Raw genomic sequence first — 258,801 nt, 5'->3', positions numbered from 1 at the left:
TCTGAACCCTTGGTAAGATTAAATTCCGATTGTGGGCAAATCTAGTCAGGTTAGTATTCACTAGATTAGATGGAGGGATAATGGACACAGGAAGCAGATTGTTGATTTGCTTGTACAGTAATATTCCTAGTTTGTATTTGAAAGTATCACAGACCGTGAGGATGTTGTTGGCTTGTAGGAGTGCTATAGCATTACAGCGATGGTGACTATGGGTAAGTATTCTAATAGATTGATTTTGCATAGTTTGGAGGAAAACAAGATGACTACTGTAAGTATTGCCCCAGGATGTGATACAGTAATTAAGGTGAGAATGAATGAAAGCGTAGTACAATGAAAGTAATGTAGGTTGGGAAAATATATCACGGGCTTTAAGCAGAACACGTATGCCGTAAGTCATTTTTCGTCGTAGGAGAGCAATGTGCGAAAGAAATTTCAAGTTGCGGTCAAGTTGTATACCCAAGAAAGTGGCCTCCTCATCAGCTTCAATTGCAAATTGATTTATAAATATTGGCGGGATATGATTATGTTCACGTTGGTGAGAGTGAAAAACAACGAACTTAGTTTTGGTGGGATTGATTTGTAGCTTATTATGGAAACACCAAGCAGTCAAGCTTGAAAGATCATTATTTAATTTCTGTGTTAGAGATCGGAGGCATTTATCAGTGTTAATAATTGTTGTGTCATCTGCGTAAAGTAAGGACTCTGAAGTGGTAAGCGAAGTTGGTAGGTCATTGATGTAGATTATGAAGAGAAGTGGGCCGAGGATAGAACCTTGAGGGACTCCAATATTTGTTACCTTCGGTGTAGATTGAAAACCTGACAGACTTACAACTTGACTTCTATTGAGTAGGTAATTTTTTATTAACATTAGTGCAGGACCAGTTACGCCAATGGCTTCAAGCTTCAAGAAAAGAATGTAGTGGTTGATAGTGTCGAATGCTTTGGTAAAATCAATGAAAACAGAACCTGCATATAAGCCCTTATCTATTGCTCTCTTTAGCTTTTCGGTTAAAGATAACAGAGCGAGTTCAGTAGAATAGTCTTGACGAAAACCAAATTGCGAAAGTGAAAGAACCTGAAATTTATGGAGGTATTTGGACAGGCGATTTTCGAGCAATTTTTCGAATACTTTGCTAAAGAAAGGTATGATGCAAATGGGTCGATAATTAAATATTTGTGTACGGTCCCCTTTTTTAAGCACAGGAACAACTTTGCCACTTTTCAATTCTACAGGGAAAATACCAGTTTTGAAAGCTAAGTTAATTATGGATGATAAAATATCAGAAACAGCATGTGCAATTATTTTTACGTTTATTGGGGAAATACCATCAGGGCCAGCACTTGTTGTGTTCAGGTTTCGAATGACATCATGTACTTCCTGACATGTGGTAGGAAATAAGAAGAATGATTGTGGCAGACGAGAAAGGGGAAGCTGATAATCAGCATCAGGGATGACGTCAGTGTTAAAGAAGTAGTCACTGAAAGCTTCAGCAATCTCTAACGGGCTATCATACTTAACATTTTTATAATTATTGGTGGTGATGCTAGAGAGACAGCCCTTCCTGTTCAAAAAAGAGTTGACAATTTCCCACTTTTTCTTTATGTTTGAACCAGCTTCATTAACCTTTCGTTCATAATATTGTTTTTTAGCATTTTTCAGTTGTAATGTAAGGGTGTTGCAAAGTTTTTTGTAACGTGCAATCAGGTTTGTATTAAAAGGTTTTCGTTTTGTTTTTCTATAAAGGTTCTCTTTGGCTCTTAGCTGCTTCAATAACTTTTCAGTAATCCAAGGGTTCTGAGGACTGGCGTAAACTTTTTTACATTTACATTGGCGTAAACTTTTTTACATTTATAAACCTGAGTATGGCGCTGAATATAGGACAATAATATGGATGAAAATTCTGTGTAGGCCATTTGTGGATCATCTAAGCATATTAGTGAGGACCAGTCAGTGGACATAACATCGTGAATGAACGACTCCCTGTCTAGAAGTTGCCTAATGAAAAATATGCTAGTTGGCGTAGCGTGGCAGTTGAAGCGCACGAAAATCGGGTAATGGTCACTGATGTCGACCTTAAGAACCCCTGCATCCGGTGCTACAGATAAGTTAGAGAGTGCATGATCGATCAGGGTACTTCCGTTATTGATGCAGCGCGTGGGAATGGATATTAAACATTCGTAGCCAAAACTCTGGTAAACACTGGAGTAGTTCAAAGAACTAGGAGAAGAAAGGTCAAGCAAATTAATATTAAAGTCACCCATGATCACTACATTTGCGTGATTGAGAGCCAATGTGTGCATTACGTTTTGGAGGGCTTCACAGAAATTTTTCACTGATGAAGATGGGGATCGATAAATGCACCCAAAGATGAAGCTCTTGTTGTCAAGTTTAAGAAAATCGTAGTTAAGTTGAACCCAAACACTTTCGCAATCAATGACATCTAACTCTATGTCGTATCGTCGATTATAGTGTACGTTCGACTTGATATAAACAGCAACGCCACCATGATTGTTGTTTGCTCTATGCGAATATTCAGACTTATACGAAGGAAGATCAAATAGATTTTTGTCGTCATCGTTAAGCCAGGTTTCAGAGATACCGATAAGTGAAAAAGGGTTGTCAAGAGCGGATAAAAGAAGTTGTATATCGTCGAAATGCTTCCGGATGCTTCTTGCATTAATATGAATCGCTGAGTGGAACGTAGGCGAAAGAAACCTGTTAAGATTGTCTGTAGAAAAATAAGCAGCCATAGGTGAATCGACCTAAGTGACACAAAGGAGTAAATCAGAATTTATAGTGAATTTCTAACAGATTTTGGATAGGTCGGCTTCACAAGTGATGCGGAGCACCTTACTCTCTGTAGTCCGTCTGGCCTTTATCTGACAGTTGTCTGTCCACAAGAACTTCCAGTTGTTGGACTTCTTTAGAACTAGTGCCTGAGAAAATAGCGCCTTATTTTCGGGGGTGAGGTGATCGTTAATGTAGATTGGTTTGTTGGTGACTCCAGATAATACAATATCATTCAGGTGCAGTTTGGCCTTCCGAGCCTTGCTTAGGAATTCTGATTTCTTCGTACGAGAGTTGAAGCGGGCTAGCAAATTCTTTGCGCCAGCTTTCACGGTCGAGACACGGTGAACAACGTCGAGATCAGTGGGTGCCAGCCCGCAGTCCGCCTGACGCGAACAACTCAACGGCGCGAACACGCGCGGCGCCTCTCTGGCCCACGTGCATTGAGTCAGCCGCGCACGTGACAGCGAGCCGGCGTCCTCGTGTCTGGTGGTCTGACGCATTGCGCGGCGACCCCATTGGAGGAATCTGCCCTGACGACCAGCGGCGCTTCTAATTGGACATTTTTGGTTGGACCCGGTGCCTATAAAAGAAGCCCTGCGGCGCGTCGTGATCGGCGGTCCTATGAGAGAGGAGTCCCCATGTCGGAGAGCCGACATGTGTGTGAGTCGGCGGTCTTAGGCGAAAAGTTGACCTATGTATTAGAGAGGAGAGCTCGGCTCTTCGAGCCTCTGTCGGCCCCAGTGCCGAAATTGTAACGCCTCTGTATATATGCTGTACATAAACCTTGTTTAACTCACCGTCGTCTCGTCCGCTCGTCTTATCAGCTCGGCGCAGAAGCAGTCGCGAGCTGAGAAACATACGCTACCAAACGGCTGGTGACCTTCCCGGCGGAGTTGAAAGCAGTGGCGCCTTCGGGACCGTGTTGGCGTCCCCGTCTTTCGCAACAGTGGTGGCTTCGGCGGGATCGGTCCGTCTTTCGCAACAGTGGTTGGCAGCTGCGGGATCGGCCGGCGTCAGCGACATCGATGCGGTGAGTGCCTGATGTTTTCCCCTCAGTTCACCAGACTACTCTAGCTCAGGTTGTAGTAGTTTAGAGAAGGGCTGTGTGAAGCATTGAAGTGAGCTTTGATCGTTTCAAGCCAAGTCGAAGCGCTTTGAAACCAAAGTTAATGCGGAGGGGGTAAACACGGGAGTGTGAAAAATTGCTTGCGCGTCTTGCTAGTTGACTTATAGTGGGTACGGCAAGTAAATTGTTAACAGGGGCAAACAGCAAGAGGCTAGTGTGAACGATGGAGAACCTTAAAGTGAAGGAACTCATCGAAATTTGTGAGGAACTCGGCATTACTTTGGGCCGTGCGAAACGAAAGCAAGCGATCCTTGAGATCATGAAGGATGAGGGAGTGTCGGCTGAGGAAGTCGATGAGGCCTGGGTGGATATTAAAGCACGCCGTGAGGAGGCTGAAAGGCGAGAAGTAGAAGCTCGCGAATAAGCTGAAAGGCGCGAACATCGCGAGGAGGCCGAGAGACAGGAGCGTCTCGAGTTGAAACGACTAGAATTGGCAATCCTACAGTGTTCGCAGGCGCCTAGCGTAGCTTCTCCAACAGTTCAGGTCAGCGGTTTTAGAATTCGGGACCAACTGCCACCGTTCGTAGTAGGCGAGGACATGGCGAAGTATCTAGTCAAGTTTGAACACGTCTGTGAGCGAAACGCTTTGGAGCGGCCTCTTTGGGCGCGGAACCTGCTAGCTCTTCTTCCCGGGGAAGTGTCCGACGCGATAACTTGCTTGTCGAGGGAAGCGTTTGAGAGCTATGACGAGGTTAAGGAAGTGCTCTTGAGACGTTATAAGTTGTCACCCGAGGCTTTCAGGCAAAGGTTCCGGTATGCTAAAGAGGGGAATGAGTCACACGTTGACTTCGCGTTTCGTCTTAAAGCCGATTTGATTGAATGGCTCAAGGGCGAAGGTGTTTATGACGACCGCGATAAAGTGGTGGAATGCGTTGCATTGGAGCAATTCTACCGCTGCATCGAGGAGGATGTCAAACTTTGGCTGCAGGACAGACTTGGGGACGTACAGTTAAACAAGGCAGCTGAGTTAGCTGAGGAGTATTATACTCGCCGAAAGTTGCATAGCAGGGCAGTGCGCGTTGAAAAGGATGAAAGAAAAGAGGGCTTTTCAAAGAAACCTGATCAACGGAAACCCGCTCCGCACCGTAATTTCAAGAAGGACCCGTCTCTTACGAAGGACAGTGTAGGGGAAGGGCAAACAGAAGCGGAGAAATCGAGTGAGGTTTCTACCACACAGGCATTTGAATCGGAAAACAAACGGAAGCCGCTAATCTGCTACAACTACAAAAAGGAAGGGCACATCGCGAGAAACTGTCAGGAAAAGTTTGCTTTTGCAACGATCCGAGAATCAGAAAAAAACATTCGGTTGTTGGAGCCGTATCTCCAAGAAATTAGGGTGAATGAGAAAACGTGCCGAGCACTTAGAGACTCAGCGGCAACCATGGACGTTGTCCATCCTTCATTGGTGTCTCCGGATGACTTCACAGGAGAATGCGCGTGGATCAGGCAGGTCGCCGAGGAGCAGAGTGTTCGCTTACCAATCGCCACGGTTGTCATTAAAGGCCCGTTCGGTGAGCTTCGCACCGAAGCGGCTGTGTCTGCCGCGCTAAATGATCGTTTTCCTTATCTTTTCTCCAACAACTCAGAGCAGCTTCTCAAAGAGCAGGGCAAATCGTTCTTCCCCAACTTAGCGTGCATGGCTCTCACGCGATCGCAAACGCGGAAGCTATCGCGGCAGCTTGATCTGGTTCAATGCGGTGAACTCTCAAGTGACCTTGTCGGCGGGTCGACGGAACCCCAGAAAGGAAAGTTTCCGCATGAGTCATGTGAGCAGTCACGCGAGCGGCCCGTCGCCGAACCGACCGGCGCGGTTTCCGTAGAAAGGGGAGACGACATGGCGCCATTGAGTCAGAGCGAGAGGGTTGCAACGCTCTCGCCTGTAGCGGAAAGTTGGAGCGAGCTGCCGAGAGTTGATCGAGAGACGCTCATTCGAGAGCAGCGTGAGGATCTCTCGATTGAAGCGCTAGTGGAAAGCCAAATTGAAGCGCTAGTGGAAAGCCAGAAAAACGCGGCAAAAGTGCTGTCGAAGGAGCACTACGAGGAATCGGTGAAGAAGCGTGCTTTTGAAGTTGATAATCAGGTAATGCTGCTGCAGCCATCCAAAAGGAACAAGCTTGAGGTTGATTGGGAAGGGCCCGCCAAAGTATTATCGAAGCCTTGCGATACAAATTATGAGGTGCAAGTAGGAAGGCGGCAGAACAAAATTTACAACTTGATGAAACCCAATGTTCAACATCAAGCGGTCGTAAATCAGCTGTTGAATGCTTCAGAGGAAGAGGAAGCAGAAAATTTTGAGTTCTAGTGAGGTAATTGAAGGGGGATCGAAAGTAATCCGGGAGCAGATAAACCTAGAGCCTAGCTTAAGTGAAGGAGGACCTGAGAAAGAGGACCTGAGAAAGATTGTTTTGGTGTTTGAAGACGTGTTTTCGGACCGTCCCGGAAACACGAAGGTGATCGAACACGATATCGAGCAAAGCGGTGAGGAGTCAATCCGTAGCAAGCCGTATCGTTGTTCCCCTGTGCAACGTCGAAAGTGTGAGCCGCTCTTGGTGCCGCATAGGTATCGTCGCCTAAAAGTGGCCGGTTACTGAAGTGGAGCATGTTGCTCCACAGCGCAACTTTGACGTTCGCTATAAAAAAATAAAAAAAAATAAAGGAAAGGTAAACGCTAATGCAGGTGCATTGAGCAGTGCGTTCCAGCTAGTAACTTCTCAGCCTTTCGGTTTCTCGCTGGCGATTCGGGGCAAAATTTTGACCTCATCACGACCTGGGCTGAGCGCTCTCGTTCAGAGTGATCTCAAGGGGCCAACTTTATGTGGTATTCTAATTCGTTGCGTTGTTGTAATTGTGAAAAATTCAAGTTCTTACTTTAGGAGTCTTGTGTCCCACACGTGCCTCTTGATGTAGAGGGAACAAAATTCCGATAGACACGTAGATAGGTATATGTTGTACTACACTTTGTCTGGTGTTCTGTCGGGTGACCGAGGGCACTTGCTTGTGTCGTGTGTTGTTTGTTGTCGAACCGTTCTTAGCAAGTTGCAGAACCATCGACAAGTGCTGAAACCGAAGGTGGTCAGAAGAGACGAGTGAAGCTGGTCGACAAGTTGTGGCGACAAGCCAGTGGAGCTGGGATCCGTCGTCAAAAATGGGATGTGTTCCCGGAACAGTCTGGAGATGTATTCTCCCCATGGCCCTGGAGGCGAACCTGGAGGGACCTGGCGAACGAGCGCACCTGACATCCGAGCCCCGTGGAAGCAGCTCGTCTTTCCGGTGCATTGTCTGGCGGCGGGGGTGCTGTTATGCCAGCGAGTCCTCGTCAAACGTCCGTGCCTCTGAAAAAGGCAATCTGGGTCAAGGCCAGCCCGCAGTCCGCCTGACGCGAACAACTCAACGGCGCGAACACGCGCGGCGCCTCTCTGGCCCACGTGCATTGAGTCAGCCGCGCACGTGACAGCGAGCCGGCGTCCTCGTGTCTGGTGGTCTGACGCATTGCGCGGCGACCCCATTGGAGGAATCTGCCCTGACGACCAGCGGAGCTTCTAATTGGACATTTTTGGTTGGACCCGGTGCCTATAAAAGAAGCCCTGCGGCGCGTCGCGATCGGCGGTCCTATGAGAGAGGAGTCCCCATGTCGGAGAGCCGACATGTGTGTGAGTCGGCGGTCTTAGGCGAAAAGTTGACCTATGTATTAGAGAGGAGAGCTCGGCTCTTCGAGCCTCTGTCGGCCCCAGTGCCGAAATTGTAACGCCTCTGTATATATGCTGTACATAAACCTTGTTTAACTCACCGTCGTCTCGTCCGCTCGTCTTATCAGCTCGGCGCAGAAGCAGTCGCGAGCTGAGAAACATACGCTACCAAACGGCTGGTGACCTTCCCGGCGGAGTTGAAAGCAGTGGCGCCTTCGGGACCGTGTTGGCGTCCCCGTCTTTCGCAACAGTGGTGGCTTCGGCGGGATCGGTCCGTCTTTCGCAACAACGTGCACCCAAATCTGAGCACATGGGCCTACAGCGTTTTCCCCTTCAACGCAAATGCAGCCGCCGAAGCCGCGATGTGTTGAGTGGTTGTCACTTGCCCCGAATCGTGAAGGCCGGCTGCAATCAGTGACATATATTTGAAATTTGTTAATAACAGTTGAGGTGGAAAGTTGGGATAATTGGTACCAAGCGTAACAGGACCTCATTACTAGCGTAGAAGCTCCCGGGTTCTTTCTTCTCGTCCCCTTTACGCTGTAGTAATGCCTACCATGTTGTGTGTGTGTGTGTGTGTGTGTGTGTGTGTGTGTGTGTGTGTGTGTGTGTGTGTGTGTGTGTGTGTGTGTGTGTGTGTGTTCTTATCAATAAGAGCAGTGTGTTCAACGAGTTTATGCATGAAATAAAAAAACAGCGAAAACCGCTAGGGCGACGTTGGACCAAGGGCGTAGCCAGGGGATGGCACAGCGGGTACGTGCCAGCCTCTTCTGATACTTTTGTACTCTATACAAAGTATCGAACAACCCTGGCAACACCTGCCGGTCCAGCTACCACCGCTCAGTTGGTGGGGCATCAGCCCTTGGGGAAAAAGAAGCAAAAAGCCTGGTTACGCCACGGCGTTTGATCTAATAGTGAGCAAAAAAAAATGACGCACTATATACAACATTGCGCCAGAGAAATTCGCAGCACGCTGACATCAAACCTAAAGATCTTTTTTTTTAATGAAACAAAGTTCACTCATCGTCAATCACCGTTCAATTTAAACACATGCATTCGAAGATCTTTAAAGTAAAATGATTATTGAAAAATTGAAAGCCTCCTCACAAGACTTTCATTACGCTCTTCAGAGAATGTTTTCCTGCTGTAGAGCGAAGAGATGGTGAACATACCTGAGTGCAGCCACTGGTGACACGCTGCTCAGCAGTTTGTCGGTTCTTAAGTAGCGTCCATTACAACGGATTCGTAGTTCTCTGATGCCAGATCAAAGAACTGGGATGTTACGACGTCATTGGAGTATGAATAACCACATCGACCAGTTCGATGTCCGATCCAATACTCATATTTTGATTAGCATAAAACGCAGAAACAACTATCTACATACAGACTTCGGTAGAAATTAAAAACCGTCAGTTCTTCATGATAACCCAGAGTCCATCTCTACCACGTCATCATTTGGTAGTTTTCGTGCGCAAAACATCAGAATGAATTTATTTATTTTACACCAGCTTTCAGGACTGTCCAGTCCCCTCGAAGACGCATGGTGAATGAACAATGTTAAAATATTAATTGATTGATTGATTCAGTGGTTGAGTGATCTGTAGGGTTTAACGTTCCATAACCAATATATGATTATGAGAGACGCCGTAGTGGAAGGCTCTGGAAATTTCGACCACCAGGGGTTGTTTAACGTGCACCCAAATCTGAGCACACAGATCTACAGCAATTTCGCTTCCATCGAAAATGCAGCCGGCGCATCCAGGATTCGATCCCGCGACCTGCGGGTCAGCAAACATTATAAAAGGCATCGACTGAGGCGGGCCATATGCGGTGGCCCATGACACAACTACATCACAAGAGCTGGCAACATCGTTCGTTGCAAGCTTCATGCAACTGGTTTTGGCTATCGGCACTCCTAAAACTTCTTTTGAATATAACTGGTGCATCGCGCGCAAATACAACTGTGCGGCTTCTGAAAATCCTCGTATAAGTATTTGCATACCTCTTGGTTTCTCCTGTGTCAAGCAACGCTCCAGGCAGTCACATTTATTCGCTCACCAGTCAGTCTACCATAACGTTTTGCTATTGTAAGCATACTTACCAGATTGATGGATGAAATTTCCATCTCGATATTGCAGCAGTTGGTTGTGGGCGAGTGGTAACCACGCTATGGGGAATGCAGCCGTTGCGTCAGAGGACGCTGCCAAGACAGAAGTTCTCAGGCGTGTACCTGTTTGTTACCGCCCGGAGTCTAGCGACCTGGAGCCCATGGGAGGGAAAAGATGGGGGAAGATGTTGGTGGGCGAGGGAGGTGTGGGAATGTCTTTCTTACAAACCATATTTTTCTTCTTTCACGTTGGTAGCACGGGGAACAGCGCTGGCGAAGTCTTGAAGCTCTTGAATGTGGACGATGCTGTTGGCAAAGTACATACTTGTCATGGCCACGCACAAATACGAAAGCACAAAGATAACCAAGCTCGGGCTTTTGTATGGGCAAAGTCTGGAGCATAACACCCCCACGAGCGATAAAATGTTTGATTTTCCTCGGAGAAATTGTAGCTAATTGCAGGGGCAACGATGTGCTGGTAAATGAAAGTCTCGAAACATCACCTTGCTAGTGCGAGATGCCTCAGTGCATGCGGTACGAAATCCAGTTTTATAGGCCAGCTGTCCGTGTCGCAGCCAGCACGTATTCGCATACCTCGAAAAACAAAGACAGTGAAGTAGCATCCACAACAGTATGCCCATCTGCAAAAAAGCGCTGGTTCATGCAGGTTTGTCCCGTTAAAAAACGCGTACCATTGAACCGTCGGAGTGGGCTCGAGAAGCGAGCAGCCAAAGTCTAGGCAGCATCGAAAGAGCACAAAGATAACGCGATCAAAGTTGAATGGAGGACTGCACTGGTAACTTCTCGCGCAACATCGCAACATTTGACAACTTCGTAAAAATGTGCTAGCTATATTGGATCAGCGTGCGTGAAGTGGCGTATGTCCCCAAAACTATAAAGAAAAGACGAAACATGATTCTTCTGTCGGTAGATGTGTTGAAGCAGCTGCTATATATCCCAACGTCATCCCGAATTTTTTTTTTTGACTGGGCTAAAAATAACCCCACCTATATAAAGGCATACTTCATGAAAAAAAAGAAAGCGAATCAATGCAAGCAGTGACGCCATACCAGGATGACTTGGAGCAAAAAAAATATCCATGATAACAAGACAGCCAACCGAATTCTGTTCAGTGTCAAATGCGCGCTTTTGTAGCCGAGGCGGCCGAGGCGTTTCTCGCCGATCGACCTTCCACCAGAACAGAGCCCCTGCTTTCAGCAGTGGCTACACTGTGCAGTGTCCGTCCCCATTGAGCGGCATGGCCAATGCAGCAACGGACTTCAAAGAGTGCACTTGAATCGATTTGCGATTGTGTGCAACGCTATTCAGGAGGCGAGCCACTCGCGCGGTTGGCTTCTGACACTGGGAAAGAGCATGTGTATATATATAAATCATTGCAGCGGTGGCTTTTGCGTCTACTGCATTGCTACAAAGAAAGTAGCACGTGGTAGCTTGACGAGACATTTTCATTTTTTCCAATAACCATGCTCGTGTTCAGCGAGAGCAGAGCATGTATTTCAGAACGACGGCAGCTTTCGCACCACTTTTTAAAGTACCGCACACCTGGACGCTTTTTACAGAGGATAGGATGGTAGTGTAGCTTCTACGTAAAACTATACCTATCTGCTTCAGTTACTAGTGCTACAAATTTATCGAAATATTTGGGGCCTTGCCCACGTTGCCAGTCTGGACGCAATGTAATAAAAATTGTGAAAACGTGATATCTTCAAGCAACATCCTCACACACTATGAAGCATCAGTTATTGGCACGCAACTCAGACGCAGCTGAAGAAGCGGCAATCGCTCTTGCTACCACCACATGTAAAGACGCCACAGTGATCTTCAGTGGCTCGCAAGCTGCTTGCCGGAATTATGCGAAGGACCGTGTCTGAGCCGATGCAATGAACACCCTGCAAAGACGAAGCTCTCAACTTCTATATACCTGCGTAATCTGGGTTCCTGAACACGAGTGTCTACAGGGAAATGAAGCGGCCCATGCCACTCCCCGCGAGCACGTTAGCCGGGCTGCCCTAAGACCAAAGGATACCAGATCCGAGGCTGCAGAGATGGAGATAGTAAAAAACACCTACTCGTCGCTACTTCAACACTAAAAACTTAAGTGACGAGTGTTCCCTCCACTCCATTCAAAATTAACCAAGGATAAAGCGTGATCTTCAGACGCCTGCAAAGCAATACAAGGAATAATAATGCACCGCCTCTACCCAACGACACATAGCTATATTTGCCCGCTCTGCAGCGTACCGGACACCTGGTATGTCAGTGCCAGGCAAACCACGACATGCAACTGGAGCGGGACCAAGCACTAAGAACGAACGACGACCACCTAATCGAAACGTGGGAGGCCAAGCTCGTCCTCGAGGACCTAGCTGGAAGACCAGCGACAACTCGTCGCCACGGCCAAGAGGGCAGTCTAAGCCAGAGGGTTCCTGGAATTCTCCCACCTTAGGGTGATACCGGGCATCGCTTGGAACACTTTGTCAAAATAAGCGTTTATTTTTTTCTTTCTTGACCACAGACAAAAAATTACGTATTTGTTTTTTTCTGCAATTATTTTGTTACCTCGCTCACTACAGGGTCACGACATCTGCAAGTTTATATGGGCAATAGAGTCCTGATTATGTTAGCCCATGTGCCACATGGCAGGAACTGAAGCCACTCACTTAACAAGGTGCATCCACTTGTAACGAATTTCGAGACTAGCAACAGTAATCATATAGACGTGTTACACCTTGCGGCGAAAATTCACTTGTCTCCTATCGATCTTGCTTCAAAACAGCTCTTTCGCATCTCGTCAAAGATGACTACCCGTCTATTACTCTTCCGCTGGCTACCTGTAGCTACCTATTAGAATAAATTCCTTTATGAATAATACTTCTCGTTGCAGTGTAACACTCTGAAGCTCTTCTGCGTGTATTCAAACCATTTTTATTTTTCCTCTTTTTTCTCTTTCTCATCTTTCTTGTCCCCTTCACCAATCTCCCAGTATATGCTAGCCAACCGGATGTCTTTCTAACTAACCTCCCTGCCTTCTTCCTTTGTCTGCTTCCTCCTTCCTTCCTTCTGCGTGTATACCACATAGCTCTGTCAACTTACTTTTGCTTAGGACGCATTATCTTCAACGCCCTGTTGAACGCCGCCAAGATCTTCGAGAAATGAGCAAAAGATTAGCAAGGGGAAGTGCCTCTTTTGCATCTTCCTGCCGACGCCTTTTTGTAGACGCGCGCGCCTTCTCTTGCTGCGATCAACAGATGGCGCATATCTTTGTAGTACGTGTTGTGTGCACCGCAAAATGTGCGTTGAAATGATAGACTTTGATTGTGCGAAGTTTTTTTTTTCCTCCTGTTTTCTACTCTTTACCTAGTCATAAATAGCCTGATAATGAAAATTCTAAGGCCCAAGTTATAGCTACAATAAATTAGTAGTTTTTTTCTTCCTGTGCTCATGCCTCGAGGTGAGTATTCAAAGCACCAAAATAGTGTCTAATACACGGCGATTAGGCAAAATGTCAACATGTCTCTGCAACCGTCGGCATAACAGTGTTTACGAATCGTAGATAATAGCCTGCGTTGACTACATCGACTTTGTCACGATGATGTTTCGTTATGAATCATTGGCATCAACCAGCTCGTGTAGTGGGTTGTTCGGGTTTAAACGGTCCCCTTCATGATGCCGACTGAACCCCTCCTCTCACCGTCCTTCTCATTGAGAGTCTAGCGTATACCTTCAAGGATCCTTGTGACGCTACAATGGCGATTAAGGAGGTGGCTCGAGGTCAAATTTTTCTGACCGACTCTAAAAATGTAGAGTTTATATCTGGGCCAGTTGGTTGATGTTACTTGCAGCCAGCAAAAGCACGGGGCACGTGTGGTCTGCGTCTGTCTCTTTCTCGTGCCCGGTACTCGTGCTCGCTGTTCTTCAAGTAATCGCAAAATGTAATGTATTCACAAGTTCGCCCCTAATCTGAAGGATTGCAAACCACGTGATCGGTGGCTCCGCGTCCAATTCCACTGACGCTGCTTTAGACCAAAAGGTCGTCATTTTAGCATTTCGTGGGTTAGCTGTTAAAGGGGCCATCAGACGCTCACCCAGCAATCTGCTGTTTTCAATAAAAAATAAAAGCGAAGTGTCTATTGTGTATATGTGAAAACAAACGGACTGTTAAAAATATTTCTGTGCAAAATAATCAACAAAGTTCGCCCGCCATAAACCCCGCCCACCGCCAGAGACCACCATTTTGCCACGGCGTGTTTCACGTCATGTGCTGCATGAAGCGGTGCCGTCGTCTACAGCCCATTTCGGCCGCTGCAAATCGTTTAATTTCAGCGACAGGCTGAAGAAAACTGAAATAGCCCGATGGCAGGCGCAGATGACTGTGGAATTCAGTCGTGCACCGGGATGCAGGCGCCTGCTTAGCAAGCAGCTTGTTACTTCACGGCTCGCGAGCAGGCCGGTGTTGCCCGACTCTCAGGCCGCTTGTGTGCTTATATAAATGTTCAATCACAAGTTGCATGCACCGCCAAGTACGCAAAATTTTCAACGGCTTTCTCGCGAACACACAAGAATAAACCCACATAACATAGATTACGTTCGAAAATTAGGTGGGCCCCCTATAAAGAATATTATAAAAGTTAAAGAGCATTACGACCATGCCATCTAAACTACAAAAACCTGGTTTCAGAATCTTCCTAAAGAATTATTCAATTCTTTCGTTTTGATTGATTTCTCGCGCGCTTTTGGGAATGTTCTCAAATTTTGCACCATTTCGATAGGTCTGTTTGATTAGGCTGCACCACCTGAACTATTTCACGAGGTGCTCGAACTTGCCATGAGCTTCAAGGGTGCAGCAATGGCGACCTCTGAAGCACGTCATTCGTTTCGAAATGTGCAGGAGAGGGTCATCGCTGATTGACTATTTTCCTGCATCCCTATGCTAACGGTGCTGGCTTGTTGCAGTTGTGCGCGTCTCTGCACTATAGCCGTTGAGCAGACTACGCAGAATTCAGGCAGGTGCCGTATACCAGCATCTACTAACGTGGGGACGTTTGTCAATACCTTTGCGCCTCATAAATCCTCACTGTCTTCATTTTATCCCCTCTCAAAGTTAGGTGGACGGCGTTAAAAAACTAACGAAAATATGGCCTGCACCATGTCAGCACCTCATCATTCGTTTATGTGGTTCCACTGTGCCTGCAACACTGAACTCATGCTGCATGATTTCTGAGCTTATCGTGCACCGCATGAACCGATTCCTGATGGTGCAAATGAATCGAACGTACCTTATATTTAATCATGGAGCTTTCGAATTTAATCAGTAAGTGCAAGATAGCCGGCATCATCTATCGCAAATATCACTCCTGAACATTTTCAAATTGCGAAGCAGACACTTTGATTGAATATCTGGCTTGCAAGCTTCTTCTAATTACAGAACTTCGATGTTACTGTAACATAATCACCAGGGGCACGCACTTCAGTCAAATGCGCCAGCCTAGGGCACTTTTCCAACAACACACGCACTTTGGTTCACGCAAAGGTCTATCAAAAGTCGCTATGCTGCAAAACTGGGTGAATTCTAATTGATTCTGAAAGTTGAGTGGCTTGACTAACTACAAGGAAGTGCTTGGAGCACGAGAAATAAATTTAATATACCGAAACCTACAATCCAAAAGTGTCGATCACCGGTGATCGATTTGAATAGGCATGGTAACGAAAGAATGAATCAATAGGCGCAAGGTAGCCGACATCTGAAGGTATACGGGGAGAAAATTTATCAGGCTGGAAGAAGCGGCAGAAGCCTAAAATCTGCGAAGGCAAACTTTTGCACCGTCAAAAATCGGATCTATGCATTGAAGGGCAATGCCATAACCAATATGGATAAGATAGGTGGGGTGGTGGAGGAGTTCTACAGAGAGCTGTACAGAAGCCGAAACAACCACGATGAAATCTTAAGGAATAATAATAGCCCAGATGAATTGGACATCTATACCAGTAAGGACAGGGAAAGTAAGGAAAGCCCTAAGATGAATGCAAATAGGCAAAGCCGATGGTGAGAATACGGTAACAACGAACTTGCTGGAAGATGGCGGAGAAATTGTGTTAGAGAAACTGGCCACGTTATTTACAAAAACTCTCTTGATGGAATCAGCACCAGAATCTTGGAAGAACTCCACCATTATTTTATTCCATAACAAAGAAGACGTGAGGTACTTGAAAAACTACAGGCCGATAAGCTTACTGTTCGTTCTATACAAACTATTTACAAAAATAATAACTAATAGAATTGAGGCAACATTAGAGTTCAATCAACCAAAAAAACCAAGTAGGATTTCGTACAGTCTACTCCACAATAGACCATACTCATACTATCAATCAGGTAATAGAGAAATGCGCGGAATACAACCAAACCCTATCCATAGCTTTCATAGATTACGAGAAGCCATTTGACTCAGTCGACACATCAGCAGTGATGCAGGCACTACGAAATCAGGGCATCGAAGAACCCTACATAAACATACTGGAAGAAATCTACAGTGGATCCACAGCCACTATTGCTCTCCATAAACAAATCGACATAATCCCAATAAAGAAGGGTGTAAGGCAGGGAGACATGATCTCTTCAATGCTATTGACCGCGTGTTTAGAGATTTTTGTGGCCCTATATTCTACTTAGAACAGGTAGTAACCGCGGAGTCGAACCATGAGGGTGAAATAACTAGAAAAATGAGGATAGGTTGAATCACATTCGACAAACATTCTCAAACCACGATTGGTAATATGCCCCTAACTCTCAAAAGGAAAGTACACAACCACTGCATCTTACCGGTACTTACCTATACGGAGCAGAAACCTGGAGGCTTACAAAGAGGGTTCAGCTTAAATTCAGGACGACGCAGCGAGCGATGGAAAGGAAAATGATAGGTGTAACCTTAAAAGACAAGAAGAGAGCAGAGTGGATAAGGGAACAAACCGGGGTTAAGGATATCATAGTTGAAATCGAGAAGAATAAATGGACATGGGCCGGGCACGAAGCACGTTGAAAGGATAACCGCTGGTCAGTCAGGGTAACTGACTGTATTGGTGACTAATGCGCTTCACATGTCCGACAAGGCACCATCCCTCAACTCGTCACATGCATTTGAACACCGGGCCATCAGTGATTCGCCGTTTGCGTAAAGCTAAAGCTGATGCAACACCTCCTCTATTGCCAGCCAGATCCGCCTGATTCAGTCCTTCACCACCCTCTCTTCTATCCCCTACCCTGCTCTCTCCCATCGCATAGCCTTCGCGTGTGCTTTGCTGTCATGGAGGAGGGAGCGCCCTTATGCAGTGCTTCACGATAGAAGTTATGCGAAGTAATTTATCGTTGAGTTGTGTACAGATCCGTGGGGCGGCATCTTGCATTCGTGTTCACTTTTTTTGGTGGTCCCGCCGGCTCTATAAAAGATACTGTGTTTTGAGATAGCGTGTCGCCGTTCTTGCCACTATGCAGGCAACCAGTGGGGAAGCATGACTTACTACATCCGTTGCGCCATGATGCGATGGCGGCGTTGCTTCGAACCAGAAAAAAGGAGCACGAAGGAACAAATCTGACATACGTATACGATTTTCTAGTGGGAAACATGTCTATCGCATCTCCGAGGGAAAGCGTTCGAAAGCACGTGTGACACATTCAGCGCGACGCCTCATGCAGCATCGCATCGACCATTCCCTGAACTAAGGCCTACCGACGGCTCCTGTTGATAAGCACGCATTTGCACTGGCAATAAAAGAAATAAAGGAGGTGTTGGCTACGCTCAACCCCGGAACATGCGCCAAATAGCTATACGCTCTAACGGTGGTATAAGCCATGGCCTCCGAGATGGCGAGTGCGCTGCGTGTTTCTCTCCGGCCGTCTTAATCGCTGCGCTCTCCAGCAAAACGAACGAGTATCGTCTCGTTCGCCCGGCTACCGCGAGAGGGCGCCGATTTCGGTGGTGGCGGAGTCTGTGGCAGAGAGCAGAGCGCACGGGATTTGAGAGTGGGTGTTTCTTTTTTTTTGTTGTTCTTGTTCTTGCTTTTTTGCGTACGAGAAAAAATCAGCGCGAGAAGGTTCTGGCTGCACTGAAGGTAAGTATTGTTTTCTTTTACTGCATTTATTTTGGTCCAATTTAAAAATAAAAGTGTGGCAACTGCCAAATTTTTCTGATATATATGATGGTAAGGGGCTAATAATTCGTTTGTGGCAGTATTACGCTTCTTTTTTTCCATTACGGTCTGTTCTATATCGGAGATAAATACCTCGGTATGAGAAACGTAGAGATATTTTAGCATTCCTCCTTTCTGGAGACGTACGTTAGGGAAAACTGCACTAATTATCGTCGTTGAATTATATTGGCCTTCTGTTGTGATATATCTTTTTTGTATTTCATCGCGTACGTATATTTATGAGGTGGTCAACCGAAGCACAGTTACGCCCTAAATAAATTAGTGTCCTGATGGTATCACTGAACTAAGGTGATAAGTAATTTTGCCGCAATTTAATGGAAGGCTTCGATTACCCGACCTACATTTACCCCCATCCCCCGTCTTTCGCAGAGAAAGTGCCCGAGTTGTCATCGTCTTCTTTTTCGTCATCTGTATTTTGATTATGTTTGGTAGCACAATGGCAATATCAGTATCGGGCTCATTTACTGTACTCTCGACGCCATCCAAATCAAAGGTCCCACATTCGGCAGAAAGACATCTTTCTGAAACTAAGTATTCGTCAAGGTAGACTAGTGAAGAAAGAAAAAGTGTAAATTGTCACCGCTGTATAACGCGCAGTGTTTCATACCAGATACACCAATCTCTGAACGCGTGCTGTGCGATTCATGAACAAGCAAAATATCTCCATGTTCGTTCTTACATCGTTCAACATATCCATTGAACACCGTACAACTCACAGCGCGAATGGGCGACTATCCACCTTGTGACCACTGCGCCACTGTGATTACATTAGCACGTCTGCAAGAATTCTCGATATGGTGCTACAATGAAAATAAGCACTAATTTAATGAAAAGTAAGAAGAAGAGAATCATTTAATCGATCGAGTGTAACCCATGAGCGTAGGACGTGGCGCACTTCTGACTTATGGATTGGGCTGTCATTTTTTTTTCTTCGCCACTGACCCCTATGCTATAGAGACCGCAAACTTCGAAGTATAGCAAGTTTACAACCCATGCAGATATCTTGCAGATGCATCGCACTAATAAGTTCGCGCAAATCTACAACAAAGAAAGCCCATTTGAAAATATATACGCCCAAGCATTGACTTCGCCTCTTGTGCACCTTGGATCGACATCCCAAAATGAGCGCGAAGTTATATAAAAACGCAAAACCATTTTTTTTTTTCTCGCCACATGCACCCTTCGCCAACAGCGCAGCAGCCTTTCGACCATACGAAGGAGCGCAGCGGTGCGGAGAAAAGAGCGGGCCAGGTCCCCTCTGCGGAAACACGCTCTCTCCGTGCGATTGGGACGGCTGGAAAGAAACCCGCTACGCGTCCGCCATCTCAGAGGTCGTGGCAAAGCTAAGATAGTCACACGGATTTGCTAGTATGTATTTCCCATAAGGACATCAAAATGAATTTGGATTCTCTTGCAACATTTTGCTACGAAGGGGTGAGTGCCAATTTTTGGTTTTGAAAGCTATTTCAATCAAAACAATAAAGTTATTTTAGTCAATCGATGGTTGTGTCACTGATGTGCCCTATCCGCCGTGATGGCTCAGTGGTCCCGGTGTTGGCTGATGAGCTGAAAGACGAGGGTTCGTCCACGGCAGTCACATTTCGATGGAGACTGAGCGTTACATAGGTCCCTGTTGTGGGCGACGTAAGTGCACGTGTAAGAAACCCGTATTTTGAAATTCACACTGTGGTGTCTTTCATATTCTGAGTCGATTTGGGATGGAAAATAAACCCCTCGCCCACCCCCGTAAAACAAACCAACTAGTCATTAGAGGTTTTTATCTAGCTACGCAAAACACCTTACGGAAAGGCGGCAATACGGAACCGGCTGACGAGTGCGCATGCGCGAACATTGTACGCACATACGAAAAGGAACCGTGTCGTACTTCTGTAATGTGTTTAAATAGCTTGCTAAAACCTCTATTTTTGTGGCCAAGCGGGCATTTTCTTGCTATATGCCGTATGCCAGCTTATGTGACGGACCAAATAGTTTTTGAGGACGCCAATCTACGGAGTGTTTTGCAATGTAGTGAAATATAGTGTTTTGAAAAGCTGAAAACACCGTAACCGAGCCTATTAGGGCGCGCCTGAAGCTAGAGTCGGAAGCTCCGGCTTAGTTCGCTTCGGATTTGTTCCAGAAATTGCTTACTCGGTCCAAAGAAAGTCCGCAAGTGCAGTGGGCTGGGATTCCGATAAAAGAGCCTGTTTGTATACAGTGCTCTACACCAAGAAACATCGTAGGTCTGCAGTGACGTGAGATCTTGCGGAGCCAAGATTTTTTTTCTGTGCATTCAGGGCCCATGACTGCTGACTTCATAGCTTCAATTCTGACAGTGTCATGGCATTATTTCGTTAGGTAAATTGGGAGTAACACCGTCATTTCTTAGCGTGTGCTAAGTATAGGTGATGTCATGCAGTTTTAGTTCAGCTCTTTTGAAGGTAATATATCACGGACATTGACAGAAAGTTCCAAATCACCTCTTGACACGGACGTCGAGCCCTTGTGGTCTTTCGTTCTGACTGCGGTGTGCCGCGTGCACTGGCTCATCAGCGGCTTCATGCGATCGCTGAATTCTCTGACTGCCACTTGAAAAGCCTGGGTAGATATGTTTAAGCCCGGATAAATACCCCGGTAACGAAGAGAAAAGCTTGAAGATGTCCTGAACCACTTTTTCACGTAATCAGTGTTTAGAAATTTATTGGCTCACAAACAGGTTACCGCCTCGAAGAACCCCCAGGTGGTCGAAATTTCCGGAGCCGTCCACTACGCACTACGACGTCTCTCATAATCATATGGTGGTTTTGGGACGTTGAACCCCCCCCCCCCATATATATATATATATATATATATATATATATATATATATATATATATATATATATATATATATATATATATATATATATATATATATATATATATATATAGTGTGTATGTGTGTGTCATAAACAAGCAAGAAGTCTACTAGCCCTATTATATGTTTTTATCGCAAGTGCCGGTGAAACTAATTTGAGAAAAAGTTTGATCATTACTAAAGCCCCCATACATTCTCTTAATCCCCTCCATGACGTTTTCCGAAAACCTGCCGGAGGCGCGTCGATCAAGTTGGTTCCAAAAGAAAATATGGAACGTTGGCGCCATCTGTGTGGAAACGATGCAGACGTGCACACACGCGCGCAAGGAAACTCAATGGTTTGGAATGTGTGGCGGGAAAGCCTAGCACTGAGAAGCCAGTGTCCAGTTTTCTTTAATAATGCACCTAAACTACAGCCTCCGGCTTTAAGTGCGAAACTTTCTTAGTGAACCAAAGCCACTTTGATCGCTAAGAGCTTTATTTGTTGTCGCTTCACATACCTAAATTGGCACAGGATTGTATGACGAACATGATCGGCATGACATCACATGATTAACGTGAAAAGCTTCTCGCCTGTCGCGTACGTCGTGATATCATTTTCCCCTAGTGCACCCGTGGCTCATACCCACATACCTGGGCAGTGGTGTGCAGGTATGCGCCACAGATGAATGACAGTCAAAACCATCCCAGGAACGCCTAGAACAGACACTGTGAATACTGGAAATTTCAATGTAAAAACGTTTACGAGTCTATGTCGCTGACAATTCGGTGTCAGCGCCGGCGGCATTGTCGGTGAGTGAAAAATCCCGATGGACGCAATGAATAAAAATCAAGGTTTGAACAGGAATTGGATAAAAAGCGTTCTGCGCGGCATTCAAGTGTTCTACCGCAGAGGCACGCCAGGCCTTGTAACTGCTTGAAAAAGGGCAACGTAACTTGTTGCAATGCTGGCTATCTGATTTGATAGCAATTAACGTTACAGATTCCCAGCTATGACTCATCAAGCTATATTCACGATTCTAGGCTAAAGAACACAGGATTATATTCATGTGATATACACAACATCGCATTGTAGTATACGCACTTTGTCTCAATAAAACCGACCTCCGTGCCTTAACATGAGTTAGCTACCCTTTAAGCGCCAGTGTAGTCGACGTTCCTGGTAAGCTCACGATATGCACACTACTCAATTCACACAAAGAAGTCAGTCCACCTCGCAACGCATGGCACCTCGCAACGCATTTCGTACTGTCAGTGGCGAAGTCACAGCGTTCTTTCACTGATTTATTTTATTTTATTATTTAGGAATACTGCAGAGTCGCTTGACCCCAAACAGGAGTGGACAAAGAAAAAAAAATTTCATCAAAAGAACACATCAACAAATAATTATCAGCCAAAACATGAAATCAACGCATGAAACACTGCAATTCAGAGAATGCAGCGATGCGAGTTGACTCCAAGCATGAGTGATCAAAAAACAAAAAGTACATCAACAGAACACATCAAGGAATGTTTAGCAACCGAAACATGAATCACCGCATGAAACAGTGCTATTCAAAGAATACAGCGATGCGAGGACAACTTTACCCACGCTTTTTCCTCAAGTGTGTAATAAACACTTCTACACTGGGGCTATCTGCAACTTCTTTCAGTAGTTTGTTCCAGGCGCTTATGGTTCTCGGGAAAAAGGAATATTTAAAGACATCGTTCCAAGAGCTGTATTCCTGTATCATTTTCCCGTTGTCAAAACGTGCAGTTGTGCGCATTGTGTAGTGTGTAGTGTATTTCTGATTGTTAATTTGTATTACATTGTTGTATAATAAATACAAGTAAATTAATATATTTTCGGCCCGTCTCACTTTAAGTGTATCAATGCCAATATAATTCAGCATTTCTGTCACACTATCGGTGCGTTTATATTTGTTGCAGATGAATCTGACCGCGGATCCTTGAACTCTCTCAATAGTTTATCAACACTTTTCTGTCTGTAAGGGTCCTACAGACATGAGGCATACTCCAGACATGGCCGAACTAGCGCTTTATATGCTGCTAGGTAAACGATCATAGGAACTTTGGAAAGCTTGCGCCGAATACACCAGAGGTATTTAAAAGCCTTGGTGCAGATTGTGTTGATATGAAGATTCCAAGACAGATTTTCCGTGACAGTAACCCCGAGATATTTAACAGCCGGTGTTTCCTTAAGTGTAATACTATCTATATAATAAGAATGGGTCAGAATGGTTTTGTTCCTGCATATACGGAGAACTAGCATTTGTCAGCGTTTAGGAACATATTCCATTTTTTGCACCAGCCTGAAACTTCAGTGAGGGCTTTGTGGTGTGAGATTTAGTCAGCTGCAGATTTAACCGTGGTGTATAGAACGCAGTCGTCTGCAAAAAGCTTTATCTTTACATCACTTGGTATTATACTTACAATATCATTTATATAAATGAGGAATAAAATCGGGCCCAGAACTTACCCTTGTGGTACCCCTGATGTTGCCTGAAGGATCCTCGAGCAGTATTCATCAACCTGGACGTACTGATACCTATCTTGCAAATAAGCCCGAATGAAATCAATCAGTTTGCTACTCATTTCAAATGCATATAATTTACGTATTAAGTTATTATGGAGCATTTTATCGAACGCCTTTGCGTAGTCCAAAAATACGGCATCTATCTGATCTTTGTTGTTTATCGTGAGTGAAAAATCGTGGCATACACTAAGCAACTGTGTCACTGTTGACAAACCACGCCGAAACCCGTGCTGGGCGTCTGATAGCAAACAATTTTCTTCTAAAAATGTGGTCAAATGGTGTCAGCAGATTATGTTTTCGAGCGTTTTGCAGCTTGTTGAGGTCAAAGATATTGGGCGGTAATTAGACACACGCAAGCGATCAGATGACTTACGTATGGGAAGGATGCGGGTACCCTTGCAATCAAACGGGAGCGAGCACTGTGCTAGGGACGCGTTATAAACGATCAACAAGTAATGCGAGATCATTAGTAGAAGTGAGCTACAAAATAAAATAATAGTAAAAATATAAACGCGAAAGCTGCTGCAGGCTGAGCAGGAAGGGGCTGGCGAAGCAATCCAACCTTGTGATGCCTCCCCATGGCGGCGCCGCGATATGGCCTCACGCCACCTTAAACAACTGATCTCAATTTAAGAATTACAATCTTAATTACAAGTTTTCTCATTGCTCGCTCAAGCGTAAGTTTAGGTGCCGAAACGTTTTTTTTTTTTTTGCCTATAGGTGTGTAATCCGTTTGCGAAGATGACAGAAGCCTGGCAGTCATAACTTTTTCATTTTAAAAATATGTATTGTCAACAAACTTGTCTATACAATCGCTAGTGCATGTTGTTTTTATGACTTTACGCGACATACAGTAATATTTTATCTTACAACAATTAGCCTACCAAACGTTATTCGACAAAAATGTAAAGAAACCGACTGTTAGACCACGCAGAATGAACAAAAAACTATCGTCATCATCCCAGGCATTCGCAGTGTTCCCCTGCTATATTCCTCGCAGCACCCCTCCTCCTGTGATGTCAATGTATGGGGCAAACTTTGCGCCCAACCCCCCCCCCCCCTCCTCTTAGGGGATGAGCCCCCCACCCCCCTGCCCCATACTCACGCGTGTAGCCCTCAGGAAGCAGCACACTGCACCCTCTTCCTAATATTCATCTTATTTTGCTTCATTCGCAGAGCACGTGCGTACTTTTGTCTAGCATGGGTTGCAGTAACTCTGATGGCCGAAGGAATGAGTGCAGAAAAAAAGATAGAAAGAAAGAAAACATTGTGGCAAAGGAAGTGAAGAAGACAGAAAAAATATAGAGAGGAATAAATAGAGAGAGAAGGAGAGAAAGATATAGAAATAAACAGATACAAACAAGAGAGAGAAAAGAAAGAGCAAGAGAGAAAAGCAAAGATGAATCGAGAAATAAAAAGACAAAGAAGGAGAATAAATAGATAGATAGATAGATAGATAGATAGATAGATAGATAGATAGATAGATAGATAGATAGATAGATAGATAGATAGATAGATAGATAGATAGATAGATAGATAGATAGATAGATAGATGGATAGATAGATAGATAGATAGATAGATAGATAGATAGATAGATAGATAGATAGATAGATAGATAGATAGATAGATAGATAGATAGATAGATAGATAGATAGATAGATAGATAGATAGATAGATAGATAGATAGATAGATAGATAGATAGATAGATAGATAGATAGATAGATAGATAGATAGATAGATAGATAGATAGATAGATAGATAGATAGATAGATAGATAGATAGATAGATAGATAGATAGATAGATAGATAGATAGATAGATAGATAGATAGATAGATAGATAGATAGATAGATAGATAGATAGATAGATAGATAGATAGATAGATAGATAGATAGATAGATAGATAGATAGATAGATAGATAGATAGATAGATAGATAGATAGATAGATAGATAGATAGATAGATATTGCCACGCAATTGAGCTTCTTATTTCACTTTTGCTGTTTTCACTTTACGCATACAAAGACTGTCAGCAATGCTCAGCGCGAACGGCACCTTCGCTGCTTGAGAAGCTTCATGATTGTAGTAGATCGTTTTGTTAAGATTGCACGCAAGGCGCGAACACTCGAGCTTATTCCAGAGCTTGCGAGACGACCAGCAAGAAAGCTGAGAAATTAGAGAGAGAGAGAAATAGTTAAAAGGAAGAGACAGGGAGGTTAACCTAGACGAACTGGTTTGCTACCCTGTACGGGGGTAGGGAAAAGGGTTGGAAAGAGGATAGCTATAGAGAGATATAAAAGAAATTAGAAAACAAACACATGCACACACATTCAGGGAGTTCCAATCACAGTCGTTTGGACAGGCCGGTTGAACGCAAGAAGCGCATGAGCACCTTCACAGCCTTCTTCTGCGACATAAAGTCCTGTCGGCAGCGCAGGAGTCTTTCTTCCGAAAGAGTCTGGTTGTCCAGTTCATCTAGTGCATTGCAGAGTGACTGTCTCTGCGAGCAGTATTGTGGGCATTCACACAGAATGTGCCAAGTTGTTTCATCACTGCCACAATGGTCGCAGGCAGCAGTGTCAGCCATTCCTATGCGGAACGCGTACGTATTGGTAAATGCGACGCCCAACCATAATCTGCACAGCATAGTAGCGTCTCGTCGGCGTAATTCCGGAGGAATTACGCCGACGAGACGCTACTATCAATACGCTAATATCACTAAACGCTAATATCAATAAAATTGATATTTCATCGCTTTCAGTATGGGCAGAACGGGCAGCTCGATCGGCCCGTTCATTGCCAATTATTCCACAATGACTTGGCAGCCATTAAAAGGCTATTTCATGTCCTTCCTCAACGAATTGGTGAATCTTTTCTGCAATCTCAAATACCAGCTGTTCGTACGGGCCGTGGCGTAAAGGGGATAGAAGGGATTGCAGTGCCACCTTTGAGTCACTGAAAATTGTCCATTTTTGTGGCTGTTGATCGCTGATAAATTGCAAAGCGGCACGAAGAGCTGGGAGCTCTGCTCCCGTTGATGTCGTAAAGTGGGAGGTCTTGAATTTTCTTGTCGTGTCTATTATCGGTATAACAAATGATGCCGTTGAACTCTTCTGTAAAACAGAGCCGTCGGTGTATACGTGTATACAGCCTTGATACGTCTCGTATAACAAGAGCAGAGCAAGCTGTCTAAGAGCAGGTGACGACATATCTGCTTTTTTCTTGATGCCAGGTATAGTTAGCCTGATATTAGCCTGAGTCAGGCACCAGGGAGGAGTCAAAGGCCTGGCGGCGGGTGTGAAGCATGTTGGCAAAGAATCGCGGTATGTGGTGACCGTTTGGCAAAATGACGAACGTGGTCTGTCTGCTGGTACAGAGGCTAGGTGGTGGCCGGGTGTCCGAGCAATATGCCTTATATGTGTCCGGAGTGCCTCAACGTCGATATGTGTCGTGATGAGGTGGTCACCGGCGATAGCTATAGTAGCCATTGTTGACGCACTACGAGGCAAGCCGAGGCAAATCCGGAGTGCCTGGGACTGAATACTCTGTAGCGTTCGAAGGCTTGTTTTGCTTGCATTGGTCAATGCCGGTAAACTATACCACAGGAAACCGAGAAAAAGTACTCTGTACAGCTGTAGCATTGCACTGGGAGACATTCCCCAAGTCTTCCCTGCAAAAACGTCAGTATATTACAGATGTCCATTAACCGTTTCTTCATGTACGAAACGTCATCGCTCGATGATAGATTCCTGTCAATTATGACGCCCAAAAACTTGTGCGATCGAACGTATGGTACAGTTTGACCATTGATACTTATATTGTACTTATCCATAGGCTTTCGTGTAAAAGCTACGAGGGCACATTTCTCGGAAGAAATTTCCAAGCCTCGATTTCGGAGGTAGTGTAATGTTTCAGTGGCAGCTTTTTGAATTCTTCCTCGTAACTGCAGGCGTGTTACAGCCGATGCCCAAATGCAGATGTCATCTGCGTACATTGATAGCCTGAGCGTACTTGGCAGATGCTCAGTGAGAGCAATTAACGTAAGATTGAACAGCACAGGGCTGAGTACGCCACCCTGGGGGACGCCATGGGGGCTGTAATGTGGAGAGGTTGGACCGTCTTCAGTGCTCACAAAGGATCGCATTGACAAATAACTACGTATCCAGCTATACATCCGACCACCTACTCCTATATCTTCGAGAGCGGTGAGAACAGCTTCATGCGTAACGTTGTCATACGCCCATTTGACGTCTAGGAACAAAGATGCGCAGAGACGCTTACGGCCTTTCTCGTGTTGAACATAAGTGACCAGGTCGACTACGTTGTCAATCGATGCTCGACCACGCCGAAATCCTGCCATGGCATCTGGGTAGATGTTGTTACACTCCAAGAACCACTCCAGGCGTCCCAGGATCATTTTCTCCATAACTTTGCCTACACAACTGGCCAATGCGATCGGATGATAAGATGAGAGGTCCAACGGTGACTTGCCTGGCTTCAGAAGTGGAACTAGGCGACTTGTCTTCCAGCTTGTCGCGAGCGTTCCATCTTGCCAGGATTTGTTCTACAACTCGAAAAGTAGGATTCTCGCGCGTTCACCCAGATGACACAAGGCCCTATAAGAAATTTTATCGGGCCCTGGTGCCGACGTGCGTCCACACAAAGCTAGTGCTGCTCTGAGCTTCACGATGGAAAAAGGCATATTCATGCGGGAATGCAGTGTTTGTGGACAGTTAGTCGAGGACAATGGGCTATTGGGCACTGCAAGTGGCCCAGATACTCTGGCACAGAAGTCTTCTGCCACGTCAATGCTGCGTCTCTGTTCAAAAAGTGCGAGAGCCCTGAATGGTGACCACTGAGTGGGTTTTGTGCGGAGACCTCGTACCGTCTTCCACAATTGGGATAAAGGATTTCGTGCGTCAAGTGACTCACAAAAAGCAGTCCAACGTTGTGACTCGAGTTTGTGATGTACATAATACGGTGCGTTCCAACCAAGGTTCCAACGATTTCCAGTTGATCGCTGACTGACGCAACCGATATTAGTGTACAGTGTGCATTTCCTGCTGTAATTTGAGTTTGCTTTATGGCCTCAAGTTCACCCAAATAAAGAATTTCAGTTTGAAGACGCCGACTACTCCCTTCGTCCCTGTCGCGACACCATGAAATCTGGTGGAGGTGCTTTCCAATCAATGTACCGCACGCCGCCTTCCAGCCATTAGGCAAGTCCACGTCGCGAAGAAGACACCGACGCCAACCGCGGCCAGGGAGTTAGACGTAGAAAAGAAGGTCTAGCACTGGAGTACGGGTTTTCATCCGGCAACACTCGAAAGACCACGACTGCAGCAACGATGACAGCCGCAGCGCCACCATTCTTCATGAAACAGAGTGCACATGAGAACTCGGGAAAGAAAGAGACCAGGACCAGGAGCGCTTGTCCTGGTTTCTTTTTGTCCCATGTTGTTATGTGCATTCTGTTTTAGGAATAACGATGAATAACCAACACGCCCAAACCTTCTCTTTTTTAAAGCGCTCTGCTACCACTCGCGGTGATCGTAATGAGGCCACCCATTAATTGATATGTGGGGTTTAACGTCTCAAAACCATCGTATGAATATGAGAGACGCCGTAGTGGAGGGCTCCGGAAATTTCGACCACCTAGGGTTCTTTAACGTGCACCCAAATCTGAGCACACGGGCCTACAACATTTCCGCCTCCATCGGAAATGCAGCCGCCGCAGCCGGGATTCGATCCCGCGACCTGCGGGTTAGCAGCTGAGTACCTTAGCCACTAGACCACCGCGGCGGGGCATGCAGCCACCCAGGGAGCCACTGACTTTCCATGGATCGCCTTGTGAAGACCCCCGAAAGCTGGCCTAGAATGTTAGAAAGAGTCTCAACATTCAACAGTGGGAACGCCCACGAGAAGCTTCGCCACGCGTACTTATACCTGGTAGACGCAGCAAGGGCCTGGTTCCAGAATCGTGAGTCTACTTTTCAAACCTGAGACATCTTTTGGAGCCCTTTCCTGGAAACCTTCCCCAGTGTCGTCCAAAAGGAAAGGGCTGCGACCTTGCTGGAGACACACGTGCAACTACCAAACGTAATTATGACCATTTTCGAGAACGAAATGACCCGACTCTTTCACCACACTCACTGACCTTGCCATGACCGAGGAAAAGAAGGTTCTAAAAGGTCACGGAATTTGTCTCGGAGGCCACGACGATCGAAAAGGCGCTTGTAATGGGTACCAACCAGTGCGACCGCTGCATTCCCGTGACAACCAACGGGGAGGTTCACGTGCTACATTGCAACCATCTGCACCAAATTATCCGAGGAATCGTTAGGGAGGAGTTATACCCTAACGTGGAAATCATGACTACACGCCATGCTCATGGAACGCTCACGGTCACTTTTCTAGCTTCACATATACGAAATTTGGTATTAGGGGACGTGAATGGATGACGAAGGTATATATGACTGGTGCAAACATGATAATCATGAGATGCATGTCATGTAGGAACCTGACTACATGCCACGCTCATGATGCGCCCGCGGCCCTAGCTTCACATTGGTATCACGTGACGTGAATAGACGACGAAGGTAAACGACATGGCCAAGCATGATAATCATAATTTGCCTCTCATGTAAAACTTGACTATATACATGCTACGCTCAACGGGCTCGCGGCCGTTTCGTTAGCTCCACATATACCAAATTTGGTATTACGTGACGTTAATAGACGAGAAAGGTAAATTACACCTCCAAAATGCTAATCATGACATGGAAGTCATGTAGGGCATGATTTACGGCCGCCTCGTAACATTGTGATGATTATAAAGTGACATTTAAACCTTCCTAATGCGTGCCTCGCATATCATCGATTCCCACTGTACGTGGCATCTGTCATTGTTTTTTTTTTCAGCGTTCTTTAGGCTTGACAGCGAAAGTATTCCTTTCATTCTAGGCGTATTCGATTGACTTGATCCACAGTTAATATCTTCACGTCTCTGTTTTGCGCTTGTCCTGCTCGTATGTTACTTTTGCGTGGTCAAAATAACAAAAATATCGTGCTGAAATCAACTTTCTACTTCTCAGCGTTTTTTTTTTGTTGTTGTTGTTGTTGTTGTTGTTGTTGTTGTTGTTGTTGTTGTTGTTGTTGTTGTTGTTGTTGTTGTTGTTGTTGTTGTTGTTGTTGTTGTTGTTGTTGTTGTTGTTGTTGAGGTTGTGACCTACTTTCATGTGAACCACGCCTGAATCTCGCTTGAGTTGTTTTAGATTCGCTTTCGTATTGTTGCCGGTACATAGTCACTGTCGCATGTGGTTGCAGTTGCCGCCATCTGCTGCGAGAGCGCTCGAAAACCAAATGGAAAAAAGCAATGAAATAAGGGGAAACTATTCATTGAAAATGCTTGATCTTTGTCAACTTCATGGTCTTTGACGGAGTGTTGATGCACGTTTGGGACACACACCCGACCTGTCACCACACTCAACACACTTCCGCCCAAAGAGAGTTCTTCAACATTATGCACATAGCCTGGCTCGTACGGAAGCTCGCCGTTACGCTACCCTAGAAAACTTATCCAGCTTGAAGACCAGGCTGCAGTTGCAGGCGAACGCACACAAACGACACCACATTCGCACAAACAGCCGCGCGTGCATGTGGTTGTGGAAGGAACGCTATCACACCAGCAACGTGGAAACGGCCGCGTTCGCGCTCAACACCGCCTAGAGTTACAGTTACTGTATATGCTACCTTTACTGCTTATGATAGTGTATATAAATGCTGTTTATGCTACCTTTACTGTATATGATACTGTATATAAATACTGTATATGCTACTAGAGGTACTGTATATGTTTTCTAAAGGTAGCATATACAGTATATCTACCTAGAGTGCCTCAATGCACTCGATCGCATTCGCTCCTTTCAGAGTGGAGACATTTGCGTCGTCTGCTACAGCGGTCGCCATTACTTGACCCACTCCTCCATGCGCGCACTGCAAGCAAGCGCGCGGCTTTGCGGCATTTTGCCCTCTAGTAAAAGCACTTTGTGCTTGATTTGCCTTCACAAATGCAAAATCGTTCGTGAATGTTCCTAGTTCTGCGTTTTTAAGCACGCATCTCAACAAGTAAATGAATGTTTCGCGCCTGAAAGTGTTGCAGAACGTATCAATTCTGACTGAAAGCGCGGCCACTCGGCTGCGCAGTAACATGGATAAGCACACAGTAACATGGATAAGCACACGCACGAAAGCAGAAGACAGGCGCGGGCTCGGACGCTTGAGAGGCAACATGGCTCCCGACCTGGTGTATTCTACGTAGATATAGCAGGGCCTTCCCCCACGGGATTTTACACGGCCTCTGTAGTTCACCGGGAAAAGCATGTCAATGGGCTCTCGTTCCGAGCACAAAATCCAGAGCGCGCTGAGGAAGTCGTGATAGCGCTTGCTGCTGTGGACCCCAACTCGAAAGTTATCATTACGGACTCCCGGAAAGCATGTACTCATTACTTGGTAGGAGAGATATCCCCCCCTAGCCAGCCAAATTCTAAAACGGGCTCTCGCTGATCCAGCCCCGAAACGCATCGTATGGGCTCCTGGCCATCAGGGCTTACGAGGTAATGAGGCCGCTGACGCGGCCGCCCGAGCGCTTACCCACCGGGCTCCTCACCTTGGCTCTTATGACTCGGAGGCCAATACACCGCTGCTGCGGTTTAAAGAAATTCTGACCTATTATCGGGACACTCACCGCCTTTACCCGGCTCCTGCAAAGGGGCTGAGTAAGGCGGAAGAGCGAACTCTAAGGCGCCTGCAGACGGGTATACTCTACTCTGTCCTGCAATCCTAAAGCATTTCGATGCGAACACAGATGGGCAGTGCCCACACTGTGGGGAGACGTGTGATATCTTCCACATGGTATGGGCATGTCCGAAAAATTCCCACCTACCCCCTTCCCCTACCCCTTCCCGAGAAGCATGGGAGACTGCCCTCCTCAACTGCTCATCACTAGAGTCTCAACGGGCTCTGGTGAGACGGGCGCGAGTAGGGGCCTCGTCATGCGGTGTCCCGGACTAAGGACGCCGACCATGTAGCAGGGTCATGCTTTGGCCCCGTACCTCTCTCTTTTATAATAAATGTTTTCATCATCATCACTCGGCTGCGGGCTACGGCTGAGGGGTGCACAGCTGCAGACATCCCTATTCACTTTTATACTTTGCAGGTAGATATTTTCTGTTCTTGTTGTTTAAGGCAAGACATATTAGCTTTATTAAGGCAAGTTAGAGATGCGGAACACTGTAATAAATAACAGTAATGGAAAGGTGTGATTCCCTAGACTGTCGAAAGGAAAAGTGGTTCAATAAAACACCTACATTTAAGGCCCAGAATTTATGCTTCTATGTACGTCTGACATTATTTTATCTCGAATTCTTGGAGTTCAACACAATATTTCGACGTACTCAATAAATATCCTGTCTTTCTTAATATGAACGTGCAACGCATCTCGTGAACCAAATGAATTAGCAAAATATCAAAAAATCACAACATATCCACGGAGTGAATGATGACGAGTGGAGCCAAGCATTCGTCCATCCGTCCGTCCATCCATCCGTCCGTGCGACCATCCACCCATGCGTCCGTCCGTGCATGCATCCTTCAGTGCATGCGCCCGTACATGCATGCGTCCATCTATGCCTCCGTGCGTGTGTTCGTCCGTGCCCGAGTCCATGCGTCCGCCCGTGCATGCGTCTGTTCGTGCGCACGTCCGTACGTGCGTATGTCCGTCCGTCTGTCTGTACGCTGTGCTGGCTACGCCGGAGGGACGCGCGACTGCCTTAAACCATGAAGATCTTCGTCCCTAAGATGTGAAGACAGCGCCAGCAGATTGGACGGCTAGATTAGATATGGAATGGTAATCAACTAAAATGGAATATATCAGAGCATGACATTTCCGCCCTATTCCTATTTGCAGGTTCGATCAGGTAAGTTCTGATATTATACCTGCTAACTCCGCTTAGCTTGCTCTCTCTAGTATACAAGCTATTTACAAAGATAATTGCTAACAGAGTAAAGAAAACATTAGAATTCAATCAACCAAAGGAACAAGCAGGATTTCGAACAGGCTACTCAACAATCGACCACATTCATACTATCAAGCAGGTAATAGAGAAGTGCTTCCAATATAACGAACCACTATACATAGCCTTCATAGATTACGAGAAGGCGTTTGATTCAGTAGAAATATCAGCCGTCACGCAGACACTGCGGAATCAGGGGGTCGATGAAGTATATATAAACATCCTGGAAGAAATCTACACGGGATCAACTGCTACCATAGTGCTTCATAAAGAAAGCAACAGAATACCAATCAAGAAGGGTGCAAGGCTGGGGACACAATCTCCCCAATGCTATTTACCGCATGCTTATAGGAGGTTTTCAGAAGCCTAGATTGGGAACGGTTAGAGATAAGAGTTAATAGAGAGTACCTTAGTAACCTGCGCTTCACCGATGACATTGCATTGCTGAGTAACTCAGGGGACGAATTGCAACTCATGATTACCGAGTTCGACAAGGAGAGCAGAAAGGTGGGTCTTAAAGTGAATCTGCAGAAAACGAAAGTAATGTACAACAACATCGGTAAAGAGCAGCGCTTCGAGATAGGTAATAGTGCACTTCAAGTTGTGAAAGACTATGTCTACTTATTGCAGTTAATAACCGGGGAGCCGAACCACGAGATTGAAGTAACTAGAAGAATAAGAATGGGGTGGAGCACATTTGGCAAGCACTCTCAAATTATGACAGGTAGATTAAAGCTATCCCTAAAGAAGAAGGTATATATAACAGCTGTATCTTGCCGGTACCTAGCTACGGAGCAGAAACCTGGAGACTTACAAAGAGGGATCAGCTTAAATTGAGGACGACGCAGCGAGCAAAGGAAAGAAAAATGGTAGGTGTAACCTTAAGAGACAAGAAGAGAGCAGAGTGGATTAGGGAACAAACGGTGGTTAAGGATATCATAGTCGAAATGAAGAAGTGGAAATTGACATGGGCCGGGCATGTAGCGCGTAGACAGGATAACCGCTGGTCTTTAAGGGTAACTAACTGGATTCCCAGAGAAGGCAAGCGGGTTAGGGGGAGACGGAAGGTTAGGTGGGCAGATGAGAATAAGAAGTTTGCGGGTATAAATTGGCAGCAGCAAGCACAGGACCGGGTTAACTGGCGGAACATGGGAGAGGCCTTTGTCCTGCAGTGGACGTAGTCAGGCTAATGATGATGATGATGATGATGACAATTATGATGATGATGATGATGATGATGATGATGAACTCTGCTATTAGCTAACAGGTGCACATGCACCGATGACATTCAAAACCGTTTTAAGCCAGCTATGCTTGTGCGAATCAGGTTTTGTTCAACTGTACGCAGGCGATCGTATGATCTTATTGCAGCAATAGGTCATTTTCAAGCAATTCCAGAACCCAACACGAGTCCGCGAAGCACTATGGGAAATGTTTGTACGTTGAGTGAGCTGGCTGTTCCATCGCTCTCTCCTCGTAGGTGTATGGGAAGCAATGAAAAAAAAGCATCCAGTAAAAAAAAAATGTGACCGCTTTTGACTAAAATTAAATCCTAAGTATTACATATGTTTGAACAGATTGCATGTATCTCTACGTATGAAATGCGAAAAGAATTCGTGTATTTTATTGCATATTATTGATTCGGTGTGTACATATTATGAGACGACGTTCGGTGCGGATGTAAGCTTATATTTTCAATCCACACATGCGAGCAAAAGTGGCCCAACCCGCGTGACAGACGTTGATGATCACTGCAATGGTTTGATCATACAGATGAAGATGAAGTACATAGTCAGCGCTCACACTACTTTCGCCCCTTCGCGAAAGAGGGCAGCTAGCTAGAAAAGATCGAAACGCCAGTTTCAGTCGAAAGACGTGGGCGATATCGGTGCTGTGGCGACGACGATTAGGCGCTGCGTTGACAGGAGCGACGCAATAGTTGACGTCAGGTGTTCGTTTCAGGATGGTGTATGAACCGAGATATCGGCGAAGGATGTTTTTCGCAGAGCCCAGGTGCACGAACAGGTGTCCATGAAAGGACTTCGTCCCCTGGGCAGAAAAGAACAACTCGACGCTTCGCATCAATGTCGACTTTTTCCGTGTCCTGAATGGCAACAGTGTTGGCGCAGCCGATTTCACTGTCACGGGTGACACAAGCGGCGAACTCTTCTGGGAGAAATGAAGATGTAACGGAACATGTGGGCAAAAAGGTGCTGTCCAGAACAAAAGTGGGTGCACGGCCCTACACGAGAAAAAATGGGCTGTAATTCGTCGTACGCTGTATGATGGCATTATATGTGAACGTGACGAAAGGAAGTTAAGTGTCCCAGTTTTAGGGATCAGGTTAAGCGTACATGAAGATCATGTCGGACAAAGTTTGGTGAAAACGCTCGGTCAGAACATTACTGTGTGCATGGTACGCTGATGAGGTCTTGTGGATGCTGTTAGAAGTCTGGAGAACTTCAGCAAGAACATGCAAAAGAAATTTTTTGCTACGCTGACTAAGAAGCACATGTGGGGCGCCATGTCGTAAAATAATGGCGCGAAGGACAAAATTGGCGAATTCAGAGGTAGCACCAGACGGAAGAGCTGCCGTCTCCACGTAGAGAGTAAGGTGATCCACGCCAGTAACAACCCAATGGTGTCCAATGGACGTGAGCGGAAGAGGACCGATAAGTCTATGCCCACGAATGCAAAGGGAGTGGACGGGAACGGCAGTGGTTGCGGTGGCCCCGCGTGAAGAGACGTGGTACGTTTTGGTGCTGGCATGACGCGCAGGAACCGACATACTAAGCGACATACTAAGTGGAGAGGCCAGGCCAAAAGCAGCGAGTCTTAAGGCGGTCGTAAGTCTTGTGGAACCCTAAGTGACTAGCTGTCGCGTCTTCATGAAACGCTTGTAAAACTTCCAGCCGAAGTGAGCGAGGAATGACGAGAACCAATTGGTTACCAAGAGCGTGGTACAAAATTTGCCGATGATATTCTATCTTGAAGCTTGAAACGGGCAAGTTGTCGTCTTAGGCGGCTGTTTGAAGCCCGCGATAAGCCCGTGAGCCGATCGATGATTGTGCGATAGTAGGTATCGGCATCTTGGAGCGAGACGATATATGTGGACGAAAGAAGGTCCGCCGAGGCAATGAACTCTTTCGAAACAGAAGCCTTCTGCTTGGTCACTTGGGTTGTCGGTGACGAACACGCAAGCGCTCACAATATTACTGAGGGGATGTATGCGGCATGTAGCAGTTAAGCGGCATGTAAGTTATCGAGGGCCAATGCATGCAGTCAAAACGTGCAATCGGGACCGATGTAAGCATGAACACCGAATTTTCTATTCGTAGTTCTTGCTGCGCAAGAAAACACAACTCGACATGAATTGTTGCAGTTAGTTATAGATGCGCGAAATTCATAGTCGCGCCTTCATGGATAAAACAAAACAAAAGATGTCCGTGACAGCGAAAGAAACATTTGCAAGTGCACCCCGAAAGGAACACCAAATTTAAGAGAACTGTTCAAACTCCATGAACCCATTCGGGGTTACCAGTTCACTCAACGTTCGATCGCGTTAAGGTGCAACAAGTACGCGCACACACACAGTCAAAACTACGCACACAACTTGTAATAGTCTAATCTGTGACTGTGTTACTAGCAATATACACGCCGTTTCGAAAATTGTCCCCCAAGTACCCGACGAAGCAAAGGAAAGGTGACAGAACACAGCAACAAAGATTGCAATATTCTCGCTGCCTACACGAAAGGCACTCGTCGGCTGTCGCTTGTCACTCTTTATTCTCACTGTCAATTAAAGTTTTCTTCTGGGATCGCTTTAAAAGAAAACACGGCTTATGCAATTAGATTGGTTCATGCCCTGTGTGGCACGCAGCATGCAGTCATCTTGCGGGACTTGCGACAAATTAGACGCCCGACAAAGCAGCAGGCACCGCGTACACGTTTAAGCAAGCGTGGTGCAGGCCAAAACACGGTGGACGCACGCGGCGATGCAGGGTTACAGTGCACGTTGGAGGGTGGAGACAACCGCGTCGTCTGCTGCGGAGTCCGCCATTACGATGCCTTCTCCGCAAGTCGCCTATAGTCATGATGGTCAGCGAGCGAGAGTTGCGTGGCTGCATACATAGTTTGTTGCGTCAAAACATGTGCTACTCAAAACATGAAAGAAATACGAAGTTCTCGCATCGGGAGTGTGAAGGTTTAGGATTTCCAGTCTTTAGTCTTCATTTTTAAAGCGACATTAGCAGCTGTAGTTGCTCCCAGCAGAAAAAATACCGTTGACGCCAGCCGCGTTAACACATTCAATTAGCGTCTTTCTGGACTAGTCGGTAACTACTTATATAGGTTAATGCTGTGAAACACACGCACATAAGTCACGTGGCCTTTCAACGTGTCTGTGTATTGTGTACCTTTCACAAAAGTGTGAGGGCAGTTTGCCATTTGCCAGCAGCCTGAAAAAAAAAGATTAAAAATACGGGCTGTCATGAGAAAAGAGAAAAATCACAGCATATCCATGAAGTTAATGATGATGTCTTGGGCGAAGCGTCCGTCCGTTCGTTTTTGCTTGAATTCATGCGTCCATCCGCACGTCCGTTCATGCGTTTATCCGTGTGTCCGTTAATCCGTATGTTCATTCGTGCGTCCGTGCATGCGTTCGTCCATCCAGCTTATCTACCGAGCGCTGCACAGCATAGCACGGATGGACGAATGGATGAACGCACAGATAGACGGACGCACGGACTGACAGGCTCATGGTAGAACGCATGGACAGACCGACGCACGGACAGATGGAGGGACGGATGGATGCATGGGTGGACGAACGCAGGGACGAACGAATGGATGGATGCACAGGCGGACGCACAAAAGCATCGATGGACTGACGAACGCTTTGTTCCATTCGTCATCGTGGATATGCTGTGACACCGTTTTTATTGACATACAATGCAAATCATCTGGCTACTACGACTACGACGATTACGACGACACGGGACATGCGACCCACGGCGTAAAGGGCTTTGCCTCTAGAAGAAATAGTTGAAGGCGCCGGCAGCAACAAGCGCACAACGTAGGCGCGCATCTTCGCGCAATTGCAGGTTGTGTACAAGAAGCGAATAAGAACAATGCATTTTGTGCTATCCAAAATGAACGATTTAAATACGCATGTACACGGCATGCACGTGTACTGCACCCGGTGCACTGGTGATCGCAATTATGCCCAATCGCAAGCAAATTTCTCAACAGTGATTGGCGCCCTTCTGCAGCTTGCATAAGATAGTCACTCAGATCAGGCTTGATCGCGATTGAAAGTGCCCGTGTGACAACGCTTTAAGTTATAACTGTCGAAAGGCTGAAATGGCATAACTTAAGCTGCGCAGACACGAATGGTCCGTGGATTACCACTTGTCGCGCCTGATCTTTACATGCCACAAGAGTCGTCTTTTCGGATCTTTCGTGAATCTGAAGATCCTGTAGCCATTTTCGCGAGTGGTTTGTGCACTGCACCACGCAACACCCGGGCATTTCGCCCGAGAAAACGCCGCGCACGTGTCTCACTGAAACAGCCGCGACGAGACGGGGGAAGCCGAATGGCGGCCGCCAATCGGAAGGTGGCACTCACCCCTTCAAAGAGTGGCTCCACCCTCCAAGGGGGCGCGCGCATCGAGGAATCTTAGGCACTCTAACCGCCTAAAGCCCCTTGATCTTGATCAAGGGACTCTATAACCGCCGCATTCGTGGCGCCGCCTGTGCAAGCGCAGTGTGCCCATAACTCACACTAGGCCTTCACTGAGAATTTCAACGCCAAGCTAGATAATGTGAAGGGCGAGTTCGAAATTGCGCACTTGCATAATTCATTTCGAAAAAATAATTAAAATGATTTCCTAGGCATGATTGTCTGTTAGATATCATTATTATTGTGCCTGACAAAGAAAACGAGCCCTTAAATGTACACTTATTTCCTTCAGTGTAAAGTTACACAAATGAACTAATTTGTTCGTTCCTCATTTTTTTTCCACCTTCGTCGTCTTTGCTGAGGCGGCCGCCGAACACGTGCCATCTGCTGGCGCCGTAATCGCCAGTGGCGCCTTATGTACACCAGAATTAGATTGTAAATAGTAATAAAAATGTTAAATATGGCGACTTAGCTGACAAATCAAAGATCAGACATATATTCTGCACAAAGAAGACGACAAAGAATAGAGCTGCTCTGTCCGATATAGAGCTTCGTATAAATCCACTAGAGGGAACTCTGCTGCAAACGAGGAGCAGAGGAAGAAGCACTTGACGTTTTCTCATCCTGATTGGCTGCCGGACGAATGCCAAAAACAGATTGAGAGAGCTTGTAGTACCGATGGACCTTTCGCATCAAGGGCAAATGTTTCTCGAGAGGCCGGAATGGTGCAACATGTGACAGTGGCTCACCCAGCAGCGTTATAGCCGAAGCGTCCAACATCGTCTGATGCACAGCCTCAGGTTTACTGCCGAGCGTGTGCCCACCTCCTGCGGCGCAGCTGTAGTAGTCCTTCGGACAGTCGAGCCGTGGTGAGTGCTGAGCGCAGTCGTCGCCGCCTTCATCACCATGGCAGCCCCCAACAGGCCCCTGCCGGCCGCAAGCACGGACCGACCATCGTCGGGAAGCTTTGCGGCTGCTGCAGCCACGGACACCGCCACCGCTGCTGCGCACGGTGAGGTGGTATCGGAGTCACTAAGCAGCATGGCCATTCGCCGCATGCCCACTCCGTATCCGCAGAGCGAAGCAACACGCCCATGGCTGACAGCTGGTGTTGCACTGAGGTGAAAGTAGTGAAGTTTTCCTACATGTGGACCATCAACGATTACAGCTTCTGCCGCGAACAGTTTGGGGAGGAGCTCACCAGCTCGGCATTTTCTGAACGGGCCAAGTACAAGATCTGGTGATGCCTAACGATGCGTCCTAAGGGGCTAGACCAGGACAGCAAGGACTACATGTCCTTGTACCTGAAGCTAGTTTCGTGCAAAACGAGTGTGGTCCACGCCAAGTTTAAATTTTCCATCCTCAATGCAAAGCGGGAAGAGAGCATGGCAATGGAGAGTCCAAGGGTGTACCACTTTGTTCCAGGAAAAGATAATAGCTTCAGGAGGTTTATTCTAAGCGACTACTTGCTCGACAAGGCCAACGGACTACTTCCTGACGACAAGCTTACTCTCTACTGTGAGGTGAGAGTTATTGCTAACCCAGTGAACATCTCTGGGTGGAATGACGCCATGCAGCTCAGTGTGCCAGAGCTTCGGTTGTCTGACGATTTTGGGCACCTCTTTGAGAGCGAGGACTTAAGCGACGTCATCCTGAGTGTCAACGGTCGGGAATTCCGTGCCCACAAAGCTATTCTGGCAGCCCGTTCACCGATATTTAAGGCCATGTTTAAGCACGATCTCGAAGAGAAGAAGCAGAATAGTGTGGACATACCAGACATAGACCATGAGGTGCTGCAAGAGATGATGTGGTTCATCTACACTGGCCGAGCACCCAACCTATACAAGATGGCGGCCGACCTCCTCACTGCCGCCGACAAGTATGCTTTGGAACGATTAAAAGTCATGTGTGAGGACGCCCTGTGCTCAAAGCTGTCGGTTGAAACGGCTGCGGAGTTGCTCATTCTGGAAGACATGCACAGCGCCAACCAGATGAAGGCACACGCCCTTAACTTCATCACGACGCATGCCACGGTTGTAATGAAGACAGCGAGCTGGATGAGCGCGATGCACTGTCACCCGCATGTGATTGCCGATGCCTTCCAAGCACTGGCTACCCAGCAGATCCTGCTCACAGAGCCAATACTTTCACATAAGTACTAGTGATGTCGCGCAACTCATTTAGCATGCTGGAACACAACTTTCCAATAAATCAGAAAGTTAATTCATTATACAAATACCGAGTCAACACTCCTCCCTTTTTTGTATATTTTTCGAAAGCCAGGTTTGACATTTTTGTCCGAAGTGGACATGTACAAACAATTGAGTTTATTTTGTTTTCAGAAATAATGTCAAAGCAAAGAAAAAAGCTGGGTGTATATAAAAGACCGGTTTCGACTGGCAGATTATGGGAGAGACATTTGCCTTACAATGGGCGTAGTCAGGCTGATGATTATCATGATGATAATGAAGAGCAATAAAAACGCATGGAAAAAAACTTTTTGAACCTCTGAAAGTCGAGATATCTTGTAACTGCACACACTACTCTTTCCATGTAGTTAATATTTTATCGCACTGAAAAAACAACAACAAAAAAGGCATGCGTGGAAGAAATAAGCTCAGTTACGATGTTTGAAGAATTACGCTGTGATAGTAACTACGTTGAACTAAAAAAATGTCACACAAACCATCATTTACACATCTTCCTCTCTGTCCTATAAAACATCTTCCACAGCTTAACATATTGTGGTATATAGCGCCAGCATGGCAATGCGCATATTCGCTACTTTTGTTATTACGACAGGTTGCGTGAACTTAGTTGCCAAGTAAGAACACGACAAAGAATATTTTTATCTCAGCATTGTCAAAACGCAGATGTAGTCCATGTTTTAACATTACGGAAATCCTATCGGCCGAAATCGGTACGAGTTCATTCACGTATATCTATAAATGCAGAAGCCAGCGCGGGTGATGCATGCGCAAGAGAAATAAACTTTATTTGCGGCAAGGCACGTGTTCGCTTCGCCCAGAAGTGGGTGACTTCCTCATTCCAAGTAGCCGTGGCTAGCCGCCGACGCCTGAGCCCTTTCCATTAGCCGGAGCTGGTCCTCACGGTTTACCGACGTCACCAACGCCTCTCACTATGGTCTTCTTAATTTTTTCGTACGTTGTGTTCGTCCATAGGTGGGACACTCGGGTTCTTTCGACAGCCCCATACCATGTGGTAAAGGGTTTTTGCAGAGTCCGGGTAGTAGTAATAGTTCCTGCTGTTGTTGCTCGAATACATTGCGTGTAACAGTGTTCCATACGGATAGGTGCCTGCCTGTAGCCTTCTCCGGAGGTGCTATGCAGGATGGCCCGAGCTTCTTGGGCAGACAAGTTAGCTCCGAGCTCGCTCTGCGGCGGCCATGGCATGGAGACAGTGCGGACAGCGTGATAGCAGCGTTGATAAAAAACACAGCATATTCACAGAATGACTGATGATGAGTGGGGCGAATTGTTCGTCCGTCCGTTCGTCCATTCATCCGTCTTTCCAACCGTGGGTCGATCTGTCCGCCTGTGCGTCTGTCCGTCTGTCTATATGTCCGTCTGTCTACTGAACACTCCAAATGCCACCATCTCGCATCTTTGCAACATAGGATGGATTGATGGATATGTCTGCACCCTTTAGATCGGGTGGTGGCTAGCGCCACCAAGCCGTAATACTTAATGAACCAAAAACTAGATTTATTTTTCTCCTTAAATAGTGAGGTTGAGGATTCCTACTTTGCAGTGAAGGGTTTATTTTCACACGTGCCTTGACTTTAGCCACCAATCAGATACCCTCCTTCTAGTTAATCCTACCCGCTTACAGTCTATTTTGCCCTCACTGTCCCTAAACCCCAGTGCTTTAAAAAAACTCTGCGCCATCAACCTTAACTACAGGGTGAAGCCTTTTACAGAACATTATCAAGTGTTCGGCAGTTTCTTCTTCCTCTCCACACGCACTGCATACCGTCTCTACCCATTCGTATTTGGCCCGATATGTCTTGGTTCACAATGCTCCCATCCTGGCCTCAAACAGTAAAGAACTACCCCCAGTATTATCATAGATCCTTTCCTTGGCAGTTTCTTGCTTAAAAGTTCGATAGATCTGTAGTGCGGTCTTCTTAATCATGCCAATTCTCCACATATCGGTCTCAGCTTCCTTCACCTTCTTCTTAACCGATAATTCTTTTTGGTTTGGCCCCCTGCTGTTTTCCAAGTATTTAGCAGTCAATTTTCTGGTTCGTTTCCATATATATATATATATTGATTACATATATTGAATATATGTCCGCCATCTAGCAGACATTCGAAGAACTAAACGAGAGGTGGCTACCTACTACATACATCGAGCACGTACCATGAAGGAAGGGACGCCTGACTCAACTTTTTAGAACTAGGTAAGTTGCAAAATTCCCCCCGTCAAACCACCCGTCACACGGCGCAAGGACAGCTTCCGGTTTGGTGGCACTGGCGGTGCAACAAGCTTCCGCTAACAGACGAAAATGCGTAGTCGTCGTGGCAAGACGTCGTGGCGGCCGTTCTGAAAGAGCTTTGCCAACAGTATAATATCGGGATTTGCTGTTGTGCTGCCGCAGAAACCTAATACTGCGAAATATTTAGCAGCGTCAGGCAAATACAGTACAATTATGGTTTTCTTAACTTCCCATGATAAACGATGCTTCATATGTAGCATAAGACACAAGTCTTTCCGTTAGTTGCTAGTTGGTGTACGTCCGCAATTGATATTGAAAAGTTGCGCGTGCGGCCCTTTTCTTGAGCATGTCTTCCCTCTGCAACTTATTGAGTTCCTCTAATGAAACCTGTTAACACATCCTCATCATCATCATCATCGTCATCATCATCATCACCAGCCACCTGACTTCGTCCACTGCAGGACAAAGGCCTTTCCCATGTTCTGCCAGTTAACCCGGTCCTGTGCTCGCTGCTGCCGATTCATACCCACAAACTTCTTAAACTCATCTGCCCACTTAACCTTCTGTCTCCCCCTAACCCGCTTGCCTTCTCTGGGAATCAGTTAGTTACCCTTAATGACCAGCAGTTATCTTGTCTACACGCTACATGCCCGGCCGATGTCAATTTCCTCTTCTTGATTTCGACTATGATGTCCTTAACCCCCGTTTGTTTCCTAATCCGCTCTGCTCTCTTTTTGTCATTTAAGGTTACACCTAAAACCATTTTTCTTTCCATTGGTCGCTGCATCGTCCTCAATTTAAGCAGAACCCTCTTTGTAAGTCTCCAGGTCTCTGCTCCATAGCTAAGTACCGGCAAGATACAGCTGTTATACATCCCTTCTTCTTGGGGGATAGTTTAATTCTACCTGTCACAATTTGAGAGTTCTTGCCAAATGTGCTCCACCCCATTTTTATTTTTCTAGTTACTTCAATCTCGTGGTTCGGCTCCGCGGTTATTACCTGCCCTAAGTAGGCATAGTCTTTTACAACTTGAAGTGCACTATTACCTATCTGGAAGCGCTGCTCTTGTCCGAGGTTGTTGTACATTACTTTCGTTTTCTGCTGATTATTTCAAGACCAACCTTTCTGCTCTCCTTGTCTAACTCCATAATCATGAGTTGCAATTCGTCCCCTGAGTTACCCAGGAATGCAACGTCATCGGCGAAGCGCAGGTTACCAAGGTACTCTCCATTAACTCTTATCCCTAACTATTCCCATTCTAGGCTTCTGAAAACCTCCTATAAGCACGCGGTAAATAGCAATGGGGAGATTGTGTCCCCCTGCCTTACACCCTTCTTGATTGGTATTCTTTTGCTTTCCTTATGAAGCAGTATAGTAGCAGTTGATCCCCTGTAGATTTCTTCCAGGATGTTTATATATACTTCATCAGCGCACTCTGCTACACGCGACGCAACAAACCGTGCAGAAGGCGATGGCCTTGTTGAAGAGTATGTGGACCAGGATCGACTTACTGGATATAATGAACTGACCAAGACGTTTTACTTGGCTCGCCGATGCTATCCTCCGTCTCGTGACAATTTATGCAGAGCCCAAGCAGTTAACTGGCGACAGTTGCAAACGAGCGCTTACCCTAATCTCCTGATACGTCACCGAATATGCCCCGAAATCTACACTCTAAAAACTTAGAGGGTGCTGGGCACTGTTTTTGGGAGAGTACTTTCTTGTCCCATATTTCACTCTTTTTTCCAAAGTAAATCACTTCTTGTTGAGGGAGAGTACAGTGACTCTCCCGAACGGGTCAAAGTACTCCACCTCAACAGAGTAACATAACGCTGCCCGAAGTAGAGTAGCCTGACCCTACCGAAGAGAGTAACAGTACACGTCACAAAAAAAAATAGCAGAGTGTGAGCCGAAATTGGGCTTTTTAGTTGTTTTTGACAGATCTCCGCGCGCTCGGATTGTAAGGGTACCTAAATACAAACACCGCAAAAAAAGCAAAGAGAAGAAAAACACAACCAAGTGTGATCCGAACCTTCAACCTCTGGACCAACACGTTAACCACTACACCACATTGCCAGATGGTGGACAGGTGTTTATTTTCTTTATGTCATAAGTAATTCTGGGGACACGATTGCATTTTCTTGTTTAGTCGCATAGCTTTGAGTGTCTCCGCGCTTCTCAAAACCAACCAGACTGTAGCTAACGTGTTCACTGTGTTTTTTTTTTGTGCTTCGTGAGATCAGAACGTCTATCCAACACGTCTTTCAAAGTAGAAAAAGGAAGATTAGCGCAACCGATTATACGAACATCATTTGTACTGCCTCACTAAGTGATTAGTAATTTCTGCGTACGAAACATCGCGCTTCTGTATTGTACACTAACGAATTTAGCTTTTTTCTCACCCCCTTGGACATATCTTCGGTCATTCTTGTTCACCTTTTACGAGTAAAGTCACAATACTTCACTGCAGCCGTAGCACGTTAGGTTTACGGCACCATCGCCCATGTGCTATGGTCGTAACGAAAAACATGAATATTAATATAAGGAGAATGTCACAGCCGTCTGCATTGAGAATATTGATCGCGAATTATCGAACGTGATAGTAGCATCCGCTTATTTCACTACACAGATCAAAATCTAAAAAACTTGGATATTAGGAGTTTCAAGTGCCTTCCAGTGCGCTGAATATCACTGGCGCGCGCTGGAAACGCTGTTCTTTTGTTAATCATCTCCAACGCCTCAACAAAGAAATGCAGTATATTTTACTACATATATGTGTGGTTATTAGGTACCAGAGTCCTTTAATGCTTTAAATAATTAAAAGGATTAAAGGACCCTGGTAGTGCTAATCACTCGCGGTGTGCCGACGCATCTAAAAGTAATCGAGGTCAGGAGTATAATCGCGTTTTACTCTCTCATGTCTGAAGAGTATATGGGCATTTCACTCTCTCAAAGAGCGGAAGAGTAGAAAGCTGCTTCACTCTCTCGTTTCTCACAGTGTGAATATGAATTTCACTCTATCGGATGTTTGATGTTTTGCGAGAGTAAAAGAACACTTTGAAGAGTAACTTGGCCTTTTCACTCCTTTCATACCCTCCGCAGTTTTTAGAGTGTACAGCACCAGCTAGCGCAACATCTGTCAGGTCTGCCAGACAGACACAGCTACGCTAACACGCATGCTCTGGGAATGCGAGGCTAAAGCGAAGCGTATTATTCCTGATATTCTTTCGGCGAGGTGGGAAGCCGCTCTGCGGAGCTCCAAGCTCGCCAACCAACTCGGGGCAGTCCAGCAGGCCCGTGAAGAGGCGGAGAGGTGAGGCCTTGACGTCCCAACATGGGAGACCTGAGCCCGGGCCACTAATTTGCCGGACAATAAATTAAGTTTTTCCACCACCCCCACTTAAAAGGACAGCAGTCCTGATAGAAACATCTATATATAGACGCCTCTACAAAGCAATTCTGCTGTCTTCGCCAATATTTTGAAACAAGTTGGGTGGAACGTCCGGATTCAGTTGCACTATTTGAAGAAGCGGTTTCCGAGATCGTTCGCTCACTGGAAAAGTTGATGAACACTTTTCGTGACAAAGTAACAGCGTACACCACTCGATAATTGCCTCCATAAGCGAATCTGTTCACCCAGCTTATATGCCTTGCTGTCAGTGAAACATTCCTAGGCCTTACCACTTGTCTGTTTATATTTTTATATGTAAAGACAGAGCGGCAAATTTCGGAGCGAATTAAGTGCGAGATTCCACGGGTGGTAAGAGCTAGGCAAACTACGATTGTAGTTCAATGGAAGAGTACTACAGGCGAGCCTTGTTCATTCCGTACATAGATGACCTGAAAGCTTCCCTCAATTGTCACTTTGCAAACCATCACAAAACACTGCAAAGTTTGCAATTTCGGTTGCCAAAGCACGCCTCCAAAAGCCAATTTGGATCTGTGCAGCCGGCCTTCGATTTTTACGTAAGGGACATGACAATAGCTCATATATCTCTACACTAAAAGGTGCATGGGAAATCTAGAGAAGTATAAATGATAAGCCATGCAAGAGCACGAATTTCCCCGCTTGGTGACGGGCGCTTTAGCCGACGATATAGTTATAGGGCGAGAACAGAACGACGCCAAAAGGACGATCGTCATGTCATACCAACTATCGCAAACCGCCCCACTTCTACCTCGGCCGAATGCGACAAAGCCCTCTTCCTGGACATTCACAAGCTCCTCAAGATATTGGCAACGCTCCCAATGAGTACAGCTGCTGCAGAACGCAGCTTCTCGACACTGAAAAGAGCGAAAACGTATTTGAGGAACCGAAAACCTGAGGAGTGGCTTAATGGTCTCGTCTTAATGTCAATTCACCGGATACAAGTTAGTGTATAGACTATATCGTCGCTATGTTCATGGAAAAACCACGACGCATGAAAATTGTAGCGTGACTGAGCCAGGGCTCCAATAGGTCAGAAGGGTCTTTTTGTCACGTATTAACTTGGTTAAAGAGCACAGGGTGGACTTCTCTTCTGTCTGTGAACGCTCTAAACAGCTCTTCACGAGGTTTGAGATTTCGAGCACGCAAGAGGAATGCATACAATGGGCGCTCACGATCTCATCGGCCAAGATTTGCAATACTACGCACCCCGGAAAGAGGTGAAGTGTCAGACTGAACGCCGCTTGACCTTCGTCTCATGGCCGAGCACCCCAACATGGTGGAGGTGATGTAAAAATAAATGGTCCTGCGTACTTCAAAGTGGTATGTGACACTGCGAATTTTTTTCGAGGTGACGCGTGTGATTTGTGCTGTCTGTTGCCTGAATAGAAGTATGAAGGTTCACAGAAATATTAAAACAAACAAACGGAATCTATTAGCATTTTTTTTATTCGTATCGAGCGAGATTCGAGGCTAAGCTGCCTCTATTTCATTGGCGTTGGTGTTCTTGCCGTCTTCGCATCGTGTCAGTGCCAGCATTCACAACACTTGGTGTGTTTTCGGTGTATCTTCCCTGCAGTTCCAGTGGTGCGTTGTTGTGTATCGTGGTAAGGATATATGGTCCATGCTAGCTTCTCAAAACATGCACACATATAGGGATCTATTCAACAGAAACAAGCTGTACAATACAGAGAATGTCGAAACGACACAACACCGTTTGCGCGCACAATTTCGCATGGACATATGCGAATATATCACCTCGCGTGAGCATGACGTGCTGATACGTCTGCCGCGTGTGATTTGAGTTGCTCCGAAACCGAAGAGGGCAAGCAAGGAATTTGGCTTTCAAGGTCTACACATGCATGACGAGTGGCAAATGTTTCAAGCTCAACTCTTCGCATCATGCTTTCGGCAGCTTGTAATGAACCAATACAAATATTTTAGTGGTGCAAAGCCTTTCATTGGGTACGCAACACCTTACAGTGTGTAAGCAAAATTTCTCGTGTCTCCTAGTGAATCACCGTTCAAGAAATAAATGACAAACGAAACAAAAACCACGTGAGCACATTTTTGTATATAAACTGTACTTTCCCCTGATGACACTCTACGATTTCGCATTCGTTCTCCATCGTCCTGCGGCTGCACAGAAGCACCTTCTGTTCCACATGCATGCGAGCAGACGCCGGAGACACGCCGAACAGACGAGGATGAATACTTGTGTAGAGGGTAATCAGCATTCATATTGGTCAAGATGCCTTGTAGTATTAGTAGTGCTGAAATGAACTTATGAAATGGCGTATATGGGTTGCATCCCAGAAAGTTCCGAAGCTCAGTTTTGCCTGGCAACATCAATACCGGCCTCCAACTGAAATTTGAGGTTTAATAGCGTTCATATAGTGTTTCGACCGGGGTTCGAAGGCATCGGAGATACGATATAAAGATGTCGAGGCAGGAGGAAGAAAGACTTGAAGAAGGTTTATTTACATTATGTACATGGCGAGCTCTCGTACATGACGAGCTTTATCTTACATGGCGAGCTCTCAAATCAGGCGCTCCTCTACACCGGGCGCTCCTTCGAACGAGCCGGGTGGCTCATTATAAAGGGTGTGTTCTCAAATCCCTAGATCAGGGAACGCGTACAGACGGCTTTGTCCAATCACGGATCACACATAACCGGCGAGGGTGACGAGCTTGCATGGCCCACGTGAACGTCCAATATTAAGGCGATGTTACTGCACTGCCATGTGTCACCAACGTGGTTCTTCCTCGTCATGTGTGTGCCGCTGTACGAGGGGTCTCCAGCTCATGACAGCATACATCAAAAAGGCCGCTGCAACCAAGCTCAAAAGGGTCCGCAGCACTCTTCGCTCAATTAGCGGGGCGATTTGCGGATGTCACCGCTGTCCCTTCCAAGAAAAATGTTGCACTTGTCGTCTGAGGAACGGCTCCCGGCGCCGTGGCGGCACGATGCCTCACCCTCCGGCTTAAGAGGGACAATACCTGGCGGACACAGGCCGCCAGCCGTTCGGCGACTTGTTTGAGGACCAAAAGAACGCCACTCCCTCGTCAGCTCAGGCGCCAGTTGCAGCTATGTGCACCGATTTTGAAAATAGGCATTTTAAGGCACTTATGGAGTTTTAAACACAAACGTCTAAAATAGGCAATAATAGGCACTATAAGAACACTATAAAAGCTATTCTTAACCTCTGATTCATGCTCATATGTCAAAGTGGCACTATAACGACGCAAGAAACAAAATAAGCAGTTGCCTATTGTCACACCTGTCCCGTTTATTAGGGAGGCGATCGCCGGGCTAATTCCAAGAGCCGAAGTATCGGCCCCCCGAACCGCACCACGAAAGCGTGGACAATTTAGAAGTGGTCCTTATTAGTGCGCCAGCGGACGCCGGCTGTGGTCCAAAGAACAAGACAGAGCCGAGAGTTGATAAACAAACAAAATTATATTCTCATTAACGGCAGATCAAAAACAATACACACGTATGCACACTCCACAATAGTTACATACAATACGTCACCAAACAGACAATGTACTACACAGTACAATCAACCGCACTTGAAACAACGGACACAGACAACAATACGCACTACAATGCAGTCGCATGCACTGAACAACCAAGACACTTAAAGACTAAAGAGATATAAAACCTATTCAGTCCAAAGTCCTTGGAACAAAAGTCTGAATGATACTCTTCCGAGAATCACTCACTCAAAGTCCAGCGTTGTTGTCGTTCCGTAGCTCTCGAAGTTTCTCTTCCAGGAAACTTCCCGTCTTCAATTGGCCACTCTTCAAACTTCAACTTCTTCGCCCGAACACGTCGGCTTCACACACGCAGCTGTTGCCACGCGTCCTCGCTCAATAGCGGTAAACCCACGCTCTTGCCTGTAGCTCGAGCCGTCCCTACGGACCACAAACTTCGCCGACTACACGGCGGACTCTCTACGCACTCTGGCGCTCACTTCCGTCTCCTCCTGTTCTGTCACTACGGGCAGAACCTTCGCCGACTACACGGCGGAATTCCTACGCGCTCCGGCGCTAACTTTCCGTCTCCTCCTGCTTTCTCGTCTCGGCCGCTCGATTAAATACCTTCCGCGCCACTTTCCAGAATTTTCTCGTCCTTTCGTCGGCGCGATACGCAGCGAAGGCTGGAGGGAGGCGAGACGGTTTGTCAGCCCTCCGCGTCGGGTGACTCAGCTCGGCGTAGCCACGCCTCCTTCGTTCTGGAAATTTCTAGCGCTTGCCCGGCCGCCGCTGTGGGGTGAGGAGGTTCGTCTGCGAAGCCGTGCTTCTGCGGGGAGAGCGCGCGCCCGGGAGCCTTGAATGTTTGCTTTCTTTTTTTTTTTTTCTTTTTACCTCGCGGCGTTTCTACCGCCCGTTGTCGCAAGGATTTGGCGGCGCGCTCTCTTTTTAGCGCTCGTTCTGTGACACTGCCCCCCACTTTAAGAATATTATCTCATAATATTCAAAACCACACAAACGAGCGCGAAAGTCACCACACACTCTCACAGACTGTAACACCATCAGTCGCTCATAACACTTCACATTCACAATAGATCACGCAATACAATCTTACATTGTAGTTCAATTCCACAACACATGAAATATAGCCACAGGTACATGCCTACAACACTTCATCACACATTCCAAACAATACAAACGTACAAAGTTCTGTCGATACAACAATTATACAACACTTTACATCACACCATCGCACAGAACACTGACTCACTCGACATACACTTGAGACACAGGATAACAAGAATATTAACACAACATATGTCACTCAGCCCTGCCGAACACATTCTGATTCCACCTCAGCACCTATCTTGAGTACTTCGAACAGCGCTTGCGCCCTTTCTTGCGGTGCTCGCTCGACTTCTTGTTTTTCCACGTTCCCTTTCGGCGAGCCCTTTCCAACGACGATATCTGAGGCGTCGTCTCAGCCATCGTTGTCTCTTCCGACACCGTTAACGCGTCATTCCATTCGACGGGTCCTGTCTGTTTATTTACCCGCTTGATCATACTTCTACATTTTTCCCGACTGGCCAACTCCGTCTCCTTCACACTGTCGGTCGGTTGAGGTCGTGCCGACTTAAGTCCGGTTGCTCGACCCGTGAACTTATTCGACACGATCGTCTTCTCCTTCGCTGTCTCTTGCGCCGCAGCTTCACCTTGTGCTCTAGTGAGATCCGTCACGGGATGCTCCTCCACTGTATCTCGCGGCCGCTGTGTTGGCGAGGGCTCTATCTTCGGGTCTTCTCCCAAACATTCTGGATCACTTGGCCCTCGCGCCCCGTCGATGTTTCCGATGACAAGGTCATACAGGGGGGTCGTCATGCATAACGCAGTAACCTTCCCGCTGAAGTACGGGGTTTCAACCTCAATTTCTGCTTCGGGAAGCATCCGGACCGTACGGTCAATTAGGCAAACCGGTTTCGTTCTGCCTGTCAACTCTCTTTCCCGTACCAAATTTCTCCTCACGATAACCGTGGAGCTACCGGTGTCTCTTAGAACCGTAATCTTCTTGCCTGCAATCCTTCCAGGAAGCGTTGGCATTCCCTTCGTAACACCGGTTGGCTGTTTTGAAATTACAGCCCCCACAATAGGAATTTTCTCCCCATTCTTCAACTCTACGAATCCATCAGTGACGGCATTATTATCAGATTTCGGTGCTGCTTGCACACAGGATACCTGGTGAGTTTGACTCACTCCGTTCCGACATGCATCTGCTTTGTGCCCAGTCTGACCACACTTAAAACATTTTACAACCGTAGGGCTCGTAAAGATCGTTCGACAGTTTTTCGCGCGATGACCCACTCGGTTACACAGAAAACATCGCTGCATGCTCTCTGGTGCACGCTTCTTTTCTTCAGTAGCCAATTTCTTCGAATCCTCGGGACAATCCTTCTTGACCTTGGCCAAATTAGTTCCTCCTTGCGCTTCTAAGAATTGATCAGCCAATTCAAGCATTCCTTCAAATGACTCCGCCTTCCTCTCTTTCAAATACAGCGACAGGCTTGGGTGGCAACTAGTAAGAAATTGTTCTTTAATTAACAGCTCTCTAAGCTCATCGTACTCCTGTGCTGTCCCTGAAAGTTCAATCCATCTGTCGAAATAATGGCAAAGTCGGGCGGCATACTGCGTAGCCGTCTCACCATCAGCTGGCTTTCCTGTCCGAAATCTGTCCCGGAACCCTTCCACAGTGAATCTAAATCGCTTCAACAAAGCAGCTTTCACCTTTGCATAGTTGGCTGCATCGGTCGGCGTCAGCCTACCGTACACACTGAGCGCTTCACCACACAAGCAAGTACTCAAAGCAGTTGCCCATTGCTGTTCCGGCCAATTCTGGCTCTTCGCAATCGTCTCAAATCGATGGAGGTACGCGTCTAGGTCGTCCTTCCTTTCATCAAACGCTACGAGCAGCTTGCTTGGGTTCAAGCGGAAGCCGTGATCCTCTCGTTCGCTGCTTTCCACTCTAGCTTGGACCGGAGTTTCACTTCGCTGTTGCAAACGGAGCCGCTCGAGTTCTATCTCGTGCTGTCGCTGCCGTTCCCTTTCCTCTCTTTCTTCTTTCGCCCTTTCAGCTGCCAACCTCTCTCTCTCCAGCTCCAACTTCAATTGCTGCTCTCTTTCTTCCTTCAGCTGTCGCTCTTTTGCCTCTCTTTCTTCTTTCAGCTGTCGCTCCTTTGCTTCTCTTTCTTCTCTCGCCCTTTCAGCTGCCAGCTTTTCTCTCTCCAACTCAGCTTCTTTTTCCGCTTTGGCTCTTTCGACCGCCAACCTCTCTTTTTCCAGCTCGGCTGCTTTTTCTTCTTTGGCTCTCTATTTTTCTTCTTTTTCCTTCTGGGTGACCCACTTCCGTAGTTCGGCGCCAGAAAGACCCATCTTTTCACCAAGAGCAACTAACTTTTCGAGATCCATTGTGTCCCGCAACTCGCAACTAAAACCTTGCCGCGTGCAAAAAGTATCTGCCTAAATAGTCTATCGGAACACTCTCCTGCACTCGTTAACGAGAACACTAAACAACACACAAAATCGTTCCGATAGCACTATCAACAACTCGAGGCTCTTTCTCACTACTTTGGACACACTGTGCACCAAAAGGTCCTGTTTCGCGGACGCCAGATTAATTGTCACACCTGTCCCGTTTATTAGGGAGGCGATCGCCGGGCTAATTCCAAGAGCCGAAGTATCGGCCCCCCGAACTGCACCACGAAAGCGTGGACAATTTAGAAGTGGTCCTTATTGGTGCGCCAGCGGACGCCGGCTGTGGCCCAAAGAACAAGACAGAGCCGAGAGTTGATAAACAAACAAAATTATATTCTCATTAACGGCAGATCAAAAACAATACACACGTATGCACACTCCACAATAGTTACATACAATACGTCACCAAACAGACAATGTACTACACAGTACAATCAACCGCACTTGAAACAACGGACACAGACAACAATACGCACTACAATGCAGTCGCATGCACTGAACAACCAAGACACTTAAAGACTAAAGAGATATAAAACCTATTCAGTCCAAAGTCCTTGGAACAAAAGTCTGAATGATACTCTTCCGAGAATCACTCACTCAAAGTCCAGCGTTGTTGTCGTTCCGTAGCTCTCGAAGTTTCTCTTCCAGGAAACTTCCCGTCTTCAATTGGCCACTCTTCAAACTTCAACTTCTTCGCCCGAACACGTCGGCTTCACACACGCAGCTGTTGCCACGCGTCCTCGCTCAATAGCGGTAAACCCACGCTCTTGCCTGTAGCTCGAGCCGTCCCTACGGACCACAAACTTCGCCGACTACACGGCGGACTCTCTACGCACTCTGGCGCTCACTTCCGTCTCCTCCTGTTCTGTCACTACGGGCAGAACCTTCGCCGACTACACGGCGGAATTCCTACGCGCTCCGGCGCTAACTTTCCGTCTCCTCCTGCTTTCTCGTCTCGGCCGCTCGATTAAATACCTTCCGCGCCACTTTCCAGAATTTTCTCGTCCTTTCGTCGGCGCGATACGCAGCGAAGGCTGGAGGGAGGCGAGACGGTTTGTCAGCCCTCCGCGTCGGGTGACTCAGCTCGGCGTAGCCACGCCTCCTTCGTTCTGGAAATTTCTAGCGCTTGCCCGGCCGCCGCTGTGGGGTGAGGAGGTTCGTCTGCGAAGCCGTGCTTCTGCGGGGAGAGCGCGCGCCCGGGAGCCTTGAATGTTTGCTTTCTTTTTTTTTTTTCTTTTTACCTCGCGGCGTTTCTACCGCCCGTTGTCGCAAGGATTTGGCGGCGCGCTCTCTTTTTAGCGCTCGTTCTGTGACACCTATAATCCGGTCTCTAGTCATGACTTACATGACATGCATGTCATCATTTCCACGTTAAGGCCTGTCACTTGTTCGCCATGCAGTCATGCCATACCAGTTTTGCAATATGTCACGTGAACGAAACCACCACAAGAGCAGCAAGACCATCACGTAAATCCTGACATTCATGACCCATATGTCATGATTTTCATGTTATGACTACTCCGTTATGCTCGTCATACAGTCATGTTATGCCATATCAGTTATGGTATAGATCCCGTCATAGAAACGGCCCGGAGAGCTTAAAGTCGTCGATAGATAGATAGATAGATAGATAGATAGATAGATAGATAGATAGATAGATAGATAGATAGATAGATAGATAGATAGATAGATAGATAGATAGATAGATAGATAGATAGATAGATAGATAGATAGATAGATTCAAAGTCGCTGTAGTTCGCTGAGAAATGCTTCGCATTTAAAAATTACACCATTTCCCGCTAAAGGGAATCATGTGCAGATGCGAAGCAATGGGCGTTAACGGTTACAGTGGCGGCGGCGTTGACGCTGGCGCTCATCGCGGATTTACGCTGGAGAGAAACCTGGGGAGGCGCAAAGCATGCAGTGATGGACTACTGGAACATGCCAAAAGCTGCTAATGGGCAATAAGATACTGAAGACTCAGATTAGACACAAGGACACGCAGTCGGCCTTTAGTAAACGCGCACGCTGCGAATTTTCATAGTTCAACAACGCACAAGAGAAATTCCCCACCGGCACTACTTTGCAGGTCAAAATGCAGTTATTGGCTGCGAGATTGAGCGGAGTCGCCACCTGGCGGCAACTAGCAGAAATGGCGAAGTGTAGATTGCTCCCTGCGTCGTCTGCAAGCCACGTCGTGCACGTTCGCAAAGGGTGGTTTGTTCGGATATGTTAGCGCGAGCTTAACTGCTTGTACCTATGCCTGGAACGACATCTGGAAGCATTTGATCCTGCTCGGCTGGTAATGCATCGCAATATGATCAGCGATGTGCAACTTTCCAGAGTGCTGGTATTGCGACCATACCCTTAGTTTACCAGAATCATTTCAGTGTGGCTGTCACTTTCTGCTTCAAACACATCGTAAAATGCACTGTGCATCGTCTCAAACATGATGACTATTAAATGGTGAGTGAATGCAGCGTTAGAGCGACTTGGTTGTAAACAAAAACGAAGCTCTAGGCCACGCACTTGCACCTTGTTGTTATAGGTGTAGAACTACAGCACTGTATATAGTTCATCGACTATGTGATGAGCTTTAGTTATGTTTATCTAGCCATGGCACTACTACAGAGGTAATTCTATCATGTAAAGCGTGACATTTCGGTACCTAAACTCTTATTAACCCTTTCAGATGCCAATTATTAAGAACTGTCTGTAAATGTGTCAAATCACTACAACGTTACCTCAAGGCACTCAGTATTCTCTAGCAATAAGAATAATGAGATAAGTGTTGAATTTATGTGTGTTATAGTAACTCGTTCTGAATAAGTTGCAATGAAATGTATGTTTATCCTGAAGTCATTGATGCTTACTTTTGGCATAAACAGAATCTCATGTCAACTAGAAATATAGTGCAAATTTATTTTTTGGTTATGTCAATTGTGAGCAAGGTAAATTTCTGCTTTTCACATTGTTTGCAGAAAGTGGCATGTTGAACGACACGTCGAACGAGGCAGGGCCTTCAGAAAAGCGATCATATGTACCAGTACACTGCAAAATTATGTTTAAAGAAGACAATGTATTGTTCAGGAAGTTCAATTTATTTATTCATTTCAGTTTATTTCGGACATAATTACATGACATGAAATATGTCCACAAGGCAAGGCAAAGGGAGGCTCGTATGTCTCCTGACGAGGCCTTCACCCCGGACTTACACGTCGGACAGCCAGGAGCAAAATCAGAGAAAATAAGTACAATGCTCATTGCACAACTTGTATCAACAAAAAACGAACAGTAAAAAAACACATTAGAACAAAAATTATACAAAGTTTACATTGTTCAGGTTTAACAGTTTTGTAGAGTTACATAAATATACAAAATTACATATTTTTGTGTTCAAAGCAAAATAATTGTAATTTCAAGGAGGCAGGGAAAGTAGCTTTACTTGCTCTTTAAAACAAGACATACTTGAGTTCTGTACGATATATCTTGTTCTTTCGTAGCCTCTACTTGATGCAAATAAAAAAAACAAGTGGTGTATACGTAATTCTGTACACAGCGTCTCAAAAGGTTAAAACGGAGAGTGGCAGCTTGGGCTAGTTGGTATGGCATGACGATCGTTATAGCGCGAGAACAAAACGACGACACAGAGACAAGAAGGACACGAGCGCTTCGTGTCTTTCTTGTCTCTGTGTCATCGTTTTGTTCTCGCGCTATAACTATCATTAAAACGGAGTTGTCGAGTGCCATGCATGTTTTAACTTGGGGCGAAATTTACGCACCGAAATTTATTTGATTGATATGTGGGTTTAATGTCCAAAACCCACCATATGATTATGAGGGACGCCGTAGTGGAGGGCTCCAGAAATTTCGACCACCTGGGGTTTTTTAACGTGCACCCAAATCTGAGCACACGGGCCTACAACATTTCCACCTCCATCGGAAATGCAGCCGCCGCAGCCGGGATTCGAACCCGCGACCTGCGGGTCAGCAGCCGAGTAATAGCCACTAGACCACCACGGTGGGGCCGTACCAAAATTTACACAAAATTACCCGTGTGCTTATATTTAAAGAACAAAGACGTTCAAAATTAATTCAGACGGCGTGCCTAACATTACTGTTGTACAATTTCACGGAAAATGTCATTTTTTACACTGTATTGAGCATTTGGGCGGCCTTGTTATTGACTGACGGAAGGTAGTGGTCACTTGTCAATTAAAAAATGAAAAAAGAAAACATGTTCTTCCCGTAAAATAAGCAGATATTTATTTTATCACTGTCAAGTGCACGTAATCCTTCGATGAAAGCTTTCTGCAGAACTCTTGTGAGCTTTTGATAGTTTTGGTGGTGCACGAACATGCGCGACGTGGTAAACGTCAATGTAGTGCAAAGCACTGTCAGCCTCGAATATTTCTTGGCTAGGCTTATCGACTGCCATGCATTTCGTGGGGAACAGAATGAGGCAAAAATGCGCATGCGTATTCGATGCTAACAGGGGCACCGAACACGTCGCACTGATATTAGGGCCTTCTACAATATCTCCTTCTCTTTCTTTCGAAATAGATGAGCAATATGTTAATAAGTAGCTCAGTCGTGCAAGAAGAGTGCATATAGTAGGCGGAACATAAGCGAAATGCGTACAAACAAAACTGCACAAGCTTGATTTAGTGCAAAAGTGCACAGTCAGCCATCCAGGGCGAGCTTGACTCGCTAGTAATAGTAACGTTGCATGGGCTTCGTGCGTCGATCCGACAGAGAGGAGCGTAAACATTACTAGTACACTGCAGTCAACGCATTTCATTCGCCGAATATCGGTTCAAACTACACGCAGCGAAGCATCACTGCTTGTGTATTTGTACACGCGCCGCCGACCGCTTATCGGCACTTCCGTTGGGACGGTGCTGCCACCTATGGATGTCAGACTCTGCCCAGGTGGCGCTGCGAAAAACGGCGCCACCAGCGCCCCCATCGCCGCGCCGACCATAAATGGGTAGTGCACAGAGAGCCGTCCGCAAGTGAACGTGCATATAGGCCCTCTTCTTTAGTTATTCTTGAGGCGAGGTTTCCTGAAAATCAAGGACCTGGCAAGCTTCTTCGTTCAACCCAACCACGCTCCATTAAAGTAGGAAGCCTATCAAAAGAAAATGCGGGCAATATGCAAAAGATGTTTCATTTATTTCGGCGTGCTGCAACTGGCAATTTAAATGCAAGCGAGCATCGCATGACATCTAGTTTCAGGCAAGCAATCTAAGGTGCGTTCAGTAACGCCTAAATGCATCAAAATTGGGCATGCGCATTATGACAAAGCGATGAAATGCATACACGAACAATCTACGCCATCAGAGGTACGAAGTTCGCCTTATCCGGCACGAATGGCCCTGGCGATTTCTCGCTTCCTGTGCATTGAACTGTTTTAGTACACCTACTCGAATCCCTGTTGACGGGTTTTTTTTTTTCGTTTGCATATACTAAAGATGGAGAAACATGCGTGTTCACTTTCTCAGTGTACAATGAAAGGCAAAGCCGATACCTCCGAGACAGCTCTGGATGATTGCGGAGACCAACGGCGAAAAAAAAAAAAACTGATTGTGGTCGCCATCATTTTGCGATTGACCTGTATGACGCACGTGTTCGCATTTCTTGGTTAAATCCGGCACTTAGAGCCTTCAAAGCCCTATGTGCGTAATGCTGTGTGGGGGCGACAACTTCAAATTATCGGCCGGGCGTCACCTGTCTACTGTTGCACGTCGCGCACCGCAGTCAGAAGGTCTGATCAGCTTCATAAACAAAGTTACCACGATTCTCCGTCAAGGCTACTCAAAACAATAACAAAACAATAACAGGAGACCTACATTATCACACTTACTCAAGCGAACGGCTGTGGAGAACGAGAGTAATTTGCTTACCCAACACGTTCGCAACGGCCTGTATTTAGCGCTGTCACCATTCTGCTTTGCGAAAGCTGCGGAAATCAATAAAACTGAAGTCATTTACGTCCGTGGCGATTCACAACGTTTGCTGGGGTCGTTATACTTGGAATGAGTAATGATTCTTACAGTCCGTTTTTGAAGTCGTCGAACCGGGTCCAGGTAAGTTGTGTACGTGCCGCCCCAAGACTCAATGCAATATGAGATATGACAATGAATGAAAGCACAATAAAGCATTCTTAGAGTAGTGGTATTAAAATATTGACGCGCCTGAGTAAGTACATGACACCCTGAGGCTAATTTGGAACACACATTTGAAATCTGCATCTGCCAATGTAAGTTGTTATCTGTAGTGACACCTAGATATTTAATTGTGGTTACTTGCTCGATCACGGAATCGTCAATGTTTATGTGTATGTCATTAGCATTAATGAATCTTAACCGAGAGCGAAATGTGATGCATTTAGTCTTATCGGTATTTATAGATAGTTTATTATTCGATAAGCAATTTGAGCGACCTTTTCCAGTTCCATATTGGACTTCGATTCTAGATCAGTTAGATTTTTACCTGTTACTGTGACACAAGTATCGTCAGCATACATCAGTATGTTAGAAGGCTGTAATATCTGCGGAAGGTCATTAATATACAAGGAGAAGAGCAATGGTCCCAGCACCGAGCCCTGGGGAACACCAGTACTCAAGTGGCTCATAGAAGACATGAAATCGTTAATTAATACAGCCTGTTGACGATCTTTCTGGTAATCTGTAAGAAGTTGAAATATGGTCCCACGGAAACCATAATGTGGTAATTTACTTAGCAGTATTCTGTGGTCTACGGTGTCAAAGGCTTTTTTGAGGTCCAGAAAGATAACTGTTACTAATTTATTTTCATTCAATGTAGTGTTTATTGCTTGAGTAAGGGTCATAACAGCGGTGGAGGTAGAATAATTGGGTCTAAATCCGTGTTGCTGATGGGAGAGCAAGTTACATTTCGCAATGAATTTATAGAAACGATTGGCAAGAATTTTTTCGAAGATATTGTTAATTATGCTCAAAACTGAGATTGGTCGGTAGTTTGACGGTTGATAGTGATCGCCACTTTTATGTATCGGAATAACTTTTGCAATTTTTAAACAAGAAGGGTACATGGCTGCTCTCACAGAATAGTTAAATAGTCGACATAAAACCGGTCCGAGGACGTCTAAATTTTCTTTGAGAAGCCTTACAGTTATCCCATCTAGGCCTGCCGATTTATTCATTGGCATTCCTGACGCAATTGATATGATTTCCTGAACGTCAATGTCATACATGACAAAAGAATTGGGATTGGAATCTGCGAGACCATGTTATGTCGTGAAAGGACACCAGCCCATCTCTCGCAGACCTCCCCGGAATGGGCGGCTCACCTGCTCGGCTGACGAAACCTTGAGGATTCAGGTGAACCGCCTTGTTCCCAGAGTGTGCTGGAGATCAGTTGTATTCTTGGAGCAGTTGAACCTGGTGCCTAGGTTAAGTGAAGTACAAAAGTATAGCTTGAGGAGGATTGTTTGCGAGTTTAAAGGCGTGTTTTCGGACCGCCCCGGAAACACGATGGTGATTGAACACGATATCGAGCTAACTTGTGAGGAGCCAATCCGTAGCAAGCCGTATCGATGTTCCCTTGTGAAAAAGCAGATCATGAAAGAGAAGATCGATAAAATGCTGGAGTTTGGAGTCATAGTACTGGGCAATAGTGACTATACATCCCCTCTAATATTGGTTCAAAGGCCGGGAAAAGATCCGAGGCCATGCATCGACTGTCGGCGTCTTAACGCCATAACTCAGGACCAAACTTACCCGACAACAAATCTAAAGAGAGGGTAGAAACTGTGTCACATTCTAATTAGATTTCCACGTTAGACCTCGTGCAAGGGTTTTGGCAAGTCCCCCTTACGGAGCGTGCTAGCCGCTATGCCGCATTCGTTTCTCCATTCGAAACGTATCTTCCACTCAAGCTGAGCTTTGAATTGAAAAAATGCGCCATTTCGTTTTTCAGGCTTAATGGACCGCGTTCTTAATGGCCTCTCCGAGTTCGTTCTGCCGTATCTTGACGATGTCGCCATCTTCTCAAACAACTGGGAAGAACATGTCGAGCATTTAAGCGTCGTGCTGAACAGGTTGAAAGAAGCTGGTCTTACCGTGAAACCTACTAAATGTCACCGAGGTTGCGGCGAGGTGTCTTACCTGGCACACGTTGTGGGGTGTGGCCGGCGTAGACCATCAGAAATTAAGGTAGCCGCCATCGTGAACTATCCACGACCAACCACAAAATATGAGATAAGGGCATTCTTGGGCCTAGCTGGATACTATCAGCATTACGTGCAAAACTAGTCTGGCATTGCCAGCCCTCTAAATGACGCACTTCGAAAGGCCGAGCCGGTTAAAGTAGCATGGGACTCAGAAAAAGAGTATGCGTTTTGCAAACTGAAGCCATGAGCAAACGCCCGTTCTCATGGCACCCAATTTTTCTCAGGGCTTTGTCATTCAATGCGACGCGAGTGATCACGGCATGGGAGCTATATTGTGCCAGGATGACAGCGCTGGCAACGAAAGGCCAGTTTTGTATTTAAGTCGAAAACTGAGATGCAGGGAAGAGGCATACAGTACCTCTGAAAAGGGATGCGCTTGCCTCGTGTGGGCCGTTCAAATGCTAGCCTGTTATGTCTCCGGTTCGAGGTTTGCGGTCGAAACAGACCACTGTTCTCTAACCTAGTTCAATAACATGTCGTCTAAAAGTGGCCCGTTACTGAGGTGGAGCATGATACTCCAACAACACAACTTAGACGTTCTCTACAAAAAAGGAAAGCTAAACGCTAATGCAGACGAATTCAGCCGTGCATTTTACTTAGCAACTTCTACACCTTTTCTTTCGCTGGCGAGTTGGGGCAAAGTTTTGTCCTCACCACGGCCTTAGCTGAGCGCTTTCGTCCAGTGTGATCTCAAGGAGCCAACTTTATGTTGTATTCAGAGCGTGAGAAGTTCGGCAGAAGAAGCATACCATGTTTTTTTTTCGCACATGCGTAAGTGCACGACCAATTTTCTTGCATTCCCACAACTCCCCCCCCCCCCCCTTTATTTTTTTTTTTGTCACTGGTTTTCCCGTTGCGCCGCCACGGTGATCTACTGGCTAATGTACTCTGCTGCTGATCCGCAGGTCGCGGGATTGAATACCGGCTGCGGCGGCAGCATTTTTGATGGAGGGGAAAATGGTGTAGGCCTGTGTACTCAGATTTGGGTGCACGTTAAAGAACCCCTGGTGGTCAAAACTTTCGGAGTCCTCCACTGCGGCGTCTCTCATAACCATATGGTGGTTTTGGGACGTTAACCCTCACATATAATAAATAATAGGTTTTCACGTTACTGACTCTGCACGGCCATTCTTGGTCGAGACTATTTGGTAGGAAAGCATTTTTTCTAGTCCACACGCACCCGCTTTGCTGCAGTGTCAAAGTTTGCTTTCCATCACTCATTAACTCGTCTCTTGTGTTGCATTCCACTTAGTTGTCATTTCAAGTAATAAGTACGTTCCATATTTCCGGGCAACTTTCTTTAAAATTTATATGTAAACACTTTCTTTTGAACAATTAAGCCTTGCCCCCCCCCCCCCCGAAAAAAATCCTGGCTACGTGCCTGACATATGTGACGAGTGCTAAGATTATTACGTTACACGTAAAAACCTCAGAGGAAATTCTATCGCATTAGCCATAGCACACACACAAGTGGACGTAATCATAAGTAATTCACAGACAGCGATACGAAACTTCGCGGACTGTCTAATCTCCTAAGAGGCACTAGGAATCTTATAACTACGTAATAGCCATGAATAAAGTGTCCATCTCACCGGACACCCTCTCCCACATTGCGAGACGGTAGCCATGAGGCGGCGCACCGAATGGTTCGAGGGTTTACGGATCGAGCCTCGCCCCAGGGGCTATCGACGAGTGTGAGTGGGAACATCGAATGACCGCATTTCACGAAATTATTGAATGCCATGCATTGCAGAGGCGTACATAAACGCCGCCTCGCAATTTAGTAAACAGTCTTTTTAATGGCGGCAGTAACGAATCCGGTCCTACCAAACTCCAGCTTTCATGCACATAATGCATCCCGAATGATTTCGTCACGATAGACAAGTGTAGCCATTGAGGCTCTAGAGCCCATCCTACGGGGATGTTGAGTCATACTAAAGAATAGCCGTGCGTGGTGCAGCCTCAAACAGCGACAGCCACCGCGCGCGTGGGGCGCCTGCACTGCTCAGCTCAGACCTAAAGCACCAAGTCTGAACCGCTGAACCATCGAGTGAGCCGCCAAGGACCTGCAAGCTTTGGTCAAAGCCTAGGTGGAGTGCAGTCCCATTTCACCATGCAGTTAGTACGGCTATTAATAAAGTTCTTTGATCTGATCTGATTCAGACCTAGGCCACCTAGGCGCCAAGGTTTTGAAAACTTTCTCTCTCTCTGCTTCTCTCTTGCCTTTGATGTCGCTGTCTAGAGGGATGGATGAGGTATTCTAGAGAACGGGGTTGCCACGCCATTTTAGCATCACTGACAACCAATCCTAATAAAATTATTTGCTTATAAACATATTATTTATATAACGCAGACCTTGTTTATTCTATTTTACTAAATACCTCACACAATGTATTTATTCATTTTCAAAAATGGCGCTCGTGCGATGGTTCGGTTGTGCCAAAACCGCTTCTGGCGCGTAAAATGGACGCGAAGTTCGTGCTGTTGTTTGTCAATTAAATCTGTTATAATCGAAGCTACAGATTTAAGTGTGAGTATTTCTGGGGTAACTGACGTGTAGTCTGTTCATATCCGTAATTTAAGCACTCTTCGTATTTGCGTAGTTTTCTTGAATTTCTTGTATTTTCAGGTGCCGGTATTGTTTACTGTAAAGAATCCTGGTGAGGGCGAATGATCGAATGCTTACCTGCGTTTTGCGCCAGTCTCTTCAATTTTCTTTGCCGCATGAGTTTCTGTTGTAGTAGTTGACGCTGTTAGATTGGTCACGAATGACTTTTTTTTCAGGGAGAAAGAAACACTGCCAACGATGCACTGAACCGAAGTGTTCGCTTTCGTGACGGATACGTAGCTGCTACAGCGAACTTCGTCGTTTTGTGAACGTCGGTCTGCAGAAAGAAAAATGCATCTTTACAACTTCACACTGCAACGCGCCACGGGCATCACGCATGCCGTTCACGGAAACTTTTCGGGCACTAAGCAACAAGAGGTTGCCGTGTCCAGAGGCAAGACTTTAGAACTTCTCCGACCTGACCCAAACACCGGCAAAGTTTACACACTCTACGCATGTGAAGTGTTTGGGATTATACGCTCAATGATGAGCTTTCGCCTCACCGGTGGAACGAAAGGTACGCAACTATTCCTGAAATTCTCACCCATTGTCGCGTTCGTTACCCGTGCATTGTGCTCGACGTACACGATAGTGTATGCTAAGGTTTACCTTTGGTGTCTTTTTTTGTTCGCCCTCATGGGTCGGAACAGATTACCTGGTGGTTGGATCTGATTCTGGGAGAATTGTTATCTTGGAGTACAATCCTCAAAAGAGTGTCTTCGAAAAGGTGAGCTCACTTGTTCACCTATAAAAAAAAGTTGACATGCTTTGTACCGCTGTTACGCGCAGACTTTCGATCGCAATCGGGCCTCATTTGAGTTACATTTCTGTCGCGTTATCAGATGGATAAAAAGCTTGTCAAGGTCGAGAAATGCAATCCCGGTCAAGTTCAATGGCGATCGTAAGTACCCCTTGTGACGCCGGTGTTAAGTTGTAGTGTGCCTGTTGAGGAACTGTGTTAACTTCTTCTTAAAAAGTGTTTCTTTTTTCACTTGCATAAGCTGTAATTTTTGTTATGTGCAACATGCTACCTGACCAGACAAGTGTTCGTCGAGCTCCTGACTATGTGTGGGCCTACTTTATGTGGCCTCTACACAGCAGACTGCATCATTATGTTTTGCAATTAACTGAAACTCTAGTTGGCAGGGCCACCTCCAAGCACTGTAACATGCTTCACCCCATCACAGGACTTGATGCCGCCTTCAAGATATGTCAAGTGTAAAGGCCACCGATGCTATTAGTGGTACATCTGAAGGGAAGTTTGACAGTTGGTGAAATGTATAACCAGGATAAATGTTTATTCTACTGTGGTTGTTTATACCACACACACCTCATTTATTTGTTCAAGTAAGGGCATGTAGAAGCTGGGCTTATCTTAAGAATGTTTGTTCCCTGCATTACCTGTTAGGAACATAGACACTTATACTGTATAAAGTCCATATTTTCTGAGGTCTTGGTACAGTGACTACCACTGTTAGGGAAAAACAGATGTGTGCACTGCATTCATTTTAAAGCATTGCGCATTATGCCACGCATCTCAGTGCTTGTGCAGTGTAGAAAGTGCTGGTACTTTTAGAAATATTTGTTGTTTGAAGGCATTGACCTAACGACTATTGTGACCCTGAATTGGAGGTCTGACTATCAAAGATCAACTTACACTGGGCGAGTCTTCTTCAACATGACAAACGAAGAGTATTCTCTCTCTAAAAAAATATATACAAACAAATGGAGCTTCACATTGCGTGCCATTAGATTTTTTTTAATATTGATACATTCATGCAAATCTTGAGAGTTTAAAGACGAAAAATGTCATGTAACTATTGCATTAAAGCCTTAACCAGTTGCTTTTGTGTTTCTCGTATTTTGGAGATTTTGATGCAGAAATAGTGATAGTAAGGACCTCACCTCAGTAATACCTTTGGCTAGTTCCTGTATCACTTTTGGGATATTCGATCCATCCAGCGACAGATGACTAGTTTTATATATTTGTTATTGGCAGTCGTGCTTTGAATAATTTGAGAAGCAGAGTGCCTTGCATAGAAGTCAGCAGGATATATTACTAAACTTTGTTGAAACCTGTTCCATCGCAAACATTCCACTTCTATTAGCATGGTGACCCATTTGGCCTTACATAAGTGATCTGCAAGTCTTCACAGAATTCAGAAGCATTTTTTTTTAATACCTGGCTTCTCCTTTGTATGGCTCTTGCATTCAGACAACATGCAGTTCTATTTTGCTTGTTACGTACAACACAGTGAAAGATGTCCATGATGGCCGCATGACTTGTAACAATGTGCCAAAGTTACGATGACACTTGGGTAACCTGGAAGCAGAGTAATTGTTTTGTACTACACAACGTTGCAACTTTAAAAATTGAAATTACTTATGGGATATGAAATTTCGAAGCTTCACTGCAGGACAGGAAGGATTCTGTGATAAAACTCTATCATTTAACTTTTACCATCTGGTTATCTTTAATAATCACTTGAATATAATTATTTTTCTGCTTGCCCCCCACCCCCACCCCTCTGAAATGCACTTGTCACCACCAGGAATTCAACACATGTGTAGCTGTGCTATGCAGTAGAATGCCATAGGTAGTGAGCTCCTGAACTGGTTATAGTCACATTTTTATGTGTACATGTTTTTACGGGGTTCTATTATTTGTCTACAAAATAAATAAGGTAACATTGTGTGCAAGACGAATATTTCTGTGGGTAGTTGGCAAAGCCTGCAGCTAATTGAAATAAGCCTTGCAAGTGTTATATTACATGTGGAGACTTGTAAAATTCTTTCTTATTGCATCAAACTAACACCTTCAAGATATTTTAATATTGCATTCTCTAGGTACACCAGGAGACATTTGGGAAAAGTGGCTGCCGGCGCATTGTGCCTGGCCAACATCTTGCCATGGACCCCAAGGGCAGAGCACTTATGGTGGCAGCTGTTGAAAAGCAGAAGCTGGTTTATATCTTGAACAGGGACGCAGCTGCACGGTTGACCATTTCCTCACCGCTGGAAGCTCACAAATCAAGCACTCTAGTGTATCATTGTGTTGGAGTGGATGTTGGATTCGAGAACCCAGTATTTGCGTGCCTTGAAATGGACTACGAGGTTAGTGTTGTTGGTTATTTATCATTCACCTGCCAAAGTGGCCAGTACTATCAGCTTATTGGGCCAGTTGTATGTGGCATGGTTGAAACACTCAAGAGGACGCATCTTAAAAATTCTTGTGTTTTCTCGCACTGTTTATCCATGTCTCAATAATGTTAACTCAAGCACTACTGATGCATCATGTTTAATGCTTGTATTTCTTTCTTTCCTAATGCAACTTAAAGCGTGCTGTCCAGTGTTCAATATTGTAGCTGTTGCATAAAAATTGATGTGAATATTCAAAGAAAAAGTTCTTTGTATCTTTTTTGCCTTTTTATGCTTATGTTGGAAGTGTGGCTGTCTGATTAAGTGTGTAAGCCATTGTTAAATGATTACATTTACCCAGACAGTTGTCACTACCGCTCACACTGCCTGGGCTGTTGCTGTCATTTGCATGTCTCAATTTGCCGACCTGTTGTGCTGTGGTCATTTTAGCATCATAGCCATGTCTTTGCAAGCAAGTTTTCACGCCTTACTGTTTCTCATACTGAATTTCTGTAACAGTTAACCTCCCTTCTAGACATGTGTCACTGCAGGTGCACAAACTTCTAGAATAACCTGTCTGTTTTACATTTGCAGCCGGGGCTAGATACAAATTTTGGTCATGCTTGCTGCATTTATAAATGTCGAAGCGTGCTCACAGATTTTACCATGCCTGTATTCTAGAATTTTCTATGTTCCAGTGCTTTTGTTTCAGGATTTTCCTGCAGTGTTGTAATTCATAGACTTGAGGGCTTTTGTCACTGTTTGCTCCAGTACTATATCTTTCTGTTCACTAGAGGAGTGTGTTGTCACTTTGCTGTGCTTATGTGCAGGAGGCCGATTCTGACCCAACTGGTGAAGCAGCTAACAACACTCACCAGACGTTAACTTTCTATGAGCTAGACTTGGGCTTGAACCACGTCGTTCGTAAATACAGTGAGCCACTAGAAGAACATGGGAACTTCCTTATATCAGGTAACATTTACTTCACTTCTGCATGCATGGTGAACTGTTTCTGTTGTGTACTATTGTCTCAGCAGATATATGGGCATTTATGCCTCTTATGTACATGAAATCTCTCACTTCGCTATTGAAGATCAGTGTAATTTTGTGCTATGCCAGTGGGAGAGAATGTCATATTTTGTGCCCTGTTTGTAATGAACCAAAACTGCTTGTTTTGGTGTTGCACTCTTTTTTTTTAACATTAATTGAATGAAACTTTATCTTAACTTAGAAGTTAGGTTATTTATATACATCTTTTCCTCTTCAAGGATGTTCTGAAGCCATGTGTGATGCTTTATTTTGTTTCTTTTTCAAGGATGCATTTAGTAAGTAGCTCACTACTGATTTTCTACCAATGTACTAGCTTAAATAGCTGTTCAGACTGCCAGCTAGTTGATCACTCTTGGGGCACTCAGCGTTTCCATAGTTTCTCTGATGTCCATAGTTTCTCTGATGGTTTAGTTTCTTTTTTATTTGCAAGCATCCCTAATGAGTGCACCATACATGCTACAAGCATTTTTTTTTTTTAGTTTTGAGGAAGCAGTGAAGCAGTTTTGTCACCTTTGTATGTCTTTAGAACAATGTGTGCTTCTTTAGTTACATTTCAGTTTCTTCAACACAGCTCTTCATGTAGTAGGCTGTTTTCCTGCTTTTGTACTGTTATTGCAGTAGTACTGCAATCACAGTACATTGTAGTATTACAGTATGTATAGCACATAGTGCAAGGGAGTTTAATAGCGATGCCAGGTAGTAGACATACAGCCGGTACGGACAAAAATGCTCGAGCAGTCCAGCGTCTACAGCTCGTGCACACGCTTGCGCTTCGCACTCAGACATGGTCCCACTGGTCATTGCCTTGCGAATTCCCCACTACAATACCCCGGCGATGAAAACGTGCCATCCTGGCGACTCAAGGTTACGAGAGAACAGGAGGGTCATAGCAGGGCTTGAGGTGACCGACGTGGACCGTCGGTCACCTCAAGAGAGGGGAAGGTAAAGGGCTGATATTTCCGATTCATTAGATTTCACGGGTGATCGTGAAAGCGCATTTGCGTCGGAGTGCTTTCACCCCGATCGGTAGACGACACGCATGTGGAATTCATGGAGGTGTAGAGCCCAACATCCGAGGCGACCAGAATGATCTTTCATTGAAGCCAACCAACAGAGCGCATGATGGTCAGTTACCACATCAAAAGTTTGGCCTTAAAAATAGTGGCGAAACTTGTTTAACTCCCACACAATCGGGAGGCACTCTGCAATAGTGATATTGCAGAGGCAGTAAATCTTTAAATTATAACCTACACTATGCACAAAACAAAAGTTTAATTCTCAACAGCATTATGATTCATCGTGACACAGTTCTCCCCCCGCCACCCTTTCTTTTTCTTCAGAACAGATCTTTTTTTTTTTTTTGCTGGAAAGGGAAAAAAATTGTCTTAAATCTGGTATATGATTGCAGCCTTATTTTTAAGTTTTTAAAATACTGTATTCATATGCACTTTGGAACATTTTTTTATTTATACAATTTGTACGCCCATACAAAGTGTTCTGTAAATTTATTGAAAGCAAAGTATGTCCATTAGTTATACCTGAGAGGAAATGAAAGTTTCTTCGAGATCTTTATTTTATTTTTATATACTTAAGCACCTAAGACAGTCAAATTTTGTGGAAGCCTGTCTATAATCCTAAACAAATTTTGTCTTATGGAAGCTGTATTGATAATTTTAAATAATAACATGCCTAATTGTGTGATAGATCAGGTTTGTTACCCTTTTGAGGTGTCTGGCGTGAATTCATTGCTCTTTTGCACGAAATTCAAAGCAAATGAAGAGAAGACATGATGTTGTCTTGATGTCTCATGGACCATTCTGACTTACTACTCTATTACTTCGTTTTCTCCCTCTTTTCCTCCCTGTATTTTTTGAGTACAGTTCCTGGAGGCAGTGATGGGCCCAGTGGTGTACTCATTTGTTCTGAGAACTACATCACCTACAAGAACTTTGGAGATCAACCTGACATTCGTTGTCCGATCCCCAGGAGGAGGGTATGACATCACATGTTTCGCCCTGCTTTTCAGTGAGACTGTTTTGCGGTCAAACACCTTATGCTACTTTATATAAGCACTGTAATTTGGCTATGAATAGTGTAGAACGATCATGTACACAAGTTTAATGTATGTCACAAGACTTGACTTGCATCTTTTGAATTTTTTTAGCATCACTGTTAACCTCACACGCACTAGTTTGTGAAAGGCTGCAAAGACAACTTAAGAGACAGCCCAGCTTGTTTGATTCGCTGTTTGTACAAGTGGTCCAGAAAGTGATGTAATGCAAAGGGAAGGTATGTGAATATTTGAATATGAATAGAATAAAATCCTATCCACTTGTAACAATATTAAAAAAAAAACAGCAAATTCTATTGTCATAATCAGTTATTGTTATGTCCTCATCGGCTAAATTCAAAGTGTGAGAGAGAGATCATGAAAGTGAAAGAGTGTGCCCAAATGTTTTCTGATGCATGTAGGTTTAGTAGCAGCAATGAGAGCCTCTGTTCGAAGAACGCTAGTCATGGTAAACAACACTGACCACATTATTACAGGGCTCATATGTAACCATAAAATTATTTTTAAACATGCTTTAAAAAGTAGAAAATTCGGGCTTGCTTTAGCAGCAGCTGAAGCTTGATGAGAGCTGTGTGCATCACTGTGTACCGATCTGTGAACTGATCAGCGACTGGATGAGTATTTTGGGAAAATATCAGTGGTGGGCTGTTACCACCATCACTGTTATCGCTGCTGTCATTATTTTTGTACTAGTCGCTCAGTATAGCCCTTTGGCGCAATAGCTGCTCCTCGGCAATGGCTTCATCAGTGTGCTCATCACACAAAGAATCAGCATTGTGTGCATTCAAGAAGTATTCTATGAGCACTCTGCCAACTTTCTTCTTGGAGACAGCCTCATTGTCTCATTCTTCCTCGAAATCATTTTCAGGGAACAGGTCATTTCTCTCTTTCTAGACAGTGCATTTGGGATGCACGCAGCCTGCTTTTCTAAAGTACAGTAAAACTGCATTAATTTGAACTCTGTTATTTTGAAATCATGTTTAATTCGAAGGATTTCTGTGGTCCCGTATTTCGCAATGTAAGTTTGAGTGAATAATTTGAAGCGGTGGCCGGCACCAGTCCGGTTAATTTGAAAACTTAAAGGCTATGTGTCAGTTCCACATCCCGATTTTGCTGCGAGTCCGGGGAACGGCTATTAATAGCCACAAAGCAATGCAACGTATTGATACTAATGAGTGGCAGCTGAAGCACCCTAGCCTCGCTACTTCTAGCGGAAAAAAAAAAAAAGAAAAAAAAAACCGGTCTTGTGGTCAACCGAAACGTGTGCCTGCGGAAAATGAGCCGTCCTTCACGGCAATACAGTGGTGACATGCGGGCAGCTTATTACATGTTTCTCGCAACTTCAGTGGGTATGGTTTACCCATTCTTTCGGGGATTGTAAAGAAATTACTAAAGGACAGTTTAGCAGAAATCGCAATGTATGCGAACTTCCGATTGCCAGCTGCTCCAGCAATTCGCGTCTTTGCACTGCTGGCGGAGTTCTTGCCAGGAACACCTTTTAAAACTAAGTTCGAAAGTTTCAAAGATAACTTTTTCCAGCCAAAACGCATTGTGAGCTTTTTCATACTGGGCATTATTAAATTAATAATTGTAATAGAAAGAATGTGTGAGTGGTTGCATTATGACGCGCTGACGAAGTGAGGAGCAGGCAAAACGCTTCCCGCATGTCACTGCTGTGTTGCAGTGAAGATGTCTTGTTTTCTGCAAGTGCACATTTGAGTCGATCACGACTGCATTTCTTTTTTTTTCTTTTATTTTCCTGGTGGCAGCAGTGAGGCCCACCGTTCCTCCATGTTACCGGCAAAATAAAGACCAGGTATTGCTGGAGAACATTACCTTTAGAGCCGAAAGCTAGCCGGCACAGCAAACGACGACCACTGATTACTCTGAATAGTTCTAAGTTCCTTGCATCCCAGTTCTTGTATATTCTGTTAATTCGAAAACCCAATTAATTCGAAGCTTTCTCGTGGCCCCAGTGACTTCGAATTAACGAGGTTCTGCTGTAGTACTTATTTTTGGCCTGCTTCACCTTGTATCATGTATCATCTTTGAAAATGTTCTTTTCTTGACAGTATTTTTCACTTGTATTTTCAGTATCGAAGGCAAATTTTGACTAGGGTGGAATGCAGGAAAACCTATGTAAATATATGTGCATGCTAAGAGAACCCTAGGGGATTAAAATAAGCCTGTGGTCTTATAATAGTGTGTCTCATAGTTATGTTGTTTTTTACTCTAAAGTCCTGCAATATAAATAAGGCTAAGGCTTGCAAGGATGGCAATACTGCTGGGTAATTGGGTCAAGAGAAGAAAAAAAAAATTGTGCAGTGCAGAGTACAGTAAAAGCTTGTTATAAATTAAACTCGAAGGGAGCTATAATTGTTCAAATTAAATGGAGTTTGAATTTTTGAGAGGAGGGGGGTGCTAAACCGAACAGACAACGTGCGACCCTGCATAGACTGTATTTGACGGATTCGAATGAACTGTAAGTGAATTTTCGGAGTTTGAATTAACAAGCTTTTACTGTACTTAATATGAAATATACTGGACCTGGGAAACTAGCATGAATAATGCTTTAAATTTCACTCCTGTTATTGTTGAGACTTTGGTAATGGGTACTCTGTGTTGAGATGGATTTTAGCCGTAGTGGAAAGCTGTTTCATTTGGTTTGCTTTACAGAATGACTTGGATGATCCAGAACGGGGCATGATATTTGTTTGCAGTGCAAATCACAAAACAAAGGTATGCATATGTATGGTTTGTTAACATCTACTGGCAAGCATCTTAACGTTAGAAAGGGATGCTGTACTTAGACTATATGCCTGGCTAAATAGGCAGATTGCCCATCTTGCATTCACTTGGTGTTTGTTCTCAGTAAATGTTTTAGCATCGGAGAAAGAATTGCAATGCGAAAAATTGTTGACATAAAAGTATGCTCTAATTGTGTCAAGTAGTATAGCATTGTAGCTTACGTGGTGCTACTTCATGTGTTCTTAAGTTGGATAATCTTACGCTGCGCTATGTCCTATATTTGTCTTCTCTTTAAAGGGGCCCCTGCAACACCTTTTGAGCATGGTCAGAAAATGCTGCCGATCGGTAGTAGAAGCTCCCCACAACACGCGAGCCAAATATTATAGCACAGCAAGTGGCCTGGAATTGACAATAAATTATCGAAGTCTGCTAAAAATAGCTTTTTCTTCTCTCGACAAATCGCGAAATAAGCCCAAAAATCACTCGTAGTAAGCCCATCTATCAACCATTGGCTGATTTGAACATGGCGCACTCGGATTGTACAGAGGTTGTTGTGAGAGGCCATTACTTGTCCACACATGCACACGCGATCGCACTGAAAAAGCTGCGTATTCAAAGAAGAAAAAAAGGAAAAGAGTGCTCAAGGTCACGAGGTGCGAGTGACGGTTTTTGTTTGCCCCTCCCATCTGTCCCTGCTTACCTTTCAACGTTTTCGTCGTGACGAGAGAAGAAAGAATGCGATTTCAGCGTGTGACAGCTCTTTGTAAAACTCCACTCGTACTGGACGGATTCTTAAAATTTTTGCGTCGTTGAATTTGTGATGTAATACGCTTTTCCAGTGAATTAATTTCATGGTTACTCAAAAAAAAAGTGTTTCAGGGCCCCTTTATTGTGCCTGTCGTACTTGTGGTATATGTATTGTTCTGTGTCGCCCTTCACTTTTAAGGTTGTGCTGCTAGTCTAATCTGCAACCACAGTAATAGCAGCCTTGATTTACTGTAGTCAGTTTAGGTTTCATGGTAGCATTGTGCTCTCTTGTTTCCAATTCCGATATGGACCTCTATCTATTTAAAAGGCATGCACCAGGGTGTAGTCGTTGTCCCTTATATGACGTGCCGCTTATAAGCAGGATACCATCTTCTGATTTCCTGATCAACTCCTGTTTTGATGTAGGCATATTGCTGTCTCTTATATCTGTTGTCGGTTATATTAGTCACTCTTATAAAAGGGTATTACTGTCGCAGCTTTATTTCTTTCTTCACCATGTTTCTTCTGTGGCTGTTGGGGGTCGCATTTTCGCCCCGCCGCGGTGGTCTAGTGGCTAAGGTACTCGGCTGCTGACCCGCAGGTCGCGGGTTCGATTCCCGGCTGCGGCGGCTGCATTTCCGATGGAGGCGGAAATGTTGTAGGCCCGTGTACTCAGATTTGGGTGCACGTTAAAGAACCCCAGGTGGTCAAAATTTCCGGAGCCCTCCACTACGGCGTCTCTCATAATCAAATGGTGGTTTTGGGACGTTAAACCCCACAAATCAATCAATCAATCGGGGGTCGCATTTTCGGTGCCAGTGCAAAGGACTTTCTCTTTTGCGCAGCCCGAGTTAAGAGCTTTGGAGCATATGGAGGTTTAGATGCTTGTTGGACTGATGGTGAAAGACAGCCTTCCTCTTCTCCCACAGGCCTCTCCCCATGTGGCGTCTGTATGAGGGTTCTGGCTGTGGTAGAGGGGGATGGCAGATGGCTTCTCTGCCAGTGCTTCAGCAATACATGCATGACAGATCAGCTTGTCTATAACCACTTACACCGTTCCTACGTGTGGGCTGTTTAACTGCTCTGTTTTTGATACACTACCTGATATCTTGACAGCAACAAGGTTTTCTTCAAGTACATCATTTATTTGATAAATTTCATATATTTCCAGAGGTGTTCAGCTGTTTGCTTTTAAATTCGCTGTCATTGTCGATGCTTTTTTTATGGTTTTTTCCCCTTGAAGGGTTTTAGCAATAGTGCGTGCTATTCGGCACTGGCTTAGCAAGTAGGGCTTGTCTTCTGTCCGGGATGTGGACTTCTACTAGAACTTAAAAAAAAGCCTGACGCCCCCTGCCTTGTGATCAGCAGTTATCGACACAGGAGCTTTGCGCAAAGAATGCAAAGCATGCCTCCTCACCCCTGGCGAGGTGTAATGTATGTTTGCATGATTTTAACCTCCACAACAATCATCCTTGTGTCCAGTAATCAGTGTTGCAGGTTGTGTCTGCACAATTTCAATAGGAGACAACGTAGATCGTGAAATTCTGTTTTAAAATTTTCTACTCAGTTTCCAGAGAAACCATTGCAAGTTTGTATGCCTCAGAGGGTGCACTTTCTTTTGTGGTACAAAACAGAGTAGGTATGAAGGATGGTAGACAGACCTGTTAAGCTCTCCTTTTCTTATTGTACAGTCGTGAGCACTTCTATACACCTTTGCAGGGGAGGAAAAAAACGTCACCATGATGGGTCGCGCACAGGAGTACAAAGGCTGATGTCACAGCCTCAGCAGGGCATTTTTGGCAGGTCACTTCAATTTGTGCAGCCCAGATATCACTAGAGCGACAGTTACAGAGCTATTTTCATAAAGGTCTATAAGGGGAAACCTACATGCTTGTATCAAATAGCCTCAAACTCCATCATGACTGATACTTAGATGGCACTGTCAGAAATGAAGCGGAAAAAGTATAGATTTTCTCCGAACTGTTGTGACTCCTGTATGTTTTGACAAAACAGCATCTTATGGCATTTTGCTCGCTGCCGACAGCTACGGCTGTTAACTGTTGCAGTGACTAGCATTGATTCATTTCCTTATTTTTTTCCTCTTTTCTTTTGTTGTTCACCCAGTCATTAGATGTAGCTGTTTGATGTTGACTTGTATCGATAACTGATTTTTTATTTCAATCAATGCAACATTTTGTCACTGGCACTTTGAACAACAGTGCAGTGGCACTGGCACAAATGACTGCGGACAGAATCATTGGTGGACTGTCTCTTGTGCAAGTTTTTGTCTGTAAACATGTGCATGATGTGAGTGGCAATAATTATTAGGAGAGCGTCTCTATTTGCACTTAGTTTCCGATTGCGTACGCCCAGCATCATCATAGGTGAGTTTGAAGCTGACACCAGCTCTTATGTTTCCGCTTATACTGCTCACTTTACACTAAAGCATCAGTGGCTAGAGCCCTAATATCTTGTATTAGCTTGCCATTCTTAACGCCTTTGCAGCTGTTGAAAGTCCATGAGTGTGATGGTGCCTATCCACATTGCTACATGTCATTAAAAGCCCTGTGGCACCATATTTGCAAGGAACAGTTAAATTGCTCGGCATGTCTTCCTGGCACTTTGTCAGACTGCTAAGCGCGATTTAGTAGCCTACATGCTTGCGTATGTAGACACTCTAAAGGTAACTATGCCCGTGCAGTATCAAGGGTGTGTGTCTGCAATGATGCATTTTATATTGGGCTACAAAATAATGCTTTGCATTGGTGCAGTGATGACATGGAAGAGGAAGGCACCGTCTTATCAAAAAGTAGCTTTTTCTCCTGTATACCAGATGTCGTTTTCCTGTATCACGCAGCCCCGCCGCGGTGGTCTAGTGGCTAAGGTACTCGGCTGCTGACCCGCAGGTCGCGGGTTCAAATCCCGGCTGCGGCGGCTGCATTTCCGGTGTAGGCGGAAATGTTGTCGGCCCGTGTTCTCAGATTTGGGTTCACGTTAAAGAACCCCAGGTGGTCGAAATTTCCGGAGCCCTCCACTACGGCGTCTCTCATAATCATATGGTGGTTTTGGGACGTTAAACCCCACATATCAATCAATCAATCAATCCTGTATCACGAATCTTTTGTGCTCCTTCAAAAGGTTACTGAAGTAATATTTCAGACTGTCCGTCTTCTGTGTTAAATGATCGTCTATGCAAAACCACAGAAAAATGCCTCTGGGTCTTGGAGTGCATTAAATAATTTGATGTTCTAATAGCTTCTTTATGTCCGGTTTAGTTTTTCAAAGGTAATACTGTGGCGTGACATCATACACAAGAGATCGTTTTATGGGAGCAGCACGATTCAATGCTTTCAGGCTTGTTCAGGCTCGCCTAGTTTTCTGCACTGCTACATCATTATCAGTAACAGCATAAGTGGCAATTGAGTCAGAGTGAGTCAAAATGTCTTGTCTTCCTGCGTCCATGTGACCAGCTTCTACATAACTGTGAAATAAATAAATTGCCACGTTTCAACACGATACAAACTCCACGAAATGAAACCAAAATTAGCTGTGGGAAAGCTATTGTATTAATAATTTAGGGTGCTTTGAGGATTCGTAGTACCTTTTGTGGTTTTGATTTTTTATACCTTCTTTTAACAAAAAAAAGCTTTGTGAGAACTCTTTTCACTGTTCATTTAAGTAAGATAAAAGCAGAATTCAATTGTGCACTCTCTACTCTGTCCTAATTTTGAAACAAAGCAGCTAATTCACACATTCTTTGTTTTTCCAGTCCATGTTTTTCTTTCTGGCACAAACAGAGCAAGGAGATATCTTCAAGATAACATTGGAAACGGATGAAGACATGGTAAGTAGCTATTATCAGATATTCACTTTTATGTCAGCCATCTTTGTTTAACTGTGATATTGTTTGTCTTCTGTTCAGGTAACTGAAATCAAGCTGAAATACTTCGACACGATTCCTGTGGCAACCAGTATGTGCGTGTTGAAAACTGGATTCTTATTTGTTGCGGCTGAATTTGGAAACCAGTAAGCATTCCTTGTTTTATTTCCACTTGGTTAATTATAATTAGTCTTGATGCTGCTATGTTTGTTTTATTAGTTCTAATTAAACCTTTCATGCAAGTTTGCCTGTTTAATAGCAGCTGTTCTTTGCAGCTGCCTCTACCAAATTGCGAGACTTGGAGAAGAGGATGAAGAACCAGAGTTCAGCAGTGCTATTCCTCTTGAGGAAGGAGACACATTCTTTTTTGCTCCCCGTGCCTTGCGCAACTTGCTACCTGTGGAAGAATTGGACTCCCTGTCCCCAGCCATGGGCTGCACTATTGCTGATCTAGCCAATGAGGACACGCCTCAGTTGTATGTGGCTTGTGGTCGAGGACCCCGTTCCTGTATACGCGTGCTCCGCCACGGTCTTGAGGTGAGTGTCCACATAGCACTGTAATTTTTTAGCTATAGCACTCGCCAGTATTTATGGCACTACAGCTTTTCAAATCGCAAAACTGTTCCATACTGTTTCCATCTGATCGTTCAGACCCTGCAGGGGCTGCTTAAATATAAAGAATTTGGACTCTTAAATATATTCACCAGAAAATAAGGGACTTAATTTCACGAGGGGTCGAAGAAAAGTGCCACATTATCAGAGAACCACTTTCAGGTATAATGTTGCGGAATATTGCCGTACTGGCTGGCGTAAGATGCATCAATATCTGAAAGCGACAACATTCCTGGCAAAGTGCCTAGAATGCTGCTGTTTGACAACCCATCTAAGTATAGTATAATTCGAAGTGCAACCGAAAGTGTCTTCAATAGTGATCGTCACTGACCTTTCTGTTCGCATTAGGTTGTACGCTGACGACTGTGTCTTATATGAAAAGATCACCTCAGTTGACGATCAAATTAAACTAAATCGGAACTTTCTAAAAGTGATTTCGTGGTGTTACAAATGGCAGATGCCTGTTAATTTCGCTAAAACAGTTTTTATGAGAATTACCCTTAAAAAAGACCCTCTTTTGTTCCAGTACTCCACCAACAATACAATTCTGTCAGAAGTAACTCAATACAAGTACCTTGGTCTCTGGATTACAAAAAATCTATCCTGGTCAAAGCACATAGATTTTGTAGTAGCTAAATCTTTCCGTAAACTTTTTTTCCTAAGGCGTTCTTTAAGATCAACCACACCAAGCATTTGTCTCCTCGCTTACAATGCCATTATCCGTTCTATACTGGAGTATGCTGTGGTCATATGGGACCCGTTCACTCAGACTGATATCCAAAAACTTGAAAGGGTGCAAAAAAAGGTTGTTAGGTTCATTTATAACTCGTACGGTCCTACTTCAATTACAGAACTTCTCTTGAAAAGCAAATTTCCAAACATTCCGGACCAAAATCGAATATTGCGCTTAAAATTTCTTTTCCAGTTAATAAAAGGTCACTATGCAGTTGACACATCACATATCGTTCACTTTTCGTTGGGTTATGGAACAAGACAGAGACACAATCTTACTATCTCTCCATTGATGCAACGAACAAATTGTTTCAAATATTCTTTTTTTCCGAGGACTATCGTGGATTGGAACAATCTACATAACGATGTTGTTACCCTAAATACATTGTCTGCATTTGAAGAGTCACTGCAGAAATGATTGTTATCTATGTTTGTACCTTGCTTTTTGTTGATTCTCTTGTCTCGAAGAATCACTGCAGCTATCAGTTACATAAGTTTGTATTACATTTGTTTTTGATTGTTTGTTTGCCTGTTTCCACTGATGTTTGTGTTTATGTTTTGTACCACACCTGCTATGATCTTGTAAAAGATCGCAGTATCAATAAATAAATAAATAAATAAAAATCACAGATCGGCACAGCATTGTCAATTAGGCACTATACGCACACAGCATGTCCCAGCTTTTAGGCATCGAGCTTTTAAACAGTGCTTTTAAACTTTTAAAGCAGTGTCCCATACTTATATTTAGGTTTTTCTGGTATTATCAATTTATAACCATTAGTTGCTATTTCTAAGGCATATATGTAAGTGTTTGTCATTGAAGAAAATTTGTTCACGTTGTTAAGAAAGCCAGCAAAATATAAAAATGTACTGACTACACTCCTGTGTGCAGCTACAACAGGACTATTTTTTACCAAGCTCCCTGAAAAAGCAAACATCTTACCTGCACACTGTGTTTCATTTCGATTCAGCCTCAGATGCATGGCATGTGCTGGTGCATAATGTAGAAGCTGCAAGTATACATAATAAAAACATGGACACTGCAAAGCGATAACAAGTGCTAAGTCACTAACTAAACAAACACAGTGTTACACATTGTGTTGCGTTATTAGAGCTACATAGAGAACTGCAATGTATTGTTCATGGTTTCTGGCCATCTTCATGGATATGTTTGCGATTTTTCAGAAGTAAAAAAATATTTGATTTAGTGGCGCTTGGTTGTAGCATTTTTTGTAACGAAACAAAAATTGTAGCAAATATAGGGATGGATCTTGTGCTTGTGCTGCTGAATTTTTCGCTTTTTTTGCATCAAATGATGAAATCCTTGAGAGCATAGGGAATGTACTGATAAGCATAAGTGCGTTCTGAAAAATTAATTACTGCATGCTTTTAAAACCTAGTTTCATTTTCTACTGTACTCTGACGTCACGGCATGGTATGAGGAGCGCCACGAGGTGGTAGTATGCGCACGCGCAAGTTTTCGTGATGGATCTTCGTCCGCGCAACTGTCGTGGCAGAGGGGTACAGTGTTAGAGTGGCATCACTTTTAAGACAATCAGAAGTCAATCAGCAACTGCTTGTTGTGCGTGTACACGTCTGGAGTGAAGTGCAGTGAACAGAGTAAGCTCTACTTGGTTGGCGTCCAATCTCCGCCTCGGCCACGGCCCACGAGATCGACCCACACTTGTTTCAGCGCTGGATTGGACGGTATTTGGTGAAACTTGCATCTGTTGCCCCCAGTTTCACTTGTGCAAGACTTCACAGGGCAAAATATTGGCGCCATAACGACAAATTAGAAATCAAACAATTTCTTTGTCCTCTAAGCGTATATCTTTCATTCACGTGCACTTACGCTATTCTAGACTTTGCTAGCTTGCTTCACAGGTACGCTGGATGACAGTGACAGCCCGATCGCACGGCGCGAGAAGGCGATCAAGAAGGCAACATGCAAGCTGCCTTTTTGTTTTGCGTTTTGGTGCTTGACGTCATCACAACTATCAAGACTGCTGCGTGAAGTCACGAGGATTAGTACTGTAGCTTGGCATCAAATCAGTGTCAATGTCAGTAGGCACACTGCGAAAAAATTGATTTTAATATCAAAATAAAATATTTTATCAGCATTTTCTGAACGTCGCACTTGCTCAGAGCCGTCTCTGTATACAGGAGATTTGTATGGCAGAGCACCGTAAAAGCCCGCATATAGCTCGAACCCGCATATAGTTTGGGGTGTAATTTGGGGATAGCAAACACAAGAAGAAAAGTTTTCACCTGAATATAGCCTGAGTAAAATGGAAACATGCATTGACACTTCATGCATCATCGTCGGACACACTCTTTTTCGAAGCTCCCTTGTCGGAAATGTTCTCCCACAGCGCTTTTTGAATGTGCGGCAAGCAAGCGCTTTGTTAATGCAGGCCCAAGGCTCGACTATCCACGAACACAGCATCGCTGGCGAGGCCCGTTTCAGCCGTCTGGCAGGGGTCACTTCTGGTTCTCCAGACCTCATCTATTCCACTTACAGGTGCTTGACGGGTCCTTAAATGGCTTATCAAGGCACACATCAAGCGGCTGCAGCTGTGATTTTATCCCCGGAAGGGATGACAACGAGCTCGATGCAAGAGTCGCGCAGCAGTTGCTTTACGGAGTCGGTCAGGTGACACCGTAACCCGTCGAGAACAAGCATCAAAGAGAGCCCCAGCAGTACTACGGGCCGTCGGCACCACATGGACATCATCCAGTCAAGCACTAGCGATTCTTCCATCCACCCCTTGTCCTGGCAGTAGACAACGAAGTTTTTTGAGAATTTCTCCCCCTTCAGCAGCGTCTTGCGTTTGTACTCCACATAGGGTGGAGGCTTGCGACCGTCTGCAATGCAGGACAACATTCCAGTCACCTGCATTTTTTATTTTTTTTTCGTTCTCAGTCGATCACACGATAACTTGCCTGGAGCCTTTCTGATACAACGTCAGCACCGAGGGCAAATCCAAGTAGACCGGCGTTTGATCCTTGTTGCCGATCTGGCCCAGCTGAAAGAGGACAGCCTTCCGCAACGCAAGGTCCTCTTCGTAGCTTTTTGGTAGCTTCTGCGAGATCGACGTATGTCGACGTTAGGAGAACCCAGCGCGGCGCATGAAGAAAGACTCCATGTGCTTGCTCGCTTTGAAATCCTCCGGCTGAATGCCTTTGCCTTGGCCGATCTCGCTTGCCTTCGCTTGTAGCAGCTCAATATTAACAGCGAGATGTGTAGCTCGCTGCTCCGGCACAAAGTCTGCGAGTTATCGTTCCACGTCAAGAAAGGCTCCATTTTTTAGTCCGTGGAAACTTTTTCACTGGCTGCTGCAAGCAAAGAGGGCATCCTTCTGCTTCCGCCAACCGCAAATACTCCGCTCGTTGACTCCGAATTGCCGCTCCGTGGCACAGTTGCCAATGGTTTCGGCAGCAGCGATAACTTTCCTTTTAAAAGCAGCCGAGTACTTTCTATGTGGTGCTGACATGGCGTAAAATCACAGGAGCAAAATCGTGGCTGTCATTATGGGGACCAAGTTCAAGCAAAGGCCACTGAACCCTGTTGCACGCGTGGGTCTGTAAGACAAATGCCTGCTATCGCCACTAACACTACCTCGCACCTAGTGCAGAAGCATGCGAAACCCCTGATTATGATGATAGCACCCGCTGTGCCAAAACCAAAACGAAATTTTGGTCAAAAATTTCTGTGCCTCGCATATAATACGGGGCCAAAATTTTGTACTCCAAAAATCTAGAAAAAAAGCCAGCAGGCTTTTACGGTAAACTCTCCTCTGAAAAAGGTCTCGGCACCGCTTTAATGGTTTTGCTGTACAGCATGCTAGTCATTGGCCCCCTTCAGATCGTTGTCATCTCCTTTTGGAGAACGAAATTGCTTCTGTTTCTTGCTATGGCCTAGATTTAAGCGTAAACAAGTGTACACACATTCTGTTCAGAGCTTCGCCTAAGAGTAACATGGGGACGCATCTTTGTGTGTTTCAGGTCTCGGAAATGGCTGTGTCCGAACTTCCTGGCAATCCCAATGCTGTATGGACTGTTAAAAGGAAAGCAGATGGTAATAATTTTTGTGCTTATAGTAGCGACACTGCTCTTAGACAGTTAGCTATTTACGCATAGCTCTGAATTTCGTCCTAGTACTGTAATGTAAATCTCGGCATGATGAACTTGGCAAAATTGAAATTAACATTGTTATAGTGGAACCTCACTCAATCGGAAATTTGACTACAGCTACTGATGAGGTCACCTTTACACTGAAAGTGCTATAAAAATGTTCAAGTAATAATGGCAGTTTGTTAAGAATACTTAATTTCAGTCGTGTAAATAAAATCAATTTTGTTGACCTTGAGATTAGGCAACCACAATTTGATGCAGCTATGGCGAAATCCTCTTCACAGTGCCTAAGCATCACATGTAAAGCAGTAAGAAATGCAGGTTCAATGCACTTATATCGCACCTATTCTAGATCTGCGGCTTATTATCAAAACCTCAGGTGTTTCCTAGAGTAGTTCGACACTGATGCAATCATGTCACTTGAACCCAACCTCTTGCTCCTACTCTCAATGATAATGCGCAGCATCAAAATCTGACGCTAGCCACGAAAATGAGAACTGCGATCTAAAATCACATGAAAGCAATGTGGCAACCTGAATTACACCACCTCTGTTTATTGAATCCATGTTTTCTGTTTTTGCAACATTGTGCAATGAATTAAGAACTTAGTAAGACCCATTATGGTGTTGCTAATTTCGTTCGCTTCTACGCATTGGCTCAGAATGTCTCTTAAGTAGGTTTTATTGCAGAAAATTCATGTAACTTTGCAGAGCTGGTAGTTGTGCAGCTGGTAACTGCAAGCAGGTTGAAAAATATTTATGAGCTGCTTGGAGCATGTTTTTAGCCATTAGATCGCGCATTATTGAAAGCAGTTGTGCCCCTATATGGCAGCTTCTACACACTGTTTGTCTGCCCATGTAGCCCATGGCTCTAGAAATGTCAGTGTGCTCTCTTTTGGTGCCAGAAAGTAGTCACGCAGGGCTCTCACTTATTCAATTTACTGCTATCACCACTAATAGTGTGACATTAAGCATGACTGTCTGTCTGTCGCACATGTGGCGAGGGGCAGTTAGACGCATCACGTATTTAATAGGCAATGATCTGAAATGTACTGTCATTCTCTGCCATCTCCTTGAGCCAAGTGTGGATTGCTTGAAGTGAAAACAGCCCACAGTCATTGCATTAGCTGAATAAGCTATATGCTGTCCTCATGCACTACAGACAGGAGTAGTGATGGCATGAAAGTGGCTTGGCTCACTTGTAATTGATGGTTTACATGGCAGTCGTGGTGATGGTACAGTCAAACCTCAATATATCGAACACGGATATATCAAATTATTGCCTATATCGAACGGTTCCTATATTACGCGGGAAATCGCATGCATTATTGATTTTTTATTTCGAACAAAGTTTGACATATAATGGATATATCGAACTCAGCCACCCCAAGCCGCCCACGCTCCATTGACAGGCGGCGAGCTTTCCTGCAACTCTCGAAAGTAGCGGTAGAGCGGCGGGCGTTTACGAATGCTGCACACATCGATGGCGCCGAGAGCGCCACTTTAACGTAGCGGCGTACGCGCGCCACAGCCTTGCGGTAGAGGTTCTTAAATGAGGAAAGAGAAGAGAGAAGTGCGGAGCTGTTATCGTCTTTCAATTCGAATGCACCGACACGGCTTCGGGGGAAGGGGGAGTGGGAGGTAAAGATTAAGGAGGAAAGTATAGGAGAGAAAGGACGCAGACGACTGTCTCGGACGCGGCCCGCGCTGCCGCCGTTAAAAGGAAAGCAGTCAGGCGAGCCGGCATGGGCGCGCCATGTGTGCACTTTACACCCGGACTCACGCCGCAGCCTTGCAGTTTGCAGTCGTTGCAGTCTCTATGGTGTCAACGGCACACTGCGCACTTGTTGCAAGCTCCTCCCCCATAGCATCGGCAGGCATCGGTCGTTGTGCTCGTGCGTTTGGAGTCGGGCCTGTCGCAGGCCTAACTCCAAACGGCGGAGCTCACGGATGTGGAGATTGTCGCCGAAGCTACTGCTGAGCAGCCAAATGAAGACTCTGCCGAGGTGGATCCCGCAAGCGCTGATGGTGCCCCGCTCCCGACACCAGCTGAGGTCGTAGCTGCCTTGGCCCTTGTGCGCCGCCACTGTGGCGCGATTGAAGGCACCGGCCTATCACTTATAGATCGCCTGGACTATATTGAGGACGCAGTCGTCAAACACGCTTTTCAATATTTTAAACCAACACAATAAATACTATGTTTGAACCTTCAAGTGAGTATTTACTGCACCACGCTTGAACGGTTCGTTGGTTGTTTTCAGCAAGCTGTTGACGCATTTTTTTCGTGATTTTTTTATATCGAATTCTGGATATATCGAACTATTTCGCGATCGCCGCGCCGTTCGATATATCGAGGTTCGATTGTATAAAGAAGCTGAAGTGTCGAGGAAGGGCTGAAAGCACTTAAAGACAAGCGCAGTGAAATTATCACTGAGCTTGGACTGCCGGCAGTGGCAGTCGACATGCATTCGTATTGGGTGAGCTGCTGACTAGTCATTGGTCTGAAGCGGCATAGGTAACAGTATTATAGGAAGAACAGTGTCTTATTTACCTGTCACCATTGGTCTGTTTTGTTTTATACACAGAAGTTATGACACAGGTTATGATCTGTTGCAGCTCTGCCAGCTACCTTAGTTAAGTCCGTGCACCATGTTTGTAGTCATGTGCTCTGTGGGTGAAAGGCCAGCAGTCTTGATGTGTGTCTTGCAATATAGTAAATGTTGAAAACCAATGAGTGCATGTGGCTAATCGTGATGCAGCCTATCTACCATGTATTGGAGGCTCGGTGCACGTGTTTTGAGAGTCAAGAAAAGTTGCCATATCAATGCATGTTCCTTGTTAGATGTCTCATGATTTGCCTGCAACACTGCTTACTGAACAGGTTGGACTGAGGGGCAACATGAAATGTTCACACAAGGGGTGCAGCAGGGAAGTGACCGTACTCCTATTCATTGAGGGGGGGAGGGGCAAAGCCTGCCCAGTATGTATAGTTAGTTATAGACCAGCAGATTTTTGGTGGTAAGGGTGGCTGAAGGCACCTGATGTTGCATTCCAATAAGTGTTTACGTGTCATCGTTATTTCAGGAAAGCAAGGGACTAAAGGGAGGCCATTGCAAAAACTGCATGATCGTTTTATATTATTATTTTTTTTTCACCAATTAGAAAGCATGTTGTCCTTTGGGCTCTGCCAATGGGAGGGACGGAGAGGTCTGCAAGGAAACTTTGCACCCCCGCTTCCCTAATGGGAAACTCTGTGCATGTCTGTGCTTCTCATCATGCCAGTGTTGTTATGGTCAGTGCTTGCAGTTAAGTGAACTTTGTATTTATTTATTTATTCATTACTCCTTACAGGGCCAAGCACAAAAGAAGTGCGAGAAAAAAATTGCATTTAATTTGGGAAATAATAGGGGTGGGAATTATGCAGTGCAGTTGATGAGAAATAATTATACAGGGCAAAAAATCAACATGAAACAGTGCAAAATATATTCAAATTGAGAAACAGCATTTTTTCTTTAATTGGAAAAGAGTACTTACAAATCACACTCGTGCAAAACACTCGCACACATGCACACACACAAAAAGAGCAAATGCATGCAGACTTCATGAATTAAAAAAGAGCAGTGATAACCTGATGCTAGGTATCTGAGAAATAAGTTTGAGTGCAGTACGCCATACAGTACAGTCCACTTACAACAATACCCAAGTGCTAAGAAAATCTCATCGTTATAAGTAGTTTTAGAGAAAAAAAGACAATAGAGAGACCAAAACATTTTATTTGCATACAAGTAAGGCAGTAAAATTAATAACCTTATAACAGATCTGCTTACAACAGACATTTGGATACTGCATACTTATTGGCATTGTTACGCTGACCTCCCTATTGGTTCCATTGATTGATTAAACTTCGTTTACTACGTATTCTCAAACAATGGACATTTAGATGTAATCGACTAATAAGTGAGGCCAGCAAGGGGGTCAGGACTTTTTTACAGTGGACTTTTCTACCATGGACATGTCAAATTCACTAACTTCAGACGTCAAACATTGCTTGGCATACTTCAGGACGGGAGCAGCACGCCGTGGATATCGACGTACCCATTTAATAACAAAGGCTGCCGATCACTAGTCTGTGTTAATGATATGTTACATGCGATGAGAAAAAATGGTGCGCAGCATGGTTTCTGTTGCGTTCTGTGGCGCCGACGTGCGATATTGCTGGCCGCTTCTACCACTCCTTCGAGTGGTCGTTGCATCGCAAGCTTGGCCAGGGGGTCCGCTGCCGATGCGCAAAATAACCTACTGCGGTTCTAAGGAGCTAGTGGGCGATGGAATTTGCTGCTTAGGGCGAAGCAAATTACGTCTTCTTATCTTTTGCATGTCTGCTAACGCAATTGTTTTGCCCGCGAAGTTCAGAGTGAAGTTAGGCCTGGCGCTGACTTCGAGAAAACTCGGTCGTGATGTGCTTGGCCACGACTACAGTGCTTGGTGTTTCAATGTACGTCATTCTCCATCACGAGTAAGGGTTGTCTGGTGGTGCTCTTTGTCGCAGGGTCTGAAGTGCTGAAAAGCAGCACCTATAACAGCGGCTCCGAGACGAATGCTCGACTTGAGACGTACGTCTGCGATGTTCGCGACGAGTGTGGCGCACTATCGTAATCTGGTGACTGATCTTCCGTTTACAGCTGCTTTAACTAAATCGTGACCCATGAACACAGAACGAGTGCGACAACGGCCATAAGTTGCATGATTCTTGACGGTTGGGCCGTTTTAGAGCTATATTTTTGTGAAGAATGTGGGCTTTTCTTTTTCTTTTTTCTGACTTTCACAATAACTATTGCCACCTCAGCAGACGCGAACAAGTTTTACCGCACTTGTATGTAGTTGTCATTGTAGATATTTTTAAATCAGATAGAGGAGCTACAGAAACTGAAAATGTGGTTTTCAAAAAATCAATATTTTTTTATGCCCCCAATGAGAATAAAATTGTTTACGACTTGTACTTCTCTCTGGTTATAACAGACCCATTCATCATTTATATAGAAGTCTTTTGTAACAGTACTTGGATTTTACATACTGCTTTTACAACAGACCAAAATCCTCTTCACTATGGAGGTCTGTTGTAATGAAACTATACTGTTTTTTTTTTGTTTTTTTTTTTTTTCAGAAGAGTTGTAGTCTGTCAGCTTTGATGGCTTAAAACTGGGGCACATTTTTCTCAAGGGCATCTAGGTCTGCTCCACGTAGCTGAGCAGGAAGTCCTTTGGAAAAACTAAGTCCCTGGAGAGACTGTATCATCCATTGGCTCCTCCGATGACAGTTGGCAGACTACTCAACCATGCCGTCAGAGTCATCACTCTCACCGCTGTCCGTGGCATGTATGCATGCAATGATCTCCTCATCACTTAGGCACTTGGATGCTCCTCCGATGACAGTTGGCAGACTACTCAACCATGCCGTCAGAGTCATCACTCTCACCGCTGTCCGTGGCATGTATGCATGCAATGATCTCCTCATCACTTAGGCACTTGGATGTTTCCACAACATCGTATGCATGAAGAAAGTCGTCCACACCTAACGTATCTTCGTTAAGCGCCAACCACATCTTCAGCACTACTTAGTTGTTGGGCACTTCGCAGGCCTCGCCTGGTTATCGCTTCCTCCTCGCCTATTTGCTTTCTTCATGCTGGCGGCTTTGAGGCAGCTGTTCTAGGCAGGTGAGCTTTGTACGTGGGCTTCATTTATGAAGCCCACCTGCCTGAAACAGTTTTGCACTGTGGGGCGCGGTTGGCGCAGAGAGCTATTTTTGGTCTGTGCTGTAGCCACATTCAATAGCTATATTCATTATCGCAGCACTGGAGCATCGTAGTACGCAGTTTACTTTATCATAGAAAGTGTACAAAAATGGACAGTGCCATCACTGTTCATCACTATATTCGATATGTTATTGTAAACGGTATCCTTATAAGTGGGCTTGACACTATCTTAGTAAGCTGACATTTAATGCAGTCTGCACTGCTTACAAAACCACGAGCCTTACTTCGTGCATTTATAAAATGCTTAGATTTCATAATCAGTGGTTCACTTTTCAGGCTAGTCTGTAACATCTTTCTGTAGCTTTTGATTGCGTGTTTTTTATGTTAGCCACGTTGGCCCCCCAAAATCTGTGAATAATGTTCTCCTGCAGTAGTGAAAGGTTTTGCACATTCTGGTGAATGACAGCAACTAAGGTTGTACAGAAGTGCCAAAACTTTGAACTGCCTTGTAGTATAGGTGAATAGCAATATTGTGGCCCACGCCAAAGATTGTAGGCTACAGCGCTCGTCTGCATCGACTTCTGGTTCAAGATGCCGTGCCGCCCGGCAGGCATTCTTCCCAGTGCCCTCGGTTTCTGTGGGTTCCAACTAGCGCTCACAAAGGCCTTTTCTCACAAATGGCTGCATAATGTGTTGCAGTTTCCATCCAGCTTTGCTGAATAACAAAAGCAGTCACTAAGAAATACTTAATTATAATTGTACGAGCGGTCATTTCTTCATTCAAGCACCATGCACCTCTGTACACATGCATGTGTGCCTCTCACCGTTTCTCGTGTCCACCCATTCCCACTTCTCACTTTGTTCTCTCAAATGCGTGAAATGTCAGGTATTCATTCACAAAACAATTCAAGAACACAATCACTGGACAAGTGGCAACAAACGCATTGCATAATTGCACGTGTCCTCCCTGACTACATGTGATTTACCCGACTACCTTAAAGCAGCGAAGGGATATGCCTCGAACCGAAAGAACCGTAGCAGACGACGTGCAGTTTTGCTATCCACCTAATGCACGTGTGCTGTTGCAAACATTGACTATATTGTTCGCTGAGTATTCATATCCAGGTGAAGATGTAAACAGAAGCTAGGTAAACAGCCAGTGTTTTGTTTACTTTGCCATCACAACATTGTGAGTTGTGTCATTTGAGCCTGCATTGTGCTGCATTATTTTGCAATGATTGTTGGTGCACCCACAGACTCATATTCTTGTTTTGTCAGGAGGTATAAATTTTTTACTTTGAGCTCATATTTTATGTTTTAATGTTTGAAACAACCTTTATTGCAGAGGACTTCGATGCGTACATAATTGTGTCCTTCGTCAATGCTACCCTTGTGCTCTGCATTGGTGAGACTGTAGAAGAAGTCACCGATTCTGGTTTCTTGGGAACAACACCTACGCTCTCATGTGCCCAAATTGGAGATGACGCATTGGTGCAGGTGAGTCTTTATGTATGCCATTACGATACTCATTTTTGTGGGTGTGTTACTAGTAGAAAATGAGATTTCGTTTTTTTTTTCCTTGAAAATTTAGTTTTCAACACTTGTTGAAATACACGGAGTTTTGGTAGTCATAGCTGGTGACATTCCTTTAGTGTGCTCATGCTGAGACATTTCGCAAGCTTTGAATCCAGTTAACTAGTGGTGAGACCCGCCAAAAAGCTTACCCTGCATCGATTGGTTCTGATTCTTGTGGACCTATTTTTTATACATGCAGTCGAAATGTAAGACTGCTTGCACTATCCACCGTAATGCTGTGCAAATGGCATCTCCTGTTAGTGATGGTTTGTGATGCAAAGCTGTAGGCGTGTTTGCAAGAAAGCCCAGAAGTATTGTTTCTTCATCCACAATGTTTCTCACTGAGACTATAGCAGGGCGATGACCTTGAAGAAAAAAGTATGCTGACTGTTTGTAGTCATATGCTCTGTGGGTGAGAGGCTAGCAGCCTTGATGTGTGTCTTCCAACATAGTAAATGTTGCAAACATCAGTGAGTGCGTGTAAAAGAAGTACCATGTACCATCAAGGAAGAAAATAAAAGACAAATGAGTAAGGGCATCATTAATATTCTTCCTTGATTGTACGCATATTTTTGTATACAGTCAAGCCTGCTTATAAAGAACCTGAGCATGACATGACATCTGTTCGCTGTATCTTGAAGTTCGTAGTAAATGAAACACAGCTTTAAAAAAAACTTACGAGTGAAAACACAATTCGCCCAAAAAGTCGATGTTGTGTTTTTTAGACCAGAAAACGATGAGGATGGTCTTGAGCTTATTTAAAGCGGCAGCGTGCTGTTCTGCGAGACCCGTGGTATATACAGTGTAGACCACTTATAACGTAACCACTTATAGTGCAGGGCCGATTACAATGCAGTCTTTTTCGACTCCCGTTTACACTCCCATAGAACCTCATGTATACGCATACCGCTTATTGTGCAGTCCCCCAAGATGATAGACTGGTTATAATGCTGTTGCCGGCAAATATTTGTGACAAATGCGGTAGGGAATTCGCGTCTGAAAGGAAGTGCACTGGGGGCACTGCTGGGGAGCAAGCAATGAAGTCGTTAAGAAGGGGAGACGGAGTGAACTAACGAAGGGTGGAGAGAAGTAAAGGAAAAAAGACCCCAGAATGCTGCGCGGGCTCGCCGCCTTTGCGCCGATGCCGATGTGGCTACAGTGCAAGCGTCGCTGGCGTGGCTCTGGGCTCGCGCAGCTCAAATACGGGCCTCGTCTGGTGATGTCGGGGGCTCAGGGTAGCGGTGTTCAAAGGACAGAGGGGGTGCATAACAAAAAACAGTCTGGGAGAGCGATAACTAAAGGGCTACGGAGGCAGGGTTGGCGTTTAACAGTAAGAATCTATGGGCACCTCGCCGATGGCTTATAGGTGGTTAAAAGGGGAGTTCCGGGAAGTCGCCTTAGCACCGACTCCGTTCACTGTAATCGACTAAAGACGCTTAGAGACGTTCGTTGTTAGCGAAATTTTGTGCCATTGAAATAATGCATGTTTTCATGGTCACACGGATGTCATTCACTTTTAGCAAAAGTCCGTTTAAGTGGGGCTGTTATATGTGGGCTCGACTGTATCAGGATTATCCAACATGGTTTGCTGACCGAAAGGTCGCGGGTTCGATCCTGGCCACGGCGGTTGATTTCGGTGGTGGTGAAATGGTAGAGACCCCTGAGCTGTGCGATATCAGTGCATGTTAAATAACACCAGATGGTCAAAATTTCCGGAGCCCTTCACTACGACATCTCTCATAATGATATCGTAGTTTTGGGACGTAAAACATCAGGTATTATTATCCGACAAGGCGGCTTTCGTAATCAAGTGGCACGGTTCAAAACGAGCGGTTTTAGTCTGGAAAATCAAACTTTAGGGTAATAAATTTGTCCAAAAAATCTGTTGGCGGCTGTACTGCCATAAACAGATATAATTACTACCAATGAACAATGTACTGATGGAATTCCTAGTATGGTAGACTTATTAAAACCACGTGATGTGTTAACCTCCCCAAGCCGGCCTGGCAAACACACACTGAGGGTGCTGCAGGGCAATGCAAGGAGCACAATATATGAGAGAAAGGGCTGTATGGTGAAAAACTAGGCTGACCTTAAAGGGGCCCTGCAACACTTTTTGAGCCTGGTCAGAAAGAAAATGCTGCCGATCGGTAGTAGAGGCTCCTGACAACACGCAAGCCATATATCATAGCGCAGTACGGTGTCTACGGATCACAATAAAGGATCAAAGTCAGCTAGAAATTGCTTTCTCTTCTATTGACAAATGACAGAATACGCTCAAAAATCACTTGTAAAAGCCCATTTATCAGTCATGGCTGATTTCAACATGGTGCGCTCGGTCGTTACAGAGATGGCCGCAAGAGGCCGCGACTTCTCCACGCGTGCACGCGCAATAACACTGAAAAAGTTGCTTGTCCGAAGAAAAAGTGCTCAAAGTCATGAGGCATGGATGATGTATTTTTTATGCCGCTGCCATCCCTCCCTGCTTAGCTTCCAGTGCTTTCGTCGAGACGAGAGAAGAGAGAATGCGATTGCAGCTTGTGAGAGATCTTTGTAACTCCGCTCGTACTCGACGGTTCTTAAAATATTTGCGGCGTTGAATTTGTGAGGCAATACGCTTTTCCAGTGAATTAATTCCATAGTTACTTAAAAAAGTGTTTCAGGGCCCCTTTAAATTTCAAAAGCGTGTAGATGATGCTAGTAAATATGGCAGGCCATGTTATTTGGCATAGTAGTAGTTATATTTCATCGCTTTTTTTTTTTTTTTTTTTTTGCTTGGGTATTGTGTCGTTTTCAGGTGTACCCAGAAGGAATTCGACACATTCGGGCTGACAAGCGTGTCAATGAGTGGCGTACACCAGGAAAAAAAGCTATTGTAAAGTGTGCTGTCAATCAACGTCAAGTCGTTATTGCTCTCACGGGAGGGGAGCTCGTCTACTTTGAGATGGATCCGGTGAGTCCTGTGGCTGATCGTTGTCATTTAGTAGAGCTGTGCTATTTGCAAAATTTTGAGTGTGAATTTGAATGCAGTCTGTGTCCCTTTATAAGAGACACTGATGTAAGAGACAAATGGGTTTTAGGAGACACCAGTGTGCCTACAGTAAAATACTGGTTGATAAGAAAATGCATACGTTGTACCCTGCTTATAAGACATCCCCTATAAAAGACAAGCTTTCCATGCTCTCCAAAGCAAAGCTTTGGAGAGCATGCTTTGGAGAGCATGCAAAGAGGGCAATGCTATTTACCGTGTGCTTACAGGAGGTTTTTAGAAGCCTAGAATGAGAGCAGTTATGGATGAGAGTTAATGGAGAATACCTTAGTCACCTGCGCTTCACCGATGACATTGCATTGCTGACTAACTCGGGGGACGAATTGCAACTCATGATTACGGAGTTAGACAAGGAAAGCAGAAAGGTGGGTCTTGAAATAATCTGGAGAAAACGAAAGTAACGTACAACAACCTCAGAAAAGAGCAGCGCTTCGAGATAGGTAATAGTGCACTTCAAGTTGTAAAAGATCATGTCTACTTAGGGCAGGTAATAACCGTGAAGCCGAACCAAGAGATTGAAGTAACTAGAAGAATAAAAATGGGGCGGAGCACATTTGGCAAGCATTGTCAAATTATGACAGGTAGATTAAAACTATCTCTCAAGAGGAAGGTATATATAACAGCGGTATCTTGCCGGTACTTAGCTACGAAGCAGAAACCTGGAGACCTACAAAGAGGATTCAGCTTAAATTGAGGACGACGCAGCGAGCAATGGAAAGAAAAATGGTTGGTTCAACCTTGGGAGACAAGAAGAGAGCAGAGTGGATTAGGGTACAAACAGGGGTTAAGGATATCATAGTTGAAATCAAGAAGAGAAAATGGACATGGGCCGGGTATGTAGCGTGTAGACAGGATAACTGCTGGTCATTAAGGGTAACTAACTGGATTCCCAGAGAAGGCAAGCGAGTTAGGGGGAGACAGGAGGTTAGGTTGGCAGATGAAATTAAGAAGTTTGCGGGTATAAATTGGCAGCAGCAAGCACAGGACCGGGTTAACTGACGGTATATGTGAGAAGCCTTTGTTCTGCAGTGGACGTAGTCAGGCTGATGATGATGATGATAAAAGACAACAATTGCTGTCTGGAGCATGCCTCTTATAAATGGGTTAACTGTATTTTGAAGTGTGAGTGTCAACGAATTGAATATTTTTAGAACATTTCTCAAATTTTTCTGGAATATTTTTCTAGTACTTTGAAGTGAAATTGCAGAGCAAAGAGTTGAAGAGGATTTCTATGCATGTTTTTGAGATAGCAGCATGAAAGGGTTTCTTTTGGCTAGGTTGACGAAGCACAGGTGGGGTGGTGTTTCAAAGTTCTTTCATCAAAAAAGAGGCTATGCAGAGGTCGAATTGTAATTCTGTACATGATTTAGGGCAACCGAAGTGTTGCGACACTACATGTGAAAGTCAAAGACGTTATTTCCTCAGCCTCTCCACCTCTTTCAACTTCTCTGGAAGCCCAACTGATGTAGTGGGCAAGGTTGTGCTCCCTTCGAGTCCGGAGTTAGAAATCTGCCTCGTAGACGTCATTATAAAAGAACATATCAAGCTTTGCACGCTAAAGATTTTCGATGTCTGATTTTTCAGTCTTGTTGCTAAAATTTCAGGCCCAAAAGAGCATTAATTGAGCCTCAGCCTTTGCCTTTTCTACCATCTCAATGTTGCAACCAGTGTTTTCTTGAGTCAATACAATTGTAACTGTAGCAAAGCCTGGAAGAGCAGCTTTGCCGCAAATCGAGTGTGATGGGTGTTGCGACAGGGGGACTTTGTCGGGACTCAAAGCCATCCAAGGGTCAGGGCAAAGACGAACTGAGGAGACAGGGCTGAGAACTGAAACGTTTATTTACAGTATTTACACGGTTAGGTAGCGTGATACATGACAAAAAGGAAAAAGCATACCCGAGCGTCTCTGCGCTCATGATTTATACCCTCCATCTTCTGAAGATTCCCTGCGAGGGAAGACAATTGAGTCCAGGACCCTCCAATGGGGTCGTCGTCTTCTACTGCGCTCACGAAGAAGCAAAATCACAAACCCCTCTCAGGAAAGAGGGAAAAGCACGCACCATTGGTTGTACAGGGAAGGGGGCAGTACACACATTACGTTAGGGGGCAGTACACACATTACGTTAGGGGGCAGTACACACATTACGGCACCACTGACACTGTCCACGTGCACATTCGACCCAACCGGTTGGCCGGGTTCAAAGTTGACTCATTAAGGAGGCATTGCTTCCAGGCAGTCCGAGGTGTGCAGGAAAGGCCCTTTGGAATGTGCAAAACGTCTCCGAAGGTGGGTTTTCTCCGGCACTTGGCTCAATGTCTGGTGCATTCCGACAACTCCAGAAATGCAGAGGGGACCATTCTATATAGGCAGCCCATACAGCAAAACAATCTTTTCCAGGTACCGTATTTACTCGCATAATAGGCGCACTTTTTTTTTCAGAAAATCCGCCTCGAAGTTAGCGGTGCGCCAATTACGCGGGCTAAAATTTTCGAAAATTTTTTCAACTCGGTTCTCGCGCTTTAAATCTGCACACTTGTCAAGTAAAAGGCGACTTTATCATTTACCAATTAATTCAGCATAAAACAAACATACCTACGTACCTTTTAATGAACAAGCGAGAGCCATCAACTGCACACATGCACGTAAAATTTATTTACACAAAAGTCGTAGCTGTTCCTCCTTTTCCCTATTCGGAGTCCGAGTCTGAGATCGCACATTCATCCTCGCCGAGCGGGGATTCGTTTTAGGTGTCCGAATCATCCGCACCCCACAACATGTCATCCTCACTCGCATACAGTGCTTTCGAGACACCCGTCTTCTTGAAGCTTTTCCTGACGACTTCGTCGGAGATAGCCTGCCACGCTTCCACGATCCAAGGGCACAGCATTTCCACAGGCAGCCTCTTAATCTTACCACCTGTAGTCAGCTGATGTTGTCCTCCAGCCATCCAGGTGGTGTACAGCCTTCGAACAATGTCCTTGAAAGGTTTATTCAAGGACACGTCCAAAGGCTGCAGTATCGATGTGAGGCCGCCCGGAATCACTGCCAGATCTGTGCGCAGCTCCTTTAGCTCATCTCGTACGCGGTCTACTAGGTGCCCACGAAAACTGTCCAGGACAAGCATGGACGGCAACAACAGACCACCCGGCCGCCGACCCCAGACTGTTTTCACCCAATCCACCATGAGTTCCGCGCTCATCCAGCCTTTTTCCTGGACTCTGACATAGATGCCTTGAGGGAATTTCGCCTTTGGGAGCGTCTTACGTTTAAAAATAACGTAAGGCGGTAGCTTACGCCCATCCGCTGTCACCGCCAGCATTACGGTGCATCGTTGTTTATCAGCGCCAGACGTTCTGACGATGACGCTCCGTGCACCTTTCTCCTCCACTGTCGTGTTCCACGGCATATAAAAGCAAAGGGGGTCTGATCAGTGTTGCCGATCTGGGACAAAATGAAGTCTTTCTGCTGTCGGAGCTTTATAACAAAACTGCGGAAGTCCACCACTTTGTCCTCATATGCTGCGGGCAAGCGCTGGCACAAGGTGGTCCGCCTTTGCAGTGCGAGGCCATGGCACCGCATGAAACGAGTTGTCTATCCGGAGCTGGCTTTGAACTCTTTTGCTTCGATGCCCTGCGCTCGGGCTATTCTGCGCGCCTCAGTCTGCACAATATCCAACGACACAGCACAGCCGTCTTGTTGTAGCTCCCGTATATGCCGGACCAGTTGCTCTTCGACGTTCGAATACCTGCCGGTCTTGGCACCGCGGAAAGCCCATCGTGTCTTCTTCGTCGCCTTAAGTTTTTCTTCTTGGTCCCTCCAGTACCGAATACTGGTTTCTCCAACGCCGAAATGCCTGCTTGCAGCCCGGTTGCCGTGCTGCAGCGCGTACTGCACTGCCTTCAGTTTAAACCCAGCCGTGTAGCTCGCGTACTTCCCCATGGTGAAACCAAAGTTCAATACACGACCACAACATACACACACTGCTTGCAAAATGGCGTTTCTTTCTTTTTCTCTGATGGTGGTGATGGCGATCGAGCCCCCGGCGTTGTACACGTGACCTCCAAAAAGCGCGGCGATTTGGGGGGTATCAGTAATTGATGGAACAGCCGTTTTTTTTTTTTTTTTCGCTCATGGACGCTTTTTTTTTTTTTTCAAGTTTTATTTCGACAAACACGTTGGTTAGGTCGTTGCACTTCGAATTTTTTTTATTTGCTCGTCGATTTGCCTTCTTTTTTTCTTCTGGGTACGGGGACCGCGTTCCAACTGTACCGCTGGGGGGTAGAATCGTTTCTGATCACGGCCAAGTTCGGGGTGCGCCTATTATGCGCGGAATTAAAAAAAATCGAATTTTCCGCGACCAAACTAGGGGTGCGCCTATTATGCGAGTGCGCCGATTATGCGAGTAAATACGGTAATTCGTCGGTTGTGCAGGCCCAGAGGGCTTGAAGCAAGCTGATGGGCCTAAAGAATTCACTGTGCTGTTGCTTTCTGGACACCTCCGATTGATTGATTGATATGTGGGGTTTAACGTACCAGAACCACCATATGATTATGAGAGACGCCGTAGTGGAGGGCTCCGGAAATTTCGACCACCTGGGGTTCTTTAACATGCACCAAAATCTGAGCACACGGGCCTACAACATTTCCGTCTCCATCGGAAATGCAGCCGCCGCAGCCAGGATTCGATCCCGCTACCTGCCGGTCAGCAGCTGATTACCTTAGCTACTAGACCACCGCGGCGGGGCCTGGACACCGCCAAAAGCGTGGCAAAGTCAAAATCTTTCCACGCGTCCAAGCGGGGTCAAGAATCCGGGGTCGAACACAGCATGGGTGAAGCATATTGAAAATCTAAAGGGGCCACTGCCAATCGGACGTTGACTGTAGTATTTGTTTTCGGGTAGTTCGAATAGTAAAATTACAATGCAAATCGATGGGCAAACACTATTAGAAAATTATTCAATATTTTTAATATTTGCACTTTCCTATCATTTAATTTTCTGTACCCCATTAATGCATGCTAGTTAATTAACCATTTCAAAACTTTTGTGGTTTTATATTGATGTTGATTAAAGGTTCTTGGGCTAAAATTGCTTGAAAATGGCAGAGCGATGTCTACTGGCATGCAGACATAATTCAAATGTTGAGAGTTTTGAATTAGGTTGTTGACCTGGTATAAGATAATAAAAAAGGGGGGGAGGGGAAGAAAAAGTGGTGATGATGTTGGTTGTGATGTTCTTGGGATAGCTACCATTAATTCGTCCCAAGCAACAAATGAAAATCATTGAAAGAAGCTAATTTTGTATGGTAGATCGCAGCACGTGAAGTTTTGCATTGGTTAAAACCAAAGTGTCAACCTGTTGGGGGTAGGGGGGTGGGAAAGAAGGGTTCGTTCTGGGTTCAGATTTAATGCTCTCCATTTTTCTATGGTTTCAAGAAAATATCTGTAGTAATGATCTGTAAACTGGTTTGCAACATTGAAGTAGTTCACAAACTGGTTTGGCATGGTAAACTTTACACCGCAAATTCGTGTTGCTCCGCAAGTGGCACGGCAACTTTTGGCCAATTTTGGTTTTGCTTGCTTGCATCGTTGAAGCGTTTAGAAAAACATTTGGGGAGAGACAATTCGATTGTTCAGTATAAAATCTCACTGTCACACCACAAGTATATTTTTTGGGCGTTCGTGGCCGCTCAGTGACCCTCCACATGTCCCTACGTCACGGACGCCTTGTTTACTTTTGGAAAGGGCTTGCCGAAAAGGTGGTGCTGTCTAAGAAAGTTCCATAATAAATAAAGCAGTATTTATTTCAGCAAGGCGAATGAGGTATTATAGTGCCTATAGAGAAATTATCTTTAAATTAATGTACTACTTTTTGACGTGGTAGCAGGCATGCATTTCGGTTCTGTTGTTTCCAGGGTGCTGTTACAGTTTACTAGAAGGGTTAGTGCTGTCAAGTTATCGCCGAGTGTGAGCGCTCTTTACCTTGCTGATACCACTAGTTCACATCTCGACCCGTTCGCCAAGCCTAAGTCGATCTGTTCTGTCACCGTGAGTTGCGTACAGCGGCAGGCCTTCATGGCACTGCAAAAGCTTAAGATCATCGCCGTCGCCGAGGAATTCGGAGATCGCGAAGCGGGAAGACTGCACGATGTAAACGAGTCCTGCGTGCGACTGTGGAGAAAGAAGAAAGAGAGCCTACAAGGCGCGCACCGCGACCGTAGGTCATTTCGTGGCCCCAAGACCGGTGCCTACCCTGAGCTGGAGGCGGAGCTAGTAAAGTTCATCGAAGATGTGAGAAGCAGGGGTCACGCCGTATCAACAGAGATAGCCCAAGTAGAAGCGTGGCGACTTTCGAGGGAGCTAGGCCTACCTCACGAGTTTCGTGCGAGCCGCGGATGGCTGCACCGCTTTATGAAGCGGCAAGGGCTCTCAATCAGACGGCGGACTACAATATGTCAACGCTTGCCGGCTTCTTATGAGGAGAAGCTGCCCAAGTACCAGAGATATGTAATTGGCCTGCGAAAGCAGCACAATTACATTTTCTCGTAAATCGGCAATGCGGATGAAACTCCTGTTTATTTTGAAATGCCGTTAGACACAACGATTGAGAATGGCAAGCAGTTCGGTGAGCATGCTGACCGGCGGAAACACGAAACTGCGCATCACAGTCTTGCTTTGTGCCCTCGCCGACAGCACGCAACTGCGACCGTACGTCATCTTGAAAAGGAAAACTCTACTAAAGGTTCATTTGCCTGCCGATGTGGTGGTGCGCGCACACGAGAACGCGTGGATGAACAGTGACTTGTTCGTAGACTGGATTTAAATGGTATGGGAGAAGAGGCCCGGTGCGATGCTCACAAAGAGGTTCATGCTCGTTCTTGACTCGTTCCGCGGCCACACAACTGAGGAAGTGAAGGACCGCCTTTCACGCAACGGCACCGACTTAGTTGTTATACCCGGTGGAATGACGTCAATGTTGCAGCCTCTAGATGTGTCGCTTAACAAGCCCTTCAAAGCGCATGTCAAGCGCTATAACGCCGAGTGGATGGCCGAAGGCTGCTACGACTTGACGCCGACAGGACAAGTTCGAAGTCTGATATTGCCCTATTCTGCAAGTGGATTGTCGAGGCATGGAAGGCCATTCCAGGTGAGATGGTGCGAAAAAGTTTCAAGAAATGCTGCATCACAAACAACATGGATGGAACCGAAGATGACCTTGTGCATAATAGTGAAGACTGCGGCTCAAGTGATAGCTCTAGCGAGAGCAGCGACAGTGAGAGAATTGTGACTGGCCTTGCAGACAGCGTATTCTGCTTGCTAAATAAAGCTTTTTCTGTCTACATGTGTGCTATGTTGCTTGAGCAGTAGCTTTTGTACAGCCTTTCCTGTATATCAAATGTGCGGGCAATACGCGAGGATTTTTTTTTTTTTTTTTCTCGGTGAGCTAAAAGTGGGGATGCGGATTATATGCAGGGGCGGGTTATACGCGCAAAAATACGGTATCTTTGACTTGTTGCACTGTGCTATTGACATAAATGTACAAAGTGAAAACAGTCCAGCTAGAATTGCCAAGTGAGTGTGGGATTCGTGTTTTTATTTTTTTCCTTTAGTTTCCTCTCCATTTTCAATCATGTTCTGAAAACACGGCACATGTAAATTTTGTCAGGAGGTGAAATGAATTAGCCTGTTGGAAGGTTGGAAACAGGGCTTGACGTTTTTATATAAATTGTTTAATTTAAATTGTGTGACAGGATGTGATCTATGATAGTGGTCTATATTATGTTTGCTTTTTTTTTTTCTTCTTTCTTTCCTCTACCCACCTTATCAACCAGACTGGACAACTCAATGAGTACACTGACCGTAGGGAAATGTCGGCTGACATCATCTGCATGTCACTGGCCAGTGTGCCAATCGGAGAGCAACGTTCACGGTTTTTGGCTGTTGGTCTGGCAGACAACACTGTTCGGATTATTTCGCTGGATCCATCTGTAAGAATAAACTGCTGTTGCCATAGCTTCAGTGTGTTAGAAAGGGTTCTGATAACTGGCAAAATATTACAGGACTGCCTATCTCCATTGAGTATGCAAGCTCTGCCTGCGACACCTGAGTCACTATCCATTGTTGAAATGGGTATGACAGAAATTGAAGCAGTTGGCCAAGGAATCCTTTACCTCAACATTGGCTTGCAGGTAATTCCACCTGTTTTCTTTAGTTGGTGTGGTGTTGGCAAATTCCACCATTGGAAGTAGAAGAATGAGTGAAGTCATAATTAAAAAATAAAGTAGTTTCCTTATAAATTGCAAAGCATTTAGTAAAATCGCCCCTAAATTCTTTTGCCAAAAAGAAAAAAAAAATGGCATTTTTTTTTTCTTTTTGCCTGTGGTGCAGTTTGGTAGCAATAATGCAAATGCCAATTCTGGGCACATATTTCGGACAGTATAGTTTGAGTCACAAATGCATAATTTTGCCTGTGTGTAAAGCTTCAAACCGGTACTGTAATATTATAGAGAAGTTATGGCTGTTGACTTTTTTTTATGTGCAATGTTGCTGAAAGTCACAATATGAGTGACATTTACATAATATAGTCTATTTGATTAATAATGAATGTAAAAGTATAGGGAAAAGGGTGTTTATATCAGTAATTCAAATTAGTGACAGTTTTTTTTTTTTTTTCATGCAGTTTATTATGCAGTTTATGCACTCTTAAAGTACATAAACAACGAATGCTGAAGACTTGAAAGTGGTAAAATAGCGTCTAGCTTGTGCAGTGTTATGCTCTTACAATGCCCTTTCTTTTTCAAGCAGCATAAATATACACTGAATGGTAGTATGCAGTAATGGCAAAGTATAACGCAACCTAATGCATATATGTTGTAGCAATTTTTAACTCCAAAAATGAGAATGAGTAGCAGTCATTTTCGAATATGCATTTTTAAAATGGAACATGCTTGTATGCATCTTGTCATTGCAGTAAGGTTTTTCGGTGCCCGTGCCACTCAGTAACAGTTAGCTGCTTTCTTTTTCTACAGTGACGCACACTTGAAAGTGATCTTACAAAAACGCAGTGTAGGGCGAGTTGCGAATGACAATATAGTGCACCTAGCAAGATGTGCTTATGTTGCTGCTTTTAAAAGCGTGCAGTGCACTTAGAATAGTGCTACATCAAAGAATAGTGCTACATCAAATTCACAGCTGATGAGGTAGCTAAAGATTTTTGTTTTTATGCGGTTGTCAATGATAGTAATAATGGTACATTAAGCAGCTGCTGCTATTGTGCCTTCACTCTTTTCTGATGTTTATCTGTAAAGGCATTGCCTCAATCACACTGAAGTCAGAATTATTCATTGATGAGTATCTGCAGTCAAACTTTTATGCAATGAAAAGTTATTGTGGTTATCACTTCTTGCGTTCCAAGGCATTGATTGGCTCATTGTAAGCAGCCGTAGCTGTGGAGCAGGGTCTCAAACACACGGCCCGCGCATGGCGGTCTTTGTCCCATATTTATTTTGTGACTTTTGTAAATGGTTTGATTGTATGAATCATAGCTTGAATCAGTGCAGCACGAGATGCCAGCCCAATGCACTTTCCAAGGCATGAGTCATTGGTGAAATCAAAGCTCCACAAATGTCTGTATTCTGACATGCATGCTGGGAATTTCTTAGAAATGTTTTATTCTGCTTGTTGGCAGCATGCATTCATGCATATCTGATTTTTACGAGCTCAAAAGTAGTTTTTAAGAAGTGACTGAGTGGATCAGTGGTGGCCAGGTGCATCGATTGTGTGTTGTGACATTTTTCAGCCTTTTATTTTGTTTGATTTTCTGTGTAATTTAACCATTTTCACCAGTCCCATCATAATTAAAGATGTCCATATAAAAAACATGGCCAAGTAGTCACTCTTATTGCAATAAACGTTTATTGCAATAGTGGCAATAGGGACACTCAGAGTGAATTTTGCTTTGGTACTTTGTATGAAGTCAAGTGAATTACAGTCTAGGAAGTTCAAAAAATTATTGAGGGCATGTCTGTCACATGTACTTTTGACATATTGTGGGATATTGTTTGTTGATGATATAAATGCTCATTGGTACCTTCTCTTGTTCTAAACTCTACCAGAATGGTGTGTTGCTACGTACTGTTTTGGATCAAGTCACAGGAGACCTTTCAGATACACGGACTCGTTATTTAGGCTCCAGGCCTGTCAAGCTCTTCAAAGTTCGCATGCAAGGAAGCGATGCGGTGAGTCGACTTGATTTTCTGTCTTCAGCTGAGAGGGTCCCTTGTAAATTCAAAAAAGAATTTATTTTGTGTTTGTTTCCATTCTTTGTGTGTGTGTGTGTGTTTTACTTCACTTGACAGTGGCATTAGCCATGTCATAGTACATTATTTTTTTCCCCTTTTGTGAAATGCTTCTCACAGTGTATACTTTTCTTTATTACGCAATTATATATTGAAAAAAAAAAGAGGGTGTAGATGTTATGTACACACTAATAACTACTTTGCTGCTACTGTAGAGTGAAAACCTCAGTTGTTTGAAGTAATAACACTGCTAAGAAGACCAGCCACGTAGAACGCTTTCAAAATGACACCACTCGAAATCTTCACCATAGAAGCTCAATGTATGTGGAGCACTACTCTTGGTCGATTCACATGACTTTTCCCTGTACACATTGGCATCTATCAGCAACAGTGTTCCTCTTACTTTGCCTGGACAGTGTGCTTCGAACTGACATAATCTACTTTCTTCCTAATGCAAAATTAAAAAAAAAAAAAGCTTGTTGTCTAAGGAGTTCATAACCAGTATCGGACTTGCAAAAATCTTGCTTCAAGTTTCTGAAATGTAGGAGTTCTGGCGAATTTTACTTAAAACTAAAACTAATCTACCAGAGGGCAAAAATTCCACATTTTTCATAGATAGCCACTGTGGATATGGCTCTTTATCCCTGTCACGCTATAAAGAAAGTGTTCTTACCAAGCCATAGTCTGTGACGTGGACTTGCATGCTGAATTATTTTCAGCACAGTGTGTGGTCTGATTGCATCTGAGCAATATTATTAGTGGCCCTGTTCAAGGTCACGACTAAGTTATAACTGCATTGATATGTTGCATAAAGCATCACAGTAAAAAAAGAAAGCAAAACACTGGACTGTCAGAATGATTGATTGATTGATTGATTGATTGATTTGTAGCATTTAACATCCCGAAACCAACATATGATTATAAGAAATGCCGTAGTGGAGGGCAACCGAAATTCCGACTACGTGGTTTTTTTTTAACGTGCACCCAAATCTCAGCACAGGGGCCTACAGCATTTTCGCCTGTGTCAAAAATGCAGCCGCCGTCACTGGACTGTCAGCTTGCCAATCTTGCACTAAGCTGCATAAAAGTAACAGCAAGCATTGATAGACAGGTGGGAAAGGAAAAATAGTAACTGGGATGCACAGCGCTTAGCTTGGCCAATAGTGTTAGCATTGCATGTGATTGTGCAGTGTTGCTGCTGTAAGGTGAAAAGTGATTAGAAGTGCACCAATGCAGCCCTGTTTCTCGGGCATGTTTAAAGGGGCCCTGCAACACATTCTAAGTAATAGCCAAATGAGTTGAATAAAAGAGCTTATTGCTTCATGAATCAACTGAAGCAAATATTTTTAGAATCCGTCAAGTACGAACGGAGTTGCAGGGATTCGTTGCATACTTCAAGCACTTTCTTTCTCCCTTCGTGCTAGTGAGCATGCTGAAAGCTGATCAGCGCACATCATCTCTCTGAGCACTTTCTCTCCCCCCCCCCCCCCCCCCTCCGAACACGTGGCTGACTTTCAGTGTGATCGTGAGTGCTCAAGCGGGCACGTGGCAGCATCCTGTGGTGGCAACGGTAGTTAGGCAGCTCACAATGCTCAATTCAGCTAATGGTTATGGACTTTATCTTTGTGAGAAGGTGAAACAATGTCTTGCTGAATTTGAATATTAATTGCAAAAGCCAGGCCACCTGCTGCATTATAATGTTTCGCTTGCATGTTCTCGAGAGCATCAACAGCGTATTCTGCAATCCAGTCGGCAACGTTTTCTCACCATGCTGAACAAGTGTTGCCGGGCTCCTTTAAGGGGGGGCGCGGCAAGTAAAGTGCCGATTTTGGTCAAAATATGCGATTTTCTGATTTATTTTTTTTCGTAATCTTCAGACCTTCAACTTCCTTGTTCTAAAATATTACAGCGAAACGTGCGCTACAAATCCCGCAAATAGTGTTTTTGCCGAGGCTAGTCGCCGAAAAGTGCGAAAAAAAAGCCCCTGAAACGGTGTTGTTCACGCCGCACAAACGCGCCAAGTTGTTGACCGTGGGCCGCCATTTTGGTAGCTTTGGAAAGAGGAGAAAGCCGGCTTCCCGATGGTCGCGGTCTCGTATTTCGCCGAGTGAAAATAAAAGCGCGAGGAGCAAGTAAAAAAACGAAAACGAAGAACGGCAATTGGCTGCGCGGGTCACGTGGTAGCAGGCGCGACCTCTTACTGGTCAAAGCTGCGCCGCGCACCTTGGCAACCTTGGAAGCGCGAGCGCATCTGCGGCCGCCGTGTCGAGAATCATCCGGCGTGCGCTTCGTTTTTTGCCAGTTTGCTGTTTTTGTGATAGTTCGCGTGCTTTTTTTACCAAGCTTTGTTTACATCGGTGGTCTCTTCTGAGTGCTTGCTCATACTGCGGTGCTATGTTGCCGCAAAAAAAGTTCCGGAGCGTCCACAAGTACGGCAAGCGTCGGAAAGCTTGGAACAAAGGGCAGACGACTGCGGCTGCCGTCCCAGTCGCAGTTCCGGACGGAGCATGCTCTTCAAGCGTCACGAAGCCTCTACTCAGACCCTTCGCTGATTGTTGTGAGGCCGAGAGTGTGGAAGGTGCCACATCGTCGTATGTCAGACCGCCGGATGCCGTCGACCGTGATGGACGCTCTCGCGAACCCGATTGCGGTGGCACCGCGTCGGCAGCCGTTGCAACTCCGGGCGCGCGCGCGTCGAACATTCTATCGCGAGTTTCGGCCCAGATTCCGAGCAGTGAAGAAATCGCGCAGCGGGCGCAGACAAGGCGGGATGTTTTGGATGCCGTAGCATCGAAGTCCGCTTCAAAGCGGAAGCTCGAGATTCTGAACGAAGGCTGCGACCCAGAACGCTGTGGAGAGTATGAACAGCCTCATTTGGTCACTCCAGTCCAAGAGCCAGTTCGCCTCCCTTCGAAGTGTGGAAAGTGCAGTTGCAGATGCAGTCTGCCGTTTCAATGGTGGCTGCAAGAGTGCGCTGCAAGAGATCACTGCTCAACTGGGCTTCAATCCAGGAGACTGCTCTTTGCGGCGAGCAGCCGAAAAGGATGCCAAAAGGGTAAAGAGGGCTCAAAAGGCGCATTGTTCCACAACAAAGAAGCGCAAAACTGGGTTGCGCTCTACAGAGGCCAAGGCCACAGCATCTCAGGATTACTGCCCAGGAGGATTCTGAGTGTTTTAGGCATGTTGTGAACTTCCAAACAAGAGTGAACTTTCAAAGTCAGTTTTCTCAACTCTTGATTTTCGCCTATGTGCCTTCGCTAGAACATCTGTCATTTTCTAACAAAGACTGATAGAGTCGTTCCGTTTTTTGCACTAGGCTCAGGAGGCCTTTAGCAGTGCAATAAAGCTTTATCTCTCTTCTTACTCATCATTTAAAATTTTTAGAACACATTTTATAATTACTGCGATGTGTGCGCAAAACAACATTCATGTTTTGGAAATTTTATTTATGGTTACAAGAACTAGAAAAATCAACTAATAGCTTCTTTGCACAAGTTGATGCTTTGGGAACATAATAATATGAAAAAATAATTTCATTTAGCAATAATTATCTCTTTAAGTGTGAAGAGCATTAATTAGTATAATTATGATTGTAACTCAAAAAGTACAAGAGGTATTTGAAAACGGTTTTCATATTTGGAATCCTCACAATCATCCACATACACACACCAAATTTCATCACAAACAGTACATTAATAAAAAAATTAGTTTTACTTGCCACGTCCCCCCTTAAGAGGGGACATGGGTCTTAGGGCTCTCTCATTTTTTTATGAACCAAATGTGACAAAAGTTGGCACGCTTACTTAGTTTGTTCTCCTGATTCTAAAAATGAAGTGATTTTTTCTGTAGCTTCATTAGTTAAATAAATAATCAAGATCACAATTTCTATTGTTCTTACCACAATTGAAAGATACCCACCCATAAAAAATTTATAAATGACATAGGAATTGACTGTAGAAAGCATAAGACATACAACATAGGAAACACTTTTTTGATTGGGTCATTATTTTCTACTTTACAGTACACTAAACTTCATAGCTCTGAATGTGGCCATTGTGTGGTCACACAAAAGACTAGTTTAAAAAACTTGCATCGAGAGAAATCAAAATCTGCTTCCTATGTTGTGTGCTCCAAACGTATAGCTTCATGCTGCAAAAAAAGAATATTCTGCTATCTGTAATAGTTTTCTATATATTGCAGTAATTTTCATGTAGGTGTGCAAAATTGCCATTTAAAGAAAATGAAAAAAAACCCGAAGAATTCTAACATTTTTAACTGTAAAAATGTACGTACTTAGAATTACATGGCCATTGACATATAAATGAATGCTAGAAAGCCTAAGGAGTGCAACGCTGCAAGCTGATCGAAAATTGAATGAGTACTTCTCGAATTACAGCACAGTAAAGTTCATTGCATGTAACCAAATACAGAAATTTTTATATTAAAATAAAAAAAAAGGAGCTGCCCATTAAAGATAGGCTTCCAGCATTGTTTTTGTGCACATTTAGCTACATTGTGCAAAAATGATTACAGCTCTAGCTATCCTAGGTCCACTTTTACCGAACAAGCAAAAGAAAGTGGTCAAAATGTGTGCTTCAAGAATAATGCTGTTAAAAATTTATTTCGCCGTTCCGAGGGAAAAATATCATGGCACACATACTTTTAGTCAGCTAAAATGCACCAGGAATGTAATAGGACTGATTGTTTGCACGAGCGTGTCGTTTCTTCTAGTCCTGTAGCAAGTTGTCGCCGTGTGCTCGTCTGCCGCGAGGCCGCTTATCAGTTTGGTGACTGTACTGGCGGTGATGTGCGACAAATGTGCGTGCGTCATCCGCGATACGTTGAATAACACGGCGATGTTTCCCGGCTTGTCCAGAATGAGTTACCCGTGAATTTCGCGAACCAAAGTTGCTGCCTCGCTCATCAATTTCGAGGCTACGCAAGTGCCTCGAAATTGCTTCGAATGGCATCTTGAGCCATGTCCTCACGACGCACAAGCAGCAGACGACGATCTCCCGGAGCGAGCTTCGGGCCAATGGCGAGGCGAGCTTCGGGCCAATGGCGAGGCGAGCTGAGGCAACATGGCGGCCACAGCCAATCAAGGGCCTCGAAATGACTTTCAAACATTTGCTTTTTGTGTGCTTGTTTTTAAAGGGAGGAGCCAGCTGAGGCGGGAAAGTTAAACACGGAGAAATGCTCTTTCCTATGAGTCTAAGAAGCCGGCTCCCGGTCCCGCCATTGCGAAGCTACAATTTTTTGAAAATCGCTGTTTTCTCGCGATTTCCAGAAGTTTCGCTACCTCGGTGGGTGAAATAAATTTTCCGAAGCACTTCTACGCGGTTTTCAGTGTAAATATTTTGGAATCGGATAGAAAAAGGGTTCCAGAAACTGAAAACTTTATTTTCAAAAGACCGATTTTTTTGCCAATTTTCACGATCCCAAAGCTGCGTCCTTCCTTAAGTAAACAAAAATGGCGGTACCCACGCTAGCGCGGCAAAAGCAGACGTTTACAAATTTTAAGTGCGCATAACACGCATACGAGCATATTTTCGACAGTTAACCTTTGGAGGAAGGGTAAAATAAGGCCTGCATCGAGGTAGAAAATTCATTAATGTGAGATCGCTGTCCAAAAACATTTGGTTGCCGCGAGATACGTAATACATGGGCTTCTATGAACGTTCGCCGGGGATCCGGAAATATTTCGTTGCCGCGGGGATTTCGTACTCGCAGGGTTTCGTTATTGCGGGTTTCGACTGTAATGGAAATAGTTCTCTCCTTTTAGAAAAAATACCTCAACAATCCTGAATGAATTACGGGTGCTTTAGCAGTAGTCACATGTTTTCTCGTTTTGGGGATAGTAAGCAGGTGTTTTCAAAGGTGCTTGTTGTTCTCTCTGACATAATCATGGTTAACGCAATGGCATATGCAGAGACAATGAGAAAGAGAAGGTGGAGAGCAGAGGATAGTGCGAGCCTAAGGAGGCTTTGCTGAAGTAGCGTCAAGGCCTCTCCTTCCGGCTACATTGTTGTATCTTGACACATGCCTGGATTGGTTTATGTTATTAACAGGAACTCTTGCGTGGATTCAGAATTCAGTTTTCACATTTGGCGATATCACAGCTGCAAACAAAATATGAAAGCCTTTGGCTTAAGACTTTTGCTGGCAGTTTTTGTTATTGAGATATCAAGGTGTATGGAGTTTGGCCTAAAGTATCTTTCGAGATAACAAACGAAAAGTGCTGGTGGGTAAACAGTTTCAATTTAAGAGTTACTTTTGAGGCACCATAGCGGAGTTTGAGTAATGATGGCTTATTTGGTAAATAGGATATTAAACAAGGCAATGTGTTTATATTCTGATGCTAACGCGAATGGTGGCAGCAGGAGATTAAAAAGACAAGTGTGTTAGAAGAAGAGAAGTGTTCCACAATGTTTTAAAAAATTCATGCAATATCAGTCGCAGAGTATCCATGGTAAACAATTGTATTTTTTAATATTTAATGTTCTATTTCTAGGCTCTGGCAATGTCAAGTCGCTCATGGTTAAGTTACTACTACCAGAACCGATTTCATTTGACTCCACTGTCATATGAAACACTAGAGTATGCATCTGGATTTTCATCTGAGCAGTGTCCTGAAGGCATTGTTGCAATTTCTACAAATACGCTCAGGTATGTATTGATCACTTCCTCGCTGTACTCTTTAACATCCTTTGGATTTGCTACAAGACATTCTTCTCTATTCATAGAATTCTAGCCCTGGAGAAGCTTGGGGCTGTGTTCAACCAGGTGTCAACCACGTTGGAATACACTCCCCGCAAATTTGTTGTGAACAGCGACAGTGGCCATTTGGTCATTGTTGAAACAGACCATAATGCTTACACAGAGAAGATGAAGCAGCAGCGTAAGCAGCAGATGGCAGAGGTAAAATTGGAGTGGTATGGTTAAGATGCAGTGCTGCAAGCATATTCTTCATTCCTTCAGGAAATGGTGGAAGCAGCTGGTGAAGGAGAGCAGGAGCTTGCTGCAGAGATGGCTGCCGCCTTTCTGAGTGAAGTGTTGCCCGAGACGGTATTTGGTTCTCCAAAGGCTGGCTCTGGCATGTGGGCATCTGTAATAAGAGTCCTGAACCCCGCTGACAGCCAGACACTTTGCAAGGTATTGACATTTGCTTACAGAAACTAAACATGTAAGCTTGAGGTAATGCGAACTAGAAAGCTTTACATTAGTGGCTTTCAAATTATTGCGTTGTAGCAGCGGGCAAGTTAAAGACTGCATTGCTTTGTGCTTTTAACTGGCAATACTAGTATCTTCATGTTCAATTAGTGGGCCTTTGTTAAAGTTCACTAGCTTCCAATCAGTAATAGTTTCTGATAACTTATTTGGACACTTTTTACTTTTTCTATTTGTCACATGTCTCATGAAATACTATCTCATTTTGTTTAACCTTATGAACACTATGCATGAGATTAAGCAAAATTAAATACATCTGTAGAATTTAACCAAGACCAGCAAGTTAACAGGGTTTCACTGCACGTAGCCCTTCTCCTGTTTTGGCATATGGTTAATATAGAATCTATCATGTGGACCACAAGCTCAGCATTTCATTACTAATCTATGAGGCCCTTCAGAAGTGGGGGGTTCAAAGGTACAATGCTTAAATTTTTTACGTGTTATGTTGTGCATCTCCAACACACCCACTTGACTACCCACAGGTAGCCTTGGAGCAGAACGAGGCAGCCCTCAGTGTGGCGCTGGTCAAGTTTGCATCTCAACCAGATGAGCAATATGTTGTAGTGGGTGCTGCCAGGGAGCTGTCCTTACAGCCTTGGCACGCACGTAGTGGTGGACTTTTGCTGACTTACCGACTGAGCCATGCTGGTGAGACACGCCTGGAGCTTGTGCACACCACATCTGTTGAGGAAGCGCCGACAGCCCTGTGCCCTTTCCAGGGCCGCATGCTGGCTGGGGTGGGCAAGTGCCTACGCTTGTATGACTTGGGACGCAAGAAACTGCTCCGAAAGTGTGAAAACAAGGTAAGCACCCTGCCTGTGTATCTATGGTGTAAGCATTTGTCACAGGCTCTGCATCTGGGTTATGTACTATTGAATATGATTCACTGGTATACTGACTTGTTTCTTAAGTACCGTTTTTACAATTTTTACCGATTTGACTGTAGTTACTAATTTTCTTTGTAAGCACTGTGCAAGTCTTTTTGTACAACTTCAGATTGTCTTCACTTTGTGTTGTCTGCAAGGCCAAATAGAGGATTCTGTATTGGTTGAAACAGAATTTCCTATTTGAATTTAACAGGTTTGGTATGAGCTAGTTCAATATTATGCAGGTGATATGTATGTTGTATGAAAAATACCTTCGCTGTAAGTTTGGTTAGCCATGCACATCTTATAAATTGTATCCCTTACATTTCATTATGTTGCACTTAATTTTTGTTTTTTTCGCATACTTAAAACACGGCCAACACCTGTTGCAAGTCGAAATTGCAGAAGCAGCCTTATCCTCTCAAGAACCTGCTAAAGCCCAGTTAAGAACATCTTAAGGCCACTTTTTACTGTTTTTCATTGTGTTATGATTTGAAAGGAAATAACAATTTTAAAAAAGGACCTAATTGTATAGTAGAGGCACATGCTTTAATTAGCATTTCCATAACACACTGTAGGTATAAAATATTTTGTCAGTTCACTTGGTGTAGAAAAGTCATTTACTATTATTATTATCGTATTTATTCGAATCTAGGCCAACCCCCTCAAAAGTCTGAAGCCCGGGGAAAAAAAAAAAAAAAACTTATCTCGTCTGAAGCCCGGGGAAAAAAAAAAAAACTTATCTCGAATGTAGGCCGAACGAAACAGTGAAGACAGTGTTCACAAAGAGGAAACCTTTATTGAACATGAAGATGAAACAAATCAGTTGGTTCATGATGCAAATAACTCGAGAAACATAGAGTCACAAGTCCTGTTGCATGTGTTTTTTGTTGTTTTTGTCGTGTTGTTTCTAGTTGCATCATAAAGATGCCGCGCTCATTCTGAGTTGTCGTCACTGCTTCCCTTGTTGGTGACTTCTCTTTCGCTGTCTTCGAACAGTGCACAATCCTAGCTGCCATCAAGCACATTAGATAGATAAGCCGGCACTTTTTAAAAGAGCGCTCAAGTTCCCGGGCTGTCATCCCACGCTGCAGCCCCTCCAGCAACGCTATCTTTCCTCCTCCTCCTCCACTCCAAAGTCCCACCCGGCTTGAACGTTGGACGATCACTCCGCGGCTCGGGCAACGTTCCTTTTATAAGCGGCACTATAATGACACCACCTGTTTGGCACCATTCAGCTACGCCCCACACAGTCTACTCGAGGCGAGACTTGAAATGACGAACACTCACTTCAGCACTTGCCACAATGTTCGAAAGGCAACACTCATGTGTGTACTTGAGCCAGGTTTTGGCTTGGCTACCAACAGCTATAATGCCATCCAAGTAATTCTTGTTGTGCACCGATTTTCTCAATGATAAATAGCGTGTTTTTTAAAATCCTCATATCTAAGCCGACCATGGAGTTTGATGCAAAGAAATTCGAAAAGAAATATCTGCCTAGATTCAAATAAATATGGTATGTTATTATTATTAGTAGTATTTCTTTGCACTGACCTCTGATTTCTTACAAACGATTTCACAGTATAATATTGTGCCCTTTGCTTCACAGCTGTGTAAATTTTCGGATTCCACGTAAGTTAACCAGAGAGAACCGACCATTTCATGTACCTGCCAACTTCTTTCAACACTCTACTGCTCACAGAATACAGTCTATATAATATCAACTTTCATTGCTAAAAGAAAGAAACAAAGAAAGAAAGAAAGAAAATGGAAAAAATCCAATGTGGCCAGCATTACCACATTTGTAAACACAGGCACAAAAAACAATCACTGTATTTACCCGCTGTATAAGATGAACCTTTGTATAAAACGCACCCCCCCACTTTTTGCAAGTTTCTATGCAAAAATTGATATATCATATGAACCTGTAGTTACTTACTTTCCGCAAAGAAACTTCATAACATGTGGTCGAGCGAGCATTGTAAAATGCTGTACTTACGTTTCTGAGTGCTAGTCTTTAAGGAAACTAATACAACACCAAACTTGAGAGAAAAAAATAATGCACACCCACTGAAACGTCTCGCATGACTGCAGGCAAAAAACTCTTAATTCTTCGAAGCACATTGACTCTATGAGGAACTTGAGGGTGCCACAGATGAGTCTGGGAAATCGGGCATGTTCGGAATTTTGGGCTTCCGAGAAATCGGACGTCAACTGCATATCATTGTTTCATCTACAGTAAACCTCGTTAACTTGAACTCTGTTATTTCGAAATCCCGCTCAATTCGAAGTATTTCCGCAGTCACGTATTTTGCAATGCAAGTATGAGTGACTAATTTGAAGTGGCGGCCGGCACCAGCCTGGTTAATTCGAACATTTTGGGTGCAATGTGCCAGTTTCAGATCCCGGTTTTGTCGCAAATCCGCCGAAACGACGGCCCTTAATAGCCACTAGGCAATGCGATGTAGCGATACTTATTAGTGGTAGATGAAGCCCCCCAGCCTCGCTACTTCTAGCTCAAAAAAAAAAAAAAAGAAGAAGGAAACGGTCTCGTGGTCAACCAAAATGTGTGCCTGCGGAAAACTAAACGTGCTTCACTGCAACACAGCGGTGACGCACGAGAAGCATATTGCATGTTTCTAGCAACGTCAGCGGGTCACTCATTCTTTCTGGGACCGTAAAGCAATTAATAAAAGACAGTTTGGCGGAATTCGCCATGTATGCCAACGTCCGATTGCCGGTTTCTCCAGCAATTCGCCCCTTTGCACTGCTGGCGGAGTTCGTGCCAGCAACACCTACTTTGCAAACTAAGTTCAAAAGTTTCAAATATCATTTTTCTCAGCCAGAACACTTCGCGAGTTTCATCATACTGGCCATTATTAAAGTCCTAATTATACCAGAAAGAACGCGAAAATGGTTGCACCATGATGTGCCGACGCAGCAAGGTGCAAGCGACATGCTGCCCGCGTGTCCCTACTGTGTTGCAGTAAAGATGTCTTGTTTTCCGCAAGCGCATTTCAATTGAACAGCGTTTTTTTGTTTGTCTTTTTTCCCTTTTTTTCAGTGGCAGCAACAAGGCTCACAGTTTCCTCGTGTTTGTGGCAAAATTAAGACCAGGTATTGCCGGAAAACGTAACCCTTGGAGCCACTAGCTAGCCGGCACAGCAAATGACGGGCACTGATTACTTTGAACAGTTCCAAGCTCTTGGCATCCCACTTTTTTAATGTTCTGTTAATTCAAAAACCTGCTTGATTCGAAGATTTTTTGCGGCCCCAGTGACTTCGAATTAACGAGATTTTACTGTACTTGTATTTTACCAGCATTGCTGTATCCTTCATGGTTAGCATATTAGTTGTGTGTTTGTGTGTGTGCGTGCATACATGAATAGCTGTTAGCCTCTTGAGTCTGTGCTAGAACAGTTCACACTAACATCATGGAATCTCACTGAACTTATCCATCACAAATAGAGATTTCAGGCAGTTGATTTCAATTTAAACAGTGTTGTGGAGTGTACACAGAAGTTATTTTCAGATAAAAAGTGTTGCTTTGCACCACACATAAGAAAATTGTGAACACGAAGTACCTGTGGCATTACAGTGAATGTGTGCAGGTGTGCTGTATATTTTAGTGTATTTACCTTAATTCTACCTTTTGTTCCAGTACATCCCTAGTGCCATAGTAACAATACAGACCATGGGAAACCGTGTAGTTGTAGGAGATGTCCAGGAGAGCTTCTTTTTTCTTCGCTACAAACGCCAAGAAAATCAGTTGGTCATCTTTGCGGATGATGCATTACCTCGCTGGATCACTGCATCCTGTATGCTTGACTACGACACAGTTGCTGGTGCTGACAAGTTTGGGAATGTTTCCATTGTAAGTTGCTCTGCCTTATTGTTCTTTAAAAAAAAACATCTGCACAATAGGCCTTATAGTGACGATATTGGCATCCTCTAGATACGTCTGCCAAACAGCTTAAGTGATGAAGTGGATGAAGATCCTACAGGAATCAAATCACTTTGGGACCGTGGCTGGCTTGGAGGCTCATCTCAAAAGGTGTGTACACGAAAATTATGAGTACTTTCTTCCCTATATGAATGGTAGGCAGCATATTTATTTTATTTATTTATTTTCAAGTATAGCCAATTCCTCAGAGGAATTATTACAGGGATGGTAGTAAATTCATACATAATGTACAGAAGTAATGCAAACAGCAAAATATAAGAAATAAACATTTACACACAAACAAAATTTTTGACTCTAAATATACACACAGTATGCAATTTCATCTAGCTAACCACAGCAACAGCAAAAGAGAGAATAGTAAACAGAGCCACATGTGTCCGTGTTAAAGAGCTTCTTCCACGAGTTCAGTGAATAAGCCCCGCCACGGTGGTCTAGTGGCTATGGTACTCGGCTGCTCACCCGCAGGTCGCGAGATCGAGTCTCTGCTGTTTCAGCTGCATTTTTCATGGAGGCGAAAATGCCGTAGGCCCTTGTGCTCAGATTTGGGTGCATGTTAAAGAACCCCAGGTAGTCGAAATTTCTGGAGCCTTTCACGACGGCGTCTCTCATAATCATATCGTGGTTTTGTGATGTTAAACCCCACATATCAATCGAATCGAGTTCAGTGAATAATTCTAGCGTAGGCTGAGTAACAATAAATTTATCTAGGGCATTCCAGTCTCTTACTGCTTGTGGGAAAAAAGAGGAGCGAGATACATTGTTAGCAGGACAAAATTTCTCTAACGTAAATCTGTGTTTGTGCCGCGTTTCTCTGGCAGAGTTGTATGCAGCAAATGACTTCGGGTTATTCTTAAAACTATTGTGTAACAATGAATATAGGACTTTCAATCTGTGCACTTTCACTCGGTTAGACAAAGTAGCAAGGCCAGCCAGCCGAAGAAGTTCTGTTGGGGAATCGCTATGCCTGTAACGATTGAAAATGAAGCGGACAGCTTTACTTTGTACCTGTTCAAGCACAGCGATGCTGACAATATATAGTCAGCATCGCTGCACATATAGTCTGTTGGAATCGCGTTATAAGATTTGACAGTGAGCCATCGAAAATGAAATTTCTTGTTCATAAACACCTTGCCATGTCATTAAATCAGAATGTTAACTTGGTAATTTAATATATGCTCACCATGCATAATTTTTTGTGCATTAATTTGTAATGATTCAAAATCATGACAAGGTGAAAATTCGATGTTAATTGTAAGAAATTTTCAGTGCAGTGGTGGGAAACCTGTGCCCATTGCGCCAACTGGAAATGACTGCGCCATGCTGCTCCAAAAGGGTCTTTTTTGTCTAATTTGTGTCATTTCTGTTCCACAGGGTGGTTTTAGAATAGAAAGTAATGTTGACAGCACGCATCATGGGCAGTCTTACGTGAAGGTTGGCATCTTGAACACTTGCGCTGCTGCATTTGCGTACACTTGTGCCGCAGCAAAAGCACGGAATCGGCCGATCAATTATTCCAAGTTCCGCGTGATTGCGGCAGTGCCTTTTCTCGTAACCATTGGATAAGAACGAAGCTTGTGGGGTGAATGCCTAAAAGCGTGCCAGTGTGACTTATCGCCGACGAAAAGCCTATGTGTGGCCAGAGGAGTAGCCAAGTGATGGCACACCGAACTTGTGCCCCCACCCCTAATAAAGCCCCTCCCCCCCCCCCTTCCCCCCTGAAAAATATTTTTGGGTACGGCCCTGTGTGTGGCGTAGTGCCGCTTTAAGCCTACGGCACGCTTTTAATAGCTGGCGACTAACTGAGGGCGCTGAAGCGCCGATCACTGCCGCCTCAATCGTGCGGTACCGTGTTAAGTGTGCACCGCTTTGCAGAAATGAAAGCATCTCGCTGTTGCGGAGTTGAGCGTTGTCGATCGTGGACACTGAGAGAGCAAGCGTATCTCACGCTTTCATGAGGCGACAGCCCAAACATGCCTCCGCCCTCTGCCAGGACCCCTAGAGCATTACTCGTAGAAGGCATGCATCATCGTGTTAACGCAACAGGCTTCTCGCCACATGTGTGCTCGGTCGGAAGTGGAGTGAGCGCAAGTGACTCGGCACGGTCTGTACGACATGTAGGCGAAGCGCTGCACTCAACTAGCCAGTAGATGATCGGCTCCAGACAATACACTGTACTGCGTCTAAAAAAAACTGTGTCGGTTTTCGCTAAGAAGCAGAACACAGTAAAAATTTATTGCGGACAGCCGATTATGTTCGTTTCCTCGCTATGTCAGTCACTGTGTTGGCTGCGTATCCTGGACTCCACGGTAGTTTTAAAATGCTTTTTGGTGTCAATACCGCCTGCCATCGGAACGGTCGTGCGAGAATGACAATTGTTTCTGAACATTTGCAAAAGGAAAGAAATAGCTTCGGGGGGACCACTTTAAGCAGTATAGCGTTTTCAAATAGCGCACGATAAGTTAGCGGCCGTCGTGGACATATGAGTTTTCGAATAGCGTTTGTCTGCCGCCACCACAAAGAGGGTTTGCGGGCCTTGCGAGCTGGGCCACATGCTATTTCGGATTTTTTGTGGGCAGACCGCAAATGCTAACGTTGTTTAGTTATGATGCATGCGCAGTGGCAGCAAACGCAAAGCTTTGTGGTACGCTATCAAAAACTCCCTGATATATTTGCTGTGACACTACTTTTTTTTTTCTTTAGCAGTGATGGCGCACGTAAAGAAATGCAAATTGATTCTTGGTCATAGACGTGCGCCTGGGGGGGGGGGGGGGGGGCACAAAGTCAGAGCCCCATACATTGACATGATAGGGAGGGTGGGACGCTGCAAGTGCAGTGGCTAACTACGCACTAAACGTACCATCCATTAACAAATAACTGTGCTCAGAGTTCTCTTTTGGGGGAGGGCGGGGCGCTGCCAAGAGCCTTCGACCACGCCCCGCTGCGGTGGTCTAGTGGCTAAGGTACTCGGCTGCTGGCCCGCAGGTCGCGGGTTCAAATCCCGGCTGCGGTGGCTGCATTTTTGATGGAGGCGGAAATGTTGTAGGCCCGTGTGCTCGGATTTGGGTGCACATTAAAGAACCCCAGGTGAAATTTCCGGAGCCCTCCACTACGGCGTCTCTCATAATCATATGGTGGTTTTGGGACGTTAAACCCCACATATCAATCAACCTTCGACCACCTTCCTTTCATCCCTCGAAGGGGAACCCTGCGCTCGGTTATTTATTTGGTGGTTAATGCATACTTTGTTTAGAGTGTAGTTAGCCAGTTCTCGGCAGTTTGTCAGCATATATGTACGTATGAATGAGGTGTTACTGTAACAAGCTTTGAATGTGTATGTGTTTGCACGCGCACGCTGCTGTGAACTTCATGCTGCAGCTAGCTTGTTGGTGCAATATCCTTCGCTATTTTATGTCATTGCTTCTGTGCGTAATCCTACTTTTGTTTATTTTGTAGGCTTGTTGCTTCTGCATAAATAATTATGTAAACTGACGAAACAATAAACTAAACAAAGGCTAAATTTTCTTCCTCTGTGTGTGTCATGGAAAGCTCGTGTGTGCTCCTAACATAGAGGTAGCTGCTCCAAAATGCTGGAAGTCGTTCCCACCACTGTCGGTGTAAAATGCATTTTTTGGCGAAAAATTGGCTTCAAAGAGATTTGTGAAGGATGCACAAGGTTGTTTTCATAACAGAAGGAACGGAATAAAAGAATGAATAGATGGAAAGAATCCATACACTATCCATGATTGCAATACTGGTGGGACAGCACTGGCTTGTTAAAGTAGTGCAGAAAGGTTGTTTAATTTTCTGTATCTTGTGATGTGTTCATGAGTGGTTTTGAGCAGATTTGCAAAAAAAAAAAAAAATGGTCCTTTCTACAGAGTGGTGCATTGCATATTAGCCATGTTTACGTCCAATAGTAAATATACCCAGTGAGGCAAGGGAAGGTAATTATTGCTAATGTTTAATACAGGGGGCACTTACTATGTTGGTACAAATTTTACTTCTACTATGGTGTCTAAGCTCTACACTACACATCTTTGAACAAAACAAAAATTCCATGTTATATCTTTACCTCTTTGACTCATAAACCCATTCCTTGGAATGACAGTTCTGTATTAAATAAAATGTCAGAAGTTCAGCAAAAAAATTCTTTCAAAACTTGCAACCTGCATAAATTAACATTTGTTCCTTCTTGTTTTAGGCTGAAGTCATATCCAACTTTCATATTGGAGAAACTGTACTGTCACTGCAGAAAGCAACATTAATCCCTGGTGGCTCGGAATCACTTGTGTACTTGACAGTTTCAGGCACCATTGGAGTTCTAGTGCCATTTACAGCACACGAGGTAAATGGAAATGCACTTGTTACAATTAGTTTGAAGCAGAGTTTAACTTCTTAGAAGTGATGAGCACATTTAGGCTATTTGTTAGAACGTGTGTATACCCTTAGGCAAAATTTTGCATGAGGGCATAAAATTATCAATACGTGTTTGGTGCTGCATTCATCTCTGGAACAGCTGCAGGTGTCTCACAGTGTTTGTTATCTACAATGCTCTGCGCATTTTTGAACACTGTGTAAATTTTGCTGTAGTAGCAATCTGTCCCAGCAAATCGACCCAAATTTTCACCTTCATGAGTTGGGGCCAAGCTTCCAACTGATGCTCTCAGAGACTGACATCAGGCGGACAACGTCTATACCACAGTAATGGAGGTGCTTGTCCGGTCACTACAAAGGGCTCTGAAAAAGAAATGCTGCTCCGAACTGTGATTTTAATTAGTGACTAGTTCAAACTTGTTCCAACACGGCATTGAGAAAATAAAGACACGGAACCTTAACCATATGACCAGCTGGCAAGCCATAAAAACTATAAAAAACATTGTGTACTATCATATTAGTATGCTGGTGTACGATTTTTATCGGCTGTGATCTCATTTATGCAACAAGAACTGGCATATGAAGCATGTAACTCAACTTCACGTGTGGGTTATTTTGGTAAAATGTGAAAATGATAGGTTACTTTAATTTTATACTAGTAATTGTCAGGTGCTTGTTTGGCACTAGTTGTATTTGATTGTGGTTGCTTCTATAATGAGTTACTTTTATCACTTTGATCTTATATCAGCCACAGGAATGTACTACTTTTTTAAATATGTAGCTTACTTCACGGTGCATTCGATTACCAACCATCTTATTGTTTCTTTTATTGATATTGATTGTTTTCTGAAATGTCTTTCATTGTAAACATTATTATTTATGAGACACTTTGGCAAGTGCTTTTAACTCCAGGAGTTGCATGGAATATTTTGCCATCTGCTTTTAAAACACTAATTGGTGCTCCAAAGTGGTACTTTTTCTGCACCGAAATCTGCTCCAAAAAAGTGTAAAGTCGCTTCCATAATTGATACCATGATGAAGTACTGCTAACTTTTCACTTGGCAATATAAGTCTATCTAAGCAGTCTTGGTTGCCATGAGCGGAGCGTATGTGCCATTTCCCATGCGCCTACAAACTTGCCTTGTGAGAACTGTTGAGTTTGCTTGTGCTTTTGTCCACAAAAAAAAGTAAACTCGGTGTCGTTTTCGTAGTGTCACTGTAGACAAAGTGAGATAGCGGATGTGAGGTGGAGAAGGTAGCTATAGAATGCCTCAAATAAAAATGGTGTGTGCGTTTACTTGGGCATATGTACCTCAACATTAAACCATTATCATCCTCAGACCTAAAGACCACTCATATACATGTTAGACACGACTGCTCTACAGGTTTGTTCAAATGAAAGAATCGAACCTTACAAACATGGCAAACCCATTTTTTGCAAAAATATAATAGTTACATGTTAAAATCTAGCACTTCCTTGTAAGTGGGACTGTGTAGTTCTTGCCATAAAAACCACTTTACTAGTCTTAACACTGAGATGAAACTGCAGTATCACATGATATCCTTGCCTGTTGAGGCTGAATCCTAGATTTTTGTGTTGGTTTGTGGTATTCAAATTTCACTTCAGAGGCTGTTTCATTATGTGCAACGATGTAGTGGTCTGTACAAAGTAATTGTTGATCTTTATTAACTAAAGCTGATAGCAGTAATGCTCATCATCCTCATTATTTTAACAAGCATATCTTGTTATGTACAGCTGGTTTGTTGCAGTAACATTCGTGCACTGTATCAGTGCCTACTTGCTGTAAAGTAAGAAATAAATATAAATTAGCAATGTTTTTTTATGAAGGTTTATGTAGGCAGCAGCAGAACTGTGTAAAGGTTAGCTCAACAGGGCCATATTTTGCTAGATGCAGCAGTTGCTTGGAAATGTTATTTAATAAAATTGGTCTTGTAAGTGAAATTTGTGCTACTATGTAGTAGTTTGGGTGGTTGTTAACATTGTTCTGCCCCATCCTTTTCTGCTTGTTGTGATGTGAGTAAACATCAGTATACTAGTGCAGAAGACCAGTGTGAAGTAATGTCAAGTTCGTGCTTGTGATTTTCTAGGACCACGATTTCTTTCAACATTTGGAGATGCACATGCGGTCTGAAAACCCGCCATTGTGTGGCAGAGACCATCTTTCGTTTAGATCATCTTACTTTCCTGTCAAGGTGAGAATGACTTTATTTTTAGTTATTAATACATGTAAAGAACTTGCTCATAATTGATTTTGTATGTGGGATTTCACTTTCAGAATGTCATTGATGGTGACCTGTGCGAACAGTTCAACTCACTTGATCCGTCTAAACAAAAGAGCATTGCAGAGGAGCTCGACAGGAATCCAAGTGAAGTATGAATAACGTTTAGCATCTTCTTGCATTTCACGGCAATAATGTTACTTCCTTCATGTGCAGGTTTCCAAGAAACTGGAAGACATCAGGACAAGATATGCATTTTGAGTTATTTCTGTTTGGGAATTCATTATCATATTGTACATAAATGCACGCAGAAAACTTCTACTACAAGTCATTGTCACTGTGTTCAATGTATATTAAACTTGAGACCAAAAGAGAGATGGAGGACATGCTACACCTTGTGGTTTGCGGCAGCAGCTTCGTAAGAATCTGTGGAATTCTGGATGGGGAAGACACACTCAGCCCTCTCCAGATTCGTAACAGCCATTCGTGCAAAATAGACACAGTGTGCCACTATTGAAACAACAGTCGGTTCCAAAATAAAATTGTAGTACCCTGTTTTTTTAAGGCACCTTATATAAAAGACAAGAACTGCTTCCCAGTGCTTGTCTATTTGGTTTTATTGTATATGCATGGCTGCATGCAAAACAACATGGTGGTTTGTCTGAGGCCCATTGAACAACGTGTCTTAAACTAACTAATGTGTCTTTGTTGGGCAAAGTGGCACATATTCAGGCGGTTTCTGCAGCTTTCTGATTTATGACAACTCTAAGCTGACACTGTTGCTATAGCTGCAACACTTGGTTCATGCCCACCATGGGGATTGGCTACACTGGATATGATGAAAAATTATGCACAACTAAAGGACCAAAAGGTGGCTTTGCATAAGGATGGTGATGAGTAGGCTTAGGAGTAGATTCAGTACATATGAACATTCAGTTGAATATTATGCTGCTGTCTATTTACCTCAGCTCGAATTTCAGTAATGAGAAGAAATGTATATTAAGTACCTACAATGCCAGTATGGCATTAGAAGCAGTGAGTAAGTAGATGGAGAGATACAAAATGCCAGGTACAATACCAAATATGAAGCAGCAGAATGCACATAGCTTGTACAAGTGTAAAATTGCATTTTGATACAAAAGAGCAGGTACCGTAAGAAGATAGAAGGTGCAAAAAATAAACCAAGTACTAAAGCACATATAACCTCAGTGTAGTTAATTTGGAGAAAAATATGAAGTGGAAGAGGGGGTGGGGGTGTAGCCGCCTAAGCCCAGTAACACAACGATTGTGGCAAAAATTTATGAACAGTAGTCAATGAATTCCATAGATTCCCGTGCATTGAAATATATGCATGAAATATATGCAGTTTTCAGAAGTGCTTTGCATCAGAAGCATGAGAAAACAAACTTGCACATTGCCGCTTATCTAATCGTCATTTGAAGGAGAAATTTGACCTAAATATGCGATTTCGTTCAGGTTTCACGATGGCGTGGCGCACACTGTTGTGAAGGCACATGTGACCCAAGACAAAATTTTGGAGTGTACTGTTGATTGAAAAAAGACAATATGGGTGCAACGATGGAGAAGTCAATGTGATAGCAATAAATTGCGATACATAGCGAATTGAATTGTACAGCGCAGAATACACGACAAATAAAAAAGCACACATGGACAGTGCTGACTCACAGCTGCAGGTTTATAGCATAGAATTCAATTATGTGTATGTCACCAAAGCTTCTATTGTCTTATGCATCAACTCATTCCAAATTGATTAACCCTTTTGGGACTGTTTACGAGTATTGTCATGACATTTTTAAGGAAGTCGCTGATGGCAACTTGGACAAAATTGTGTAAAAAAAAAAATGGTCCCGCTCATAACCAAACAAGACTGTACTCTCCATACTTTTTTTTTATGCTACATGGCTACACTTGTCCACTTTTGTATAAGTTGCGTCTTGGCTTTCATTTTTTATTGTCATTTTTCAATGTATTGCCTTGTGGTGAAGCCAGCTTCAAGTTATCTTCTACTTGATAAGTGAAATAAATGAATTTTATTGAATTGAAAGAATGGTACGATTTTATTAAAATAAAAAGCTCTACAAATCGAGTAAATAAAATTTTTTGCTGATCTTGGCACTTTTTTTTTTTTCATTCACTAAACGGTTAAAATTGGTCTGGCTATATCTGTGATATGAGCATCAAAGTCATGTGTAGACACAGTGCAGAGCAGTGTTCGTGCTCCGAGCCAGCGATTAGAAAAATTAAGTTATGCAGAGTACGTAGTTATTATTGTCTGTAAAGTTTGGCGTCGCAGGAAGGGGGGGAGTGTGTCTTCCCCCTCCAGAAGCGTGGATTCGAAGAAGCGAGCTCCCGAGAAACCAGGGTCAGCACGGAGCGATGCTTATACAGGGACAAAAATCTCGCTGACAAGACCCCCTCTGCGCTCTCCGAAACCATTCAGAATAGAAAGCCGTGGTCTGTTCGCCATTGTTTGAACAACCAACGTTGCTCCGACCAGTGGGGTGCCAGCAAGCAGTGTCGAAGTGTCCGCAAAGCGCCTATTAGGCGAGACGATATACCACGTCGTGACATGGGCTCTATAGCTAACCGGCCGCACTTAGTAACTTGATTCGGGGAGCTGAATGACGCCACCATCGGATGTTTAACCGGCTCTTCAGAAAGTCTGTGTTGGCTGCTCCTTTTTCGTCTTACCTCTGACAAGTGGCTAACAAGCTGCAGGGGGAGAGAGAGGAGGCCATCAGCATACGAACTTACAGTTCGTCCAATAAGTGGATAGAATTATTTTCATTTGCCGTGAGGAGAATTGGGAGAGACAACCAAGGGGCTAAAACCTGGCTTCCGGCTCCTCACAGGGGTTCTGGTCACAGCAAACGAGGCTATGCACTATTGGCTCTGCCAAGGTAAAAGGTGACAGTCTCAAGTGTGTCTTGTACATTTCTGTATAATAATTGTATATGAAGTCTGGTTGTGACATTCGAAGGACTGGTCTACATCCTTGTGAAACAGGGATGGCAAGGCAAGGTGGACACAACCAACCTTCCACTCCCCTCTGTAGCGACAGCAGCTACGCAGCGGAGGGAGCTCTGCTCTAGAGAACAGAGAGAGTGGGGAGAAGATTGTGTTTTACTTAGTCACTATAATTTTTAATAATTAAATGAGTATTGATGAAGTAAATTATACATTTCATCAAACTAAAGAAAGACCTGAAAATGTTATATGGCTATTTATGCAATGACCGTGCTGATGTATTAGCTGCTGTAATGCTATGTGGAATTTTGAGACAGGTTACTTATTGAATGCTTTGACCTTGTAATTAGGCAGTCTAGAACCTGTTTTCATGCCATAAAAGAAATAGTGGACAGAGAGAGGTGCCATCACTGTTGTGGTCATGTAATACCAGTGACTTGTACCGTATTTTCTACAAGTACACAATTATTCCTTGTGTGGGCTAGTGTGAAACAGTAATTTTAAGGGAAATTATTAAAAAACAAGTTAGGAAATTATTCACAGAATGCTGAGACAGTGTTATGGTAGTGTAGATCTTGTCAGCCAGACAGAACTGGTGGCAACATCTTTTTGAAGCTACCACAGCAAGTTTCTAGAACTTCTTATGTACTGGTAGCTCTCCTATAGAATTAATTTCCATATTAAAGAAGAAATATGTTGCATTCAATGTAAACAAAATAAACCTGAGAAAGCTAGATTTATTCACAAAACTGCCAAGATCAAAATTTGTTTGTACTAGTTATTATTAAGAAGTGCAGAATACGAACAGTAGCAACCACTTGCATGATGCTGGGAAATTCGCCACGTCCCACACAAGAAGGCATTAGTAAGAAATAGCATGTTTAATTGGACCAGAGCCGGTTAAAAGTAATAATGGTGAAATTTCTTTCAGCTATTGTGAAAGTGAAAATTTTTGAAATTCTAGAATTTGTTAATTGAAAAGTTCATTTACCAATTTCCACATACTTATACTTAAGACAGTATATTATGGTAGGATTAGTGCTTCCCCCTGCCTAAGGTGATAGTTGTATTAAAGTCATACTCATATTTAAAATAGAAAAATAAATGTAGATACTTTCCACAGGTAAAAATGTAGTACATTAAACATTATGAAGCTCTCTCTGTTTCACTTCACATTGCACTTTGGAAAGCACATATTCACATAAACAAAGCTTACGCATTTCTAAGTAGCATAGTGCAAGTCTTTGTGGTGCAGTGTTCTTTTCTGCCTTACCTTCATGCTGACGATTTGGCTGCACTTTAAGTGGCACCTTTTCCTTTCTAAATCAGTTTTTTTCTACTTGGCATATATAAGAACATGTACGAAAAGAGACATGCATGCGCATTGTGCCACTTATAGCTATTGCTTGCTACTGACTATTGCATGACTACTGTTTAACCACTACTGTAAATTGCTTGACCTTTGCTTAATCACTTCTCGCCTTTGATTCACAACCCTATGCAATGCACTTGGAAGGTTTGGGGTTCAAGTTCCAACGTACTTTGGGGGTCGGTATTTTATTACTCCATGCACATGGAAGGTTTGGGGCTTTGGTCGCTATAATATACTTTGGTGGTCAACAGTGCGATACCTTACGTGATCAGATGAAGGTTTTAGTGCCAACACATATGGCAAGACTGTGTTCTACTAGTTATTCATTACATGCGATGTTTGTCATGTATTTCCTCTATCCTGCATTCATCGACGTGATGCTTACTATTGCCTTTGGCCAGGAGTTGCTTTCATGAAAGCATATAAAAACGTTAATCCGAGTGGCTGACAGCGCGGCATGTAATGTTTGCAGCACCGACGAAAATCCACCTGCTGGTGCCACCTTCCTTGTTTTTCCTTAGAGAGAACAGAGGGAGTCAATCATCCAGTCGCCAGACGCCGCAATCGCATTGGCAATTGCGGCGACTGGATGATCAGCCACTTTCTGTGCAGGTGCTACCCATAACACCGTCCACATCTGTCGACGGGCCACAAGATAGTGAGAAAAAATGCTTTTTGAAGATGAGTGGCTTGTGTGAATGCCTCCAACTTGCGGTGCAGTTTCACACGCTGCAGTGCATTCACTGCCTCTCTCTCCTTTTTTTTCTCTTTCTTTCTCATCTGTCTATTCTCCACCCCTTATGTTCGAGTGCAGCGTAGTCAACCGGAAGTCTTTGTAGTTAACCTCTCTGCCTTCTCCCTTTTTGTCTGCTTTCTATGATCCAAGCATTCCTAGTGGATTTTTTCTTTTAAAAACATCAAAGTTGTCTATTATCCACCTTTGCCATCAGAACTTTCTAATGTCTCAAAAATGTCCAATGTATCAAATTCTTTTCCATTTACCAGACATTACATTACAAACGCTCTTTTGCCAGAGAGCTTGTGAAGGAATGCTTACCCATTGAAATAATCTGAGTAAACATTGCAAATGCACAACAAACTACCTGTGACGACTCGGTGAGAGTGCCATGCAAGGTGCAAACTTATTTTGATGTTCTGGTTGCTTTTTGTCTCTGCAAATACAAAATGTTCAGCGTTCCTTTCCATCTAACGTGTTATTCAAGACTTAACTGGCTTGCTTAATGGAAGGCAGTCAATTTGTACATATACACCGTGCAGTAGCATAAATGTTTTTATTTTGCATTGTTCCTTATAGCTATACAATCCTGTCATGGCAAACTGTTGCCCTTGAGCTGGCACCTATGTGAAAATGAATAAGTTTCCCACAAGCTATCAAAGACTCGCTATTGAGAAACAAAAACAATTTGCAGTAAATTATATTTCTAGAATGTTTCAGTGGTCATTGGCAACTTAATAAGGCAATATATATACCTTTGTGAAGTTACTGTATTATTTTCTCATGAAAATGTATTTTAGTAAAAAGTCTCCTCCCACATTTTTTTTTTTTTTTTTGAGGTATTACGTTCCAAATTTACAGTATGATTACGAGAAGTCAGGTTGGAGAGCTCCGGAAATCTTGACCACTTGATGTTCTTTAACGTGCACCTAAATACAAGCGCATGAGCCTTTAGTACTTTGCCTCCATCAAAATGCGGCCAGGATTAAATCCCGCTAGCTATGCATCACCAGCCATGCACCTTAACCACTAGACCACCGTGGTGGGGTCCCGCATTATTATTTACCAGTAAAGAAAAGAGATGAGATGTATCATATTTTAAAGAAGCCCTGCAACACTTAAGAAGTTATAATGAAATAGTCTATTAGTACATGATGCTGCATGAATCGCATGCCACAAAAAATTTTTTGAATCTGTTAAGTGCAAACAGAGTTGCAAGAATCTGTTGCACGTGTCAAAGCACTTCCTAGTGCACTACAAGATACGCAGTATGGGGGATAAGGAACAAGATGTGTACCTTCATCAGCACACGTCATGATTTTGAGCACTTTTTTTTTTTCCTTGAAAACACACGACTTATTTTCAGTGCAACTGCGGCACATAGTGTCACTTCCCAGCAGCCGTGGCAACTATGCCGCCCACAATGCTAGAATTGAGACAACGACCATGGACAGACTCCAAACATTTGGGTATATGACATCATATGTAGAGAAAAGAGAGCAATTTCTAGCAGACTGAGAATTAATTGTAAATTCCAGGCCACGTGCAGAACTATAATATTCGGCTCACGTGTTCTTTGGGAGGGGGGGGTGTCTTGACTGCCGATCGGCAGAGTTTTCTTCCCATGCTCGCAAAGTATTGCAGGGCCCCTTTAAGTGGAGTCAATCTAGAATATTACAATAACATATCCTGTGCTATAACTACTTTACTTAAAAAAAGTACTTTAATACATGGCATATCATACTGGTGTACTAGCTGCTGTCGAGCTTTTGACAATATGTTTCTAAGCTTGTGGCCTTCACAACACTGCAAGTGTTCAAACAAAAGAAATTTAAATAGCATTTCACAGAAGACACTAATCTAAATAGTACATCAAAGGAAGAAAGTCAAGTCTTGATATAGTATGTACTTGTTTATTAGTTTACATTTATGAGTGTGTGTGTGCGCGTAGAAGAAAAGATTTTCTGTGCAAGAGTTGAAACACTATACAGCAGTTCCTCTCTCAAGGTTTTGCTTGATTTCTGCCGTGTACTTTCCGTAGAACCGATCCAGCTTCTTGTTGAACTTCATATTGCGCTCATTGATGTAGTCAATGTCCTCATCGTCGTCGTAGCGTCGACGTCGGCTGTACTTGTTCCTCTTTTCAATTCTAAATGAAGGAGAAAAAGGCATCGGTAAATTCAATTCTAATCCTTAGAAAGAACAAATAGAGTTTATAAAGACAAAAAATTAAAATAGCTCACTGTTTTTCAAGGTCATCTACCATACGGTCTATGTCGTCCTTGGAGTCCTTATGTAGGCCATGGATGATAGTGTCTCTGGTGGGAAACATTGCATCACCCCTGCGACAGAGATGCCATTCCTTTAAAACTCTGTGCCTAAAGCAGTAGTGGTTTTCTTTATGGGTGATCACAGTAATGTCTGAATCAGTCAGATGAACATATGAGGCCTACTAAGATACCAAGTTCTCAATATTGTAAGTCCCAATATGGCAATTTGGTTGTTAGCAGTCATATCGGTCAAATTTCACTACGAGAAAGGTATAGGATATTTAACATAATTTGGAAACCATTCTAGAAAGAATAGGTAGTAAAAAGTAAACACCACTTCTCTGCATGCACATATTTATTATAGGTACAATAAGCAAGTCAACGTCAGTAGAGGCCCAAAATAAATATTTTGTCAGCTGAGGACTGCATTTAAAAAGCAAATAAATTGGCACATTGCATACCGACAGGCACTATACTCTACACAATTTGATTAAAAATTATTCAAAGCACCCCTACTCCCAACATCTAACCTTGTGGGGCATTCATTACTTGACAGCTATAAATATGTAAAACAACACATGGAAATGATGAGCTTAATGATCACACACACACAATATTATATAGGGGAAATAAGTGTATACTTAGGTCAAAAACAGGCACAATAGCAATTTAGCCATCCATTGCGCAGACTGTGGGTGCTCTCTGCTCTTGAAGAGAGCCATAGTGGTGCACAGATACAAGAACAATCAGGCAGGTGAAATATTTAAAACGTACTCGATGTAAAAAAGTATCGGTGCCGCTTCGCTCACCCTAGCAGACAAGACATTCCGATATTTCAAACAATAATCAGAGGCACCTTGGTCTAACGTCTTCACACCCATTCACATAAGCCCTTCTCCTTTCCTCTTTCCCCTCCCTTCTTTATGCATGTTAATGCTCGATAAACCAACTTTTGGCAGAGTGCACGCCCTTGTTCTCACCCCATGTGTTGTATGTTCATTGGGACCATTCCTAGAGTTGGCCCTGGATTTCAAAGCCAGCATCTTGACCACAAAACTAGCATGTTTTTGGTCTCCTAAATCAAGAATTAATTTGGAACAATTGCAAACCATCAATGCTTAGAACAAACAACAATTGTAATCTTTTTGCTATAATGAACCATATTCTGCCATTTACATCAGACATGCAAGCGTCGATTTCTACAGTACTGGCAAAAGCATAATATGAAAATATTGTTTCTCCACATGTTACAGATCTATTATACTCAAACACACACACACACACTTCTATGCAACATAATATTTTGTCTTTCCTTACTCCTCCAAAATTAGCTCTCCAATGTATAAAAAGAATATTTTTTCAATCTCCTTTCCACGGTAAGTTTTTTTTATCATGTCTCATTTTGGGCATATCCAATAAAATATTACATCATTGGGATTGAAACAAGGTGCCCTAGCATAACAACCTGACATTTTACCCGTAAGACCATTTGTGCATGCCTACTTCATTTGTGCTAGCACGGAGTAGTGCTCCGAGATAAATTGCACATGTATCAGATCACATAACTATTTTCAAAAAGTGAGCATCTGTGTATTTTCACACGCACAGCAACAGAATGTGCAAAGAGTCAGCAATACCAGTCATGTACCTTTCAACATGCTTTAAAGGAAGTGTACACTAGCAAGAAACACATACAAATACTTTATGTGCACAAATACATCGGTTCATAATTGGAATTTTGTTGAAGCGCACCGAAAACACACGAACAGGAGAGGCTGACAACAACAAAACTACAATAATCCAACTGGCCCAACTTGCCATCTTGCTGCAATATGTCCGTTGATTTGATAACAGTTTGCAGAACCTTAGATGATATTGGACAGTTAGATATGCCTGCTATATGCTATGCATGACGTGCTCTGCGTAATCTCTTCATGTCAACTCCTCTTTCAGGAACGTTATCAACAGTTGTTACTTGCAGTACCTTATGACAACTGAATGTTTCCTGTAATCATTCATTCCTATGGCTATAACATGTTTATCCTGAGTTAACATTTTCATACAGTGAAGATAACATCAGTGCTATTTGTGACAATCTGCTTTCTTGCCGGCCTCAAGGATGTCGGTGTTAGTGCCTCGCATTTATTGGCAGGCCCCCACCGTAAATGCCAGGCATTTTTCTTAATTGTAAAACCTCCACAATAAGCTGCCTCTCTTCCCATTTCTAGCGACGCTGAAGACATCATCCTTCACAAAAGCTGCATAGTATAGTAACAGCACTGGTGCTACAGAAGGATGCAATATTGTCTAGCTTCCAAAAAGAAACCAACACAGAATTGTAGTTTGGACAAAACTTACATTTCTTCCTTTTTCCTTTCGTACTGATCGAAGTCTGGCTTGATCTGCTTCACAAGACGCTGATATTGCCGGACAGTTGCAGCCTCATAATCTGCAATAATGCAAAACAGTGTGACTCGCATAAACCTACGCGTGTTCAAAAATGGCTTTCCGTATGGTCATATAAATTAACCAGCAATGCATCGTAAGAAGCAAAACAAACCAGAGAAACCAACGTCGGGGTTTTTCCTTTTCTTCTTACGATCAAAGCGTTCTGCTTCGTCAGCACTGACGCTCAGCAGTTTGATCCGGGAGTAATCTTCTCCTCTCTTGGCGGCCTCCTACAAGCAAAAACACCCAACTATTACGGCGTGGACTCGCAGAATGCACTTATATTCATCTGCAACATGACTCACTGGCAATAAGAGAAGTTAAATCTACAAGGTTACAACCCGCTCATTAACCTCATATTTCTGCTCCTCTTCCAGTTTGTACTGTGCCCACTTTTGCTTGCTCTCGGAGTTGGCTGGCAATTTCGCTTTCCTGTCCTCTTCGATTACTTCTTTGTGATTCAGCGTTCTGGCTTCATTCTACAAAGCAAATAGCAACTAATCAGCATTTATCAGGGTCTCTCGCTTACGCCATATTTTTCACAGCATCAACATGTCACAACGTCAACAAAACGTGCCGATTTCACTACGACGCGCGTTACTTACCCGTCGCATGTGAAGAGCGCGTAAACGCTCTAATTGTTCCGATCGCTTACTCGACGTTGATGAACCGGGCTGTGCGTCCGACATTGTAACCAGTGAAGTTGTGAGATGAAATGAGAACTTATTAGATTAGCTCATGACACATCACCATGCAAACCCCCGGACAACTGAACCAGGCTGAACTGCGAGTGCTAGCATGCCAGTGAGCGTAAAAAAAAAACTGCTAAAACAACAACAGTAAACAAACGCAACAATTTTGTGGTTGCCAGACAAAAAGTTTAGTGTACTGTACGGCTGCACCGGTCATTTGTGTCAATTCTTTACATATAAAATGTGGTACAGGAAACAATAACTTCTACTTTTATTTTAAAATATTTTTATACTAATGCGTTGTATTTGATATTTATTTTCACTGGTCGCATACAAGCGCCTTCGAGGACACACGGACACATTTCTAGCCACAGCCAGCAGGGAAAATTCACACGAACCTTTCTGGGGAAGCTTTCGCCCCGCTTGCTCCATAAAGATCTCTCTATGCCTAGGTACTGCGGTAGACGGAAGCGGTAGACACTCTAAGCGGTAGACAAAAGTATAAACAAGCACGGACGTTAAGTGACGGCAGGGCTGCACATCTCGTCGGCAAATCACGTACGCACTGCACCGTCGTCCACCAACATCAACCTCGCGCGCCAACTCCGAAAAGACAGCAACAAGCTCGCCTAGAAATAAAATGTTCCTAGGTAGTACCTAGGCAGAGATCTTAAACGAACAAGCGGGGCGAAAGCTTCCCCAGATACAAGTTACCCGGATGGGTTTTGTGAGAAAAGAAAGACTCGCAAAATTCACGGTTGCACGTGTGTGAGAGGATAGCCAGACTCTTGTAGCAATGGGCAGAAAGCGTCAAAAGAAAAAGCAAGGAAAAACACCAAGAGCAGAAAAACCTCAAAAGGTGCACCCAGTTTTACTACAGTTCTTGAAAACATTTTTGACGTTGTAGCTTGATCTCGCTCCCTGCCCCAAGAAGCAATAATAGTTGGTTGTTGATTTCGTCTTGCTGTTGAAATATTGTCTAACTTTACCAACGAAAAACCTTGTTCTCATGTCTTTCAGTAGTGTGTAAAATGCTTAGTGTTTATTTATGTTGCCTAAGAAAGCGCATTATTTCTCACGTTATTTTATTCTGCAGGATTATTTGTTAACGTCAGTGAATTTTTTATATGTTTATGGAAAAGGTTAACGGGAATGGTGGACCTCCACTGTACACCGAGATTGAAAGAAGCAACGAAGCATTTGAAAAATACTACAAGGCAAGTTTTTTATAGCATTATTTTTACCTCTCTTATAAACATTGCACCTTAAGATTTCTGCCAACATTATCAAAACCTAGTGCGTCAGTTTCAATTGAATGCACTGTGAGCACTGAGTGGTGCACATGTGTTGTGGAGCGATGAACACATTCATGCTCCACAATGCATATGATTTCTCTGCTATAACGAAGTTTTATTTTAGGAAATACAATATTTATTGCAGCTGCCCCTTGTTAGAAAGACAGCTTTAGTGCTATCAGTCATTTCATGCTGTGACAAAAATTGTCTAAGTTTTAAAATCGATGTTTTTGAATCACACGTGCTGAACTTGCCTCTCATTCCAATGATCAGAACTTATAAAGCAATTGCCGCATCTCAAAATGCTTTTGCATTCATGTACGTCTACAACTGTGATGTGCAATTAACAAAAATAAAAGGCATCTGATAAGTGCGTGGGAAACTCTCCTAGAAAAATCAAACACATACATGGATTAAACATGCTTTCCACAAGGTAGTGACAAAGATATTACTGGTTTTTGACACTCTGTGTTCATTGCAAGTTTTAAAACGTAAGAAATGATTGTGGACTTTTTCGTGAGAGCATAAGTGACATGGCCACAATAAAAAAGATGCAAATTTATATTGTGAGAAAAATGTGGATAAAATTTTTTTTGTTGCAATGCCATGCTCAAAATGTTGAAAAAGCAAAATTTTACAGAGGGTAGAATACTCTTCACTTGTATCAGGATTCACCTAGAGATTTTGCTTGTGTTATATTTAATCTTCATAATTTGAAGGAATTGAGACTTATTTGTCCGCATGGTTTCGTTGTTATTGGGTATTGCTAATGTGGAGTCGTTATTTTCTTTGCAAGTGCTTCGTGTTGCTAAGTCTGGTAAAACCAAGTAGCCTGTAGATTAGGGTCATGCTGCTCTTTATATGAAAAGATGAGGGTTAAAAGGTATATGGGCTGCTGAAAAAAAAATTATGTATAGCTTGTTGCAATAACTGCTTGCTGTTCACATAGTTTTTATTCTGATTTCAGAAACTTAATCAGCTCTGTAGAGAGTAGCATAGTTTTCGTTCTGCATCGTGAAAATGTGTAAAATGTAGACCTTTTGGTGCCCAATTTTTCTGTTACTAAACTTACATATTCATCAGCCATTAATGGCTCATATTCCTCTACATCTACTGTGGACTACCAAAAACTTCCTGAAGATGTGTTCAAAATTTGTCAATGAGCATTTGAAAAAAATTGAAACCTGCAAAGGTCTTTAAATGTTCACACCCAAGTAATTAGTTACTAGACATTTGTGCTAATTATATAAGTAAAGTTTAAAAAACATAGCGCAGTCTTCACATGCATTGGAGAATGTTGGAAAATTTCATCTCATCTGAGCATCGCAAGTACCAGATGATGGATGTCCCAACTCTAAAAGTTGCTGAAAATTGCATTTAAGAAAACCGCATTTGAAAGGTAAGGTAAAAGCTTGTCTGTGTGGCAAAGGTATGCTTTTTAGTATTATTTTTTCTCTCTTCATGGGAGCTTTGGAACTTATATTGCGAAAATGGTTTTGGAGAACTATTCACACCAGCTGCAATCGCAAGCAGCTGCATGACATTAGTCAGGGCACTCTAGACAGGGCACACTTTATAGGTTTTAGCAGCCACCTTGTGCTCTTTATATGCTACTTTAACCCATTTCCAATTTTATTACAGTGTTGACTTTTGTTGTCATGAAAGTAGAGCAACTGAAATTGAGAAAACAAGCAAAAACAAGGAATCTTTTTTTTTTTTTTCAACTTGCATTTCTCAAGTAACATCCCATCTTAAATCTACTTGGCTATATAATTCTGTAGTACACAGTTTGTGTGCTCTTTTTAGTTCTTAACACATTGAACTGGTGCATGTACAGCACTCAGCGATTCAAATTTGTACACACTGTTGCCGGTGCTTTTTGAGGCCCTGGTGTGTGCTTAGTCATCAATGGAAGGCCTAAAGCTATTCCACTGTGTCACAAAGCCCCTTGTTTTTCTTGTAGGCTATAATTGATCTGCTAAGTGCTCCTGAAAGAGTGCATGTTCTTTTTTCATCATAAACAGGCACAGAATATAGTACCTGAAAAAGAATGGGATGACTTCATGGCTGCACTGCGACGTGGACTGCCAGTTGCATTTAGAATTACAGGATTTCTTCCGTAAGCAGCCATATTTTTTGCCTCTCACTGTTTTGCAAGCACGAATCACTCTAAAATATTGTAGTATTTTCCTCGTCTTGAACATCGGTACTGGCCATCGATGTGATGGATAGAATGAGTACTGCACTGTTCTATATTGAAATTACAATTACTTTTAACAAAGTGAAATATAGATTGTTGAAGTTGCTACTTGTAACAGACAGTTATATCATTTACAAGCACATAAGCATGTTTATACGATGCTCATGTAAAACCTTGCCTATAGAGCATTGCTGTTTAAACATGTAATGAGTGGTGCCTATCTTCTGAAGCTATTTTCTTTAGTAGAAGATTTTGGCTGCTTTATTTAAAGCGACCGACAACGGCCCAGAACATGAAATGAGAGCACTCACTGGTAGAAAAATTGTCCGTCGCATTGACTCTAACCAATCTTGTTTTTTGTGTGTGTGTGTGTTGGAGGTAGATCTATTTTTTTTTTCATCTTTGAAAGTCTCGAAGAGTGACTCGTGTACATGCAATCGTTCAGCGAAAACATGAACGATTGGATGTACCAAGCCACGTGATCGTTGATTGCTGTATTCGCTTGGCTTTTTTTTTTTTGGTCTTCAATTATTGTTGATTTCTTTATGTTAAAAAATAGTATTCCAAAAAAATGTACATTTAGGCAATACGTTAGTTGTATGCATTAAAATGTTACTGTCTTCGCTTGACGTAGTGATCCCATGCTCGTCGGCGCGTCTTGAGCAAGTTTTCAGCATGTTCATGCAACAGTGCATGCACTTTCCAGATCACTAAGGTTTTGATCAACATAATTTTGCTACCTAAACGTCAGCTCACAAATGACGGGCAGTGCTACGCGGCATGGTCGTTCATATGTGTAGTGAAATTTTCAGTGACTTGGCTTGGCTCGTGTATTCAGAGAGTAACCGAAGCCAGGACAAGCCACACATGACCAAGCTGCAGGAAACCTTGGGCAGGGGCACATACAATGTGACAACATGGCATAAATACAGGGAATGGGACATCATATCATTGTAACAGCTTTTTATTTTCAAAAATAGTTGAAAAGCTCAAAATAAAAATGGTTAAACACGTCTTATGCTACCGTGGATTAGTTGACAGAAAGGAACTAGGGGTTGGGGTTTCTCATGCACAAGAATATCGTTGGTGACATAGAGGAATGCTATAGCATCAGTGAGAGGGTGGCAAGTATTATAATAAGTTTAACAAAAGTAATATAAGTTTAACAAGTAATAAAAGTTATATTATAAGTTTATAAGTAATATAAGTTTAACAAAAGGTACAAGATGAAGGTGGTACAGGCCTACATCGAGCCATGAAGATAATTTGGTTGAACGCTTCTATGAAGACGTAGAGTCAGCCATTAATAAATTAAAGTCACAGTACTATTCTAATGGGCGACTTTAATGGCAAAATAGAGACCGGACACCGTGCAGTGGGGGAATATCGCATCGGCTCTAGAAATCCCCGAGGGCCGTTATTAGTAGAGTTTGCAGATCATAATAATTTACAGATCTTGCCCACCTTCTCAAAAAATGGGCTAACCGTAAGTGGACGAGGCAAAGACCTACTGGTAAAACTAAAAATGAAATAGACTTCATTCTGTTTGCACACCCAGACATTGTACAGGATGTCAAAGTAGTTGGCAAGATACGATGCAGTGACCATAGAATGGTAAGAGCTTGTATTCACCTAGATTTAAAAAAGCAGACAAAAACTGATAAAGCCAATTAATGAGCTAGCGGCAAAACTGAAAGTACAAAAATTCAGAGCTTGGCTTCAGAATACATTCGAGGCTTTAAACAAGGTAACCGACGTTAGTGTTGACACAATGTATAATAATCTTACTAGTATCATCAAAAAGTGCAATGGAAGTCGGAGGTACAGTCACTAGACAGGGCACTGGCAAACCATCTCAGGAGACGAGAAATTATATTACGAGACGACAAGCCATGAAAACCTCAATTGCAACCAATAAAATAGAGTTAGTGGAGCTTTCGAAGTTAATGCATAGGCGTAAGGTAGCCGACATCCGAAGGTATACATTGAGAGAATTGACCAGGTTGTAAAAAGCGGCAGAAGCCTAAAAGCTGCGAAGGCAAACTTGTGCAAAGGCAAAAATTGAACGTATGCATTAAGGAACAAGAAAGGCAACGTTATAAACAATATGGATAGGATAGTCGAGATGGTGGAGGAGACCTACAGAGAGTTGTACAGAAGCCAAAAACAGTCAGGATGATATATTGAGAAACAATAATAGTCCAGAGGAGTTCGACATCCTACTAGTATTGATGGGGGAAGTAAGAAAAGCCCTAGAAGGAATGCAAAGAGACAAAGCTGCTGGTGAGGATAAGCTAACAACGGACCTCCTGAAAGATGACAGAGAAATTGTTTTAGAAAAACTAGCCACATTATATACGAATTGTTTCTTGACAGGAAGGGTACCAGAATCTTGGGAGAACGCCAACATCATCTTAATGCATAAGGAAGGAGACGTCAAGAACTTAAAAAATTACAGGCCGATCAGCTTACTGTTCGTTCTCTATAAACTATTTACAAAAATAATTGCTGATAGAATTAAGGTGACATTAGAGTTCAATCAATGAAAGGACCAAGCAGGATTTCTTACAGGCTACTCCACAATATACCGTATTCATACAATCAATCAGGTAATAGAGGAATGCGCAGAATACAACCAATTCCTATACATAGCCCTCATAGATTACAAAACGTTTGACTCAGTCGAGACATCAGCAATAATGCAGCCACAATGAAATCAGGGCATTGAAGAACCCTAGATAAACATACTGGAAAAAATCTACAGTGGATCTACAGCTACCATTGCTCTCAATAAAAAAAGTAACAGAATCCCAATAAAGCAGGGTGTAAGGAAGGGAGACATGATCTCTCCAATTCTATTCACCGTGTGTTTACAGGAGGTTTTCAAGACCCTAGATTGGGAAGAATTACAGATAAGAGTAAATGGAGAGTATCTTAGTAACCTGCAATTCGCTGATGAAATTGTCTTGATGAGTAACTCAGGGTACAAATTACAGGTCATGATTACAGAACTGAACACGGAAAGTAGAAAAGTAGGTCTGAAAATACTATGCTCAAAACTAAAATAATGTGCAAGTCTGGTCAGAAAACAGCACATTGAAATAGGTGGAGAGATGCTGGAAGTTGTAAAAGAATATGTATACTTAGGACAGGTAATAACTGCGGAGCCGAACCATGAGAGTGAAATAACTAGAAGAATTAAGGATCGGGTGGATCATATTCGGCGAGCATTCTCAAATCATGAATAGTAATCTGCCCCTAACCCTCAAGAGGAAAGTATATAACAGCTTCATCTTACCAGTACTTACCCTACGGAGCAGAAACCTGCAGGCATACAAAGAGGGTTCAGCTTTGAGGACGACGCAGTGAGCGATGGAAAGGAAAGTATGCGTAACCTTAAGAGACAAGAAGAGAGCAGAGTGCGTCAGGGAATGAACCGAGTTTAAGGATATCATAGCTGAAATAAAGAAGAAATGGACATGGGCCGGGCACATATCTCATAGGCAGGATAACCGCTGCTCATTAGGGTAACTAACTGGATGCTCAGAAAAGGCAAATGGATGAAGGGGAGACAGAAAGTTAGGTGGGCCTATGAGAATAAAAAGTTTGCAGGTATAACGCGACAACGGAAAGCACTAGATCGGGTTGCTTAGCAGATTGTGGGAGAGGCCTTAGCCCTGCAGGGGGCGTAGTCAGGCTGATGATGATGATGATGAAGCATAGTTACAGCAACTCTTCTGAAAGCAAGACGATGACAGCTTTCACAAATCGCTAGAAGGGCTGGCGGCATCGCTATCAATTCTCAGCGTTGCTGGAGGAAAGATACACCTGTGTTTAGGTCCTTTTAAATTGAAAAATACTGTTTGTGAAATAACAATCTGATTTTGGGATTAACTACTGTAGCTAAAAACACTGTGAAGGGTGAGCTTTCTGTTGCTCGGTAAAAAAAATGATTCTAGAAAAATTAGTTGTCGGTTTCTGTAACATATTGTATGACAGTGGGAAGTTAGTCTAGTCATGCTAGTACACAAATTTTCAATTTTATGGAAACTTTTTTTCTATATGCTTTAAATGCATGAGTGCTATTTACATTGTTAACTGCTAAGTTATTATAGAACTTTAGATGACCCTTTCACATTTCCTCAGTATACTCACTAAATTTACTGTTGTGTTAGACTGCTAAACACAAAGACTTGATTCCCATCCACCGCAGCCCCATTTTGATGGGGAGAAAAGCAGAAACGCTCATATATTTAGCTTCAAGTCAATTTAGAATGCTAAGTGCTCAAAGTTAATCCTAAGTCTTTCAGCATGTCCCTTAGTCGAACCGTTGCTTCAAGATGTTAAACACCACAAACTAACTAGTCACTTTTCAGGCATATTTATGTTCATATATACGTTTATTTTTGAGTGGCTACTAAGACTTCTTAAACAATTGAGATGGTATGCCTTTTTTTGGAGGGTTTGGTTGCAAGAATTCTTGCAGCATACACAACATGCTGACGCAAGGGGTGTGTCCTCTCACTGAACCGATTTGATCAGCATGTTCATCACAATGCTAAGCACTGCAGCCCTCTGAGATGCATGTGTCATTGTATGAGAATTTTGAGGTATCACAAGGTAGTCCCTTGCCTTTCTTTTCCGGATATATACTCACAATAAAGGACACAAACTCATGGCCATCAGTCACTTTCAATTTTATGGTATATCACCAAGGTTGTTACAGGAAAAAGTCAAGGTCATGCATGCTAGGTTAGGTACAAAAGGCAGGGTGATTGGCAAATGTTGGGAGAGTTTTGGCGGTGAGAAAGTCATAGAAGGGATTACAGTTGGTACAGTATAAGTACAGTTGCAAGGACCTAGAATATTGCTCAGAATCGTTCACGTACAAAAATTTCAATTTTGAAAGTGTTTCACCAAAACACGGAGCCCAAATGCAAGTTTGTATGTAGTGGTATGCACATTGCAGAGTTTGTGTTTCATGTTTCATATATTTGTAACTCTCTTTCAGGGAATCCAAATACTTGCTGAACATAATCAAAAGTCAGTACTTTGCAGGACTTTTAAATGTTGATGGAGATGAAGTAAAGGCTGGGAAGCCATCTAACTTGACGTGGTAAGTGTCATGTTAAAAACATTATTGTATTCATAAATAAAGCAGAATTGCTACTTGAATTGAATTTAGGTGTGTTGTCTTTGTTGATAATGATTGACATGCTAAGCTATGCATTTCCCTTTCAAGTTTGTATTCTATGTGCAAGCACATGGCATAAAGACGGAAAAGTTGAAGCAAATATTAAAGGTTACAGCATTTATTTATGTGAACAGCGTACTTATGCCTTTTATTTGTGTAGAAAATAATTACTGCTGATAGGTGAGCAATGCAATCGTTGTGTAAGTACATCTTAGGACAGCTAACTCAACAGTTGGAGCATCAGTAAAATCGGTCGCACTAGTTGCACTAGTCGCACCAGGGATGCCATTGAAGAGGAGAAAAAAAAAGTGTGTGTCTATATATATATATATATATATATATATATATATATATATATATATATATATAGACACACACTTCTGCCGTGCTCACGGCTGGTTATTTTTTCATCCACTTTTCTTTCTTCTTGTTTACATTCCATTGGTTCTAATAACTTCCCCTGTACATTCCTTGGCATTACTGTCTGTTATATCTCATATATATATATATATATATATATATATATATATATGTGTGTGTGTGAGATCTAACAGACAATAATGCGAAGGAAAGTATAGGGGAAGTTATTAGACCGAATTGTAATGTGAATGTGAGGAAAGAAAGTGGGTGAAAAGATAATTTGCCGTGGGCGCAGGAACGGAACCTGTGATCTTCGAATAACGCGTTCGATGCTCTACCACTGAGCCTACTCGGCGGCTATCCCCCCAGCCACTTTGTTGGGTATATGTGTGAATTTAAACACGAGAGTGTCAGTCAGTGCCACTAGTAGCCATGGTGGGAAGTGTGGCACACACTCTTTATGATCCTGTTTAGCGTCACGTAGCACGTGAACTTTTACGAGCTGGCAGCTGACCAATAGTCCCTCGTATACAACCTGAGGCACCAAGTCTGCGAGTACGAGACCCTCGTTAATGAATAAGGGAAAGAAGTGTATACTTAAGGGCTTGTTTTTCTGTTTTTACACAATATTATTGAGATCTAACAGACAATAATGTCAAGGAAAGAATAGGGAAAGTTATTAGATCGAATTGTAATGTGAATGTGAAGAAAGAAAGTGGGTGAAAAGATAACTTGCCGTGGGCAAAAACCGAACCTGCGACCTTCGAATAACGCGTTCGATTGGCTCGTTTTTGGACTCAATAAAGTAGCTGGGGGGATAGCCGCCGTGGTAGCTCAGTGGTAGAGCATGGAAGACGTTATTCGAAGGTCGCATATTCTTCACTATATAAAAATAGCTGTGCTATCTCCGTGCTCCCACCAACTCATTTTAGGCTGGGACTTTCTTTCCTCCACTTCCGCGGCTATTTGATGTGCACAACATGTCGTCCATATCACTGACACAGACTACTTGCTGAGCGACGAAACTTACGAGCCACTTCGACTCATCGCTGCTGTAGACATCGAGCTACCACCACACGAACAGCAATTAATCTCAGTTTTTTCCAACGACGTGGACTCTGGTAACATTTTGGGCACTCCGTTTCCCCGTTGCCTTAATGAAGGCATAGCTCTCGCATCAGGTGTGGCTCGCTTCAACAATGGATCAGCTTTCCTCGCTGCTACGAAAATCTCACCAGATAAATTTTTACTGCCGCGGGGCACTACTGTCTCCTCCGTTGCCGATCTTGAGCCTGTGTGCGTCGTGCCTCTTACCCCTGTCTCCTCTAAACGCCATTCTGCTGATCACACTGCTTCCTCGGCCTCTACAGCATCCATCAGCAGAGACTTGACAGACTCACAGAAGCAGCAGCTGCTGGATTTGTTGGAAAAGTATGCAAACTCTTTTGACGTCCATTTATCCACCCTGGGCCAGACTACTGCTACAGCACATCGTATTCAGACCGACGGAACATCCGTAGTGCACCGCCGCCCGTACCGCGTCTCTCTAGACTAACGAAAAATCATTGAAAACGTAAACGATATGCTGCAACGGGACATAATGCGGCTCTCAACCAGTCCTTGGTCATTTCGTATCGTTCTGGTGCATAAAAAAGATGGTTCAGTATGATTTTGCGTCGATTACCGGGCATACCCCATGCTACGCATCGACGGCGCCCTGGTTTCCTTACAAGGTGCTGAATTCTTTTCGAGCCTCGACTTGCGTTCCAGCTATTGGCGAATCCCCATGCACGAGATTGATAAAGAAAAAACTGCGCTTGCAACCCTGGACGGCCTACACAAATTCAATGTTATGCCGTTCGGTTCATGCAATGCGCCCGCGACTTTTGAGCGCAAGATTGACACCGTGCTGCATGGCCTGAAATAGAAGACTTGCCTATGTTACCTCGATAACATTGTTGTCTTTTCATCGACGTTTCCTCAACATATTCAATGCTTGGATGAGGTCCTGACTTGTCTTGCGGGAGCTGGTCTTCAAATTAACACCAAGAAGTGCCATTTCGCTAGCAGATCTATCAAGGTCCTTGGTCATGTCGTGAGCAAGGACGGAATTCGTCCAGACCCTGATAAAACTGCTGTGGTGCTTCACTTTTCTCACCCTGACAAACCGAAAGATTTGCGAAGTTTTCTTGGTCTCGCCTCTTACTTTCGGCAATTCATACGAAACTTTGTCTCCATAGCTGCACCACTCCATAAGCTACTTGCTTCCGGTATGCCCTTTGAGTGATCTCAGGAATGTGAATTGGCTTTCGACATCTTGAAGAGTGCCCTCACGACCGACCCTGTACTTTCCCATTTTCACGATGATGCACCGACCTTTCTGCACACAGACGCTAGCGGTCGTGGTTTAGGAGCCGTGCTCCTGTAAGGCGACAACGCTTCGAGAGAGCGAGTTGTTGCATACGCCAGCCGCGCCCGCTCCGCAGCCGCGAGGAACTACACGATCACCGAGCAGGAGTGCCTCGCCATCGTTTGGTCAGTGCAGAAATTTCGTCCCTATCAGCACGGCCGCCATTTCACCATTGTGACCGACCACCATGCTTTATGTTGGCTTTCGACACTCAAGAACTTGTCGGGACACCTTGGCCGCTGGATTCTATGCCTCCAAGAGTATGCTTTTGACATCCTATACAAGTGTGGCAGAGAGCATAGTGACGCCGAGTCTCTTTCTCGCTGCCCGCTATCAGTGGCTCTACTTGGCGTTTCCGCAATTACTTTGCACCTCACACCCTCGGAGTCCACGTCTACGGCGGATCCCCCTCTCGCCTCTGTAGACCAGCTACCTTCGGATTACCACCACGATTTTCCTTCTAGACAGCTGGCTGACCCATACTGTCGGCGTATTATATGGATGGATGGTAAAACTTTATTTTGTCAGAAAGTATCTGAGGATGATTCCGTGTTAGATGGCCATCAACCCAAGGTTGGCGGCGATCTGTGTGGCACACTCCACGACCCTTAACTGGGCCACTGGGTCTGAGCTGGTCAACTCGGCCTCCCAGTGCTCAAGAGAGGGATCACGCATAATATCCACAGGCGGCACTATGCTACATTCCCAAAGTATGTGATCATATGTTGCCACAGCCTGACACCATTTGCATTGCGGCTTAATCTCCTCCGGGCACATTTTGTTCAACACGTAAGGGTTGGGAAAAGATCGCGTCTGCAGTTTTCTTCAGACGCATTCCTGCGCCTTAGTCAACCGCTTGTGCGGGGGTGGATAAAACCTCCGCTGTAGTTTATAATGATTCGTTATGTCATGAAAGAACACCAGCCCATCTCTCGCGGACCTCCTCGGAACTGGCGGCTCATCTACCCGGCTGACGAAACCTCAAGCATTCAGGTGTATTATAGGCTACCTCACTGGCAGTTCCTGTCCACCTAATGCGAGGCTTTGTCGCCTACTCTCGCAATTTAAGCTGGACAAGTCGGTGCTGTACCGCAAAATTTACCATCCTGACGATCAGCGCTGGGTTCCCGTTCAACCCCGATCGCTTTAGTCCGAAGTCCTCGGAGCGCTTCATGACGATCCGACTGCTGGTCACCTTGGTTACCATAAAACCTATGATTGCCTTCGAAGTCGGTTTTATTGGCCAGGCATTACCACTAGCGTAGCTCGGTACGTCGGGTCCTGCACTACCTTCCAATGTAGGAAACTACCAAGATCTGAAGTCTTGGTTTGGAGGACCTTGATTAAGCCCGAGGAACCGGCAGCTGACAGCTACAATGAATGAACCAAGATGATGATCCTACGCGACAACGATGAGAATGCATGAGCAACGCATGACAATAATGATAATCTAAGATGAAGAGGATGGGTTTACTAAATTCCCACAATATATATATATGATAACTTGAAGGTGGAAGCCATGCGCTGTGGCTGTTTTACTGTGCACATTATATTGATGTCTAACTTGCACTAATTAACTCACCACTCAATGAATTCATGTTTATTATTCAGATATATACTAAGACAAAGCAATTACACAGCTCACATGCCTCTAGTCACAAAGCATGCAGTTTCTTTTTGTGGTTCATATCTTTATTTGTTCTAAATATACCTGCTTTTCTCTGTGTGACCCTTCTTACAGTTTCCTGATGTCTTACCCCTTCCCTATGCAGTGTAGTGAACGAAAAGTTTTCTTCTCATTAAACCTCCCTGTTTTCACGTGACCTTTCTCTCTCCTGCATGGCTTAATAAAGGTTGAATGCTGTGTCTATCGGCTACACGTGCAGGTGGGGACATACATCACCTCTACCAGGGCCACGGATATCTTTGCCTCAAAAACAGAGATTCCATGACTGCTGCTTTCACAACTTTTCGCATTCTCAAAACCCTTTAGTATGGCTTATATTGCTGTACAATTACTATTTATGACTGCACAGGCTTGCCTTAAAGCCGCTGAAGTAAAGTGTGATTCTTATGTGTTCTCTTTCATGGAGTGCATGTTCCCTTTCATAGAGGACAAGCCTCTGCACTTGCTGTCAAAAGAGATTTGCTTGAGGAGCTAAGAATTGGAGCAACTGTAAAAATTGCAAATAAGCTTGAATTAGGCCAAACTTCCTTTTTTTAATTATCATTATTGAAGTGAATGTGTGTTCTGAACAAGAAAAATGGAAGATTGGGGAAATTATGTAGCTCATCACTAAAGCCTTAACTTATGAGAACATCTCAGGAAAGAGAATATTAGTGCGATTTTTTACTTTGTTCCTAAAAGTTTGTGTGCATCAGCTGTACAGTTCCTCACACTGAGGATGTTGACTTGCTGAGGATGGGAATACGTATCCCTTCCACACGTAAGAAGTATAGTAGTTTGATTTTTGTCTAGTTGCACTGTGTGTTGTCATTTATTTGCTGTTGTATCTGTAAAATAGGTATCCGAATGAACTGGCATGGCAGCTTGATCTGTCTCGCATCATGATACGGAAATCTGAGGCTTATGCACGACTCCACAGTTTCCTGATATCAGAAACAGACACAGTAAGTAGAAACAATTTTAGTTCATTCTTGTGTTCATATGCACTTGCAGTTGTCATATAGACCTACTCCATGTATGTAAACAGGGGTAGGTGCTGTCAATATATTTAAGGTCCTTGTAGCGATGTCACAGCCCGTCGTTTGGCCCAGCCGTGCTGCCAGTCCAAGCTTGCTACCACCCTCTATGATCACGTGACAACTGGCGTGGCAGGTGCAAAAGCTGCCTCCAAGCACCGCTTGTCAGAGTGCCTTCCTTTTCTTCACATGCGGCAGCTGCAACAGAGAGAATAACAGTGGCTGAAAGGGGGGGACTCTGAAGTGAACATATGAGCCATGTTGACGTGTAGCTCTATCTCTGAGAACCACATCAAAATGTTAGGTATCTTCATGGTGTGAATGTGACTCATTTGTGAAATGTCATCACCATTCCGGCAGTCTAGGTTGCGCATGTGCGTTTTAATTTGTCAACTGATGCTAGAACGACCGACCCAGTTCAGCAATTTAGGAAGCACTTAAGTATAATATGCAAACTTGCGGAGTAAGAATACATAGTTACCATAATTCCTCATGTAATCCTCACCCTTTTCGTGGAAAACTGATGAAAAGTTGAGGGGTGCAAGAATTACACGGGAAAAATTTTCCGCAAAAATGTACAGAGCGAAAAAGAAAACGAAGTGGCCACGAATCTGTATCCTCACGCCAGCAACTAACTACAAGCTTTGAGAAGTAGTAATAAAGACTTACCTTAACAATAAAAACCACAAGTCCAACACAAGGCGAGATTTATTTGAGACACGAAAGGTGCTAGCAAATAGAGAAATATTGTATGCAAAGCTTGCGGGTGTAAGGTTAGCACTCATCACTAAACAGGAGTGCGCAAAAGGTTATCGTACGATGTCAACTTTGGTCTAATGTTCATCTAACACAGAATCGTCAGCAGTTGCCTTTTGACGAAATAAAATTTTTTTATTTGTCCCAGTCTTAGGCACACGGAAGGCCATATGCATCTTGGTGGCTTTCAGCTGCTCGTGCTGCCTGGCCAGTACTGAACTCAAAACTCATCAACTCCAAAGTGCCTACCCGCGGCCCTGTTGCCGTTATTTAGTGTATGATCAATCATTTTCAACATTGAAGCAGCTGTGTAACTTCCGTATCACCCCATAGCGTAATAACAGTACGGACACAAGGTGTACCAACATTAATACGGCGCAATGTGCGCTTGCCACTTTGGCTTGGCAGATTGGGACTTGTGCGTTGATAAGATGTACGATGCTTAAGAGATGGCACCAGCTGTCGTGCATGATCATTATCAGTGGTTGAAAGGGGCAGGCAACATCACTGCTGCATTTTTCAGGGGTGGGATAATTACTCTTGGAAAGAAAAAAACATTTCATTTTTGCTGGGCAATTAGGGGGGGGGGAGGGTGTCGGTACGAGAATTATGCAAGCAGATACAGTACGAACCGTCACAGTCAATCCTTTCATATAACAAATGTGCCGGAGAAGTTACTCATGCAAATGATTAGGTTGATCTTATTCATGCAAACAACCGCGGGTGCTCGTGCTCGTGGCTCCTGCGGCATTAAACAAATAGTTTTGTGCGTCGCCGCAAGGTTCGCTGCGTTCACGTCTGCCAAACTCCTCTCCTAAGGTGACATTATCGCAGCGTGTGCTTGCGCTGGCGCTGGCTCCAAGTTTCTCCTCCCGCCTTTCTTGCTCCGTGATCTGGGATAAGTTTGCGATAATGCTTCAACTACTTGCTGTGAATAATGTGGCTACGTACCTGTCTGAGAGATGCTTCACATCTCTCTTCATGTACTCAATTCGAAACCCCGAATAGCATACTGCTTTTAAACAGACTCTCCGAGTATCTTGGGTGCTGTTTTTCTGTGAATTCCAACAGAAGTGAAAACCTCATGAAGTGCATCACAGCCTGAACAGCTCTGCCCGATACACTTGTCAGGTGTGTCATCGCAGCCGCATACATTCATTAAAAGCATAGTCAAAGTCGTCCTTTCGTTTGCTGCCGCTTTAATGAAATGCAGAAAGAAACAGCTGCTCCATGACTGAGTGACACATTTAGTTCACACGAGCATAACCAAATTCTGTTGATGTGTCCAAGACTTTTGCAGTTATATCAACAATGGAAACCATGAGAAATTTTATGACAATGCTATCCACAATCATAACGTGTTTTGAGGTAAACCTACTATGCCTCCACACAAGGCTTATTCCAAAAAATGCGATGCGGCACATTACGATGACAAAAGCTGGCCAAAGCTAATTGTTTTTGTTGGGTAAGCTGCTCCAAAACATAACCGATGAACCAGTATCGAATACAAGTTTTCGATCGTGTCTCACAGCTGTGGCTGCCCCGCCGCGGTGGTCTAGTGGCTAAGGTACTCGGCTGCTGACCCGCAGGTCGTGGGATCAAATCCCGGCTGTGGCGGCTGCATTTCCGATAGAGGCAGAAATGTTGTAGGCCCGTGTACTCAGATTTGGGTGCACGTTAAAGAACCCCAGGTGGTCGAAATTTCCGGAGCCCTCCACTACGGTGTCTCTCATAATCATATGGTGGTTTTGGGACGTTAAACCCCACAAATCAATCAATCAATCAATCACAGCTGTGGGTAATTTCTTGCGGCGGTCTTTGTAAATGGAAAACTGAAAAAAAAGAAAAAAATAATAGCATGAAAAAACTTATGCCGTTTTCCTTGTGCCTTCCAGCACAAATCACTGTGACTGCTTGTCGGTACACCGTTTTTTTCTTTCTTGCACGATGACAAACAGCGCACGCACCAGAAAAAATGCAGCAGCAACTGTGGTAGGCACGGCAGCTTTTGCCTACTGTCTAAAGACAGTACCATCACATTTTCATGACGTATGTCCTGTGAAATTTGTCTATGTACTACGTGGCCACGTCTACCATATTACTCACGGAATGAGTGCACTTTCATGATGAACTCACCACTGACTGCACTCATAAAAATTTTTATTTTGTTTTTCTCCTGCGTAATAAGAACACCCCCCACTTTGATCCTCTTAAGTTTAACAACTGCACTGGCTTTCCACTGCACTGGCTTAAGTTTAACGGCTGCACTGCAGCTTTCCCACTTCTCTCGCTAGTGTCATGGTAACAGAAGCAAGAGCCACACGATGCCTCCCCACCCTAGCAATCTTTTCAATTAATTAATGAGATAAGTACTTTATTATTCTTATTTGTTGTTATTATGCCAACCCACTTCGGCCGCTTCCCTACGGCTTCAATGCAAGCTTTGCGATAAGAGCACAATACGTACAAAGCTGCGAGCCATCTGTTTATCCCCCCTAAAGGTATGAGATATGGCACTTTTCCTGCCCGATCTACGCAGCCCCTCCTTCTGGCTCCTATCTTCATGATTTTTTACACTGCAGAGAAGGGCAGCTCATTTCACCTCTGCTTCAGCAGTTTTCAGCAGCAGCGGGCGACACTTTCACTCACACGTAGAACATATGACATGCCGAGCGACATTATTAATTTCAACATTATCTGGAACATGACGGCGAAGGCGAAAATATGCCTGGGTTGTCCATATAATTGCTATTGCCATAAAAGCTGGTTTGCAAATATTGTATGTGTATGTTTACTGCAAAAAGAAAGCTGTCTGAAGCTTTTTTTTTTGCGCTGTTGTATATTCTGCTCCTCTTAAGAAGTTTTCATAACATTTACCTCACGTAATAAATACACACACGCATGGGCACACGCATATGCACCAACTGTACATAGTGTTTAGGGATAAAAAAAACCTCTTTGTTACTTGAGTAAATACAGGATTGATGTAGATGAAACGTAAGTTTTATATAGTTTTTTTAATAAATACTTCATTAATTGCCCTAAAATGCTTCGGAGGAAGGCAGCGCGTTGTCCTTTTTGACTACAAAGTGATTTTTGCATGAAGACACCAGGCTACTGGATTACAGTTTTTACAGCAGTATAATCGCAGAGGGTTCAACTCGGTAAGGTATTTGTGACAGTATAAACATTCACTAAAAAATCTAGGGCAGGAAGGGGAGGGGGGGGGGGGGGCAGTGTTACCTTTACTGCTTTTACCATGGTTTTCCTGTGAAGGTACTCGTACTTTACTTTGTTGCTTGTTTGAAAAAGCCAAGTTTTGGACCAAAAGGCAAAGCTTAAGTAGGAATTGCACTGTATTAAATGACTGTATAAAGTAGGTCTCATAGTTTCGTATAAACAGGCATGAGGTCATGCAAACAAGCAAGCATGAGATCTCATTCAGGGTCTGCAAGGACTTGATGTCATAATGCTAGTGTGGTGAACTGCTCAGGCAGAGGAGAGTGAATGCTTCACTTTGTGCTTTAATGCATCTTGTTAAAATTCATCTAACATAACATAGCGAGTGTTGGAGTTGACATGGTTAGTCAACTCTAACTCACGGTTAGTGTTAGCCCTTGCACCTGCCGCAGATAACCTGCAAGATATGGTGTGCCAAGAGCTAGCACAGCAATCGTGACCGGTATAGCTAGAAAAAAGTATATAGAAGGGCACCTTCCCATTGCTGTGTGTTCCTCTCTTCTCACATTCTGTTCTTACGGATGCAAGATGGCACGCATCAAGCTGCGACCATCCTTCCTGGCTTATCCTCGCACTCATAGCGTAGTGCACTTGGGGCATGATAGGATCTTATTGCACTTGTAGTTCACATTAATCTTGCAGTCACATTGAAAATTCACTTGTGGGGTTTCTCCATAATTGCAATTGCAATTATAGAGAAAACTGCTGATGTCTTAGGAGCCAATATTTTAGTAATGAAAATCTTAGGTCAAAACTAATGTTCAGCTTAATTTATGTTTAATGACATGCTAAACCAAAAAAATAAAATAAATTTTTATGCTTGCATGTGTGAGACAAAATATTCTTGTCAACAAACATTCTTTTTCAGTTTTTTCTTTTAACTAAGAAAAATAATATATTATCTTTAGCATAGCCAGCTGTACAGCTTTGTTATAGTGTGTGTTAAGCGTTTCTGGGATTCAATGGAAATTTTTTTTTCCATCAGGGCAACATTACTCGACAAGAAGCAGTAAGCATGATTCCACCTCTTCTACTTGACATCCAGCCTCACCACAAGGTTCGTCCTTTTGTCGTCATCTAATGTTGCATAGTGATTGTTGTGTTGAGCTGCTGTGCATGGTGCCATGGCATCGTTGCACAGTGTTACAAAATATGTAAGCGAAGCTTCCCTCTCTTGCATTTTAAGTCCAAGCGTCATTGTCAATGTGCTTGAGTACTGTTTCTCATTTTCATATAATTCTATTTCAGCAGTTCTTGAAAAGCTTTCATATAATAGTTATTATTTGAAAAGCTTTTGCAAATTTTCCAGGCTAGCGAGTCGGGTAATTTGTTGCATTGATAGTATCGGCAGAACAAACTATGGGAGAATAATGGTTGGTTATATACAAAAGTTTGTTGCATGCATAAACTGTTGTAAAGGTCGCAGACTGTATGAAAGCTGTATGAACTGTAGAAGCATATATGAAGCGTGGATGTGTGCATTCTACACATGTAAGTTGGCCTTGTGTAGGGTTAGTAATAGGAAGCTGATCAATACTTCATATTACTTGTATTATCAGTTGCATAACTACTTCTCCAGCCAGGGAAGCTTGTAGCACCGTATTTATTCGTGTAATGAACCCCTTTTTTTTCTCGAAAAAATCGGAGCAAAGTTGGGGGCGCATTTATTATGTGGGCAAATTTTGTGAAAACTTTTTCGAGATGAGCAAAAAATGCAGTAATGAAAAAAAAAGTTCAGTTGCTTATCCTTTCGCAATTGACATACGTGTATGCTGTTTGGAAACAGCTTCTTTGTTGCGTTTCTCTCATCTTCGGTGGTTGTAGGCAGTCTCTTCTGCGAGCTGTCCCTGCACTGCCCGCGCACTCCATAAAGGTGTTTTGCAACTTTCTTTTCTCGCATTCGTTTAACCACAGCAGTTGTATCTGTTGTGATCTCGAAGGGCACCCAGAAGCGTGGGCCATGACGAACTTTGCCAGCTTCGGTCGGCAACCTCACACAAGGACCATGATGACAATGTTGAAATTGCTGCAAGCTACCACCGAAGCATCAAAACAAACTGCCGATTGGCCTAGTGTGCGACCCATGGCGAGGCTGCGAACCATGCTTTTATGACGTCAGTTCGAGGATTCACGCATTTTCGAAGCGCTGCGCTATAGAGAAACCACCGTCGTGGTAAAACTCGGCAAAAAAGCAGTTCAGTTGGTTACCTTGGCTACCGACACGGTTCTAATATGGGTGTCCGCTTGTAACGCTCATTTTAAAAGCTCAGCGCTTTGTTCATGAAACTGCAGCCTCTTGTCTCTGTGGAGAATGCTGCGCAATGGTGGAGTACTACTCTGTGCATCTATATGACCACCCACCCGTGAAAAGGGTGTTAGCTTTCACAACTATCCTAAAGACTCGAAGCTGAAAAAGACATGAATGGTCAAACTCAGAGGGGGAAAGCGCCCCACGTCTTCATCGACCACGTACGGCAAGCACTTTCCTGACAGTAACTTTTGCTATACCCGCCCTACACTCCACTTTTCGATAAGCTTTCAACCGTGTTTCAGCGCCTCGCCAGTACTTCAATCATTCATTGCGTGCAGGCTACAAGCGTAGGCGACTTACACCAGGTGAGGTGCCATTCCAAAACCTACCGCGAAGGCCTGTAGACAAGGAGCCGACAACTTAGATTCAGAATTGCCTCGGGCTAGCGTGCCTTGTGAAAGCAGCTGAGTGGTGCAGGACATCCGTCACGACAGCTTTATTTCGTTGGGGCTCGTATGCATGTGACCGCTGTATTAACTGTAGAAGCATATATGAAGTGTGGATATATATATATATATATATATATATATATATATATATATATATATATATACGAACCATAACAAGCGCAACTGCTTACCATAAATTCATACGCGGAACCTGCTGTCGCTGTTTAGTGCACATTCACTAAAGGTTGTCAGGTAATCTTTGTGGCCCTGTGCGCAGTATATACAACCAGCAATAACTATTTGTTATATTCTGATACCCAAGCGACGGCCCTATGGGATATTAATATAAACTAATGATGTCGCTCTCATTGAAAAAACATTATTGGGACAAACTGCAATCATTTGCATCGGCCAGGGGGTGCATTAAGGCAAACTTGCCCCCTTTCCGAGTCACACCAGCACCTACCACTCAACTCCTCTTACTATGACACAACACAGGCTTGCGTCCTGCTGACACCCATAACTGCAATTCAAGTACGATTATCTCGAATTTGGTAATTTGATGCTGCTTTGAATTTCTAGTAGATGCCATGAACAGGCAGTCTATTGACTGTCGAAGCAGCGATTTAGACGGCTGCTCTGCAGTAATTATCTCATGTGTTGTTTGCAAATGCCGGAGCCACAGAAATCAGCGATTGTCACACATATCCTCATGTTCACTGTCACTAGCGTTGCACTGCAGAAAATATAGCCTAAGGAAAAGAGCAGGCATGCCCTTCTCTTTAGGATTGTTGTGAAAGCCAGCGTCCTTTTCACGGGCGGACGAAGCACGCTGAGGCACAAAGCAGTACTTCACCATTCCGCAGCACTCAATCACCACGGGGACGTTGTGGGGCGGGTTCACAAGCCCACGTGTTTGCGAGAGCAGAGCCATGACTGTGATTGACGGCATTGACGGCACCACTACGTTTCACTAGCTGTATCGACATGGTTGTAGATGCTGGAGAAAGGCACGCTTATTGAAATTTCGACACACCTGAATTAATTAGTATCGCACGGCAGAAACTGCAGATGACGAGCGAGAGCACTCACACTTAGTTTCACTTTCTTGCCAGCAATGCAGTCGGCAGCATCGGCATGCTCATCAGCCATCTCGGAGGTTTTTTGGCCCTGTCATTTTGGCTGCTACTATAACAGGGTTCGTACAGGTCCTTGAAATCCTTGAAAACCCTTGAATTTGAAAAATGCATTTTCAAGGCCCTTGAAAGCCCTGGAAGTTTTTGCCATCCTTGAAGATCCTTAAATGTCATGAGCAGTGCACTCTCATATCTACATCGCGGCCTCCTAAATGTGGTACATCGGTGTGTGGCTCTGTCAAACTCCCTATATCTGAAGCAGTAATGCGGCATGGGTGCACATGATCTCATTTTGCAGAAGTGCATGTGAAAAAAAAGTTAGTTTCTGATGAGGGTGAAGCAGTGAATGTGACAAGAAATTAGAATGTCACGGGAAGAAGGGCAAGCAACCCCATACATGCAACGCGCGCCACTCAAGTACGAAGGACGCACGAAAAGAAAGCGCACAGGACAAGTGCTGATGAATGACTGTCATAGCTCGACGCTGGAAGCGCGCTGCTTAAACAAACCAAGAACGCTGCTAGAAAAGAACACACATGTATCCACAGAATGAGCATAAATCAACCACCGTCACAGTTGTTACTTTTTGGTTGTTCAGCAACGTGCTGCGAGTGTCAACTGTGCACAAGCCGACACTTTAGATGGGGTGGTGCCATCAAATTTCAAGGCTATCGCAAGCACCGTGTGGGTTTAAGAATATATTTTGTCACTTCCCAAGTGTACCTAAATTCTCATTCTCCTAATCAAGGCCCATCGCGAGCACGTCCAACACTGACGTAGCTCTACAGGAAGGGCAACAAAAGTTCTGGTGATGTCACACCAGATCTGTAGTCAGCTGAGTGACCTCCGGACTTCCGCCCCGTACATACCGGCAAAGCATCGCAACTGCTGCACGTAGTGGCGCGAGTTTGTTTTTCAGGTGTTTGTGTGGCACATGTGTGCAAGAGCTGACAATACCGGCATGATGCGTGCAAAGCTTTGTAATCGCGTGACTAAGTCAGCTACACTGCTGTGTACCTGCACAACTCGGTCCCCACAAACATGAACTGAAAATTATCCATATCAAAAAGGTGACAAATTATATAGCGAGAATAAATGAATCTTGGTGCGTCTATTGTGCTTATTGAAGCTATAATTAAAGCTGGCAGCAAGGAGCGCGCAAGCCACAATTATTGTGGCACGACCCTTTTAAGGCCTGACTACACATGTGCATTTAGGCCCATCAGCACGTAACTTTCCGGCATGACATCGTGCCCTCTCCCTATGGAGAGGGTGCGAGAAGTTATAAAGACTACGCTCTTTTTTTTTTTTTAATCGCGATATCCATATATTGTAAGTGCAATAAAATTGTTCATTTTTGAAAATTTTAGAGTGAAAAATTCTAACTTAGCATGCCTCTTTGAGTCCTTGAAAAACTTGCAACAGGTCTTGGAAAGTCCTTGAATATCCTTAAATTTTCGCTTTGGAAACCTGTACGAACCCTGTACAGTCGAGCCCGCTTATAACGAACTTGAGCGTGACGTGCCATCTGTTCGCTGTATCCCGAAGTTCGTAGTAAATGAAACACAGCTATTAAAGAATTCCGAGTGAAAACGCAAACTTTTTTGCCCCAAAAAGTCCGTGATGCACGTGTTTCAAAGAGCAGAAGCGATAAGGGCGGTCTCGAGTTCATTTAAAACGGCAGGGTGCTCGTTCGCAGAGGTACGTGGCATAAGCTGCATGAGGCACTGGCTCCAATGTTTCGTCGTTCTCGCAATCTGATTCCTCCTAATCGCTCTCGCCACCAGTGATGCCAATTTAGCGGATTCCCCGCTAAGTCTGGCGAATTTTATTTTATATTGACGGGGAAAAAATCTGTCTAGCGGCTAGCGGATTTTCTGACGGGCCATTTTTGTACACAGCGGGTTCCTGGTGGATACCTCATGCAGTGGACCGATTCAAAATCGCCCTGCAAGAAACCATTTCCGTGTTCTCTAAAATGCGGAAATTGTTTAACTTCAGAGGCTCCTGTTCACTTGCTCCGCCTATCTCAGACAAACAAATCCGTGAGGTTTCAAAGCGGCGATCGCTTTCTAAGAAATAAATAACGGATGAGCTGCGATGCACCAATCTGTGGACTCTGCGCGTCCTCTGGTGTGAAGTTCACTCCTAAGGACGCCTGCAGCGAAAACTCGTTCGTTGAGCTGGCCGGATTTGCCATGTCGATGCTCGTGTTGCCGCATTCAAATGCCGAAGTAGAGAGGACATTTATTCAGCTTAACATAGTAAAATTCAAGCTGGGGAACAAGCTGAAGCCGGAAACAACAAATGCCATCCTCGTCGTAAGAGCGGGATTGAAGCGACACCAGAAAAGTTGTTTTGATTACGAACTTCCCGCGGCAGTTGTTAGTGCAATCGGGACATCTACAACGTATGTGCAATCAAGTCACCTGTCTGGTCCCTCAACAAGTACCAGCGGTCCTGTAGAGATGGTGCCAGACGACAACAGCGGCGACAAAGACCTCGATGTGTTTTTCGTTGACCTGTGAGTTGTTTTTTTTTTTTTCATCAGTGCGAACATAATTAACGTTTAGTCTCATCTGTGATGAGGTTCACCAATGACGATCACCGCAGCACTGAAGCCTCAAGTGTTCTAGTTAGACTCCTTGAAAGACTATTTTATATGTTATTTCAGCTCTCGTAGTTTTGGGGAGCTTTTAGGAATGATAAAGGTATTTATCATACGAAATTGCAGTGTTTTTGAATAAAATAGGCCCTAGTGGGAAATTTAGCGGATATGCTTTAGAATCTAGCGGGATCTGGCGGATTTCTCATTGCTTTTTAGCGGATGTCTGACGCTCAGCGATGGCAACACTGCTCGCCACGTACTTCATTCACAATGCCCCAATCCGTGCACGGTTTCGCAGTGTCGGCCTCATCGTCGGCCGTAATTAAACCACTGCAACATATGTCCCACTCGCTCTCCCAGGTCGGAGTCGACGATACGCTGCCACAAATCGCCGTCGCAGTTCGGAAACTTCAGGCTCGGCATTGGGCCCGATGTCGAGAAAGTCGGCCTCGCGAAAACAGTTTCACGCGCATGTAGCCGTCACTGCCGCCCACAAAATATTCACCATCTCCACGCTCAGCTGAATACCGGGATGCCCGAAGCGGCAAGTTGGCTGCCAGGTGGTCAATAGCTATGAGCAAGCGCTCCGCAACGTGTCACCTAACGCGCGGATTACGCTCAAGCCAATCGGTCACACTTTTGCTGTTTTGTTGAGCGGCAGGAAAAAGCAGGCTAATCCTCCCGTCGGCCACCATGACCACACACGCACACCAAGAGCGAGCAAGACGTGCAAACGCGACACATATGCCAGAACGCGTGGAACAACTCTGGGCCCGTTTCCAGTCAGAAAACGAAACTAATTCGAGCCAGCGTGGCAGGCATCGCGGAGTGGTGGAGACGGGTGAAGGGGTTGTGATCAAGAGAGGAAGCATACTTGCGAGAAAAGGGCAAGGAGTTGCGATAAAGAGGGGGGAGGATGCGGCAGGAGGGCGTCCTTGAAAACCAAAACACACGGGAAGGAGGCACGTTGAATAGCTTGCTTGAAAGGTCCGCGAAACTCGCGCGTAGAAAAAATTGGAAAGAGTGCCTACGCGCACAGAAGTCAAAGCATGGCCGCCCGGATTGGTGCATGCGGCGGTGTTCGAAGAATCGGCGGCCGTGGTAAAAAATCGTTTTGTTTCGTCGGCGGGTTTGCGTGGCCTCACGAACTTCGATATTTCGTGATTCTCCGCGCAAATTAACAGCCGATTTCGCGCTTCCGCACGCCTGGGAAGGCACGCTGAGCCGAGGGCAAAGTGAGCGAGAACAAGTCCTAAACACGAAAGAATCGCAAATTATCAGAGTTGGTGGGGTAGCTACGCGCGTGCACTAGACACCGAATATCGGATACAGTCGGTGGCCGACGATGTTGGTAAATGGTCTGGTCACTCTAGGCCGGCGGCGCCAACGACAGTTCCAGCGATCAAAAGCAGGGTAGATGGCCAACTGGTCTTCGAAAGATCGGTGGCAATGTGAAAACACGAGCCTCGTCTGGCAATTCGGGGTGCTCAGAGTATCAGGGGGGGGGGGGGGGGGGGGACAAAAAACGGAGGGGTGCGTAACAAAAAGCAGTCGGGGCATGGAAGAAGGAAACAGCTTTGCTTCCTCCATGGGTTTGGGAGAGCGGCAACTAGAGGGTCGCGGAGGCAGGGTCGGCGTTTAACAATAAGAATGTTTCGGCACTTCGCCGATGCCTGATCAGTGGTCGAAATCGGTTTCCCGGGAAGTCGGCAGATCGCTGACTCCGTTCGCTGTAATCGATCAGTGGCGCTCGGAGACGTTCGTTGTAAGTGCGATTTTGTGCCATTGAATGAACCAATGTATATTTTGACGGTCACGTGGATATTGTTCATTTTAAGCGAAAGTTCATTTTAAGTGGGGCCGTTATATGTGGGCTTGACTGTATAACAAACTCATAACTACACTCGAAAACATTTGTCGTGAGTGTTAGTTGACGCTCGCGAGGCCGTTCGTTTGACGAAGTTGTTGCCAGAAGCAGACGATAGGCGCACAGGAGCAGCGGCTGCTGCAGCGCAGTTGAGAGCGAAGTTCACAAACTGACACCACACGCAACAGGGCACCACTCCGAGATCTCGAGGCCAATAGCAAGAATAACAACAAAATACAGCTGCGGTCTCTCTGTTCACATGAGAAGTTACTGTAGAATAGGTGGCCTTAAAGTAAGGGTGGATAACAAGCATGAAAAGCAAAATCAACTGAAGTGAGAATTGGAGGTGCTACCATGTTGCGGAAATTGTCATGATCTTTTCTGGGCGACTAACCATTTCTTCTGTATTTTCCAGAAACCTGCAACGCAATGGCGACAAATGGCCTTCACAAGTGCCATGACGACAGCACGTGCTGTCGTCATTGCTAGAAAATTACGTGCATGTGGCTGAGCCTTAAAGTTTCGTATTTGCAGGAAGCGACTGTCGGTTGGCACTGGCAGTTTCGTGACCTTCGCTCGCTGAGTGCTTATCAGCTGCGACTCTATACTCGCACTGTTCGTGAACCCCGCCATGGCGCACATATGATAAATAAGACAGGGAACGTTTCGTGCGTACATAGATAGAAGAACAATATGGCGCGCCCAGCAGGCGAAAGGGGGGAGGGAGCGAGCCGAGGTGGCCAAAGGGGGTCAGCATAATAATAAAAAAACGAAAGAGATCCAATGAGCAAGGAGGCGTCAGGTGCCGATTAGCGGGACTGCAGCAGACGAATCTAGGAGGTGCATTTATTATGCAGGAGAAAAAAAATTCAGATTTTAATGACTGAATTTGGGGGTGTGTTTATTATACGAGTGCATTCATTACGCTAGTAAATCTGTTATGGGCATGCCCCAGGGGCGTAATCAGAAATTTTTTTTGTACTACTGTGTCTTTTATGTCTTTTTTCTTAGGGGGAGGGCAGTTCTGATGCATTTCTTGTGTGTTTGTATGTGTGTTTATATGGTTGATCATGTGTATATAATACACACTAAATTCTAAATCTTCGATGGAGGGGTGTTGATCCCCCACACCACCCCTATGGTACGCCACTGGTGTGCCCCCATGCCACACTATGGTACAGCCACAATGTTAACTATTACCAGAAATCAGAAAGGGACTCTATAACTTGAACAGTTTACCAGACCTGTGGGCTTTGTTCTGTGCTGCTCCTTTATTTTCTCTAGTGCATACTAGCAGTATTGGGTTGTGGCAGGCTACGAAGAAGGTTAAAGTTTTCTGCTAGATGCAGTTTGAGAACAGACCAAGTTATTTACATGTTACAACTGAGAGCTAGCATTTTAAAAGCAAAGCATATCTCAGCATATCTTAGTTATACCCGGTCTAGCCTTGATAGATTTGCCCGCACTTTTTAAAAGCTGGTAAGTGGAACTTCGATTATACGTCACTCAGTTTCGTGACGAACCGCATTTTACGACAAAGTGGTTTGTCCCCGGCAAAATCCCAATAGAAATGATATATTAAAAACCTTGATTATACGACGCAGTTTTACACCGACCTCATGTCTTACGACGACTTTCAGATTCGCCCCGAAAAAAAAAAAACTTCACTTAAATCAAATGTCGACCAAATATTCACGAATGCAAAATATGAACTTGCGTTCCCCTAGGTTGAAGATTACAGGATGTCTTCTTAGAATGAAAAATTTTTTCTCCTGGAAGTTCATGTGCTTCTATATATGCCTCGATCGTGTGCATACTTATTTAGTGTTCTTACCTAGTCAAGCTATATCCACACAGAGTAGCTTCATCTAGAGGCAAAAGATTGCAAATTTGGCGAGTTAGAAGGTATATGCTTGATGAGTTTTCTGGAAGAAAAATATTAAGAAGGGAAAAACAGACTGCTTTTTTTATGCTTCCTATTCTTTTATTCATCTTCCTCTGGGCTGATCATCACAAATTATTGCTTCATTCCTGGACACTGTTTTGTCCGGGGGATCAAACCTTGTCAATCCAAAATTTACCCAGGCCTTACACTCTTTCAGGTGTCTTAGTCTAATTATGCTCTGTATATCATTATTCTTCTATGTGGCTCATGTTTATGCAAGCCCATCGTAGTGGAAGCATTTAACTTCACAGCCATGGTCTTTGGCCCAATGGTCTTCCACTTGTTGAAAAGGAGTAAGAATCGGTTCATTGTGCAGGTTTTGGACATGTGTGCTGCTCCTGGCTCCAAAACAGCTCAGGTGATGGAGATGCTGCATGGGCACGTGAACACAATTCCTGAAGGAGTTGTGGTGGCCAATGATGTGGATAACAAGCGCTGTTACATGCTCGTACATCAAGCTAAGCGGCTCCACTCCACCTGCTGCCTTGTTACTAACCATGATGCAGCCGCCATGCCGAACATGTATCTTTCTAAAGAGGTGAGTTATTGCGTGATATTGCATGTAGTTCTTTAGTCATTTTAATTCCTGAAACTTTGAACCTGAAATTTGTTTGCCGAAATTAGCTTTTGTCCGATAATTGAAACATGTGCCTGCGCTATTGGTGATTTCTCCGTGGCCTGTCGGCTCACCGGTGTGGAAATAATTGGGGGATTGCTTAGTAGACTCTTGTTCAAACTGTAAAGTGAACTTTCTGACGCAGGAGTTTGCCAAACAAAGGCTAATGTAGTTATTTCCGCAATCACTGTACACGAGCACACTTAGCTCATTTTGTGTCGTGACATGGAAAATGTAGATATGTTTCGCAAGATAAAATCATGTGCAAGGAGCAAGCTCTAGCCTCGTAGCTGGCACTGCGTCTTTATTGGAATCATAAGTGGTGCCATTAACCCTTTGCAGTCCAAAACCTTTGCTGACCCTCTGTTCGTTCTGGTCTGAGACTAAACAAAACAAAGTTCAAGTAAATAAGATCACATACTCTTTTAGAGACGGCGCATAATGAAGTGAAAAAATACATGTGATTCAACCATAAAAGAGCTTGTCGAGCAGCCCCCGACTACGAACCGCTGCAGCCATGTAGCACTGTCAGAAGGGACCAGACAACAGACCTCAAAGCGTAAAATCTACAGTAGGCAAATGTGCAATGCAAAAGGGAAGTTAGGAGTTATGAAGGCAGTCTAGTGGGAGTTCTCTGTGGTGATTGTGGTGGCATGTACATTGCCACTTTATTTTGGTGGGATCCTGGTGTAACTTTTGCTGTGCATTGCACTTCCTGTGCTCCTGGTTTTGTCTAAGTGGTGCATGACCACAAAGTCCCTCTAAAGGAACATTAGTTTGTTGTCATTGAATAATGCATGCTGGGAGAAAAAGGCTATTCAATGTATCCAGTCAAATGACTGCTTTTAATACAGACATTTCTTAGCTCACTCTTATACCAAATTACATCAACGTCTACGAAGTTAGTGGGCCCGTCTGGCAAGCACAAACTGCGTGCTTTTTGCCATTAAAGCATTCGATACTCAGTAGTCATGAGCGGGGGCTGGTTCTTGTGCATTGACTCCACTTCCCATATTTTTATGTGTGCAGTGAAAGGATATGCTTGCCAAGTTACTTTTTTCCCTCTTTTTTGTGTTATAAATTTTACAGTATTCTCGTTGTTTTGGGAATTTACTTTCTTTGTGTGTGCGAATGTGGTTAATAAGCACTGTGTGGTCATTGGAACCTTTATACTATGTGGCATTTACTAATGCATTGGTACTACTACCTGTGATCATGGTATGAATTGTGAGGTTTTTCTAAAATGAAAACCAGTAGATACTGAGGCCAAGGAACGTACAGGGAACATCAATTGAACTGTTTTAAGTGTATTGTAATAATTCTTATATAGATGTGAAGAAAGTAAAGGGGATGAAAAGACAATTTGCCGCTGGCTGTGACCGAACAGGGCTGTTCGGTCACAGCCAGCGGCAAATTGTCTTTTCATCCCCTTTACTTTCTTCACGTCTATATCAGAATTGTTACAATACACTTAAAACAGTACAATTGACGTTCCCTGAACGTTACTTGGCTTCATCAGCTGCTGGTTTTCGTTAAGGTTGTGTCACAGAAACAAGCCTTCCATAATTGCCTTCGTTCATTCAAGGTTTCCTTTTTATAATACATTTGTCTAGGCTGATAGAATGTCAGTTTTCACATCTGAATGCTTGTTTTTTATAGTATATAGTGCTTAGTTTTTTCTTTGCATGTTTTTTATTTTTAGGATGGAACCCAAGAGGTTTTGAAATATGACAGAATCCTTTGTGATGTTCCTTGCACGTGAGTATGTATTGGCATAGCGCAAGATAGGTTAATGTAGTTTTACCTTCAAATATTTAGTTTGGAAAATATGCCATTGCCTGGTTTGGGCAGTTATATTTTGATCACTTTAGGAAAGTAGCATTGCCTTGTGGGAGGTTATGACTCAGCTCTGTCTTTAGGGGGCTCTTAGGAGCCCTGTTGGTGTTGACTGCACCATTGTGACATGCAGGGGGGGAGTAGGGAGGTGCTAGTATTGATTTAATGTATGCTCTCTTTGCTAGCAAATTCAGGGGTGGAACAGGTGTGTAAACTGTGTCAAATTGTGCTGAGAGATGTCCTTTGTGCCATCCTGCTTTACCGTGGCATTATGGGGAACAATTTCTCCAAGCAAAGCACATCAGTTGCCTTATTAGTTAAACCGAAACCAAAACCGAAAATGGACTGCCATCTACGCGGAGGTGAACTGAGCACCCATACTCATGCATAAACTCAATTCCACCCACATTCTGTTTGTTTGTCATCATCATTCTCTTTGTTGTTGCATTTTGCTCTGGATGAAGTTCTACCTAATATTCTCCTGCTGTAGAATCTTGTTTGTGCCATCCTGGCACAAATAAACGTTGTACAACGTTTATAAAACCTGTTCATTTTTTGAAAACTTCGTGGTGTTGCGCAGCGTTGCTGCAAGAGATGGCTGAAGTGGGGCTGCTGTCGCAACGGGCTTCAGCCAGTTCAGCAACGTGCGCCAGATCAAGTGTGTGTTTGGCTGCGGTTGCGCTGTCTCTGCGTGTTGCAGTACGCACACTGAAAAGATTTTGCGTGCTGTTGTGTTCTATGTAGCATACAGGTTTGTTTGTTTGTTTGTTTGTCTGCAATGCTGACTAGTTGGGTGCTTGAAATCACAAGTGCCTATAGCACTAAAAACTGTCCGAGACACTCGTGGGCTGCTTGTGCTTCATGTTGCCGTACGGCATGATCGCCGTCTTTACAAAAGGCTGTTGAATAAATAGTGAGTTTGTGATGTGCATTTTTATGCCGAGGACACCTGTAAAACATGGAGCCACGTTGTCGATGGGGAAAATGTCAAAAACGCTCGCGGTAATAAAGTGGAGTCTTGTGCAGGAAGGGGCGCCGAAAATTTTTCCCGACCTCCTGTGAGATCTTCGGAGCCACAAAAAAGATTCCAGATTGAGGGAGGATGGTAAAAAAAAATGTTTCAAGTGTGGTAAATTACCACGCGAGCCTGAAAACTGCGTGGATGCGGCAAGCGGTGCACTCACTTCGAGCGATATCGAAAGTGTCTGTTTGCCTTCTGCGGGTTGGCGCAGCACTGACGGCTGTTATAAAAGTGGTCGTTTTGTGGCCTTTTGTGAAATAAAGGCTGAAGAGTGTACACTAGTCATTGAAAAATGCGTCGTCGCTGAAAATATGTTGGTGAGTGTTAGTGTGCATGGGCGTGTTGCAAAGACATTTAAATCTGACAGTATTGCCGTGCTTTCACAACTGACAGCATTGCTCGCGAGCATTGACGCACTAAATGTGTGCCCAGGCTGTGAAAGAGTATTTGCAGGGGCCCTACTTTGTGAAGGAAATAGCAGCTGCTGTGATAAGTGTATTAACGCAGAGTTTATAAGCTGCATGCTTTGTTCGTATGTGAACTTATCGACCTCAATGAGCTCTTTTCCGCAACTTGTGCAGATAAGCCAGCAAAAAAATTCCGTTGCGACTGGGCTTGATGGCTATCGAACTGTGCACATGCATAACTTAGTTGTATGCTTGCGAGGGTTGATTTCTGCAAACGCGCTGTGCCGCATAGACTAAGCGGCATGGCTAATCTGCACAACTTTAGTGATGTTCTTCTTGGCATTTTTGGGCACTTAACACAAACTATAATAATAGTAATAATAATAATAATAATAATAATAATAATTTCGACCATCTGGTGTTTACTGTACATTGCACAGTACACCGGCCTCTCGCATTTCGCCTCCATCGAAATGCGATTGCCGTGGCCGGGATTGAAACCATGACCAAATGGGCATGTTGCCTAGACATTTAGATATCACCACGCTTACACACCTGACAGAACTGTTCGCACGTGTTGAGTCACTGAGTGCGTCTCCGCAGACTGCAAAAGGAGCGGCTGCTGTGAAGCATAATTAAATTAAAGTATAAGCAGCATACATTCTTCGAAGTTGAAGCTCTCGATCCCAATTGGCTCCTTTCTGCAAATTGCACAGATGAGCCAGCGAAAAAATGTGGTCCCGACTAGGCTTGATCGCTACCAAAGTGGGACGCAAGACATGCAGAACTTAGTCATGTGCTTGCGGGGGTTTATTTCTGCGAATGTGTTGTGCCACATAGTCAATCTGCCTGACAATGTTGAGCTATGTTTTCTAGTCATTTTTCCAGCTTTTAACACTAAGTATAATAGGTAATGCGAAAAGTATAGCAGATCCTACTGCACGATTTGCACGGCTCTAAAGAGATTCTGCCATTACGTATTTTCACCGAACCTACCAGAACCTTTGGAATCTTCCTCGTTAGCTGAAAAAAAATTGTCTTCACAGCTGGTCGCTTAGACTATGAGCAATGTTTATGCCTGTTGTGCTGAACTTTACGATAGTCGCACCATCCGCCGATGGACAGGTGCCTGCTATTGGCCGCGAGATCTAGCAGAGTTACCGCCTGGCGGCGACTGGCCGAAGAGGCAAGGTGTGGATTGCTCCGTGCGTCGTTTGCTAGCCACGCCGTGTTTCTGTGTGCACGTACGTCATGCACGTTCTCAAAGTGTGCTTTGTCCGGTCATGTGTAACTGTAGTCATGTGTAGTCATGTGTAAGCGAGTGTAACTGTTTCTACGTATGCCTGAAAGGACGTATGAAAGCATTTAGTCTTGCTCGGCTGCTGATGCATTGTAATAAGATTGGGGAGTGCAATTTTCTAGAGTGCCGTTTATTGTCCTCGTACCCTTTATTCACCAGAAAAATTTCAGAGTGGGTGCCGCTTTCTGTTTCAAGCACATCGCAAAATGCTCTTGGCATCCTCTCAAACATGAGGACTAATAAATTATGTGTGAATGCAGCGTTTTACAGCGACTCCGTTGGAAAAAAAAAAGGGGGCTTTAGGCCATGCACTTGTGCGCTGTTGGTAGGTGTACAACTACAACACTGTAGTTTATCAATGATGTGAGAAGCCTCAGTTGTGTTTATCTGGCTACGGTATCATAACATGGAAATATTACTATCTCATAAACTGTGACACATCGGTACTAAAACAGAATTACTGTGAGCAACCGTGTGCTTAGACTTAAGAACGCTGTAAAGAGCCCAGACGTTGAAAATTAATTCAGACGGCATGCCTTATATATAGTGTCCTATAATTTCACTGAAAATTTCATCTTTTTTACGTTGTCTTCAGCATTTGTGTGGCATTGTTAGTGACCGACGGAAGGCAGAGGTAATTTTTCGTCTGAAAAAAAAAAAAAAATACTTAGGGTCTCATAAACCAGGCCTTTGTTGTAGATATTCAACGTCACGCTGAACGAACAACCACACACAGAAAGAAACAAATATAGACACCACAAGTGAGCGCCCGTGGTGTCTATATTTGTTTGTTTTTACGTGTGGTTGTTCATTCAGCGCGACGTTGAATATTTAATCAAGACATGCACCAACTAGCCCAACAGCGAGTTCTACTTTCTTTTAGCACTGTCTTGCACGTAATTCATTGATGAAAGCTTTCTGCTGAACTCTTATATAAGATTTTTATACTTATACTGGTGCAAGAGCATGTGTGTACACGTGGTAAATGCAGTGTAGCGCAAAGCGCTGTCAGCCACTAAGCTTGCCTGACTAGACTTATCAACTGTCCCAAATTTCATGGTCAACAGAATGAGAGAAAAAAAAAGCATATGCGTATAAGGTGCAAACAGTGGTACTGAACTAATCGCACAGATATGCGGGCTTTCTACGATCTTTCTTTCTCTATTTTTGTTGTATGTGAATGACAAAGGTGCAAATAAGTAGTTCAGTCATGCTACAGCAGTGCGTAGCTGGGCGGAACACAAGATAACCACGTACAAAAACTGTAACAAAGGTGTGCTTTAGTGCATAAGCGTGAAAGTCACCTAAGGTGAGCATTCTTAAAGACAGAATGCGCTTTACTCGCGGGTGATGTTAACATTGCATAGGCGTCGTGCACCGATTCAGTAAAGAAGAGCGTAGATATTAACAGTAAACTGTAGTCAACGCATTTTATCTGTCAACAATTGGCTTAGACCGCACGAAACGAAACGCCGCTGTGTGTATTTGTATACGTGCCGCCGACCGCCTATCCATACTTGCCCGGAGACGGTGCTGCCACTTATAGCCCGATCTCGCCACGAATAGTTCGCGCAACATGTAACACCACATAACGTGCTTTCAGACATTCCTGCTAATGTATTAAACCTTCACGATGAGTTAATGAGAAAAACGAGTCGTTCACGTCGTTGTTTTAAACAATTCAATATTTGCGTGGATAGCAGCTGCATGCGTCACTTTTGCTCGTGCTTCGTTGTCTGCTACAAGGAGCCTGTTGCTGCAGTAGCGCCACCTGGACCGAAAGTAAGTTGTGCACCCCTTTCGATGTATGGCGAAGGTGGAGGGTTTGGCAACTGAACGGGTTCTATAAACGTTGGTTCTGTATCTATTCCTTGTACTACTGTGATGGTGAGCTTCTTCAAAGAAGTTTGTAGGATTAAAAAAAACTTCACATAATTTGCATATTTTATTACCATATTTGTTGACGGTGCCACTTTTGACATTTCTTTTAGTTAGGCTGTTGATGGTGTCACTATGGACAATCTGTGATACATGTACTGCACTACACACGTGTACGTGTACTGTACTGCACACTTGGAGGGAAAGGTGGGGGGGGGGGGGAGAAGCAACAACAGCAATGTTAGTTACTAATGGCTAATGATTACCTGTTAGTGAAGACTTTTCCATCAACTCTGCACCACTGCAGTTCTAGTGCTTCCTACAGTCACAGTACAGCCTACAAGACAGCAGTCACATTATTGAGTGCCGAATGATGCAGGAGAAGCATTGTTTATCACTTGATAAATTTCTTGACATCTTTGCTGTGACTTCTGAAACTTCTGTTTGCTTGAAGCATAGAAAGTGTACAAGCAGCTGTTGTAAATCGATATTATATGAGCAGCTTTGTACCTCAATATGCTCGAGGGAAAGTGATTCTATTAAGAAATAATGAAATCGGCAAGGTAATTTTAATCTGAAATGCCACAATAATTGAGCAATGTGGCTGTCACGGCAAGTTAGACGAGCATCCTGAAAGGTGTTCAGTGCAAAAATAATGACAAAAATAATTAATGCCATGTCGTTACTTTTACGTTGCACACCTTTGAAGCCTTATTGATCAGCTGTTGTATATGTGTTGACTACAGTACCTAAATAAACCTACAGTAGCTGCTTGGGTAGTTCTTGCAAAACCTATTTGCATAGGCTTACATTAGTTTAACTATAGTTAAACTTTTCAGTTCGACCCATACTGAAGCTCCCAACTGGTGGTCATTTGTATGGTGGCCATACATTTTGGCCAAGACCTTTCTTATTTCGATAATGAAATTTGCCACCACCTTATAATTGGAACTTGAATGATTGACATGGTGCCCTCAGTTCCAACTACAATGACTGCCGAGCCTGTCTTAGTTTTGCCAAGAGACAGAGAAAACAGTAATCTTCATTTTTTTTTTTTAATAATATTGGTCAAGGAGTTGCTGCATGTACAAGTTATCAAACTGAAACTGCATTTATGGTTTTAGGAACAGTTTACTGTGAAAGATTGCATATTTGTCATCACAAGATGGCACCAAAGCAAGCTTTCTTGTGTGCTGGTGGTGGCCATGAGGTTTTCTTATTTAAGAGAATCCGGTCCTACAATCTGTGTTTAACAAAAGTATGAATCGACAAAAAGATTTATAAAAAGTTGTAATATTTTACTCCATGCAGTTTCTAGTTTAGATAAGTTGGAAATAATAATAGGACATGCTCCTTGCTTATATGTCACTGCTGTTTGTATTGGCCAGCTGAGGCATTCATTATGCTCCTTGTGTTCTCCGTCTTGTATGCTGTGAAAAGTAAAAGCAGCGTGAATAAGACGTAACGCAGCAAGAGAACTCACAGGATGGGTTCTGCCCTGTGTTACATATAATTCGTGCTGTTTTTACTTTACATAATGTGTGACCAACTGGCCCAGTGATCGACACTTCTTGTATACTGCACGATTCCAAATAAGAAATCGTCACTGCACTGCTTGTCTGCTTCATCTGTTCTGTCACGTGGACTGTTTCTTTTTAATGAGCATAGGACAGCTGGCTTAGCTAGAAATTTTCGCATAGTAACATATGCTGGCACCTGAAGGGACAGAAACTGATGTATGGGGCGACTTTTGCTACACATGTGCAGCAATTTATGAGCGATGGCATACACAGATTATTTCTGTTCAATATTTTTTTCATTCAGTCTCATCTTTAGGCAGGCTTTGAATGAGCTCTCTTCATTTAATTCAACCGTGCAGTTTATCGCTTGATTTGTCTCGCTGTGTATGTATTCCTTCATATCTTATGCTGTACAGGGTCTGCTCCAAAAGCTCCCAGAATTTTCGTTTTATAATAAATTGTTCATTATGAGTAACGTTTTAAAGTATTCTACCCCTGGTTTGTTGCACCATTGCCAACTCTTCACCCTATCATTGAAGGCTGTGGGGATTGACCCTAGCCCGTAGCCATTGCGTGGGCTTTTCCGCCTATATCTGCCATCTGATGTCCGAACATGACTCCTCTCCTCCGTGCTTCGTTGGTGCTGGGAGAGTGGGAGTGATGTTGACCTCTCTCACCTGGCAGCGGATCTCGACTATGGCGCTGCGCTCGAGTCTCGCGAGACGTTTTGCACGCGCGGCGGGAGTTAGACTCTCTCTAAACAGCTAATGGTAGGCACGTATTTCTTTTCCTCTTCGTCGGCTTCTTTGTTGATTGATATGTGGGGTTTAATGTCTCAAAACAACCATATGATTATGAGAGACGCCTTAGTCGAAGGCTCCGGAAATTTGGACCACCTGGGGTTCTCGTGCACTCAAATCTGAGCACACACAACGTGCACTCAAATCTGAGCACACAGGCCTACAGCATTTTTTGATGGAGACGAAAATGCTGTAGCTGCCACATCCAGGATTCGATCTCACGACCTGCGGGTCAGCAGCCGAGTACTTTAGCCGCTAGACCACTACATCATGGCTCGGCTTCTTTGTTCGTAGAGCGTCTGACGAAGTTCGCCAACGGTGCCTTGCGCCCACGGTGAACGCTTATTTTTCGTTGCCCCTTCCAAGCGCTAGGCCAAAGAGCACTACAGTGTGTTCAGTCACACATGATCATACTACGCCGAGCCGTACCTATCGAAGCCAATGTAAGCGGAGTTTGCCCTCACTCCAGCAATTGGGCCCTGTGGTCACTGATTGTGAGAGCATGCAGCATAGTCTCGAGGGATTGTTTCTCTCATGGACGTGTTGCCGTGAACATTTTGCCCGCAGAGACGTGCTCACAGCACCCTAGTGTTGTACTTTCACCCGTGGTGTGGATAAGCCTCTTTTGCTTTCCCGCTGCCTCTGCAGCGGACGTTGCACTTCGTTGTGGTGTTGTCGCAGGCAATAAAGTATTGCGAATCGTTTGGGAGCAGTATTGGGTACTTGCCACGCTGTGCTCAGCGCCTTGGTTGTCCGAACACGTGTGTGCAGCAGAGTTAAGGTCACGCGAGGTGACGGCAAACACTGCCCTGTGGCTCGCTAAGGCTGCACTCACTACACTACAAAGTGCCAACTGAGCCGTCAATGTGAACCTACATTAGTAAAGTCATTGCACATGCTTTGACCCTCTCCAACGTCCCTTGCTGTGTTCTTTTCAAAGTTCTTTTCATTATTGGGAACAAAAATAAATCCGGTTGTATCATACCAAGGCTGTGCGATGGCTGGGGCAGCGTTGCCAACTTGCCGCCAGAAACTCAGACAATGATTGCGGGGTGTGGCTCCTCATTCATCATCTCACTCATCAGGACTCTTGGCACCATTTTTGCACAGATTTTCCTCATTTGAAGATACTCTATTAAAACGCGGTGAATGATTGTTTTGGGTATTCCACTTTCCTGTATGATCACCTGAACACTCAATAGCTACTCCTTGTCTAAAACTTGATGCTTTTCTTACATAGAGTTGTTCGTTAGTATTTTAGACGGGCGTCCCAAGTGGCTGTTTTGGTTGTAAGACTCCAGACCTTCCCGAAACCTCTTGTGACACAATAAAGTTTCACTTTTTTTCGTCACATTACAGTAGAATTTCTGAAGTATTGCAAGCATCTTCACCTAGGTTTTTCTCGCTTTCAAGCAAAATTTAATGTAAATGTAACACTACTGCAAAGAGTAGATAATATATATTTCTTTCAGTAAGGGTGCAACATATACCTTTGTGCAATGTATGACCTGCCTCGACAACTGCCCACAGCAACCAAGACCAGACTCATTTTTAAGCTTATATACTCCACTAACTTTTCCGCAGAAACGCCACCTTGCGAGGTAGCATTGCTGTCCACCAAAAATAATTCCGGGAGCTGTTGGGACAGACCGTTTCTAATTATTTTCTGTGCATCAGTTTGTTTGCATCAGGTGACATTATTTTTCTTAATTTTACTGCTTACATTTTCAAGGCTACATATGCATTAGTATTCAGTCTACAAGTTCAAGAGTCTACTGGATGTCTAGTTGTCAGCGACATTAGATGCATCAATTAAAATGGAAATGCGCACTATTTTAATTCAGACCAAGCTTTATTATTTTTCACTATGCTTGGAAATTGAAATATATGGTTTGGTATTCAATATTTTAATGCTATTTTAATTGAATATTAGTGTTTGATTCTTCTGGTATATTGCGAAATGGTGCTGTTCCTATTACTGCATGCCCTTAATTGCTCTTATGAATTAAAGAATATTAACCCTTTCTATAGGCTTTCAGTCTTGACCATAGCCATTGTGAATTGTACTGCTCTACCTTCAAATTGAATGCTCTATATAAATGCTGTTTCAGAAATGTAACCTTGCTCTTTTGAATATGTTTCAGTGGAGATGGAACTTTAAGAAAAAATGTTGACCTGTGGAGGAAATGGAATGTGGCTAATGGAAATAGCATTCATGGGTTTGTAATTATTCGTTTTTCTTTTTTTGTAAGTTCTATTAAGAAAAGAAAGGTTTTCTAAGCTCTATTAAAAAAAGAAAGGTGTAGTTATTTAAATACGTTAAAGCACTATTCTTAAAGGGAGACCTGGAGAACATTTAAAAAAAAAAGTTGATGTCTAGTTAGTCCCTGTGGAACTTCACATACCTTTATTTGGCCCAGGCTACATTTGATAGTGTTGATCCCTCAGTATGGACCATGATTTGGTAAGGTTTAAAAGGACTCTAAAGTGAAAATATGAGCCAATATAAACTGGTAGTTGTAGTCTGTAAGTACTGCTATTAATATTGTTATTAATTTCACCACCGTTGGTTAATAATAAAAGAGGCAATCAAGGTGAAAGTTTCATTTTTAAATTTTACACTAAAATCTTTGCAGGTGATGCACGTATTTCAAAGTGCTTTTTCGTAGTATGGTAACATTTGCTCTATGAAGTTTGTGTTAACTCGGCTTGATAAGTCCCTGGCACCCTCAGAGGGCAGTATTCTTCATTTTCTCGTTATAGTTAACTGGGCTGGCCCCTGTAGAGGTCGTCGAAATGTGTGATGCCACTGCCATTGGTGCCGGAACGTGAGAGTGACGTAACCCTTTGAATTTTCTTTTTGCACGTTTTGTCACCCACGAAACATCTCTTTACAGTAAGCATGGTGAATTTGGTATTGTGAATGATTAATTTATTAATGGGGTGAGAAAAACAGTTATGTTAAGTGTTACTTTAAAGAAACCCTTACAGTATGTTCAATATGAATTTTTCTTGTGAATTGTTGTTTGGTGATCATGCACACCTCCATTTGATTTTTTCCTTTTGCTACCCTTATGCAGTCTGCAAGTTCGTATAGCACGCCGTGGCCTCGAGCTTTTGGTAGAAGGAGGTATAATGGTGTACTCAACATGTTCCATGAACCCCTTGGAGAATGAAGCTGTGATTTCAAGCATCTTGCTTCAATGTGAAGGTATGTTTGACAGAAGGAAAAAGCTGAGAGGAAATGCATAGTTATTTGTGGCAACACTCTAATGTGGAACCACAAGTGGTCCTTCGAGATGTGCATTCAGGCAAAAGCAATTACCCTGTGAAAATGACTCTTGTGTTCTTTGCCACCTCTTCTTTTTCCCCATCTTTAAAACAGTTAGTGCAATAAGGTCAAGGCTACCTTTGAAAGTGAAATTTTTTGGCAACAACATGCTGCACTAAGCTTGATAGCATGACCATGACCAGTCCAACTAAAATTTAAATGTATATTGGAGTTGTGTCGAATGTTATTATTACTGCATGACACCTGACGTGCTTGCATACAATACAGATGCAGTTTGTCTTTTTCGGGTTTTGTGTTTTCAGAAGTTGAAAAATAAAAAAATCGGGGTGTTACTTCTAAAGGAGAATAACTTAGTGAAAATCATGGCTTTTGCTTTGTGGCAAATTACTCATATGTATAGGGTTCCGATAACTGCGGCACAGCATAGTACAAGCATGCACAAGCACGAGGTATTGCTCTGCAGCTTTGCATTGAAGGTGGTTTAGTACAAGGTGTCCATGCTTGCCCTGGGTGCTAAAGCACCTTAAGGAAGTGCACTCTGAATGATTCCCAAAGTGGTCAACGGACACGAAGAAAAATGTGATCTTGGTCACGGGTGTCTGTCGATCAAACTGATTGATGCGTAAGCTCGGACACAAACTCGTCGATTCTGAGAAGGCCCCAGTTCAACTCGTGACTATCATAGTCAGGGTTAAGGCAGCTGTACATATTGTGCATTTTTCATACATTTCTGTTTTCTTATGCCAAGCTGCTCCAAAACGGCTTCGAAAGCTAGAATTTTGATCCTAACCTCAGCTTCAGTGGGAAAAAAGGCCGAGTTGACTAACAAGACACGCCCAATCGCATTTTTTTTTTTACTTTGCACTTTTCTGGTGACAAAGGCTCCCATGGTGCCGCCATGATCTCCTCTAAGCTGTTGTAAATATACGTGACCCCACAAAAATGTGCTGCCGTGCATCGAGCATGCTGCTTCTACCAGCTAGGCTGTGTGTTTGAGTGTCACTGTTGGCTTGCGAAAACCACAGAGTTGAGTGGTGAGTGTAGCGAGGTTGACTCTCAGGTTCTTTGATGTGCATAGCGCGTTCCTCCAGTCGCTGCGGTTTTCACGTCGATGCTGCTGCGTGCGCCCACCTACGCATGCGCGTTTGCCCATTTGTCGTGAGCAAGTAACTGTAAACGTGTAGTCATTTCTCTGCATGCGACGCGTCTCCTGGATGCTCTGGCGCATGCACATGGGTTTTCAAAGTGGGTTCCATTAGCGACAAAACACGTGCAGCCCTGTCACAAACGACTGCAATTTTCATTTCGCCCGCGTGCCCCATCATCTAAGGAAGGGTTGGGAAGACGACATCCGGCGACTAACAAGGCAGCAGCGGCGCCGCTAGGTCTTCCCTACACCTGTACCGAAAGGAGAGACATGTGTTCGAGGAAAAAGAAATGATCTCGAGAGGGAACGGGTCGTCCCAAAAGAGTTTTGACTGCTTTGAAATCGGCAGTTGACGTGTAACCAGCAAGAAGCGTGGTCGTCGGTGTCGCGAGGCTCGCGTAAGTGGCGAGTATGGAGTGACCCGTGCAACGTATTGAGACGGCTGCAATACCGGGCACCCTCGTCATCTACTAAGCTGATGAGATCTTCAGCGGCACTCATCAACTCCCCTACGTGTACCAAGGGCTGGCCTGGTTCGTATGGAACTTTTTATCGTGACTTTTTTTTTTAAACTGTTATTTTATTATAACCAGCTTTTCAATAAGTGTAGTTCTGTGCGCTGCGACGCACGTAGACGTTCCGAAGCGCGCGCATGATCTTTGTTTCGTAATTATTTTCTTGTACCTCCTTTTGATTTCCATCATGTTGTTATTTTATTAATATTCTGCATTGTGGTTACTTGTACCTTCTCTAGCGTTCTTTTAGAACACAGTTTGTTTTCTTTTCATTTGCATATTATGTTTTTCTTGCTCTATTATTTTTGTAATCTCCTTGCCATTGCCCTTGTTTTAATTAAATGCTTGTTTGTGTTTAAGCAAATGTCCGTGTCTGCTCTATGAGTACGTCGGTGAGATTTCATGCACCATCACACGTGCAACCCGCACGGGTCGACCAACCTGCTAATAAACTTGAGATGTACCACTTCGAGGCCTTTCAGGCGTCGTAAGCCGAAGCGTAAAGTGGAAGCCTGCGAGTCTGCCGCATGTCGATGTTAGATTGGCAGGGCCTCACCCGAAGTGTGTGACATTATCTGGCATCTGCGACAGGACTGGCCAACCGGGTGGTGATGTCTGGGAGACTGATGTAACTCTGAGCGTTCAGTATGTAGCCGCCCTGATATTGCTTTGTTCGTCAGCAACTGTTTGTAGCAATGCACAACACAGTGTTTGACAGGCTTATCAAACAGTGCAAGACCTTTGGTTTTGTAGGCAAAGAGCTGTATAATTTTGTCGAAACAGAACGACAAAGACTTAGAGAGGAGCGCGATGCAGAATGCGTTAGGTATAGACACCATCTAGAATTTTTGATGCAGCAGAAGAGAGAGAAATGTAGGCTTAGAATTCAGAGGGAGAAAGAGCACTTGGGACTGTGTCCGACACAGTTGGATCATAGCTCAGCCTCTAGCTTCCCAGTCCTGTCGTGGACGCCAGATAATGTCACACACTTTGGGTGAAGCCCCGACGATCCAACATCGACGTTCGGCAGACTCGCAGGCTTCCACTTTACGTCTTGGCCTGCGATGCCTGAAAGGCCTAGAAGTAGCACATCTCAAATTTATTTGCAGGTTAATCGACCCGTGCCGAGTTGCACGTGTGGTGATGTATGAGCCTGACAGACGTACTTATAGAGAAGACACGGACATTTAATTAAACACAAACAAGCATTTAATTAAAAGAAGGGCAATAGCAAGGAGATTACAAAAAAAGTAACAGAGAAAAAACACTAATACACGATGAAAAAAACAACAAAGCAAACTATGCTCTAAAAGAACACTACAACAGGTACAGACAAAACATAAGTACGCAGAGTGTTAATAAAATAACAACATGATAGAAAGAAAAGAGGGACACAAGGAAATAATTACAGAGCAAAGATCATGCTCGCACTTCTGAGCTTCTCCGTGCGACGCAGCGCACACAACTGCAATTATTGAAAAGGTGGTTATAATAAAATATAACAGTTAAAAAAATTCACAACAAAAAGTTTTATACAGACCAGGCCAGCTCTTGGTACACATAGGGGATAGGGGAGTTAACGGATGCCGCTAAGGATCTCGCCAGCTTAGTAGACGAGGAGGGTGCTCGGTATTGCAGCCGTCTCAATACGTTGCACGGGTCACTTCCTACTCGCCGCCTACGCGAACCTCTCGAAACCGACGACCACGCTTCTTGCTGGTTGCACGCCAACCGCCAATCCCGAAGAAGTCAAAACTTACTCGGGGCGTACGCATACTCCCTTACCCCCTGGAGGTGATTTCCTTTTCTCCGAACACGTGTGTCCCCTTCGGTACATGTGTAGAGAATACGCGGCGGCGCCGTCGCTGGGTCTTTAGTCGCCAGATATCGTCTTCCCAACATAAAAGCGCCCTTCCTTGGACGATAAGGCGTGTGGGCGAAACGAAAATTAGAGTCGTTTGTGACAAGCCCACTCCCGGTTTACGCTCATTAGCTACTAACTTATTTACACAAGCGAGTTCTCATTGCATTTTGCATTTTAAAAAGCCATCGCATGCGAAAACCGTGCATCATCGTCTGCAAGTAGAGAAAAACACTTGGTTATTTGTGAAACCACGGTGACAACGTGCGTTCAAATCATTTTAAACGACATGAACGAGCACCTTGGCACTTTATTCGTGCCTCATGACGTGTTGGCGATGACATGGCACAGTTTTTATGAATGGTAATTTGTCAGTGCTCTGTTTTGTAATCTAAACTCTCAACGTGCGCCTCAAGAAGCATTGCTGCATGCGTGCCGGCTCTGCGCTATGCTTTTAGGTTTAGCTCGATTGGCGTTTTGGTTGGCAGCAGTGTGACTTCATTTTCTTTTTTTTCTTCTTATGCAATAATACAGGCATCTGTACGAATGACAATTCGTATGCGTGGACACGAAATTCTTATCTGCGCTGCACGAGCGCTTTACACGAGCCACGGCAATTGCAAGCCGGTGTATTATCGGGAGTTCTACATTGACGGTGATGACCTGTGATAAAAGAAACAATAGAGCTGGTCAGCGTGGGCCGTATTAATAATGCGTGGTTGCTCGTGTGGAGAGGCGTTATCAGTATCATTCGCTTATCACTTAGTGCCATACTTACACGCTTTACGGGATAGTCGGTGCGACGAGGTTTATTAGCTTCCGCGCTGCAATTTTGAAGGGGGTCCCGCTTGATGTGGGTGCGAATAGCAGTGCAGTGTGCTTTTGTCGTCTGTTAAAAGCTCTTGACGCTATCATGTCAGGCTTTTTTTTAAACAAAGGACTACTGTTGCATAACTAAGATTCTTGTAGAATCATAACTTTTGAATTTCTTTTTGAGTGTGATGCACTTTTCTTTTTAAATGTTTCCGGGAAACCCAGTTTTCAACAAAACCTTTTTTTATTATATATTTCACGTTTGTTATGAGGGCCAGATAGGTTACGTGGTATGATGTAAAAATGTAGGACAGTTCATACCTGGCGATAATCTGTTTAAAAACTTCCTTCAAAATCTGTTTCACTGTTATGTGTATAATAAATCAATTAAAATATGCACTGGTGCTTCCACGTTGCTAAAAATTAGTGTTTTCAAGCTCCCAGCACGACATATTAGTAGCTGCTAACTGCTCCCAAGCAAGATTCTTCTGCTCCAAAATTGAAATTTTGATGCTCCAAAAACTGCTCCCAATTTAGTCTCAGCCGTCTCACCCTTGCATGGTGCCTGTGTGGCTCTCAAGTGTTTGATGTGGTAGACGCTAAGCAGCAGCTTCTTTGCATGTAAAATAACATGTACATCTTGCACTACTTGTGCAAGGCTGGAGCCATAGAGGAGCTTATGATAACCTAGCTTCTTCCAGCTTTTCAATTCGGTTGTCTACTCATCTGCTTGGTCTGCTTCGAAGTGAAGGCTACATCAGCTCTGTTTAATTTTGGTTATGCTAATTACCTATGGCTTAATGAACATAACACTGTACAGTTCTCCCTGAATTGATAAGGTTTCAATTAAAATGGCAATAGGTATCTCTGGTGAAATTAACAAAGCCATCTTTAGTATGGTAAGCCAGCGCTGCCCAGGTGGCACGCCTAAAATTTACGTGATGAGCTTCTCTTGCAACCTGGCTGAGAACCAGCACGTAGAACAGAGTCGTCATGAGTTGTACTACAAGCACATTTTAACATGCCCTCGTACATATCGCGCGCGCTGGAACACCAGATGAACGTCATGCGACACTACCCCTAACTTTGCTCGATGTGTGTCGTGTCGTAGGTGCTTTGGAACGCGCAAGACCAGCGGTGGTTTGGGCTCTTCGCTGAAAACTGCGATGCAGCAGACAAGCAGCGATGCTAGAAATTTTTCTCCACTACGGTTTCAGTGATGTGGTGTGCGTAGTCAGATACCTTCGCGAGACTGTGTTGTCGAAAGGATGAACGCTATGAAGTACGTCTATGACATGGAAGAAACAGTGTGACCTTTTAACGTAGTGCTAAACATTGTTCGGCTTAAACTTACAGGTAACCGTGTTCAAATAGTGCTTACGAAGCTCAACATAGTGTGCAAGTTGCTCATTATGCGCCCGCTTTGAAGTAAAATTGTAGTTTCTCAGGCAGCATTGAGGTAGCATTTGGCCTAGTGACAGCTGTTTTGAGCAAGAACCTATCATTTACGCAGTTGGTAGTCGTAGCTTTCGCCATATATATTACGGAAGCTTTTTTTGCTACGCAATTTCCTTTACAGTGTGTTCAACGAGTAGCGTGAACCCACAAAATGCTCATATTGCAGTCTTTAAATTAAGTTTTTGAAGCTGACGGTAAATCGTGAAATGAATTTCTAAGGCAACCATCACACGAAAGGCCAGTGTAAAGCGGAAATGCAAACATGTCACAGCGGTCCTGCTGTAACGACATCGACTTGCCGTTGTCTGCAGACTGTTTGCAAGCTTGCGATCAACTGTTGTCTAAGCCTGACACTTAAAAAAATGCCTTTGAACAACCTGGCGGTAATTGACATTCTAATGGTTTTGTGGTTGACATGCAGTGTGTGGTTAGTTATGGAACATGCGTAGATAATCACTGTTTTTCTAGGAGTCATCGTCTTGTAAGCTGTCTGGAGCTGTGCACCTGACAGGTGATATAATGCCGTATTTACCCAAATGTGACGCGATGTTTTCATTTTTTTCTTTCATATTTTTTCTACTAAAGTCGACCCTCTCATACAGAGCACCGAAATTATATTTTTTCCTTTTAGACGTAATGAATTGTCACCATTGTGCGTTACCATCATGGTCGTGTTACAATAATAAATACACTGTATGTAATATATGGCACGACGCTTATGCAGCCTGAGTTTTCATGTGCTTTCATGAGCGTTTTGAAGGCAAGTTTTCATTAAAATACTTGGGATATTTTTCAGAGCACCAATCCATGTGCATTGGTGGAAATCGATGCTGGGGGGGAGTCCTGTGCATGCTCTCAATTATTTTTTTCTGTTATTAAGAACTTTTTGGGGTTGCAGTATTCGTGAATACAACAGTAACGCCGGTCTCGAAGCTTCTTTTTCCTCGTCCGATCATCGCTCACGGCGGCATGGTTCACGTTAGTATTTGTTTGTAGGCCCGAATGTTTCTGGCCGCATTTGACAGGGTGGCATTCTATGTCCGCGGAAACTCCTGCACTGGTTCCCCATAGAGCTACTCAACATAATTCTTGTTAGCACGATCCTAATAGTCATCATATCAGTTAGGTCTAGTTAGTCTGGTTTACTTAGTGCATCAATAGCATGCTTTAGTTTGCACGGTTCTAGCTTCACATGGCTTCATTGTCATAGTCTTATTAAGATGTGGTGTAATTACCTCATTCTTATCATGACTTGGCCTAATTACCTTGGTCATAGCATGTCCTGGCCTAACTAGCCAAGTTATACCGCCCAGCCAAATAACTAATTAGTCGGCCGCACCGGCTCGTGTGCTAGCGCAGGATGAAGAGGAAAAAGAAGGCGCGCACTGGCTGAGCAGCACGCTAGAATGTACAGGCTGACCATGATGAAAATGTGGCCTCAGGTTTAGCTGCGGTTGCGATGTTGTGAAACACTCGGCCAGAACAAATCTCAAAGGTCACTGTGCTGATTATTCTAAAGCAGACTTAGTGCAGGCATTGAAAGCTTCAAAATGAATTTAAACTGCTCATGCTTTGAACACCTTTTTTTGCATGGGTGTACTTTTTCACTCAGTGGAATGACGAACAAATGAAAGAGTGTGCCTCTGGTTTGAAAACACCGTCCAACTTTGGCGACCATTCTTGACACGCCGGTTTCTGTTGTAACCAATGAAACACAGCGTGCTGAGGGGTGAATTTGACTTTTTTGTGCTGTTGGCGCATTCAAATGGGGGTGTCGCCAAAGCTCTGAAAGATACCGAGTTTTCGCGAAGCTCGGGTGATGCTGCATAGCACCCCTAAGCCAATTTTAAAAAATATTCCGGGCCTGTGCCTCTGTTCCTCGTGAAGCCGTCTCGAAGGGGCCCAAGCCCCCCATACTCTTCGTTTATGGCAACATGCATGTGTCCACGTATCCATGTGGGAGAAATCGGCAATGAGTAAGGTAAAAACACAGTATACTATAGTGATGGGCGACTTTAATGCAAAGGTAGGGAAGAAGCAGGCTGGAGTCCAGGCAATAGGAGATTATGGCATCGGCACTAGAAACGCCAGAGGAGAGCTACTAGTAGAATTCCCAGAACGCAATAATTTGCGGATTTTGAATACCTTCTACCGAAAATGAGAAAACCGCAAGTGGACATGGAGGAGCCCTAATGACGAAAATAAGAACGAAATAGACTTTATAATGACCGCACACCCAGGAATCGTGCAGGATGTGGAAGTGGTTGGCTAGGTACGATGCAGTGACCATAGAATGGTACGGTCTCGAATTCGCTTAGACTTGAAGAAGGAACGACAGAAACTGATACGCAAGAAGCCAATCAATGAGATAGCACTGGGAGGGAAAGTACAGGAATTTAGAGTGTCGCTGCAGAACAGGTACTCGGCTCTTAGTGAGGAAACCAACCTTAGCGTAGATACAATGAATGATAATCTGACGAGTATCATTACGGAGTGTGCAGTGGAAGTTGGAGGCAGGGTAGTTAGACAGGACACTGGCAAGCTTTCCCAGGAAACGAAGAACCTAATTAAGAAGTGTCAAATCATGAAAGTCTCAAGTACAACAGACAAAATAGAGCTGGCAGAGCTTTCGAAGTTGATTAATAGGCGTAAGGTATGCGATGTAAGAAGGTATAACATGGAGAGAATTGAACACGCTCTGAAAAACGGAGGAAGCGTCAAAGCAGTAAAGAGGAAACTTGGGATAGGCAAAAGTCGTATGTATGCACTAAGGGAGAAAGAAGGCAAAATAACTAACAATATGGATAGGATACTTAAAATAGCGGAGGAGTTTTACAGAGATCTGTACAGTAGCCGAGACAACCACGACCTTAATACTATAAGAACTAGCAGTAACCCAGATGACACCCCACCAGTAATGATAGAAGAAGTCAGAAAAGCTGTGGAGAGCATGCAAAGAGGCAAAGTTGCTGGTGAGGATCAGGTAACATCAGATCTGCTGAAAGATGGAGGACAGATTGTGTTAGAAAAACTAGCCACCCTGTTTGCGAGGTGTCTCCTGACGGGAAGGGTACCAGAATCTTGGAAGAACGCTAACATCATCTTAATACATAAGAAAGGAGATGACAAGGACTTGAAGAATTACAGGCCGATCAGCTTGCTCTCTGTAGTGTACAAGCTATTTACAAAGGTAATTGCTAACAGAGTAAAGAAAACGTTAGAATTCAATCAACCAAAGGAACAAGCAGGATTTCGAACAGGCTACTCAACAATTGACCACATTCATACTATCAATCAGGTAATAGAGAAATGCTCAGAGTATAACCAACCACTATACATAGCCTTCATAGATTACGAGAAGGCGTTTGATTCAGTAGAAATATCAGCCGTCATGCAGACACTGCGGAATCAGGGCGTAGATGAAGTATATATAAACATTCTGGAAGAAATCTACAGGGGATCAACTGCTACCATAGTGCTTCATAAAGAAAGCAACAGAATACCAATCAAGAAGGGTGTAAGGCAGGGGGACACAATCTCCCCAATGCTATTTACCGCGTGCTTACAGGAGGTTTTCAGAAGCCTAGAATGGGAACAGTCAGGGATAAGAGTTAATGGAGAATACCTTAGTAACCTGTGCTTCGCCGATGACATTGCATTGCTGAGTAACTCAGGGGACGAATTGCAACTCATGATTACGGAGTTACACAGGGAGAGCAGAAAGGTGGGTCTTAAAATTAATCTGCAGAAAACGAAAGTAATGTACAACAACCTCGGAAAGGAACAGCGCTTCGAGATAGGTAATAGTGCACTTGAAGTTGTAAAAGACTATGTCTACTTAGGGCAGGTAATAACCGCAGAGCCTAACCACGAGATTGAAGTAACTAGAAGAATAAGAATGGGGTGGAGCACATTCGGCAAGCACTCTCAAATTATGACAGGTAGATTGCCATTATCCCTTAAGAGGAAGGTATATAACAGCTGTATCTTGCCTGTACTTAGCTACGGAGCAGAAACCTGGAGACTCACAAAGAGGGTTCAGCTTAAATTGAGGACGACACAGCGAGCAATAGAAAGAAAAATGGTAGGTGTAACCTTGAGAGACAAGAAGAGAGCGGAGTGGATTAGGGAACAAACGGGGGTTAAGGGCATCATAGTTGAAATAAAGAAGAGGAAATGGACATGGGCCGGGCATGTAGCGCGTAGACAGGATAACCGCTGGTCATTAAGAGTAATTAACTGGATTCCCAGAAAAGGAAAGCGGGTCAGGAGGAGACAGAAGGTTAGGTGGGCAGATGAAATTAAGAAGTTTGCGGGTATAAATTGGCAGCAGCAAGTACAGAACCGGGTTAACTGGCGGAACATGGGAGAGGCCTTTGTCCTGCAGTGGACGTAGCCAGGCTGATGATGATGATGATGATGATGCATGTGTCCATTGAAGACCAACAATGCTGAATATATCATGGTAGTATATGTTGGTTTTTGCTGTTATTGAGCAAAATAGAAACATATCTAACAATAATATGTTAAAGTCACCAATATTATTACTTTAGTTGCATCTTAGTGTGCTTACATGTAGTTGACACTGTTGGAAGTGTTTTGTGACACCTGCATTTATCTTCATTACCCTTTATCAAAAGGCAAACCTTAGACGCAGTCATGTTTAGTTCAATTTTCTCGAAATATATTGTTGATGTAAATATTGAAAATAATCAGGTTTCAGCTTGAAATGAAGGACCCTAATGATATTATACATTGTTTGATATATGCATGCACACATGAATAATACCGGAAATTCAGGAAACTGTCCCTAGATTTGCTATCATCAGCCAACTATCAATAACACCTAGCCTTGTGTTTATGTGACGGCCTGACTGTAGTTGCTGTCCCCTTTTGTGCGCTAGAAAATCTAGGCAGGCTTTGTAAAATCCACTGTATTGTTACAGTGAGCACAGTTAGCGTAATTGAACCTCTGCATGTTTAGTATTGCACGAGTTCAGTACCCATTTTTCATCACCCTGCCAACCTGCATGAGGAGGCGCTCATGCGACTGATCATTTTCAGCTGCTGTGTGAAGGGTCTGGAAAGTAGTTTTTGTTGCATATACTAGTTTCTTTATGCGGTAACAATGAAGCACTTTTTTATGTAAAACTTACAGTGTGCTTTTTTTTCTACTTGTAGGAACCGTAGAGCTAGTTGATGCCAGGAGCAGTTTGCCAGGCTTAGTGAGCAGCTCAGGCCTCTATACATGGAAAGTTTCCAGCAAAGATATGGCAGTTTACACCTCATTTGATGAAGTGCCAGAGAAGTACCACACACAGATCAGAGCGCACATGTTCCCTCCATCATCAGAGGTGGCTACGCAACTGAAATTGGAGCGCTGGTGTGTATAGTCTTTTTGTTTCTCAGGTAGGAGTGGCTTTTTGATATCATTCTTGATAGGCGAGCTGCAATCAAATTTGCCTCGGACAGAATTGGCTGGAAATGCTTAGTGTATGTTGGGTAAGCAGTGATAGTGACAGTGAAAGATCTTGCAAGTGCATATTTTATTTATAATGAGTGCTCTAATTATCAGCTAGCAGACGACGTGGAGCTCTAGTGGTGTGCCTGGGCAAATGGGAAGCAAACGGAAATCATGTCAATCACAGCTCGCCACCGCTTGTGAGCAGAATTTCGTGCAGCCATGTCCCTTTCTTTTCTCAGTGATACCCTTCCACGAGGGGATAATTTAACTCTTTTGTAGTGCAAAAGGTGTGGCTGTAGGCTGCTGGAACGTAAGCTATGGCTAAGACCAGCTTTCATGCTTTTCCTAAAAATGTAAAGCTTCAAAAGCTGTGGGTCATTGAATTAAGGCATAAGGAATGGGAGGTATTGAGTGTACGTGGGGCTTTACACGGTGCACTTAAAAATGACGAATATCAACATGACTGGTGTCTCTTCGCATGAATACGGTCGAAACTGAAAAGAATGTTGAATCCTGATGCAGTGCCTTTAATATTCAGCCACTGCAAACACAATAGTTGAAGACCCGACCAGCTTTTGTGGAAGCGTCGGCAACAAGGGTTATTCATATTAGACGGCTTTAGTATAGCGTAAAATGCTTGCATTAGCCTGTTCTGCTTGCTAAATTATAACGTAATGCTATTCCAAAGACAACAGCGGTAGAACAATGCCCCATGAAGCGCTAGACTACGTGCGCCAACTATGCCCAAGTAATCAAACTTCAAAAGCAACAGAAATGTAGTCATGCTCTGTTCAAAGCAATTCAAGCTCTTAAACATGTTATTAGAAAATGAATTCTTCTATGTTAGGTATATTAATTTTTTGGGCGCAGTCAAGTGTTTTCAGAAATGCAGGGACACTTTTGGTTGACATGAGAGTGTGCCAAACCGAACATCAGTATAAAAAATAATGCACTCTTATTGTTTGTAGTCTTTCAATAACGCAAGAATACCCGAAGCGTAAACCAGCTGCATCATTTATTGTGAACTAGCGCTTCTCCAATGTGGTAGGCACGAAGCGGGCAGCTATTATTTAGAGAAACACTTTAACGAACCTTCATGTTTCCTTCACGTTGAATGGTTACATATTTGGCCTTTTTGTTAGCCTCTATAGAAAAAACTCTGGGGCGCGGCCGCAAAGTGCATGTACTATGAAGCGCAGAGCGGACGATTTCCCTGCATCGGTCGGTCTGTTGGGCTGCTGTCTACGTCACTATCGATCAGGTTTAATGGCTTCGTTTTTTCTTGTTTTGTATCAAAATTAGGTGACCACTTGCATTCTGAGGGTGAAATAGGGCAGGTAGCATTATCACTAGCTAGACTACCTATAAATCGGCTTTTCGAGGTGTGCACTATATTGCTGCAGTTGGCCTTTAAGAGGGATGGCAGTATGGTAAGTTGTTGAGATTAAGTCGAGGGAATGCAGCAAAACTGACCTTTCCATTTACACGTAACTGCAAGTCTTGACTGTTCCTCATCCATTCATAACTTCTACCACCTCTTTACTAATCAATCAATAAGGCCAGACATAGATGATCCAAAAACTACAGTGGTCATATAGCACCATGCTTCTTGACTGAAGACTCTGTGTGTCATTATTGCTTCTAATTCCTACCACATTCAGCTGCACTGCGCTTCAACCAACGGGGCCTGCAAATGAACCAAGTTTGCATCTCACCTGGTGATGTCAAGAACATCAGTGCATTTCCTCTCTGTTAAGTTATTGTGATTTAGCAGGGTATAAACCTGAACTCGTTGACTTGGCCTCATGGCAGGGAAATGTGCAGATACTACATGGGACAAGAAGGACTGACAGGACTTGGTGTCAAATTCTGTCGCTCTTTCTTGTCTCGTGTATCTGCGCTGTTTCCTGCTATGAAATTATTGTGAGGAAAGATAAAGTGTTTTTCATTTTAAGCACTGTCAGCCAAAGCTTTGAAGTGAACCGGAAAATGTGGCTCAGCCATGATAATGATAGACAATAGGTGGTTGTGAGGATGAAGTGAAAGCTATAACACAATAGCGTAACTGTGGTGAACACTCCTTAGTAGCAGATTGACTACTATGTTGGGGCAGTTTCTGCAAAAATTTGATCCCAGATTCAATCCTCTTGTGAGGCAGAAAAATTTTGCTGTTCATGGTCAAAACTCTTGTTGAATCGTTAAAGCACACAGCATACAATATCTTGCAATGCCACTAATATGCAAGCACAGCCGTAGTGTCGTGTGTCACTCTAATCGGACCGCAAGCACAAATACAGTTGACAATGAGTCTACTTGAAATGTAAAAAGTATGGCGTGGTGAAACTAACCAAAACATGCAACACTTTTACACATGAAAAGCAAGCTACACAATGAGAAAGAACAAGTACTTGACTGACAACACGGAGACCCAAAGCTTACCAATCGGAACTATTTGGTTGACCAATTGATGATGTTTGCTATAAATGACACCACCAGTAGTACCCATGTTACATCATGATGAGTGGTGGGGCACCAGAAAAGCCTAGAAAAGGAGCTGGGATTGCTTTGGTTTTTTATTTTCTACATTGTCTCAATGTGTAGTGCTGCCTTGCAAAAGATGACTGCCACAACATTCTGTAATCATTGTGTACAAAATGGTGTCAGGGGTTGTTTGCAGTCCTAATACTTTAGTATGTGGTTGATTATAAGTATAAAGAAAAGGCCATACCACGAAATTCTTATTGTAAAATGCAGGAGGCGGAAATGTCGTAGGCCCGTGTGCTCAGATTTGGGTGCACGTTAAAGAACCCCAGGTGGTCGAAATTTCCGGAGCCCTCCACTACGGCGTCTCTCATAATCATATGGTGGTTTTGGGACGTTAAACCCCACAAATCAATCAATCAATTGTAAAATGCAGATCCATTAAATAATAATGGTTATGACTGTCACAATATTAATTGCGACCATGCTTGTAAGTGTTTGCTGCATGTACAATCTGCATCAAATGAAAGCCGAACAGCGGCAAGTCTTTGTGATAGTATACAGTTAAACCTGCTTATAACGAGCCTACATATAACGAATTCCTCGATATAACAAAATTTTTCTATTCCCCGCCATTACTCCATAGAAGCACATGTATTTGTGACCTCTATGTAACAAAGTAACAGAGCAAGACAACCTTGATATAAGAATTTCGCCCACGGACAGTCTAGGAGTTTTGCCCCGAATTTGGTATGAGCATGCATCTTCCGCGGGCCATCGCCGGCGAGAGCGAGTGTTCGTGATTGCGCACGGGTGAGCGTGAGACGGGCAGGTGGGTCTGCGCGCCCACGAGTTGGCGTTGCCGCCGTTCTTACCGCCGTGGGCGCATGCGCGGATGTGCCCCTCCTCCCTCCCAACCAAAAAAAGAAAACCTGCATGTGCAGTGCCACATTTTTAGTTAGCATCACATATGTGGGGTCGCACTGCATATGGAGGACACTTTACTGAATTGTTTTCGGCGACATCCGTGTCGTTCGCTCTTCATTTTCGAAGCCGTACATGTGTTCATGGTGTGCCACACCATGTGTGCGCATAATGTGGCCTCCGACGGCGTCCAGCATTTTTTTTTTTTTTTTTCGCTCACTAGTCAGGAAATGTCAGATTAAGCGCTGACAGAAACCGAGACCAGGGTGAATCACGCGCTTCCGTCTTGCGCTACGCCACGAGGTTACGAGACTGTAGCCTTTTCGATTAACTCGGGCTATAACCCGACGGCGCTTTTAATGTGATAGCAACAAATTGTAATGTTATACAAAGTACGGCTGGCAGCCAACTTTTTTAGATTCGATATCATGGAACTCCTACTAAACGCCCGTGTAAGTGAATACGGCCACTCCAAGGAAAAGTGCACTTTTCGTACAGTCTCTTCGCGTAGCAAGCACGCTAATGCTTGCCGAGATAGCACATGCGCCAGCAATAGCGACCACGCCCTTAAAATAAAAGTTCATTGTTGCTACTGAAACGACTCCCCCCCCCCCTTGCATTTTTACGTGCTCATTCAAGACAGCTGGTTTTCTTTCTGCTTGAGCATTTGACGGCAGTTCTAACACACAGGGGGTGTTATCGTATCTGCCCACCAGGCGTTAGAGATGGGCCTGGGCCGGCTGATTTGATAGCTGCTGCAGCAGCGCCGGTGCGCTCTTACCTGCTTGTGAAAGGGGTCATGTTATCACGGGGGCATGTTATCAATTCGGACTTTTTACGGAACATGACGGTGACAGCAAAAACCAGCCGAGAGTGCCCACATAATTTCTGTCACAATAATAATGCAGTTTTGTTACCGCTAAATAACTGTTTTGAGTTTGCTCTGTCTTCAGTTCCGGTTTTGTTAAAATTGTGCTTTTATTTTTCGAATTTTGGTATCGAACCTGCACATAAGGAATTCCTCTTTATAATGAATTTTCCTGGGAATTTGTAAATTTCGTTATATCGAAGTTTAAGTGTAGTACGTGCTGACACCTATTACCATAGACAGGTACGCATATGCTCAGAGCTACAGGATGCGCGCGCCTGTCAATTGTGATAACTGGACTGCATGCACTATATTATGGCAAAGGCTTGCCGCTGTTTTGGTTTAATTTGATGTACTTAGTACATGGCCTATGAAGCTAGGACTCTCTGGATATTTCACCTGCCAAACGAGAAATAGCAACCTGTTCTTGCTATAAAATTGCCCTAGCCTTGCATCTGGATGCATGCAATGTTCCCATTCAGAAGCTATGATAAAATTAATATCTCGGTGATACAAACTCAGCTGATACAAATTTCGGGCTGATATGAATTAGCGAAATTCCCTGGCTGAATTCCATTGGGCTCAGTCAGCCAAAGTTCACATGTTCTTAACACATCTTCACGTTGCAACAGGTGATACGTACTTTGGTACTGAAACTTTCGAATGACGATGGAGAGCAATTTGCTCCGAAAGCTTCAGAAGTATGTGTGCAGCCAGCATGCGCATAGCCAGAACTGTGGTTATCGTTTACTACAACCGCTGTGGACAAAACTGCGGTCATTATTGATAAGATCGTCAATGGCAACCATGCATCAGTAGATTAAAGGCAATAAAATTGTAAAAGGCACAAAGCGTTTTGGGGTTCCTGTCATTCTTTGCTCATGACTATGGTGGAGGGGATTTTAGAACTGGGCTTTCATTTGGCCTCAAATGAAGGTTTTACACTCGCATTCACAGCATCCAGCTGCACCGTCCCTTATTGACTTGTTCGCGTGTGTTTCAGAAGGACGTGCGTGAGTTCTCTTCACAGAAATAAACGTTTTGTGCATATTCTATAGTTTGTAAATGGATTTTCCTAGTTTTTTTGCTATGCGAAATTTCAAGTGATAGGAATATTCTTGCTCCTCCTTGAGGTTCATTGAGATTCTACTGTAAGAATTAGGTGAATGCTAGCAAACAAAACAGTGTAGTGTTCTGACCCTTTTTTTTATTTTATGCAATCCTGCAGAACCAAAGTGCCATTTTACATGATGGAAAAATACATATTTGATATATTTTATAATTGTATGCAAAGATAACGTGCAATTACTGTTTTCTTTTCTTATCAGCATCAGAATTCTTCCTCACCAACAAGACACTGGTGCATTTTTTGTTGCTGTACTAAGGAAAATTGCACCAAAGCTGCCATGGGAGTCTCAACGCAAGGACAAAGGCATGGGAGACGTTCCTGTTGGTAAGCACAGAAGTTTTCGTGCTTAGGTGTTCTTGCATGGGCCTTGACTTCAGCAGTAAAATAAGCATACTAGATAACATTTTTGTATGACAGCACATGCAAAGTGACTAAGCATTACAAAAATCTATAGAGTGGAACTGACAAGGATTTCAGCGCAAGGCATGCTACAGTATTGCTATTGATATTTTTATTAAAGTTTGAAGTGTATCATAAAATTTGGATTTGTGAATGAAGAAATTTTAATTATAAGCTTGTATGTGTGTGTCAATATACGTAGTGACTGACAGCCACCACGGCTGGCGAGCTTCGCTCTGGCCACTGGCATCTAAGATCGTGGTAAGCTTTACAAAGGGCCAAGTAATGTACTTACTTGTGTAATGAACGCACTCGCATAATAAACGCACCCCCAGCTTCACTCGTCAAAAGCTGGATTTTTTTTTCTCCCACGTAATGAACACACTTCCTACATTCGTCCGCCGCAGTCCCGCTAACCGACACCTGGCGCCTCTTTGATCATTGGATCTCTTTCATTTTTTATTATTACGCCGACCCCCTTCACGTGCCACTGTGCGCAGCATTGTTCTTCTTTCTATGCATGCACAGCACGTCCCCTGTCTTTTTTTTTATTATCTGTGTGCCACAGCGGGGTTCAGGAACGGTGTGAGTGTAGAGACGTCATAGTTGACAAGTAAACAGAGAGCGAAGGTCACAAAACTGCTCGTACCAACCGACAGTCTCTTCCTGCAAATACGAAACTTACAGCCCAGCCACATGCAGCAACGATGACAGGACTTGCAGTCACTATGGCTGTGATGAAGGCCATTCGTCGCCATTGTGTTGCAAGTTTTGGAAAAACCAGAAACAATCGCTTCTCGCCCAGAAAATATCGCGACGATTTCCGCCACATTGTAGCACCCCCGACTCTTGCTTCAGTTGCAATTTGCTCTTTGTGCTTGTTATCCATGCGTACTTCAAGGCTACCTCTTCTGCAATGTGAGCAGTGTGGTGGCAGCTGTATTTTGTCATTAATCTTGTTATTGAGGGTTTGTTTTGATGCTTGGGTGGTAGCTTGCTGCAATGTGAACAGCGTAGTCACGGTCATCAAGCAAGGTTGCTGTGAAGTTGGCGAAGTGCGTTGTAGCACATGATTCAGGGCGCCCATCGAGATCTCAAAAAATACCATTGTTGCGGCTAAACGAATGCGGGAAAAGAAAGCCGTGAATCGCTTTTATGGAGTGTGTGGGCGGCGCAGGGACAGCTTGCATAAAATAGTGCCTTCAGCCACCCAAGATGAGTAAAGTGCAACAAAGAACCTGTTTCCAAACATCATATGTGTGTGTCAATTGCAAAAGGCTAAGAGACCTAACTTTTTTTTTTTTGCATTACCGCATGTTTTGCTCATCTCGAAAAAGTTTGCCTTCAGTAATATCTTCACTGCTTTTAATGCATACAGTTTAATATTTAAAGTAGTGCATTGAGAGCTGATTGAGATAACTATCTATTTTTAGATCAAGAAGAAAAAGAAGATACTAAAGAAGACAAAGAGTGAGTTTCTGTTTGACTTTATTTTAAGCTCCTTCTGTTTTATGTATGCACTCATACACCACTTGAAGGAAATTTCTGCCGCAACAATGAATTATCAAGCCCTCGCCAGCTAGCGATTAAAATACAGAAATCCTTATGTATGAGTGATATCTCTAGAGTTATTTCCACTTCATAGACTTTTTTGTGAATTTATGTGGATCGGATAGGGATGCTTTCATCATTTGAACGAAATTTGTCATTGCAGCTTGAATATTTTGCAAGGCCTTCAATCTTTCTCTGCAGTGTATGCATAGCCATATGCAAAACTCGGTGTCCTCATCTGAGTTTTGCTTTTTGCTATCACGTGCACGTACTACCAAATATTTTTTTCCCTTTAGTGTGCTGGTTGGCAGCAGAACGTTCCTTCTGTCATGTTGCAGCAAATGTGCTCTATGCTAGCATGCAGACCGCAGTAGACTCATTCTCGATCCTCAGTGTCCACCGCGGTGGAGCAGTGGTTATGGTGCTTGGCTGCTGGCCTGAAAGTCACCCGATTAGTTCCGGCTGCAGCAGTCATATCTCAATGGAGGCGAAATGTCAGAGATACGTGTTCTCTGCAATGTCAGTACGTTAAAGAACACCAGATGGTCAATTAATCATATCTTAGTTTTGGGTCCTAAAACCCCAGATAATATTCTCACTATCCTCAACAACTTCTCTCTGCCATATTTGGTGAAATTCTGGGGACATCACACTAAGTCAAAACAAAACTACTGCTCATCAGAATTGACATGGTTGTGTATGACAACTACAGAATTCTGATAGTATAGTATAGTACATGACCAATATGGACAGAGTGAAAATGATGCTGTTTTTTACTGCACCTGTCATAGATAGAACAGTAGTCATAATCAAGATGAACACAGATAGTGGCTGCACAAATATGAAGGCACACTGCCAACGTAGTGTGATATCTGGTGGTAAATATAAGAAGAAAGGCTTTTGAAGACATTATCATTTAATTTCGGTTGACTGCTCTTGCATCACACATTTGCTGTGCTGTACTGGGCATGTTTTGATGGTTTTACGAGTGAATAAGAGCGTGATGCCATTATAATGTCCACTTTTTTTAGGGCCAAAAAATGAATCCAAAATATCTAATTTTTCAAATTAGCAAGGGTTGGCAGTAGTGAGGTTTTACTTCATAATTTGTATCTCTTTTGTAAAAACTTTTGTGGAAAATGAATACTTCTGTGGCAATTTTTTTTTTCACTTCCTTCACTTTTGTTTTGGAGTCAGATATCAATGTAAACCTTGATTACACAAATCTGAAAGGTGAATTAAAATAAATCCATGATGTGATCAGCTATTTTCACTTCCCAATCTTAGCTCCATAGAAAACTGCTTTATGAAGTAAGTTGGTGTTGCACTTTTGATTTACCCAAATTGCAGTGAGTTGCATATGTACAACTGTACTTTCTGACAAAGGAAAATTCATTAAACATCATTCAAGAGAGAATAGGTCTTTTGCGGAGGCCTTTTGACTTTTTGCCTGGAAACTGCTGACAGTTGACAAACAGCGTTGTTGAGTGGCTTAAATGGAACACGCTTCACTTTGCGTTTCCATTTAGTCTCATGAAAGTTACCCAACTGCAACCCTCAATTTGTGTTGTGGCCACTACTAAAGTATGCTGCAATAAATCTGCATTTTTGGTTTTGGAGACCGGTCTGTCAGTGATTGTGATTACAGTGCATAAGTATTGAAAATAGTGCCAAAAAGCTCCAATGAATGAACTGTATAGATCACACTGGCATGTTATAACTTTTTCTTGTGCAAAAATTAATTGCACTCATCAGCACCCGGTGCGGCTGGTGCTACATTTTGCCTTTCTGTTGCAAAGTTTAGTGAACGAATGATTACCATTCACAGCAGGATTACTAGCACTAATATGGTTTGGGGTCTGTTTGGATGCAGCCAAGACATCGGTGCTACTGGCAAAGTTCTTTTAATTTTTGATGAACATAACACATATCCTGTGCATATGTGTTTTTTCTTTGTCCTGTGTCGAATTTCTTCAGTTCAATACTAAAGTGAAAACATTTGCACTTATATTTTTACTTTTTTGCAGCAGTCTCTTTGGCGGCAGTCTAGAAAGAAAGCGCACAATCTCTCTCTCTGATGGAAAACAGTATACAGGTGTCCAACAGCCGAAATATAATTTGGAGCAGCAAAATGTTACTTTTGGAGCACTAAAATCAAAATTTCAAGCAGGTTACAGAGAAAAAAATTGATTTTTTTTAATCACGAAAGGCCAAATTAGGAGCAGTATCAAAAAAAGGCTTACATTTAGAAAAAATAAGTTATGTACAAACTATTCAACATTCTCTAAATCATGCAGACTGAATATGAGCACCGCTAATTCAATAAAAGACATATTTTGAACCACCCCGCTCAGCAAACAATAATAAAGTCCACATTAGCATTTGCCACACTGGTCAAACCGTTTGAGATACTCTGAGTATTCAAGTGTGGATCTGCCAAGCTGGAGACCTTAGCGGTGGCAAAAACAAAAAAACTGGTGCACAGTTTTTTTTTTTTAATTGTTTAGGGCTGCAAAAATGTTATACATAACGTAGCTTATGGCACGAAAAAAACATGAGAGAAGGACAAGCGCTTGTCCTTCTCTCGTGTTTTTTTTTCACGTCATAAGCTACGTTAAGAATGAACCAACTCGCCCAACAAGTCACTCTGATGTTATACAGTGCTACAAATGATTGCCAGTAATATTTTTATACATCAGCAATCATACTAGTATTCACAGTCATGCTGCATATACATGCATGAGTAATTAAACCAACTGGGCTGTGTCCCATGACTAATGCTAACAGCCCCTTCCATATCTTAAAACAGTTCTCCGCAAGCCGTCAGTATACTGCAGCGAAGGTGGCTTAAGCGGCGTTCTACATGGGTTAGAACCAGGATGTTATACTAAAACTTCTGGAGTGGCGGTCCCGCATACCCACTTATGTATCTAAGTGAAGCCACGGCGGCCATATTGCTCAGGGCAGAAGGAGGAGGCGCCTGCCTTGTAGCACCGTAATGCTCTGGGCACTTTTCACCGTGCGCTTCTACTGGAGCACCTGTTTGTTATTCTTAGGAGGCGAGGGATCGTGGGAGGGACTTTAATGCACATCTGCTTTAATTTTTCTTTGATACTTAGCGTATTAAGCGTGTTAAAAAAATGCCAGGACTGCGTGGAACGCGCAGCACTGTCACAGCAAAAGCTAGAAGAGTGGCCTTTCAGAGCCTTTTCTAAACACTCTTTGGGATGCTACAACCACACCGCTGGATACCCACAGTGCCATAAATAATCTAATTTTGTGTAGTAGGCCAGCATTCACTATGCTATCCTTCGTCATTCTTTGGAGAAGCGTACTAGCTATCCGCTAGACACACCTGTTGGAAATTTTGTGCAATTTTTTATGCAGTGGCTGGCGACTATGAAGAAATATGCGTGAAGTGGGCATGCCTCACAGTTCATAGGTGATCAAGAACAAGTTTTCTAATTGATTCGAGCATTGGACGACCCAGTCGTAACTCAGTTTGCCTGGCTGATGTTCTAAAATGCTTTATCACTCATATTAACACGGTTCCTTTCCCAACATTAAGCCTGCCTAAGGCCAATTTGGAAACAAGTTCCAAGCACTGGCGTGGCTCAGTGGTAGAATACAGGGCTGGCACGCGCAGCGGCCCCGGATACGAATACTATTGTGTCATTGGTGTGTTTGAGTTCACAACAATAGCTTGACTTAGTGGTAGAATACTGGGCAGGCACGCAGCGGACCCGGGTTGGAATCTCATTGTATCATTGGTGCTTTTTATTTGCCCAGTATTTTTTTTTTTTTTTTTTTTCGTTTGATACTGGTTACAGGCGGCGGCAGCGGATTACTACGGCGCTACGCGTGACCCGTGTTTTAGTCTCATAACAGCTAGCTTTCGTTGTAAAAAAAAAGAAAAGCCTACTCAGGAATATCAATTCGCATAATATGTTTACACAGTTGCTTCACAGCAGAAGTAACGAGTGAGGACATGCAGCGAAAATACAAGTGTAACTCTCACACAACCATAAGCCCTTGGCAAAAAACAATGGAGCGTGTGTGCAAACTCTTTTCAGAGCGAAGCTCCTTAAGGCGTGGGTCTGTACATCCTCCGATGTGTGTAGTAGTAGTAAGTAGCCACAGGGTATGCGAGATGGGAGGTGGTGGTACTTAGAGTGTGCACTGGATGGACGCATGGACGGACGGACACGTGGATGGACGCACGGATGGTCGCAAGGACGGATGGAAGCAAGAACAAACAAACGTACGGAAGAACGGATGGGCTGACGGACGCTTCGCCCCTCTCATCATCATTCACTCCGTGGATATGCTATGATTTTTTTATTATAGGGGCGGGGGGTTATTCGCCTTTTCACGTACTTGTTTGAGAAGCTACTGGATATCCAGAGAAAACAAAGCTTGGGAAACTTCCAATCGTTCATCTGATAATATGTTCTACTTCATTATCTGGTTCTACTTCATTATCTGTTCTACTTCCTATCTTTGAAAACACCAGAATAATAGCTAGAAACAAATGTGAAATGAGTCGTCTTACAATAGAAGTTGAGCAGATTGCGGCACTTGGGGATATAGGTGTCAGCCAGCCGTCGATAGCGCTGTCACAAAAAGAGTCAACATATCTGCGCAAGACATGAGATTGTCAGTGTATACATGTATGTATGTGCTTACATTTTTTATTTTTTATGCTCATATATTCATGTGCTCACATGACTATGCTCACAGACAAGTGCATAAATGTTCTCTGGTTTCTGAGAATAAACTTTGTTGGAAGTTAGCTCTGTCTGTCTGCATGTGCCCTCATTTCTACCTGTTGTTTACATGCACTACAAGAAAACTCCCAGAATTGCAGCTAGAGCCGGTGCTATATTAACTACTTTTCAAAAACTAAGTGCTCACTTGTATTAGGCACACTCATAAACTGGCTTTTGTAAGTGTGCATGGAAACGATGCAAACTCGGTAGTAATGTTACAAGCCCGTCATCTCGTTATTTACCCTGTTCCATCGAAGCAGCCTTCTTCAACATATTTACTGAACATAAGTCGTCATTGTTTCTTGGCGCTTAACCTTCTCGCCTCAGAGCGCACTCTCATGTGCCGGGCAATATGACGTCTTTGGAATCTTGAAATGTACAAAAATTATTCAAAGGTTTCTGTGCACCGTGACGCAAAAAGGGAATCGATGTACTCGCAAATATGGTCGTAGTCATGAAAATATGTGAGGAAAAGCGAGCGGGCGAAGCATGCCTACTTACACATCGAAAGTTGTGCTCAGTGTCCGCTTCACACGATTCGCGCAGCCAAATGCTACCCAAGAGCCTGCAATCGTCGTCTCAAAAAGTGACCACAGACGTGTTCAGAACCGTCTTGTTCAGTTAGAGGCACCACACGCAACATTACTAGCACAAAAACAACGCAAAAGCCATGTTTGCTACAATGCACCTATCCACTTTCTGCCCTGAGCAATAAGGCGGCGGGCCGGCTTCAGCCGCAGAGTCCCTCCGCCACTCCAAAAGTTTTAGTATAAAATCCTTGGTTAGAACAAAACCAAGAAATTTTCGAAACGCTACAGCCCCCCCCCCCCCGCCCCTTTTTTTAACGATGGAGTTAGGTTTAGGGCCCAACTTCTTGGCTTGCTTAAGTCACGTTTGACTAGATAAAGTAACAGTGGCACACATCCATTGGCCCGGCGATGGCACCACATATCTATCGTATGTTACGTTGCTGTGGCAATCAACGTGGTTGCTGGGAAAGCTAACGTTCGTAGCACGTTGAGTTTGTTCACATGCAGAAACAGTGGCATACACTTCCAGCTTTAGTTCTTAACATGCTATAGCCACGTTTGCTGACTAAGAAATATACATTTGCCGCGAACTGTTGCTGGCTACGGCAACGCATTTTTGTCTTGAAGTTGCTCGTATCTGCTGTGGTCAGCGGATCGACAGCCACGCGGTGTTTTTACTTTATCTGGTCAATCGCGTTTGGCGGGTGTCCTGCCGTGATTTAGGGTAAGGGTTGGCATGCCTAGATCCTTGGATTGATTGAGGACACACACTACAGGTGTTGAACATGGCTCTCATTTCTCACTGCTAAGTAGCACAACTGAAACTGAGAAATCTTTGGGCTGGTCGGGCGTTCTGGCACAGCCTAGTGCAATTTCGACTAATTTCATGGTTTTGGCACAATTGGCACAAAAATAAGGAATTGTATCAAATTGGCACAATTTGCGCAGTTTTAACGCACTGTTTGAACAAAAACGATGCACAAAACGTAATTACAAGTACAGATGAGTGCAAACTAACAAGGGTCCTTTTGTTATACTTTGCTGTGTATGAAAAGTGCACTCTTTTCACAAATGGGGCCTGTGCAGAGAGCGAAGTGGCCTTTGTGAGCCCAGCAACTAAAACAATGGTTCCGGTGAAAGCTGAAGGCACACAATTTTTCCCACTGAAGGATAAGCGCGCATTCAAGCATCTATCCCCCCTACCCTTCCCCTTCGTGGGACAAATACGCATGGGAGATAAGCGCGTATCAGCGCATCATAATGATTTGGGCGCCGAGCATGGGCAGCTTTTGTTGCGAAAGCAATTATATGTGCTTTTTCGGCTGGATTTTGCTGCTGGCATCGGCGTAACTCACCGTATACGTATAGGTATCTATATATATTGAAACGCAAGAAAGAAAAATAATCCAGAAAAGGTCTCCGGCACGCCAAATGGAACTTTGGACCACTGAAGCATGAGTGCGAGGCGTTGACCACTGAGCTACGAAGGAGCACCTCCTTTAACATTAAAACGGAAAGCTATTTATATCTACCATTTACCGCTGTTGAGAGGCATCTCGGGGGGGAGGGGGACTATCGTGTTTTCAGCATCACCAGCAAGGTGGCGCAATGAGCGGGGGTCGCCACATCCTCATTACGCAACGATGCAAACTCTTATTTCCCACGCGTACTTTGCCCCGCGGAGAGGAGGGGGGTGGACGCTCACTCACACATCCTTATCTTGCGGTGGGCTTTCACCGGAACGATTCTGTTGTAGTTACCGAGCGCACAAAGGTCACTGCAATTGTTGCGCAGTCTCCGTTTGCGAAAAGGGCGCACTTTTCAGACGCTGCAAAATAACAAACACATAGACACTTATTTGTATTCATCTGTACCTGTGAGTGTGTTTTATGCATAATTTGTGCGTTTCGATCTGCTTGTCATTCTGCACGTGACCTTTCAACTTGTTGCTATCGCGTTCATTGCTTTGCCTATGCGGCAAAGCTGTGACTTTTTTTCTTTGTTGAGTTTTCATATATATAGATGCGTATACATATACGGTGAATGACGGGGGTGGCGGCGACGGCATAAAACCAGCCAAGACTGTCCATATAATTGCTGTCGCAATAAAAGAGGTGGCACCACCAAATTTGTAGCTTGTGTGTTCTTTATGCTTGTGCGAATAGTAAATTTTAAGTTCAAAGCGAATGGTAATTTGGTTCAAATAATCCCGAATCGAACACAAACAGTATGCATCACGTGTTTTCAAGAAAAATGAGCACATTTGTCATGACCCAACTAATCTGCACTTTTTTTTTTATTGAAACAAGGCTTGTGCAAATGTCATTCCTTTTGGTTCAAGGGAAGTGGAAGCAACTTATAATAGTAGCAGAATATGACTTTTTTAGTTATGTTTTAAAAATTTACTATGCTTACAATATATATGCTGGTATAACAAGTTTTTAAACTTTAAAAAAATTATGAATAGATGTGAAAGTAACATGTTCATTTAACATTGAAGTGGGGCTTTGTGGCAGTGTGGATTTTCTCTATACTAATCTTTCCATGGCTTACCATTCGTGTACTGCAGTGAAAACACATTTACAGAAGGTCACACGTGACTTACTTAACATGCATTTAAATAAGTGTTTTCATGGCTTAGCGTCTCTCCACTGCAGTGAAACTGCCTTTACAGGGGGTTTAGTGCTGGCTAGTATAGATCTGTTCCTGCATTTCAAATACTTCCCTATTTCTAATAATTTAAATTCAAATCAAAGCAATTTGGAAGGCTGTAATAATCATTCAAATATTTAAAGCATTCAGATATTCACACAAGCCTAGTGTTCATTGCTGGAAGCGTTTCTTATATCTCCAAGAAGCATGATACACACACTAAGATTCATGTATTCTCACTAAATAATTCAATATTGTCTATTTGTGTGGACAACTTTGGGTTTCTGGGCACCGAGCTGGGCAGTGACATAGCAGAATAGGCGGCTTGGTCATGTGACCACACAAAGCTGTGACGCATGTCATGCTGAATATTGTCTGCTCTCGCATACACGCGCCACACAAGCAGCCGTGAGCAATGTAACAGCTGACGCTTTGCCGGTAGTACGTACGTTGCGGAGGTGGCAAAGGTCGCTCACATCACTATAGATCTGATGTGACATTTCTACAATTTTCGTTGTCTTTCTTATAGAGCTACGTCAGTGCTGGACGCGCTAGCAATTGGTCTCTATCCGGAGAATGAGCATTTAGGTACACTTTGGAAGGGAATTAAAATGTGTCGTAATAAACCTTTGCTGTGTCCGACCCTTCATGTAGAGGGGTTTCGCATACAGAGAAAACCCACAACTGGCTCCCTATTCCTTGAAATTTGATGGCACCACCCCTTTAACTTGTCATGTGTCTCATATTTTTTCAATCGTATTGTGAAAAAATATCAGTCATCATAAAAGTGAATGGAGACATGTCCTTCAGCAGCAAGCACACGACTCCAACTTTTAGCTCAGTATCCTCTCGCAATAAGCATTTTCAGCTATTTGCTTCAGAGCACCTGTGGCGCATCAGTGTTGCAACCCTTACTGCAGACTTTGAAGAGGTGATGCTCCAAACATGCCAAGCCACCATGCACTGCAATCTCTGCTTTATGTAAAGTCATCTACAAAAATGAAAGCAGCAATGCAATGCCTGCATTGACCCAAGAAAATTATGCATTGCACATGTGCACAGTCGGGTGTAACATAGACATGGGAAATTACGCTGAACACACCTATGGCGAAAACAGGCATATGTACGTTGGTAGTACTAAGTCACATCTTGAGCATTGTAGGTGATGAACTGCGCCCAAATAGCTAGGCATGATCAGCTGCATGCAGCAGCATATATTGTGTGGAGTTCTTCATGCACTCTGAATTTTGTCATACCTGTTGTGGCGATTGTACAAGCCACAGAGTTTCCTAAAATTAACTAGACTGGACTCGGGCACTGCGATCGTACAGTGACCATGGGAATGATGGGTAGTACATGGATTTGCCTGATCTTCGTACTTGCGGGCGGCGAATTGTACTTGTGGATTCGTTTATTGCTATGTTTGGTTTTGTTTAGAAAAAAAAAAGAACGAATCATCTTGAACTTCGTGATTCGATTTGAAATGGCAAGCCTAAAAGAATGTGGCGAAATGCAACCACTGAATTTTTGCTGATTTTCATTTTGAAAGAAAGCAGCTTCAAGCCACATGAACACACTCGGAGCCAGAAGCACGAAGATTATACAAATACGTCTACTGTTCATCATTGCCATGCTCGCTGAAGCGCTGTACAAGCTGCTTCCCTCTCTCCCTCTGCAGCTTCGGTGTGTTTACTAATAAGATGCAAAATTATTTTATAATCTTGTGAGATTATTTTATTGTTAAAGCTTAAACCTTCGACTTAATGGGATTCACTGTGGAATGAAATTTTCTGCTGCATATATTACTTCATTGTGTATTGAGGTTTCAGTGTAGTGGATTTTGACATCTTATTTTGATTCTATGTTATTTATGTTACTTCGGTGAAAATGTGACTTTAGAAAGTAGACTGTCATTAAACAGTACATGAAGGAACCATAAAATGTATTCTATTCAACGGTAGTTCATTTTACTGTGAGATGAAGAGGGGTGCAGAATTTAAGTACAGAACCAGTAATAGTAGAGGCAGTTGAAAAAAACATTTGAGCAGCTGTTATTTTTACTGACAGTTTTCTATAATGTTCTTGGCTGATTGTAAAAAGTATAAGTACTAGTTGCTTTTCTTTCCCCCATTTCATGGCAGGCTCAAAATAGATGCAGGACAGTACTGTAATCTGGCATCTATTACTAGTACAATTTTGTGAACTGCAGCATTTAAGTATAACTTGTTTCGCTATAATATATCTGTATGTTTGATTTTTTTTTATTTACTTCAGACCAGCTCCAAGAAAGAAACGAAGGATCAAGGGTTACAAGGAAGATCCTTTTGTGTTCCTTTCAGATGATGACAAGATTTGGAAAACTGTACGGTGAGTGTTCTTTTTTTGTTTGTTTGTGAAGCAGTTTATCTGAATGATAGTAAACAGCTGTAAAGTAAGAAATATAACTGCTAGGGAGAGCAAAAGAAAGCCTTTGTGCATATTACTGTTATGTACTTTGTTACTGTCATGGCTATTCACTCTGGTAATGGGAAACCTCATTTGAAGTAACCAGAGTAGCTATAACAATGTGCACAAATGTCAGCGGCGACAGTCTTGCCGCAGAGAAAGCAACTTGATTCGGAAAACAAAACAAACCCATGAACGGCTACGGATCTCTCAGGTGCACGGAAAACATTGTCGCTATAAAACTTGAAGCTGAGGTGCTGTCATCCTCAGACTTTAGGCTCGTCCTCACTCAATTCAGGTGCAGTCGCAAGATAGTTTCGAGCGGCGCATGTTTTGTGCGGCGCAGAGGCGCACCCATGCGTGATGCCGGCGTCATCGAAGCGACTAGTGACACTAGATGCGGCCTTGCGTCTGATATAACGATACAAGCGAAACCAAAGCTGCTGGAAACTGACTGAGAAGGCACCCTCCATATTTTACATGCGGCGGGCATTCTGAAATATTTTTTGACAAGCGAAACCAAAGCTGCTGGAAACTGACTGAGAAGGCACCCTCCATATTTTACATGCGGCGGGCATTCTGAAATATTTTTTGTAGATTAAATTTCTCCTGATTCATAACAACTGCTCTCTACTGAATATCTGGTGTAAATTTATGGCACTTATTACTGCTCAACACGGTTAGATTGCGAAGCTGACACCTTAATTGGATATTTGACTTTGCATAGGTTCTTTTGATTACAGAACTTTGATGTTACTGTAGCATAACCACTAGGGACATGCACTTCTGTCAAGTTTGCTTGCCAAGTGCATTTTCCCAACAACACATGCACATTGGTTTGCACAAAGGTTAGTCAGAAATCACTGTGTTGCCAAAGTGGGCAAATTAAAATCGTGTCTGAAAGTTGAGTCTGAAAGTGCTGGAAACACCGGAAACAAATTCAACATGGCTAAATCGACGATCTAAAGGGTCGATTGTGGGTGATCAGTTTGAATAGGCGTGGTAACGAAAGAGTTAAGAAGTGCATTGCACGCGATAGTTGAAGGCCAGAAAATTTTAGAATAGCTGCTGTCTTTTGTTTTTATTATTATTTGATCGCAGTGGCGTTCAGTACGTTTCTTTAGCAGACTTATGGCTGCCAGAAATTTTTAGAATAGCTGCTGTCTTTTGTTTTTATTATTATTTGATCGCGGTGGCGTTCAGTATGTTTCTTTAGGAGACTTATGGCTGTACCCACACAATTGGAAAGTTTGCTGAAAATTCGGCAGGTGTTCTCAGCCTGGTGTGCCGATAGTTCCAGGTGTGCTTGATTTCAATAATCATGCATGTTAACGTTGCAAGGCGTAGCTCCAAGACTGTCTGCTAATTTCTCTTTCACTCCTCGTCCACCCGTAACAGGATTTCTGACTGCAAGGACATGTCTTGCATCGCCTTTGCATGCACGTGTAAATACAGTAAAATAATACTACTTCGGACACAGGAGCTCGCGTCGACTCATTGGGGGGGGGGAAGAAAAACATTTCGACCGCAACGTCATCTGTAATCTACTCTAAGGCACTCAAGAAAGCGCATTAAAGCCTCTTAGATTTGAAGACACAATCTCGGAGGCCACGGTGCATCACACATGCCCGCGCTTGGGTTCCTGCACGCGATTACCGAGTTTTCTGTGACTGCATGGGCAACACCTGTTCGTACCTGCACGCACATTTGTATCAAGCATTGCGGATGAAAATTTGTTTGCAACTACCGTACTTCATTACATCTCAGGATAAGGGGCCATGCCTGGGACCATACAAAAATTTTGTATCGCTCCTAAATTTGTGCAATTCGTGATTGTATCACCGAGGTTATACTGTAATCTGTAACACTGAAGCTACCTTGTAGGTTAGAAGAGGATGAGAAACACATTGCTGCTGTGCAGAAAATTAGGCTTACTGGTTAGGATGGTTAGGCCTCATTGCAGGAAGCTACAGGCCACATGTGCAGGTGGTAACAGACACTGACTTCATCTGAAAATGGCATTATAATAAATATTATAGGTATCACTTTTTTATGCGCTTTTAGTCAGCATGATCTTTCTTTCTCAGCAGTAGCCCCCTCTCATGCTATATTTGTGCATACGTGCAACAGTATTGCCGTAAAGTGAACTTATTCATAGTTCATAGGCACTCACAGAATGATTGGGAACACTGGACAAGGGAGCGTTCTCCTGGCAGAAATATACAGCCTTAGTCTGCACTTTCGTGGTCCTGCTAGCTAGACAACCAGACACTCTAACGTACTATAATCTAGATTAACGTTGCCCTTGTGCCAAAAATTTGTCTTAGGAGTCTCTTAGCACTGTCACAGTCATGCACCATAACCTCTTCAGTCCCAAGAATACACCAAGAAATAAAGTTTTTGCAAAACTGCATTATTTGACTCTCTGCCCTCAAAAACAAACGCAGAAAAATTATCAATTTGAAAAATTGAAAAGTTGGCTCAAAATGTGATGGTACCCATTTGCGTACTCCTACTGCAGGTGTTGTCGGGGGCCGTCTGGTACGCACTAACCTCGTGGTGGTGGTCGCCGATGGTGATGGCTTGAAGTTCTCTGTACTTATCTGCGTGAGAGGCATGGGGTGTGCTCACAACGATGATGTTTTGATGGTTGTTGGAGCACACCGTGTCCTCCCCTGCTATGTTGGCCGCGCGTTAAATCGCCAATGCGAGGCGCGCGGTTCCAGTGGTGGCCACGTCGAGGCCTCCTCGTGGTCATATCACGATCTTGAAATCGCTCCGTGGGAGTAGTGCCATTTTGCTGTTTCTGATTACTTGCTGCTTGATGTTACGCAGTTGTCGACGCGAACGCTGTCGGTTGCAGTCCGCTCCCTCGCCGGTGCAGAAGGGGGCTCCGTTCTGGGTGTTGCTCTGTGCGTTTGCGCGGTTAACTTGGGTCTTAGACCCAAGTTAACCCAAGATCCGTGTGATTTTTAGACCCAAGATCCGTGCCCTTCAGAAACTCTTCGGGGGAGATATCCTCCCCGTTCACTTAGACTTCCATCGTTGATGGGCAAAGAAAACGTCCGCGTCAGAGGAGACACTCAGCGCGTCTCGTCGGGTGGCCGGCTTGCGTGAGCGTCGGGCCAAAGGGGCCCGACGCTCACGCAAGCTGTTGCGTGGCCCGACCCTCAAGCAAGCCGGCCACCCGACGCGAGTTGGGCGCGAGTTGAAAACCTCTCGAATCCGGCAAAGAGTCCTTTCCAACCTTGAATTTTGGTGTCAGTAGAATCCTGATGACTTTCCGCATGCGTTGTTGTAAAATTCATAGGCTGAATGACCGAAAATCACTGGCAAATTGTTCTTGGAAGACGGAGCCGACGTGATGCGCGTCCGCTCTCTCATGCAGCAGAAGAATTTTTTTTTACTTTTTGGTCAGTACAGTGAGTTGCGAGTGAAAGGAATGCCCAAAAATTGAACAATAATGTTGTCTTTGCATATACAGTACACCTACATAATGTTCAGGCTGAAAACACTCAATATTTATTTTACAAGAAATTGTCACTGTTTGCACGAGGACAGTGCTACAGCATACCGGGGCTATAAGAAGGGTCTTCTGCTGGCTTGTGACGCTGTGCAAGCCTCGTCATGGTTGTGTTGCTGCCGAGATGCTTTCTGTGAAATTTTGGCAGCCTGTTTTTGTCTTTTTTGAGGCTGCCACGAACCAGGTTGTAGCCTGCGCTGTAGCCTAACTTCTCGGCAATTTGTACGTATCTCTTCGTTACACCTTGGTTGAAGTGGCTTATGGCTTCTGCAACAGCCCTCTCAGTACTCCGGAAGGATGCATGCTGGGTTTTAGGGGCCTGATGCCAAATCACTGAGTGCAGGCTTTCACTTGAGTTCTGAGTGATCCCATCACTGCACCTTTCCGGGAGCACTTTGTCGCTCACTCGCCTGAACACGGGCTCTAGTGCCTCGCTCACAAAATCAGGCAAGCTGTCTTTGTGTAGTGGGGGCTTCTCATTCTTCGCCACAGCTCTTTGGTACTTACACCATGAGTCTGGGCTTTCAGGGCAGAGGTCATGCTTTGGTGCTTTGTCTGTAGATGACATGTGCTGCAGAGTTGCAAGCACAGCTTTCTGCATGCCTGGAACCTCATTCCTGTGACTTCTCAAGGCATAGCCATAGTAAGAGGTGATCCTCTTGATTTTGTGTTGCGTGAGCCTGCCTTTACCGCCTAGCGAGCCACCTTGAGCTTTTTTTTTCCACAAGTGTACGTAAGGCAGCTCCCATACGCTTGTGCACATGATTGATGCAGTCTTTTTTGGCAACCTTGATATAACTGTACACTTCATTTTCGGTAAGAGCATGAAATGTTTTGCTGTCACCATCTGACAGCATGGTCGTATACTTAAGCTTGTGCTTTTCAAGTGACCGCCCAAACAAGCGTAGCACTGCCTCCACTTCCATCTGGTCAGCGTTACACTCAACATTTTTCTGGCACAGGAGGGCGTGCTGGATGAGCCAGGTAAAACGCCCTGCCTCTCCTTTCTTGGGTTCTTTGGTGCATGCAAGGCAAAAGTTCAACAGTACGATATGGTCTATAACGAGACCACTGTACATTTCAATAATGCAACCAACGCATATATGTGACCTATGTCCATGTGTGAGCCAAGTGCCATCATATATAACGTCGACGTTACCAGGCGTATTGCTGAACTCCGCATAGAGCTCTTTGACGCGAGCAACGCTAGCTACTTCGCACTTGGCAGCTGTTGCACTGCAGGCTTCCTTCATTAACGTCATGTGGCTTTGATAGGTCTTGTGGTGGAGCCCTCGATGTGAATTGTTCATCACGGCGGAGAAGTCCAACAGAGCCGTTGCCTCCTTGCCGATGCTATTGATGGCCTTCATGGCATGCAAATTCACTTCGAATGGCCTCACTTTGGCATCAATCTCGTTGGCTATTCGTGGGGACGAAAACCGCTCTTCGTGAAAGTAGCAACTGCTGCACGTGACAACGAGCTTCGAACACAGCCTGTACTTTTTCTTGCCCTTCGAAAGCGTCACGCTTTTTTATCGCACTCGGGGCAGACGACAAGCCAAAATAACGAGTGTATCACCGCCAGGTCAACAATGCTAAATTATGACCCGTTTTTTTTTTTCCGTAATCCGTCAGATCAACATCTAGCAGCTTGAACTTGCGTTCCGTCGTGCACTGCGATGCGAGGCATGCCTTCAAGCTCGCCGCGTTCCTGGCACACTGAGCAGACTCATCCATGGAATAAAATGCCTTGTCAATGCGGTCTTGGATGTTGCTGGAAGTGCCAGATGATCCGACGATGTAACAATCCAAGGAGGTGCTGCAGCTGAGCCCTGGGGAGTGCACCGTTTCGGACACAACAGGTGCCCGTGGTGGTTCACCGTCTTCGGAATGCACCGCTTCGACCACATTGGGCGAACTCGGCTGCACGTTGTCGGCTTTCTTCTGCGTCGCGTTCCACGGACGTCTTCGTTTCTTGCCGTACGCTTGGCACGTCTTGTTCTTTAGACGAGCGTCTCCAGTCATGCCGGCAAAAGACGGAAAGTTGGTGCATTGGTCGCGTAGCATGAGCATGAAGCAGACGAACAACACGCGCGGAACGGGGGCTGGCGGCCAACAAGCAAAATACAGAAAAAAAAGCGCCAGCAATCTTGGCCGCGTCAACCAATGGGAAGCAAGAGGCGGGGGGGCTCGCCTGGCGCTCGTGCGTGCTTCAGCCAATAAGGGGTTGGGAAGGGAGCTTCGGAAAAGGGCTAAGGAAAGCCATGTTCTTGAAGAGACGCCATTTTGAAGGGCGGCAAAATGCACGCAAAGAAATCAGCTTCAGAACAAGCTCAAGATGGCGGCGATCGGCTGGCTCCATTGCAGGCGGCGCGCGCGGGAAGTTCGAAGAAATTTTCCTTTTGAGGGGCGTTTTACGACTCTCGGTGACTTTATAACCAATTTTAACCCATTTACTGATGGAATTTCGCGTTCACAATTTGAGAACACGTGCGTATAGGTATAATACAAATATTACTTTCAAAAAATCATTTTTTCGGCCATTTTTCACCATTCTAGGACCCGCGTCCCCCCTCAAGGGTAGTCTTTTGCAGGAGATGACACCACTCTAAAGTCATAAGAGAACAAGGTTTGGTTGCTAGGGGGTTTGTGCACATATAGAGCATGATACAATTTTTCTACTGACACATTCCACCGCCAAGTTATTGCCTGTCTGGCAATCTGAATTACCGTAGTCTGCGAAGGCCTGAACAAGTTCGCGCTATGAAAAAATGTGTTTGTGTTTCATTGAAGTTATCTAACATGCTGTCATTGTTTTCAGAGATTTCTATGAAGTGGACCCAACATTTCCGAACCAGCAGCTGTTGGGCCGATGTCAACAGGAGAAAAAACGCAACATCTACCTTGTGTCTAAGACCGTGAGGGACATAATTGAATTAAACAGTGAAAGAATTAAGGTGCGTGCTGTGATAGAGTTGTTGTGATTTGATGTCTGTGCAGGATTCGTCATGATTAGTTTTTCTTCATTTCATTCTAGGTCATCAACACGGGTGTCAAGGTTTTTTGCCGTTGTGAAGGCAAAGAAGAGTTGGCATGCGACTTTAGGGTTTGTCAGGAGGTAATAATACCTGCTATTATATTTACATTTATTCTCCGGAGCTGTTTATGGATACACAAAGGCTTGCCAGCGATACATGTGTCTTACTTACGCGAATATAACCCCTTTTTTTCCTGCTTTTTGCTACCTGAAGTGAATCCTCACATTATAATCGAATGGCTAAATTCAAGTTGTCTAAAAAGTGCAATGCTGCACACAAGTCTTCAATTTTTATTTAATTTTGTTTTTTTTTTTCCCCTTGGAAGTCGCTCCTCACCTTACAATCGTGGCCGCATCACAATCGAGTCAATATAGTAAGCACTTTCCCAGTTTGAATCTCACCAAATGAATGATAAACTGAATGAAATGATCTAATCGTGAGGCTAGCAGATTCCAAAACAAGGGTGAAATAATTGAAAATTTGCAATGTTAAAGAAGTACTGACACGAAAATTTTCCGTCAGATGAAAAGCCAAGCTCACAAGAGTCTAGAAAATCATCTGCTAAGCGTGAGTGTACCCTGAAAAAGTAATTACAGTGTGTTTTTAAAAGCTATAGTTTCGGTTTCCTACTGTACCCTGATGTCACATCACGGCTTCAGCTTTTTGTCAAATGCTCACTCAGAACATCGGGACGTTTCTATGACCGCTCCACACTGTGGCTTCCTTGGTGACGCATAAGCAGCCATTTTGTTAGTTGTATGCATAGCTAGTGTTGATGCCGGTAAGTGCGCCATAGAAAATTGGATTTTGATATCAAAATAAAATAAAGCTTCTCACGTGCTCAGAGTCATCTTTGTATACAAAAGGTTTGTATGGCAGAATAAACTCTTCTCCGAAAAATAGTGTCAGCACTCCTTTACGGCACGAAATATGGCCACTAAGGGAAGATGGCCTTCCTCCTATTTTTCTGCCACAGGGTACTCATAGCTGACAGTAAGAGTTAATGGATTTGCACATAACTATATTTTATACGGATGCTTAAAAACGCACTTAAGAGAAAGAATGGCTTGGTTTAAATTGATAAATGGTACTCTGAAAACTCTGATGTTACAAGTATCACTCTCATAAGTTTGTTATTAGCGAAGAAAGTCTAGGTTAAGTTTTATTTTAAAATTTCGAGACGAAATTTATGCGTTATGTCACGAATTTCAAAACGTATTTTTCCTATTGTTGTGACACGGACGTTATGAAATTTTTTAGAACTTCGTATGTTATGTTCGTGGCACCACAGATGACAGTGTACTGTATTCGAAACCGCATAGGACCCAGTAGACGCCATCAAAATTTATGTCACAGTGTTTGGCGTGGGAATCTCAAGGTGGTGTCTTTGCCCTCATATTTTTTTTTCGCGCATTTTTTTTTGTTTATCAAGCGTCGTCTCGCGGTGGGTGTGGTGTTTATAGGACTGTGAAATTGTACTTCACTAAAACACGAAAAAATCATTTCTCTGTGTAGTGAAGAAGAGGGGCCTCAGCAGCATTTCTCGGCGCCTCGGGCATCGCCATCAGCATAAGCTCGTGCTTGCTGTGCTTGGTCGGACGCTGCTGACTGCTTTGCCTTCTGCGTTCTGCTCTGCAAATAAACCCCGTTACAAGTGGTGGAGGTGCTGGGTAGTGAAGTTAGCAGGCGGCGTAATTTGGTCAACGCATCGTCGCATGCTGGTGACCAGGTGGAAAGGTCTTTGTCGCCGCTAAGAAGGTCCGTAAGGGGCGCACATACGGAATCAAAATTTGTAATAAAGCGTTGGAAGTATGACGACAAGCCGACAAAACTTCTAAGTTCCTTCAAGTTCTTTGGCTTCGGAAAATTGGCGACTGCTCGAAGCTTGGCGGGGTTGGGAAGTATGCCGTCCCGCGATACGACGTGACCAAGAATGGTGAGCTGCCGGGCACCAAAACGACACTTCTTGAGGTTGAGTTGAAGGCCGGCGTCGGTGAGGCGTGTGAGGACATGCTCGAGACGATGTAAATGGGTGTCGAAATCGGTGGAAAAGACAACTACGTCATGGAGGTAGCATAAAAATGTGTTCCACTTGAGGCCTCGTAAAATAGTGTCCATCATTCTTTCAAAAGTGGCTGGAGCGTTACAAAGGCCGAAAAGCATAACGGTAAATTCGTATAATCCATCAGGTGTGACAAATGCTGTTTTCGGTCGGTCGGATGCTTTCATAGGTACTTCCCGGTATCCAGACTGTAAATCCAGCGAAGAGAAGTATTCTGCTCTCTGCAAACAGTCAAGGGCGTCTATTCGTGGTAACGGGTAAACGTCCTTACGGGTGATCTTGTTTAAACGTCGATAGTCCACACAAAATCGAATGGAGCCATCCTTCTTCTTAACAAGAACGACCAATGACGCCCAGGGACTGTTAGAAGGCTGTACAATATCCCGCTGGAGCGTGTCAGCAACCTGGTCCTCAATAACACGGCGCTCCGATGCTGAGACTCGGTAGGGGTGCTGCCGTAGAGGCGTATGGCTTCCTGTGTCAATCTTGTGAGATATGTCCGATGTGCGACTGAGGCCAGAAGCGTGGCTGTCAAAAGAAGCACGAAGATTTTGCAGCAGCTTCACCAACTGGCTTTGTTCTGAAGAAGACGTTGCGACATCGATGGAGCGGTGGAAAGCGTCAAGGAGTGACTGGTCAACAGCAGAGTCAAAAATGAGTGCGCTGAGGTCCGTAGAAAGTAAACTAGATGGAGCGTCAAAATGTGACGGGCGTCGATCGGATGCATGTGACCGAGACATTCATCATAGAATAAAGGTAAAGGCCCTTCTAGCGTATTGTACACGAGCGTCTTCGTGACACCATGGTGGAGAGTAAGGAGAGCAACGGGCAGTGGAGAACTTTTGCGTTGAATGAACAGGGCAGAGGGCGTAAATAGAACATCACCATCGGAAATAGCGTCACACGACACAGTCACCAGCAGAGAAGAGCGCGGTAGTACGGTGGTGTCGTCGGAAACAGACAGTTTATAATACGGAAGGAAGGCTTCGACAGCGTCAACATCAGGAAGTGCAGATAGCTCAAGTTCAGCGTGACAGCAGTCAATGACGGCATTATTATTCGCAAGGAAGTCCCAGCCGAGTATCATGTCATGGGAACACGAGGGCAGCACTACGAATTTGACAATATACACAATCCCTTCGATGACAACTCGAGTGGTACAGGCTGTGAGAGGTGTTACACTTTGTGCGTTAGCCGTTCCAAGAGAAAGGCCGGATAATGGCGTCAGAACTTTGTGGAGTTTGCGGCACAGGTTGATGGAAAGGACGGATAGAGCGACTCCGGTGTCGACAAGCGCCATGACGACGATACCATCGGCTGACACTTCAATGACGTTAGCTGGACAGGGGCGAGGACTTGTGCATGGCGACAGGGACGCAGTTAGTGCCTCGGGAACTCCGGCCGTTAGTTTTCCTGGTCGGTGGGTCCGGAACGGCGACGCATAGGGGAAAGCAAACGTCGACGTGGAGATGGGGAGCGGCGAGTGGTACCGTGTGGACTATCAGAAGGAAAGGAAGAGGAAGGAGGGCTTGAAGGCTTAGAGGAAAACTGAGGGTCGAAAGAGGGCATTCGTCGAATGTTCTGAGCAGCCTGGCCACGACGACAATAACGTGCCACGTAGCCAACACCGCCACAAGCAAAACATATCGGACGGTTGTCATGGGTCCGCCATTGATCGAAGTAGACTCCGGCTTGCGGCTGGGGGGCAGAAAACTGTGGCTGAGGTGGTATCGACATAGGCGGCGGTGAATAGGTCGGCGGCGAAAAGGGCGGCGACGAATACATAGGCGCTGGCTGGAACGCAGGCTGTCGAGGTCGAGCAACGGCCTCGGCGTACGTGAGAGGTGCGGCGACTGGCGGCTGTTCACGGGCAGGAGGAAGAACTTGTGCGACCTGGTCTTGAATGAAGTTGCGGAGTGTAGACGTCAATCTGCGTGGTTGATCGGGTACGCAGGACATCAAAGAGAGCTGACGAGCAACCTCAGCGCGGATGAACTCTTGGATCTTGGAGAGAAGAGGGGCATGGCCTTCTCCTATTCCAAGGGTGGACAGGCTGGACAAAGAGTTGTCGAGCACCGAGGGACGTCGGGTGGAAAGACGTCTGCGCAACTCGTCAGAACTTTGGCATAACTCGGTCAGTTCTAGGACAGTGCGAGGACTCTTAGAAACCAACATTTGGAAAGCGTCGTCCTCAATGCCCTTCATGATGTGCTTGATCTTAAGCTCTTCGGACATAGACTCGTTGACTCGCTTGAAAAGGTCCAAAACGTCCTCATTATAGCTTGTGAAATTCTCACCAAGTTGCTGGGACCGAGTATGCAAGCGTTGTTCGGCATGGCGTTTGCGTACCTCAGGCCGTCCGAAAACTTGTGTGAGGCTCGTTTTGAAGACCGACCATGTAGGGAGTTCCGCTTCGTGGTTTATAAACCACAGCTTGGCCACGTCCGACAGGTAGAAGGAGACTAAAGCCAACTTGGTGGCGTCATCCCATTTGTTGTGAGTACTCACTCGCTCGTACATTGAAATCCAGTCGTCAACGTCCTTTTCTTCTGTGCCTGAGAAAACAGGGGGATCTCGCAGACGCAGAGAACCGGCGCAGAGAACAGTAGGCAGTGCCGATGGAAGAGTTGGAGCTGCGCTTGCGTCGGTAGGCATAATGAATGATAAAATGCAATTTCGAAGCTCCAGGGTGATCGAAACCCAGCAGACTCCACCACTTGTAAGCTCGTGCCTGCTGCGCTTGGCCGGACGCTGCTGACTGCTTCGCCTTCTGCGTTCTGCTCTGCAAATAAACCCCGTTACACTCTGTTTAGTGTCCATGTAACAGCCATTGAGCCTTTTCTTTCATCACAGATTTTGCCTCATTTTATATTTCGTTTTGAAACGGGTACTCTCTGGCCAATCCACAAACCTTATTTTGCATAATTTGCCGTAAAAAGCGCATACTGTCGTTTTAATGTCGGTCGTTTATTGGGGTTTCTGGGGCGTGCAAGATTATAGAAATAGTGGGCGTGATCCAAACATTTTTGACAAATTCGACCTCGAAGTCAGGCTAATGGCAAATTCAGAAACGAAAAAAAATGTAGTTACCTTAAGGACCAGTTTTGTGGAACTCCACTAGATTGAGGAAGCCTTCCATGCAACTGAGCCCTTGTATAACTCAGCCGCTACTCATGTGGCCTTTACCAACATTTACCTCTTTTGTAACTTTATGCTGAAAATGAGTGGATATAGTTTTTTTTTTACACGTAGACACTAACAGTGCCTATGAAAGGACATAGACACAGTTTATTGAAAAACTCTCTATATGATATTTGGACAGTGCTCTTTATTTGGCCTTTGTACAGTTACAAAAACATTGTGCGAGGGTAGGAAGATTGCAGTGCTTTCTGCATGGAGGTGTGACACCCATCAAGTGTTCTTTTAACTTTACCATCCCCTTTCTTCTCTTCTCATCTTTGACTTTTTTTTTGCTTGTAATACATTGTGGTGTTATTCAAATCTTGAATATAGTTCAGAAAAAAGAAAAAAATGTGTGCAGGGTCTTCCAACAGTGCTGCCTTACTTGAACAAGAGAAAGCTGATTATGAGCAGGCAAGACCTTTATGTGCTGCTTACAGAAGAATATCCACTTGAAACCCAGTTTTCACCAGAACTCCAGGAGCAGCTGAAAGACCTTGGTATGTGTTTAATCATGAACAATTGATAGCGAAACTACAATGCTATAGAAAGCTAGGGCACCGCTTTAAATTTGATTTTTATTGATACAGTGCCCCGAGTTTTTTTTCTAAACGAACATATTATATAGGTGGGTATGGACTGAAATATATTTTTTTCATAATTAATAAGCTTGCCTTGTCTCCCTGACAATAATAAATATGGATGAGGACATGTGTTCAGGTAGCATTTTTTATGTGCTTGTAAACAGCAGTGTATTGTACTTTGTACAGAAGACTCGATAATTCAAGCTCTGATTATTAAAACCTTTGGTTATTCAAACAAATATTAAACTTTTGGTTGGCCTGCTAAGTTTTCAATGTACTTTAACGCCTCCTATGTCAAAGTACCCCACTGTAGAAATTCATCTGATTCAAACTTTTTGCTTGTTCATGCCTAAAAATATCTGTTGCCTGTGTTTCTTCCAGTTAAATACCGTATTTACTCGATTCTACCGCGCCCTCGATTGTAACGCGCACCCGATTTCCACTGCGAAAAAAAAAAAAAACATAAGACATCGATTGCAACGCGCACCCATTTTTCTCGCTGGCCCGCACGATCACACCACTCGAAAAAACGACTCCTTTCGGGAGCGTCTTCCATTTAAATATGAGGTACGGGCGAAGCTTGTGCCCATCTGACGTGTAACAGAGCATTGCCGTCACTGTAGTTTTACCGTGGACCGATGTCAGCACGCGAACTTGCTTCGCCCCCTTCTTCTCGACGGTTGTGGTGCCAGGCATGTCGAAGTAAAGAGGCGTCTGATCGGCATTCCCGATTCGCCCAAGCAGGTAGCCGTTGTTGCGCCGCAAGTTCAGGACGAACCTCTGAAAACTGTGAAGCTTTTCATCGTACTCCTCCGTAAAACTTTTCGCATATGCATGTTCCTCTTCGGAGGGAAAAGCATTTCCTCTTCATAAAGTTAGTTAGCCAGCACCTGCTCGCTTTACACTGGCTCCGCATTAGACCTTTTTCTAAGACTAATTGCATAACCCGCACTTGGAGCAGTTCTGTCGTCACAGGCCGCTGTGCCGCTCGCTGCTCAAGCACATACTCGCGGAGTAGCTCTTTAATTTGCGGAAACCGACCCTGCTGTGGTCCACTAAAGCCTTTGCGTGAAGCTTTGCTGTCGACAATCTTCTGCTTTTGTTTCCGCCGGCCCCGCACGCACGTTTGGGGAACTCCGAACGACCGCGATGCGGCCCGATTTCCGTCCGTTTATGCACACGCGATGACTTTTCTTTTAAAAGTGGCATCGTGGTGCACTCGAGTTTTTGGAGTCGGCCCTTCCACGCCGTTGATGCTGATGCGCTACTAGATGACGAACTCCTCAGCACACGTACGAAGTGCCGAACATGGAAAACACATAGGCAGAAATGGCCGATGCGCCATGCTGACGCACGTAGGGGGCGGCCATTTGGGATTTGCCGATGGCAATAGATTGACCGTAATTTTTTTGTTCGTACTCGATTCTACAAGGGAGATTTAGAAACGGCGACGCGGGAGGTTCCGTCAGAAGCACAGCTCGAAGTGGTAGACAGCAAACTCCTAGACATGTGGGAAGCCAAGCGCAGCCTGCAAGACAGGTGGAAGCGTCAACGCCACAATCGAACGCTGCGCAGACGCATAGCACGGCTAAGCAGGGACATGGAAGAGCACGCGTTACAGGTATGCAAAACGCAATGGGAAGAGACCTGCAATGGGATGGAGAACCAGCTGGGACGGGCCAAGACGTGGTATCTCCTCCGGCACCTCTTGGATCCGGAGGAGACGAAAACATCGCTTGCACATAAGCTTAACAAGTTGCTGCATGACTACAAAGGCACCCACGCGGAATTTCTAGATGACGTGCGAAGCCCTTACTTTCAGTCACGTAGCCCCCTTGCGCACTCGGCACACGCCTGGGAGGGTAAGGGTAACGCGGAGCTAGACGAGCACTTCAGCGTTGCAGAGGTGAGGGCGGTGCTGCACAGGCTCAACACAAAGTCGGCGCCAGGCCCAGACGGGATAACCAACAAAGCGCTACGTAACTTGGACAATGAGTCGATAGAACAACTGACGGCTTACATGAACGAGTGATGGAATGCGGGCGCTATACCGAACTCGTGGAAAACGGCGCGCATAGTTATAATCCCCAAACCGGGCAAACGAGTACAGATTGACAACCTTCGACCGATATCCCTGACGTCCTGCGTTGGTAAGGTCATGGAACATGTGGTTCTCGCTCACCTTACCAACTACCTCGAGGACCGAAACATGCTCCCACACACGATGCTGGGGTTCCGTCGTAACCTTTCCACGCAGGATGTTATGCTTCAACTCAAGCACGATATCGTAGACAATTCCACACGATCCACCAAAGCGATACTCGGGCTCGACCTCAAAAAGGCGTTCGACAACGTTAGCCATGCTGCGATACTTGAAAGTATACGAGCGTTGGGACTGGGCGAGAGAACGTACCACTACGTACGGGATTTTCTTACGGGCCGCCGGGCCCGATTAGCGATCAGCGGACTAGAATTGCAAGACATATACATGGGTTGTACGGGCACGCCGCAGGGCTCTGTAATCTCGCCCATGCTCTTTAACCTCGTGCTTGTCGGATTACCACGAAAACTCGCTGAGATAGAAGGCCTCCACCATAGCTTATATGCTGATGATATCACCCTCTGGGTTGCCGAGGGAAATGACGGCCACGTAGAGCAAACGCTGCAGGAAGCCGTCGACGTGGTGCAGGACTACCTTCGGGACACTGGCCTCGAATGTTCCGCCGGTAAATCGGAGCTCCTGCTCTATAGACCCTCGCGCAGGGGCCGTAAACCCAAGAACGCCGATTCCGCATTCGAGTGCGCATATAAAGAAATTAATGTACGCACATCAGACGGCGCTGTCATCCCACAAGTTAACACCATTAGGGTACTGGGCTTGCGCCTGTCCGCCAACGGCCACAATGGCGAAACCGTTCGCAGACTAGAGGGCGCGGTCAATGAAACAATCCGTTTGCTGAAACGAATAACAAATCGGCATAGCGGAATGAAGGAAAGCAATACCATTCGCCTGGTACATGCTTTTGTTATGAACCATATAACGTATGTCGCCTCCTACCTCAAGTGGCAGGCGACTGAACGCACCAAACTAGATTGTCTCATCCGCAAGGCGTACAAACGCGCAATCGGATTACCGGCCAATACCAGCACGGAAAAATTTCTCGAGCTGGGGTTGCACAATACTCTAGATGAGATAATCGAAGCACACAACATCGCCCAGTACGAACGTCTGGCGAAGACCAGAACTGGTCGACACATCCTCGAGACACTGGGTATCAACTACCATACGCAGCGCGGCGAAAAGGTCGGGATACCCAGACGTATTCGCGAGCGCATCGTCGTTCTGCCGTTGCCTAAGAACATGCACCCGACACATCACATCGGTCGGCGCAACAGGCGCGCCCAAGACCTTGAAAAGAAATTCGGCAATAGCAAAGACACAGTTTACGTGAACGCGGCCCGTTACGACTGCCACTGCGGCTTCGCGGTCGCAATTACGGATCATGTAGGAACTTGTGTCACGAGTGCGACGATAGGCACGGGAGAGACGGAGGCGGCCGAAGAAACTGCCATAGCCCTCGCGATAGCCACCACGGACGCCGAGGTGATAATAGGCGACTTGCAGGCGGCAATACGCAACTACGCCAGCGGCCAGATCTCCCGCGAAGCGGCCCGCATTCTCCAAATTTACGAACGCAACATCTGCCGCAAAAACGACAGTTTCCTCGTATGGACCCCTGCCCACACGGACCCTCCGCTTGCGGGCAACGCGACTGCCCACGTTGCGGCTCGAGGACTTACACGCCGAGCTGCGACACCTGCCGACAGTCCCAATGTCTCGCGCACTTCGACAGCAATGTGGGAATGGACGTGGGGGAATCGCATGACCACTTTCAGAGACATCACGCAACACTTCAGACTGAACAGATGCAAATATCCACCACCCCTTGCCAAACTAAACAAGAAACAGCAGGTTGCCTGGAGACAACTACAGACACACACGTATCCGAATCCGGTGATCCTTCGCCTCTGCTACCCAGGCATTTATACGTCTGACGCGTGTAAGGCGTGCGGAGCCAGAGCGACGCTGCAGCACATGCTGTGGAAGTGTACCGGTAACGCGCAGCAGTCCTCTATGAACCCGGTAGACATGGCGGTCTCGAACCGCGAGGCGCGATGGGAGGCGGCTCTGCTCAGCCACAACCTTGCCGATCAACTGTGGGCCATCCAGCATGCCCAGGATGCCGCCCGGGTCCAAGGACTCGAGGCCGTCACCTAGGCCGGGGTGCTTGTAGTCCCACCCCGCTCAATGACGCCGGACATGTTCAATAAAGTTTTTACTCACTCACTACTCGATTCTAACGCACATGCGATTTATGAACTCGCTTTACCGGAAAAAATGTGCGCGTTAGATTCGAGTAATTACGGTATTTATGTTCCTTTGTAATGTCCAAATTGATAACAAGCCCCCACTCACCCCATGTTCTACCCGTGGGTAAAATCGCACGAGCGGGGGCGACGAGCGCAGCTGAAGCAGAGATCAAAGGAGCCGGCTCACCTGCTCCGCTTGAAGCGTGCATGCGATAACAGCCCCGGCCCCTCCACCTGCGTGTTGGATTTGCTGCCAAGTGCTGAAGCAGAAGAGATAATTTAATTGAGGTTGCTGGCGTGTGCACCATCTTGGCTAGTGTCAGTACATGGCTGGTATAGCCTTCTAAAAAGAGAATCTTTCCCTGGAGCTACTTGATTCTCTTACACCAGTGTTCTGTAGAGTTTTGTGACATCAGATCCAAAAGAGTTAGCTGCCAACCTTACTTCATATAACATTACAATTTGTAGCTATTGCGTTCATTGCTTTGCCCTTGCCATGAAACTGATTTTTTTATGTCACTAACATTCGCAAGTAAAGCCGATTTTTTGCCTACAGAATGGCCAAACTAACAAAACTTTACACACACCAATAGTCGCAGACTGACTGAAGGAAAAAAGAAAAAACGGGCTGGCCTCAATCTATTGTGTGTTGAACGCTTAAGTCACTTTCGCTATGGTACGCTGGTGTCATGTAGGAAAGCGTCTCAAGAATGAGAAGGAGCTACCAACTATCATAGGACACAGCACGTTTAGTCCCTTGACTAAACGTACGTGTGCGCCTAGCACGAAAACGAGTACAAGTATGACAGCCGATGTCTAAAAACTTTACTGGCAGCCATGCACAGCCATTTATGGTGTTGTTCTGCCGTACAGAAACAGTAAGTATCACAAGTCTAATTGGTATGTTGCCCTGAGCGATATTTATGACATCTTCTGATAAGTCAAATAAAATTGTAGAGTCTCCTCAAGTTTCAATTATTGAGATTCTACTGTATCTTCAAATAGAGGTGGTGCTATGCTGAGAGTGTACTATATTTACAAAAATTAGGTGGTGCTACGTTGTTGTGTGATCGACAAGCACCTACCTATATTGCCTGAAGCTAGCCAGTCGTTCATGCGTTCTGGTGCAATGGGGTAGGTCACAAACACCGTTTTATGAGTTTGCTCCATTGGGTCATCAGCCACAAGAGGTTGAGTTGCCGGATGTAATCTTTGGCTCACACTAGTTCTCTCGATTCAGCACATCCTTGGAGCATAGGGAAAACAATCAGGTTGCTTAGATATGACACTGGTGAGATAGAGTGCAACAATATTCTACCATTAACTTCATATCTGCGTGTCACAAAATGATGGAAAGTATGTCAGTGTTCTCTCTTCATATACAAGGCTATTTGAAAAGCATAATTTAAATTATCTTGCAAACTAATAATTTAGCCAAGTGAAATAAATTTTTGGCATTTTTTTAAACAAACAAAAAACAGAACTACGGGTGGTCAAAACAAATGCATAGTTCTCACTATTGTGGATCTTGTAATCTGACCATAGTTTTGCACGTAAACCCCTGTATTTCCAAAAAGCTGACTGTGGCTAGTTGCTTGAATATCATCATACTGAATGAACAGTGCTGATAACAAGGCACAAGATAAGAACAAGTGTCCAGAATCAAAATTTCTATACATTTTTGTACTTAGATTCTCACTCTGGCACATTAATAAAGCAACAGATATTTAAGGAATTTCAGAAATTCCCAGTGGTAGAATGTATTTAGTTACATTTTTATTAACAAAAAGTTTTGGCTACAAACAGATACAACAAATCGAACTTTTACTCTAATGGTTACTTATGCCAAGATTGTCATAGTTAATTTGCTTACATAAATTCATGTTTTTAAACTCCCCCAATAGTTTTAATTAAAGAGAGAATGAAATTTTTATTCTATCAGCAAGGCATGCCTAAAAATTGTGGCCCAATAACCGAGTTTTGTGCTTTCATATTGCAGAAAAGGGATGTGTGCTGCTTGTCTACACTTCATTTCCAGGGTTTGTATAAACTTTTGTTTTTTGTTCAATATTTTCCTTCAAGACTAGCTGATAATTCACCTATTTTATGGTATGCTGACAACACTTTTTCCAGGAAGCCTATTCAGTCTATGCATAGCCAAAGTAGTGCTTGGAATATGCATGCAAACAGCACACAGCAGCCCAAGTTCCCCTTGATGCAGCTAAGCCTTCAGTAATTTTCTTGCAATATTCGTAGCTTAAACTTGTGTTTGGCTGTTTCTGCCATTATTTTGATTGCAGTTTATTTTCAAGCCACATGTGACCGTCAAGCATGTGTGTAAGTTCATCCAGACTTTAACCTTTTGAGGTTTGTTGTTGGACCCCGCCTGACAATGCAACATGGCCACAGCGGTCTGCGGTTGTGTACTGCTGGAAGAGTTATTTTGCAGTTTATTCATGTGCGAATTTTCTAAATTATGTTACCCCGCAGGGGCGCCTGCGTAAGTAGGCGTTTGGTGTGTAGCGACACCACGGACCCGAGCTAACGGGGGAGTTTCGACTCCCTCCCACGCCTAGCCGTGCGTGGCTTTGCCGTGTCCGGGGAAAAGGGGATCCTGGGGGTTGAGCCGACGCTGGGTGATTGGACCTTTAAGGCCCCCCGGCAGAGGCAACACACCCCTTTGGCCCCGGCTTCACGTAGACGGCACCCCTGGGCTGACCCACCCAGGGGAAATCGGCAGTCGCCTTTTCCTATCTCTCTCTCCCTACATCTTCGTCTTTATCTCTTACTATTTATCTGTCCTGTCTTCTACTCTCTTCCGTTTACTTCCAAACTTCCTGGCGGCTAGGGTTAACCCTGTGCAAATAGCCTACCTTGGTCTAGGCGCATTGGGTTATAGTAGCGTTGTACGGCTGGCATCTGCAGGTTTTAGCATCCACAAACTTGTAGCGTCCCCTTGTTGGGCTCCGTGGTTGGTGGCCGCCAACGCTTCTGAAGAAAATTAAACTGTAATGCATAGAGCGTTTCCCTCACTAAGTGATCGTACTGCCTTAAAGCGCATACGCACCGAAGACTTAAGCTTTTTCAACCGATCAAGTGAAAACTTCGCCCATTTTCATGTTATACATAGTGAGATAAGCAACAAGCAAGCCAGAACAGTATCCCCCTTTGTAGTAGCCAGATGTCTCACAGAAACTCTTGGAGCCGGGTACAAAGTTACCAAAATGGCCAGCGGAGACCTCCTCCTTAAAGTTCGAGAAAAAGAACAGTTTGAAAAGCTACAGAATCTTTCAACTTTTGGTGACACTCCCATCACTGTAACGCCACACAGATCTATGAACACAACCCATGGAGTAGTATCTGATGCTGATTTGCTCGGCTTAACCGAAGAGGAACTTCTGGAGGGGTGGAAGAGTCAGAATGTGACCGATGTTCAAAGGATCATCATTAGACGAGACAACAAGGTAACACCAACGAAACACCTAATACTCACGTTCGCTTCCAGTAATCTGCCAGAAAGTATTCAAACAGGGTACACGAAGATGTCGATCAGACCATACATACCTAACCCACGTCGTTGTTTTAAATGCCAGAAGTATGGTCACAGCTCACAAAGCTGTCGTGGTCACCAAACTTGTGCACAATGTGGAATGTCAGGCCACAATTCTGACAATTGCGAAGAACCATCACACTGTGTGAACTGTGGCGGAAATCATGCCGCATACTCACGGTCTTGCTCATTCTGGAAAAAAGAAAAAGAAATCACATTGAAAATTAAAGAAAATATCACATTCAAGGAAGCAAGACGGAGAGTGTCGCCATTTTACGGCGCTACATATGCTGATGCGGCGCGTCAGGGGGCAACGTCGCACCAGCCCTCGCCATTCCTTCGGCCAGCGCAGAGCGAGCCGTCGGCTGTGGCGCCTGCCCCCAAGGCGGCAGTAGTTCAGTCTACTCCGCCTTCTAGCGAATTGAGGCCGGAGACTCCAGGGTCCTCTGGCCTCAAGGCCTCCTCTCACCAGGCGAGGCCTCAAATCCGAACCACCAGTTCGCATGTGCAGGCACCCAGTGCCTCTGAGGAGGCAATGGATACAACGGTACCCTTAGTACCAAAAGTGCGGCGCGGCTCCTTGGAGCGCGCCAAGAAAAATAAAAAAACCAATAACGGGGCCGGACGACCATCCTGCCACCTGAATTAACGAGCTCACTCCAACACAGGATACTCTTTGTACACACAGCAGCACCTCTCTTGTTAAATATGCAGACAGAAATATTACAGTGGAATATCCGAGGCCTTCTTCGAAACCTCGATGACTTACAAGAACTCCTCCACGAACACAATCCAAGAGTGCTGTGTGTACAAGAGAAACATTTAAAACGAACAAACACAAACTTTTTACGTAACTACGTAATCTTCCGAAAGGATAGAGATGATGCCATGCCACCATCCGGTGGTGTAGCGGTTATAGTTAGTCAAGGTATAGCATGCACACAATTACCCCTTAAAACTTCCCTCGAGGCGGTGGCTGTCCGAGCAGTTATTCTAAACAAACTTGTCACTCTCTGCTCTTTGTACATACCTCCGCACCACCGTCTTGAAAAACTTCAACTCCAGTCTTTAATAGATGAACTACCTGAACCTTATCTGGTCCTTGGGGACCTGAACGCACATAATGGTCTGTGGGGTGACTCTCGCTGTGATGCACGAGGTCGTCTCATTGAACAATTCCTCATTTCATCAAGTGCTTGTCTGTTGAATAGGAAAGAGGCAACATATTATAACCTTGCCAACAAAAGTTACTCATCCATAGACCTCAGTATCGCATCTCCTTCAATTGTACCATTACTTCAGTGGAAAGTCATAAATAACCCATACGGAAGTGACCATTTTCTTTTAGTTTTGAGTACACCAATAATATATGAATGTCCTCTACATGTTCCCAAATGGCTGGTAAACAAAGCCGACTGGGAACAATTTCAAAAGCTTACTCACTGGAATTGGACTGACATATGCGGATTAGGCATAGATGAAGCTGTGCAGTACTTCACGGCCTTTCTTACTGACGCAGCAGCCAAGTGCATTCTACAAACATCTGGACTGCCCGGCAAACGACACGTCCCGTGGTGGAACACTGAGTGTCAGAATGCGCGAAAGGAACAGAACAGGGCATGGAGGTTGCTGCGGAACTCGCCGACAGCGGAAAACCTTGAGAGCTTTAAGAAAGTAAAATCTCGAGGCAGGAGAACGCGTCGGCAGGCCAGAAGAGAAAGCTACACACAGGAGGCTAAAGTCTGGAACATGGTTCGTAGGGTAGCAGGAAGAAAAGTACACTCACTCCCACTCGTAAACACTCAGGGTGATACCTTGGAAGACCAGGCAAACTTCCTCGGTGCACACTTTGAACGGGTATCTAGCTCGTCCCACTATACTGACACTTTCCAAAAATACAGAACAAGAATAGAAAAGCAGAAACTCGAACACAAATCCACTAGATACGAGGCATATAACCAAGCCTTCAGTCTAGCTGAGCTCCGAACATCTCTAAACTCCTGCAGTACTTCTGCCCCAGGTTCTGACCGTGTGGTGTATGAAATGTTAAAAAACCTACCAGCAGAAACACGAAAAACCTTACTTTGTTTGTACAATGCTATCTGGTTTTCTGGCACTATCCCTACCTCGTGGAAAGAGGCTATTATTATTACCATTTTGAAAGAGGGCAAGGACCCTTCTTTAGCTTCAAGTTATAGGCCTATTGCACTTACAAGCTGCTTGTGCAAAGTCTTCGAAAAAATGATAAACTGCCAACTTGTACATATCCTTGAAACAAACAATTTGCTCGACCCATTTCAGTACGGGTTTCGAGAAAGTAGATCCACCACAGACCACCTTGTTCGTATCGAGGCACAGATCAGAGACGCCTTCGTCCATAAACAATATTTTCTCTCTGTGTTCCTCGATATCGAAAAGGCTTATGATACAACATGGCGTTTTGGAATTCTAAGAGACCTGTCCCACCTTGGTGTGCGCGGAAGAATGTTTCACATAATCGAAAGTTACCTGTCAAACCGGACATTCCGTGTCCGTGTGGGCAGTGTTCTCTCCCAAACATTTGTCCAGGAAACAGGCGTGCCACAAGGTGGTGTACTTAGTTGCACACTTTTTATTATCAAAATGAATTCCTTGCACTTGTCCATCCCCCGCAATATGTTTTATTGTACATATGTCGATGACGTCCAGCTTGGCTTTAGGTCTTGCAATCTGGCAATGTGTGAGCGGCAGGTTCAGTTAAGTTTAAACAAGGTCTCCAAATGGGCAGAGGAAAACGGATTCCGACTGAACCCACAAAAAAGCATGTGTGTCTTGTTCTCCCGAAAGAGAGGCATGCACTTAGAACCCGACATTAAACTCAACGGTCAACGTTTGTCTGTTAATGCGGAGCATAAATTCTTAGGATTAATATTGGACAACAAGTTGACCTTCGTACCGCACATCAAGTATTTAAAAACAAAATGTTTAAAAGCCATGAATGTTTTAAAAGTGTTGTCACATACTACGTGGGGTAGTGACAGGCAATGTCTCATGAATTTGTATAGGAGCCTCATTCGCACACGCTTAGATTATGGGGCCGTTGTTTATCAGTCTGCGACTCAAAGTGCTTTGAAGATGCTGGACCCTGTGCACCATTTAGGCATCCGCCTTTCTACGGGTGCTTTTCGCACCAGCCCCGTAGAAAGCCTTTACGTTGAGTCAAATGAGTGGTCGCTTCATCTGCAGAGAACTTACATGTCCTTTGTTTATTTTCTTAAGGTGAAAGCAGACAAGAAGCACCCCTCATACTCTACTATTATTGATTTGTCGAGCTCCATTCTGTTTCAAAACAGGCCTTCGATGAGGCAGCCCTTCTCAGTTCGCCTGAAGGGTCTAGCTGAGGACACTGGAGTGTCACTTGAATACAGTTTAATGGCTCCTGTAGCATACCCGCCACCGTGGCAGTGGCAGACTATAGACTGCGATGTGTCTTTCCTAGAAGTTACAAAACATGCGCCTATTGCCATATTCGAACATACTTCCTGGAACTTCAACACAAATACACACATCTTGAGTTCTTTACAGATGCCTCTAAGTCCAACTCCTCTGTGTCCTACGCTGCTGTTGGCCCTTCCTTTTCGGATGCTGGCCCTCTACATCCAGGCACAAATATCTTCACAGCGGAAGCTTATGCGATACTTGTGGCAGCTAAACACATCAAACAATTACAAATACAAAAAGCAGTAATTTATACAGACTCCCTCAGTGTGATAACGGCCCTGCACAGTCTTAAAAAACAAAAAAACCCTGTCCTCGTCTCACTTTACCCCATTTTATGCACACTCTACACACTCAACCAACATGTTGTAGTGTGCTGGGTGCCAGGGCACCGTGAGATTCAAGGCAACGTGATGGCGGATCAGCTTGCTGCATCCGTCCACGAAATCAGTGCCACTACACCCATATCGATCCCGCCTCTTGATCTTAAGCCGTCTCTCAAACGAAAGCTCAGGGACAACTGGCAGAGCAAGTGGGATAGACACACACAAAACAAGCTACACATTATCAAGCCACACCTTGGCCATTGGCCACCAGTATCAAAATCACTTCTAACAGAGGTAACACTAACAAGACTCAGGATAGGACACACATACACGACACACACACATCTTTTGTCCGGTGGCGATCCTCCAATGTGTGACAAATGTGGTGAGGCATTAACAGTTCTTCACATTTTAATCCAATGTAAACAATTAGACACTCTAAGAAGACAACACTTTCCATTACCCTACCGACAACATATACGGTTACACCCCGCAATGTTTGTCGGTAGGGAACCACTTTTTAGTCATAAATTATTGTTAGCGTTTTTAAAAGATATTAATAATTTTCATATCATATACCCGGGCATCCCGTAGCACGACCTCTCCAGGGAGGTTTTTGCTGCGGTGGCTACACAGGAAAGCACTTGCCTCACGGCCCTTGGACGCAAGGGTATGAACGAGTGAGGTACTTGTGCTAATGCCATACATGTCCACCATGGTTTTACATTATCACCAACTTTTGTCACCTATTCACACCACACACACCTTTCACAGCATGGTCATGATTTTATTACTTGTATGTTTTTACCCGCCTTACTGCGAGGAATTTTATGGCCGTTATACAGCCGCTAATCACAATCATTATGCACATTCCTTGTCCCATGAACTGGCGCTCTTTGGCCATCAAATGGCCCTTGCGCCAAAAAACACCATATATCATCATCATCATCTAAATTACGTTAGGTGCCATCTGTAGAAGAATATGTAAACTTCTGTTACTTTAGCTTCGAGTCTTTTAGTTTTGGACCAGAACTGAAAGTGGAAAAGGTTTCAAACCGCAAAGGGTTCATTGTGAATTAAGCAACTTATTCGTGATGCACCGTGATGTAAACTTTTTTGCAGGACGGCAGATGAATTCGAGTTAGTTCTGGCTGGGAGGAAAGGAAAGGCGACACTGAGATGTTACGTGACTAAGCAAGAAAGAGTTCACTATCTTCGTGTTTGTGGCTACGACGTTTCTGAGTACGGTAAGTTGTTCATACTTTTGTTACTGCATGCATGTAGTGTGTGTACAAATCTTGCACTACATGAGAAAGTTGTGGCTATAAATTATATCCCATATGAAGCATACTGCTGCACTCAATAATCTCATATGTACTAATCACTAATATAAATATATCTAATTAAAAAGCACACTTACACGAGAATAGTATATTTTTACTAGTTATCGTCTCAGCCGTGGCATGGCCTCAGCCAGAATAAACTGAATCAACTCTCACGGACAGGCCCATCCTCACTCTCCAATGCACAGAGCACACTGAGAGACGAAGCACTGCTTAGCTGAGTTCCCCACTACCTGTTTGAAGCGTTTAGACAATGCTCTGATGTACAGTCACGTCACAGTGAATTCGCTGGCATAGCTTTCAGGACAGACCCTGTTATTAACAGCTTGCTACATCTTTTATTGTCCAAACATGTTTTGCTGCCAGATCATTTGTCTGACATAATTATGCTATCGTTATTACAATCGGCTTCAAATCCCATCATGACCACGGAGTTCTAGAATCTTTCCTGATCTATAAATTTAACACTATTTTCCGGTACTAACGAGAGTGTAGAAAATGTATTGTCTCTATCAATGTTTTCTTGATGTCGGCAATTCAGTTATCTTTAATGAAATGGGCCAGACGTATCAAAAAGTTTGCATTATGCAACAAGTGGTATGGTTTTGTTCCTCACTATATGCAGTACCTATATGTATATGATATGTAGTCTTGGTAGTCTTGGTTGAATCAGCGTTGATTTGAGGAAAGACCTCGCAAAACGAACAGGCAGAGCCAGTACACAGACGATGACGATGATGATAACCCAGAGTGGCAATGAGGTCAAAGAGACAAGCGGATGATGGTGATTGTGATCATGCAGAGATGAGAACGATGTAAGTAACAAACGCCCACACTAATTCCCCACACTTGGAAGCGGACACCATGGCCGCTGTAAGTCAAAGTGATGAGGAATGTCGCGTGAAAGGTTTCATGCAACAAACGTGGACAATCTCTGTGCTGCGGTAGCGGCGCTCTGTTGAAGCGACGAGTAGTGTTACACGATAATTGACCGGCGAAGTCTGTTATAAAACAATGTATGGCCCGATGAAGCGAGGTTGGAATTTGTCACAGAGACCAGGAGTGCGAATAGGTGTCAAAAGCAGCACCTTGTCACCAGGTTGGAAAGACGAAGGGATGCATCAACGCGAAGGGATGCATCATAGATGGTCTTCCGCTCGTGCTGTCTTGTTTCAATATTGATGCGAGCCTGATGGCGAGACTGTGCCAGGAGGGAAATGTATTTATTCGCTAGAAGACTGACATGAATTTTCATGGCTGCTAAAGAAGGAGACGTCGAGAAAGGTAGTCGGGGTGCGTCCATACACTAGGTAAAACGGTGAGTAACAAGTTGATCGCTGAACGGCGGTGTTGTAAGCGAAGGTCAGGAATGGTAAAAGAGTATCCCAGTTTTTGTGGTCTGGTTGGATGTAAACGAGTATCATGTCAGCAAGGGTTCGGTGAAATCTTTCTGTGAGACCATTTGTCTGAGGGTGGTAGCTTGAAGCTGTCTTGTGAGTAGTTCCAGAAGCGCGCAGTACTTCATTTATCATTTGTGACAGGAACGCTTTGCCACGGTCACTAAGCAGTACACGAGGAGCCCCATGATGCAGAATTATGGCGTGAAGAATAAAGTCTGCATTTTCCATAGCTGAGCCTGTAATAGCAGAGGAAGTCTCAGCGTAGCGTGTCAGGTGGTCCACGGCGGTCACTATGCATCGTTTGCCAGCGGATCTGACGGGGAGAGGCACGTAAAGGTCGACACCTACAACCTCGAACGGCATTGAAGGGCACGGAAGTGGCTGTAGAGGTTCAGCAGGTGCAGACGTGGGGAGTTTAGGACGCTGGCATGGGTAGCAGGAATTGACTTACCACGCTACGCTAGAAGAAAGGCCAGGCCAGTAATAACGAAACCGAATGCGGTCAAGGGTTTTTTTAAAACCAAGATGACCAGCAGTCAAGTCATCGTGGAAGGCTTCGAGCACCTGAAGTCAAAGAGAGCGTGGCAGTGCAGGAACCCAGCGCTGACCGTCAGGGTGGTAGACGTGGCGGTAGAGAACCCCATTGTGCAGCTTAAAGTGCAGAAGTTGACGATGAAGTCGCACGTTTGGTGGATGAGAAACTCCCGAAAGGTGGTCCATCATGCGTCTGCAGTATGAATCGGACCGCTGGTGGGAGATAAATGTTGGCTCGTTGTCCGAAAAGGGCTGCCTTATTGATGCGAGCGTATGAACTTTAGTAGATGTGGCGGTTGAGTTCTCACCAACGCTGATATGGGTAGTTCGAAGTAGGCAACGAGATAAAGCGTCGGCGTCTTGATGTTTTCTATCTGACTTGTAAGTTATGTCAAAGTCGTACTCGTGCAAGCGTAGTATCCACCGACCCAAGCGTCCGGACAAGTTCTTCAGTGTAGAAAGCCAGTATAAGGCATGGTGGTCCGTAACGATTGTGAAGTGACGGCCATGGAGATAGGAACAGAACTTCTGCACCGACCAAACCACAGCCAAACACTCTTGCTCGGTTATCGTGTAGTTCTTTTCGGCAGGGGTGAGTACGCGACTGGCATATGCAACAACTTTCTCAAGGGAAGGCTTGTCGCGTTGTAGAAGAACAGCTCCTACACCAAGGCCGCTAGCGTCGTTACGGAGGATAGTCGGTGCGGCTTCGTCAAAGTGGCAGAGCAGAGGTTCAGACGTGAGTGCCCGCTTCAACAGGTTGAATGCCGTTTGACATTTTTGAGACCACAGAAAGGGGATGTTGGAGGCAAGTAGCAGGTGTAATGGAGCAGCAATAAAAGCGAATTTCTGGATAAACCGGCGAAAATAGGAGGCGAAGCCAAGGAAACTGCGAAGCTCCTTTGTTTTTTTGGCACGCGGAAAGCGAAGGACTGCAGAAATCTTGGCAGGGTCGGGCCGGGTGCCAACTTTTGCTAACGTCTTGTCCTAAGACCTTGATAGATTTGCTAGCGAAAGAGCATTTCTTAGTGTTTATTTGGAGCCTGGCGCCTACAAGGCACGTCAGAACTTGATCCAATCGCTAGGTGCTCAGGAAACGTTGACGAAAAGATAATAATGTCGTCCAGGTAGAAAAGGCAACTTTTCCGTTTCAGGCCGCGCAGCATGATATCTGTAATGCGCTCAAAAGCGGCGGGTGCGTTGCAGAGCCCTAAAGGCATCACGTTGAATTCATATAGCCTGCCGGGGGTTGCGAACGCCGTTTTCTCCTTATCGTCTTCATGCATGGGGATCTGCCAGTACCCAGATTGCAAGTCAATGCTTGAAAAGAATTCCGCACCTTGTAGGGAATCAAGGGCATCGTCAATACGTGGCATAGGGTACACGTCCTTGCGTGTGATCTTATTGAGCGCCCCGTGGTCCACGCAAAAACGCACAGAGTCATCTTTTTTTACAGACCAAAACAATAGGAGACGACCAAGGGCTAGATGAGGGATGGATGACTTCCCGTTTAGGCATGTCAGCAACGTTTTCGAGCAAATATTGAAAGAATTTGCATGTTTCTGTAACAATGTGAGCAGCTGCTGCCTCTGTGAATTTGTCAAGTCGATGCTGATAGTGGTGGTAAAGACGGAGGAAGAAACATGCTCACCGAGGGAAGGGTCTTTGGATGCGATGGCCTGAAGTGGCATGACAAATACAGGCTCGAAGTCGGCAACACGGGCCACAGTAGTGCCCTGTGGCAGTAAGATCTTCTCCGGTGTCGAGTTGATAGCGGTGACAAGTGCAGTGCCATTGCAAACGCGAACGACACCGGACGAAAGAACTATACCTTTACGAACTCAAAGTGGTGACGGTAAGACTAATACATCACCGTGATAGATGTCGGTGGACGTAATGCGGGCAATTTGCTCTTGTAGTGGCGGCAGTTTGATGTCTTTCGCAGCGACCAGATGAAGTGGCTTCTGATTGTCGTCATCAAGCATGTAGTCGGTTTCAGTGAAGTGAACGACGCGTTGTCCACAACAAATCGCCGCAGAAGCAGATAATAGAAAATCCCACCCTAAAATTAGCTGGTGAGAGCAGCAGGACAGGACAGCAAACTGGACATGATGGCGGATGCCGTCGATGAAAACACGCACAGTACAAAATGCGGAAGGGCGAATGACGTTCCCCTGGGCGGCAACTAACGTGGGGCCATCAAAAGGTGTCATTACTTTCCTTAAATGTTCATACAGATCAGCACGTATCACAGACAGTGTCGCACCTGTGTCCACCAAAGCACTCCTTCCACTTCCACAGAAACCATGTTACACGGGCCTGATGGAGGAATTTCAGTTCTAATTACGAATGCAGTTTTTCCTCCACAAACTGCATCATGTAGTTTTCCGAATGAATATCAGAGGAGAATGAGGCGGGCCGAAGTGGAGAAGTGGAACGGCGGAAGGGCGAAGGCGAGCGGCGTCTCGTGTTTTGGCTGTTCCGCGGTGCAGTCGATGCCGGAGGAGATGGAGACCGGTGCGGGGGAGACGAATAACGCCGACCTTGATAAGACGCCCCAGTGTACAAATCCCGTTCGCGCAAGTCATTCCGACGCTCATCTTGCTGGCGCTTTCAGCAGAAACGAGATATGTGGCCGCGATAGCCACAGCAGTAGCAGACAGGGCGGGACAAGCGCCACGGTGGGGAGTAGAAGGCACATTCGGGGCACCTGGAGATAGCGCAGTCAGGTGGGCCGGAGGGTCAGGGGGCACGGAATGGTAGTTCACCGGGGGAGGGGCAGCAATTGACGTGTAGGATGGCAACGGCAATGTCGCATGTGCGTCGCTGGGAGGCACGGCGGCAACTTGAGGGTACGTGGATATAGGGCGAGAAGCAGGTGGCTGTACGGGCGCAGAGCCGGTCAGGGATGTAAGTTCCTCCCTGATGATGTCACGTAAGGGCACTCCCGAAGACTGTGTAGGACGCGGTGTAGGTTTGAAGCCCATAGACCGCAATTCTTCGCGTATAATGTCCCGGATGAGGTCACGCAGATGGCCATGAGACGTGGAGTGGTGGTCGCCAATGTCCGGTTGGAGGTGAACGGAGTCCAGTGCATCAAGGCGCTGGCATGTCATCACGACATCAGCGATGGTAGCTAGGTTTTGCACAGCGAGGGCATTAAAGGCAACAGGCCCAATGCCTTTCAATATATGGCGCACTTTGTCTGATTCCGGCATAGATTCATTGAGACGCCGGCACAGTGCGAGGACATCTTCAATGTATGAAGTGTACGATTCGCCGGCGAGTATCGAGTGTCCTCTTTGTGACAGCGGATCGAATGTCCGGTGTCCCAAAAACGTGTCACAGCTGCTGCTGGAAGGTAGCCCAGTAGGGTAAGTCAACGACGTGGTTAAAATACCATGTCTTTGTGACTCCGGTCAGATAAAAAGGGACGTAATGCAGTTTGACAGCCTCATCCCACCTATTAGCGGCACTTACGCGGTCGTAGTCATCGAGCCACTCTTCTACGTCTTCCCCCCAAGACCAGCGAAGAGCGGGGGTTCCCGCTGATGTCCGTGTATGTAAGTAGGAGGGGCAGCTTGCGGCGGTGCGTGGTTGATGACAACAGCGCCGGCAGGCTCGGTCTGGGACATGCTGCCTGACTGTGGGCGCAAGTGGCGGCCTGAACGAAGCTCCAGGGGGTAGAGTAGGGCCACCTCCGCCACGTATGAAGTCTTCGTATTCTTGGTTGCGTCAGCGTTTATTTGAGGAAAGACCTCTCAAAACGAACAGGCACAGCCAGTACACAGACGATGATGATGACCCAGAGTGGCAACGAGGACAAAGAGACAAGCGGATGATGGTGGTTGTGATGGCAAGGTTCCTTTTGGCGTTGCATGTCTGTTGCCAGATTTTGGGGTGGTTGTTGCCAGACTTCCGCTAAATTTGGTGGAAAAGTTTTCTTCTGTAGTTGTGGCTTCTCCGTAAGAGTTTGGTGCTATCCGCGGTGCATTTTTTGGCTAAAAGTTTTTCTCCTGTAGTTGTGGCTTCTCCGTAAGAGTTTGGTGCTATCTGCGGTGCATTTCTTGGCTGAAAATTTTTTTCCTGTAGTTGTGCCTTCTCCGTAAGAGTTTGGTGCTATCCGCGGTGCATTTCGCGAGTGCATGAGCGGCGCTGGTCGTTTTAATTAATGGCATGAACCAAGCCTAGCTGAAGTCGCGCGTGGTGCTGCTGTGCAATTAAGAGGCCATTTTAATTCTGTTTTAATTACTGTAATGAACCGCGCATTACAGGATTCGTTTTATTTATGGAATGAACCTCGCCTAGCAGAAGTCGAGCGCGGCACTGCTGCACAATTAAGAGGCCAATTCAATTAACGGAATGAACCACACATTACAGAATTCATTTTAATTAACGGAATGAACTGAGCCTAGCAGAAGTCTAGGCGCGTTCTCTTGCTGTGTGCGCAGCTGTGCAATTAAGATATCGCGTCTCAGTATTAGGGATGACGGGGAAAACTGAATAGAGTCGCAGGAGGTGATGCGCTGCCCCCCTCCCCCCTTACTTTTCTTTTTTTTTTCTCTCTCAGCTGATCGTGTCACGTCGACCGCGCGCTACGACGGGGGACGCTACGCTTCCCCTAGCTGTGTCAGCACAAGACATATCGTTCGGACTCGTGTATACATGTGATGAATAAGCATTTCAAGGCTGGTTAATCGGGGTATGTCGGATATGCTACAGCTATGTACGCCTGGAAGGCTGCTTTATCGAAGCAGATGGAGCGAATTAAGCGCGACTTGCGCGTGCCTGTAAATGGGACCCGGCCGACCAGCCACCGTCGCTTACAGGGCCCCACCCACAATATGCACAAACTACCAAAATTCCAAATAATGATTGTGTATTGTTTCTCAGCTCAAGAGCTTAGTATACAACAAGAAATAAATTACATAATAAACATAATAATGACAATAATAATAATACAACATGACAACATAAACATAAGAATAAAATGAAATATGTCTCACTACGCGCTAATCACAATTAAACTGGATACCGGCGAGCAATTACCTCCATTAATCGAAGAAAAGGGTCTTTCACGTTGGGACGTGCGTTAATTGATCTCCACCAAAGCCAGGCGAGGTGAGACGGCATAAGTGAGGTAGTCGTCTTGTTGCTGTTGCGAACGAGACGGCGCTTGGCCTTTTGCCATTCACTTTCAATCCTTTGCGTGTTGGCGCCTGTCGTAGGATCAACGAAGTTGACACTGTGGTTCACGGTGTGCCAGTCCAAGTTTAGCGGTGTTCCATTGGCATCCACAAGTCTGGGTATGCACTGGTACGCGGCCCACTCGTCGCTGTACACCGTCGTCCCGGGAAGTATGTGCTGCCGGTCGAAGCGATGGCGCAGGCGATAGTCCGATTTCACGAAGGAAGGCCTCTTCCGCGGCAGGGTACCTTATGATGTCGGCGATTTCGACAACGCTGGGGTCTATCTGTGGCGTGGCCATGACGAGACGCTTCCTGAACTGGTAACAGTGTAGCTTGCATGGCTAACATTATGGCATTTTATAAGGGTCATGTGGTGAAAGAGGGATAGAGCGCTCTAACGTTGACAGGACGCCTACGTGATGCAGTATCAGCGGGGAAAGAGCCCCGCCGCGGTGGTCTAGTGGCTAAGGTACTCGGCTGCCGACCCGCAGGTTGCGGGTTCGAATCCCGGCTGCGGCGGCTGCATTTCCGATGGAGGCGGAAATGTTGTAGGCCCGTGTGCTCAGATTTGGGTGCACGTTAAAGAACCCCAGGTGGTCAAAATTTCCGGAGCCCTCCACTACGGCGTCTCTCATAATAATATGGTGGTTTTGGGACGTTAAACCCCACATATCAATCAATCAGCGGGGAAAGAAAGGGTGGGTCATGGCGCCGACGTGGCGCGAGCATCTGTGGAGAAAGAGTGGATGGGCCACGGCCCTAACGCCACGCGAGCACCTGCGGAGAAAGACGGGATAGGCAAAGACGCCCGGAACAAAAAAACATAAAAAAACCTTTTTGGACCTCTAACGTTGGTTGACATGGCGTCGACCCGACGCGACGCGAGTGTCTGCGGAGAAAGGGGGTGGGCAAAAATGCCTGGAATAAAAAAACATTAAAAAACCTTTTTGTACCTCTAACGTTGGTTGACATGGCGCCGACCCGACGCGGCGTGAGTGTCTGCGGAGAAAGAGGGGGTGGGTCACGGCGCCGACGGGACGCGAGCATATGTGTGAAAATACGGGATAGGCGAAGACGCCTTGAATCGTACAACACCTAGGTCACGTACTCCACTTCGGTGCCCCTCCTTCTCCACAGCAACGGTGACTTGAGCGGGAGTGCGAACGACGTTACGTGATGCTACGTGATGTGACCCACGTATCACGTAAACAGTACACCACCCAGGGCACGTACTCCACCTCGGTGCATTGGGCGTCGAGACAGTCGGGAATAGCACAGAAGCCGCCGCCGACATCCGAGTGATGGGGAATTCGCAAGGACCTCGGCTTAATTATGGTGTCCCAGGATGCAGTAAGTCGTCACGTACAATCGCCCCGGCAAAAAAACGAGCAGACCCACATTTCAGGTACAGTGGTTGCAGTAAACAGCTAGCTGTCCTAGCTCCGCGGGATACTCACGATGCTGGGTAGACAGGGGCAAGGCTCCTTTTTTTGCCTCTTGAGACGTACTTGGTCGTTGCACGTCCCAACATGAAAGACCCTTTCATTCGATTAATGGAGGTGATCGCTCGCCGATATCCCGTTTAGGGATCCCTGCCATATCGTGAGTGATGAGCGTGTAGTGAGACATATTATGCCATTTTATTCTTATGTACCCACTCTATTGTTTTATACTGCGCTCTTGAGCTGAGAGACAATTTGTGCTTATTGTGAGTGGGGCCCTGTAAGCGATGGTGGCTCGTCGGCCGGGTCCCATTTACAGGTACATGCAAGTCGCGCTTAATTCGCTCCATCTGCTTCGATAAAGCAGCCTTCCAGGCGTACATAGCTGTAGCATATCTGACGTACTCCGATTAACCAGCCTTGGAACGCTTATTCATCACTTGTATAAACGAGTCCGAACGATATGTCTTGTGCTGACACAGCTAGGGGAAGCGTAGCGTCCCCCGTCGTAGCGCGCGGTCGACGTGACACGATCAGCTGAGAGAGAAAAAAAAAAGAAAAGTAAGGGGGGAGGGGGGCAGCGCATCACCTCCTGCGACTCTATTCAGTTTTCCCCGTCATCCCTAATACTGAGACGCGATATCTTAATCGCACAGCTGCGCACACAGCAAGAGAATGCGCCTAGACTTCTGCTAGACTCGGTTCATTCCGTTAATTAAAATGAATTCTGTAATGTGTGGTTCATTCCGTTAATTAAACTGGCCTCTTAATTGCGCAGCAGTGCCGCACTCGACTTCTGCTAGACACGGTTCATTCCGTAAATAAAACGAATTCTGTAATGCGCAGTTCATTCCGTTAATTAAAACGGCCAGCGTCGCTCATGCACTCGCAAAATGCACCGCGTATAGCACCAAACTCTTACGGATAAGCCACAACTACAGGAGAAAAATTTTCAGCCAAGAAATGCACCGCGGATAGCACCAAACTTACAAAGAAGCCACAACTACAGGAGAAAATTTTTCAGCCAAATTTAGCGGCAGTTTGGCAACAACCACCCTTCCAGTCTGGCAAGCGTTTATGCAACGCCAAAAGGAACCTTGCTGTTGTGATCATGCAGGGGTGAGAACGATGTAAGTAACAAGCGCCCACAATACTTATACAGCGCTGATTCTAGGGCCACAATATATTGCTGAACTGTGACCGTAATGTAACAGAGGTTGTCATTGAATGTTAGGAAAGAAACATTAAGTGTTGGGATAAGTTACAGCTATCCAAATTTCATTTAAGTCTTCAGGTGGTTTAGTAATCGACTTTTCTGCCTAGTAGCCTCTTTTAAGGCACCTGGTAGGCCCTATACATCCCATGCACTTTTGGTCATTTTGAGGCACCATTTTCTCAGTGACTAGAAGGGACATTTACATAATCCATACACCATTTTCTTCCAAATTTTCTGTCCTTTTGATTGAAGAATATTTATCAAAATCTGTCTAATAAAGAAATCTGTGAATTTTTTTACTCCTAAGACCTAAATTTTGAGTTAACTGGCATCTATGAAAGTTTGTAACACAAGAACTGTAAAGTGCATAATTTCAATTATGCTTCTGTAGCTGTATGTATTTATACAGAATACAAGAAAAAATAATCAACTTGCTGTCTTAGAGTCTTTAGTAAATAATGGTACCTACCGTATTTACTCACATAATGAATACACTTGCACATAAATGCACTCCCAACTTCATTCATCAAAATTTGGATTCTTCTTTATCCTGCGTAATAAACACACTTCCTAGATTTGTCGGCTGCAGTCCCGCTAGTTTACACCTGACGCCTCCTTGCCCGTTGGGTCTCTTTCATTTTTTATTATTATGCTGACCCCCCTCGGCCACCTCGCCTCGCTCTCTCCCCTTTTCGCCTGCTGCCATGCGCTGTATAATTTTTCTTTCTATCTGTGCGAGGCACGTACCCAGTCTTTTTTAAATATCTAGGCACCACAGCGGGGTTCACGAAACGATGTGAGTGTAGAGACATCACAGCTCACAAGCACACAGCGAGCGAAGGTCACGAAACTTCCCGCGTCAACCGGCGCTCATTTCCTGCAAATACGAAACCTAAACATCCAACCACATGCACATAATTTTAAAGCGGCGACGACGGCACGATTTGCTGTTGCAAAGGGCCAATCGTTGCCATTTCTTTCTGGTTTTAGAAAACCAAAAAGAAATGCCATATTTTGTCGTTAATGTTGTTATCGACAGTTTGTTTTGATGCTTCGGTGTTAGCTTGCTACAATGTCAACGGCATCGTCGCAGTTGTCATGCGAGGTTGCAACGAAGTTGGCAAAGTGCGTAGTGGCATCATAGCACACACTTCTGGGCTCTCCTTGAGATAACAGCAGATACCACCCTTGCGGTTAAACGATTGCGAGAAAAGATAGCCGCAAAACAGTTTTATGGGGTGCAGGGTTGGCGTGGGAAAAGCTAGCAGAAGATAGCGCCTTCAACCACCAAAGATGAGTGTAGTGCAACAAAAAAACCGAGCAACCTAACTCTTTTTTTTTTGCATTACAGCATTTTTTTGCTCATCCCGAAAAAGTTTTCATAAAAATTGCCCCGCATAATAAACGCACCCCCAACTTTGCTCCCATTTTTCAAGAAAAAGATGCGTTCATTAGCGAGTAAATACGGTAAATGACAAAAAACATGGTTTTGTGATAATTGAGTTTAAAGTTGAAAAACGGCTGAAAAGCGAGCACATTTTGTCACCAAAACCGTTCAACTATTTTACTTAGTAGTTACAAGCTTGGTAATCATTGCCAAAGTCAATTTTTTGCTTTGGAGCCTCTTGTAATGCTTGCCTTGCTTCTTTTGTGAGCTTTTATGCGGCTATACCTGGAATGTATCATCGAGTAGGGTCAACGTTTTCCACTGAATTGACTGTAGTTTTGCCAGGCTTCAATCCTAACTATTTCAGCATTTACGCTTGTGCTATAGTACTATCACCATGATATGCAAGAACAATATCCAGTGTCACAATACTTGCCCCGCCGCGGTGGTCTAGTGGCTAAGGTACTCGGCTGCTGACCCGCAGGGCGCGGGTTCGAATCCCAGCTGCGGCGGCTGCATTTCCGATGGAGGCGGAAATGTTGTAGGCCCGTGTGCTCAGATTTGGGTGCACGTTAAAGAACCCCAGGTGGTCTAAATTTCCGGAGCCCTCCACTACGGCGTCTCTCATAATCATATAGTGGTTTCGGGACGTTAAACCTCACATATCAATCATCAATCAATCAGTGTCACAATACTTAAAGGGGCACTAAAGTCAAATAACAATTTATGTCAGAGTGAGAGCTCAATGTATGACATCTAAAACTACAATATTATCAACAACAGTGCCCCACTTACCAAGAAATTAAGGTAAATGCACAAGAACACAAGCGTCGTCGTAGGACATTTTCAAAACGATTCTGATGACATCAGACAAACCGCCTATAATTAATCACTATTAATTGACCTAACTGCACCAAATAAAGAACCTTCCGTGCATTAATAGATGCAATAAAATGCTGCTTGTTCGTTTTTGTTTGATTCATGGAAAAAAGAATCGCCACACGTTACTATGGGGAATGGCGTGAGTGGTTCGAAAATTCAACTTTTGCGCGGTTACATGGAACAGTTGGTGCCATCTAGCGGGGCGCAGTTGTACAAAAAACGTCTGCAATCTCGGAGACAATGATGGGAAATCGATCAATGGCCGTTGTTGCTGCTATGGTTCCCACTGCTTTTGGTATGCTGCTACTAACGCAGTAAAGCCGGGCAACGTTGTGCACCGCAACAGTGACGTGAGACGGTCAGGTCGGTCCGCTTCTTGAGGCGGGTATTTTGAAATGCAGCAACCCGATGCGGACCACTAAAACGTGATTTTATTTTAAAATAGGCCCGCCCTTGGCACAAAAGTAACACTACAAGGTTTCTGGACTGCCATTTTAACAATCAATGTCCACCTAATAGTTGCCTTTAGTGTCCCTTTAAGATTCTGAACCTAAACAAAGACTCTGCGATGCAATTCTTTTTAACTCGACACTTTTGCCGGGCAGTTTGCTCGCGCTACTCGGCCTAATTGTATCACAGATAATAGTCATGTTCATTAGAACATAACCGTTGTCACACTGAACATGATTTGCCATGAAGGACGCTCAAAAGGCTTAGAGGTTCAACTATGAAGAGTTTGCTGGTTCAGCGTTCAGCTCCTCTACGTCACTGGCATTTATTCACATTTACAAGAGAACTGTATAGGTCACCCCAAGATTTACACTTGCTGAAGACATTCTTTTCGTTCAGCATCTCTTAGCATCTTAACTTATCGACAAGAACGAGAAAGACAAGGTGAAATGAAGCTAGGAGCTGAAAGTGTACGAACTGATGTACTCCAAAGAAGAAGTGTGATTATGAAGGTGCAGAGTGTCGGCAAACTGCCTTAAAGTTACCTGACAATTTTCTGTACACATAATGACATGCTTTGGCCAAAGCATGTCATTAAGCAAGTACCAGCTAAGCCAATAATTATTATTGCTTCAATACACAGCTGAGTCTAGACTAGAATTTTGGTTTTCGTACATAAAGTTATTTTTCTTTTAAAAAAAATAGACTGTAAGCACAAAGCTCATACAAGGGGCTTGCCCTGGACATGTTTTTACTTGCTATTTACTTTTAAAAAAACTAGTCTTGAGCCACAAGAACTGCTGTTTAAGAAAAGCACGAATGTGGTAAATATGTACAAAGCAACACCCTTTCTAAATGGCAAGAAAAAATAGTGATTTTTTTTTTTTTCAAATTTTGCCCTATCCGTGTTCTTAAAGGGTTGTAAGGGCACCATTAGAGGATCATTTTATTAAAATAATTTTTCAAGCCTGTTCATTATTGAAGGAGTTCGAACAAATAGAATTTGGATGCTTACCAGTATTTCTTATTGTAAGAGCTTTAGGTGGTAAAATACGTCGCATGTCACTCATCGTCTATTCCCAATATTATTCCTGGTTTCAGAGTTTCAGATGCCTCTCAACTGTCATTACTAGGCTTGTGCAAACATTCAAATGCTTTGAATATACGAACAAATATTTCAGTATTCGAATTTGCTTCGTTTCGAAATAAAATTATCCGACATTTTGAAGTACTAGAAGCGAACAAATAGATGTATATTAATGCACATGTAACTCCCCGTAAAGGTGGTTTCACTGCAGTGAAGCGGTGCTACTGCATGAAAACATTTCATATTTACTTCTTTGTAAAGGTCGTTTCACTGTAGTAAAGAAGTGCACAGCCGTGAAAACACCTATCAAGGGGAAATTCGAGTTGTCGCGTAGTTTCACTTCAAGGTTAAATGAACATATCATTCTCACATATATTCATCATTTCTTAAGTTCACATTCTTACTATACCAGTTTATATTCTTTAAGTATAATAAATTTGAAAACGTAACATACATTACAGGTAATCACTTGCATTCCACTGGAAGTCCAGCCCTGCTACTATTCAATGTAATTTCCACTTCCTTTGGACCAAAAAGAATGGCATTTGTGCAGGCCTTGTTTCAATTTAAAATATATATATTGTGCAGGTTAGTTGGGTCGGGACAAATATGGTAATTTTTCTTTATAATGTGTGATGTATACTATTCAAACTCAAGTTACTTGAACCAAATCACTATTCGCTTTGAATTCACCTTGAACCAAAAATTTACTATTAGCACAAGCATAGTCATTACTCTTATTTAATTTTTTTGTTGGTGTATATACACTTCAATTAAAACATTACAGTGAATTGAAGCCTTGTGTGCATAACTTTTTTTTTCTGAACACTAGGATAGTCATAAAATCGTACCAGTACTTTTTGTAACCAAGTAGCAGATGAGTTTTAATTTTGATATGAAGGGGCAGTCTCACCTACACTAGATTTTATACATTCTTTGTTTTTACTCTCTCTCTCTGCAGACTATTGTAGCATTGTGGGCATTTTCATAAATTGCATTAGGTTTTAATGCTTCTTTCTCGTCTTCATTCTTCAGAAAAGCGTGACAGAAGGAAGAAACCAGACGAGAGCGCCACTATGGAGGTTTTAGGAGCTGGGGATTCGACCAAGGATACACCAGAAGCAGTGCAAGAAAGAACAGACGACAGTTGTAAAGCACAAAATAATGACTAAGCACACTTTTGGTAGCACTTGCAACATCTCTTTGTTGTGGCCTTTCTTACTTGATTGGGACCAGATATCGTAACACAAAGACTTGCTCCATGCCATTCCACAGTGCTTGACATTTTTCATGTAAAGTCTTTGCATAAAATAATTTGATTACCATTTTTCTGGCAAGCTTGCCTGCTTTTAATAAAAGTTTGTGGCATTATTCTTGACCACAGATTATTTCACTGCAAAAGAATGTTTCCAAAATTTAAAGCTCAATGCAAAATTACTTGGAAATGATTCATGCATACAAAACTTAGTAATATATTATCAAATTGAAGAAGAGACATTTGAGTTAAGTGACGCCACAATTCAAAGAGAGCAATACATCGATGTGACCTTGTAGACATGGACAGCAGGTGTGCCATTTGTCTGTGTATACATGCAGTGCCACCAAATGCGAGGCTGGCTGGGTGGCTGTACTTGACATTTCCTTACTTCATTGTGTAGAAGAAAAGCTGCGCAGCTGCCAGAAAATTGAGTTGGGTTGCATCATTTTTAGTTCGTAGCAAACAAAAGGTGGGAGATGTAAAAGTGAGGTATAAAACAGGAAAGGTTGCCAGAGAAAACAAGCAAGCTTAAAATTGAAGCGACAGGCAGTACCACTTCCACTAGTGCCATTGGACCTTTCATTTTAGTATCATTCGATTCATTTGTGTTTGCTGCTAAATTTGTGCATTTGTTGAGCTCAAAGAAACAATATGTAGGGTGTGTGCACTGATGTCTAAAGTCGTGGCTGCATATTGCTCTGATCTCTAATAAATATGCATTGTTGGAAAGGATTGTAATGTTGAACATTTGTCTCTGTGTTGTGACGAAGGTGAGGTGTTGCCAAGACCCATATTGTCAAATAAAAGACATGATTCAAACAGTTACCCAGATTCTGTCTGGCATCCTTAAGCTATTCGTGCATAAATATTAGAAGCCTCCTTATAAGCGAAAATCACAGGAAAATCACACACTAGTTCTTCATCCGCAATAGTTGCTAAGCCTTGCAAAAAATTTAGAAAAATAAGGAAATTAAAAAGTTTAAAGGGAGATATGATTTTAAAAAGAAAGTTGCGTTAATCTGTAGCCTAAACAATAAAACTTTTGCTACATATGTAGGCTTGTATGCTGATTTCAAATATGTAATTTGTTTTATAGTAAGTTGCACAGTTCTAGTTTTATGCCATGACAATGTGTGAATTAATGGCTTTGTTTCGGCAAACGCTTTCTGCCACTAAACTTTTATGGTTCTGAGCCACTAATGGCTTATATTGCTCTACTTTGACTGTTAATGCAAATAACTATCAATAAAGTGCATATAAAATATTTTAATAGACAAAAAAATTGTAATTTAGAATTACTAAATTTGTGAAAGCCAATAAAAATACAAATATGTAATTTTGGAAAACTCTTCTCTTTTCCGACTCTCATCTCCCCTTTTAAGAAATAAAGTCTTTAAATAGAATTTCAACCCAGAATTTCTAGCATAGAAACCTAATACTTTAAGCATTTTGCCATGAATGTAAGCATGGATAGGTAGAATAGAACACTCTTAAAGGCCAACTCTGGCGATTTTTCGACCATGTCAAGGTAATGGTGTTTATATGTTCCTGAGACACTCTTGTCATGAGCCCAATAGCTGAAATGCTCAGGAAGTTCGAAAATAATTTTTAATAAGCAAAAATGTGGAAAACCAAAACCTGACCGGGCACAATGTCTACGTATGACATACTATTTGGCAAGAACTGGAGGACGTATACTGGTCCCGTCGTGACGTAGTATGAAAACTGTGAAAACCAAGCCAGCGAAGCACTGGCGAAACACCACAGAGGGAGGAAGACAGCATTCCGAGGTTATACCCGTACCAAACACCGTCACCTTGTGGCCAGCACAATAAATGCTGTAGCGGCCAAAGTATAGATACCATTGGCGCCGTCACTTCTGTTGACACGCCAAACATGTTGTCACACAGACAGTATTGCCAATAATTCTGGTAAGTGAGGTGAGCTTCTCGAGGCATTCTTTAAAATTTGTTTCCAAATAATCAACACATTTCTTAAACCTGTAATTTGGTATAAATTACAGAAATGTGCAAAGGAACGTACGCAGCGAATTTCATTGAGATCAATTGACCTCGAAAAATAGCCGGAGTTGGCCTTTAAAGGGACCAACAACTGCCCAGAACATGAAATGAGATGACTGGACCGATGGAAAGATGGTCCCTTGTAGTGACTCAAACCAATCCTGTTTTTCTCGTGAGAAGTGGATTTTTATTTATGCATTGAAAATCGCGAAAAATGGCCTGTGGCGTCTCAGTGGCAAAAACACAAACTATCATGAATGCCTTGTCGTGTGAGCATGTGTTAATGTACACGGTCAACAATTTATTGATTAGTACTGAAATATTGTTTGATTCTTTATAGCAAAAGATAATATTTTATAAAAGTATAAGCTTGCGTTAGTAGTACGCATTAAAGTGGCGCTGCTTTTGCGTGACGTATGCACACTTTCGTTTTCAATTACTTGGCTTGGCGACGCGGCACAAATGCAGGGAAGCTTTATAGAGCTACACCATCTCATTGTAATGGCTTGTTATTTTCAAAAATAGTAGTAAAGCACAAAATAAATGTGGTTAAGTATAGTTTCGGGAAATCCTGCGATATAAGAACAACGAAGGCATGCATAAGCCATCAGAAAGGCTACCAATATTGCTATCAATACTCAGTGTTGCCCGATGAAAAGGCACTACCGTGTTCAGAGCCTTTCAGATCGAAAAATACTACTTATAAAATGACTACGAGCTCTTGGGATTAAGTACTGCAGCTACGATCACTACGAAGGGTAAGCTTTCTGTCGTGCAGGAAAAAACTGGATCGAAAAAAGTCAGTTGTCGGCCCCTTCAAGAATTTTTCATGTGAATGTTGAGACACCTGATATATTTTCATTTTGCCATGGACCTTTGGGTGCAAGCAGCTCGGCGCCACGTCTGCATTTGGTTTGCAACAATTAACACAATGTTTTTGTGGTATCAATGGTAGTCCAATCGATGATTTGAAGCAGAAAAAAAAGTCATAGCTTTGCTGCAAATGCAAAGCAATGAACACGATAGCAACAAATTGGAAGGTCACGCGACGAATGGCAAGCAGATCGAAATGTGCCCCACGTTTATCCCACACAAATGACGCATGAAACGTACTCACAGGTACAGATGAACGCGAATAAGCATTTCAGTTGGTACTTCACTGTGTCTGAAAGCACACCCTTTTCGCAAACGGGGAATGCAATGATTGCAGTGACCTTTGTGCGTCCGGTAACTACAACAGAATCGTTCTAGTGAAAGCCCAAGGCCAGCCAAAACGTGCGATCCTCCTTGACGCGAGATAAGGCTGCGCGAGTGAGCGTCCACTCCCCTCCTATCTGTGGGGCAAAGTACGTGTGGGAGATGAGAGCGCGCACCGCCGCGTATAGGTGTTCTCTGGCTGTGTCATGGTAATGTGGTGACGCTAGGGCTTTAGGCGACACGCATCCATTGCGCCATCTTGCTGGTAATACTGAAAACACGATATTTCCCCTGTAGATGCCCGTCTTTAGTGGTAAGGGGTAGATATAAATAGCTTGATTTTTGAACACTGAAGGAGGTGCTTCTTCGTAACTCAGTGGTTAATGTCTCACACTTCAGTGGTCCCACGTTCAATTCTGCTTTTAGGAAAATTATAGCTGCGCTAAAAACTAGACACAAGAACGAAGTGAACAGAACGATCGCAGAATAAAAACAGTTGTTAGTGTCCTATCCACTTCGTTCTCGTATCTCATTTTTAACCCAGCTGCATTTTTTCTAAACGTTTTACCAACTAGCCCTCCTCATACGCTTCTAGAGTGTGATTCCGTGCGCTGGAGTCTTTCTTGGATAATTTTTTTCTTATATATATATATATATATATATATATATATATATATATATATATATATATATATACACGGTGGAGTGACGCCGATGCTAGTGGCAAAATACAGTTGAGAGTGTCCATATAATTGCTGTCGCAATAAAATGCAAAAATGAAACATTGTGGCAAAATTTTTAGATGTATATATGTCAGAAAAATTTCAATATTATTTAACTTCGAACACCTTTGCATAATATGTATACCAAATTTGGTATTAAGTTAATAAATCATTCTCAGAATAAATTTTGTGACAAAATTAAGCAAAATTTGGAAGGCTCCCATTTGACTACATTTTTTTTCTCTTCATTATATTCTAGCAGTCCACTGTTTTCAATACAATAAATCAGAATTACTTTTTCCCAAACAGGTAAGATAGCTGCTGGGATGTTTGTTGTGAAATGACCCAAATATGTTTTGTTGAAAGTGCGTCTTCAACAAACATCACAGAAGTGGACGATAAACTACACACAAAGACGAGCACTGTTTGTCGAAGTTTGAGTCAACTTTGAATGAGACCTCAGGGATGCCCAACTGGAATTAGTTGAACACTTCTGGCACAATGAAGGATACTTTTCCAGAAAATGCAGTGCGGTGCAGTTCAGGTTACCATAAAAAAGATTCAGTCGTGTCAAAAGTACATAAAAAGGTTCTGGAAGAACACGAAGTCCAGATATTTCCCATAAAAACGACAACTTCGTTATGCTGAAATACTGCAAACAGCTTATCCAAAATATATGTTAGTTATCTACCATTGTTAATTTCTATCAAGTGCTGCCGAATCTGAAAAATTAAGTAAGTTGTCACAACTGTGCTATGCTACATCAGAATATATGGTTTGATCACAACAAGCCATAGTGCAACGAAGACCAAGTCATGCACAAGGACACTGATTGACCTTGTGCAAGGTCTATGTCTGTTTTCTATTTATGTGTCTATGTATAGTGGTGCGCACGCACCACTATACCCATGGTGCGCCCAGTACCCATGGTATCCAGTATACCCATGGTAACCAGTACCCATGGTGTGCACGCACCATGGGTACTGGACCACCTGGTGCTGAGCCTTGCAGAACCTATGCAAGCTGTATTAGCCATGGGGGGCCATACAACATGGTGCTGGGTCACACTCATGTTTACCCAGGTGAGTATATTTCAGAGCTAAAAAGCAGAGCAGGGCCTCTCAAGTATGCTTTTCACAAGGCCGATACAGAAAAGTGCGGCAGCCAGAAAAAGTATCACATGGACATTTATCTTAAAAACGGTGACGAATGCCGTGTTTTCACAATGCTATGCAACCCCCATTTCTAAGCACCACCCCTGTTTTCACAAGGAATATAGTCAACATTCGATTTTCTGGACGCCAGCAATTCCGGCCATGCCTGATTCCCTGGACTTATCTCCAGCACCATCAAGTTCTCTGTAGAGACAATGTACTAAATAGTCCGAAAAATCGGATGGCGAATGCTGTAGTTATCCGAAATATCAGACTTTTTATTGCTAACCGCACACTTAAAGTCACCATCAACACCGCAATTTCGGTTTTCGTATCCTCGAACCCACCATTCTCTCATCGTTCGCGTACCGCGTCGCGGCTGCCATACCCTCGAAATGGCAACTGACTCAATCCAGCACACGCCAATTCATTGCCCGCCGTAGCATAGTCATCAAACCTGTGGTCAATCCTCACTATTCGTTCACGTGTTGTTCTGTCATCTATGCAGCAGATTGTGTGCTGCTGCATGCCATCTTCAGCATTCATGTTTCCTCATCTTCTGCAGCCATAGAGTTTCTAGCTGTGTGGTGCTACGGTTTTCGTTGAGCAAATTCGCCGAGGCCGCAGAGTGGATGCGTGTGTGACAAACTTCTATCCACAGAGGTTACCTTCGATGATCTGCGCGCTGCCGACGTGTTGACACCAGCCGCAATAACCTTTGAGTGCTTTGCCGATGCTGACAAAAACCTTGAGCTGTAGTGCAGTTGACTGATGACGAAATCATTCGTTGAGTCACAGAGGATTCCGACACCTCCGACACTATGATTGAAGAGGCAGTGCTTACACGGCCAGCGAGCTCGGAGTGGATGCGAGCACTGATAAACACCGTTATCGGTGTACAGCGACATCATGGCCTTAGCTGAAATTGAGTCGGACATCATTGTGGGCAATCAGAACGCTTTGCAAAAGAAGATAAGCAACTTTTTGTGCTTAAGTCATGCAACCTGGTGATGTGTGAGCAGCAGGTTCAGCTAGGTGGGAACAAGGTCTCCAAATGGGCAGAGAAAAACGGAATCCGGCTGAACCCACAAAAAAGCATGTGTGTCTTGTTCTCCCGAAAGAGAGGTATGCACTCGGAACCCGACATTCGACGGAATGGTCAACATCTGCCTGTTATTGCCGAGCATAAATTCTTAGGTCTAATCTTGGACGAAAAGCTAACCTTCATACCGCACATCAAGTATTTAGAAACAAAATGTGTAAAAGCCATGAATGTTCTAAAGGTGTTGTCACGTACTACATGGGGTAGTGACAGGAAATGTCTCATGAATTTGTATAGAAGCCTCATTCGCACCCGCCTAGATTGTGGGGCCGTTGTTTATCAGTCTGCGACTCAATGTGCTCTGAAGATGCTGGACCCCATGCATCATTTGGGAATTCGCCTTTCTACGGGTGATTTTCGCACTAGCCCCATGGAAAGCCTGTATTTCACAATCAATGATCAGTCTTATTGTGACCTATTCCACAGCCATCTTTCATTGAGGCAGCCTTACTCGCTTCGTGTGAGAGGCCTCGCTGAGGATACAGATGAGCCACATCTAGAACACTGTTTGATGGCTCTTGCTGCATATCTGCCGCCGTGGCAGTGGCAGCTTATAGACTGCGACATATCTTTTGTAGAAGTCACAAAGCGTGCTCCTGTTGCACACATTCGCACATGCTTTCATGAACTCCTTCATAAATACAGTTGTTCCGAGTTCTACACCGATGCCTCAAAGACGAACACTTCTGTCTCATACGCTGCGGTCGGCCCATCCTTTTCAGATGCCGGTGCCCTTCATCCTAACACAATCATCTTTACTGCAGAAGCTCATGCGATTCTTGCAGCCAATAAACACATTAAAGAAATAAGCCTACAAATGCAGTAATATACACAGATTCCCTAAGTGTGGTAAAAACCCTCAAAACGCTGAAAAAAACACAAACATTCTGTCCTTGTATCTCTCTACTCACTCCTAAGCACAATATACTCAGTCAAACAGCGTGTCATAGTGTACTGGGCGTCATGACACCGCGAGGTAGAAGGAAACGAATTGGCAGACCACTTGGCTGCATCCGCCAAGCCAACCAATACAAATAAAACAATGGCGATCTCTGCACTCGACCTGGAACATTTCCCCATACAAAACCTCAGGGCTTTTTCGCAGCGCACATGGGATACACACACACGAAATAAACTTCATGTTACCAAGCCGCAACTCGGTCAGTGGCCGGCAGTATTTAAGTCACGCCGCACACAAGTTACACTAACAAGGCTAAGGATAGGACACACATACACAACACGCTCATACCTTTTGTCTGGTGACGATCCACCATTGTGTGAGAGATGTGGTGAAGCACAAACTGTGCCTCACATTTTAATTGAATGTAAGAAGTTAGACACCCTTAGAAAACAATTCTTCGCATTAGCCTACCAACGACAAATAAGACTCCACCCTGAAATGTTCATCGGTAGGGAACCACTTTTCAAACCCGAGTCACAGCTGTCATTTTTAAAGCAGGTGCAAGACTTTCAAGTGATTTACCCAGGAAATTCGTAGCACGACCTCTGAAGAGAGATTGCTGCTACGGTTACTACAAAAAACACAGCACATGCCTCCCGACCCTTGTATACAAGGGCGTTCAAGAGGCATTTGTGGTTCATATCCCGGGTGCGGCGGCTGCATTTCCGATGGAGGCGGAAATGTCGTAGGCCCGAGTGCTCAGATTTGGGTGCACGTTAAAGAACCCCAGGTGGTCAAAATTTCCGGAGTCCTCCACTACGGCGTCTCTCATAATCATATGGTGGTTTTGGACGTTAAACCCCACAAATCAATCAATCAAGTCAATCAAGAGGCATTTGTGCTAATACCACTTATCACCACAGTTTACCATCACGATCCTTCACCACCCATTCTCGCTAGACACCTTTCACGTCACTGTCATACTTTCAATACTGCTATGTTTTACCCACCGCAGTGTGTGGAATTTTAAGGCCCTTATACAGTCGCAGCCACCTACCATAAACATTGTCCACATCCCTCGTCTCATGAAATGATGCTATTTGGCCATCATGTGGCTCTTGCGCCATAAAGCACCACTCATCATCATCCATTAAACCAGTAAATGGTGCTGGTTTTAGGTAGTGCCAATGCGCGTTTGTATGTTTATGTTCGGCGATGCGGAGGTGCGGCGATGGCGTTGTGGTTAGAGCATCCGCCTCGCATGCAAGAGGTCCGTGGTTCAAATCCCGGTGCCGCGCAGTTCCCAACCGGACTTAAGAAAAAAAAAATCCGCGTGTTGATGGAACTGCATTAAGAGGCCTGGGGTGCGGCCTCACCGGTAACCACCGCCGGGAACGCACTCCCTCACCAGAGAAGGATTGGCCACCCTGGTGCAGTATCTGGCCATTACCTCCCACATGCATACGTCAAATAACTCACGGCCCTCAGTCCCCAGCAGCTGCGAAGCAACTGACCACGGCGGCGGTCAGATCTGCAACGCAGCAGAGGTTGCTAAGAATCTCTGGATCCGGACAGGCCGCCATTGGAACCTGAACTTGGCAACATTTAACGCTAGAACCTTATCTAGTGAAGGAAGTCTAGCTGTACTATTCGAGGAGCTAGAGGGTGTTAAATGGGATATAATAGGGCTCAGTGAGGTTAGGAGGACAGATGAGGCCTATACTGTGCTACAGAATGGGCACGTCCTTTGCTATCGGGGCTTGGCAGACAGAAGAGAACTGGGAGTGGGGTTCCTAATTCACAGAAACATAGCTGGCAACATAGAGGAATACTATAGCATTAATGAAAGGGTGGTAGGTATTGTAATTGAACTGAATAAAAGATACAAGATGAAGGTAGTCCAGGCTTACGCGCCTACATCCAGCCATGATGACGCTTCAGTTGAAAGCTTCTATGAAGACGTGGAATCGGCAATGAGCAAGGTACAAACACAGTATACTATAGTGATGGGCGACTTTAATGCAAAGGTAGGGAAGAAGCAGGCTGGAGACCAGGCAGTAGATTATGGCATCAGCACTAGAAACGCCAGAAAAGAGCTACTAGTAGAATTCGCAGAACGCAATAATTTACGGATTTTGAATACCTTCTACCGAAAACGAGAAAACCGCAAGTGGACATGGAGGAGCCCTAATGGCGAAAATATGGTGGTCTAGTGGTTAAGCTACTCGGCTGCTGACCCGCAGGTCGCGGGTTCAAATCCCGGCTGCGGCGGCTGCATTTCCGATGGAGGCGGAAATGTTGTAGGCCCGTGTGCTCAGATTTGGGTGCACGTTAAAGAACCCCAGGTGGTCAAAATTTTCGGAGCCCTCCACTATGGCGTCTCTCATAATCATATGGTGGTTTTGGGACGTTAAACCCCACATATCAATCAATAATGGCGAAAATAAAAACGAAATAGACTTTATAATGACTGCACACCCAAGAATCGTGAAGGATGTAGAAGTGGTAGGCAAGGTACGATGCAGTGACCATAGAATGGTACGGTCTCGAATTTGCCTAGACTTGAAGAAGGAACGACAGAAACTGATACGCAAGAAGCCAATCAATGAGCTAGCACTGGGAGGGAAAGTACAGGAATTTAGAGTGTCGCTGCAGAACAGGTACTCGGCTCTTAGTGAGGAAACCAACCTTAGCGTAGATACAATGAATGATAATCTGACGAGTATCATTACGGAGTGTGCAGTGGAAGTTGGAGGCAGGGTAGTTAGACAGGACACTGGCAAGCTTTCCCAGGAAACGAAGAACCTAATTAAGAAGTGTCAAATCATGAAAGTCTCAAGTACAACAGACAAAATAGAGCTGGCAGAGCTTTCGAAGTTGATTAATAGGCGTAAGGTATGCGATGTAAGAAGGTATAACACGGAGAGAATTGAACACGCTCTGAAAAACGGAGGAAGCGTCAAAGCAGTAAAGAGGAAACTTGGGATAGGCAAAAGTCGTATGTATGCACTAAGGGAGAAAGAAGGCAAAATAACTAACAATATGGATAGGATACTTAAAATAGCGGAGGAGTTTTACAGAGATCTGTACAGTAGCCGAGACAACCACGACCTTAATACTATAAGAACTAGCAGTAACCCAGATGACACCCCACCAGTAATGATAGAAGTCAGAAAAGCTTTGGAGAGCATGCAAAGAGGCAAAGCTGTTGGTGAGGATCAGGTAACATCAGACCTGCTGAAAGATGGCGGACAGATTGTGTTAGAAAAACTAGCCACCCTGTTTACGAGGTGTCTCCTGAAGGGAAGGGTACCAGAGTCTTGGAAGAACGCTAACATCATCTTAATACATAAGAAAGGAGATGACAAGGACTTGAAGAATTACAGGCCGATCAGCTTGCTCTCTGTAGTGTACAAGCTATTTACAAAGGTAATTGCTAACAGAGTAAAGAAAACGTTAGAATTCAATCAACCAAAGGAACAAGCAGGATTTCGAACAGGCTACTCAACAATTGACCACATTCATACTATCAATCAGGTAATAGAGAAATGCTCAGAGTATAACCAACCACTATACATAGCCTTCATAGATTACGAGAAGGCGTTTGATTCAGTAGAAATATCAGCCGTCATGCAGACACTGCGGAATCAGGGCGTAGATGAAGTATATATAAACATTCTGGAAGAAATCTACAGGGGATCAACTGCTACCATAGTGCTTCATAAAGAAAGCAACAGAATACCAATCAAGAAGGGTGTAAGGCAGGGGGACACTATCTCCCCAATGCTATTTATTGCGTGCTTACAGGAGGTTTTCAGAAGCCTAGAATGGGAACAGTTAGGGATAAGAGTTAATGGAGAATACCTTAGTAACTTGCGCTTCGCCGATGACATTGCATTGCTGAGTAACTCAGGGGACGAATTGCAACTCATGATTGCGGAGTTAGACAAGGAGAGCAGAAAGGTGGGTCTTAAAATTAATCTGCAGAAAACGAAAGTAATGTACGACAACCTCGGGAAAGGAGCAGCGCTTCGAGATAGGTAATAGTGCACTTGAAGTTGTAAAAGACTATGTCTACTTAGGGCAGGTAATAACCGCAGAGCCTAAGCACGAGATGGAAGTAACTAGAAGAATAAGAATGGGGTGGAGCACATTCGGCAAGCACTCTCAAATTATGACAGGTAGATTGCCACTATCCCTCAAGAGGAAGGTATATAACAGCTGTATCTTGCCGGTACTTAGCTACGGAGCAGAAACCTGAAGACTTACAAAGAGGGTTCAGCTTAAATTGAGGATGACGCAGCGAGCAATGCAAAGAAAAATGGTAGGTGTAACCTTAAGAGACAAGAAAAGAGCAGAGTGGATTAGGGGACAAACGGGGGTTAAGGATATCATAGTTGAAATAAAGAAGAGGAAATGGACATGGGCGGGGCATGTAGCGCGTAGACAGGATAACCGCTGGTCATTAAGGGTAACTAACTGGATTCCCAGAGAAGGGAAGCGGGTTAGGGGGAGACAGAAGGTTAGGTGGGCAGATGAGATTAAGAAGTTTGCGGGTATAAATTGGCAGCAGCGAGCACAGGACCGGGTTAACTGGCGGAACATGAGAGAGGCCTTTGTCCTGCAGTGGACGTAGTCAGGCTGATGATGATGTATAGTGGTGGACAAATAATAAACAAGAAGTCACAAAGTAAAAGAATTTTCACTAGTGATAAATCAAGACCACTATCTCAAACCGCTAATTATGTGGTTGCCGAAGCTGGTTTAGGCCTTAAATAAGCATGTAAGCCAAAATCGTGCTGCCATTAAGTGTATTAGCACAAATAAGAAGGGAATAACACACTTCAGTAAAGCCAAACTAAACCATATTTCAAGTGTTCGTGCCTGTACCTGTCTGTGTGCTTCAGCTTAGCAGATCAACCAAAACACTTTTGGATAATTGATTTGCTTAAAGACAAAGGCTAGGGCAATTTTCTTTTAAATTGAAATTTGCTTTTTTGTGCAATACCCATACATATTGCGCACTTTGATTGAGCCGGAAAGACCAGGTTTTCGAGACCAACTGGCGAGCAGCCAAGCCGCCATTTGTCAGACCCGAGCTTTCTGCCACTAGTGACTTTTCGAATAATAATAAGTGGTAGTTTCTCCTAGCTTATCAGGATTTAAAAACAGTATTCTAGCTACTCAAAAACACATGGTGCAAATTTGCTTAACATGTGTAGCATTTACTAGGTCTACTTACCGTGCATGTGTGAGACGTGCACGGAGACGTGGTTCCGGGCATTTATTTTCAATTTAGTTGCGCCTTTGTTGATTTTGTTGAGATGGCAAGAATATTCTTGTGCTTACAAATGAAATAAACTGCCTAGAAAGCACAATGTAATTGGAAATCGACAAGCTTCAGCTACTAACAGAAACGAGACCTGAAGCACTCGCACAAGCACTTGAGCAAGTAAGTTTTGTCCTCATTATCCATTGCCACAAGGACAAAATGTCACCTTTAATGACAACAACTATGCTTTTATTAATGTGGAGCTTATACAAACCATGATTATGAGTAAGTGTATCCGCACAGAATGCAAAGGAGCCGTTGCACTCGTAGAGAACACAATCGATTTTGTTCTTTGGAATGGAAACCCTTAGAACTGCGACCTTTGAAACCATTCTATCTTTTGGAAAGGCCTGCATGGCCAGAGTAAATGTTCTCAAGGCCATTTGGCAAATCACCAATACGCTATACTGTTGTATGATTGGGCGAGATGGACTGCCATCGACAGGAGGAAATATGCTCAAACGAGTTGGGGAACCAAGAAAAAAAAGCGAAAAGCTGACTAACGTGAAGACTATAAGGCAGCTTGCTATTATTTAAATTGTTTAGTACACCTTGTTTCTCAGCAGAATATGAAATTTGTTTTTCCTCTTTGTAACTCTCAATATCTCGAAATCATTTTTTGTTACATTTACCCTATTATCAAAACAACATCAGGAAACAGAAGGCTGACTTTTTACCAGAATAAACCAAATATCAATGCGAAGCTACTGAACTAGAATGATGTGTGTAAGCTTAATATTTTTAATTATTTTGACAGGCTTTTGTGACTAATGATGACTAAGATTACTTGCTCTGTGTGGGGGTGCTGACACCCTCTGTAAATTTGTTTGCGCCTCATACCGCCACATGTCTTGCGCAGAAGATGTATTCAGGGGTGACAATTATCGAGCGGTAGGTGGCGCTGTGCTCACGAGTGCTTGTCACCACTATCATCATCATTATTTGTGCGTAACACCGGCAGTGACACCTGGCGGCAGGCCTGGGTGGCGGCGCCCAAGATATGAGCAATCCTTTTCGGCGGCTGGCGCGTACGCTCGTCTCTAGCAGTGGTTCCCCGGTGCGCGGCATCGCGGGTAGCACGCCGGGGGTCCTCGTGGCAAGTCAAGCATTGGCGAAGCCGCCTTGAGCGTGTTCTTGTGTTTGTTTTGTCATGTTGAGTGTGGTTGTGTATTACAGCGAAAGCTGTTATGAGATCACAACTTGGCTAACGTGCAGTTGGCCGCCACCACCGGTTTCCGTAACCACATCACGTGAAATGAAAGAAAACAGCACCAATGACACAGTGGGGTTCGAACCCGGGTTCACTGAGTGTCAGTTCACTATTTTACTGCTGAGCTACGTCGGCGCTTGTGACTTGTTGGCAAACGTAGCACCACAGACACAGTGGGGCTCGAACCCGGGTTCGCTGGGTGCCAGCCAAGTATTCTACCACTAAGTCGTATTAACGCAATTGCTTTCCCGACATCAAACCTGCCTAAGGCAAGTTTGTCAACAAGTCACAAGCACCAGCGTAGCTCAGTATCTAATAATATTGAGCTATGCTTGTGCTTGTGACATGTTGGCAAACTTGCCTTAGGCAGGCTTGATGTCGGGAAAGAAATTGCGTTAATACGACTTTTGAAGCGTTTTAAAACAGCGAAAGAACAACCAGTTGTCACACAATGTAAATAGCGCGAGTGTGTCATCCAACGCTCCAACCAATTACAAAAACTTCTTTGTGTTCCCTTATTAACTGTGGCACATACCCACTTCAGCTATAATTCCTCATCGTAGTCAGCCACTGCATGAACAATTGACACAAAATTCCTTGCAACTGTTTAGCGGATACCACGCTTCTCAGAAGAATGACGAAAAATAGCACAGCAAATAAAAGGCTTATGTTTGAAAAACAATAAGCCTTTTACTTAAGATTCTGCCGCCCTGTTCTTGGCCGATCCACCTTTGTGGGTGTGTGCCAGAGTATCAAGGATCATCATCATCATCATCAAATGCGGCCTTTAGCCAAAAAATTTTATTATTAATGCCCTAGAGGATAGAAAGCAAGTGTGCTTGCAGTAGTTACCCAAAGAGTGTTTTGAAAGGCTCTCAACGGCCGCTCTTGTAGCTTTCGCTGTGACTGTGCTGCACCTTCCGCACAGGTGTGGAGTTTTTTTTTTTATGTGTAAGGTTGTTTTAGCGCGTTGATCACGAGTGATGTATATTTATAATTAGGCTGACGATATTGTCATTCTAAAA

General features: G+C 44.2%; 3 protein-coding genes and 1 pseudogene across 5 annotated transcripts; 3 read left to right on the top strand and 1 right to left on the bottom strand.

Annotated features, from left to right (window-relative positions):
* Window positions 1-37,041: 37,041 nt before the first annotated feature.
* On the top strand, window positions 37,042-41,236 carry LOC119176743 (protein roadkill-like; annotated as a pseudogene).
* Window positions 41,237-64,593: 23,357 nt separating this feature from the next.
* On the top strand, window positions 64,594-123,799 carry Sf3b3 (splicing factor 3b subunit 3). 3 transcript variants are annotated; one of them, XM_037427407.2, is made up of 27 exons: window positions 64,594-64,707; window positions 64,807-64,837; window positions 64,962-65,302; window positions 65,436-65,512; window positions 67,633-67,899; window positions 68,754-68,895; window positions 70,854-70,966; window positions 73,721-73,783; window positions 78,309-78,383; window positions 78,462-78,565; window positions 78,695-78,956; window positions 83,769-83,841; window positions 90,995-91,146; window positions 94,022-94,177; window positions 102,105-102,260; window positions 102,333-102,461; window positions 104,388-104,510; window positions 111,082-111,236; window positions 111,314-111,488; window positions 111,549-111,722; window positions 112,280-112,600; window positions 116,325-116,537; window positions 116,619-116,717; window positions 120,829-120,972; window positions 123,111-123,215; window positions 123,299-123,394; window positions 123,459-123,799. In XM_037427407.2, the coding sequence occupies exons 3-27, from the start codon at window positions 65,077-65,079 to the stop codon at window positions 123,501-123,503; spliced, it is 3,645 nt and encodes a 1,214-aa protein (XP_037283304.1). In that variant the 5' UTR covers window positions 64,594-64,707; window positions 64,807-64,837; window positions 64,962-65,076; the 3' UTR covers window positions 123,504-123,799. The 3 variants fall into 3 exon arrangements, with proteins under 3 accessions (XP_037283304.1, XP_037283305.1, XP_075733394.1); XM_075877279.1 differs by having other exon boundaries at window positions 64,611-64,707; window positions 64,781-64,837; XM_037427408.2 differs by lacking the exon at window positions 64,807-64,837.
* Window positions 123,800-130,235: 6,436 nt separating this feature from the next.
* LOC119176230 (pre-mRNA-splicing factor SYF2) lies at window positions 130,236-133,884 on the bottom strand. Its single transcript, XM_037427406.2, has 6 exons — window positions 133,662-133,884; window positions 133,410-133,535; window positions 133,169-133,286; window positions 132,967-133,057; window positions 130,582-130,680; window positions 130,236-130,487 (listed from the first exon to the last, which is right to left on the bottom strand). Exons 1-6 carry the CDS (start codon window positions 133,743-133,745, stop codon window positions 130,322-130,324), a joined length of 684 nt encoding a protein of 227 aa, XP_037283303.1. The 5' UTR covers window positions 133,746-133,884; the 3' UTR covers window positions 130,236-130,321.
* A 416-nt stretch (window positions 133,885-134,300) lies between these two features.
* On the top strand, window positions 134,301-244,257 carry Nsun2 (tRNA (cytosine(34)-C(5))-methyltransferase Nsun2). Its single transcript, XM_037427405.2, has 20 exons — window positions 134,301-134,607; window positions 134,891-134,965; window positions 137,068-137,162; window positions 142,255-142,359; window positions 147,733-147,838; window positions 152,892-152,963; window positions 162,479-162,700; window positions 164,481-164,536; window positions 173,685-173,759; window positions 174,621-174,751; window positions 185,808-186,009; window positions 191,692-191,816; window positions 193,325-193,361; window positions 203,668-203,760; window positions 210,183-210,318; window positions 210,399-210,479; window positions 216,003-216,141; window positions 222,596-222,635; window positions 229,072-229,196; window positions 243,915-244,257. The coding sequence occupies exons 1-20, from the start codon at window positions 134,545-134,547 to the stop codon at window positions 244,049-244,051; spliced, it is 2,115 nt and encodes a 704-aa protein (XP_037283302.1). The 5' UTR covers window positions 134,301-134,544; the 3' UTR covers window positions 244,052-244,257.
* Window positions 244,258-258,801: the final 14,544 nt, after the last annotated feature.

This window comes from Rhipicephalus microplus, chromosome X (assembly GCF_043290135.1).
Source record: "Rhipicephalus microplus isolate Deutch F79 chromosome X, USDA_Rmic, whole genome shotgun sequence".
NCBI classification, from domain to species: Eukaryota; Metazoa; Arthropoda; class Arachnida; order Ixodida; family Ixodidae; genus Rhipicephalus; species Rhipicephalus microplus.
The sequence above is the reverse complement of the archived record's forward strand: the minus strand, read 5'-3'. Positions and strand labels throughout refer to the sequence as shown.

What these genes read in the sequence shown, in the direction of transcription:
- Sf3b3 (XM_037427408.2), top strand. Translation starts at nt 65,077, where the DNA reads ATGCATCTTTACAACTTCACACTGCAACGCGCCACGGGCATCACGCAT. An exon ending in TGGGAACTTCCTTATATCAG is followed by an intron (nt 68,896 to 70,853) that starts GTAACATTTACT and finishes TTTTGAGTACAG; the next exon opens with TTCCTGGAGGCAGTGATGGG. An exon ending in TCTACTTTGAGATGGATCCG is followed by an intron (nt 94,178 to 102,104) that starts GTGAGTCCTGTG and finishes CTTATCAACCAG; the next exon opens with ACTGGACAACTCAATGAGTA.
- LOC119176230 (XM_037427406.2), bottom strand. Translation starts at nt 133,745, where the DNA reads ATGTCGGACGCACAGCCCGGTTCATCAACGTCGAGTAAGCGATCGGAA. An exon ending in AAGAGGAGCAGAAATATGAG is followed by an intron (nt 133,287 to 133,409) that starts GTTAATGAGCGG and finishes TTTTGCTTGTAG; the next exon opens with GAGGCCGCCAAGAGAGGAGA. An exon ending in GAAAGGAAAAAGGAAGAAAT is followed by an intron (nt 130,681 to 132,966) that starts GTAAGTTTTGTC and finishes TCTCTGTCGCAG; the next exon opens with GGGTGATGCAATGTTTCCCA.
- Nsun2 (XM_037427405.2), top strand. Translation starts at nt 134,545, where the DNA reads ATGGGCAGAAAGCGTCAAAAGAAAAAGCAAGGAAAAACACCAAGAGCA. An exon ending in CATTTGAAAAATACTACAAG is followed by an intron (nt 134,966 to 137,067) that starts GCAAGTTTTTTA and finishes CATCATAAACAG; the next exon opens with GCACAGAATATAGTACCTGA. An exon ending in CTACGACGTTTCTGAGTACG is followed by an intron (nt 229,197 to 243,914) that starts GTAAGTTGTTCA and finishes TTCATTCTTCAG; the next exon opens with AAAAGCGTGACAGAAGGAAG.